The 288,358-nt window shown below is 42.3% G+C and overlaps 5 protein-coding genes across 9 annotated transcripts in view; 2 read left to right on the top strand and 3 right to left on the bottom strand.

Moving 5' to 3' along the window:
* Positions 1-1,853, top strand: part of EXOSC9 (exosome component 9) — a 16,123-nt gene extending 14,270 nt beyond the window's left edge. Inside the window, exon 12 of the mRNA XM_083174440.1 lies at positions 368-1,853. Within this exon, the coding sequence (XP_083030566.1) occupies positions 368-464 (97 nt within the window). The 3' untranslated portion in view covers positions 465-1,853. The remainder of the gene's footprint in view (positions 1-367) is intronic.
* An 8,119-nt stretch (positions 1,854-9,972) lies between these two features.
* CCNA2 (cyclin A2) lies at positions 9,973-17,770 on the bottom strand. The gene is made up of 8 exons (XM_083174439.1): positions 17,351-17,770; positions 16,295-16,547; positions 14,948-15,054; positions 13,946-14,169; positions 13,662-13,866; positions 12,115-12,228; positions 11,431-11,564; positions 9,973-10,334 (listed from the first exon to the last, which is right to left on the bottom strand). The coding sequence occupies exons 1-8, from the start codon at positions 17,504-17,506 to the stop codon at positions 10,280-10,282; spliced, it is 1,248 nt and encodes a 415-aa protein (XP_083030565.1). The 5' UTR covers positions 17,507-17,770; the 3' UTR covers positions 9,973-10,279.
* Positions 17,771-22,522: 4,752 nt separating this feature from the next.
* On the top strand, positions 22,523-26,401 carry LOC146059076 (uncharacterized). The gene is made up of 3 exons (XM_083171204.1): positions 22,523-22,829; positions 23,201-23,638; positions 26,379-26,401. Exons 1-3 carry the CDS (start codon positions 22,523-22,525, stop codon positions 26,399-26,401), a joined length of 768 nt encoding a protein of 255 aa, XP_083027330.1.
* Positions 26,402-36,232: 9,831 nt separating this feature from the next.
* BBS7 (Bardet-Biedl syndrome 7) lies at positions 36,233-66,883 on the bottom strand. 3 transcript variants are annotated; one of them, XM_083174437.1, is made up of 20 exons: positions 66,775-66,883; positions 64,287-64,456; positions 60,886-60,951; positions 60,017-60,079; positions 59,403-59,578; positions 58,742-58,928; positions 56,424-56,496; positions 54,653-54,769; positions 54,406-54,536; positions 52,446-52,530; positions 50,718-50,814; positions 50,434-50,626; positions 45,230-45,304; positions 45,075-45,140; positions 44,620-44,759; positions 41,327-41,491; positions 40,792-40,901; positions 39,366-39,469; positions 37,814-37,937; positions 36,233-36,559 (listed from the first exon to the last, which is right to left on the bottom strand). In XM_083174437.1, the coding sequence occupies exons 2-20, from the start codon at positions 64,320-64,322 to the stop codon at positions 36,426-36,428; spliced, it is 2,142 nt and encodes a 713-aa protein (XP_083030563.1). In that variant the 5' UTR covers positions 64,323-64,456; positions 66,775-66,883; the 3' UTR covers positions 36,233-36,425. The 3 variants fall into 3 exon arrangements, with proteins under 3 accessions (XP_083030563.1, XP_083030562.1, XP_083030564.1); XM_083174436.1 differs by having other exon boundaries at positions 66,638-66,847; XM_083174438.1 differs by lacking the exon at positions 66,775-66,883 and adding an exon at positions 66,241-66,516.
* An 8,753-nt stretch (positions 66,884-75,636) lies between these two features.
* TRPC3 (transient receptor potential cation channel subfamily C member 3) lies at positions 75,637-273,943 on the bottom strand. Of its 3 annotated transcripts, none has more exons than XM_083174435.1 (13): positions 273,464-273,943; positions 208,855-209,621; positions 140,723-140,815; positions 134,845-135,024; positions 124,802-124,966; positions 122,670-122,886; positions 118,855-119,088; positions 100,705-100,969; positions 99,135-99,330; positions 92,490-92,699; positions 84,919-85,002; positions 84,669-84,744; positions 75,637-80,201 (listed from the first exon to the last, which is right to left on the bottom strand). In XM_083174435.1, exons 1-13 carry the CDS (start codon positions 273,576-273,578, stop codon positions 80,059-80,061), a joined length of 2,745 nt encoding a protein of 914 aa, XP_083030561.1. In that variant the 5' UTR covers positions 273,579-273,943; the 3' UTR covers positions 75,637-80,058. The 3 variants fall into 3 exon arrangements, with proteins under 3 accessions (XP_083030561.1, XP_083030559.1, XP_083030560.1); XM_083174433.1 differs by having other exon boundaries at positions 75,638-80,201; positions 208,855-209,626; positions 273,464-273,942; XM_083174434.1 differs by lacking the exon at positions 140,723-140,815 and having other exon boundaries at positions 75,638-80,201; positions 208,855-209,626; positions 273,464-273,938.
* Between the last annotated feature and the right edge of the window lie 14,415 nt (positions 273,944-288,358).

Genomic DNA, 288,358 nt, shown 5'->3' with positions numbered 1-288,358 from the left:
TGGGAGACCCAGGTTTAATCTGAAAGCATTGGGCATGGGTTTGCGATGTGAAAGGGGTATTAGTGAATGTAGCTATGGATTAGAAATCTTGCAGTGTATGTACATGACCATGCAGAAGGGTGTAATGATGTAATTTTACAGACAAACTGAATAAGTTGCATATACTAACTCATCACATCAAAAATGCCTTTCTCATTTACATCCTCAGCAGTGTTTTCAGACATGGAGTTTTCAATGCTTTCCTTTTTATATGACCTACTGTAGGTTATGTTATGGTTAAGACTTAGAAGTGTCTATACATTGAGCTTGCAAATATATCCACACTGTAAGGAGTTGGTTATATACTAATTACTCTATTTTCTTTTAGATCTACTAGCATGGCAGCTGCAGTGTCTGAAAAGGGTCAAGATCTGTCCAGCAACACTTCTAGCAGTAAAAAGAAAAAGACTAAATCCACCAGATAATGATAACCAGTATAGTTTATTCCACAGAACTAAAATTGTTGTAGACCAGATCCTTCAACATCATGTGACATTTTATTTTTGCAAAATGTAGAGTCCGCTACATCCAAGTAGAAAGTGTTGTCTGCCATAGACTGTAAGGAAAGTGTTTAATATTGCTTAATGCTTGTAATACAGAAAATATATTTTTTAACAGTTTTTACAAAATATTGCTTTTTTATTTCCCCATGTGTATGTGACCAATCCTGAGCATTGTAGTACCACTGACCTGGTTAGCTAACTCTCTCCCTTTATTAGGAGCTGAGTTGAAATCTATTCAAAATCATCCTGAAGACCACTTCTTCAGTGGGCAATTGTCAAGCGAAACTGAAATGATTTATATTATACCTCTTTTCCACTGCCTTTAAAATCCTGGGGTTTTTGCATGTGGATTTGTTAGGGCAATGTCAAAGAATAGTATGTGGGATGAAATCCTTGGTTCCTAACAATCCTTTACTCAGGATGGATCTAATGCTGGGTACGCACCAGGACGACTAGGGCCCGATCCCCACAATCTAGATCCAATTCCGATCAATTCGATGTAGATTGTGTGCTTATTGGGCCCTTTTCTGACCTGGTGTGGACCGATACGATGCGCGGTCCCGCGGGTCGGTCGGTCGTTATTGAGATCCTACCTGCTGCAGGTAGGATCTCAATGACGACCATACAGCTGGGTGCGGGTCGCCATCGGATCGGACCCGCTCACGGTGCACATCGTGAGCGGGTCGTGCCCCCCCGCGTCACCGTGAGCGGGTCGGACGAGACACTTGACGACCCGCTCACGATGTGCATCGTGAGCGGGTCGTCCTGGTGTGTACCCTACATAAGACTGTGGTGCATTGCTAGATGCAATTTTCCAATAGAATGCATTGGTGAAGGGGTGTTTCAGACAAATACATTTTCTCTTTTGCCTGTATTAGATGAAGAAACAGATGTGAACACAAACATCGATGCAAAAATGAATGTGTGTGTGTATACATAGAGCATTTTTCTATATGTACATATAAAGTCACAAATTAATTGGACTTTGCTGATGAACCACAATAACTGTTATCCAGGTAGCATAGACTGTAAACACTGCTCAATTCCTGCCCAGAGAGCAGAATATATCTTTTGATGTTGGAAATGTGACAATAAGATGCAAGTTTTTTAGTCCATACTGTCGCAGACCTTCTACTGTACCTCTTTATTCATTTTTCTCTGTTCAGGGTTTTCTAATTAGCAGATACATTGTTAAATAGTTAATTGTCTGCTGTACTTTTTCTAAATTGCATTCTTATTTTGATATATTACAAAATCTGTATATGCTGTTTATCTCCAACTGTAGTATAATAAATTATTTTTAATTTGGTACTATTAGGCTAAATACAGTTTTTTTTTTTAATTAGATTCATAGCAGTGAGGAAATAAATATGCTGACAAGGAAAGCTGTGCATTGAGGCTATGTAAACCTAGCTTGGGCAGTGTTGTGGGTATATGCTTCTTGGGTATTTGATTGTTAGGTCAATACAAATAAAGGGATTTTAATTACCTACCGGTAAATCCTTTTCTCTTAGTCCATAAGGGATACTGGGTTTGCTTACTAAAATGTGTTATAGATGGGGTCCAAAGGAGCCCAATGCACATGAAACTTCGGTACTTGTGTATTATCACGGTGCCCAATTAGCATACGTAGTGAAATCGCATCGCATGTTCAGCATACGATGTGTGCGATGCGATTTCACTAGTTATTACGGTCTCCGTTGTGTTTCATGCGTAAGTCTGGTCTGTGAATTAAACTAGTCAGTCAGCTACGTTTTTTGCGTATATTGTGTTCTTCCCGCTCATGCTCCCGGTCAGAGTCACTCTGAGGTGAATCTGTGAGACATTAACAGCATCCCTCAGAGCTCCATTACTAATTTGGTTCAAGATGGCAGAATCTTTCACACCAAATATCTATACCCTCCCTAAGAACGAGGAGGAGGCTGTTGGGTTCCTCCAGGCGCATCAACTTTTGTCGCAGACGCGGTTATGCAAAAATGGTCACCCAATGCGACTGGTACAGAAGGAGGCAATGTGGCGGTGCCATATAAAGACATGCCGAACCAAGGTGAGCATCAGAGAGGGAACATTCTTTTCTGGCTGCCGGCTCCCTTTTTTCACGATTGTGAGATTTGCATATTTTTGGTCGCAGGAGCTCACCTCTATTACGTTTTGTGAGCGTGAGCTGCACCTATCTAACAAAACTGTTGTACAGTACAACAGCTGGATGAGGGAAGCCTGTACTGCAGACCTGTTAGCCCAGCCACAGCGGCGCATTGGTGGGCCTGGCCAAACAGTGGAGATTGACAAGACGCTTTGTGAAGCGCAAATATAATGTTGTCCGTGTACTGTCCCAACAATGGGTTTTTGGAGGGATATATCGGGGAAAGTGGCCGGTGCTTCCTTGCCCAGGTAACTACTCGGGATGCAGCGACTCTGATGGCTGTAATTACAGAGAATGTGGAGCCAGGCACAACCATCATGTCGGGCTGTTGGAGAGGCTACAGTTCAGCACAGTTGGAGCGGGCTGGTTCTACACATGCCCGTGTTAACCACCACTTCAACTTCGTTGACCCGGATACCGGCGCGCACACTCAGACGATCGAACGCCTGCAAATGGCGAAACAAGTGCCAACGGGGGACTGCACGGCACCATCTCCAGTCCTACTTGGAGAAATTCCTTTGAAAGGAAGTGTTTGGCTGGAGACAAGCCAGTTGAGAGAATACTCCATGCACTGACTCGATTTAATATGGATTTTCTAAATTTTGTCTACATTTTAATGTTTTCTAATCATTAACTTCTTGTTATTTTTGTTCTTTAATCATTATGCTTACTCTGAATCTGATTATTACTAAATTTATACAGTTAATCGTTAAAACTTGTTGTTACTGTGTCAAAAGAATGATATTGAAGGTGTGAATGTGTCCAAAAAACAGTATCACTATCCACATCATCCCAAACCGTGGCGAGGGGCGGCGGAACGCGTCCTCCGACTTTTTTCATACCGCCACTATCCACGCCGGTGTGGAAATGATTTTATATAGTGTGGCGAGCCGGCGCGGATTACTTCACCGGTATATCGCGTCACCTCGCCACGCTTCGGGCTCGGTGGCTCGCCAAAAGTCGGAGGACACGTTCCGCTGCTGCGCTCGCCACGCTTCGGGATGGTGTGGATAGTGGGGGGCCACCCTAAATGGCATTTTTAGGTCATGTAGTGGTAAAGGCCATTACAAACATAGGGTGCTATATAACATCGCATCCCACCGCATTGTATGCCATACAATGCGACGCGACCAGATGATTGTATCCTATGTTTTCAATGTAAACACCCATTTAATACATTGAAAACATAGGATACAATCATCTGGTCGGGGTGCTTGTACAATTTTTCATCTCATTGCATCGAATGCCGTGTACAATGCGACACGATTTTTCGTCGCATCGTATTGTACACATTGTACAGTATTGTACATGGCATTCGATGCAATTTCACCACGTAGAATAGCCCTGTACGCAAATAGAGTAGTGGGCGCCGTGATAATGCACAAGTACCGAAACTTCTTCAATAGGGTGTGCTGTCTCCTCCCCTCTATGCCCCCTCCCACAGCTCAGCTTAGGAGAACTGTGCCCGAAGGTGGGAAACATACATGACAGGGGGAACAGACATGCATGAGTGGTGAGACTAGTGAACCAACACACCCAAACAAAACAGACCGACAATGGCTGGTCAAACAAACAGAAACAGCTGATACGAGAACTTCCTCTTAAGAGGAAAATATAAAAAAATAACTACTGCGGTTAGGTTCTCAGTATCCCTTATGGACTAAGACCAAAAGAATTACCGGTAGGTAATTAAAATCCCATTTTCTTAAAATCCATAAGGGATACTGGGGTTGCTTAGTACAATGGGGATGTGGGAAGATGACTGCAGCACCATCCTCATTAGCCAGAGTATTAAATTTATAAAATTTGACAAAAGTATTCTTCCCAGACCACATAGCATACCAACATAATTGCACAGCCGAGCCTCTCCGAGCAGCCGCCCAGGATAATCCTACTGACCTGGTAGAATTGACTGGAACAGGCAAAGCCACCAAAGCATAATGCTTGTAGGATAGTCAGCCAAATCCATTGAGCAATATTTATCTTCGATGCAGGAAATCCCGTCTTCCTCGCGTCATACAACATGAAGAAAGCATCCGTCTTACAAACTCTAGCTGTTCGCTTAAAATCTATCTTCAACTTTCTTACAACATCTAAAGTCTCCGGTATGGGAGACGCATCAGATCTTGCCGGGACCACAATCGGCTGATTTAGATGAAAAGCTGACACCACCTTTGGCAGAAACTTCTGGCAGGTCCTGAGCTCAGCTCTATCCTTGTAAAAGGTCAAATAAGGACTTTTGCAGGCTAAAGCCCCCACTTCAGACACGCATTGCCAAGGCCAACAGCACAACTGTCTTCCTTGTGAGAAACTTCTCTTCTACCATCTATAGAGGCTCAAACCATGAAGATTGTAGGAACCTCAACACCAACGACAAAGCTCACAGTGCCATAGGAGGTATAAAGGGAGGTTGAATGTGGAGTACTCCTTGTAAAAGAAAAAGCCTGAACTTCTGAAAAAATTGCCAATTTTCTTTGAAAAAATAGACAAAGCAGAAATCTGTACTTTTATGGAACCTAGACGTAAATCCACTTCCACACCTGCCTGTAAGAAGAATAGTAAACAGCCTAGAGTAAACTCCACAGGAGAACACTTCCGGCCTCCACACCAGCTCTAATATTATGATCGGGAGAAAGGATTCATGTCTCTGCCACTTGCCCTGGAATTGGAGTCTCAGGATTACAGCTCCCCAACACCTCAAACTCACATCTGTCGTGAAGAGGATCCAGTTTTGAATACTGAACCGACGACCCACCAGTAGGTGAGAGGACAGCAACCACCATATCAGTGACAACCTGGCTTGCGGGGAAAGACCAATGATCTGGTTCATCTGTAAGTGTGAGCCTGATTATTTTGTGAGGATGTCTAGTTGGAAAATCCTAGCATGAAACCTGCTGGAGAAGTGCAAGCACCCTTTCTCCTTACCCAGGGATGGGGAACCTTCAGCTGTTGTTGAACTACACATCCCAGCATGCCCTGCAACAGTTTTGGCATGGCCAAATAGCAAAACCGTCACAGGGCATACTGGGATGTGTAGTTCAACAACAGCTGGAGGGCCGAAGGTTCCCCATCCCTGACCTGTTCACACAGGGGAACTATGAGATTCCCCCCCGAGAGGGTCTGTATGTTCCCACTGCGGTAGTGCTGCACCGATACCAGGGGTCCCCAGTGTCAACTTACCACTCCAGTGACCTTCCGCCAGAATGCTGAGGGTATGTGGCAAGTGCGCTACAAGGTGGTACACTAACCCTCAGGACGGGTGTCTTGTCAGTGGGAATGGAGCAGGCACCTAAAGAGGTCGGTTGTCCGTCCCCCCCTTTAGCTCCCACGAAGCAGGTATGTTGTTGTCCAGACAACATACCCAAAAACACCAATAAAAGAAACTGAAGAAAAAAATATGACTGCTAGAGTGTGTATCCTCTTTTGAGGGCACATTTTTCTAAACTGAGCTGGGGGCATAGAGGGGAGGAGCCAGCACACCCTGCTGAAGAAGTTTCATGTGCATGGGCTCCTTTGGACTACATCTATACCCCATTTTACTAAGTAACCCCAGTATCCCTTATGGATGATAGCCATGTCAACCTAATTTCTCTAAGGCCAACAGGGTTATATGGTCACCACAAGCAGGTTGACAGTCAAAAGGTCGAAGGTTTTTTTTTTTTGAGCCAATATGTGCTGACAGGTGGTATTTCATGTCCTACCCTCCACTAGGGTGTGGATGGTTAAAAGAAGTGTGTGCCAAGCATAGTGAGTCACTGTGCCTTAAGAATGGCGAGTGCAGTGTTGACATTTGGAATAACAAAAAAGGGGAAAAACTCATGTTAGCTTCCAACCGTGTTGACCTTTAGTGGTCGACCCAATGACCCATACCCACTTCTTGCAGATTTGTTTTTTACTCCACATCCCTTCAAAAAGATGCGTTTCTAAAGAATTGCTTTTGATAGAATCCCTCCAGGCTGTAGCACATTTTTTTGTCAGTAACTTAATTATAGCACCAGCTAGAGCAGGCATGTCCAAATTATGGGCCTCCAGATATTGTGAAACTACAATTCCAATCATGCCTTTCCAGTTTTGTTACTAGGGAATGCTAAAACCGTGGCAAGGCATGCTGGGATGTGTGGTTTCACAACAGCTGGAGGGCCACAGTTTGGACATGCCTGAGCTAGATGTTTACCTGAATTTTTAAATAAATTCTCCACCTACATCATTTAACACAGTGGGGGAACACAATGCACTAGTTCATGTTGGTCAGTGCTGCATTGGGACATACACAGTTTCTCTGTAAGGAGGGGTGTCAGGTCCGCTCACAGTAATCAAGGTAATATTTCAGTACTGTGATCCCTGTATACTTTTAAACTGCCACAAAATGGTCACAGCATAACAAAAGTGTCCATAGAACACTACCCTTTGCATTAAAAGCAAGATTATATTGGTTAAGTTGACTTGGATAGAGTGTAGAAAACAATCCCTTTAACTCTAGTACATTTTCCCAAACACAATGATTTAATTAGTGCCACAATGCATTGATCAGAAGCTGTTTGACACAGCAAAACGCACCAGAAGTGCTCATTCCAGTGTTCCTGAACACAGTCTCATTACACTTTTACCCGGACTGATTCAGACCAGCACCAGAATTTGCACCCCAGCTATGGGAGTTCACCATCAGCTGCCACCTACACTGCCAAGCTATCCTCCATGGTGGACTAGATTCCAATTGGACCAGCTTTATACCCCCAACAGAAGGTGAACAGGACTGCTAACCCATGGATGGTAATAACAAATATGCCCATTTAACCAACATTACTAGGGGCTTCAAAGGAACGGACAGTACCTTCATCACCTTTACCAGGTGTGGGATCCACCTAATGCATTGCTCTCTATATCTATATATAGATATATACATAATAGCCATGCTTTAATATAATGTATTTTTAATGTAAGATCAGTCCAATTGTTTTTAGGAGGTATTCCCAGCAATTAATTCAAGCGTGGCTATTCTTTTTCTTTGCCATTTCTGCTAAAACCTGGAAATCAAGGACCATTAGTGAGCCTTGAGAGGGATGCTGGTAACACCCCAGCTGACAGGTATGCTAGCAGTTAAAATACATCATTACTAGTTAGTGCCATAATGCAGAATGAGGATGACAATGCCAGAATCTCTGAATAATTTGGAAACCACTGGTATTTTAACATCTGTTCCCAAGCTTGGGCCAGAAGACCCTATTCATATTTTCTAGGTCTCAGAATTAATAGTTTCCACCCTGTGGAGCTTTTAAAGCAGGGATGGGGAACCTTTGGCCCTCCAGCTGTTGTGGAACTACACATCCCAGCATGCCTTGTTACTTTTGCTATGTGGCCATGCTACAACTGTTGCAGGGCATGCTGGGATATGTAGTTCAACAGCTGGAGGGTCAGATGTTCCCCATACCCGTTTTAAAGTGTGTCCATGAGTAATCAAGACACGTGTTCAATGACCTGGAAAAACATGAACTGTTTGGGGGTACCGAGGGGCAGATTTATTAAGCTTGGAGAAGAGATAAACTGGAGAAAAGGTAAGGAGATAAAGCACCAGCCAATCAGCTCCCAACTGTCTTTTTCAAACAGCTGATTGGAGATAAAGTGGAGAAAAGGTAAAAAGGAGAACGCACAGCCAATCAGCTGTGTTTGAAAAAGACAGTTGGGAGCTGATTGGCTGGTGCTTTATCTCCTTACCTTTTCTCCACTTTATTTCTTCTCCAAGCTTAATAAGTCTGCCCCCGAGAGCCTTATACAACACACAAATAACCCTGTCCAGCCTGGGTTGTTGCCAGGTTGAACACGTTCACTGCAGTGTGAAAGCAACCTGACCCAGGTTTAAAAAAAAAAAAAAAAAGGGGGGGGGGGGTTTACAGAGTTGCTCTTTTCACAGTATGGACCTAAGTGGATTGCTGACATAATTAGGGGTGGCCCAATTATGTCAGCAACCCACTTAGGTCCATACTATGAGTGATCTGGCAATGTGACATTAGGCTTTTAAAAAAAAATTTTTTTATATATATATATATATATATATATATATATATATATATATATATATATATATATATATATATTTTAGTGATACTAATACCCTGTCAAATGAGATGACAATTGTAATACCTGCATGTGTTTAGCCATTATTCAGATCCCTTCCTATTTTAAGTAGATGGGAGTTTCTAATTCACTCAATGTGCCCACAAGAGTTAAGACTTTTATACAAGCAGAATGAGTAGTGGTTAATAGCTCTTTAACTGTTCCTTATACTAGCCATAGGTAGCTAGTCTCTGCCTAATGAGGATTGTATGCATTGCTGGAAGATTGTCATGCCCAGCACGTAAAATATTTGTCCACCATACATATGAGCCAGTGATGGTCGCACGCTCGTGGAGCTCCCCATCCCCTGGCCCCCCAGAAGAGAGAAAAAAAAAAAAATTAAGGGGCACCAGGAGAAGGCCCCCTGCCATGGTCCCCAGCACAGAACAGCGGCAGGATGCTGTGCCCCACCCCATTGGCCTAGAGAACCACATGCAAAAGGGTTAAGACGGCCCCCCCAGTGGCATGGTGTGACTCCACCCCCTCCACCATATCCAGGACCACCTGGCCATGAACACCCAGCGTGCCCTGTCAAGGAAGCCCCTGGGAGGGGGAGGTATGGTTGACTCCTCTCCCAGTGAGCAATTCTACAGGGGCATACACAGGGTGATTTCAGCCCCATTTCTAAGCAATATGATTAGATCACTCTGTATGCCTTACAGTGATGGAAATGCACAGTCCTGCGTTTCGCTATCAGCTGCAGGGAGAGCCAGTGTATGAGTTGGATTTCCCGCTACATTGTGGGGCTTTGCTAGAAGAAAAAAAAAAAAAAAACACCATGATGTTTGCTTAACGATTGTTTACCCCTTATGTTTAAGTCTTAAACTGGCCATACATCTACAGATCGACTGTCAGATTGGGCTGGTTGGAACAAAAACCTAGTAATGAATGAGCACATATGACAGTTGACCATTTGCTTTGAAATGCTGGAAACTACCAAAAACTGTCACTCATCCCATTACCAGGTTTTTGTTCCAACTGCCCAATCGATCTGTAGATGTATGGCCAGCTTTACTTTCAGGATGTGAATAGCTTTAGAATTCCCCTGCTACCCCAATTATACTGTAGATATTGGTTGCCCATTCTGAAGAGCAAGAGTACACTTTCTAGAACAGTTCTGTTTTCCCACATTACAGGCTCCAATCTAAGCAAAATTAAAATAATTTCTTAATGAACTTTAGCTGTTTAGTTAACATTTATTGTAAATAACAGTGATGAATGTAGTTAAACAAATGCCAACTGCTTTGTTAATACAGTCTGCAAACAGCTTTATAAAAGAGCTTTGATACAGGAAATCTAAAAACAAGATTAAAATACATAAAATTTACAAAAAATGTAAAAACATAAAACTTTGCTTCATAATTCGGTCGTTTAAATCAGTTTACAGATACCCGATTGAGTTACAAAAACAAAGTCTTCCATTGTAGTAAAATATAACTGTACATCATGTGCTTTCTTCACTATACATTAGAAAAATCCATCTTTATGAAAATATAGACAATGACTCTGGAGGATCAATTGTTGAGACACCATGATACCTGTAGGTATAGAGGAAGAATTTAAGAAGAGTTAAGAGTCTTGTTATGAGCAAGGCAACAAACTGCACAATTCTTTTGCCACAAAAAAGGTGTACACTGTGCAGAGAGGATGGTATGGAATGGATATAAGCTATTAAATAATGTTCAGGCAAGGCACTTTTTATTGTCGCTTGTAATTTATTTGGCCATAGACCAAATATCACATCCAGAGGTTCCCAAACTGCGGTGCCTTGGATTGGTGATCCAGGATCAATTCAAATTTATAGTCAATTCAATGTTCAAAGCCAGAGATTGTGGCAGCCAATATTGTCCTTAACCACACAACCGAATCCTAGGATGACTTTTTTTAATTGAATGGAGTTTATGGTCATTCATACCTCATTTCTATGGTTTAATTTTTAATTGTATATTTAAGGCAGCATTCCACTATTGGGTTTTCTATTTCTAGTTGTATTCCCTGGCCCTCAGGGATCTTAGTGGTTAGGCTGCCTTTTGTTAACCCTTTATCAGATACAAAGTATATTCTTTCTTGAGCACGTATTGGAACACAGTGACAAGGACTAGTTCCACTAATGGAAACAGAATGTAGATGCAGCCATTGTGCTGCTGTGTCTCCATAGAGTAAAAGTTTAGGGGGGGGGGGGGGGGGGGGGGGTATTCAATCTGCGGGTCACAGCTCTAGAGTTGGCTCGACAGCTGTGACGCAGTCCTGTTGTCGGTCAGCTCGACTGAGAACAAGCAGGAGGGATTCAAGCGAGAAGGGGGCGTGGCCGGGAATAGTCGAGCTGCGGCCGTGAGCGCGGCAATTCCCGTCTGTTCTCAGCAGAAGAAGACAGACTGCTTGTGAAGTCGGGCTTGTTCTGAGATCCCCTGCTCAATGCTGTCGAGTAAGACCGCATTGAATAGGGCCCCGCGTCCATCTCCCGACGGGAGAAGCTTTCCAGCGATTGAATATCCCCCTTAGTTACCATTTATTTAGAAGGCAATAGTCAAGACTTTACAAAGCAGATGTGTAAATCAGAAACTAATTGACCGCCCACTGCTGCAACCAGTCATGTTTCCAAGCTAGTGTGCTAGGTTTAGAAAAGAAACTCACTTTATGGTCTTATATTTCTCACGGACAGCCTGCTGCTGGTGAGTTGCTGCAGAGAGGTAGGTCCGATGAAGATCTTGAATACAAGGTTTAAGACTGTCCAGGGTGTATCCAGTGAACTGGGCCAGCGAGTCTGGCTGCAATTAGAGAAGTCAGTTAATGTTACATCAAACCCAATAACCCACCCCAAAAATAAAATAAAAGTTGTGCATTTGCCAATTTAAATCCCACTGCAAAAGCTACCAATGAGCAGATAGACAATTTTAGGATTTACAAAGTAAAATTGAGTAAAGTGAACATAGTGACTGACAATCAAGTTGAACACCGACACTTATCCAAATGCAGCTAGAACCTACTCTACTCATTACTAGATTCCTCTTCACAATAAAAGGGAGTATGGACTGACATCATGAAGCAGATGTTGCAATCATCAATAGTCCCCATTTGATGGGGGAATTATAAATGTAATATGTATGGGCCACCCTATTAGTCCATAACTTTCCTGAGCAATGCCTAGCACACCAACCATTAGTTTATGCAGAGAAGCAAGGTATTCAGAGTAGGAAAGGTTACAGACATTCAGCAATTCCTGGAAACTCAGGCTATAGCCACACTAGAGGCAGAGTAAATACTTCTGATAGCGGTGCTCATGAGTCATTTAGAAAGGGTTAGGAAATTAGGACATACCCATGTTTCCTCATTTATGGTGTAGTTTGCGATGACAAAAGCTGATGCAGCAATGATTGATGGCAGATATTGTAGGAAGGGATGAGCATCAATCAAGAACAGTTCTCCAAAATACTGAAATAAAAATTGTGTCACTTCAAAGATTCAGAAACAGCACAGCTAGTATTACAATTCTAAAATGTGCTTAGCTAAATGTGAAAGGGTAGCTAAACAGCATAAATATAAAGATCCTATGCACAAGTGTATTATATTTACATACGGCACACCAACAGTGATCACAGGTCAGCTATACCCCTTTTACAACAAAAATCGTGATCCAAACCTAGTCGGATCCAGGATTTACACTGCGGTGCCCACCCGCAGTGTAGATGGGAGGCGGCGCTTTGAGATAACTCAAAGCACCAGGACCACTGACCGCCATGCTGGGCAGCCCAGCACCAAGGTAAGCTGCTGGGCTGCTGTCATCTGGAAGGTGAATGGATGCCGCACAGAGGCATCCATTCACCTCCTACACTGTTGTCTGCAGAGTATAGCAGACAGCAGCGCAGGCTGTCTCCCCCCGTCCAACCTGCGGACCGCAGGTTGCACGTCCCCCAGTGATGTAAATGGGAGCCGGGTCGGATGACCTGGCGTACCCATTTACACCGCTCTCTACCCAGGGCAGGACCTGGGTAGAAGTCCCGTGTAAAGGGACACAGCATGTCCCATTTACACCGCCTCTGACCCGGGGTGTTGCGGTGGTGTAAAAAGGGGGTATCAGTTATTTTGAGCAAACCATATAAGTTACGAGGCCTGATATTAAAACCTAGACTGTTCTGCCCTTGCCTCACTAGGATTTGTGGAACTGCTGATAGTTAATGTTGCTCAGTGAAGTCACCGAGACCCCACCGAACATGCAGTCACTGACTATAGTCAAATTTAACTGTATGATCAGATGATTAATCTGATAACCTCCAGGAGTGTTGAGTTAACACTGAATATGCTTAATGTTGGAGCATATTGATAAAGGTTATTGTACATACTGTTAACTGCAAAGTGTGTACCCCCACCTTTAGCGGGCCTTAGCCCCGAGTGCCAACATCTGGAGGTTTGCAAAATATCCATTAATTTGTGATATGAAGTCAAAGTGAAATTAGGTTTTCTATACAAGGTAAATAGTACAATAATTTGCAATACATGACTAGTTTGACAAATTTAGTTGGCCCGCAGAGGGTTTAGGACCAAGGCTGGGAATGTCTACTGTAATATGCAAAGTGGACAGAGAAACAAATACCAGCCAGCTCTTAAACTTCCATGTTACAAGCTTTGTTTGAAATCCAGACAGAATTTGGCTGGTGCTTTATCTAGAAGGCTTAGTATATAGACCCCTTAGTTGAATAGTCACTTAGTTTTGTCAGGCTTGTTCTCTTTTGTTGGATAAAACTATAGAGCCCATGAAAACCCCAGATCATGTAACAGCTATAATCTTTGTTCTCGCATTAGTAGGTTATTAGCTGTGATTTACAGAGTGCACCCACACTTCAGCCAGCATGCTGTAGCACACTTACCATGCACAAGCTTTCCATTTTTGCGCTCACAGAATGACGGCGAAAGTACTGATTGAGGTATTGTAGGACTGTTGGTGCAGCAAGGTCAAAAGACAAGACTTTCAGCACTAAGTGTTCCATTTTAAGGACTTGTTTCTTGTTGTAAGTGTCATCTGTTATGTAAACAAATTCTGCCACTTCTGGCGGGTAGATTTCTTCAAACTTTCTAAAGTACAAATCAAAGTGGTCAGAACATAAGTCTTACTGCAGACCTTAGACAAAGTGGACTTGATAGAATTACTTACGAAGCCAAGAGCATAGCAGCAGTGCCAACCAATTGCAGTTTTCCACGGAGTACAGACATTGAAGACAGAAATCGGTCAATATAGTTTACAGCCAAATACAGAGTCTCGTTTTGCAGTTTGTACTCTTCTCCCACTTCTACTAGCCAGTCAACAAGTATTGCACGCATGTTACTTGTTATGTCAGGCTGTTTTTGCATATAGCCAGCCTTTGGTTTGCATTTTATCTGTGGGGAAATGATAGAATGTCATGAGTCTCACAAAACCTAGTTAAAGCTATACCTAGGCAATAAGGGTGTTAATTTCCCATTTCGTTGCTACATACAGGGGTAGCAATACAACAATGAAAACTGGCACTAGATACTCTTAACCAATAAGCAGCATTTTACCTACTCCGAGTAGGTGATTAGTGCAAGAGGATATATTTGGGGGACCAGAATCAACTTTATTGGCCATTTATACTCAGACTACCATCTAATTAAAAATTAGGAGCTTTTCTGGTATTTTATTAGCAGCAGGATACCCCCATATATAGATTATACGTCAAGTGTCCTTGGAGACGCAATAACACATGGCATCAGGAGCTGCTGCCTGATTTTTTAAGGGTCAAAACATGCCCTGCCAATCCCTGCTGTCCAAAGAGCTTGGTGGTAGCACGAACGCCCTTAACAGGGCCCTGCAAAAAGATCAGGCCTCAGCCATAGGGATAATTTCTCAAGATATTTAGAGCTGGCTTGTGAATATCTAAACACAAGGTTAACAGTTACACTGCATGCAGTATGACCGATAAAATCGCTTTTGTAATTAGGATCAAGCATCACATTGTTACTTTGTGCTGCCACTTAAGTAACTGCTGCCAACACTAAACAGTGTTTGTACATCCGTACAAACTTATTAGCTATAAGCTTTTAATACAAAGGAGTAATGGGCCCATGTCAGGTAAACTGCCATAAGGGTCCAAAAGCCATTTTGTGCTGCTTTAGCAGCTGAACTTTGAAGAGTTACCTCCATTTCCCTGAGGTAAGTGTGAATCTCATCTGCATAGTCCAAAACTTCGTTACTACGTACTGGCTTTTCCTCTTCATCCACAATTGACATATCCATTGGGGAATCTTAAATATAGAAGACCGCAAGGTAAATATATGTTTAGGCATAACAGTACAATATGTGCCATGTAATTGTCAAACTCTTACCTAACGGGAATTTCCAAAGAGGAGATCTATTTCAGTTGGGATATTGCCTATTTCAGTTGGGATATTGCAGAATCTACTTTATCTAGCACACATTCTAGAAGACGCAAGTATCTAGAACATGGGTGGGCAGAAACTACCCGCTCAGAGAACATAGTACAGTAAGAGCCCAGCAACATCATTTTTTTTTTTGTTACAACCAGAATCACATTAGCCAATTTGAAGGAAGGTCTTTAAGTTGGGGAAAAAAAAAAAAAAAAAATCCCCTATATTAAAAGTTGGGTTGAAGGTGCCAAAAACACACATGGCAAAGGAATGATCGGGCCAAGAGGTTTCTATGATCTGATGCAGCAAGCAGTAACGATTTATAGTAGAGAGTTGAATCTGGTCCCTGGTCAATTCGATATGTATGGGCAATATGGATGGTGTAATGCATGGGTCTTCAACCTGTGGCCCTCCAGATGTTGGGAAACTACATGTTCCAACATGCATTGCCACATTTTTTCCTATGAGAGCATGCCAAAACTGTCAGGGCATGCTGGGACATGTAGTTTTACAACATCTGGAGGGCCACAGGTTGAAGACATGTGGTGCAATGGTTAGCATCACTGGTGGAAATTTACTATGATGGGAGTTCTATTTCACATGGGATGTTGCTATGGGCAACCCAATCAGCATCTACTTCTTTATTTAGCACCTTCTAGAAGATGGAGTGTATCTGATTGGTTACCCATATCAACACCCCATGTGAAAGAACTCCCTCCACTGCCTCACAGCACTGAGGTCATGGGTTTGATTCCCACCATGGCCCTAACTGTGCGGAGTTTGTATATTCTCCCCGTGCTTGCTTGGGTTTCCTCCCACATTCCAAAAATATACTGGTAGGTTATTTGGCTCCAAAAAAAAAAAAAAAAAAAAAGTCACCCTACAATATCTGTGTGTACATGTGATATGGATTGTAAGCTCCACTGGGGCAGGGACTGACGTGAATGTTGAAATATTCTCTGTAAAGCGCTGCAGAATATGTGTGCACTATAAGAAACTGATTGAACAAATGTATGTCTTTCTAACAGTGGGAGTTTGAAGCAGCAGTGCAGCTAGGCTGTACAATTAGAGTGCCATTAAGGTACATGTAGCATGCAGATGAGACCTGATGGCTTACCAAAACTTGCATTCCCTGCTATTTCTATAGGTGCCAGTGGCTGTCTTTGTCCAAGAGAAATGACAACTGCATTAAGCTGTTTAAGATGCTCATCAGTTGCAGGCTTTTTGGGGGCCAGCTGCCTCTTGTGACTTGCACAGTCCGGCTCATCAACATGGATTGTAAAGCCAGACTGTTTCCCCACCACTTTTCCAGTTTGGACAATGCCATAGTTCTCATTGTTGATGCCCACTGGATTCTGTGCAGTCAGAACCTGAAAGGTAAAAACAATGTTAGGAATTTCAAATATCCTAAATGAAATACTTATTACTGTATACAGTTTTTTTGTGGAGCATCCCTCTATTGCATGCTCCACTATACCAGCTACTTACAAACTTCAGCAATATATAAGGCAGCAATATAGGTCCATAGACCAGCATATTACCATGCTGGATTTGCAGCTTACCCAGCAGATGCATGGCACACAGACTATCAGTCTAGAACTGTGCTTCACCAATATATAAACCTACTGAACAAAGTTAAACCACAGAGAGGGATACTAGTCATTCTGTGTTTAATACACGCTACAAGTAAATGCCTAGCATATAAGCAAAAAAGGCAAGAGATACAGGTTATGCGCATATACTATGTGTAATAACTGGCTGTGGTATACCACAACATAAGCTGATCCTATACTTTAAATTAAAACACCATGTGTACAAGGTGGGGGGGGAGATATAGGATCAGTGTTGGGGTGATTGTTGGACGGGATGCGGGGTAATGGGGCTGACGGGTGCTTAGATCACATCCCACGTAGCGGTGATAAATGGCGGGCATGTCCCGCACGCAGCGGATGCAGGGCTAAGCAGCCACTGATCCGCTGCCATGGCACAGTAAAGGACGCCGGGTGACAGCTGCCTAGGCCAGCGGGGTATAGAGTGTACTGGGGGTGGGCACCTATGGGGGATGGCGGTGGCGGGATTGATGGGCGGATGAGAGCGCACTGCACAGGCCCGGAGAGTTATCCCGTCCCCAGGGAGCGCTGTACATGCACAGGACAGTGCCCCCCGTACCTACCGGCGGCTGCTGCTTGCCTCCTCTGGCCGGTGCTCGGGTCCTCCGGTTCTCCTGCAGCACTCCCAGCACGGTGCGACCTCCCCCAGGCTGCCCGACCACATGCTTCCGCGGCTGCACATTCTCCTGGTTCTCATCCCGCAGTACGGCTTGCGACATCGCGGACACTTGCTCCTAGCTAGCAAGGCGGAAACACACCGGGGAAGGACCCGGGTGAGGGAAGTGTGCTCAGACGCACGAACCCCGTCCCGGTAGTGAATAATCACGGGATCGGTGCTGCACAGGGAAACCTGCTCACACCGGGGCTCTACCGTGTACCGGCTGCTCTGTGCTGTTACTACTTAGCCGGTCTCTCTCCCTTAATACAACAATAATCAGTGCGCGCTGCAGCAGCCACAGCGTTCTCAGTTCAAGTAGCCCGCGACTATTGAAATCAGCCAATGGCAGCGTAGCGCGGGCAGACGTCACAAAGGCTACGGTGGCTGGCAGGGACAAAAGAGAACCAGAGGCGGAGCTCCAGCTGTGCGTGACGTCATCGGCAGTGAAACTGAGTCTGTGTCTGTGACCGTGCTGCTGACCGCTGCTGACGGGATTAGTGTAGGCAGCATGTGGTTGGGTGTATGTGCTGTATCCATGAACTGACATACGCCGGTGCACCTCCTGAGTCCTGCAGCCACACACACACGCATGTGACTAGTAACAAAATTTGGAGAAGTGGTCAATGATTATTAAGTATATCTATCCTCTAGTAGACAGACATGACTATGCACCTTAACAAAGACTCTGCTCCCAAAGATTAAGGGTTATATTTACTACAAATTATTTATTTATATATATATATATATATATATATATATATATATATATATATATATATATATATATCATTATTATTATTATTTTTTTATTATCGAAAGCGATCTTAATCGGTAGTGGGCTTTCAGGGTAGGGATAGCTAACCATCAATGGTTACCATCGATGGTACTGTTAATGGATAACCTCGATGGTGTAACAAAACAACAACATAGCACTCACCCATTTGTAATGGGTATGGATCATAGGGTCGACTGCATTAAGGTCGACCACTGAAGTTCGACACCTGAAATAGGTTGACAAGGCTAAGGTCGACAGGGTCGAAAAGTTGACACAAGCATTAGGTCGACAATGGGAAGGTCAACAGTCAAAAGGTTAAAATTAGTTTTTCACTTTTTTTGCCTACCTTAACGGCGATTTTAGGTGTTGAGTGCAGAATCTGTTAAGTACACAAAAAATAGGGGATGTGGTCTAACTAGTTAATAGTCCATGGAGGAGTAAGTAGGTGCAGGTGTCTAATTAATATGGTAAAAAGAAATAGAAATATAGATACTGTATAAGAAAATAACACTGCACTGTGTGTTGAAGGTGCCATAGTTAATCAGCTTGTGGTTAAGAAAAGGAGTGTGGTATATTTTGTTGAATTAATGTTGACATTGATGAAAAAATATTAACACAATTAGAATGTCAGTAAAGCAGGGGTTCTCAAACTATTTTGCTCTGGGACCCCAGCAAGTTACTGCAGAAGGTCATCACATCACATGTGTAGTCAGCAGACAGCACATACATGGCAGCATTGTAGAGGCACAGAGTGATGGGAGGAGTCTGATATACCATAACCCATCACATCACATGTGTAGTCAGCAGACAGCACATACATGGCAGCATTATGGGGGCACAACATGATGGGAGGAGTCTAAACTAAAAGACAATGCAACAGATCTATCAGACTCCTTGTATCATTGACTGAGATTAGAAAAGTCATCAGCTTGATAGTCAGCAACATGGAGTCGTGACCCCATGCTGAGAAGGTCGGGACCCACTTTGGGGTCAGGACCCACAGTTTGAGAACCGCTGCAGTAAAGCATTCCTGATGGTCTAGTGGTGATTTACCTGGTATGGTGGCTCCAACAGTGTATGCTTGGTCTGGCGCGGTGACGTCAGGACGACATCTGGCAGATCCTGTGCCGTTGATGCCTAAACCTAACCTCTGCTCCAGTAGCCTAACCTTAACCCTCCCTTCCTGTAGCCTAACCTTTCCCATATTTCATAACCCTGCCCTCCTGTAGCCTTCACCCCCTCTGATCCATGCATAATGTCGGCATTTTACATGTCAAAATGGTGAACATTTTGACATTTGAAGATGCCAACACGTTCAATGTCACATTTCAACAATGTCAGTATTGTGGTGTCAACGTTAAGACTACCTCCCAAGGACACAGTGAATGACCCTGAAAGGAAATCTTAGCGCAACTTCTGGAGGTGTCAAGTAGAGGGCCCACTGTCTTTGAAGTTAGTTGCTAAATGCCCTCATTTCCATGCCTGCATTTTTCTTAGGGAATGTTTAACCACCACAAAAAATACAACCTAGTGTACAAGTATAACTTTTAACTATTTTACCTGATGTTTTGTTATTTAAAGAGTACAAAAATTGTGGGCTGATAGAGCAGAGGTAGTAATCTGTAATCTGCTGTGTTCAGCCACTCCCTTACCTTGAAAATTAACACTTTCATTGAGAAGCTACCACTTGGGCATATTCAAATCATGGAAAGCATCACATAGGACTGAGGAGTGCACTAGTAACAGTTTGCTATATAGCTTTCATCCTACATGTCCCAGTTGTCTCATTTGTAATAAAACCTGCATAGAAAAAAAAACAACAACAGCTGCACTTGACACCTAGTTAGTGAAGACAAATGGATAAATGTAAATAATACAGCCACAAAAGAAATCTCAATATTGAGAATAAAGGTTAGCAATAAACATTTGCCATTTATGTGTTGACAGATAGTTACAAACAGCGACCCTTTACACACAGGACTTCTCTTCTCTCATTCTTCAGACCTTTATCATATATTGGGGAGATTCTCTAAACTAAAAATGTGGTAAAAATCCAGATAGCAGGGTTTTTACCGCATTTTGGGATGCGCTAAGCATCCCCCGCCAGGTTACTGCGACGGGGTGCATCGCCAGAAAAATCTGACGATGCCCCATAGAAGCCTTTAGGCTTCTAACGCGATCCACCGCCACCCCGCACCGACCTCCCCCTCGCCTGTGTTCAGGCAGCACAGAGCTGTGCTGCCCGGACCTTTGACCTCCTCCTCCCTGCACTATGATCCTCTTCCGGGTGCAGGGAGGAGGAGAGCCCCACGCAGCAGCAGCACTGGGTGAGGGAGGGGAGAGCCGCCGGGTCCCGATGGGACCCGCTGACTCTCACCGCAGAAGACAGCTCTTAACGGAAGAGCTGTCCTTTGCCATAATTATCGCATATGTTACAGCATATGCGATAATTATGTTGGCGATGAGCGGCGAAGGGGGTGGAGCTGGGCTGCGGATGTTTGAACATCCTGCCCATTATATTATAAGAAAGAAACCATACATTGTTAAGGCCCATACACACTGGGCTACTTTGAGCTGAAAGTCGCTCAAAACAGCAGGTTTGAGCGGCTTTCAGCTCAAATCCGCCCAGTTTGTATGCCCCGGCGATGAGCGGTGAGCACTGCTGCGCGCTCCCGCATCATTGCCGGGAAAGCCACTCATCTGCTGGTTATACTAGCAGATGAGCGGCTTTGAGGACGGCTTTGCATAGCACTGCGCTATGCAAAGACGTCCTCCCCCCTTAGTCAGCGCCGGGCAGGGGGAAAGCCGCTCAGTGTGTATGCACTGAGCGGCTTTCCCCCCAGCGATGAACGCGATCATCGCTGTCCATACATGCTGGGCATAGTCACCCAGTGTGTATGGACCTTAGCTGTAGGTTTCATTAATGTCAATGATGCAGAATTACAGACTTCAGGAGTCAATTCACTTCAGGGCAGTGAAGGAAATGTGCAGATACGGAATGGCACATCATATCCATCTTTCCATCTGAATTTGGGCAGCACAAATTTTGTAATGGTTCGCATTACTGCCTGAAGTCATGGGTTCAATTCCCATCATGGTGTGGAGTTTGTATTTTCTCCCTGTACTTTTGTGGGTTTCTTACAGGTACTCTGGTTTTCTCACACATTCCAAAAACATACTGGTAGGTTAATTGGCTCCCAATAAAATGAACCTGTGAATGTGTATGTGTGTATAGTGTTCCTGCTAGGATGCGGTAGCAGTGTCTTTTGCATGTAAAAAAGCGGTTGTGACTTTCCAGTAAAGCGGTGCGTCCCCACCAGCGTTACTATTGGGGGTGGTCCGGACCCTCTTTGCAACTTCTCGGGCATGCCCTAACAGTTGGATTCAGCAATGGTGGCGTGCTAATCACCTACGGAGTTCATGGTCTTCCGCAAGCTCTCCTTTTAATGTGCACCAGTTAGGGGAGGGCAGGCTGTTTTAGCCGGCCACAGCTAAAGGGGCAGGGTGCATTTTTCCCTTTAAAACTCTGTCAGGGTGCTAAAACAGCCTAGCGTGAACATTTAACACTTTAACAAATCAAGCAGCAGTCTATTGAGAGAATACTCTGCCCTCATGAAAGACACGTGGAAAGGAGGAAAGTCTGCGCTTGGATTGAAAAACAATTTATTTTATTTTTCATATAGCTAAAAAAGATTTTCTTCAATAAAACAAAAGTAAACATAAAAATAATAATGTCAACATTAATACCCCTTTCAGACAGAAAAAAAGACCCGGTAATTTCCCTGCTCTTGCCGTGTCGACACGGGTTTTTCTTCTGTCTGAAAGGGTCAACACGGGTCTAAAGTTCCGGGACTTCGACCCAGGTATTTACCTGGGTTTTTCCCGTGTCAGACACGTGTTTGCGGCTGTGTGAAAGGCTCCGACCCGTGTTTTTCTCCCGACTATTGAAAAATCATGCTGATTGGCTGTGCAGCATGGCGCTGCGTGATTGGCTGATCTTTACAGGTTCCCTGATTGGCTGAGCGCACGTGGCAGAGGCGTGCAGCGCAGCAGTAAATGGCCATGGCACACTGGAAAGATGAGGAGATCCGTGAGCTGCTCAATGTCAGAGGGGAGGAAGAAATCCGCAAACAGATTACTGGCACAGTGAAGGACGCTGTAGTCTACACCAATATTGCCAAGGTCCTCACTTCAAGGGGCATTGTGCGTACCCAGCAGCAGGTGGTCAACAAACTAAAAGCTCTGCGCAGGTACTACAACAAAGTTTGTGACAACAACAGGAGGAAAAGTGGTGCTGGGAGGATGGAATGGGTTTACTTCGACCAATGTAACGAGGTCTTTGGCAATTCTGCCCTGGTGAACCCTGTTGCCTTATCATCATCCAGTGCAGCTTCATCACGGAGCATAACTCCAGAATGCAGCCCATCTTGCCCACCTATAATGGAGTTGGAAGACAGCATAGACAACAGCATCCCTGATCCTATTGCTGCCATGGAGGACACAATTGATCCATTAGAGGCTGAGGTTGAGGACAGTGGAGCCAGCACCATTACTCCATCTGGGACACCCACTCCTGCACAGACTGAGACCCCAACGTTGCGTCGTAACAGTAAGTTTTTCAAGTATTGTTTGTGTATCTATTTTAATAGATGTACAGGGGGCTATAGGTATCAGCAGGCCTTTAATGCCCCACATGCTGGTACCTGTGGTTCTTCCAAGTATCAGCATGTGTTGCAGGCTTGCTGGGACCTGTAGTCCCACTGTAACACAGGTAACAACCCCGCACCCACTACTACAGCACACGTGTGGTGTGCCCTGGAGAGGGGTATTGTGGGAACCAGTAATAGTAGTCTCTATCTATCTATCTATCTATCTATCTATCTATATATATATATATATATATATATATATATATATATATATATATATACACACTGGCATGCCGCTATTGGATTGTAATGATTTTTCCTTTATTTTTAGTATTTGATGTACCTGCAAGGAAGAAAAAAACGTCAAAGATGGAGCTTGCTACGCGCTCAATGTCAAGAATCCTGGTAGATCATCTCCGAGAGTCCGATCTTGAATTTCAAACTCAAGAGGATGCCCGACTGCAGCGCTTCTTTGACAACGAGAGACAGTTGCAAGATTCCTTTCTCACACAGTTGGTGGGTCTGCACGAACGCATAGCGCGTGAAAATCGAGATGCACAGATGACCTTCCTTACCAATATGGTGTCTACATTACAGAATCCGCAGCCTTACAAGCTGTGTAGTCCGTACGCTGAGGGTGATTATTGTAATCCTCCACACAGAGGCCATACATTTATGCCTTCAAATTCAAGCCAAACTACTGTGCAGGGCCAAGGGCGTAGTTATACTGAAAACATGGGCAATAATTTTTCACATGCCACACAGTCAAGTAGGCCACATGCCAATACCAGTCCACAGGAGACAGTGCATGATACTGTCAATGGCACAGGATATAGTAGGCAATATGGCAATGTGAAAAATTATGCTGATGATTCAGTGAATGCCAGTAATCATAACACTCCTGTTAGCACTGTAATCAGCACTGCCTACAGGCATTTGTAGTAATGTTGCTATATGGTTGTTCTTTTTATATTTTTTCTGGGCTCGTTCAATTTTTCTTGCTTAAAAAGTGGCACTTACAAGGCCCGTTAAATGCTGTGTTCCATTTTGATGTACACAGTAGAGTATTATGGTTCTTTAGTTTATGAGCCTCAAAAAAGCTCATTTGGTTCTTCAGTTTGGAGCTGAATCAAAGTTCTCAAACTTTTTTTTTATTTAAATGTGTACAAATAGAGTATACTCTAGATATGTGACTGAACATAATCTATAATGTGTACACAGTATGCCTTCTTCTTTATCTTTAAGGCAATAAAAAAATTCCCTGTTTGGGGCTTATATTTATATATTTATATTTTTTTGGGGTGTACTAAGGGCTATTTCACACACTCCGACTCCTGTCGGATGGCGAAACCCCGCACGGCCAGGAAGCCGTGCCACACACCGTAGTTAATAATGGGCACAGATGTGGCCATTCACCCAGGCCGCCTGGTTTCAGCCGGATCCCATCATTGTAAACTGCTGTGTGTGGCACAGATTCCTGGCCGTGCGGGTTTTCACTGCCCGGCAGGAGCCAGAGTGTTTCGAATTGCCCTACAGCACAGGTCTTAAACCTGTGGCCCTCCAGATGTTGTGAAACTACATGTCCCACCATACATTGCCACATTTTTTCCTATAGTAGGATGGCAAAAAAACTCAGGGCATGCGGGGACATGTAGTTCCACAACATCTGAAGGGCCACAGGTTGAAGACCTGTGCCCTACAGGTACCAAAAATTGCAAATACAAGTGTTTATCTATATATACAGTGCCGGATGAAAAGGTGTGGCTGCTGGACAGTCAGACTAGGTGTGTGTCTCCCCTATACAATATCAGCTTGGATGGCAGCACAACCTATTCACCCACCACTAATAGTAGACCTATGCTAAATACATATTCTACCTCGTGTTGCAATAGTTCAATGTTGTTTCAGTGTTGAAAGGGTATTTATGACCACTAAAGATTTATATTTGAAAACATTTTATATTTAAAGTGAACTGCATAAAACATGTTTTGTGAAAAATAAAACAAGTTCTTTCAAACATACAACCAATGTGTCCTTGTACTTCTACTGTGTCATAGTATTTAGGTTAATAGAGAGGGTGTTCTGCAACTTGTCAGCCATGTTTAATGCAATGCAGTGAGCAGTCACCACCCACTTTTCATGATCTCATCTCTGTGTGCCTTTAAAACTGTCCTTTTCTTATGACACACAGAGTTTTGCAGGAAAAATCCGGCTTCTGTGTGAAAGGGGTCGACACGGGAAATACCCGGGTTTTTGCTCCTGTGTGAAAGGGGGTCAGCCCCTTGCTGTCTAGTTGTACCCGGGTTTTTGTATCCGGGAAATACCTGGGTTTTTGGGATTTTTCTGTGTGAAAGGGGTATAATTTACAATGTACAAGACATAACATATAATATATAAATGCAGATTAAGAATTCTCTTAGTATGCAGCCACTATTTGCATGCAATAAGTGAAAGATAATGGATCCAATTCTGGCTCAGGTTAGTAATTTCCAAACATGGTAAATAGAGAGTTGTCAATGACAGGCTCCATGCATGCAGGGCCACTGGAGCTGTCAATAGTGAGGGTGGCCCCCACTGTCATTCAATCACTGCCAGCATCAGTAAGTGAGTATGTGCTTCTCATTAGCACGTGCCTGGGCGGCACATGTTTGGGGGCGGCACTTGGATGCTTGTGACAGGTTTTTAAAATTCTAATACCCACTGCTGCCTGTCCAGGCATGATATGATCACCGCCCAGCCTGCTAGCGCAGCGCTCAGCTCCTGCCATCTGTCCCCCGCCCCACTGCTCCTCACCGCCCACTGCAGCGGTTTTATATGTGATAAATCGCAAGCGATTTATCACATGTAAAAAATGGCACATCAAGTGCAAAATTGTATGTGAGCCTCCCAGGGAGCTGCCGGGCAGCTCGCAGGAGAATTGGGTCCGACTTGTCCTTAGGACAAGTCAGCCTAATGTATGGGGGCCTTAAGGGGAGATGAACTTAGATGTACATCTCCACTCACTCTCTCATTACCTATGCTGGAGGCTAACAGTCTCTCTCTCATGTTCTTGAGGGTAGGGCAATTCAGCACCACCATCATCGTCTGGCCCCCAGGAAGAGGGGGTGGGGCAAGGCTTTGTCAGGTTTGTGGCAATTTCATGCACACCTCTCACAAAGACCATGTATATGCCTATGCAGTTGTCTCATTGTGAAATCAGCTGATACAAGTGATCCTTGCTCTCTCTGGGCCAGATGCACTAAGCTCCAAACAGTGATCAAATAGAGAGTGATAAACAACCAATCAATCAGCTCCTGCCTGACATTTTTCAAACACAGTCTGTGACATTGTAGGTAGGAGCTGATTGGCTGGCTGTTTATCACTCTCCATTTTATCACTTTTGAAGCTTAGTACATCTGCCCTCTGAGACTAGCTGTATTGGAGGACACTTTGCAGCTTCATAAACTGGCCAGACCTGAAAAATCAAATATATGATGTTGTGTAACTAGTCTTTTTCTTTCTTTCTTTAGGTTATAGAAGAACATTCCATTAATCTGAATGGGCTCAACATATATAAGGGCACATGGAATGGAGTAACAAGTATATGGAAACTATGGGCTGCAGTGGCGGATTCAGGGGGGGGGGGCACCCGGGCACGTGCCCCCCTTTATTTTGTAGCTGAGGACCAGGGCTTTCCTACGAGCCCAGCCCCGTGTCTCTAGCCCCCCGGGAACCGGAGATATCGCCTGGCAAAGCTGTAACGTTTTTCCCCATAGGATAATATGGGATCAGTCAATTCCGACCCCCACCCAGTTCCGACGGCTGCCAGTTCCTGCCCTGGCATCACAGAAGCTTGTGGTTGATTTATTAAATTCCAAATCGCTGGGCCTTCAATATGATACCAGGCTGGTCCAAATCGGTCAATCGGTTCCAGAGATATTGCGTGTAAACCGATTTTTTTATTTCTGAAATGTAATTTCATGGCTGTTCATGTTCTTTGAGGGCAGATTACTCTGGAACCAAATGTTCCAGTTTCTCTGGACCAAAATCATTCAAAGCCCACTCAAAAGTTCTTCAATATGATACTTGTCTCATGTAAATGGGTCAGTTGGTTCTGAAGATATAGCCGGTTAAATGAGATAACTGGTTAAAGGGGGGAGGGGTGGTTTTCTCTACCCCTCACACCAGAAAATGCAGGGACTAGGCTGGTGTAAAAGGGGCCAACCTGGGAATGCATTTTCTGGTGTGAAAGGGGTATTATTTCAAATAGTTGTGCTCATAAGTTTACATACCCTAGCAGAATTTGTGATTTTCTGGCCATTTGTCAGAGAATATTAATGATGACTCACAAACTTTTCTTTCATGCATGGTTAGTGGTTGGGTGAAGCCATTTATTGTCAAACAACTGTGTTTACTCTTTTTAAATAATAATGAAACAGAAACTACCCAAATAACCTTGATCAAAGGTTTACATACCTCGGTGGTGTCTGCAAGTGCCATGTGGGAAGCGGTTGGGCTGCTGACATCCACTGACATCAGCTGCCACTCCCCTCACCCGCATCACCGTCCCATTTCAATGGGAACGCCCAGCGTGCCCCCACTGTCACCCCATGCCCACACTGCAGATGCGAGTATGATGGCGAACATGTAGTTCACCATGCCCGCTCACACCCAGCTTCTGCACATGCGCAGAAGCAAAAAAATGGTACCCCATGCGAACGCCTGATTAAATTAGAATAACCCCCACCATGTTAATCTAAGCGAGTCTAAATAAGAGTGAATGAAACTTCAACCAAAGTGACCATTTTGCAACGGAAATGTGCATAATGGCAATGATTCCTGAACAAAGATGCCCACCAAAGCCATCACAATTTGCTCAGCAACTTCATACTCTGTCATAACCACAATGCATATGCAATGCCTCCAAGGCCAGGCAGAATTGCAGTGGGATATGGGATGCACTGAAAACTCACCTATTCATCAAAGCGTACCTTCCCGCTGCTTAAACTAGTCCTGAGGCTGCTTATCCAACCCCGTGCCTGCTTACATCCTGCTATCAAGCCACCTCCCACTTTTTTGCACCTTATGTAATCGGTCTGTCTCCCCTTCCTACTAGATTGTAAGCTACTCAGAGCAGGGCCCTCTTCCCTCCTGTTGTCAAAGCCCTCTTCTCTTCACATTTCACTCACAGCTCTCTCATACTCAAACACTCAGTGACCATCTTTGTCCACATACTCATCTCCATCATTGGCCACAAGCCTCTAGTAGTACATTGATCTAGTACTTTTTGTCATTTATTCAATGGGTACTTGTTTAATAGCAGGGTGCCCAGTACGCATTTAGCGTACTGGGCTATTCACCGTAGTGAAATCGCATCGCATTGCATGCCGCATTATAGTAGCATGCGATGCGATGTCCATATAAAGTGCACAGGAGTGCTTATACAATGAAATATCGAATGCAATCTCAGCGCACCAAATGCGATGCTATACGATATTTCATTGTACAAGCACCCATGCCACGATATGTGATGGGTGCTTACAATGAGATGTGATGGTGTTGGTACCCCAGTATCAACACCACCCCAAAGCGAGGGGACGCTGATTACTTTACATGTATTCCGCGGCCCCTCACCACGCTTCGGGCTCGGTGGCTCGCCACACTATATAAGATAAACTCCACGCCGACGTGGATAGTGGGGGTATGAAAAGGTCGGAGGACGCGTTCAGCCGCTGCTCGCCATGCTTTCAGGGTGGCGTGGATAGTGCTGGTGTTTTAGGAACACATTCACACCTGCACATTCATACAGCTGACACAGTAATGACAGCATGTGTTAACTAATAACTAATTTACTTAAATAGGAGATTGCGATGCAATTTCACTACGTTTGCGTTCTTAATAAATCTGGGCGCCCTGCTAGGAAACAAGTACCATTCAATGTAATGCTAAGTTTTGTCTCCCTGTATTGTTGTATTGTACGGAGCTGCGAAACACTTGTGGCGCATTATAAATAAAATTATAATAATAATAGTGCTGGTGCCATGTATTATGCACGCAAGATCGAAGATGCACGATTTTCTAGTGTGTGCACACACACTCCCTCTTGTCTCCTACAAACAAGCTCTTCTTGTCAATCACTCTTCGCTGCAAACAGCATTGCTAAAGGTTAGAGTCAGACTGCCAGGGTTAGGCTGCAGGAGGGGTGAATAAGGGTTACAGTACGTACTGTCGGGATTTCATACACAACCCATGTAGAGTTTGCTGGAAAGTGAAGCTTGCATTGTAAAATCACTAGAGATCTGGTACCAGCGTTTTGCACTACTATAGATTGAGGGTATTCAGTCATTAGATCTAGGGGGAAATTTACTAAAGGAAATTTGTAAAAAAAATAGGTGTATTTGTATCCAGAAATAAACTTATTTTTGGCATTTACTATCCCGAAAATACGGCAATTCGTATTGATAGCACATCAATACGAATACGAATTGCCGTATTTTCGGGATAGTAAATGTCAAAAATAAGTGTATTTCTGGATACAAATACACCTATTGGTCGACATGGTTGAAAGTTGGACAGTCAAAATGTCAACATGAAAAAGGTCAATAAAGGTCGACATGAGGTTTTCATTATTTTTGTGTAAAAAAAAAACTTGTTCATACTTTACCATCCAGGTGGGCATAGAGTTAGATTGTAAAAGCATGGCAAATCTAGCACACTAATACGCTGTCCATGTCAACCTATATCGACAAACAAAAAACTCATTGTGACTTGTTGACTATGTCGACCTTTAGACTGTCGACCTTTTGAGTGTAGACCAAGACACTGTAGATCTAATATACCAAGATCAGATATATAGGGAGTATGCATTTTACAGTAAGCAGTGATGCGGGGCCTGTGTCAGTTCTATAGATTTATGAGAGGGATATCATTTAGAAGTCACCACTGCTTTGTTGCATGGAACATTGTAAAGCCACAAGAGATTTCAGACCACCTGCTTTGTGACGTCACCATAGTTTTTTCAGGAGAAAACGGTTACATTGTTTAACCACAAAAGATTAATCTGCATTGTAAAGCCATCAGGATTCAGAGGTCTACTCTCCTTAGTACCCATCAGAACAGCATTGGACCTGTATATGAATCATTAGCAGGCACTGAACTTGCTTAGCAATGTATGTGAAGCTGACACCCAGAAATGAACAAGAGTTGTTGCAAATTCCTCAGCAACTAAGTTATTTTACGAAGCATCGACTAAGGAATGAAGAACATTGGTAATTCAGACTGAAGGCGAGAGCAGTGATGCTGGCACTATGTTTCTCTACATATGTGGTAGCAGCTATAGACAAAGATGTGTGTACGTTTTTGCCACCTCTTCCCATTACCAGCACCAAATGGCCCCTTCCTGTCAATCTCTCTGCAAATTAATCCTCACTGCGAGTGGCTTCGCTAAGGTGCCTTGGTGCGTGTGCAGTGACCAATAGTTGCTTAGTTGCATGAACATCTACATTGCTTACAAATGTTAACCAGGCCCGGTAATGGGGTACACACAGGGCGATGTGTGTTTAGCGATCTGTGCTAAGTGATGTTGGCTAGCTGATTTCCCTTAAACTTCTAGATCGCCCATACACACATAGCGATGTGGCCCTTATTCTAGTTCACTCTTAGAGGCAAATTCCTTCTTAGATGGACAAAACCATGTGCACTGCAGGGGGGCAAATGTAACAGGTGCAGATAGAATTAGATTTGGGTGAGTTATTTTATTTCTGTGCAGGGAAAATACTGACTGCTTTATTTTTACACTGCAATATAGATCTCATTTTGAAGAAAAACCCCACCCAATTGAACTCTCTGTGCACGTTATATCTGCCTCACCTGCAGTGCACATGGTTTTGTCCAGCTAAGAAGGAATTTGCCTCTAAGAGTGAACTAGTATAAGGCCCTGTGTGCCAAGCGATCTGTGCTAACCAGTGTTTTGTATGCACTTGCTAGGCGATCTTTATTGCATGTAAGCAGGGGTAGGCAACAGTGGTGGCTCTAGGGATGAGACCACAGCCACACAAGTCTCCAGCGAGTCCTCCTGAATGGTGATTTTGGGCAGCATTTGGGGTCACAGTGGGTGTGGCTCACCTATTTTCATTGTGGACTCTGCTGCAGCCCCACCTCTGGAACCACCACCGGTAGGCGATGTGCAGCACTCCAGCAGGTTTATTAAATGTTTATTATTAACTAATATCTTGTTTAATGGTAAACTTTCAGATAATTGTTTGTGCATTTTAATCATAATTTACTATTTCTTAAGGAAATTAGTTACTGTATTGTATACAGTTCCCTAGAATAATCTCTGCTTTATATAGTAACATAGAAATATAGAATTTGATGGTAGATAAGAACCACTTAAGGCCCATCTAGTCTGCCCATGTACATGTACATACAATTATACACTAGGATGCATTTTTGTTGGCATCCAGTTAATGTGGGAGGAAACTGGAGTAACAGGAGGAACCCCACATATTGGAAGATTTAAAAAAACACACAGTTAAGGCCCCTGTACATTACAGTGACTTCTCCCTTCAGAGAAATTGTACGCAATCCCCCCTTGAGGTGTCTGGGACGTTCCCGGGCAGCAAGATCACATGCGGTCCTTTCTCATACAATATATTGCTTTGGCTGCGATCCGACAGATTGATCGTGCAGCAGCTGTGACTCGCAGGCTCCAGTGTGATGCGCACGGGACCGCACATCGCATTGTACCTGTTGTCAACTACATGCGATTTGGATGCTTTTTATGTGATTGATCACCGCAATCGGATAAAAAGTGGCCTAGTGTATGGTCAGCTTAAGAGTAACAATGGTAATTCATCAATGACCTCAGTGATTTGAGGCAGTAAGAGGGGGTAGTACCGTCAGATGCTTATGTGTACATAGAGGAAACAATTGGTAAAAAATAGTAATTTATTAAAACAAATAATATACTGATTGTTTAAACAACATTAATTTTAATAATTACATGCATGCAATAAAAAAGACAATCACAAGAAATATTTTTTATTGCATGCATGTAATTATTAAAATTAATGTTTAAACAATCAGTAAATTATTTGTTTTAATAAATTACTATTTTTTATCAATTGTTTACTCTGTGTACACATAAGCACATGACGGTACTACCCCCACTTTCTCTGTCATTTGGAGGGCGGCATCCCTCCACTGTAGTGGCTGCTGGTGTACACTGCACACAACTACCCCTAGCGCTCTAGACCCATTTTTTGGTACATTTTGAGGCAGTAATGCTAACCAATACATTATCTGTATCTTTTGATTAAAAGTGTTCTTCCTGATCACCTATGGTACATTTGACAAATTAGGACCACAGGATTTTGTCCATTTAGCCATTGCAGCTGACTGCTAGACAAGTCTGAGCTTCTTGTGTTTGTTCTCATTTCTACTGAGCATTGTGTGAAATACAGTAATACAACTGTCTGTTGGGAATCCTAGCAAACTATCTCCAGAATCAGACATCCAACACTCAACAAAGTATACTAGTCAACCACGTAGCTCAAAATAAGGAAAAAATAAAAATATTGTGTGTTGTACAATGCGTTCATCTAAAGTTTACTGTATCCCAAAATTGTGAGAAAGAGTTCATTTTATCACCAGAATTTAATGCAGAAAATTGGCAAGGGATTTGCTTCAATGAATAAACCAAACCCCAATCAATGCTTTTTTTCTTCATCAACAACCTGATTATCAAAATTCTGCAACCATATTGCACATCATTGAATGATACATGAGTGATCAAAATCAAAGTTGTCATTGCCGAGTAGTGGTTCTAGAAAAAAAAAAAAAATCCTCAGATGATTATCATCAATATATATATATATATATATAAATAAATAAATGTCTAGTGTATGTTTGTCACTGAATCACCATCATCTGTTGACAACAAGTGAAACTATATCTCTTTATCTCACAGAGGCAATCGTGCCTTATTAGCTTTTGAAGCATTTGCTTTGAGCGGGCTTATTATTTAAATATATAGATGAAGCAGACGAATGCTCCAGCACATAATGTGATGTCCATAACAGATTACAGGGGTAGGGATCATTAATGTTTAATAGTAGGCAAGGTGTTTGTTGTAGCAACCGAAGACGCCTGACACAGAATACCAGCGATCAGGCATATTGCAGTCTCTCTAGCAACTGACATGAAACAGGCAGTCTTATGCTTATACCCAGCCTCAGCATGAAATATAAGACAAAGGGGAAGGGAACATAATGTCTTTGTTGTAAGATTTCAGTTCATTAAAGGGTTTGGTTAATAATCCCTCTGCATAGTCAAGCCATTTCCTAAAACAACGGCTAAGGAACCTGCAGACTAATCCAGTATAACAGCAGCTGTGTTAAGGACCGGGTTTATATTTTACATTTGATCTTTGCATTTGCAGCTCCCATTATACACTGAAAGGGACAAAGGAGAATTCAGATGTGTTCTGCACCTTTATTTAAAAGCACAAACAGTGTTGATTCACTGTTCGATCTGAATTGTAAATTTGTAAGGAATCTTGTAGCATTTACATGTGTTCCCATGTTAATTTGCCTTGAATCATCTACCTAGCACCATAAATAAACACTGTAGTGCTCAGGGTAGGACAAATTACACACTCAACCTATTGTAGTCAAGAGTAGAAAGGCCAACTATGCGCTACACCTCTAGGTTTGTAATTGTGGATGTGGATGACTTTACACATTACTTGCATGTGTTCAGGGTAAGAACACTCATAGAGCAAAATCATTCAATGCCACATCAGCTCCAATTAGGGAGGCCAATCCCAGGCCATTTATTCATTAACGGGAATGGCCTCCCGATGTGGCGATGCGCTAGGAACTGCTTAGAAGTCTTCCAGTGGGCAGGGATGGGCAGAAAAGGACAAGCTGGGCGGGTGCCAGCGGAGAGGGCAGATGGGGGCTGGCATAGGCGATGAGCACTGATGCACACTCCCGCATCATCGCCAGCCTCGCTCATCCGCTGGTATTACCAACAGATGAGCGATGGGGTGGGCAGCTTTCCATAGTGTCCTTCTATGAAAAACTGTCCCCTACAAAAATTGCTTTGACCGGCAAAAAAATCGCTCAGTATGTATGCACTGAGCGATTTTCAGTCTAGTGATTTTTAGCATCATCGCTGTGCATACACGCTAGGCAAAAATGCTCACATTAATAATACACTGTGTGCCCAGGATTATGAAATGACCCCCTCTCCACATAGGGCTTGCACTATGTAGAATTTAATTTTATACATTTTTGAGCATACGGTTTCAGACTGCATGTTGCTTATTTGCTGCGCTCCTGAGTCCAGACTCCCATCCACAGTCATAGTCACAGTAAGGTTAGGCTGTAGAGGGGGGTAAGGCTGTGGGAGGGAAGGTTTAGACTGCTGGGGAGAGGATTAGGGTTAGGCTGCGGGGGGACTGCAGATAGGCGCTAGGGATGTTAGTCAGCAGGAGAGGAGGGTTAGGCTAGATTGTGGGTGGTTGGTGTTAGGCTACAGAACAGGTGGGTTAGAGTTAAGCACTGAGGTGGTTAGGGTTAGGCTAAAGGATAAGAAGTGTTGGGTGCTAGGGAGGGTAGGGTTAGGCTGTAGGGGGAATTAGGGTTAGGCTGCATCTACACACTGCTTTTTGACAGGTCCATTTTACAAAGGGACCCATTTGGCAGGATAGAGCCTGCACATTTAAATATATGGCTGCATCTACACATCGCGTTTTAGCAGGATGCAGTCGAACTGGAGCTGTTTAGCAGGAAACTTACTCATGAGGATATATACACAAGCCTGCTGCATCCTGCTAAAATGCAATGTGTAGACACAAGAAACTGCATCCTACTAAAACACAATGTGTACACACAGTCTATGGCGCTAGGGGGTTAGGCTATGGGAGAGGAGGGTTAGCGGCGTGAGGATACGGTTAGGCTGTAGGGGTGGGGTTATGCTTAGGCACTGGAGCAGTTAGACTGCGAGAGTAGGGTTTGGCTGTTGGAGGGTAAGGTTAGGCACTATGGAGTTAGGCTGAGGGATGTGAGCTTTATACTGTGGGGGGGTTAGGCTGTGTGTGTGTGTGTTAGGGTTAGGCACTAGTGGAAGTGTTAATCTGCGGGCGGGGGTTCGTTAGGGTATTATTGTATAATTATTTAAAGATTCTATAGGAGGTGTGAGAACTGGAAAGACTCAGCAGACCTGTTTGCAGTATTTACAACATAGGAACAGAGTAGAAGGTGCACCCTACACCATTTACAATTTTATACATAATATATGAGGTTCTTGGCATAGTATTGGCTAATATTATGAGCTTGCCCACCAATCGTCAAGGTGACCTCGTCGGACAGGTCCCTAACATTATTGGGGGGGGGGGGGGGGGTATCAGAGTGTAAGTGTTAAAATAAAAAAAAGGAGTGAGATATCAGAGTGTTAGTATAAAAAAATAGTGCAGTATCAGTGTTAGGAAAGTGAAAAAATAATTCTAGAAGGTGCTAGATAAATGATAAATAGAAGCTAGGGACAACATTTTACTACTCCATTTTTACTACTTCTACTAAAAACCCGCATATTATGTACCCAAAGGTCTCACAGCTGCAGGATCTGAGAGCTCCACAGTGTCCCTGCCACCTCCCAGCACTCACCAGGTCATCCATTGCTTGCCCACAGCCAACCCACCCGCTGATCTCCTGCTCCTGTCACTCAATTCAGGCTGTGAACCACTTGAGCACAATACGGCAAACCACTTGAGCACTTGGACAGCGGCTCCACTCCTCTGCCAGGCTGCTATCCTTCCCTGTCCCAAAGCTGATTTGCCTTGAATGCCCGACTCTGCCATAGCCTATTAATGGAGACCCCCCCCAGACATTGGTAGTGCTGGTGGAGAACACAGCTACTAGAGTTGTCAGTGTTATGGATGGACAAATACCAAAACACACTTGTTTTCTACTTGTTTTGTTTTGTTGGACTCTCGCTTGTAAATCATCCCTATTCTGCCATATACTTATACTGCCACCTATGGCCTCTCCTGTCTGCTACCATGTACTTTCGCCCCACCATATGCTGTACCTTTACATGGTGTGGGATATGCTTCACGTGGATCTACCAATACAGGAACCAGGATCATTGGTCTTACTGCACATATTTCATATATCATAGGTATACAGTACTACCTAGTTACAGGTAGAGGCAGATTAGCCTGAGGCTCCACTCAGCAGGTGGGTCAGAGACTCACGTGGTAAATGTGTGTGTTACATCGCAGTTGTGTATGGCCACCTTAAGACTTGTGGAAATTCCTCAACAATTGTATTCCAAGCTCCTAACGCATTGATTTAAGCTGGACTCTAAACCATTGTATTTTAAATTAGGTTTAATTACAAATATGCATTGAAAAACATTACGCAAAGCTGCTAACATAAAAAATACCATGTTGAAATTGTATGAACTACTAGGAAGGAATAAACCAATAGCACAGAGATGTCACAGAGACACGGTCCACTGGCAAAATAAATACTGTACATTATTGCCGAAATTCACAGTACTCAACGGCTTTACGCTGTATCAAAAAAAGTCATCAGTGAGTTCTGGTCGTAATTGTCCAAAATCTCCAGCAAGAGGGGCACTTTTGTTTTCACATTTGTGCCTTTGAATTTGAACTTGTCAATGAAGAGATCTGTGATCATACCTACAAAGCAAAACATAGATGTTAACTGTATCCCCCACAGGCTGGCTATTTACTTGACATAGATATGTTAATGATATGGTAATGAGTAGGCAATAAAACAGAATTCTGACAATGGTCCTGTCAACATGTCCTGCAGGTCCTCCATACACAGATGAGAATATAGGTGTGTGACAGGATGCCTATTAAAAAAATTACTTTGGAATATCAAAAATGTACTACTCCAAGGCAGAGGCAGATATAGGCCATTATTCTGGTTCATTTGCAAAGGCAAATGCCTTCTCAAATGGACAAAACAATGTGCACTGCAGGTGGGGTAGATGTAACATGTGCAGAGAGATTTACATTTGGAGGGAGTTATTTTGTTTTTGTGCAGGGAAAATACTGGCTGCTTTATTTTTACACTGCGATACAGATCTCACTTTGAAGTAAAACCCCACCCAAATCTAATTCTCTCTGCACATGTTACATCTGCACCTGCAGTGCACGTGGTTTTGTCCATTTGAGAAGGAATTTGCCTTTGCGAATGAACCAGAATAGGCAAGATTCTGGTTTGGGGCCCTCCTCAAAAAAATCCTTAGCGCTATAATTTTTGCTGCCGGCATCGATAGAGTACCTTGGCAGAACATCGGTATTGCATACTAATCTTTTGTTAGGCTTAATCAATTTAAAGCAAACTGACTGCAGTGGATGAAACCATTTTGTGTCCCCAAATCTTTTTTATCCTATCAAAGAACATCAAAGGGACTTTAGAAGTGTGGGCAAGTCTATGTTATTTCATGACATCACGTGGTAGTCGCGCAATGCTCCTCTGGGAACATTATGGACAGCCAGGATATCTTTATGGGGCCCCCTGGGACCTGCTGGGCGCTAGGCAGGCACCTAGGTTGCCTTGTGGAAAATCCACCTCCGTTATAAAGAATAGTGTTTGCCACCACAAATAACACACATACAGATGGAGCTGGCTCCATCTTTGCCCGGCGCTCGCTAGATGCCTGTCACTGGCGAGCACCGGCGATAGAGACTGGGACGTGCGTGCATCTCACGCACATGCGTGTCCTAGTATCACGGCGGCTGGGCAGCATCTCCCTGCCCATCCCCGCTTCGGAGAGACGCTGCCCAGTTCCGGGGGGCTGACATTTATTGGAAAATAAAATGATGGTATTTATTACCATTGGCCTACAGAAGCCCGCTCTGTAACAGCCCTGATAGCCTTAAATGTCCTTATATATAAAACATTACACAATGACACCTCACCATAAAGTCTTTCAAGGTGTGCCGGCTGCTTCTTGTATTCATCCTGAAGCTGCTCAGCATCTTCCAGGATACAGCGGTACTCCGGGATCAGGAAGTCGGTGTTTCCTTCATGAACTTGTAACTCCTTCCAAAGGAAAGTAGGAAACAAGCAGCACATCATTTACTACTACAGCCTTCATCAAACACTTCACTAGGATTAGACCATCAATAAATAAGGATCAATTATTAAACAATACTTTTACACAGCATATATTTTAAAGTTAATAAATGAAAATGATTTGGACTCATTTCTAAGTACAAATTCATGTATTATAGAGCAATGTTTAGAAATCTTATACAAAGTATTTTGGATTTTTGTTACGAATACCAGTATTTCAGTAAGCGAGCAGCATAACAATTTCATCAGACCATGGCGTCTATTCATAAAGCAGTGATAAGGGTGGCGAAGTGAGCCAGTGGAGAAGTTACCCAAGGCAACCAATCAGATGCGATGTATATTTCTTTAGAATGCACTTGATAAACGTTACCTCAAAGCTGATTGGTTTCCATGGCACACTTCTCCACTGGCTCACTTCCCCATTCTTTTCACTGCTTTATGAATAGAACCCCATGTGATCCTTTTAGAAAGCTGCATGAAATAGCTTTGTGTGCTGACCCATAAACCCTGCTGTTCCATCCAACAGCTCGGCCAGTTGCTATGTGAATAAAGGAAGGGAAGGAGAGCATGCTCTTTTTGTATAGAGTTCTGCAATAGACTGGTGAACCTTTACTGATAAATACAAAGTGAAAGTTTCCCTTTTCCTTAGAAGACATTCATTCCCCTTTTAACACGTAGCATAGAAATAAAATAAGGAATTTTCCAGGGTACGGTCTAACCAAATTAAATAAATATTAAACATCTGTATTTAAACAGGGCAATTATTTGTCTGTGGTGATATAGACATCAATGGATTGAGATAATGATATATATATATATATATATATATATATATATACATACACACACATATATACATATATACACACACATACACACACACACACACAGATGTAGCAGGGCTCATCTTTGGCCGGCGCTCGCCAGATCCCTTGCACTGGCGAGCGCCGGCGATTGGGACTTTTTTGTTCCAAGGGCCGTTTGTATGGGGGAAAATCCTTCGGGGGCCATATGTAAAAATCTTACAAATTGTCCTGCTGCAGCCATCCCACGCTACGGCGGCTGCCGCTGAATAGGACTGACCGTCTCCGGCTGCTGTTAATTAAGAGGAATCTCACAAGAACTACCAACCCCTCACTAGAATTCCCCTGCCGCCGGGCAGGCCACTCAGACCGGCTATGGGGGGTCGCATATGACCCCCGGGCCTGAGGTTCCCCACCCATGGTTTACAACATATTGGATTTCCCTGATCTCCCCCTTCCACCACAGGTATGTCAGAATAAGGAATTGCACTGAAAGCTGCCTAATCTATGGAACCTTTAATCTGTCTAGAAGTTATAAAGTAAGAAAGAAAGTTGGAATAAAATAAGAACACAGTGAATATTTATACTGTACCTTCAGAGCATCTATTAACTGAACCTTTTTGGCCAACAGGAGTTGGTGCTCCAATTTTGGATGAATCATTCTTAGTGTATGGCCGACAGATTCTTCACTTATATCTACTTCCAAAAAGCACAAAGAGAAGATGGGAAGAATAAAATAAGATGGAGGCATCAATTGTGTGTGATGCTGGTGGCATGCCTGGGTTTCGATTACAGAATTTTATACTTCAATAGAAATATGATGCTATCTACTGCTAATCCTGTCACTAAGGGCTGTGGTAGGATGCTACTGCCGGCACACAAGCCATTTCCAAGCATCTAATGCTGCAGAACATCTCCTATTGGTTTATCTGATTCCCCACATATTTATTGTGTACTGACTATGATGTTCTGCCCTCCAAATACCTGATTCCATAACTAGACATCAGTAACACTGAACTGTTGTGCTTTATGGTATGCTTGGTAGATTTTAAATCTACATTAAAACTGCGGTACTTAAATTGATAAGTAAGAGTTTCAGCTCTTAGGGCCTAATTCTGTAGTCCATGGAGATTACCAAAAATGTGGTACAATGGAGAAAGAGGAGACTGTATGTATGTATGTATATATATATATATATATATATATATATATATATATATATATATATATATATATATATATATATATATATATATATATATATATATATATATAACAGATTAACAGTGCGCAAAGAAAATAAGGAGTTGTAAATGTCAATTTAAGTCCAATTGGGCAAAATGTACCACACAATGTTCTTCCACGTCGTATTCGACTTCGTCAGAGGGCCCTCTGACGAAGTCGAATACGAAACGCGTTGGGGCGTGGCCTAGCGTCGTCTCTGACCAGAGTTACCTGTGGGGATATCGTGCCGCTCAGACGTGTGGAGTCTCACCGCTGCTGCTGCTAAGTCGGATTGCCGTGTGAGTGTAACCTCTCCAACACCCGGCTGCTGAGACAGCATGCCTATGCTTTATATCTGCGGTGTTTAGTACCGCATTGTCTGGTACGTGATTTTCAGCCATCCTAAACCTGTAAACCTGTGTGTACCTTGAATAAACTTATCATACAGATTCATGCACTATAGAGCGCTCGCTCTCCTTATTTCTTTGTAGATATATATATATATATATGCGCTCGTGCAATAGCGATGCGATTGCAAGTTTTAGCACTTGCATGACGGGTAAGAACCTGGCATGTGGGGAGGCTATGTCCTGTGCTGGGCGGAGCCCCGCATGCTACAGGCGTAGTTTTGCGATTTTTCTAAAAACTATAACTGAGCCTAGATAAGACCCTTAGTTAAAATTCTTTGCTATGAGACTCTTGGGTGACAGAGAGGAAAAATGGAAATCTGCACATCTGCTGTGACTTCACAGTATGGAAGGTAAACACAGAAAACAAAGAAAACAACATTTTACCATATGATATGTTGAGATTTATCTTTCTTTTAGTGGCTTCTTTTGATAAGACATCTTTTAGAATTGAAATCGTGGAGATATTGTCAGATTTAAAAACCCCTTCTCCTTTCCTGCAACAAGAATAAATGAGTGATGTTAAGTGGCACTGTAATACAATATTACCATACCGTCTCCATTTATACACCACTTGCAGAATTGTTGTAAAGGTGGCCAAACACTGCTCCGACTTCTCAGAACAGTGTATTGGCATCCGATCCACCTGGAGCAGCCTGCTCATGTGATGTATCACATGCGATCCCCGGTGCAGGGAGAGGGGTCAAGTCAGAGGTCTTAGGTGCAGCAAGTATGATCTTCGACTCCAATCTGATGCGCAATGGACCACGCATCAGATCGGATGTCAACAAAGGTCCAATGGCCACTTCTCATCAGTTGTAATCAAGTGAAAAACAGGCCAAAATGGGACCTGTGTATGGGCACATTCACTTGTCTTTGTACAATTGCATGTTTTGTGGGGCATATTAAAGGAAATGTTTACCTGTATGAACATTCAAGTTGTGTGTCCAGAAATGTATTCTGAAAATAGAAGGTAATATCCTCCCCAACTGGGGTTTTCTCTGGAACCTCCGGTAGACAGAACACCATCCAGGAGTGTATCTCAGAAAAGCTGAACTGGCCGGTCAGGCTAAGGGTGTTCATGGGCCTGCAATGAAGGTCAGGTTTAGCAGTTATCAGTCACTATAACTGCAATATGATCAGATATATACACACACACACTTTATTATTTTCCAGTAAATGTCAATATTTTTGTTCCTTACACAATGTGTGAAGACACATTACCTACCCAGCATGCTCTGATCCAAAAGGTCTCAATTACTAGGACGATGTTTTATAGCAGAATATAGCATGTGCACTGATTACATTTCACATTCTAACAGATTCGCAATAAAGTAAGAACACTTTCTACTAACAAAAGTACATTAAACGCTAAAGCCATATGTCACATGTATGTATGCACCTTTATCTATAGAATTATTGTGTCAACTGCTTTTCAAAGTAAAATATAGAAATACTGTAACTTCTAAATACTGTAATCTAAATACATGTACGAGTATGATTAATCCCAGGTATCAGCAGTGCTGCCTAAATATTAGGTCCCACAAACACAATATAGATTGCACTAATTAATGACAGGGTTGTATAAAAATCTGATCTATAGCAGATTTTTGGGATTTCTTATTAACATTTTCTCTTAAGTAAAACGGTTTCATTGTAGAGGTCTACACCTTGTTTTAGAAACACGTGAATACTTTTTGAAGTAAGAACAGTAACAAAATGAACACCGTAACAGAATAAATACACTAAAAGGTTACATCAATAAGGCGGGAAAGGGCGACTTACCGGCACCCCGCTCTGGTCAACGACATAATGGAAACATGACGACATAGTTTGTGGCAATTAAAATGGTCACAGCTTTATTTCACAAATCCATAATCATAACCAAACACTTTTGCAGGGCAAGGGATAGAAAGGGGAGCGGTGCGCTCTGTTCCTGCTAATGTGGTACCCCTGGGACGTGTCCGTTCCACCACCGTGGGTACGCGACCACGCCCCCTACCAAGTTGGTACCGCCTGGGCCGTGCCAGTCACCACCATGTGACTCACGTGAACACGCCCCCTACACGCTATGGGCCGTGCCAGCCACCGTCATGTGACTCACGTGAACACGCCCCTTACCATGGGATCAGCTACCATCCGCACCTCACCCTACCTGGCACGCAACCCGTATGGCCCCTGCCGTATTAATGCTGGAACCAGGCGTGCGGCCGCCTAATGGTGAGTATGCGAGGCATTCTGTAACTCCCCTACATTTCCTGCCTTGTGCACCGCTCCCTAACAGCAATACTGTGACAACATTCTTATTCAAGCATCTTATACACTGTAATGACAATGACAACCAAAGCCAACATTACAATTACACTCCTAGCCAATATAGCCTTCCTATACAACATAATCCAACAAGTATACACTATACACCTGCACATATCTCTTTGTAAGCAAAAATTGTAGTTGAACATTTTGATTGAAATCATGGTTTAATCATTTGATTTAAATTGTGCAGCTCTGATTACTGAACTAAAGTTAATAGTACACATCTTAATGAAGGTATAAAATCAGAATATAAAGAAGCTCCTCCCCCTAAAAAAACACAAAAACAAGCAGCGGGGAGCCGTGGCGCGCGCGCGGGGGGGGGATTGAGGGGAGAGAGCGTGTGTGTGTGTGCGTGTGTATTTTACCTTGGGCCGCATCCGTCCGCGCCGGGTCCCGGCTCTCCCGGCTATTGCTGCTAACGAAAGTGACACTTGGAAAATGGCTGCCCCCATACAGCAGACGAAAAACTGTCTGCGGTATGGGGGCAGCCATTTTCCAAGTGTCACTTTTTGTATCAGTGAGAGCAGCGCTGCGGCAATAGCCGGGAGAGCTGGGACCCGGACGGTGCACACAGGCAGCCAGACAGTGACTGTCGTCCCGCAGCCCCCCCCGGCGCCAACATACCCACAGCGCCTCCCCGCCACGGCGGGGGCTGCGGGACGATAGTTACGCCTCTGCCTGTGGTGTCCTTTGAAACAGAGGGGGTTTGACCGTTGGACCTGTATGTGGTCCCTGAGATATCAGGGAATCTAGACACTGCGAGATCTATCTGTCTAAACATGAATAACCACAAGCGGGATCTGCTATACAATATCCTTTATTGAATGTACCTGCATTTCTATACTGTTTATTTTCATGAATAATATTTATGTACTATATGTATGTTGGATGTTTACAGTTTAAAAACGTGTGTTGATACTTTGATGTGATGAATGGTGTTTTAATAAAAACATTACTTAAAAAAAAAAAAGTAAATGTAATGTATTGTTTCAGTTGTATAAAAACATAAGTCCCCTAAGGTGGAAATTCAGTAGCTGAGTTTTTTTATGTGCACACTGTTTATTATGTATTTGTATGTGATGGCTTCTATTCCCACAATGTATACAACTGGTTTCTATGGAAAACTATTGAACAAGTGTGAAGTTGCATCAAATTTCCCAATGGCATTCCCATCACTTAGCAACAGGTTTGAGCATTGGGTGTTTTAGTAACTAGTGACATCAGGGAAATGATGCAGCTCAGGAATCTGGCTGTATAGCAGCAGATGAAACCATTCCCCATGGAAATTAACAGTAAACTGAGGTCAAAGCTTTTTCTATACACAGTACTACCTTACATAGAATGAAGTCCTCAAGTACTTCTCAGAAGTCTATTATATGGCATATATTTAGCAATGTAAGACAGCATTATCCATATAAAGAGGTATAGTACAGTAAGTTACTTTTTACCATTGCTAGCATAATTGAGGCAGGTTAAGGTATTTTTGATGGATATTAAGTTTGTGAATACAATGGGCCAGATGTATTAAGCTTCAAAAGTGATAAAGTGGGGAGTGATAAACAACCAGCCAATCAGTTCCTGTCTGTCATTTTTCAAATCCAGCCTGTAACGTGGCAGCTAGCAGCTGATTGGATGGCTGTTTATCACTCTTCATTTTATCACTTTTTGAAGCTTGATACATCTGGCCCAATGAGTGTTATCTGGCAGGAAAACCTTCCTTGTTCTATAGAGAGAGATGCAAGCAAGCACACATTTATTCCTGAGCATGTAATGCAGCCAATCAGCATACAACTTCCAACTAACCCTTTTAGTGTGTCTGCAAAAGATCAGCGAGAAGCATATACATAGTATTTTTATTAGTTGTCCTGGCTTATTTTCCACTTGATTATAATACTGTACCTGTTCTGATCAAACACATGACTCCTCTGATGGAGAGACAGAGGCGTAATCTGGTATCGCCGAACCTGGCATGTTTTTGGTTGAATTCTAGGCGTTATATAGGCTTGTAATGTTCCATACTGTCCTTCAATTGAGCGTACCTGCATCAATGCAGAGATTAGATATTATTTTGGTACAAATTATATTGGTTTCCAAAATGAGGGGAAGCTTTATTTCAATTGTAGTACCATTACTTATAGCACTTACTCAGTACATGGGACAATTTATAGCATATGCTCATGCCAGAGATTTTACTTAAACTAAGACAGCTTCAGTAATAGAAACTTTATATAAAAATCTGTAAGAAAACATGGACTATGTATTTTCAATTTTTTCTCTACAGCTATGGCCATTGGTGACTGTTAATAGTAGGAAAATTTAAGTTAAATGCAGGTGCAGAACTATGCATGCATTACCTTCAGTTCCAGGCGGGTGTTTGTTGCCTGGCAGCGGTATGTAGCAAGGAGGAAGTTCCCATTTGGCTGTGCAATAAAGTGTACAATGTATAAACACACACATAAGAAAAAAAGGGTAAATCACAATACCCGACACCCAGAAACCATGTTCTCACCTCACTATTGCAGCCACTGAAACTCACAACAGCTGAATTCTTGTCTACATCCAGCAGATCCACAGGAACATCACTCTGTGAATATCAAGATCTCATCAATGCCACAGGAATCAGTGTGACTACGTACGTATACAACAGAAGAGGACAACTTTTATTGACTTTATCCAAATTATGGATTTTGTTTATTTAAACCGTATAGTAAAGTGGCTGGACTTAAGTGTCATCTGAAGGCATAAAGACTCTGATTTTATGACCTATGGATGTATAGAAAGTGAATTACAATGCCACTGACTCAATCCCCCAGGACCAAAGGAGGGTCATAACCTACCAAGTCAGTGGTTATCATATTTTCCCATCCCATATTTTATTAATGGTATTTAGGTCTACTTAAATGTAAGCATCAAACAGAGCATGCCACTCCTAGAATATGCATATAAAAGGTAAGAGTGTGCCGGGTAGTGAAAGTACCCATCATTGTTACATTTTGCTTATCATATGGAATATCACATGGAGTAGAGTTTGCTGTGCAGTGTTTCAGAAATTGTGCTCTCTTGTTTTGTGCAAATGGCTGCCCAGAGATGAACGTGGTCTGTTCCATTTCCTACTTGTTCTTTATCTAGTGTCTGGGCTGTACAAATTTACTGGAAGATGTATCAAACCTTCTAAAGAGGACAAGTGCCTATAGCTACCAGCTTCCAGCTATCATTGGTTACTAGGCCAACCGCTCCCCTGTCCACTTTGGAATGTGTGCTGTATCTTTCCCTATAGCTATTAAAAATACACAGTTGACAATTAGGAAGCAATAAAGCCAAGTTTAAATGCTCTACTAAAACACATGTAGCATTCAGATCTAGGCCAAAATTTACTAAGATGGTTCTATTTCACATGGGATGTTGCTATGGGCAACCAATCAGAATCTAATTATTTAGCACCTTCTAGAGCAGGGGTGGCCAAACCTGTCCTCAAAATCTACCAACGGTGCATGTTTTCCAGGCAACCTGTGGATCTATAGTAGGAATGAATGCAGCAGGTTTGAAAATGTGACTGTTAGTACAGGTTGAGTATCCCGTATCCGAATATCCGTTATCCGAATTATTCCGAAAACCATACTTTCCAGAAAGTGGAAAAAAAAATTTGTTTAGCTAAAAACTCACTGGGGACATCTGTAACAGCACTACTGAGGACATGATATGTAACTGGCACTATATATGTACAAGAAAATGATTGCTTGGCATTCAAATTCAATATCTGAGATAGTACACACATTTTGTTTCATGTTTTGAAACCTTGTTTTTTGAACAAATAAAATATATTTGTGTGTATTTTATGTGGTAATAAAATATATTTGTGTTTATTTTATGTGTTTATACAGCATAAATGCAAGATACTTCAAAATACATCATTGAAATATTAAAATATTCCAAAATACGGAATAATCCGTTATCCAAAATTCTCCTGGTCCCGAGCATTTTGGATACGGGATACTCAACCTGTATTGACTACAGCGCTAGGTTATCTGGAAAACATGGACCGTTGGTAGATCTCGAGGACCGGTTTGGTCACCCCCTGTTCTAGAATATAATAGATAGTGTCTGACTGGTTGCCAATAGCAACATCCCATTTGAAATAGAACTCCAATCTTTGTAAATTACCCCCCTAGTGTTAATTAGATTTACCATTTCCATGACATAATGAACTTTAATAGAAGTTTTATTTGATCTCCTCTATTCTCCATAATGCACCATTTGAAAATGAATATTCAAATTTTTAGCCTATAATCAGCCTCCTGATTGTACTGCATGATGTCCTTTTTAATCTATGTGGCACAAACATAATAATGGTTAGACACTGGGGATTTGTTTGTCAGGAAAAAGAGACTGACAAAAAAAGAAAGAAAAAACGCTTTTTGGGCGCACTCTTTTGTAAATGATTAAATTAGATAATTAATACATAACTTTTATTTTAGACTTAATTTAAAATAAGGTGGCACAAAGAATTGATTTAAATTAGAGATATTAAAATGTAGTGTGATCCTTGTACTGGTTTAGTTCAAGGAATATTCGCAGATTGGTCACACCTTTAATATGTCATTTAAGCACTGTTTTTATCAGAGGTACAATTACCAGTGATAGTAGGCAGTGAAAATGATTCAGTTCTCCTCAAATGCACAACAATAAATGCTTAATAGCGTCAAGTAATGTACCTGAATTGGTAGTATGAGGAGAAAAAAGTTACACAACCTCGGTATATAATTATGGTTCTTTAATAAACACTCACTCTGGCAGTCATTGTTGCAGGTATTTATTTGATACGGCGGCTCTTACCCCTAGTTTTGATGTTGCCACACCTGGGCTTCCCCGGGGGTCTCCCACCTGGGTACTGTCCTGGCCCTCCACTGCTTGGCTTCCCCCGGGGAAGCCCAGGTGTGGCAACATCAAAACTAGGGGTAAGAGCCGCCGTATCAAATAAATACCTGCAACAATAACTGCCAGAGTGAGTGTTTATTAAAGAACCATAATTATATACCGAGGTTGTGTAACTTTTTTCTCCTCATACTACCAATTCAGGTACATTACTTGACGCTATTAAGCATTTATTGTTGTGCATTTGAGGAGAACTGAATCATTTTCACTGCCTACTATCACTGGTAATTGTACCTCTGATAAAAACAGTGCTTAAATAACATATTAAAGGTGTGACCAATCTGCGAATATTCCTTGAACTAAACCAGTACAAGGATCATACTACATTTTAATATCTCTAATTTAAATCAATTCTTTGTGCCACCTTATTTTAAATTAAGTCTAAAATAAAAGTTATGTATTAATTATCTAATTTAATCATTTACAAAAGAGTGCGCCCAAAAAGCGTTTTTTCTTTCTTTTTTTGTTAGTCTCTTTTTCCTGACAAACAAATCCCCAGTGTCTAACCATTGATTTTTAAACGCTGGGTGCACCACCAACCCCCTAAACTACCAGAATTTATCAAGGCGTGTAGTTTTTCAAGTTGGTCAAATAAGTATTACACAGATTTTGAGTCTGTGCGGATCTTCAACCCTTTTCTTGTTCACAAACATAATAATAACAACAAGTCATTCAGAGCCTGCCCTAGCCAAGTTGATGCCCGAGGCAAAATTTTGGCTAGTGCCCCCTAGCACTACCACTGATTCAGCCTCTGATCCAGCACCCCTCTCCCAGCACAGCAACCATCACCTATCAGTGATCAGATCACAGCAGCAGCTTGCAACACCCACTGGGTAACCTATAATAGGTGCAAGGTGTGCGGTGGACACAGGCCCCTGGATCCAGGGGGGCCCCACACACTGTACACCCATTTCATTGTTCTCCATTTTCCAGTGAATCACATATGTGCAATAAAGGTATCCTCTGCAGCGCGGCACCATGTTCTCGGAGACCTGTGCACAATTCCAGAGTCTACTGCAGTGAGGCAGAGGAGGGTGCCCAATCAGAGCCTGCACACACCCCCTACTCTCTTAAAGCACCTCTGCCCCCATCCCTCAACCATAGCAATACTTATTTTGGTGAAAATCATTAAATATAATTTTTTAAGGCGGGGTCAGAGGTTCATTAACGGTGGGAGTAACACTGGTCATTAAATATTTATTGGGTGGGAGTCATTATATATTAAAGGTGCTGGAAAGCCTAAAAATATAAAGGGTGGAGGTGATTGTTTGCACATATACTATTCTGGGTCAACGGCACTTACAGGCGACTTAAAATAAGTCCGCAGTTAGCATCAATGTTTCAAAGCGTGTATTTGCTTTTTCACCAGGATCCTTATTTGAAGTCGCCTGTGTGTGTCACCTCATTCGCTAATGAGGTAAAGGAAGGCACAGGTAAATCTATCCATCTATATATGACCTTAGGGGGTGTTCAGACCCGCTCATAGTGGGCCGAATTCGTCCCTGTCCCCGATGGTCGTGGATTGCGCATGCGGATATGCACATGTGCAAACCCTGGGAGCAACCAGCTTCGGCAAGTTTCACAGTCGCCCAGCAATTTGCTCCAGGAGGGGTGGGAAGGGGGAGGGCAGGGGAATACCCAGTGTATTATGGGCATGTCTATAACATGCAGGTGTGTCGATGCCTGCTTGGGGCAGGTGGCTGATGTCACATAAATTCATCCATCTCCGGCCAAGATAAAAGTCAGTCTAGACGATGATTTTTCGCCCATGCAGAGGCATGCGAGGGGATGTGTAAGCATAGACAACCCCTCGCATGCAAATGTGTGGTTTCGCCTGAGGTGGGGAGGCGGGCGTTCATGGCTGCGGGCATGCTCAAGCGACCATTAGGGAGTGCACACGGGAGCGCGCAGCTGGCGATTTATCGCCAGCAGCACTCCAAATCACTGGCAATATGGTCGCTCAGCGACCAGATTTCCAGCGATTTCAGCCAATATCGCCCCCCGTGTGTACACACCTTAAGCGATACTTACTTTTTCCTTTTTGGGTGTTTCAGGTCTGTGAAGAAGTAGTGGGTAGCACCTCCCGGATGAACTATAGTACAGGATATTTTTCCTAAATTACGATAATAGGGCGAAGAGGATCAGACTTAAGTGATTTTTGGACTGGTGCGGGATTCTCTCTCTAGTGTTGTGCATTCATTTCTATGCAATCTAGTCCGATCACTTAGAAATAGGGCTAAAATCGCCCCGTGTGTATGTCGCATTAAATAATTCTTTGGAAACCTGGCAAATAATTGAATATGCTACCCTAAATTAACATGTCTTGAGGGAGTGTGTAGGATAGAGAGTAGGGAGGCAGATGGGGTGAACTAGTGAATGCACACTAGAGAGGCAAAGCACAGAATAATCTTGGGAGGAGCGGGAGAGAAGGAGCACATTACGGGGAAATAGAAACAGCAGCCCAGAGGACTTGTAGAAATGTACTTGGGGATCTTAAGGTTATAAAGAGAAATACAGCATTTATGTTTTTTTTAACAAAGGAACAGTACACTGAAACAGAGAGTAGGCAACCACCCATGTTGCTCCCACTTTTAGGAATATGTATTCCAGCATGCCTTGCTACAGTTTTAATGTTAAGGCATGCTAAAACTGTGGCAGGGCAAGCTGAGATGTGTAATACCCCAGAAGCTGGAGTGGTGCAATAGGTCATACATTTGCTACACACGTTGCACAAATCTACTTTGCAATTATACAGTATGTGCTTATTCTTTGGAAACTAACCTGTATCAATACAGTGTCGATAGCCATTTGCACCTCCAAGATGAGGCTGTAACTAGCATCATCCTTATTCAATGTAAACTTGTCATTGATACTGAATACGGGCACTGCTGAGACCGCTGTGGTAGACTGGGACGTGTGCTGGAACCTCTCCCGCTCCTGAGCAACCTTAAACTGCAGCTGTTCCAACTCTGACCTACAGAGAACACACTGCAATAATTCTTGTTCTAGATTTTTACCTTAGTGTCAAATAAGATATAAGATAAAATCAAATAAGATAAACCGACCTAAGAGAAGCAATTTTTGTCTGCATTTCTTGACTCATCTTCTCACCAGGTCCAGCCTCCCGATGCATCGGTTCCGTCGTGAGTCCAGTCACCCATCCTGAGACACAGGAGTGTCAAATAAGGCATTAATGTTCTCATCACACTGCTAAATGTTTGTACACCAGAAAATGACTTCATGGTATTGAACCTTTAACTACATTCAACATATAGCAGTGTTACAATAAGCAAAGAACAGGGATTCCTATTCTTTTAGCCTATCCAAGTGGTTCAGACACAATGCATAAGCAAAAATCAATAAGCACATTTCCATAAATTTGGTTTCAGTTGAGAAGTCAAGAGCCATTTTTAAATATTTGTATCATGTGGAGACCAGACCAGTGCAGAAAGAATATGCAGCATATATTACTGCAAACAGTCACACCAGCAAACAAGATCTATTACCAGTTACAATAGAACCTTAATGCAGAAGGTATGTCCTACAGGGTTGGGATCATTTGATCTACAGCATCTTGGTCGACAAGCATTAGGTCGACACCACTAGGTTGACATGGGACAAGGTCAACACAAGCATTAGGTCGACAGTCAAAAGGTCGACATGGGGTTTTTCACTGTTTTTTGACCCAGTCGACATGGACACAGTTTAAAGTGTGCCACATCCCCTCGCTATGTTTCGGGCACACTATTTTATCCTCCCACCACGCCCTAGTGGATGGTAGGGCATGAAATACCGCCTGTCGGCACATGGCTAAAAAAACAGTGAAAAACCCCATGTCAACCTTTTGACTGTCTACCTAATGCTTGTGTCGACCTAAACCCATGTCGACCTAGACCCAATGCTTGTCGACCAACATGCTGTAGACCAAATGACCGTATCCCATCCTACATTGGGCTACACAAAGTTAAATAGCCTGGATCTAGAACTAATTAAGGTATTCAATTAGGTTTGAAGAAGCATCGGTTGTGAAAACTGTTTTGCAATTTTCCCCAAGCTTCTCCGATATTTTTTCTGTGGGCTATCAAATTTGGTTGCCGAAAAACAAAAAAAAAAACCATGAAAACACAGGTAAAAACAGGACTGTTTTCGGGGATTTCGCTTTGCCTGCATTATCGGGGCTAATTGATTAGCCCTAGCTACAACCTAGCTATGATCGCAGGTAACTGAATACCCATCTTAAAGGAAGACATGGCCTGAAACAGCGATCCTCTTTAGGAGTAATTTAAAAAAGACAGTTCAGGCTTGAAACTGAAGTAGATTCACTTTGGTATGGCCTCTAGCTAATTACTTGTACAAGGAACAGTACATGATAGCTCGGGATGCAGTTTAAATCCCTGCGGTCGGGATCCCGGCGTTCAGAATCTCGACCGCCAAAATCCCAAGACTTTCTCCCTCCGTGGGTGTCCACGACACCCCTGGAGGGGGAATAAATTAGCGTGCCGAGCGTAGCGAGGCACCGGGCCCGCTGCGTGGCGAACGCAGCGAGCCCCGCAAGGGGGGGGGGGCGATCCACATCCCCCTTGTCGGGATTTCGGCGGTCGGGATTCCGGCATCAGGATTTTGAACGCCGGGATCCCGACCGCCGGGATTTCATACTGAATCCGATAGCTCTGATAGATAATGCATAAAACAAGTTTTCTTACAGTATAAGCCATGTTCTTTATAGTCTTAAATCCCTATTTGAGCATAACTGGATGTTGCATATGAAGCCAGGCAAAGAAGATTTGACTAACCGGAATATGTCGACAGTATAATTTCATCATACCCTTCCTTCCATACACAGCCTCCCTGGATGGAGGTTATGCTTTCTGTCAAGGCCTACCAAAGATAAAAACCATGTCTAAACAACAAAATCATACACCAATACCAGATTTTTAATATGCTTCGCTTACAAATGTGTATTAAGCATTGTATCCAATAGAAGCACCATGGTACCACAGATATAGTATTTGTGGTCCTGCGGGTGGACGATATTGTTCAGTGACGTCAGAGAGACCCCATTAAACATGTAACTCTTCATGTTTGACCTGCATGTTCAGCTGACAGGGGGGGGGGGGGGGGTATGTGTCATTAACAATATGCGGGAGTGCGCGCATCATTAATGACTTTGAGCATTCACACAAGACTTCTAAAAAAAAAAAAAAAAAAAAATTAAGAGATCGCTCAGCTCAGATAAGCTCTTCAGAGAGATAGATTTTTTTTAAATTACCTAGTGTGTATGGGGTTTTAATAGTAGCTGACAATAGCCGTTTTCTGACAACTCAGCCAAAGCAAAGCAAAGCGGTTACAGACACTAAAATATGGGGAAATGTATCAAGCCTTCTAAAGATTTAGCTACTATTTATCAAGTAGATCTGCAAAATGATAGGTTGAAATTCATCGGCAACTTCTCCACTTGCCCCTCTTTTGGAAAGTTTGATACATACTGGAAATATGCAAATTACTGAAATCAACCCAACACCATGATGACTGAGCACTCAAGACTCCTAATATATTGCAGAGATAATGGTCTGAGGCCATTTTACACAGCCATACCAGCAGTATCCACAGCTGGTCAGTGTACAATGGTAATGGGTTCATATAAATAAGGTTGCATAATGAGTTGCAGACATAGCCCCAGTAATTACAGTTGAAAAATCATTGGGTGTTTTTTCCCAAGCTCCCCCCCCCCCCCCCCCCCCACACACACACACACACACACACCTTTTTTTTCCAGGCTATTCAATTAGGACGGTAAAAAGAAAGAAAACCATTTTCACCCCCAAAAAAACATGGTTTCAGTAAAACATGTGTGTTTCACTAGAAAAAGCCACTGTTTTGGGGGATTTCGCTACACCTACCAGATGAAACAAAATTTCATGTGCCAGCTTATCAGGGCTAAAATGAATAGTCCTGCGGTGAAGCAATTACCCACAATCATTGATCGAGGGAATTGATTATTGGCCATAATAAGCTACCTTCCCCTGTTTTAGCCCTATTCTACTGAGAAACTATAATAAATTTGTGAGCAGGTTGCAATGATGAATTGCAGCACCATGACTTCTTCTTGGTATGTATTAATAACCAGTAGTGAGTTTCAATGCATTCAAATCCCATGTAAACTCCCCTTGCTTAAATGATCCCATATTTTGCAAAACTGATCTCTTACAGTAGCCATCAGATAAAACTCCTAATCATCCTCACAAACAGCCCTGGCAGTCAGAATATTTACTCTACTCCTTATTAACCCCGATTGTAGTGGCTATTCAATGTGTTGGTCACGTGACCCTGTCCCGTTCAGCTCGACCAAGAACATGCAGGTGGGATTCAATGTCCTGCCTGCAGTGGGAAGAGAAGGGGGCGTGGCCGCGAGTAGCGGCCGGGAAGAGGCGAGCTGCAGCCGGCAGCTCGTCACTTCCCGGCCATTCTCGGCAGAACGAGCCCGACAGCTTGTGAAATCGGGCTCGTTCTGCTGAGAGACCCTGCTCAATGCTGTCGGGGAATAACCCCCTGTACATCACTTTTACAGCTTGTAAGCAAAAGGCCTGCTTATTATATTAAGAAAATGAATTTACATTATATGATTTATACAGATGGTTATGAGCCTGCATACCTAATTGTGTTCATATAGGAATTGTATTAAATGCGGCTTACTGATGAAAAAGATAATTAATATAGATCATTGTTAGAACAGATAGATACTACAGTACTTACATGTTCGAAACGTAGTATGGGCTCATTTGCACTGTCAAAGCCATATACCTCTACCAGCCCATCATCCCGACCAATCAGCAAGTCCTGCACGCCATCACCCACAATGTCAAAGTTATCAATGCACAAGATACCTAGTGATGCACACAAGCAGATACATAGATTAGGGATCTACACAGAGTTAGTTTTATCTCACCAGATTAAGAATAAGGATAACTTCCTATGAACCATGCTGCCCAGTCATACAAACCTCCTCTTTTCTTCTCGTTTATTATTTCCCATTTGGGCACAGGTGACGCTTTTGCTATGTGAATTAATCCAATCTTTCCATCTGATGTTCCATACAAAATCTCTTCTCCACTATCACCTAGTTATAGAAATAGACACATTTGTATTGATAGTAACTACAGGATTAACAGAATGCTACATATTCTGGCTGGTAAATCATCAACTATAAAGGGACCGTACCACAAATGTTGATTTCATCATTAAAAAAAAACACGTAAGTTGGGTACACACTAGATGAAATTTGAGCAATTTGCCTGATAATGAGTCATTAGGACAAATCGTCCTAATGTGTACCCATCGACATCGCTAAAAACATCACCCGTTGTCTGTACATGCTTCTCAATTGGGGGATGTTACTAGCAATGCCATGCCATGCTGCAGAATATAACATGGCCCTGGCACCCTGCCTTAAGCTGGTAGACATCAGGCGATATATCGCCCAATCTGGCGGACTGGATCAGCATATTGGGCACATAGTCTACAGCATACCACATCATCTGTAAAACATGCATGGCTACCAATGGCACTGGGTCACTAGAGTTTATTGATGACGTGACAGAAGCAGACAGATGAATTCTGAAGTACATCTGTGCAGATTCAGCAAAATTCTACAAGTTAATTGGACCGTGTTTCACAGTGCACATGAACAATGACCCAAAACATTGGGAGTTATTCAGTCCTTATCGCTGGGCTGCTAAATTGCAGAGTCCTGCGAGCCACTCCGTGCAAGCCTGCATATTGCTTAGGAATGGCTTGCAAAAATTAGCTGGATCGGCGATTAGCTGCAAACCGCAAGGCGCTCACCATCAAATGATTTTTCCAGTGGGTGCAGTCTGTGCAAAGCCCAGGACACACTTGGTGGCTGTGATAGAAGTGGTCGAATCGGGGCCGGAGTTGTCATCACACGCCTTCCCTTCAAATGTCTGGACACACCTGCGTTTTCCCTCACACCCAGTCTACGGCCAGTTACCACCCATAAATGCTGTCTTTCTGCCAAACAACATGTGTACCACCAGCGAAACAAAAAGGATGGCCTCACACATGCGTTCTATGAGCCATACCCATGCACAGTCTATCAATTTGAAGCTTTGCCTGTGAATCACTTTTCAAGCTTAGTACATCTGGCCCATGGTCTGGAAAGGATTCTCAACTGAGAGTTGAAAGTTATTTAGGATTAGGTTAATTTGTCCCATTTCATTTGAGTCCCCGCATATAGGGGGCTGTGTATAAAAATGGGTGTAATTCCTAAATGCGTTACTTTTGTTCAAGCCCTTGAATTAAAGCTGAAAGTCTGCACTTGAATTACATCGCCATTGTTTCATTTCATATCCATTGTAGGGGCACACAGAGCCAAAACCAGGTCAATTGTGTCAGTATCCAAGTATATATGGATATAACTGTATAGCAGCATCCCCAAAAAGGATCATAGAGAAATAGGAATATTTTATTTTGGTGTTATAATAAGGATGCATATTGTGCCATCGCCACCTTGCCTAAAGGAAGATATTGGTCCTGTTTATTTTATTATTATACCTCAAGGTTATACAGGTTTATGTGTTAACATATACATGGCCAATGAAAGGCATCTGGAAGGAAGCACACATTACTTAGTATGTCAGGTTCTTTATACAGTCAGAATTGCTACTAGGATTATTACATTATAATTATTTTTCCTGCTAACCAAGCATCTAATTTAGATTTGCTTCAACAGTAGGGATCCATAAAATACTTGCCTCCATTTCCACCATTCAAGGCCAACACCGAAGGTGCACCAGGAACTTCAACTTCATACATTAGATTAGAACCCTTGAAGAAAATATAAGAACCTAAACTGGAATAAACACTAGTCACAACGGACACTTTGGACATTATTACGCTACAGCATGATTAACTCAAACAATTTTTGCAGAACTCCAAATTAATCCTTTAACTGGACCAAAAAAGATCAGATTACACTCCGAAGAATAGAAGCACACATTCAACAGATTGACCACCTTTGAATCCTGGCAAATAGAATGAAGGGCTTCCTACATACTTAGCGGAATCCCTCAGTTTTAGCTCCTCTTTCACTTTCTCCAACGCTAACAGAATTAACAAAATAATAGAATACACCTGAACTGGTTGTTTTATACCTGTTTGATAAATTGAGACGCATTGTTGGGTGTGGTATAGCACACACACAGGGGGAAATTTACTGAGATGGGGAGTTCTATTTTCCATGGGATGTTGCTATAGGCAACCAATCAGGATCTCCTCCCTTATTTATTTAGCACCTTGTAGAAGATAATAGATAGTACATAGCAACATCGCATGTGAAATAGAAATCACATCTTAGTAAATGTCCTCCACATTGTCAAGCTTGACACCAAAAGTTAGACACGCATTAGACATGAACAACATTGAAAATCAATATGTGTACATGGACACCGTGAAAGTGTACCGCAGATCCAAAACAAAAAACGGTACTTGTTTCCTATCTGGGCGCCCACGATTTTAATCGCGGGCATCGGGGGTAAAATCGGGGCCATCGCGGCCGATAAAAAAATCGGGTGCGATGGGCCAGACGCGATGCCCGCGATTTTCCCATAGAGAACAATGTTAAATGCCTCAATTTACCCGCGATGACCACGATTTACCATAGGAAACAATGTTAAATGGATCAATTTACACAAATCAGCATAGGAACAATAGTAAAAGGGCCAAAAATACCCCTGAACATTGAAATGTCCCCCCAAAAAGTAGTTGACGCCATCAACGTGAACCCGAAGCGTGGCGAGCGCAGCGAGCCCGCGAGGGGCGGCGGTACACGTCCTCCGACCTTTTCATGCCCTACTATCCACTAGGGCGTGGAGTGAGAATAGAATAGTGTGGCGAGCGTAGCGAGCCCGAAGCGTGGCGAGCCCCGCGAGGGGACGCGGATACCTTCACAGGTAAACGCGTCCCTTCGCGGGCTTCCCAGGTGTCCGCGTCGCCATGGACACCTGGGAAGCCCGCGAGGGGACGCGTATAACTGTGAAGGTATCCGCGTCCCCTCGCCACGCTTCGGGCTCGGTGGCTCGCTGCGCTCGCCACACTATTCTATTCTCACTCCACGCCCTAGTGGATAGTAGGGCATGAAAAGGTCGGAGGACGCGTACCGCCGCCCCTCGCGGGCTCGCTGCGCTCGCCACGCTTCGGGTTCACGTTGATGGTGGGGTGGCGTCAACTACTTTTTGGGGGGACATTTCAATGTTCAGGGGTCTTTTTGCCCCATTTCCCATTGTTGCCTATGATAATTTGGGGAAATTGATCCATTTAACATTGTTTCCTATGGTAAATCGTGGTCATCGCGGGTCAATTGGGACATTTAACATTGGTCCCTATGTAAAATCGCGGTAATCGCGTCGGTCGCATCGCATGTCATTATAATGACATGCGATGTACCCGCGATGGGCGCCCAGATAGGAAACAAGTACCCAAAAACCTTAAAGGGTGATTTTGGCATAACCAATCCAGATTCAAAACATGGAGGGAGATTCAGATCCAAAACACGAAACGTGACCGGTGCACATCACTCATCTAAACTTATGGGTGCCGGATGGAGCAGTCCAATTGTTGATCTATTTGGACGCCTAACAGCCCTGTGGGACATTTCTTCTAACAGCTTCTTAAGGTGTGAGAGGAAACGTGTGCAAAGTCTGTGGTATAACCTAGCCACTGCTATAGGTGGGTTTATCGGCCTTGCATGGTTACACCTGGTGCTTTTGGATGCATCCATACTAATGGGTGCTGAACGGAGCAACAATTAAATTGCTCAGTCGGGCTTCTATTCGTATATATGCACAGGAAGGGGCATGCAAAATAATTGAACTGCCACAATAGATTTTTTAATTACTCCTTCGAAAATCTACCAGAAAGAGGAGCTTCTGATCATATTTTGCTAATAAAATTATTGCCCGTTTCAATATGGTGAAGACACACGATAAGATATGTAAATAAGTCCCATGGAACACGTTTTTCCTGTAAACTAGTTTCCAAACGTGTAGCATTCACACATTACCATCATACATACCTCTAGTATACGAAGCACTCTATCCTGGCATGCTAATATCGGGGTGATACGCTCCACCTTGTCCACTGGTAGGCAAATTACATCACTGATTTTATCCCCAGACAAATAGTAGTGTTGATCTTTGCAATCGCAGTAATGATTGTAGATGTAACTTGCACACAAAAAAAGATCGGATCCGGATACGTGCCTGGGAAAGAATGCAGTCAGCCATATATTAACTTTATTTTTAGCTATGCATAGAGTTGTATTTGATTTTTTTTTCTTGTTAAAGGAAAGATTATTTTATATAAGTCAGCATGGTTTCAAATTTCACCAGGGTTTTTTTTTACTGCACATTTCATTTGTGGGGCTTTGTGTATCACAGATGGACAACTGTCAGCACAGATATGTTGCAAAACTTACATCATGGCAGATGTAGCTCAACAAGAGTTGACAAGACAAAGGGGTTGCTGATGCCCATAAGCCATTGGTATGACGAATAGGTCACAGCTTATAAAAAAAATAAAAAAAAATCTACAGATCAAATAACAGCACATATATCAATGGCACTAGTGAAACGATGATAAAATAACTACAAGTGGTGTGAGCCTAAGATGATTATTTAAAAAATGTACAAGGATTTTGAAGGAAAAATTACTGAATTTAATTATATATTTCTTACATAGCTCTGATGCTTTCGGTTAGGTTTGTTTCAAACGATAGAAACTGTTTCCCTCTCTTAGTAAAACCTCGGACTTCAGATCCGGAAGCGACAAAGATTTTCTCCTGTACACTACCAAGTGCCCCTCCAAGCTCAAGCCGTGTGATCTTCTGTCCGGGCAAGGTTTTAAAAATTGGCTGGAAAGACATGGGGCAAGATGTTCTAAGCTTGAAAAGTGGTTAAATGGAGTGTGATAAACCACCAGCCAATCAGCTCCTACCTGCCATGTTACAGGCTGTAGGGCAGATGTATTAAGCCTTAACGAGAGATAAACACAAGGGTGATAAAGAGAGATAAACGTACGGCCAATCACCTGCTAACTGCCATGTTACAAGCTGTATTTAAAAAAGTCAGTAAGGAGCTGGACATTTATCTCTCTTTATCACACTTGCATCAATCTCTTGTTAAGGCTTAATACATTGTTTGAAAAATGACAGGTAGGAGCTGATTGGCTGGTGGTTTAACACTCTCCATTTTATAATTTTTCAAAGCTTAGTACATCACACCCATACTGAGAATGAAACCAATTTTAAACTTAAAACTAGTTGCACTACTCAGTGACATAACATGCTTACCACTGCCTCAGTCTTCTTGATTCCAAAGCAGGTAACAACTCCATCTTGATCGCCAACCACCACCTAGAAAATAAACATAATCCATTTTTATAGTAACATCATCAGTAATGGTGTTTAACTCATGTTAAAGCGTAACTGTAGTAAGAGTACAGCTATTAGCTATTTTTGCCTTTTTGAGGGTAGGTCATTGTTCTTGAAACCCAAAAAAGGTGTATTTTATGTACATGAAAATATTACATAGATCATTTTAACTTTACTTTTTTATACATATTCAATTCACGATAACAAATGGCATTCTATTGTTAAAATCATGAACCAAAAAATGGTTACTGATAGGGTCATCCTAAGAAAATCCCTTCCAAACATTAGGCATTCTGTGAGAGACTCCACAGTTATGGGATACATGCATTCATGTGCATCATCTGCACAAATACATTTTTGAGCGAGCGACTAAATCAGGGCTAATTCTGGAACATAAGGTCAATTGTAGAGAAATTACTACATATCTAACTGATGTATACAGTACTTTGACACTTTTTATGTGGTGATACATAAACGCATGTCTGTGAGATATAAGTTTCTGCTTAGTGATGGTTACTTGGCTTCTGACAAATTGACCATATAGGTTATGTGTATGTCCATGTGCTAGGGGTATAGACTGTAAGCTCCACTGGGGCAGGGACTGAAGTGAATGGCCATATAATTATATATATATATATATATATATATATATATATTTTAAATACTGATTTAGGACAACTAATATGTAATTTTACCTAATGTACATGTCTTTTCAAAGAACTTTCCATACAGTAACCAAAAACAGTACAATACAAAAAGGGATACACAAAATAAAGCAGGTCCAATACCTTTTGAGTTGCTCTTCGTCCGGACGCTGGGAGCAATCTCATTGTTTTTTGAGAGGTGATCCCTACCTGGAGGAACACACAGCACGTAGGTAGCAGTTAATTTGGCATGGACTTTATCAGTCACTGTGCAAGTGTCATGTACCATTCACTCTGAAAACACAGCACTGGCTTGCCCTGTTCCACACATAGGGGGGTATTCAATGTCACGGCAGTCGAGCTTGTTTGACCGCCGTGACCCAGTCCCGTTCTCGGTCAGCTCGACCGAGAACACGCAGGCGGGATTCAATGTCCCGCCTGCCGGGGAGCGAAAAGGGGGCATGGCCGCGAGTTGCGGCCAGGAAGAGGCAAGTTGCAGCCGGCAGCTCGTCACTTCCGGCAGAACGAGCCCGACAGCTAGTGATGTCGGGCTCGTTCTGCCGAGAAACCCTGCTCAATGCTGTCGGGGAAGACAGAATTGAATAGGGCCCGGCGGGCATCTCCCCGATGGGAGGTGCTGGCCGGAGATTGAATATCCCCCTAACCCTCTGCTTTCAGGGAGACACAACAAGAAACTTAGGTGTAATAAAATATCACGATGGACAAGTCAGAGGACACTCGCAGTGTGAAGTATATTTTCACACCCATTTTGACAAATTCACTTGGCATTTAAAGGGTTAAATTAACTATGATAATGAGGGAACATTAGTCATGATTCTGGTTCACTCGCAAAAGCAAATTCTCTCTTTAATGGACAACACCATGTGCACTGCAGGTGGGGCAGATCGCTATGGCCCCTACATACACAGCAATTTTTCTTAGCGGTTTAGCAAAATTGCTTAGAAAACGCAGTGTAGGGGACTTTAGAACAGTGATGGCTAAGTTGACACTCCAGCTGTTGTTGAACTACACATGCCAGCATGCCCTGCAACAATTTTAGCATGGCCAAATAGTAAATGTGTAGTATAAAAACACATGGAGTGTCAAGGTTAGCGATCAACTGCTTTAGAAAGTTCTTTCTGAGTGATATCTTATACTATATCCTCTAGTGTGTGTAGGGCTTTACACTGCGTATCTTTAGATCTCATACTGCAACATCACTCTTATGGTGCCCATACACTTATTCAATCAGATGCGACATCGCAATGCAATATCCCATCGCATCTGATCGCATCTTTGGGTGCCCTGTCAGCACCTGATGTTGCATGCCATCTTGCGATGGCACATCGGGTGCTGTAAGAGAACGGGCAGGGGGCGGCGGAGTATAGTGTAGCACTAGCATAACACTAGCGGGCAGCGGGGGGTCAGCGGTGGCTGGAGAATTGTTTAAAACACTGAGCTGCCCTCTGAGATCTCAGTCAATCAGAGGGTAGCCCAGTGTATTAAATAATTCATAAGATCTATCGACGCAACATTCAACGGTGTGCCCGTGCATTGCGTCGAATGGCCCCTTAAAAATGCATACAATCATTTGATTTATCAGCCAGATGTGGTCGAAATTGAATGATTATATACAATATCTCACAAGTGTATGGGCAGCATTAGGGTCAGATGTATTTAGCCTGGTGAAGAGAAGTGGAGAAAAAGTGCAAGGAGATAACATACCAGCCAATCATCTCCCAACTGTAATTTTATTAAACTCAGTTGATTGGCTGGTGCGTTATCTCCACCTTTTCTCTTCACCAGGCTTAATACATCTGCACTATAGTGCCTTGGACCCAGCAGCCAGATTGACCCGGTTGAGGCCATTTGGGGGCAGGCAGTAATGGGGTGTGTCAGTCCCATTTTGTACACATGCCAAGGCCAGCTTCTCCATCTGACAACACAGATTTATTTGCCTCTAAAGCGTGATGTAACTGGATATCCGGAGTCACCTGAGGGTTACCCAGATGCACGATGGTCTCGCAGATGAACTAGTGCGGTGTATTCGGATGCAGTAGCAGATCACAGAAGCAGCAGGATGGCCCCGGCAGCTTTTGTGTATATTAGCACAGTCGCTGCATAAAAAGGCAGTGGCTGTGCTAACTGCATCATCTCTAAAAGACTTTAAGGGGGAGGGTTGCTGTAAATGTGCTTTTTCCTCTACTCCCCTGGAACATCATAATCTGATCAGATTTTGTTGAAAAACAAAGATTATGGGCTTTAGTTGTGAACTGGCATCTACCTCCTGGTGGGTTGTTGGTGACATTTTCAAATAGGACTTGTGTCAGTGTTATAGCTTCACCTCTAACCCGCTGGGAAGCAGGCTTAAAGGTGCCCACAGACGCATTGATCCCAGCGTGTGTTCTGTGCTTAACTAGCACACATCGCATCGCATCGTATGCCTTGTGCATGCAATGTGCATGCGATGCGATGAAAAGCTAGTACAAAAAGTATGTGCAGTACATACTTTTTGTACTGTGCGATAAGGTGCCGCGGGAGCGCGCACCCCATCGCATAGCATCGCACCGCCGGGATCGGTGCGTGTGTGGGCACCATACGATACACGGTACAATTATTGTATACAATTTGGACTAGATCACGTTGCATACGTTTTGCAATGCAATGAGATGAGATCTAGTACAAAAAGTATGTGCAGCACTAAAGGTGCCCACACACGTACCGATCCCGGTGGGTCCGATGTGTGCTTTGAGGTGCGCGCTCCCGCACAGTACAAAAAGTATGTGCTGCACATACCTTTTGTACTAGCTTTTCATCGCATCGCATGCACAAGGCATACGATGCGATGCTTGCTAGTTAAGCACAGAACGCATGCCAGGATCGGAGCGTGTATGAGCGGCTATACTTTTTGAGCTGTGCTATGAGATGTGTGATGGGAGCACCCAGCAATTTTACCGTTTATGGGCACCTTTACAAAAGCCACTATTTTGTCAATAAAGCCCACAGATTACTGCAGGCCTAATTTACACAAGCACAAAACATGTGCAAAGAAAAAAACAGGACAAGACCTCAATTCCGGAAGATTGCTGCATTTATATTTCCGGAAATGTAACTTTTGATTGATGATACACACAGATATCTGCTGAAATCACGATGATATCCTAGTTCTTAAACTACAACCACACTGGCGAAAAAGAGTGCATCTGGATTTGTGTAACTTAGGCAGACCATGAATATTCCATTCATAAAGGAGTCCCTACAGACAATTGAAGTTGACGAGTTTTTTGGTGATCCCCCTTATTATGGCTGTAAATAGAAAAAACATTTGAAAGGAAATTTCCCCTACAAAACAATGCCAATTATTAGTTGTCCTAAAGACAGACTAGAATAAAATGAGGTGGACATTTCCATCGCTGCAGGAGTTAATCTGTGCCTCGCTCACTTCCGGTCTGTTGCAGATTAAACCATATTAATGCAGATTACAATAAGGGGAAACTTGGTCCCTCCAGCTTCTCCTTGACAACAGGGATTACTTAGTGCTATACCTGCAGGTAATCCACGCGGTTTAGTTGTAGCTCCATGACTGAGGATAAGCAGCTGCCAGGCAGTTTCTTAGGAACAAAATCTCAGTTTCAAAGGCGCTGTTACTGCCGCCGTTACACCCCAGTCAGCTCGTTTCAGTGGCCTTCTTCCTATACATTGCAAGGTTGTGCACCTGGTCCAAAAAGAAATACATTTATAACATTAAAAGAGGACTACATAAATACAATGGGTAAATTTACTAAGATGGGATGTTGCCCATAGCAACCAATCAGATTCTACTTCTTATATATTTAGTGCCTTCTAGAAGATAACAGAATCTGATTGGTTGCTATGGGCAATATTCTATCTTCAATAGAACTCTCATTTTAGTACATTTACCCCAATGTACACAATTGTGTTTATATTGCACAGGTAGAATACAAATCCAGAGAGAAATTGCTATTTCAGACTATGGCACAAGGGCTTATTGTCATATTTAGAACAGCCCTAACTGAAAAGATACATTGGGCAGGATGTAATGGAGTGCAAAATCACCAGATGTATGAAATGCCGGCCAATCAAGGATAGGGGCAATCATTTATACTGCAAACCAAACCACGCCTTGTAAATAATAGCCCCCTTTAAAAATGTCCAATTTTGTCCAGCATCCTGCATGTGTGGCAATCTTGGACTCCATTACTTCCTGCCCATTGCTTCATAAAATATGGGCTGCGTTTTCTAGAGGTTTCTAATGTCGCTTCCACTGGTACACAGCTTCAAGTTTACTAAACTTTATAATAAGAAACTGGTAGTTTATAGTAATGCCTACAGACTAAGGCCCTTGTTCTGGTTTACACGCGTTTGCATGGGGAAGCAATGTTTTCCTTATGCGCATGTGTATACGCTGGGTGCGAGCGGGCATCGCGAACTGCTAGTTTGCCGTCCTGTTCGCATCCACCCGTGAGGGCAGGGGGTGTGGGGCGCCGGCAACGGGCTGTGCACATGGGTATGCCCAGTGTTTCATAGGTGTTCCTATGAAAACGCTGGGCTTTCCCATGAAGATTAGGCAGTGACGCGGGTGCGGGCAGCTGACATCAGCTGCCCACCCTCTACCCGTACAGGGAGCACACAAAGCTAAGACACCAGTGATAGTCTTAAGGAGCCCATACAAGCTCCGATCCCGGCGGTGCGATGTGTGCTTTGAGGTGCACGCTAACGCGGCACCTCATCGCACAGTACAAAAAGTATGTGCTGCACAAACTTTTTGTACTTGCTTTTCATCACATCGCATTGCATGCACAAGGCATGCAATGCAATGTGATGGATGCTAATTTAGCCCAGAACGCACGCCGGGATCGGAGCGTGTATGGGCACCTTAAGTTTTGCATGATCTTACCAAATCATTCGATGGTCGATGAGCATTAAATGATTTGTCCCCCGCACTTGAGGCTGCGAATGGTTGTTTATGCAAAACATCCATTCACAGCCATGCGGGGAACTCGCTGAGCGAAGGGGGGGGGGGGGGGGGGGGGGCGGCTGTGCGAGCGGCGTTTAATCCACACTCCTTGGTATCACAAGTGAAATAATAAGCCCAACCTACAGATCTTTTAAAATGTGACAGACAGTAATGCGTGCGCCTACTAGGTGATCTGTAATACATACACTGCCATGGTCTGTCAGTCTGCTTTGATGAAACAGAATATCAACATTAGTTAAGAAGACATAATAGGCAAGCTAATAAGCCGGTAATACAGTGAGCATCAAACATACACAGGCTGCTTTGCTAAGATAGTACAGGCATTTAAACGCAGTGTCAACAGCAATTTGCACCGTTCACCGACAATTGAACTCCCCTCTTATGCTAGGTACACACTATGATATGTCATCAAAAATATGGACGATATCGTTTGCGATCTCGCGTATATGACTCCAGTGTGTACAGTCAACACCATTAACAAAGCATGCAGACCCCATCACCTGTACATGCAAGCTGCAACTCAATCTGACAACATCATCAGCGACTGCATGTACGGAGTGGGGGGAGAGCGGGTGACATCATATCGGTCGCTGTGTACAGTAAATATCGTTCTCCTATAACTATATCGGTGGCCGCAGGCGTTGTCCCGTGTGTACCCAGCGCATTGCCACCTGTGTTGGATCAGCACCCCAGGAACAAAGTCAGGGCCATAAATGGATAATATATATTAAAAACTACCCAGTACTACAAGGAGCACTCTATGCGAAATCGCAAAAAACCCTTCCTCTGGCACAGTCAGGGTCCCCAGCTATGTAGTGGCAGCGGTGTGAGGCTATAGCTGCGAGAGTACACATGCCTGCCTCACCCTACACAACCAGCAGCACGCAGCGTACTCACAGCTAACCAATCTCCCGCCTGCAGCCTGCCACCCCGCACCGGCACAGCACTCCCACTCCCACTCCCACTCTGAGGCTGCACACAGGCCCGGTGTCCCGATCACTGGGTGGCGGCGGCAGCAGCAGCGTGCATGTTACCGGCGCTGTCAGGATTCGGAACCACATCAACAACAGCCAAGGCAACCGGCAGCGTCCGGGGAGGAGCCCTGCTGCTGACGTCTCCAGTCACATGACAGCAGCCACACCTCTTCCAGCTGTCAGTCAGTCTGCATCCAAGAACTCAGGGCAGGGCGGGCATAAGGGAGATGGCAGATGGCGCCCGTGACGCCTTTTTTGTCCCGGGGCGCAGGGCTCATTATTGTCCCGTGAAATTACAGTACTTGAGGGACGGGAAGTCGGGAACATTTCTAGTTCGGCCTACAGGGTGCTGCTGTGTTACATTGCTGAAAGCAGTCTACCTGGAGAAGTTGCCCATAGCAACAAATCATAGAATGTACTGGGCTAAAAGTTTTTGGGGTTCAAGTTTAGAGAATGGGATCCCTGGATTAGCATAACTAAACTGCTGCATCATTAAACTTGTTCAGAACAGTGATGTGGGTATGGGTGAAAACCGGACCAGGACAAAACCGCCGGACTGGACATCAAACTCTGGATTTTGTAGCTTGTAGCCTCCGGTCCGGGGGGTGTCCTGTCCGAGGGTGTCCTGTCCGGGGGGGGGGGCTGCCTGTCACACCTATCACCAGGTAGGAGGAGGGGTACAATAAAGCCTCCCTGTATGGTCCGGGCATGTAGCAAAAACTGAAGGCTGTAATCTCCCCTCCCCCATGTCCCTGGTGATAGCTATCACAAGGACCCCCTCCCGGACAGGACACCCCCCGGACCGGACCCTACAAGCTCCGGACTGCAGATTTTGATGTCCCGTCCGGCGGTCCGGAGTGTAATCCGGGTCCGGTTTTTACACAGTCCCCAGTGATGTACCCTTACGCGTTCACTTCACTTACTACCCTGCACAGCATACCTCCCAACTTTGGCTGAGCTGGAGGCGGGACGTAGTTGCTGCGCGCCGTAGACGCAACGGAAATTTCGGGGGGGGGGGGGGGGGGTGTGTGTTTGTGGCCTTATTTCGGGGGCGCTATGGGGGCATGACCCAGAGGCTCTGAGCCTCTAGCCATGCCCCCAGCCCCCTGGCTGCGGGAATAGATGAGGGACACTGCCGGTCGTGGGAGGGACAGCGGGACAGGCCCTGCCCCTCACCGCGGGACACTGCCGGCCGTGGGAGGGACAGCGGGACAGGCCCTGATAATCGTGACTGTCCTGCTGAAATCGGGACTGTTGGGAGGTATGCACAGTAGCATGCGCAGCTCCACTGAAACATAGAATTTGTCATCAGATGAGAACCACTTGGCCCATCCAGTCTGCTCCTTTTTTAAACATGTTACCTCAAACCCTATCTGAACCTTATTTCTTTGTAAGGATATCAATATGCCTATCCCAAGCATGTTTAAATTGCTTTACTGCATACCTCCCAACATGACCCTCTCCAGGAGGGACACATTGCTCTGCTCCTGCACTTTCCTCTTAATGCATGATTACCATCACCTGTGTTGAAGCACCTTCCTTATCAATTAACCTGTTCAACGCATATAAAGGTAATTATGCAAAAGTCCAGAAGCAGAGCATTGTGTCCCTCCTGGAGAGGGTCATGTTAGGAGGTATGTTACTGTATTTACTCTACCACCTCTGATGGGAGGCTATTCCACTTATCTACTACTCTTTCTGTGAAGTAATTTTTCCTCAAATTTCCCCTAAATCTTCCTCTCTCTCAGATGTCCAGGGGCAAGTGTAAGCAGGCTTCAAGTGCCACACAGTTTTCGTGAGCCAACTGGTCATTCATGGAGAGTAGACAAGTACAGTATGTGAAGGAGCCATACACTCTACCCTCCAGCATGACCCATTGCATTCGGTACACAATGCTCTGCTCCTGGACTTTCCTCTTTATGTATGATTGCCATGACTTGTGTGGAACTCGGTAATTGATGAGAAGGGTGTGTAAACTCAGGTGACGGCACTCATACATTGGGGCAGATGTATTAAGCCAGGGGTGGCCAAACCGGTCCTCGAGATCTACCAACGGTCCACGTTTTCCAGGTTACCTAGCTGGTGCACAGCTGCAGTCATTACTAACTGTCACATTTTAAAACCAGCTGAATCATTCCTATATATAGATCCACAGGTTGCCTGGAAAACATGCACCGTTGGTAGATCTTGAGGATAGGTTTGGCCACCACTGTATTAAGCCATAACAAGAGATAAATGCAAGGGTGATAAAGAGTGATAAACGTCCAGCCAATCATCTCCTAACTGCCATGTTACAGGTTGTGTTTGAAAAAAGTCAGTAAGGAGATGATTGGTTGGACATTTATCTCTCTTTATCACCCTTGCATTTATCTCTTGTTAAGGCTTAATACATATGCCCCATTAAGAGGGAAGTCAAGGAGCAGAGCATTGTGTAGCAAACATTAGTGAGAGATAAAGTACCAGCCAATCAACTTATGCCACTTTACAGGCTATGCCTGAAAAATGACAGGAGCTGATTGGTTGGTCATCTCTCTCCAAGGTTTGATACATATCCCCTTGAGAGAGTGTCAGAATGGGGGAGTAGGGGTCCCAAGTATAGTGCTGTCACACATACTTGCCTACTGTCCTGGGAACGAGTGGGAGGATCCCAAAAATCAATTGGCGCTCCTGGCCACCAGGAAAAGTGTTTTGAATCGTGTCAACATAGCTTCACCTCTGCTTTACAATATTTGTAATGTGCACACCAAGCTTCACTCCCACTTTTTGTAATCTCTACACCAGTGGCGGAGCTTGTGGGTTGTGGACCATCGTGGAAAATTATCCTTTAGGCCCCCTACTTCCACCTCAACCCAAGTGCACAATTTGCAACACAGCAGTCAGGGCCGAAACTAGGTGTTTCGGCGCCGGGAGCGGCAGTCATTTGGCGGGGGGACACACACTCACCAAATGACTGCCTTGGGGACAGGCAGCGGGGGTACGGGGACTGGAGTAGGTTAACTCCGGCTCCTAGCGCTGCCGGGCAGTGGGCGGGAAGCAGATTTTCTGAATTCAGCCAATCAGCGTCCGGCAAGTCTTTTCAAAGTCATCAGCGCTTCCCACCGCCAGGCAAATAGCGCTAGGAGACGGAGTGATGAGTGAGTGAAAGCTGCCGCTACACCAGTCCCTGGACCCCCGCTGCCAACATACCTGTGTGCAGCCAGCGGGGGTAGGCAGCGTCCAGGGGTCCAGGGACTGGTGTAGCGGCAGCCTTCACTTACTTCATCTCCTGATGACTTTGAAAAGACTTGCTGGACGCTGAATTCAGCCAATCAGCGTCCGGGAAGTCTTTTGAAAATCTGCTTCCTGCCCACCGCCCGGCAGCACCAGAGCCTTGGTTCCTCCTTATACATACTTCCAGTCAGCACTGTGGTGGATTATATTACTACCACGTATTCAGGACTCCCCTACGGCTGGCAGCAGCTCTGTGTATATCAGCATTAGCTCACATCTCTTAAGTGATAGGAGCCGGAGTTACCCACAGCCCCCGAACCCCCGCTGCCCGTCCCCGAGATCCCACTGCCCGTCCCCGGACCCGCTGCCAGGAGTCCCAGGACCGCACACTAGCGTCCTCCCCCTCCAGCGACCGGTGCGCGTGACCCCCTAGCCCCCTCCCCTAGTTACGGCCCTGCAGCAGTGGGTGACAGGGAGAGGCCGAGGGTTACAGTATAAGGCGGGGGAAGGCAGAGAGTGACAGTGGAAAAAAGTCACAAGTTCCGCCACTGCGATAAAGGTATATTTAGGTGAGGATCCTTTACATTTTCTTTGTTTCTCTCTTATCAATCATAGGGTAGATGTGAGACACATAAAAAAATTAATTTGAATCACATTTAAATAGTACACAATACTGAAACCAATAACAAGAGTCTAAAGAATTCCAGAAAATTCCCACGTTATCCTAAATTTCCATCCGTGCCTTTAAAAAAATACATGGGAACACAAGCGTTCCAGGTACTTGTGTACTAGCACGGCGCCCACGATAATTAGTCGCCCGATTTTTGATCGCATCGCATGCCATACACCCGATGGCATGCAATGCGATTTTGCCCCATATACGATGTTAAATTGTATAAGCACCCTAATGGGTGCTTACAATGTTAAATGCACCCCCACGCCACCCCCCAAGTATAAACGAAGCGTGGCGAGCGTAGCGAGCCCGCGAGGGGCGGCGGTACGCTTCCTACGACCTTTTCATACCCCCACTATCCACATCGGCGTGGAGTTGATCTTATAAAGTGTGGCGAGCCACCGAGCCTGAAGCGTGGCGAGCGGACGCGTATACCTGTGAAGTTCTGCTGTATAAAATCAACTCCACGCCGACGTGGATAGTGGGGGTATGAAAAGGTCGTAGGACGCGTACCGCCGCCCCTCGCGGGCTCGCTGCGCTCGCCGCGCTTCGGGTTCACGTTTATACTTGTGGGGTGGCATGGGGGTGCATTTAACATTGTAAGCACCCATTAGGGTGCTGATACAAGTTATAATAGCATCCCATCGCATTGTATGGCATTGTATGCCATATACAATGCCATACAATTTTAAAATTGTATGACATTGTGGAACATCTCGCGATAAAGCATTGCATCGCATGCGATATGGTCTGCGATGCGATGGGCGCCGTGATTGTACACAAGTACCGCGTTCCACTACAGAAAGTAGTTTAAGATGCAAAGATGTAGCCACTAAATTAGCCAACGGAGAAACTAGCTGTATTTATTTATACAATACCTTAAGCTGTGTACACACGGGGGTGATAGGTGCTAAAATCGCTGGCAATATGGTCGCTGGCAACCATATTGCCAGCGATTGGAGTGCGCACCAGCGATAAATCGCCGGGTGCACGCTCCTGTTTTTAGCCCCCTTATGATCGCTGGTCGCAGGAGCTTGCTGATTACCTCTGCTGCTTCCCCCGGCAGAGGTTCCCTTTCATCAGCGACCATCTCTGGTCGCTGATGAAAAGGAGAAACTGAGCAATATATTGCAGAGCAATATATCTCCCCCCTCCCCCCGTGTGTACGGGGCTTTATACAGTATCTCTTCCATCCTGATAATTGCATCAGTGTCCTGTCCCCTGATGCAACTCTACTTACCATGTACTTGTCCTAAATTGTCTTGTACTGCAATTTATTATTTGTTTTTTGCTCATTTATGTCGTTAGGCGCTGCAGAACCCTTGTGGTGCCATATAAATAAATAATAATTAGAATAAATGGTTGTTATAATTTTGGGTACTTGTGCATTATAGTGGCCCCCCGATGTTGGTCGTACAATGTTTTTATTGCATCGCATGCCATACAACCGATGGCATGCGATGCGATGCGACCCCCGTCCACCGGCGTCTGGTGGACTCGCAAGGCCGTGAAATTCGCAGCCTTGTGAGTTAACCAGAATAACCTCCACAGAGAGCAATGTTCTCTGGTGAGTGGACACTGGTGAGAAAGAATCACAGACTGACAATAAAGGTATCCAGCTGAGCTGGCACCATGTACAATATGAACAGGCATATTTGTTTTCTGTTTTGTTTAAACGTTGTGCCTAGTGTTGCCCCAGCTGCTTCCAGTCATGTCTAGGCCTAGTTTCTGCAGATCTCAAACAAGTCCATGTCCAGATGTTAAGGCCCATACATACTGGGTGATTTTGAGCTGAAGGCTGCTCACTTTTACTGTTTCAGCTCAAAAACCGCCCAGTGTGTATGGCCCAATGGGGCCATACCGCATAATCATCAGCCAACGCCGCTCATCTGTTGGCATTACCAGCAAATGAGCAAAGGGGTGGATGGCATTCCATAGTGTCCTGCTATGGAAAGCTGTTGATCCCCACAAAAATAGCTTGGATGGGTGAAAAACGCTCTGTGTATGCTCTGGCGATGAGCGCTGATGCGCGATCCCGCATCATCACTTCACGCTGCCATCCATCGTGCTATTTTACCAGCCGAGTAAACCACTTAAAATAAGCTTCACTATGGAAAGTGGTTTACCCTCTGTGAAAATCACTTGGATGGGCGAACACCACTCAGGCCTTTATTCAGATCAAATTTGTTTGGAAAATGGACAAAACCATGTGCACTGCAGGTGGGGCAGATGTAACATGTGCAGAGAGAGTAAGATTTGTGTGAGTTATTTTGTTTTTGTGCAGGGTAAATACTGGCTGCATTATTTTTACACTGCAATTAGATTTCAGTTTCAACACACCCCACCCAAATTTAACTCTCTGCACATGTTACATCTGCCCCACCTGCAGTGCACATGGTTTTGCTCATTTTCCAAACAAATTTGTACTGCAATCAGATCTGAAAAAGGGCCTCAGTGTGTACATCATCTCTGTACATACACGATGGGCACAAACTGGGATCTGTGTGAGTGGTCTCATGTGCTATGTGTAGATCTGTGTGAGGAGTCTCATGTGCTATGTGGAGATCTGTGTGAGGGGTCTCATGTGCTATGTGGAGATCTGTGTGAGGGGTCTCATGTGCTATGTGGATATCTGTGTGAGGGGTCTCATGTGCTATGTGGAGATCTGTGTGAGGGGTCTCATGTGCTATGTGGAGATCTGTGTGAGGGGTCTCATGTGCTATGTGGATATCTGTGTGAGGAGTCTCATGTACTAGTATGTGGAGATCTGTGTGAGGGGTCTCATGTGCTATGTGGAGATCTGTGTGAGGAGTCTCATGTGCTATGTGGAGTCTGTGTGAGGGGTCTCATGTGCTATGAGGAGATCTGCAGGGCCGTCTTAACAGCAGTGTGGGCCCCTGGGCAAAGCAATGCACTGGGGCCCTTAACCATTCTCCCCTCCTAGGGGTGGTGGTGGGGGGTTTGCTATCAGCAGCAGCTTTGATGGGGTGGCAGGGGGTGCTCTATCTTCCATTCAACGTGAAGGACCTGGCGCAGTAACTTCTGCTAATTACTCCTTTACTGCACAGGTGGTGGGAGGGAGAACACTAACGTGTGGAAGGGGGCACTGAGCTGAATGAAGGGTCCCTTGTAAATTACTTCCAGGGAGGTAGGGGGTGTTTTATACGCAGGGGAGGGTTGGATAATGGAGTGGGCTTAATATTCGTCATTTTCCGGTGGAAGGGCAGCTTGTTTGACTGCAGATATCGCCATTATCTGGAAATAGCCTTCTTAGCCTTCAATAGTATAAAAACCTAGAGTCCCAACTTTCAGGAGGTGCTGGGGACTTGGGGATCAGAGATCAGGACTGAGCCAGAGCAATCCATAGGGCCCTTATACACCTGGGGCCCCTGGGCAAATTCCCATTAAACCCATACGAAAAGAAGGCCCTGGAGATCTGTGTGAGGGGTCACCGTCTCATGTGCTATGTAGAGATCTGTGTGCGGGGGGTCTCATATGCTATGTGGAGATCTATGTGAGGGGGTTTCATGTGCTATGTGGAGATCTATGTGAGGGGGTCTCATGTGCTATGTGGAGATCTATGTGAGGGGGTCTCGTGCTATGTAGAGATCTATGTGAGGGGGTCTCATGTGCTATGTGGAGATCTATGTGGGAGGAGTCTCATGTGCTATGTGGAGATCTGCGTGAGGGGGTCTCATGTGCTATGTGCAGATCTGTGTGAGGGGTCTCGTGCTATGTGGAGATCTGCATGAGGGAGTCTCATGTGCTATGTGGAGATCTGCGTGAGGGGTCTCATATACTATGTGGAGATCTGCATGAGAGGTCTCATGTGCTATGTGGAGATCTGCGTGAGGGGTCTCATGTTCTATGTGCAGATCTGTGTGAGGGGTCTCATGTTCTATTTGGAGATCTGTGTGAGGGGGGTCTCATGTGCTATGTGGAGATCTGCGTGCGGTGGTCTCATGTGCTATGTGTAGATCTGCGTGAGGGGGTCTCATGTGCTATGTGTAGATCTGTGTGAGGGGTCTTGTGCTATGTGGAGATGTGTGTGAGAGGGTCTCATGTACTATGTGGAGATCTGCGTGAGGGGGTCTCATGTACTATGTGGAGATCTGCGTGAGGGGGTCTCATGTACTATGTGGAGATCTGTGTGAGGGAGTCTCATGTACTATCTGTAGATCTGTGTGAGGGGTCTCATGTGCTATGTGGAGATCTGTGTGAGGGGGGTCTCATGTACTATGTGGAGATCTGTGTGAGGGGTCTCATGTGCTATGTGGAGTTCTGCATGATGGGGTCTCATGTGCTATGTGGAGATCTGTGTGAGGGGTCTCATGTGCTATGTGGAGATCTGCATGATAGGGTCTCATGTGCTATGTGGAGATCTGCATGATGGGGTCTCATGTGCTATGTGGAGATCTGTGTGAGGGGTCTCATGTGCTATGTGGAGATCTGCATGAGGGGGTCTCATGTGCTATGTGAAGATCTGCGTGAGGGGGGTCTCATGTGCTATGTGGAGATCTGTGTGAGGGGTCTCATGTACTATGTGGAGATCTTTGTGAGGGGTCTTATGTGCTATGTGGAGATCTGTGTGAGGGGTCTCATGTACTATGTGGAGATCTTTGTGAGGGGTCTTATGTGCTATGTGGAGATCTGTGTGAGGGGGTCTCATGTGCTATTTGGAGATCTGTGGGAGGAGTCTCATGTGCTATGTGGAGATCTGCGTGAGGAGGGTCTCGTGCTATGTGGAGATCTGTGTGGAGAGGTACCCTGTGCTATGGGGACATCAGATATTTTCATCATCACAAATCTCTGTGTAATCTATGTATCCTGCCAACTTCAATATAAAGTAGATGGGATGTGGGAGATCTAATCACTCTTCCATGGGTGCGGGGGACTGCAGAAAAAAAAACCTTGAGTCTCAAGCAAGTTGCGGGCGAGTGGGCCTTGTACAAATAGATGCTTCACTAAAAAAAAAGTGGATAGGCAGAAGGTTATATAGTTTTTTAATACAGATGTTTCAGATATTTAAAAAGAAATAGGCATACAACTTTATTTTCGTATACAACTTGTTTTTATTATTATTGCCATTATTATCTGTACATCATCAGGTAGTATAACTTTATATACACCACATCCAGTTACTGGCCATCTGTAACAAGCATAGCCTAGAAAAACATGATACAGCTTAAATTTATAAGTCAGCGTTCTTGCATCACATTGTCTGCCCCCATTCCGCCCCTTCCTCCTGCCAGCCCCTGACACCTGCTAGAAACTGTACACGTATGCTGCATACTTGCATTTTCTTAATAAAAGCAAAAGCTGTATATAGTTTAAATCTATGATAAATTATTAAATATAAAGTTATTACTAAAATTATCAATTCCAAAGGTCCTTTTATCAAAGATCTATATTACAGCATGCTCTGTTAAATCATTTCTGTTCTTGATGACCTTTTATATTATATATTGAATCTGTCTCCTCCGTAACTCATTTAATGCTAATAAATGCTGGAATTAAGTCATCCTTTGTGTCCAATGGCTTTTAAAATATGAATTTTTTATTCCAACCACATATAAGCTAATTTTAGTTCTTTTAGATAACATAGTAAGGAACAACACAATTACTGGCTTTATCAGCTCTTCATTCTGATAAGATTATATCCATACTATACAACTGAAACAGCAGGCAATTCTGTTCATGGTTTAGAAATATTTTCATTAAAAATATTCTTATCTTGTTCAGCATGTATGATAACTAAGTACTATGTGATTGGATTCTGTGAAGGTTCCTAGTTATAAATAAGGATGGATCTCTTTGGAAAGTTTGGAGACTTGATAGATAAAAAAAAGACAAACATTGAAGAGGTTTCCTGCATTAAATATTAATTTGACTGAATACATTCCTCACCTTAATATTTTGGTAGGTGCCTCTCTTCTGTGACTAGTGGGGTTATCCAGATTAATTTGCATCCCCTGCCCACTTCTGCCCTCACTTTAGATATACATGCACTCACCGCATCATTTGATGGGTGGCGACCATTGAATGATGTGGGTGTTTCCACATAGCCTGCAAATGGATGTTTATGTTAAACATCCATTAACAGGCCGTGCAAATGGACGCGGCATGTGATGGGGAGGCGGACGGACCAACATTTGGTGTCTGGGGGGCTTGCAAGGCTGTGAATTCTCAGCCTTGCGAATCAACCAGAATAACCCCCTAAATTTGTTTTGAACCCATAGCTGATTTAACATCTCCCTGATAAAGAGTAACAGTTATTGGTAGTATATGTAAATGCCAAACCCTGTTAAATACAGTAACAAGTCCTATTGTTTGCAAGTGAGGGGATTCAAGTGCAATTCATGAAGAAACCATTTTTAACAGAGTGCTATGTAAGCATTTGACCACATGGTGGTGCTGTTGTAAAGTCTATTAAAGTTTTTTGACTCACGGTACCCTACAGTATTAATTTTTTTTCATGGCACCCCTAGGCCTATTCAATTAAGTAAATTCTGTTTAAAAGTCACCCTTAGGTTCAGTTACGTAATGAGGGACAACACATATTTTATGACTGGATGCCACAAGCACTGATTTTTCATATTAAATTCATCATAATTAATTTTCATTGGTCTAGGACCACCAGCCAAGGACACCCCTGCAAGCAGTGGCATATTTATAATGGGTGCAATGTGTGTGGTGCACTGAGTCTCAGATGGGCCTACTTTTTAAACACCCTCTAGAGTCCCGCGATCAAGGCAGCAGCACTGCTGCAGCGCCATTTTTGTACATCAGGGCCGACCCACCTCAGCCACCGCCGATCACTCCCCTCTGCTGAGCACTCCTCTCCGCCCCGTTCATGTGTTTGGGCCCCTGAACACACGAGTGCGCCCCACCTAGAAGCCTTCTGCAGCAGCCCCAGGGGAGCAGAGGTTGCAGCAGAAATCAGTGGCTGTCCTTCAGTGGTGATCTACTACTATCCAAGGGGGCAAGGAGCGAGAATATAATAGTGTGCCCTGCGCACTTATATGGGGCATAGGTAAACATAGACACAAAAAAACCCATGTTGACCTTATTCAATTCGACCATGTCCATGTTGACCTAAAGCTTGTCCTTTTGTCAATGTCAACCTAGGATATGTCGGCCATTCTTAGGTGTCGACCTAGTGACTGTCAACCTAGACATTGTCTATAATCTATACCGTAACCTGTTTATTACAGGGAATCAGCTGTAAGCAGTTATCTTTATTAAGGAGGTGTTTGCGTGCGCATGTGTGTCTGTGTTTGGGGGGGATCGCGGGCATTATTTTTAATAAGGGAATTGTGTTTGTAGTTGCGCAGAAGCAAATCTGAGGTTTGGTTTTTCATGAGGGAGAATGGGGAAACCTGAGGTACAGTTTTTAATCAGCATACCCTCCAACTGTCCTGCTGTCCCACCCGTGGCCACAGTGGGGGAGCCAGTGATCACTGCTGCTCTGGTCTGCCGGTAATCACTGCATAGATGCCGTGCACATATACAGTATTCAGCACAGTGCTGATTCTTACATGAATGGCAGCCTTTTTCCTTTACAATAGCTTTCACCTAGTGATGATTATACAAGCAGTATGCAGAAGTTTGGGAGAGGAGGTTAGGGACGTTTCATATAAGGCGTATTCAGATGCGGAACTTCTGGGTTGTGGGCCTAGGTACAAAAAAATATAATTTGGGCCCCCTCCTCCACCCCAGCCCAAGCTCACAATATGCAGCATGGCAGTGAGTGACAGGAAGAGGCAGACAATGACAGGGGGCCAGATGTACTAAGATTAAAAAGTGATAAAATGGAGAGTGATTGTGTCATCCAATCAGCTCCTACCTGTTAAATTACAGGCTGCATTTGAAAAAACCAACCAATCAGCTAGGAGCTGATTGGTTGTTTTTTTTATCACTCTCCATTTGATCACTTCTCAAGGCTTAGTACATCTTGCCCAGGGAGAGGCAGAGGGTGGCAGAGGGTGACAGGGGAAACAGTGGGCACTGCACCTGCTGCACCAATGGTAGTTCCTCCTCTGGCTTAATGCTGACTCTCTATGCTGCTGGACTCTTGTTGTGGAGACTGTTGCTCTCCAGTGCTCTTTTTTTTACTATTTAATTGACCAATACTTGAATTAAAGCATGTTTAACAGACCAAATAGAGACATTATGTGTTGTGCCTTAATTTGAACATTACATTATTACTACTGTATATGCTTATTTCAGTACAAAGATATGGCCACAAAATGGTGGATGCACATTTACATCCTAATAAATATATGATATATAAAACGCTATGAAGCTTTAATAAATGAACCTCACTCTGATATACTCTGCTGGGTTGGTGACAATTAGTGATCAGTACAATTCTATGCATAAAACCAAGTGGTTCATCAAACCAATTTACATCCTAATATTTTCACAGGACTTTTATATAATATAACTTTTATATAATATATTAGACAGTTTTTAAAGTAAATAATCAATAGATGATAAACATAGTTACCTCTACCATTGCTACACATTCGTTCTATAGCAAGGCTTGTGTAAGCTTATAATGGGATGGACAGAACAACAGTACCGCTTCTAAAGTCCATCATTGAGAAAACAAATGAGATATAAACCGCCGGTAACTGATAATGGTGAGGATTTCAGGATGTACAACTCAAAGGATCTGCAACATGGAATCTGTAACTGCTACAAAATACCCTGTAATCATATTCATGACAGTAACATTATTATGTATAATTGATATATGTTTTTTATTTAAGCAGCACTTTTAACCTCTAATCTAAAATCCCTTAAAATGAACTTTATGGATGATAGTGAAGATATTGGGATTGATCTATTAGTATTACAATGGAGTATACCTTGAGGAGGAGTATACTGGGAGCCATACAATGCTATACTTGTATAGGCATGTTTATAATGGGTGCAGGGTGTGTGGTGCACACAGTCCCACCCGGGTGATAATATGCCCCTATGTTTGTTACCCATAGCAACCAATTTGTTTCAATCAGCTGAACTTTGATTAGATGCCTTCATAAACGCAGCCACCCACTCTTACTTGGTCTAGATCGGCATACCTTTAAATATGAATTCAATTGTCCCTATGAAGCGCTAGCACATCATACTATAGCAGTACATATTTAATGCCAGAACACATTAGGGACACTTGCAAACTGTCCAAACTGTCAGTGCCATAGTGCTAAAATGTATACGACAGTAATAAAAATTGTCAAAACAATGGAAACCATGACTACATCAGGAAAATCCCACGGTCTCCCGGGATGTGGAGATCACTGTCACAGAGAGATACATTTGTGGATTCATATGACTTATGTAATGAATGGATTGTGTGCTATAAGTCTAGTAGACATGTTTTCTCTTCAAGTATGGGATACTTTTTAGTTTATTGCCATTGTGTGTGCTACCAATAAACCTCCTGGGTCTGTTTGTCACTCGCACCGCAGCACGCTGGGACTTAGCTTCTCACTTAGTTTATGAATCAAGGCAGACAACTCTTCAGTTGCTTGTGACTTGTCTTCTAGGAGTTCATAGCGCAGGCTGGAGATATCTTGTTTTATTTCCTTTAATTCACCTGCAATAAGAATACAGAAGTCAGTTGTAAATACTTTAACCACTTAACTCGCTAATAGTTTCCAAGTGATTGTCTTTTGGGTACTTGTTTCCTAGCACGGCGCCCATGATATGCAGTCGTATGGCATTGTATTCAATTTAAAATTATATACCATTGTACTGTATATGGCATACAATGCAATGCGATGCGATTTTAAATTGTATAAGCACCCTAATGGGTTTTTTCAATGTTAAATGGTCCCCCTATATGATTTTTAATTGTATAAGCACCTTAGTAGGTGCTTACAATGTTAAATGCACCCCCACACCACCGGCACTATCAACGCCAACCCGAAGCGTGGCGAGCGCAGCGGTACGCGTCCTCCGACCTTTTCATACCCCCACTATCCACGGCGGCGTGGAGATGATTCTATATAGTGTGGCAAATGCAGCGAGCCACCGAGCCCGAAGCATGGCGAGGGGACGCTCATTACTTCACATGTATTCCGCGCTTCGGGCTCGGTGGCTCGCCACACTATATAAAATCAACTCCACGCTGACGTGGATAGTGGGGGTGTGAAAAGGTTGGAGGACGCGTATCGCCGCCGCTCGCCACGCTTCGGGTTGGCGTTGATAGTACGGGTGGCGTGGGGGTGCTTTTAACATTGTAAGCACCTATTACGGTGCTTATACAATTATTTATCTTATAGGGGGCACATTTAACATTGAAAACACCCATTAGGGTGCTTATACAATTTAAAATCGTATACCATTGTATATGCCATACAATGGCATACTATCGTATGCCTTATGGTATGCAATGCGATGGGTGCCATGCTAGGAAACAAGTACCGTCTTTTGTATGATTCAATTAAGTCAAGAACATCCATTTAAAGGTGTACACAGTGCAATTCCTTTTCTATTCATGCCTGATTTAACCAAATCGCACGGCGCGGTGTACACATTTGATTTAGACTATATATTACAGATCTGTACAATATAGTTTTGCCTGCACAGCCTATTTTTCTATTAGATTTCAATGCCACAAGGCCACATATCGGGATCCAGGGCTATTTTTGTGCAGTCTCCAGCAGGAACTGAGGCCCTTATTCTAGTTCACTCTTTCAGACAAAATATTTCTTAGATGGACAAAATCATGTGCACTGCAGGTGAGGCAGGTGTTACTTGTGCAGAGATAATTAGATTTGGGTGGGGTCTTACACCTGCCTCACCTGCAGTGCACATGGCTTTGTCCATCTAAGAAATATTTTGTCTGAAAGAGTGAACTAGAATAAGGGCCTCAGTTCCTGCTGGAGCCTGCACAAAAATAGCCCTGTCGGGATCGAATCAAAATTGAATGCGTAATCGAATAGATCAAGAGCTGGGCATTTGGTGTCACCCCTCTGCGAATGACACGCGGTAGTGGCCCGAACCCCCCTTGTAACACCACTGTGTAAGCTTCATTATTGAGTATAATGAATGATGGACATGCCATTTCTGTAAAGAGATACAAAGTAACTACTCAATGGTGTAGCGGGAGCACTATGGTGGGCCAATATCTGGAGGGATTCCAACCAGCAATCACTGAGCCACCAATCCAAGATGGAGATGGCAATCCAATCACATTGTCCTGCCTCATTGCCAGGGGCAGGGTTGGTAAAGCCTAGTACATTCTAAGCAATGCTGATACAGGCCACTGCTCACCAGGTGCATGGAGATAAATACATTAGAAGCCCTGGGGTAGCAGAGGGTGCTGCACCCAAAGTGAAGAGTACCTACAGGCATATATATATATATATATATATTATATATATATATATATATATATATATATATATATATATAGAGGTACTCCAAAACAACCGTATATCATGGGTAAATAACTACATAAAGTTGGTGCCCTCCTGAGAAGCAATCCTAGGATGCTGTATCATATGCAGGGGGGGGGGTTGACGGCACTCGAGATAAAGGCTGTGGGTAAGACCTATTATTTCGAGTGCCGCCAACCCCCCCGCATATATATATTTATACACATATTTATATTTATTTTCAACCCCATTGTGAGGCAGATGACCATCCCAAATGACAGAGTATCCATGTATAGCCCTCCCTCTCGTTTAATATGCAATCCCATTCACAAACACTCGATTAGGCTTGGACCAGGCCGGAGGCCTGCAGAAGGCCATTAGGGGCTGTAGAAGCATTGTTTCTGGTTAGGCCAGGGCTGGGCAACACCGGCCCTCCAGATGTTGATGAACTACACATCCCAGGATGCTTTGCATTAGTTTTGCTATGTGGCCATGCTGAAACTGATGCAAGGCATGCTGGGATGTGTAGTTCATAAACATCTGGAGGGCCGGTGTTGCCCAGCCCTGGGTTAGGCGGTAGTAGGGTTACCACCTCATGCCTTTAATTCCAGACACATATTAATTACACAGGTTCTGTGGCTGGCTGACTTCAAGACTCCATTTCAACTGTTTTTATTTAATCAGCCCAGGGCCGAAACTAGGTGTTTCGGCTCCCGGGTCGGCAGTCATTTGGTCGACCCCCCCCCCCCCCCCCAAAAAAAATAAATAAATAACTGCCTTGGGGTCAGGCAGCGGGGTTCCGGGGACTGGAGAAGGTTAACTCCGGCTCCTAGCGCTGCCGGGCGGTGGGCAGATTTTGAAAAGACTTGCCGGACGCTGAATGGCTGAATTCAGCCAATCAGCGTCCGGCAAGTCTTTTCAAAATCATCAGCGCTTCCCGCCGCCAGGCAAATAGCGAGCGGCTGTGTATGTGAAAGCTGCCGCTACACCAGTCCCTGGACCCCCGCTGCCAACATACCTGTGTGTAGTGTCCAGGGGTCCAGGGACTGGTGTAGCGGCAGCCTTCACTCACTCCGTCTCCTAGCGCTATCTGCCTGGCGGCGGGAAGCGCTGATGACTTTGAAAAGACTTGCCGGACGCTGATTGGCTGAATTCAGCCAATCAGCGTCCGGCAAGTCTTTTCAAAACCTGCCTCCCGCCCACCGTCCGGCAGCACTAGGAGCCGGAGTTAACCCACCAGTCCCCGGGACCCCGCTTGGACCTGGCGTTAACCCGCCAGTCCCCGGACCCCAGCTGCTCATCCCAGGGACCACGCTGCCGGGACACTAAACTAGCGCCCCCATCCTCCAGCGCCCGGTGCGCGTGACCCCCAACCCCCCCCCCCCCCTAGTTACGGCCCTGATCAGCCACAGAACCTGTGTAATTAATATGTGTCCGGAATTAAAGGGATGAGGTGGTAACCCTAGGCGGTAGGCCTGTGTTGCTCAGAGCTCTGCACAGTCCTGCATTGTCCTTCTGGTGATTAGGTGTAAGCCATCAAGGATTTGCACTGTGACAGAAAAGCTTGTTACCTCAGCATTGTATTCTCCTACAGTCAGGCCCAGCTTAAAGGTAGGCTGTGGTATGGTACCTGCTTCTTATTATTACATGGTTTTACAACTGTACTGTTACATTGTATCATATCTGTTACCACATTGGTTGTGAAAATGCAATAATGGAAGTCTAGGAGTAGCGCAGTAATGGTGTGTACACACGGTCAGATGTGCCTTCAGATACTATCCACGATCCGATCAGATCGGATCGTGGATAGTATCTGAAGGCACATCCGATTTGCATTCAAGTCTGACTATATAGTGCAGATGTGCACTATATAGTCAAGGCAGACAAGACTTTCTGCCTTGCGATACGTGAACGCGCATCGGAATCGGATCGGGATCTGAAGGGTTAAACCCCTTGCGATCTGCATCCGATTCCGATCCGATGTTGACTATATCAACATCGGAAGGCAAAAAGTACCGTGTGTACACAAGGAAGTGCACTACACAGAGCCTGTAATGTTATTTTCCACAGGGTCAACTAGAGTTCTGGCCCAATACCACCTGCCCTCTCAGAAATGCAATCCCTTTTATATACAGTACATACAGTATACTGATATGATTGCTGGGTGCATTTTGTTATACTGTATATTAATATTATTATTATTATCCTTGTTTCTCTGTATCTAGAACCTGACCTGTATGACTATGTGAATACAGGGTTAGATACACATACTGTAAATGGTGTAATGGTTAGCTCTACTGCCTCACAGCACTAAGGTCATGGGTTCAATATCCACCATGGCCCTAACTGTTTGCAGAATTTTCCCCTGTACTTGCGTGGGTTTCCTCCTGGTACTCCAGTTTCCTCCCACAATCCAAAAATATACTGGGAGGTTAGTTAGCTACCAACTCTAGAGAGAGAGTGTGTGTGTGTGTAGTAGGGAATATAGATTTTAAGCTCTACTGAGTTATGGACTGATGTGAATGTTTAAATATTCTTTGTAAAGTATTGCAGAATGTGTACACTATATAAGAAACTGTTAATAAAATAATAATAATAATAAGAAATATTAGGAGATAAAAGCAGAAAATGCACATTTCATGAATACAGAGAATATAGAGTTGTTTAGGTCCGCTTTTTACCTTCATTCACTTCATCATTCTCTTTGTCCACTTGTGCTCTCAGCACATATCTCTTTATAAGCCTTTTCATTATTTGCTGTCAGAAAAAGTGACAAGAAGACAAAACAAATGAACCCCCAGAGAAGAAAGATATTGTCCGCACATCCTAAAATAAGCAATTTGATGGTTTGCTGTTCGCCGCCTATCTATTTATTTATATAATGTAAACTTGTAGTGACAATTTCAATTTAAATTATTAGGACCGACTTACTTGATAGCGAGACGGCTGACTCAGAATACTGTTGAAACTGCGAGACTCAAAAACCTTGGCATTAGACTGAGAGAACAGATTTAACTGCAAGACAAGAGAAGAGTTTAAATAGATTCATACACGATGTTCTGAAAAATGTAAAGGACAATTTCATGGGTGAAGTTCATGAAATCAGATTTAAAAAAAAAAGGTCTTCTGGTGCGACTCCCACTCACGTACTATTCCAAGCAACAAGAAAGAGGTCTGATCATGGTGGCTTTGCTTTTAAACTCATTCAACTCTATCCAGAACAAAATATTCAGACAAATACACCACTGATAACCCAGATCCCCCCTGCATCCTAATACAACCCTGCAGTCCACTTGTAGCCTAACACCATCCCTGCAGCCAGGGATGGATTAAGCTATGGGGGCCCCCTCCAACTTGTCATGATTGTCCGCAAACTGCACTGGAGAATATTACACTGTCAAAACACATAGTAAAATATAAACGTGGTCAATGGGTAACTCCAGTGGGGTCGATTAATATAAACATAAATATATATATATATATACAGTATATAAAATATCACATGAAAAGTCTGTGTTTGTCCCTCTGTTCCTTACTCTGTAGGAGCCCTGACAGGCTGCTGCTGTCCTCCATGGGCCTGAGAAGCATACGATGAACTCCACCAAGCAGAGCTCAGCACAAGCATCTCAGCCTTTGACCTCTTGTGCAAAGTCTCATGGGACTTAGTCAACTCCCGGTAATGCACTATACACTTGTGCAGTCAGTGTGCCTTGGCTCCCGATGCTCAGCACCATTAATCATTGTCACATTGGCAGATAGGTGAAGCTGCAGCACTACCCCACTCCCATGCACAAAATACATGCCAAACCACAGGGGGCCGCAAGATAGAGGGGGGGCCAGGGGTACTGAACCCCTGTGCCACCCCCTTAAACTGGCCCTGCCTGCAGCGCTTAAACGTCCCACAGCCCAACTCCCACCACCGCAGAATAACTAAATCCTCCCACTACCTCACTAAGGGCCTTATTCTGGTCGATGCGTAAATTTCCGAATTCTTTCGGATGGCGTTTTTTAGCCGTCTGCGCATGCGTGGGCAACGCTATGCGCATGTGCCACGCACGGTCTCCGTACTCGTTCTCACTAATACCGTACAGAAATGTGCACCGCATTCGGGAAATATGGGCATAATATGGGCGTCATTCGGAACTACACAGGGGCGTAGTTTCAAAGTGGGCTAAACTGGGCGTAAACATGGGCGTACACGAGGGAGTGCACTAATTCTGGTAGGCGTGCATTCGGACAGAACACCGACTGCAAACGAACCAAAAGGCAGAAAATATGCGGTCTCCATAAGCAAGTATTGCTTTGCGGACACCACTCGGTCATGCGCTAGGCATTCGGATCGCCCAATTAGTACTGCCGCACCTGAACCAATGTAAATAGTTTAAAATATTTATCACTTGCAAAAGGTAAATACTGTATATAGATGTATGTTATTGTAGTGTGCACATCCTTGCAAGACACAAATGTAATATTATTGTACAGCAAATAACATTATCCAAAAAACAAAATACACACACACACTGTGTTTATAACTGTTGGTAAGTGAGCTTTAGTATGTGTTAGTAATAGTTTTGCGGAAATACACTGCATCGGTGCGTACGGCCAGCTTCCCGTCCGTTCTGACGCTGTAATACCGTGCAGAATCTGTGTGTGAACACCGCACACGCAAGGTTTGGATGTAGTCCGTAAACACGCCCTCTTCTTCTTCCGTCCGAATGCGGAGGACCTGTGGGCGTTTCTTCTTACAATGTCCGCACAGCGTGGCATGCGGTCCGCTCCGAAAGAATTCGGAAATTTACGCACCAACCAGAATAACCTCCTAAGTTCCTCCACATGCATATTCCCCCGGCACTGGATGTGATGTTAAAAGAGGACCGGACCATCAGGTACCAGTAAATCAGTGATGTATCTGTACTACTAAAATAAAAGACCTTTGCTGAAAGACTTACAATTCTATTCAGGGCTTAAATGGTTACTGAAACTTTAGAGAGGACCAATCACCTCTGTCACAGTTCCTATTTTGCTAATTACAAGCTATTCAAAGCTTATACCAAAAAAAGTTCTTCCCCAGAGTAAAGATATAAAGCAAGCTGGCTGATTTCATGCAAAGCTTGTCTCTTGTCCAAATCGCTGACAGTACACTAAGGATTCATTACGGCCGGACAACCTTCAGGATTACTCACTAGCAACATACAATGAGATGATCTATTAAATGACTAGAGGGAGAAACCTGTCTCTTTTACATTTGCAGTTTACTTTTGTAGATAGATTGATGATTAAGCATTCATACAACACTTAAATAAGCAAAAAACAAATGCCATCAAGAAATTTATAATAATAATAATAATAATAATAATAATAACAACCTAAAATGGCTGATTACTTTGCCTGAAATTGTCAATTGCATATCTTCCACCAGCAAATTATTAAAGATATATATTTGTTTCAATCTACAAACAATAGCATTTCATACAGCATGATTATTATTATTATTATTATTATTATTATTATTATTATCTGTCAAAACTTCCCTGCCTTATTGGTGCCTTCATTGATGTATAGAAGAATTTTGCCCTACTGAGGACATATTTAAAAAAAAATCTCATTCTGTGGGCCTGATTCAAAGAGCAGAGAAATCCCCCTCCCCCCGCTGCAGGGAGACGGACAGCGGGGAGAGATATGACAGGCAGGCTGTTGCCGCAGCACAGTCTCTCTCCCCAGTTCAGCACACACTGCTCAGTATAGAGAAAAGAGTTGGATAGATTGCGCTCACCTGTGATGCACTAAAGGTATGTGTGAATATGTAGTATGTTTGAAGATAAGAATGAATGGAGAAATAATACAGATTGAGAGATGGTAAATAGATAAAATTCAAAGGGAATTTATTAAAGGTTATATTATGGTAGAAAAATGTATGGAGTCCTGATAAATGCAGGAATAGGCCAGCGGGGTATCACTCCACAGGGCCTTTTTTGAGGTATAAGTTTGACCTATGTAGGTCCCTTTAATCCATAGGTCCCTTGGTAGGAACCTATGTACCTATGTGGGTGACCGTAGCGGTCTGTCAGGGCAAGGGGATGAGGGAATGCACTTTACAATGTGAGGTGATAGAGCCCCGTGATGCTCTGTAAAGTCTCGTTTTAAAAGTCTCGTGTTGGAAGTGCTGTATTGATTGGGAAGGAATGGGGAGGTAATTGTCCAGTACAATGTAGTGGAATGCAGGCGTGGAGGGCAGTGAGCGGCATCCCGCTGTGCGCTCTTACCGGATCGTTGCTGGAGGGTTCTGCCGCCTTGCTGTAGCTGTTGTTCGTTAGCTCGGGTGAGTGCACAGCCGTGCGGCAGCACCCGGCTCCACGGTCACTGTCTCCCGTGACTTCCGGGTTCCGCTATCGCGAGATCGCGATTCCTTAGCAACGCTTGACAGAGTACTGCGGGCTCGTACTCCCGGCTGGGAGGAGGCTGCTGCAGGGGGCGGTGATAGTAGAGGGTTGAATGTAGAAATCTTAAATGAGTAAGGTACCCAACGCGTTTCAGCCACTAGGGCCTTTGTCAAGGAGGAGTCCTTGACAAAGGCCCTAGTGGCTGAAACCTCGCGGCCTGTCGACGGAAAGTCATGTTGACTGTTTCACCTGTACATTCTATATGTCGGTATTTTGACCTTGTCGGAATTTTAAATGTCGGGATTTTGTCCTTGTCGGGATTTTAAATGTCGGGATATTGACCTTGTCGGGATTTTAAATGTCGGGATTTTGACCTTGTCGGTATTATGACCCATTCAGGATTTTGACCGTCGGGATTTCATACCGAATCCGTCTACTGTCATCCTGGGTAATCTGAAGGCTATTCAGATGACCAATGGTCACATAGAAGATCCAATGCTTCTGAAACACCAGTGGATTACAGAAGACAATTGGAGGCATCATTTCACCCGAGGCTTTTTGCAGTATAAGCATAATTTTGCAGTAGTGGCTGCAACGACTGATGCAGCTACTACCGTATAGCCCTCCTCTCTGAATCAGGCCCTGTGTCTGTCTTAAAGGAAAGGAAAATAAACACAAGAAAATGATAGTCAGCGGTGCCTGTATCATTTGAAAAGTGCATTGATGTTTTGACAGATGCACCGCAGTGATTAATTATAAATAACACTTATCCATTTATTAAGTGCACACCAAATCCTGTACTTCAGTAAATTAATTGTTTTAATTACTTGGCCATGAATGAAGTCCTACCTCTGTGACCTGCATAAAGAAATATCTAAAGAAAATATGATGGTGTGCCAAGATATCTTGTATGTGAAGATAATGTCATTAATTTTCCTTGTAGTTTGGTTTCTGTTGACATTAGACATTACCGTTTTACAGCATAAAAGAATAAAGGTGCAGGGTCATTAAATATTATAAATGAAGTATGCACTAGGTTGTTTCCTGCTGCATTTAAGGACAAATATGGTTTTCAGATTTCTGACAGGTTATTAATTAATTTTACTTCACAACGTCTTTTGTAATGAACTCGTTTGTCAATCTCGTCTCACCTTATATACAGTGCAAATTAGACACAAGTTCTTTAGAAGATTATTTGGCTTATATCCAGCCATATTATATTTATGCGGTTAGACAAAGCCTCTGTTACCGGTTTTCTGTTTTAAAGATTTTGAACATTTTGAATGTATTTTTTAACATTTGTGAATCAAAGAGTTGACAGTGACTAAGTTGACAGTGAATATGTTGACAATAAATGGTTGACAGGAACAATGTTGACATGGCAAAAAGGTTGACATGCAATCGGTTTCCACAGCTACAAGGCCGACACAAGCAAAAGGTAGACCTTACAATGGTTGACACGTGCAAATGTTGGAATTAATTTTTCACAGTATTTTTGGTGTCAATGTTGTCAACTGTCGACATGTACCAATCAGTGTAACATGTCAACCCAGTGCATGTCGACATTTTGTCTATTTTGGCCTAATTCAATACAAAAAGGGAAACTGCGCAATCCGCCTGTGTAAAGATCAAATAAATGAGCTGTTCAAGAAATAAATATATCCAGTACTATTTTTCTATTTTTTTGGAAAAATAGGTCCAGGAACTCCAGGTCTGGGGGTGGATCAATTAAATATATATATATATATATATATATATATATATATATATATATATATAAAGAACCAAGAATTCTGGACGGCACTCGCAATCACAACTCAGATAGTCAGTCAAATAAGAGTCTTATTTGACTGACTATCTGAGTTGTGATTGCGAGTGCCGTCCAGTATTCTTGGTTCTTTATGTTTCCCGTTGGGGAGGACAGGACACCGCAGAAGCTGCTATTTGTTTGTGCTGAGTGCCGGGCATCTTTTGAAATATACCATATATACTTGAGTATAAGCCTACTTTTTCAGAACATTTTTTATGCTGAAAAGGCCCCCCTCGGCTTATACTCGAGTGAGGGTCACACTTGAGTCAATAAGTTTTCCCAGTTTTTTTGTTGTAAAATTAGGTGCCTCGGCTTATATTCGGGTCGACTTATACTCGAGTATATACGGTATATATATATATGTGTGTAATAGAGAGACGGAGGGAGAGATAGATGTATATATTGTATTTAGAAACAAAGGCACTCACAGGTGACTTTGAAGTAAAACTTATTTTATGGAAAGTACATTTTGGCCCAGAACAGGTTCAGGAACTCAGTTCCTGATGATGTCATATTTAATTAGAGGTTCAGAAACTGAGTTCCTGCTGGTTCCTGCTAAAAAATAGAACTGAATATATCATATACTTTATTCAAAGTAATTCATACAGTATCAATAAAGACTGGTAAATGAATAAAAAATCTATTAAAAAGGTCAAATTCCCTAGTCTCTTTGCTGATTTTTCCTAATATCGGTATACAGATGGGAAAGGGTTAACACATACAGGCATACACACATAAAAAATCAAATTGCCACAGTGTGGAATAGCAATTTCTAAAAACAGTATTCTGGGTAATCAAATGCTGTAGACACATTTTCTTAGGGAAGTGGAATCTGACTCCTTGCATATAAACCAGTGGCTGGGAGTCTACACAACGTCATTACACCCATATGTGTGCCTCATGCCTGTCAACCAATAGTGGTCAACCTATCGACCGTCGACCTACCACCCAGAACTAGTAGAAACACCTGTAATATACAACAAATTGCACATATGCAGAACGCATTATAAACCGGCCCATATGAGGTAGTAATAAATTCACCAAGATAATTTAAATGAACACCTTGGCAAAGCCAAGTATGTGTTTTATGCCCAATAATGACTGAGATGAATAATGTGCAGATCTAAGAATAAGGGGTGTATTAATCAAGATTTGGAGGCAGATTGAAGGCAGATACATTTTTTAACCACTTCAGTGGTATGCCCAGAAATTTTCAGGGCTCAGCTGCACTGCCACAGCGGGCTTTCCCGGAAAAATTCAGGGCATACCACAATCAGGTAAGTGTGTGCCAGTGGTGCCTCCAGCTGTGCACCACTGGCGCACTACCACCATTACTCCCCCCTCCTGTCACTACCCCTGACCTCTGCGCTCTAGCGATTGTACACTGGAGCTCCCCTTTGTCTGCTGCCGCAGCCATTAGCACTGCATCAGTGACCAGGTGGGCGGCCCTGCTTGAAGAGGTTCGGGGGGACTCGGGAGAGCTTGGGAGTTCAGTTGCCCGAGTCCCCCCGAGCCGCCCTGAACCTCCCCGAGTGTGGCCTGCCACCTGATGCAGTGCGAGGAGCTCTGGCGTAAGATCGCAGGACGGCAGAGGTCAGGAACGTGGGGGGAGGAGCTTCAGCAGGGGTTGTCGGGACTGGCTGCTGCCCTTGACTGTTGAGTATTGCTGGGGCAGGACAAACTTGCCCTGGTAGATCCCACCACTCAAAGGGTTAAACAATGTCTGTAAAATGAAAGGTACTGTAGAAGCGGATTAGCTAGTATTTTATCTCTCTCTGAGTTTTGATAAATAACCCCTTAAAGGTGACTTTTTAAAATGACCTATATGATGATGATCAAAGATGTTTGGGGATTAGCAATTGAAATGAGAATAGATTTTTTTTCTGCATTTAGCATGCAGCAAGTGACACATATTTCTATTAATCAGCCAACAGAACGCCATCATGCACATTTGTTATTCAGTAGAACTGGCAAATGATAGAGAATTATCTTAGATAAATATTGGAGGTAAGTAGGATGTCTAATGGTGTGTACACACGGTGAGATTCCTTTGCTATGCAATCTTTGCTCACGCTGTACTATTTACATACAATTAATACTATCTACATTGGATTTGCACTATATAGTCATTGCTGCACTATTTGGCTTTCGATCTCAGCTGAGCGGGAGCGGGCATCTGCATTGAATCGGGCTAGAAAGCTTAAAAACCTGTTCTATCTCCATACAATGTATATGCGATCCCGATTAGATTTTCACTATATAGTCAAAATGGAATGTCAAATTGTACCGTGTGTGCGCAGCATAAGTCTTACCCTGGATTTGGAGTCACCCATTCCTATTTCAATGTCTTTCTGCAACTTTCTTGTTCTGCATTTTGAGAGGTTGAAGATTCTCAGAATTAGATACACAAAGGATTTTGGACTTGGAACAACGCTGAATGGAGGAGGCAATGTTTTTCCATCATCAAAATACGATAACCATAACTTCGATCGGGCAAATTTCCATTCCACATCGCTGTCATCCTGGATGCAGAGGAGACATAAGAATTGCTTTTCTTATTCACTACACTGGCTGTAATGACTTCATTTGCAATGGAGAAACAATCAGCCCTGTTTTATTTTTTATTTTTTTTATAAATGAAAAGAAACTTAATTTCGATCACTAATAGATTTTGTATCCATCTAAGTTCCTTCATTAGAAGCATGAAATCCTAGAAACAAGAACATACAAGGCAGAAAACAGATGACCAATATTCTGTCTTTGCTTTAACACCTCCTTATATGAGAATCTTATATCAGCACAGATCTCGGCTGTATACTGCATCACCATGTTCAGTACAATTATCCACCAAATAATGATGCACACTAAACGTAATTTCACTCACAAACATACTAAGGGGCCCATTTTTTTAACAATATTTTTACTAAAATAATGTGAAAAGGGTGTTTTCACACCCTTTTCACAATAATTTAGTTCCACCTGTATGTACTAAAGGGCTCTTGGAGTGTTTTTTGAACAAAAAGGCATTTGGCCCTGTGATAATAACACCAGCTTTAGCTCGCGATTCACAGTGCTCCAATGCAAATTGGAAGTTTCTGCATGGCGTTCTCTGCTCCTAGGCAGAGAAAGCTAGGTGGGGATGGGGCCAGCGTGATCAGCTGGCTGATCACTCTATAAAAATTTTTTATACTCTCCTCCCCAGGGTCTAGGGATCGGTAGTCCAGTGAGGGTTGCAAAGTGGCAGCTCACTTTACAGCACCATGGGTCACAGGAGTAGGAAGCCCCAAAGACTGTCAGGCACTGCAGGAGGCAATCCCTGGGGGTTGGTGAGTAATACGGCATTGGTGATGGGGGGTTGTCACGGCGAGGGGGGTCATCACGATGGGGAGGGGGATGCCATTGGCGGTGATAGCGGTGATTTCGGCGCCTGCTCAGTACAGCATCGGGTATTTCTTGTGTCCCTTCATGCGATAATTGATACATCGGTGCAATAAAGTCAATGATCGCATTGCATTAGGTCGTTGTCATCATCTTCAGATGCGGATGGTGGGATGGTGATAAATGGGCCCCTAAAGCTTGTTCAGGATGTGTTTGGAAAATGACAGTTAGGTACACAAGGAAGGACTCTGTATATCATTTGTTTAATTTTGCATGAGCCCCATAGAGCAGATCAGCAGCAGAAGGTTTTGTGAGGAAAATCAATCTAGCCACTTTATTCAGAGTAGACAGTAGTGGGGATAACCAGCAACGAAGACCATTGCAATACTCAGACCATTGCAGACCATTGCAACATGTCCAGGTGGTAGATTTACTAAAGTTTCTATAAGTGGAGGTGTCGCCACTAGCATCAAATCAGATTTTAGCTATTATTTCTATATTGCATGCTAGCAAACGATGGGAGAATCTCATCGATTGCTATGAGTAACACCACCACTTTGTTTTTGAATCTTTAATGTCTTGGGGAGATGTATCCAATCACTGCCAGGTTCAGCAGAGCTGCAAACATTGAGTACCATGTGGCGTCTGGGAATCAGCACAATGTTTCATACCCTCCTTCTAAGCCCACCACTGGACACCCATTGGGGGCGGGCTTAGGAGTATGTGTAGCCTTATGCTGGTTCCTGGGCACCACATAGTACTCAATTAGGGGCATATATCTATAATGGGTGCTGTACAGTAGGCAAAATCCCTGGAAAAATGGCGCGGCAGCCATTTTTCTGGCAATTTGCTCATGCCCAGTGGAGTCTGAGCGCTCTAGTGCCAAGCCAATTTTACAGAGGTTTGTGCATATGCAGTAGGGTCTGAGCATTCTAGCACTCAGACCCTACTGCTCCTGGCAGAGAGGAGGGGGGCCCAGCCAGAGGAGGCTGCACACAGGCTCCTCCCCTCTTAAGACACCCTGTACCCAATGTATGCAGGGAAACCATCCAGCACATGTATTACATACATGTTCACATGGATGTTTTAAGGTGCTAAGGCCATCCATTCTATGGTCAGTTTTTCATAAATTGCAGCCATGCAATGATTCATTATGCTTTTTCAGATTTATTTATGTAGTGACATCTTCATTGGCAGAGACAGGGATTGAATGGTTGGGGAATTATCCAGTTGTCATTTGCTACAGTACTGGTGCTTAATCTACAATGCACTGAGACCTGTACCTTATTTCAACTGTTCCAATAACTGCCATTAGGAATATTTAAAGATTAACAGTCCCGGTCATGATCTCAATACTACTGAGACAAGAGGTGCTGACTTCTCAAATGATCCTGGCTTCCCTGGCAACACCAACACAGTACTCTAGTCCCAACTGTTCTCTCCTTGCACAGAATGAAGGGAGTTACCCTCTTGAACTGAGTCCAAATGAGAGGTGGATATTCTCTATTGGCCTGGGACTGTAATTGCAGACCACTTCGTAGAATATAATTAACCAGGGTATTGTGCTGCTGAAGACGGTATTTTTTAAATCTAAATCTGTGTGAAAACCATCACAACCAATGAAAACATGGTTTGCAGTGTCAATAGTCAGACTAAAGCGAATTGCTTGCTTGATTCATGAAGATTTACATCTGTGAATAAATAGCTCTCAAAGGGATTATTATTAGTATAAATAATATCACATACAAATGTACCACTTGTGAGATGGCGTGGGGAGGTTATAATTAGAATTAACTTGTTTTAATCCTAACAAAAGCAAACAAATAATATATATATATTTATATATTCATAACAGTATTTACTAAGAGGAAAACTCATTTGCCTGATGCTTGTATTTGTATGATTACTATGTCTTATTTGTATATGGAAAAAAATGTTAATTCCTTATTAAATACTCCCTAGTGAAGATTTTAAGTCTGTTTTATTGTGACAGACTTGCTAACCTATCAGACTTGCGAGCCTCGGTTACATGACATAACTGTCCATGCCTAGGAATTTTATTACTTTTCAATTCTCTACACCAAAATGAAAAAGCAGTAATTTCTTCTGGCAGTACTGTATGAGTGTATGTATGTGTTTCGTCCACCCTGTAAATCTAGTTTTAGAAGCTTACTGAATGGAAACAGTATCTACATATATCAAAGCCATGCTCTAGCTTCCATTAAAGACTAAAGACACACATTTGGTTACTGCAGATTTATAGCTTGATGCTGTAACGCAATAATATAAAGCACTGTGCTGAGAAAATGTAACTACTATCAAAGCTGAAAGCAACAGCTTCTTTTATGTTGCAAACTATATGTAACATAACTGCACTCTTAAGGGCTATTAAATTTAATAAGAAAGAGAGTTAGACTGCAGTGGGGGAGCTCACATGATTAATGTTGACAAATGAACACAATGTGCCTTATTCTAGTTCACTCTTTCTGACAAAATCCTTCTTACATGGACAAAACCATGTGCACTGCAGGTGGGGCAGATGTTACTTGTGCAGAGAGAATTAGATTTAGGTGGGGTTTTACTTCAAAGTGAGATCTATATCATAGTGTAAAAATAAATCAGTCTGTATTTTCCCTGCACAAAAACAAAATAACTCACGCAAATCTAATTCTCTCTGCACATTTTATATCTGCCCCCCTGCAGTGCACATGGTTTTGTCCATCTAAGAAGGATTTTGTCAGAAAGAGTGAACTAGAATAAGGCCCAATGTTTGGAAACCGTAAAAAAACTGATTACAGAAAACCACATGAGATACTCAAGACAAGATGATTAAGCGTCTCTCTCTCTCTCTCTCTCTCTAAATATAACAGGCTTACTACACCTCATCTCTATCAGGTGAAGTACCGCCAGTGACCACTACAGGCCACTCGATGGTCCGAATGACTCCTTTGTGTCTAAATTAACAGAAAGTGAAAGCAATTTTTGCAGGGACACTGATCTGTTTTAACCTTGCTGGATATGTAAAAAGGGAGCTGTGAAGACAGAGATTGGAAGTAGGAGCAGATAAGGACTGGGGGTGGGGTGGAGAGTTTGTGGGCTAAAAACTGCCACAGCTCAAAGTGAAAGTAAAAACTGTCACAGCTCAAAGTGTAAGTACATTACAGAATCTGTCATTTTGACTGGCTTTTAACTAGTCAGATAATGTTTGCAGTGTATCCCCAGGAGGGTCCTATGCAAATATTATTGATGCCCAGAATGTTCCATGGAGCCGATAGCCACTGCGGTCCCTCCAATTCTGACAGCAGAAGCAGTCCCACAGGTTTCTATAGGGACTCGTTTTATTGCGCTGAGAGCCAATAGCTCAATAATAGGGGTCATAGCCAGAAAAGGGTGTTGTAGACATTTTATTAGTTTCGTGTTAAATGTCATATTAAACATTGTCCGAAAGTGAACAACCCCTTTAAATCTGTAAACAAGTATGAATTATTTTATTCTCAATATCATCAAAGATTATTTATAAACTTCAATCGGTTGAGTACGAAATATCGTCAGGCAAAATGTAGATGTTGACCATGTTGACATACATCATATGGACAGTGATGAAATGTTGTCATATTAGAATGTTGTCATTCATAGTGGCCCAGTGGTGACTTACCTTCTCTGGTGGCTCCAGCCGTGTCTTTCGGTCCCCCGGCGATTACGTGACCATCACTTCTGGGTGGTTCTCCAGCATTGTGGCAAGTATATTTTCTCTATCTGTAACTTTACCCCCCTTTTAGTGCCTAACCCTAACTCCCCACTCCTACCTAGCCCTCCAGTCTACAACCAACCCTAAAGACAGTTAGGAGCCAATTTGCTGTTGTGTCATCACTGCCCACATTATTACTTCATCAGGCTTAGTAAATCTGCCCTACAGTTGCTTGTCACGGCTTTTAATCAAAGTCCAACTACATCCACAACAGGCCATCATTGAACACCCTACAACTGCTGTAAGAGATCCATCTGAATTCAGAAGATCTTTGCAATTCCATATACATGCCCACAACATGCAAATACCACTTTGAATTGCCCAAAGATAAACAAAGATGAACATGCGGGTCTGAAACATGCACAGTTGTTAAATGCAGTTTAATATCATTAAGAAAAATACTATTAAAGGATATTTATGAAAACAATTCTATGCGTGCATGTGACCAAAGAAAAGTGTTGCCAATATCCAATCAGATTCAGTCATGTTTTTGGCACGTTAAGAGCATGTAACAAATGTGAACTGCACGACATTTAATATGCCATAGCAAAATACATATATACATATATAAAAAACAGTTGATTTCCCCCCTTGTCAATTGAGATGTGCTATGGTGATAGATTGACTTAATTACTGGCCCTGCTTTCTTGGGACAACACAAAGAATACTATCCTATTTATATGTATACCATGCAGAATCTCCGAACAATGTTCTATTATGTATCTGTCAATCCGTTTCATTCTGATAGCACAGAACGATTCAAGTAAAATTTATCATGTCTATCTGAATGAGACTTTGTTTTTTACAGATGCAAATATAACTCAGAGATACAGTATGTTCTATTTTATAACAGTAAAGTAGCATTAGTGCTGTGCCTACAAAATGCAAAAAAGCAGCATTCCATGCTAAATAAATGGACGTTGTATAACCAGATCTTTTGTTTTTCCTATTTCATTATAAACTGAACAGCAGACATTTCAGTTTCCATCAGTTGTATATTGCTTATGTGGCATTTCAATTTCACTCCTTACAATTATGGTTATATTTGAATACACTTTGTGCTTCAATAACATTGTATTATTAGCAATTAGGCAGATAGAAAAAGCACTTAACATCCGAATAGTGGATTTAGGCACCTTTTTTTATTTTTTTATTTTTACAGTAATGGGTTCAAATTGTAACTCAGCCCTACGTGACTTATATTGGTAGAATTGGTAGTTCAGAGGGTAAAACACATTTGTGATGTGTTTTTAAACCTCCCATGTAGTGGCTTTGAAATTTCTGTAAGAATAATAAAAGCTCTAGAACATTTAAATTACATTTTATGTTTATTAAGATTCAAGCAAATTTGAATATGTAAATGGGGAAGTTTATGTGTCATTGCATTGTTTCGTGTACAAACTATATACAGCATTTTCAACAATAGACCTTTAATGCAACAGTTGGGATATTATTAGAATTAATATTATTCACTAAAATTTCCATGGAACACCAACGGAGTAATATAGATTCCATTATAGTCACAACAAAAGCATGTTAGTATATTATTCAGAATTCTATATTAGCGCACATTTTCAATTCCTGTACATGCGTCATGGCAAACACAGTCACCTGGAAATTATGGCAAATGTTCTGTTTATAGGGTTCAGACTTATCACTTGTAGATAAAATAAATGCTATATTCCAGCTACCTTTACTATCTCAATGATGTATTTAAAAATAATTATGAATTAAATGAAATAATTATATTGTAGATATAATGATAGAGTTATTAGAACAGACAGAATAAATGTAAAATATATATAAATATTGAGGGTTGAGATTGTGTTACCTCTATTTCTTGGTATGAGCTGTTAATCATGGCAATTAACATATTTAGAAGAACCACCACCATTGTCACATTGTAGATGCCATAAAGTACATAGCCGATGTTCTCTATAAACTTGTGGTCGTATTTCAAAACGACAGAAGTAACTTCAGACAAGCCGAATATTGACCAGAACAGGGTTTTGAAGCTCTCTTCCACACTTAAAGAAAGAAAGAAGATAAAGATAAAGAAAGAAGATTTGTTTTTCACATTTTGTTTTCACAAAATACAAGTACTGGATTTATAGTCTGGAATGCTACGAACTGTGATTTTCCAGGTATGTTATTTTTTTAACCCAGAATATAATAAAAAGTGCACCCCACAATTCCCGAGGCATCCGTTGCATATTTAGGCTAATTATCTACTAAGTGGTTCTTCTGACACAGACTATATAGAAGGATGCACTTAGTGATCATACGATGTAACATAATTGCTGAGCAGCAGAACACATCACACTTTTTTGCTCTCGTTTTCTACAACTTTCTGGAAGTCAGTAATTTAGATAATATATCAGATTCATGTTAAATAAATGACAATTTGAAATCATAATTGTTGAATGTAAGTTTCCCTGAATGTACTGTATTATGGGGGATATCGGAGATATCAGATATGGTCTCTCTGTTTATAATTACAGTAACAGACCCCTGTTATAAATACTAAATGGGATCATAAATATAAAAATGATATTACCAACAAATATTGCTCATTGTATCCCATCTTACACTAACATTAATGGTTGTGATGTATACAGTATGTAGCAATAAATATAACAATTGTTATGTGATTACATAGTATTTACATGTAATAGTCATAGATACGAAGGATAACAAAAGATATAGTAATAAAAGTACTCTATTACAATATGCTTATTTCTTATGTCTGCTTGCATTTAGGGCAATTTCTATGGTTGCTATTCCTTGGTTCCGGTTGATAGATCTACACTGTCTACATAAAGTCGAAAGGGTCAAAAGGTCAACAAATAGGTAGACATGCAATAGGACAGTCAGAAGGTTGACAGGGTGAAAATTTCAACATGAAAAAGGTAGACATGAGTTTTCATAATTTTTTTTTTCTAAACTGGCTTGTTATTACTTCACCATCCATGTCGGCATAGAGGGAGAATATAATAGTGGGCCGAGCGCAGCGAGGCACCATGCCCAAAGCACGGCGAGCAAACCAAGCCCTACCAGGATATGTGTTACAGTAATTGAGGGTCTATGTCAACAGTTGTCGAGGTTGACACAAAAAAAAACTTGTTTACCTTTTCACGTGCCTACCTTTTTCATGTCAACATTTTGACCATGTTGGATTTTTGACCCTGTTGACCTATTGCATGTCTTTTGCATGTCAACCTTTTGGGGTAGACCTACTGACTGTCTATCTATCGCGACACTGTCTATATGTATAATCCGTAACCGCTATTCTTTACTACAGTCTGCCTTTTGTGAGGAGGGGGAGTGTTGGCAGAAACTCTGTAAAGAAAACAATATTATTACTGTAGGCCACATGTGATATACAGTAACACTGTACTTACGTTGTGAAGGCAGAATTTACTTTAGCTCCAAGGTAGTATGAATACAGGATAAACATCCCAATCATGAATGCTAGAAACACCATAATAAAGAGAACCATAAACTTAAAGATGTCCTTCACCGTTCTTCCAAGTGATATCTGCAGAGGTCCAAAGCTTTCATTGGCTGGCAGGATGTAGGCTATCCGAGAAAAGCTCAGCACAACAGCTATGGCATATAGGCCTTCAGATATGATCTGCGGATCAGACGGCAGCCATTTATCTCTGGCTGAAAGAAAGCAAACATGGTAAATAACTACAATAAATAGTACTGGAGCTTAAATTCATTAGTGGCTGGATAACAATATCACATTCTGGAATTGTATTAGATATCTCTCTCTTTTAGCTGTTAGATTTCCAGCAGACTGAAGATATATGATGAGCTTGTACACAATAAATCACATAGACGTAAAATGATTGCTCAGTAGGTTTGCATAGATGTGCTTAAATGTTTTATTCTACCAGAAAACATTTTAACAGAAGGTGGAATATTTGAACGTGCACTGAAACAGAAATACTACCGTGTAACTAGTATTACTCACACCATTATTTTATGGGGTTCAGTGTCATTTGACCAGGTTCCTCATTTATTCCATTGGGTTATATGGTGATATGGATTTTGACATTGTCGCCATCAAACTGATAATAGCACCGATATTTTATGCAAATGGTTCTAAATGCAGTGGTTTAATGCTATGGTTCTCAAACTCGGTCCTCAGGACCCCCCACAGGTCCTGTTTTCTAGGTCACCCGGCAGGTGCACAGGTGTATTCATTACTCACTGACACATTTTAACAGATCCACAGGTGGAGCTAATTATTTCACTTGATTCTGTGAGGAGACCTGCAAGACATGCACTATGTGGGGTCCTGAGGACCGACTTTGAGAACCTGTGATGTAAGGAATAATACTGGCTTTTAGATTTGGAATTAACATTAACCAGTAGGTGGCATCATAAGTCTTTGGTCCTTAGTCCACTTTAGAATAAGAACATTAAAGGAATAACAATTTAAAACCCCGTCAAAGGGCATACATGAGTATAAGGCACAGTACATATTTTTACATCTACATTATAAAAAAAACATATTTCTACATAATTTAAATAAAAGAACAAACCACAAAAAAGCCTAAATGCAGAATGCAAATGGAACAGACTTCTACTAATTTAATTCTGTGCACCACAGTAAAATGTCACAGCACGACACATCTCCATCCAATTAATATTTCATTGTCCAGGTACTCATCATACCGGTTCCCTCCTTTTCAGGAGCTCCTGCTGTGTATTCCAACATTTCCAATTTCCATGGCATTTGCATGCCTTGCTTAAAGCTACCGCCTGTCATCAGACATTGGTACAGGAATACATGCTTTTCTTTGCTTCGTGTACTCTTTTAAAGATCTGCATTTCCCCAGCCATTCTGGTGCCTGCTGTCTGCTTGTCTATCTGAATACCAATCACTTGACCACTGCTTGGTGTCTGTTTGAGCCATAACCTTCGGACAGCTCTGTTTTCCACGTTAATGTTAGTTTAGTTAGGGTGATGCACCAAAAAAGGTTAGTTGGCAATGCATGAAGGGTTAACCCTTGTCAGCAATCATGCGCGTTAACCGAAAATGTATAACTGTAAATACATAGATAATATTGACTGCATTTTTATGCCAAATAAACAACACCTAGAACTCAACAAATACTGTTTTTCTTTTGTTTTTGATCATATTTTTTGTTTGCTGAAGCCTGTACGTTTGTAGTCATTAGCCCTTCACCCTGATGCAATACTGTTGCAGAGGTTACATCTTTAGCTTGGCAAAGGAAAATGGAAGTCTGATGTTTGGCACAAATCCCAAAATGTTGGCAATATATCATGTCATTTAGGGCCTGATTCAGATCCACTCACTAAGCAGCGTACATTCATTGTTTAGTGAGTGGGTAAACACCGCTTGCTGGGCACGCATGCACGCCCGCGCGCCCCCCCCCCCCCGTCCTGCCAAGTGAATTTCCCTGCCGGCATGTGAATGGCTGTGTTCGCTTACACATAAAAACCTGTTGTACTTACTATAAGGCCTTTTAAGGCTGAAATGTGAAACAACCCAGTGTGCAACAGTTTGCAAAGACCAAACCCACTGGTGGCTGAGTTGACACGCAGATCCACATTAATCCGACAAACACTGCTATCTATACGTCTGTCTGTCTGTCTGTCTATCTATCTATCTATCTATCTATGGCAAGAATGGTACTGGGATTAAAAATGGATATTGGCATTTAAAGCACACAGGCCATCCTCAGCGATAACAGTTAGTTCCTGACATCCTACTCTTGGCTCCTCATATTGCTTCCAACCTCTACCAGTAAGCACAACCTGCTATCAGGATGGTACTTTTTATCCATCATGCTGGGGGCCTCCAACTGGATCAGCCTCTAACTACAGACCTGGCTGGTCCACATTCAGATAGCCTGCTAAGCAGATTGCTGACCCATCTGGCTATTGGCTATAGGTTACCTATATGTACAGATGGAGCCCCTCTCTTCTTTGCCTGGCTCTCACCAGACCGTCCCCGCTGGCGAGCACTGGCGGAGTGGGACTCCATCAGACTGGGACGCATGTACGTCTCACGTGCACTCGCGTCCCAGTCTCTCAGCGGCTGGGTGGCGGGACCCTGTCCACCTCCGCTTCAGTGAAGTGGAGACGGGCAGGATTAGGGGGGGGGGGGGCAGTGCGGGGGAGGTGGGGGCAGACGTCAGAATGGGGCGGCGGGGACCCAGGGGGCTGGCAGGAAGGGGGGTGGAATAAACGCCAGCCCCTGCATAGTTTAGACTGTATATACATTTATTTGATGCACTTCTATGATAAATAAGTGGCACATCACTTTAGTGCTTTATCATGCCAGCTAAATAACATTGTTTTTGGAGCCAAGGGCAGGCCTCCACCCTTTTTGGGAAGCTCGAGGTCAGGGAGTCCAGGGACATTTCTACTATGTGTCGCATAATATGGTGTCAGACTCAGGGCTACTACTGTTAATATAAAGAATACTGCATGTTATGGTGCAAAAGGAATTACTGAGTGGGGCAAATATTGTGTAATGGGTATTACTGTCTGAGGCATAGTGTGACGCCACAATATGAAACCCCTCAATGGGTGACAGAGAGATGCAGATGGTGACAGAGGTTTATATATATATATATATATATATATATATATATATATATATGTAAGAGAAAGACCTTCGTTTGCGCTATTGTCAGCAGCTACTCTATAAGACCTCCCTGTTAGTGGAGGACAACATCAATGGATATGTGCACAAGAAATGGATATAGAGAGCGCTATATAAGAACCTCCACCTTCGTGTGATATTCAATAGTGGGTACGGATTCTTACAATTTGTAAAATGATTTTATTAAAACATAGATGACATAATCGATGTCAGACATTATTAACAGTACTAATGATACATTGGTAATGCAAAGATTTCTGGTGAGTCGAGACCAAACGCGTTTCGTCGCTGAACGACTTCCTCAGGGGTAATAGACTCGAGATTCTGAGCTTTGGAAGGTACTTGTGGATTATCACGGCTCCCATCGCATGCCATATATAGTGGGCATATAGGGGCGGCATACACAAGGTAAGCCGTACCTCCCTCAGTTAACTCTGCTCCCTACACTGGTTCATTCATATGACATTGTTCAAAATGGTCTATAGTGGGCCAAAGGCAACAATGGGTCTCTTAGTCATAACATAATAAGGGGCAAAGAGAAATACTTTGTGTGGCATAATGTGGTAGAAAGGGTACTATTGTCTCAGTATAAGGTAATCTTTTCCATGCCCATTCCAGCAACCCCCTGCAGCAAGACCACACCCTCTTTTTGGACTCACGCCCAAAATAGGGCAGCGGATGAACATTTTTTTGTGTTCCCACTGAGAGAAAAATTATCTAGAAACGGCTCTGCTCACAGGATTGCTTTGGGTTCACATCATGATTCAGGCTGGTTAGCTATGGAAAATGAAGTGTTACTGCTATAATAACGAAGTGCATCTGTTTTCTATGAACATTGAGGAAATGGTGATATAATGGTAAATATGGGTGATGTCAGTGACAATGGAGGTAGTATACATACTTCATAAACACATCATTACTACAGTAATGAAAAGGAAGAACTAAACTATTGGTATGTATTTGTTTAGGTTGTCTTGTGTACATACAGCATAATAGGAAATTGCTTTATATATAATGGCCGAATAGGACATTCTTTTTACATTACGTTGCGCAGCATTAGTCAAGTTTATAAGCTACAGTCGCGCAGAACGCATCCTGGTATGTTTAAACAAAATTCATGTCAAATAAATGGTACATAATAAAGCAGTCATAAAAGTAGATCATCCAGCTGAAACTAAAGAGATTGAAAATGTAGATAAATCTTCAACGGCTGGTAAAAGCTCTGCTCCAGATGGCAATAACACTGGATACTGAAAGGAATATCAGGACATTCTTAATCCTATGAAAATCAAAACATAAATTTAACTATTTTTGTTCTCAGAAATGACTTGAATGGCTAGCTGTACAAATGATGAATGGAGAGGTCTAAAATACCACTAAATATAAGATGTATAAGCAAAAATAAAATGATACAAACATGACTTTTCCAAATAGTTTTGCACTAAATGCAACAGCTTCCCTTCTGTAGCAGCAGTAGCCAGTTTCCCAATGTTTCCCACCTGGCAAATGACAATGGCCCAGAATTTTAAGTAACAACTAATAACAATCTATTAGATTTCCCCCAGGTGGTAAATGGTAGCTTCATATGCTCTCTAGAGTGGTATTCCGATGCCGTAACAAATAAAAGCTATATGTAATACAGTAGTAACTGCCAACAGTGGCTCTCTTTTTCCGCAATCCATTATTCCAACAACTCAATTATGTTTAATGGGAATAAAGTGTGTGGGTGTGTGTGTGTGTGTGTGGGGGGGGGGGGCAACAGGAGATATACACCCTCATTTATGGTCTATTAACTTACCAAACATGCATTCCAAAATATGTCCGCATTTAAATCTCAGTGTATGGTAGACCTGCAATCGTTGTAAGGCTACTCGGCACCCAAGGTAGAACTTCTTCAACCGACGCCCCCCCCCCACCGCCCCTAACTCCCATACTGTCACCAATACCCACATTCTATCTGATGGTGCATCTCAGATGCAGCAACGGCTCACACAAGCCTGCAGGTGGCGTCTAGTAACACAAGACATCTCCTGCAGCATTAGTATATTTTCACACAGTGGCCGTTCCAAAGACACAGTCACTGAGCTAACTCTACATTGGCTACTGCTAACAAGATGATTCCTTATATATTTAAAACAAATGGTAAGCAATGGCTGTGGGGCTGTTTGTATTATATTTTATATGGGAAATGTAAAGAAACGGTTCTCACTTCTGCATATGACACATATACATTCTGCTGTTCACAATAAGGGTAATGTGGCTCTTGCAGTGCTATTAATCCAAACTTCTAAGGTATAGATTGTTGTAAAAATATGTAATCATATTTTACAGTTGTGTTGTACTTATCTTGGTATATATATATATATATATATATATATATATATATGCAACTATAATTGTATAATTGAAGACCTCTATAATACACATTTATGGATGCGACTAGTCCATATTAAGTAGAGCATGGCTGAATGTTCATCACAGCAATTACTATTCCCTGGAGAATGCAGGGCCCTCAGACAGTGGGAAACACTCAGCGCTGCCATCAGAGGGGAACTGCTGGGCCCAGACAGAAAAGGGGCCCAGGACTGGAGTCTATCAAGCGTAATTTTTCATAAACAGAGTTAAAATTTCCCATGAAGCAATGTAGAGGTAGAGTAATACGGACAGTGCTGCAAAGACCAAAAGTCTCACCAGGCACACACCTGTCAGTTCCAGGCCTCACAATTTTGGCAGCCCTGGGCACACTATAGTTTCTGGTTTCTTGCAATCATTTTCCCTGTGCCTCATTCCAAGAGTCAAAGATACAGTATAAACAATAACATGTCTAATATAAACCGCCATTTTTTAGCTAGACAATTTGTAAATATAAAAATTACTTAAGGTGCACATACACTTGTCCGATTTGGGACGATTTCACCCAATCGCCGAGAAATCGTCCCAACCTGGATGTGTTTGTTGTCCCCCTCAGGTCCGATGCGCGATTCTGTGCGCATTGAACCTAAGCAAGAGGTCGGATACATCACAGTAGTGTCTGGGCACCTTTAGGTTCCGCTACAACAGTCAATGTCTCCTGATTTTTGTTTTGAAGCATTAAAAAAGTGAGTCAGTCTAATACTTGAAAAATAAAATAAATACATAAAATGAATGAAAAGCTTAGACAAATTAAGAATAATTGATTTATTGCTCTTTTAGTAATATCAGCTTATATCTTAGGTTTAATTTTAATTTAAATCTTTATTTAACAGTGTTTAAGTGGCCTTTTCTTCCAACAAAATGAGGCCCATTTTTAAGAACATCAAATGGGAAATGATAGTTTTTGAATTCATAATGTTTACACAAAAGTTAACTTTGTGGACTTTAGTTGTATTATTGTGCAGTAAACGCAATGTGTCGTTTACATTTCTTTGATGTTCCTGTGAGACAAATTGCACTAATTACAGCTTTCAAAGTATATTAGGGTAATATCATAACATCTCAGCAGATATCAAAAGCTTCGCACTGCCTGACAGTACACACATCACCTAAAGGTTGACCAGACAACAGTATGTTTATGTTTAATTAATAGTATACATCCTGTTAGCATTTTTAGAGCAATAGTCAGAAAGACTGCAAGACAAAGTTGACATAGTAATAGACGCTATGTCAGCACTCTGCACATATTGATTTCCCTACAAATTAATGAATATGTTATTTTTTTTTACTTCATTTTAATAGATTTAGTATATATATTTTACATTTACAACCTAAGGTAGGTAACAAAATGTCATTACTAAAGTAGCAATCACAACCACAACTGCAGGTGTCACAGTTGCTAACAACCCTGGTGGTCACTGACACTTAAATGATGGCTGTTTACATCGGACAGCGATAGTAAGAGAATAGTTTATGGCAGGCATGTCCAAACTGTGGCACTCCAACTGGTGTGAAACTACTCATCCCAGCATGCCTTGCCATAGTTTTAGAATTCCCCAATAGCAAGGCATGACGGGATGTGTAGTTTCACATTAGCTGGAGGGCCGTAGTATGGACATGCCTGGTTTATGGGATGGGGCCACCAGTTAAGTAGCAAAATGTGATTTTCTCAACACATTGGTGATCTATACAAACTTACAGTATCTGCTGAACTGAAAAAGTCATCAAAAGAGGAGAAGGAACCACTTGTAGATGGGGATGGGTACTAGAAGTGGTCACATGATGCTGTCCAAACAGAATTGCACTCAGGAGTTTATGATCTCCTAGCTGGCACCTTTACTTTCATCCAATGTCATTTACTGTAGGTGTCCTGAAATATTTTCACAATGTAAGTTTGACAACCAGTCAATATTAAACCAGTCAGCCAATAGTTATCAGCAGCCTGATAGATGTTTGAATGGCAAGCAAGAAAAATATCTGAATTCTGTAAAAGGTTTTCGTATCTTTTGCTATAAAGCATTGCAACATGTACTCCTAAATATCTTCACCAGGTGTTCCTAAACACCGATCCATCCTCTAGGGCCCATATTAGTAATCTCTCGAAAAATACATAGTGACTATACTGTATATATAGATTAAACAATTTTTTTTTTAAACATAAGTGTAAAAACTGTCTAAGAAAAAAATCTAAGTACATGCGTTCAACTTTGCTAATGGAACATAATAATTTTGCCAATGAACAGTGCAATGATGTCCAACTGTCCAAACCATCAGCAAACAGGAATATCACAACTGTACAAGAAAGACAGTAGTGGGAAGTAAGAGTAAGAGTCACAGTCAAAATGCTACAGGCGCTGTTACAATATACTGTTTAGGCCCCATAATATCTTTGCTTTATTATGAAAAATGGACAAAATTATGCAATTGTGCCAGTGGGATTTGTAAATCCGGACCTGCGCATCTCTAGATTTTTGTGGACCTTTAAAAAAAATGTACATTTCTTACCAAATCTCTAATTTTCTGAATCTCTCATCCTATTAACCCCTAGGAATTATTTTAGTTACCTAATATTCCATGAGCCTTTTAAAAAGAGTGAAGTTATACTGCGGTTTTATTAGTAACAATCAATCATTACAGTAGCAAATACTGTTATTTAGATTATGATCACGCTCAGCTTCTCACTGGTTGCAAAATATCTCCCAAAGATGCAAGAAGACATCAAACAACCTGCTATCTATTAGGAAAAAAACAAGCTACACTTAACTGCTTTGATGAATTTCTAGTGAGCTCAGAATCCATGTCACAGAGCATGGCCGAGAGCAGTTTGATTAATTACAAGCTTTTCCATTTGCGTTATTTTTTTTTTTATCCCAGTCTAATGGTAGCCTCTATTTGAAAAATGTAAGTAACTTGATATAGGTTGTCTGTGATTGTCTGTGATTTATTAACATAATAATTACTCTCAGGGTCTGCCACACACTGTGATTCATGAAAAGCATACATCTAGCACTATTGAATTCAGATATCAATAGATAAATGGCCTCTGTCCTATATCACATCATATTATTAAATTATATGGAGACTAATAGGGGCTAATGCAGGAAACGGAGTGAATGGTATGACGTGGTTTATTTACTTACTGCTAATTGGATAATATTACTTTATCTTACTATTGTATTCGGATTATTACTGTTTAGTAATGAGTTGTTTGCATCTGGTTATAACATTGACATAAATATCTTTAAGGACACCGGCAAATGAAGTGTCCTTCCATTTTACACTTCCTCAGAATTATATACAGTAGATTACAATTAAAATACCTGTTTATGTTATTACAAAGACTAAGGGCCAGATGTACTAAATTTGAAAAGTGATCAAAGTGATAAAGTACCAACCAATCAGCTCCTAACTGCCATGCTGCAGACTGTGTTTGGAAAATGACAGTTATGAGCTGACTGGTTCGTGGATTATCACTCTCCATTTTATCACTTTTCAAGGCTTAGTACATAGAAACATAGAAACACAGAATTTGATAAGAAACACTTGGTCCATCTAGTCTGCCCCTTTTTTTAAACATGTTACCTCAAACCATATTTGATCCTTATTTCTTTGTAAGGCTATCAATATGCCTATCCCAAGCATGTTTAAATTGCTCTACTTTATTTGCCTCTACCACCTCTGATGGGAGGCTATTCCACTTATCCACTACCCTTTCTGTGAAGTAATTTTTCCTAAAATTTCCCCTGAATCTTCCTCCCTCTAGTTTCAGTGCATGTCCTCGTGTTCTGTTGCTCCTCTTCCTGTGAAGAATGTCTCCCTCCTGTACCTTGTGAAAACCCTTGATATATTTGCTTGCCCTCTGTACTGTAGTCTACACAACATAATTGATCAGACAAGAGTGAGGCCTTGATAAAGCACTGATACTGGGAAGAGCGTGAATCAAGTAGTCACATTACCTGACAGGAAAAGGATGTGTGTCTAGAGGAGAGACTGAAGCTCAGGAAGTGTATTTCATTAGACACGTTTGTATGGTACTTTAGCTTTCTAGCCATAGAGCAGTGGTTCCCAACCTGTGGTACGCGTACCCTTGGGGGTACGCGTCCACCCGCTCGGGGGTACGCGGTGGCCCGGTCTGTAATGGCGGCTGCGGCAGTCAGACGAGACTGAGGGGAGGAGAGTGTATTGCGCATCTCTCCTACCTAGGGAATCCGGAGGTCTAAAAAAAGCCTCCAGGCTCCCCCAACCCGCCGCAGCCTCTCTGCGCTCCCACCTCAGTGCGTGCCACCGTCCCCCCGGTGCATGCTGGATGTTGTATTCACGAATGACTGCCCCAGCGCATAAAGTGACTGCCCCGGCGCGTAAAGTGACTGCCCCGGTGTGTAACACTTGAGCGGCGGCTGGGGGTGAGGGAGAACCCGCTGTTCCAGGAGCACCTCACCTCATTTACTTCCATGGACGGTGTCGGCCGGGTCAGCAGCTTACAAGAAGACAAGTCCCCGGCTGCCTTTAAGGTATCTGTTCTACTGGGACAGGTTAGCGGGGGTGGGGTTGGGTAGGTTACACTTGTACTGGGGATGGCAGCGGGTAGAGAGATGTACACACAGGGATACCTCTATCTCTCCCCCTCTCGATCTCTCCCCCGCTCTTTCTCTCTCTCTCCCCCCCCTCTCTCCCTCTCCTTCTCCCTCTCCCCCTCTCTCTAATCTCTCTCTCTCCCCCCTCTCTCTCTCCCACACCCTTCAAAAGAGGCCACACCCCTTTTTAGGCCACGCCCCCTAATTTTTTTTTTTTTCGCGAGGTACTCATAAATGAAAATCCTAATCAAGGGGTACGGGAGACAAAAAAGGTTGGGAACCACTGCCATAGAGAATGGTGCCTGGTTATAAGGGCTAGGAGGGTACAGGCATGCCAGTGTATTGTTCCTCCATTTATGCTATATTAGATCATGTTGCAACTGGAAACAACTCTGTGTTATTTTATATACTGTAGGTGTGAATAGCACTAATAGACTTCTGGAGAAGTGGTACCAACTATGTAAGTTTTTATAAGCTGTCAAATCATAAGGAAAAGCTTAGAAAAATAGTGCTGATGTGCTCTTCTATAAACCTTTTTAATAATTAGTAAATTAGTCGACCTTAGATGAAGACTAGGAATCGTTACTAAGCTACAAAACTATAAAATAAAAAGTAAATATAAAAATAAAACAGGAGTGTAGGGCTGTGTGAATGTAGGCAGCGGACTACAGCTAAGTGAATATCTTTCAGTGTTACAATATAAAATAGATGGTTTTCCTCAGTTTGGAATAACTGCTGTAAATAATTGTGATCTGAAGCAGGGAAGCCCCTGACCAATTTGATTCTGCTGGGTGACCCCTCCCCCACTTTAGGGCCATTTGTGCACGTCAGAGATGCTAGTGCCCCTGAGAAGGGAACATGACCTCACTGATTGGGCGTGATCTTGCGACAGTGGATGACTTGGGAGGCAGAGGAAGTCAGTGCCTCCAGCCATCAAATCTCTCCCTTTTTAGTGTCTCCAACCATCAAATCTTTCACCTTGGGTCTTCAGCAATTATATCTCACCTCCTTATGTGTCCCCAGCAATCAAATCCTCAACCTATCTCTTTAACAACTCATAATTGACTTTACACATTTACATTACACCTTTGCCATCTCTCTCCACTGCTTCTCTCCCCCACAGCACACTTTCTCTCGTGAATGACACTGACGAGACCTTAGTTCACACCAGCATCAGACTGATGGAAGCTGCAGGAGCTGTATAAAAGTGGGTATGTTCAAGCGTAGAGCACGGGTGTCAAACACAAGGCCCGCGGGCCAAATCCGGCCCGCCAGACCTTGTCATGTGGCCCGCGCGAGGAGATAGCACGCAGGGCAGTGTGTCCCAGCTCCTGCCTAGGCCACCTCCTCTCACCCACCCCACCGCGGCCGCCTTACCTGTTCCTCCACTGTCGGCAGCCATGTTCCTGTAGGCACATATGTATGCGGCTACAGAAACATGGACGCCGGCCTCCACGGCTACGTGGAGGAGGGCCCGGCCGCCTGTTCCCTCTGATGCCCGGCAGTGGGGACGTCATGACGATGACGCCGCCCGCCCATGCGTCTGTAGAGAAGTAGGAGCAGGCAGGGAAGCTGGACCGGGAGTCGGGGACAGTGTGGCCGCAGCAAGCAGTGAAGAAAAGCTGGAAGCCGCAGCAGCTGCAGGACAGACGGAGAAACAGTAAGTGAGGATGAGGATCACACTCACAATAAAAAAATATATATCTGCTGTTTCCTGAGGTGTCCCCGTGTATAATAATAATGCCATGACACCAAAGGCTGCTCCTCCTGTATAATCATTTATGTGTCATGACATTATTTTTATTATATTATACAGGGGGAGCAGTCTGTGGTGTCATGGCATTATTATTATACAGGGGGAGCAGCCTGTGGTGTCATGGCATTCATTTTATATTATATAGGGGGAACAGCCTGTGGTGTCATGGAATTATAATTATACAGGGGGACCTACAGATACAACCGGCCCTTTGAGGGTGACCAAACTGCTGATGCGGCCCCCGATGAATTTGAGTTTGACACCCCTGTGGCATGCTGGTGTGGGTGTGTTAGGGGGTAGAAGGTTGCAATGTGGGCAAGTAACTGGGCTGCTTTTCAGAAATTTTGTCCAGGGACACTTTAAATTCCCAATCTTGCCATAATTCTGCTTCTGAGATTTGAAGGTTACTTCACCACACACGTAACAGAAATTGTCTGGATGATTTAAATACTTTTTTTGGCATTATCAAAAGTATTCTTACAACCAGGGCCAGACTAACAATGGGGTGGTTGGAGCTGGAGTTGGTCGTCCACAAAAAATAAGCCCATAATCATGACAGCAAGATGATCACCAACTGGCCACATGGTGATATTAAAATCACAATTATATTTTTTCACAAAAAATATGTAATTTGTTCTTTTATATATTTAGTGAGACATTAAGGTGTGTTCAGTATGATTTTTCGATGGCCGGCATTCTGATGTCGGTATGCCAAAGGAAGGGGAGTGGAAAAAAACCCAATTTACTATTAGGGTATGCTAAAACTGTGGCAAGGCATGCTGGGATGAGTAGTTTCACAACAGATGGAGATCACAGGTTGGCCAGGCCTGTTACAGTGTATGGGTTCTACATACCTACATGGCATTGACTTCACCTCCTCAATTTCTCATAGTAGGCCCCGGATCATTTTGAGCTCCAGGCCATTCAGGCCCTTAATCCGGCCCATCTATTGTTAGAGACACCAGGGGTCACAGAACAATGAGGGTCATTCAGGTATGGTTGGAGTAGATATAGGGCAGTATTCAATGCTTATTATCGCTATGTGCAGCAAATCCTGTTTAGGATTTGCTGCATATTCGCAGGGTTCTGGAGGTCTGGAGCATTCGCTGCCAGCCCTCCCTCTCACCCTATTCAATGCCTCAGGGGCTCGCTGCCCCTGACATACATTTTTAACACCGGGGGATGGTGGCAGGCAGAGAGATGGAAGCCTCCCTGCCTGCCCCAGAATGTGTGGGGGAGAAGGATGGCTCCCTGGGACACATGCAGCACAGTGCTGCCCCCCGGAGAGCTGGCAGGGGACGTGGTGGAGGGAGCCGCTGCACTGGTCCCGCTCGTGCATATGTAATGAGCAGGGCCGTTTCTAGAGGCGGACAAGCCGTGCAGCAGCCCGGGGCGCCGCACGGCTTGTCCGTCTCTAATAAACAGCCGGGGTGCCCGGCAGCTCCCTCCAGCGCCGCCTCCCTTCCTCCCCCTCTCGGCTCGCCTCTCACCGTCCGCCGCCGCTGATTAATTTCCCAGGGGAGGGGAGGGGAGTGCATCGTGCGTCTCTCCTTCCCCTCTCTCACTATGTCACTGGGCTGTCAGCCAATCAGGAGACAGCCCGCGATGTATGAATGGCTGACAGCTCAGTGAAGGGGAAGGAGAGACATGCGATGCGCTCCCCTCCCCTCCCCTCCCCAAGGAAGATGAAGAAGAGGCAGCAGCAGAGGCGATGGCAGCAGGGGGAGACGTAGAGAGTGAGACAGTGAGTCACTGTATGCTGCTTCCGGCACTGTGGGGCATATTTGACACTGTGGGGGCATATATCTGTGGCACTGTGGGGGCATATATCTGTGGCACTGTGGGGGCATATATCTGTGGCACTGTGGGGGGGCATATTTGGCACTGTGGGGGCATATATCTGTGGCTCTGTGGGGGCATATTTGGCACTGTGGGTGCATATATCTGTGGCAAAGTGGGGGCATATATCTGTGGCACTGTGGGGGCATATATCTGTGGCACTGTGGGGGCATATATCTGTGGCACTGTGGGGGCATATTTGGCACTGTGGGGGCATATATCTGTGGCACTGTGGGGCATATTTGGCACTGTTGGGGCATAGCTGTTACTGGGGGCATATATGTGTGGCACTGTGTGGGAATAGCTGTCACTGTGGGGGAATATATGTGTGGTGCTGTGGAGGGCATATCCAGCACTGTGGGGGCATATATGTGTGGCACTGTGGGGCATATTTGGCACTGTTGGGGCATAGCTGTCACTGTGGGGGCATATATGTGTGGCGCTGTGGGGGCATATGTGTGGCCTTTGGCGGAATAGCTGTCACTGTGGGGGCATATATGTGTGGCACTGTGGGGGCATATCTGGCACTGTGGGGGCATATTAGTAAACGGCATCAGTTGTGCGGCAGCGGCTCGTGGGGCATAATGTGTAATGGGGAGTGGGGAGTATTGCGTAATTGCCATCCCAGTGTGGGGTGTAATAGGCATCACAGTGTGGGGTCTAATGGGCATCATGGTGTGCGACATAATGTGTAATTGTCATCATGGTGTGCAACAAAAATGTGTAATTTTTATCACGGTGTGCGGCGTAATATGTAATTGGCATCACAGTGTGCGGCATAATGTGAACTTGTCATCACGGTGTGCGACGTAATGTGTAATTGTCATCACGGTGTGTGGCGTCATGTGTAATTGGCATCATGGATAAATAGTGTATAATGATTTAAGTAGCCTGTCATTGTTTGGCCTTGATCTGAGAGGCGTAGTACGTCACTGTGTAGGCCTTTATATTTTTTATGTCACTGTCTGGCCTTCAGCCCGCCAACTTAAGTGCGGGAGGACAATGACAACTACTGCAGTAACCAATGTCTGGTCATGCAGGTCGCAAAAGTGTGATGTAAGGTATTCGTTTTCCTGCTAGGCCACGCCTTTATATTAAACCACACCCCCTTTTAAATTAAGCCACACCCCCTATTTCGGCAATTTCTTCTATTCCCTGTTATGTATTTGGGGGGGGGGGGGGGGGCGCATTTTTTTTTCTTCGCCCTGGAAGCTAAATTGTCTAGAAACGACCCAGGTAATGAGCGTATGTAATGAACGGAACCAATGTGCAGTGAATATTTAATGAGCGCCCCCCCTTGCTGGCGAATGTGTAAAAAATGAATAAAATTAAATATATATTCATGTGCTGAATGCACATAAATAAAAATAGCATGCCCCTTCACAAAATAAAATTACTGATTTTTTTACACCAAAAAAAAAAAAACTTTATTGTAAAAGAACACATTCCAGTTCTCCTTAAAAAGATGTGGAATGCAAACGGTTGAATCATGTCGAAAAACATGCTGAAAGCAGTTCTCCATCCTAGCATTGAATACACTCTTGGCAAATCACAGTGAAAACACAATTGAAATACACCAGTGACTTGCAGCGAGCATGAAACGGAGAACTGGCCGGCATTCACTGTTCGCTTTCAGCAAACAGTGAACATTGAATAGGGTGAATCAGCAGGGAGTGAAAACAGCCCGAGTCGCCGGAAAAAAACGGTTATCGGGAGCATTGAATACTGGCCATAGAGTTGTATAGCATGCCAGCATGAGGCATCTATTACAAGCAGATACCTACTGCTGCATTAGTGATCTGCTGCCTCCTAGGATCTCTGTGCCATCATCATGCACCTTCTGACATACAGGGTAGCAAGCTGCATGGAGAAGGAATAAATATTGTTTGTATGCCCTGCCTGTCTGTCTGTGTATGACAGGCCAGGCTTGCCTACCTCCTGACTTTTACATGAGCCTCCCATTGCTGCACAAATCTTCCTGTTTCTAGGGACCCTCTTTGAAAGTGCGGACTGTGCATGCGTGCATCTGGAAACAGCGGGGGTGGGGCATGCAGGGAAGACGTCATACATACATACACACACACACACGCACACACACACACACACACAAACAAACAAACACACAATCCAACACCAGTTACTTTTCTCCCAAATGTACACAAAACATTAATGCATAGTATACATATTACATACCTCTCAACAGTCCCGATTTTATCGGGCAAGTCCCGATTGTCAGGGCCTGTCCCGCTGTCCCACCCGCGGGCGGCAGTGTCCCGCGGTGTGGGGGGGCTGTTGGGAGTCCCCCCTGTCAGCTGCTAAGCAGCGGGGAATAAACGCTGTGCGCATGCGCACAGCGTCTATTCCCGCAGACAGGGGGCTGGGGGCATGGCTAGAGGCTCACAGAGCCTCTGGGTCATGCCCCCATAGCGGCAAAATGGGGGCGTGGCCTCGCTGAAGAGCCGCGATTATAGACCACGCCCCCAAATTAGGCCACCCTTTTTTTTCGGCTTTTAGTACTATAGCTTTCATCTGCCATTGCAGGACACACCCCTGAATGGAAATAAATAGGTGGAGCTAGACACGCCTTTTGGGCTGAGCACGACACCCCCGATCAACGGCGTGCCACATTCTACTAGCACCAGGAATCTCCCTGAAACTGGTTTTGAAAAGTAGGTAAATATGTGACAGGCCATAAGGTACACTAAAATCTCAACAAAAGAGAAGTAACTGTAACAAACACACTGTGCCTGATGGAACAAAATTGTAATCACCTATTTGAATTAAAATTGCAAGTCACTTTTCAGTTTTCATGTGGACCTGCTTAATTGTCACTGGGCTGTACAGGGTTTCTGCTGCTGATACTCTGTCATATAATATGAGCAACAGTGCTGGAAAGCTTGGACATGCCATGGGAGAACAGCCTCCATCCTCTGGGACTTCTGAAATCTGGAGCTGGTGCAGTGAAGCTTAGATGTCTAGCCTGCCCAGATGCCTCTAGGCTTCTTTAGATGCCCCTAGGCATTTGGTTATGCTGCCTATGCCTAGGGCTGGCTCAGAACTAAAGCGAGAAAATATCAGACAAATCCACTTAATCACAGATGATGCAATGATGGGTAGACATTATCCATTATCTGGAATTTGGAAGGAGCTTACCACTCACACCTGCACGGCGGCAGCTGAGACGATCACAGGCAGCCACATGGAAGTGGAACCAAGCGCCCGGACAGGGTAAGTAGGAGGCTGCAAGCGAGCAGTGAGGTAGGAGGGATCCCGGCAAAAGTAGGAGAGACGGCGTCTACGGCTACAAGGTCAGCCGTGACGCTGGTCCACTGAAACAAGTCCCTGCTTTAGCCGCATAGGGCAGCGGCAGACGTATACAGTGTCCCCACACATGTGCGACACCGCAGCAACACAGCACCAAGCAGAAGTGACACCGGTCCCCCTAAACTGCACCTACCGCACACTCCTCCGAAAACCTAGGAGTGACATCAGGCTGTTAAAGGGGTACCTGAAGAATCCACTAGCGTATCTGACAGCGGGACGCCGCACTCAGATAACCCTAAGAGACTATTACCAAGTGCTCTCACCAGAGACTTATCAGACTTTTCCTAAGTTTACTCAATCCTAGGGAAAAATCACCCACCTTCGATGCGCGCACTTAGGACTGAGCATACAGACTATCCAACTTATGCTTATGACCAATTGACACTTTTTTGTGGCCGATTGTGTACATTTTAATTGAATCCTTGTTTGAAGTAAATTACAATTGCAAACATATAGATGGAGCGCCTCTCGCTCTTGCAGGGGATGGCGGAAGATTCGCCAGCCGCCATCCCCCGCCAACTGCCGTAAGGGCTCCCCCCGGGTCCCCGCTGCCTCGCCGAGGTTCGCACGGGGTCCCCGCCGCCTTGCCGCCCCCCCCCTAACCCTGTCCGTCTCCCTGAAGCGGAGACGGACAGGGTTCCCGTCCCCCCGCCGACGGGAAACTGAGACGCGCGTGCGTGGGGCGCCTCTCCACCAGATTCTGGCGCAGCGCCAGCAAAAATGAGAGGCGCTCCATCTGTACTGAGTCTATTACCAATTTCTACTGTATACAGTTATATGCACCCATGTATATGTATATTTACTGCATATTGAATAACAATTAAGACAGAGCGCGACTTTAACCCACAAAAATTATATACGTTCAAAAAAGACTGGATCCCAGTGAGATCCATAAGTGTTCGCAGCTAGTCGTAACATCAATCTCAGTGCGCAGATACAACAATAAATTCTCTACATTATATAGCACTAGTTACATGCAGACAAGTACTGGTGGTCTTACCGTAGGTAAAATACTCAACTTCAGGAGGAAGGGTAACCAAAGAAAGGTCACTTTCTTGGATATTTTTATCCACGTACTGTTGGGCTTTGGTGGCTTGCATAAAAGCTAGGAGCCTTGCAGTAAATGCTGCAATAAATATAGAGAGCATCCCAAAATCCAGAACATTCCATAGCTGCAGTACATATTCCCTGGGTCCTTCCAGCCACAGCTCCTTGCATTCTGACCACATCATTCCTGCAAGGAGAATAAGGTATCATTATTAATGATAATGATGCAACAAAGGATAATCCAACACTTAAATAGTCTTATCATATTTACTAATCTAAATAGTGCTATGATAGTTAGAAAGCACACTGAGCACACAGTTAGTAACCCTAGAACACATACAGGGTTAATAAAATACCCCAGAGAAACACTTGAAATTACTGCCTGTCAAAATGATGTATGTGTACTAGTGTTAAACCTATCAGTGCACATGCAGGGCTGCCGTCAGAAATTTTGGGGCCCGCCCCCTCCCCCCACGTCCACCCCCGGGCCTTTTAACTAACTTTTGGTACCTTATTAGGCCGGGGACCGGGTCTGGCAACTCCTCTCTCCTTTCTCTCCATATCTCGTGACTGTGCTGCTGCGCTGCTCTTCGGTCAGTCACTCTCAGTCATGCGCGGCATGACGTCATTACGTCACGCTGCGGTTGGGGGTGGGGCTCCTTCCTTTGCTGAATCCCGGCGGCTGCTTAGTTAAATGATGCTGCATCATGTGACTGCAGTGCACAGTGACGCGGGGGTGAGTGACTGCTGCTGGGGAGATTTGCCGTAGGCCCTACCCTCGGTCAGAGCCGGCAGGGCCTGGACCTAAAGTACCCCCAGACCCCCCTGTCGGCGGCCCTGGCACATGTTGCTGTGAAAGATCCTCAAAATATCCGCTACAAATGCCAGCATCACTCACAGCAACTGATCTTTTAGTATAAATAAATACAAATACAGCCAAGTCAATTTATTGAAGTTTAATTAAATATTGCACCCAAATAAAAGATCAGTCACTGTGAGCGACGCTGGCCTGCCATTTTTAGCGGATATTTTGAGGATCGCTTAAACCAAAATTGTCACTCAAAGGGTTAAAGACAGAAGAACCTAAGAGCAAAGAGTTACATTTCTTTCAAAAGTGAAATATCTGACTCATTTATTGATCTCTTTTTACGCAGTAACCTTGTGCATAATTGAAAGGTTGTGAAAACCAAGTGTATGCATGGGGAGCCAGCATCAGGACGTGTGAAGCAGGAACATTCACAGAAATACCTGGTTCACATACTATTAGCAGCACGGTTACGGTATAGATGATAAACAATGTCTTGGTCAACAATGACTAGGTCGACATACCCCAGGTCGACATTGTCAGAATGTCAACACAAGGCTTAGGTCGACATGGCCATAGTCGACATGAATACGGTCGACATGAGTTTTTTATTTTTTTGGGTGTGTCGAAATGGACACAGTATAAGTGTACCATGTCCCAGTGCACGACTCTCTGCGCTCGCCATGCTTCGGGTGCGGTGCCTAGCTGTGCTTGTCACACTATTATATTCTCACTCTATGTCTACTTGGGTAGTAAAGTTTGAAAAAAAACTTTTTTTTTTTTAAAAAGGTGAAAAACTCATGTCGACAATGTCTACCCAGGGTCCACATACCAGCAGCACTATAGACGGCGCAAACAGGATAAAGCATTAACCATGCATTTGACATTTAGGATCAGTGGTTCTCAACCTCAGTCCTGAAGTACCCCAACAGTGCATGTTTTCCATGTCTCCACACAGAATCACAGGTAAAATAATTAGCTCCACCTGTGATCTTTTAAAATGTGTCAGTAGATAATGAGTTCACCTGTCAAGTGAGCTGGAAAATGTGCACTTTGGGGGTACTTGAGGACCAAGGTTGAGAACCACTGGATTAGGTGACGTAATAAAATTAAGATGTTGTGGAGCTGCTCCCTGACAAAGGAATATAATAGTTGAAAATATGGAATTCTATACATAAACTCTCAACTAAGCGTTGGGATGACGCTTGTGCAAAAAATGGAAATCGTTATTATCTTCTCTACATGTGGGTGAATGGGACAAGCTTCCCTGATCAATGTCTACCCATTAGCATCATTTAAAGGTCATTTTGTGTTCAAATTATAACTAAGCAATGTGGGTATTTATTTACTCTTTACAGCATTTATGGGTAGATTTATTAAGCTCAGTGAAGTGATAAAGTGGTTTTTTTTTATCACCGGCCAATCAGCTCCTACCTGTCATTTTTCAAACCAAGCCTGTAACATTACAGTTAGGAGCTGATTGGCCGGTGATAAAAACTAGACTCTTTATCACTTCACTGAGCTTAATAAATCTGCCCCTTAGTGAGATATTTATCAAAGCTTGAGAGAGAAAAAGAGAAAAAAACAAGAGAGAGAGAGAGAGAGAGAGTACCAACCAGTCAGCTCCTGACATTTTTCAAACGCAGCCTGTAAAATGACAGGAGTTTATAACTTAGTGCTTTTTGTCTCTCCAACCTTGGTTAGATACCCACTTCAACAATTATATTACTCTTGTTTTATTTTTACAAATGCTGAAAACAGTTGTAGCTGACCATGTAATACAGGAGGAAACGGCTTATCACCTACAAACACGTCATCATGTATGTAATATATGTGCTGGACGGTTCCTCACAGGGATCGGCAGCACTGCCTACATTAGGCACCATTCGACAATCAGCATCACACACTTCTTTGCCAGCCCCCGGACTCCCATTGGTTAGTTTCACAGGAGTCTGGGGGTAGACTTAAGATCATGTGAAGCATTATGCTGATTCCCGAGCAACGCGCCCCATATGCATGCCCTCCAACATCTGAAAAGTATAAAACGGTACACACCCAAAAAGGGGGCGTGGCCCAGGGTAATTTGGGTGTGGCAAGTGTAAAGGGCGCGTGGTCACATCCTCCTTCCGAGTGTGCACTGGGCATTTTTTTCCTATATATAGTAATATATGTTACTGGGAAAATTTGAATTAACAGCAATAAAACAAGTGTTAAATGCCACCACCAGCCGGCAACTGGACTACATTCTGTATGGGAACTGATGCACTTAAATACAAATTGCATAGAGATAGCTGAGCTCGCCCCCATTAGGGGTCCCGTTGGAAATGACAGGTGTAAATGAGTGGGATTCTGGCGTCTATGCAGCATTACCAAACTGCAGTGGTTTTTGTATTCCAGTTGCTGCCTCAGAAACTGACATGGGTGTTCAGTTAGAAAGTCAAATATACCTTTAGCAAATGATTATCCTATATATCTACTTTTAAATCCGAGTCCCGCCACAGATGCTCCTGGCTCCATGGCGTCTTGAATTCCGTCAGGCACTCAAAGAGACTGACACAGCTCCTGAGTGCGGGAGGGCCCGCGCCGGAGCCGTGACGCCACGACAGGACGCACACTGCCAATGGGAATAGGTGCAGAAGAGTGTACAGCTGGATTACATTGTCTTCTACCCGCTGGGGCCGATCGCCAACAAGGGAGATGGGGTACACGGTAAATCGGTATGGCACCTAATTTTTACAGTGCTGCCAATCACCGGGGAACCGTTGAGCACATATATTATATACATACATGCATGTTTATATGTGCTAAGTGGTTCTCCCCTTGACTGCATGGTCAGCACCGCAACTGTAAATGTGATAACTGTACAGCGGGGTTTATATTGAATCCTTCTGCCAAACTACTGGCTATTTCCAAATAGAACAATGTGGACATAAGATGCACAGGAAAAGAGAAACAAATAATACCTAGAACCCACACCATGATGAGCATTTCTGTCCATGTGAATCTTGTGGTCTTCACTCTAAAAATCTGCTTTGGGTACTCAATGACAGTGACGTTTGGTAGCGTTTTAATGCCTTCAAATCTATCAGATGCATTAAAGACGAGCAGGCACAGGAAAATGATAAATGATGCGGCGTGTGCCACAAATTTCATGAAAGGGCTGCGGAGAGCCTTGCCAAGCTAGAAAGAAGAAAATATGATATTAATGTGATCTCAGCTTTTAGAAAGGGTTATGTTGCATGCTTGGAAATCAACTTTTATCCCAGTAGAAAAATACAATGGTTAAATGCTATTGGTAAGTAATGGTAACAGCTGACACCAGTGCCGTATTACCAGATAGGCAGATGAGGCACTGGTCTATGGCCCAGCGCCTTTTAGAGACCCCACAGCATAAAAATGACTGTATTTGTGTAATGTACCCAATAACAACATAAAGTACATACACCATAGACATCACTCTAACATTACAGTTTCCAGATCATTAACTCTTGGTTGATAAAATTTAAAGATGTATAAGGAGATAAATTGCAAGTGTGTGTGTGGGGAGGGGGTGGCTAGGGGGCTGAATGGAGTTTAATCCAGAACTGGCAGACATATATATCAGAAACTAATATGGACATTTAACTGGCAGAATAGACCCACAATAGTGGAACGTTGGTTGCATGACTCTTGCCTACGGAACTGCCCATTACATACAAACATGAATTAGGATAAAGATTCTCACAGGAAGTGACATTGTAAGTCTCAAGTACCATCCACTTTGCTTGAATAGTTATGGAAGTATTAACTTTATTATTTCATCACTTTAATGTCTGCCTGCTGATTAAAGTAAAGGAGGACTTTTTAAGACTATGGGACTGTATTTTATCAATTTAACTGAAAATACAAAATGTTTATGCCCAAATGCACCAGAAGTATGTACAAAGACAGACATACGTGAACGTTTCCATGTAATGGTGCAGCTACTGACCTTTACAATGTACCATATTCAAGGAAAAATAAGTGTCGGACTGTAGCCATGTTTTTACAACAGATGTACATGGCTTTGAAAAAAGGTCATGTTGTGTTCTAGTATATGAGTAAATACTGTACCACGTTTCTCAGCATAGAGTGATCAAAAATCACTCAAAATTTGTGGCTAAACTATATTATTATTTGTAAACTCCTTATGTCTATTTTAGTGTTAAACAAAGCCAGTCTGTTTTCTAACCAACCCTATTCCTGCTACATATCACCCATTATCTGTGCTCCCCTTACTGGCTGCCTGAAAGATGGAAACTTAATTTCAAGAGCGGCTTAAAGCCCTACACCAGTGGTTCCCAAAGTTTTCCCACCCCATGTCTCTATTTGTAATTTGAATGTTGGTAAGCAATTGCAGATCACAGTACCGGGCATTATGTCTTATTGGCCCATATGGTGCCACCCCGCCTCCCAATGACGGTCCACCTGCCCACCCTCACGCCCCATGTTCATCTGGGCTACAAATGGATGTTTAACAGCCTGTGGTGAGAGCACGCACATCTAAAGTGACTCTCTGGTCACTTAGATATGCGTGCACACTCGAGAGGAACTGGGTGGGCAGTTGACATGCACTGAGGTCAGCTGCCCGCACCTGGCACCCACATCATGGGCCTATTACCATGGGAACGCCCAACATTTTCATGAGAACAACCATGAAACTCTGTCCGTTCCCATGGCCGTGACTATCTGCTGCCGCCCTACGTCCCTGCCCACAGTCTTGGGTGCATGTGCCCGGTGAACAGTCTGTTTGCCGTGGCTGCATGCACCCGGCTATACACATTCGCAGAAATGCACCTGGGTGAACGCAAGGGGGATGCGAATAAACAAGAATAACCCCCATTGTGTGAAATGTGCAATCCTTGCTACTCCTATTCTCTGGGCTTTTCAGGTTAATATTTATGAAACAGGAAAACAAACATTTTCGCTCCATTTAGAAATGTCATGGTGGTGTCCATCTATCTAGGCAGCCGAGTGCATGAGAAGTGAACACTCATTTGTTGAGCAGTAGTGCTCTTACCTACACCTGTCAGAGAAAGTGTTACACTCTATCATTAGAACATGAGAAATTCAATACCCGGCTGCAAGGAGCAATCCAGTATCCAACAGCAAGCAATGGGAGCCCCAGGGCAACGACCAGTACAACCAAGCACTTGATAGCAATGGTCTGTTCTCGTAATCCTGAGAGATTTTCATACCAAATGGTTAAAAGCTGCTGCTGGCAATTGGGGTGTGCAACAAACTGCAAAAAACAAACAACAACAAAGAAACAATAATGATAATGGTCAATTAACATTGCTTTTAAAACATCATTTTGCATTATTGGGCTATCCAGAACTTTTGTATTTTCTTATTCAGGGAACAAGACAGTAGTCTGAATTTTCGGTGTTTTAATCTAAAATGTGATTATTATCTGAAATAAAAACATAAACTGTTGACACAGCATGACAAAGAGCTGAGAGCCATTACATGTCTCTTAATAATGCACGTGTCGAATGCATGACTGCAGCTCCTGTGTTTAGAGAGAACTGTTTACCTAGTTCTGCTCCCACCGCATTATTGAAGATATATAAATAAGAAATGAGTGGCTTTGTTAGGACAAGTTTACGGAGTAGTGAGCTCAGGATATTTCAGACATAAAAATATGGTTAAAATCAGAGAGAAAAATGAAGCAAAATTCAAAAGTATTGATTTGTCAGTAAGAAAGATTTACCTTACAGGTCACACTATGCACTACAGAGACATGTAAAACCAAAACCTATCATTTAATATACATATGGGTAACCAGCGGTGGAGATGCCGATAGTCAGAATACCAATGCCAGCATCCTGAGGCAGGGGTCAAATAAGCATACTTACACCATGCCCCTTAACCCTAGGGTAGCCTAACCCTCCCCACTAATGCCGAACCCCCATTCCCAATCGCTTATACCAGGGGTTCCCAACTATTTTCTCTCCCGTACCCCTTGAATAGGCTTTTCATTTGTGAGTATTCCTGCTCTCAATTTGAAGTATCCACAAGTGGAGTGGAAGTGAGCGGTATGCGTGTCCTTATATTAAGGAGTAGTTGAGGAGTAGTGTGCGGTCAGGAATCAAATGATCGCCGATGTCTGAGGGAAGCCTGCGATTGCTCCCAGTGGATTGCTGGCCAGGCAAAAGCATGAGAAGAAGCTGATAATGCTGCAGAAAGAACCAGAAGTGACACACCGTGGTTCGTCTCTATGGCAATGGGAGACTTCTTCTGCCATCGGAAGACTTTTTCTTCTTCTTCTGCCATTACCAATATTATTTTCAAGTGCTCCCAGCTGGTCTGCAGAGTACCCCCAGGGGAACTAGTACCCCAAGTTGGGAACCACTGAAATAAAACTAACCCCTGCACCTAACCCTAGCCCCCTCCTAAGTGCCTAACAGTAACCCATTCTCCCCACAGCCTAACCATAAAAGCTGGCGTTACCCGATAAAATGCTTATGGGCAATTTTTCTTATCTAATCAGGTCTCTCTAAGCATCACTCTATACATGTGCAGACAGATTCCTGGCTCATAAAACCGGACATCCATCGCAAAGGACAGCTTTTATCTGGTGAGCTGCCCTTTGCCTTACTAATTGCATGTGTTAGATATGCCATTATTGGTGAGATGTGTGCTGGAAAGTACTGCAAGAGGCTGGTACATCCCACCCATTATGTCTCTATATTCGGCCCCCCTCCTGAGTGGTAAAGAATCAGGCCCATAATATGAAGGTGCGGCACTCAGCTTTAGAAAAAAATGACAATACTGTGTCTGTACAGACACAGTATTGTCATTATTTATCTCTTAAGCTGAGTGCAGCACGATCGTACCATATCTCTGCTGAAAAAAGCTGTGAAGGGACCAGTGAAATATTACAGGATTGGGAGGAGTGCTGGTCCTCCTTTGCATCGTATATATATCTATATATTTATATATATATATATATATATCTATCTATACAATATATATATATATATATATATATATATATATATATATATATATATATATATATATATATATAGCAATCCCTGGTATCTGGCACTCCTAGTCGCTGTATCAATGTGACTGCTCTGGTACCCTCCTGAATGCAGGATCTCTCCTGCCCAATTATATGTGTACAGAACGGGCGGCACTCAGATGGGTAAATTCCAAAATCAAGCAAAAATCACATGCACCAATAAACCTATTGCTTGGTTTTGGAATTTACCCATCTGAGTGCCGCCCGTTCAATACACATATATATATATATATTAGTGCTGGGCACGTTAACGCATTAATATTGCGTTACCGCGCTGACACATTAATTGCGATTAAAATATTTAACGCGGGGAGGGGGGGTGCGCGGGTGCATGGTGGGGCAATGTGGCAGCAGGGAACAGTAAATGGGGCTGGTGGGCACGGGAAATGAATGGGCGATGGGGCTGCGCCGCACGGGTGCAGAGCACCCCTCCAAATATGGCCACCGCTGTGTAGGAGACAGATGCTTGAGGTGCTCCTTTACCTCTAGCGTCTGTCAGGGAAGTTCAGAGTGCACACACAGCGCTACCTGGAAGTGCAGATTCCAGGAGCACTGTGGACCTGCAACCCCTGGCATGGAGCAAGGTAACCCCCGTGGCATGGAGCAAGTAAACACCCCCTGGCATGGAGCAAGAAAACACCCCCTGGCAACGAGCAAGAAACTCCCCACCTGGCAACGAGCAAGAAACCCCCCACCTGGCAACGAGCAAGAAACCCCCCCTGCCAATGAGCAAGTAAACCCCCCTGGCAACGAGCAAGTAAACCTCCCTGGCAACAAGCAGGGAACCCACTACTGCAACATGCATGCAATCCCCCCTTAGCAAAATGCATGTAATCCCACCTGGCAACGAGATTTTAGGTAAGCGGCACTTATGTGCCTATCAGTGCGATTAATCGCAGTTAATCGCAAAAATTTCATGCAATTAATCGCGATTAGAAATTTTAATCGTTGCCCACCACTAATATATATATATATGTATACACTTCCGAAATGTGGTTCAGCGCCTTTTACTCATTTAATAGTCCATACGATTTTTCTCCAACTCCTTAATGAATCAAGAGAGTCACTTCCCAGGTAGAGTTTTTATTAAAATCTTCAACGTATAGATGACCTTCTGGCCGTACAACAAAATTCCAACGCGCTTCGTCCTAAGACTTCATCAGGGGATTGGGGAGGGGATTTTATAAGGATGGGAAAAGGAAGGTTTGGTCGTGGGCTTTTCCTCATTTTGTTGTTGATGTTCTTTTTCTTTTTTTTTTGTCCTTTGTCCTTAATGTGCTTGTTCATCATCTTTCTATGTTAAAGATGAGATGTGTATATTATAATCCTGTGTAAATATACAAAGGAGTGGGCAAGATAAAAATGGGTAGATACGCACTGTAGTGGCGAAGTGAGCTCTGTGTTCCCCGGTAGATATGAAATTAAGGGGGAAATTTACTAAAGGAAATTTGTAAAAAAATAGGTGTATTTGTATTTAGAAATACACTTATTTTTGACATTTACTATCCCAAAAATACGGCAATTCGTATTCGTATTGATGTGCTATCAATACGAATACGAATTGCCGTGTTTTCGGGATAGTAAATGTAAAAAATAAGTGTATTTATAAATACAAATACACCTATTTTTTACAAATTTCCTTTAGTAAATTTCCCCCTTAGTAAATTCACACATTTTTCTTTTCTTTTAACACAAGCACTTACTAATATGAATTGGAGTACATTATTAATACAAGGTAGATCATTGTGAAACCAAGTAAAAAAGATAAAAAAAACACACAATTAAGTAGAGAGAAGAAGAGAGCACAGAATATCGTATAAGCACACGTTAATATGCCATAACTGGCACAGAAACACACCTAGGAATAGATAAAGAGGGTAGGGTAAAATTTGAAAAGAAAATAGGTACACATATAGACAAAGACAACACAGATGAAAAAGAGGGGATAATAGAGTTCACTAGGCGACAAGTAAAAAACTGTAAACAAAAACGCAGAGATGTATATAAGCAGACAAAAGTGAGAAAAGAAAGTGGACACAAACTGTAATGAAATTTTATGTATGAAGTGAAAAAAGCAAAATAAAGTTGAAACATATAGCCAAAACAGAAATTCCAGGCAAAAATCACAAAAAAAACCCCATGTATTTGGCTTTTAATAAGCCCCTTAGCTCATTCAAGCAAGCCATTTATTTTTGTTTGGGTAGAGAGATATTTTGAGTTACGTAAAATCAAAGGTAGAAATATAGATAGATAAATAGATAGATAGATAGACTTATAGAAGTTATAAAATGCTGGGATGGGTACTTATGTATTAGCAGGGCAACCAATTAGCATACGTACGGCACCTTAGGGAAATCGCATCGCATCACATGCGATTTTTTTACATGCAATGCGATTTTCCTAAGTCATTTATTCACTGCTCTCTGTCCTTGGACAGTGCGATAAATCGCATCGGATCGCACCGCACTTAAAGTTGCATGCGAGGGGATGTGGAATACATGTAACGTAATCCGCGACCCCTCGCGGGGCTCGCTGCACTATTTAAGATCAACTCCACGCCGACGTGGTTAGTGGGGGTATAAAAAGGTTGGGAGGACGCGTTCCGTCGCCCCTTGCCACACTTCGGGGTGGTGTGGATAGTTAGGGGGGGTGCCTAAATCCCATTGTATGTCATACAAGTGTATACTAAATTAAATGGCATCGCACCCCATAAAATCACATGTGATTTTATGTGCGGTGCGATCGCATGCAATGCGATTTTCAGATGTCATTTATTCGCTGCTCTCTGGGCTTGGGCGGATCACATCGCACCGCCCAAGCCCAGAGAGCAGCGAATAAATTACATCTGAAAATCGCATCGCATGCGATTTCAGCGCATGCAAAAGTCGCATGCGATGCAATTTTCTTACGCAGAATCGCCCACTAAGCTATTTGTACCCTGGGTTGTATCACAGAAGTAGGCTGTTTACGTGACTAATAATCTGCCTTTGTAATGTGATTGCTTGAATTTTTTAGGATTTATTCTTGTTAGTTTAACTTTGCACAGTGTAAGATAAGTTTGGATTACCTTAAATATAAAATTAACCGAAATATAAATAGATAGATATGATAAAATACAGACATATTATTAATTATCTCAGTAGGCTGATCAAGTAACTGGCTATCATCACCAGAATACAGAATGTATAGCAATCAGCTGTATTTGCTGACTAGACTTCCTACATTGTAAGGTAAGCTTGTTTTATCCTAATTGTAAGGTAGGTAAATGTAATAGGGTGTGAGAAGCCGGTGGTGTGGGAATTTGTGGGAGAATGGCTGTATTTTTAAGCTGTAATCATTCAGAATACAAATCCTGGTTGGGTTTGACTTCTAAATGATTGGTGCTTTCAAAACAGAGACATTCTCAGACAAATTCCCGTGCCACCAGCTTCTTGCAGCCTATTATATTTACCCCAAAGTCTCCAAACATCTAAAACATTCATCCATATAACAATCAACAGTAACTGGTGCATTATATAACCAGATTAATTCTTTGATATAGTGGTTCCCATGTCCCTAGATTTATTAACATCCGTTATTCATCTCTAACATATTAAGGATGCCTTGTGGTTTTGAGTTGTCTGATCCAGTTAGTGTATAAAAGAAGCCGGCCTTGTGCTGTGTATTTAGAGAAGTTGTTTGATCTTAGCTGTGATCAACACAGCATTTTGTTCCAGGGACAGTATCCTTTTCTTTGCGATAACATTGCCAAATATTTCATATTTTATTTTTATCATTGTTAGTTTTTCAGGATCATGTACCAGCCTTCCTAGATATTGGGCAATCTTATCACAAGCTTTTTTATAAATTTGTTCTTTTCTGTGAAGCAATAAATAAAATGTTTGTCAGATTTTATGTTGGTAATACTGGGCTATGGATGATCAAGAATATAAAAAAGTGTATTACATATAAACAAAACAGATATGAACCTCAGCCAAAGCACTTTAATGCACAGAAGTTGCTGGATGAAAACAAGTAAACAATTATATATTTTAGTTGTTAGGGGCAGCTTATATATAGTCGCTGACCTATTGTCTGGCTTTGTCTATGAGCACAGTTTCTAGCTCCCCCACCTACCACAAAAAAAATCCAATGGTGTATTTAAAAAATAAATAAAAGAGGGTGCCCATACAGGTATCTTGAAGTCTAAATCTGGCTCTGATTGACAGTATGCAATAATTTCCCACGAAAATATGACCCACTGAAGAACCCCCAGTTCTTAATATGCCACATTATATTGCCCCAAGTTCTTAATATAGCACATTGTACAGTAGCTCCTGAAATCATATTATGCCAAATTGTAGTAATCCCAGTACATAATATGCCACATTATATTTACCCCAGTTCACGTTATGCCACATTGTAGTGCTCTGACTTCATATTATGCCAACTGTAGTGCTTATAGTTCATACTATGCAACAAACAACACATAGCCTCCAGTTCATATTATATATAATGTTACAATGCCACCATACCATTAGAATATCATTACACATACCACTCACCTAAAATAAAATGTCTTCCAGTTCAAGCCAAGCAGTTGACAGGACGCAATTGCTTAGCTGGCATTTCTGGTTGACAACTATATGCCATGGTACGGAGCACCTAACTTCTGGGATCAATAGCAATGCACTCCCTCCTCTTACTAAACCTATGCCTTGCTGCCATCCCAATTTGTGGGAGGTATTCCACTGTTGCACATTGTATAAGCTTTTTATCAGTTACTTTCAATATTTTAAATTCCCCAACCCATCGACTTTGGCTTTATACTTCATACAAGCTTCTTAAGCAAAAATGATATGGCAGAAGCAAAGAATAAACAAACATACCAGTAGGTCATTATAGTGTAATGGGCATCGAGAAACTGGTGTTTGCAATATCGTTCTCCATTTTGCGGCAGTGGTTATTTCCCACTAGGCATGTGAGGCACATGCATTTAAAGTAAACTGACTGCCACATACAGTGGATGAAACCATTTTGTTTGTCCAAATATTTTTTATCCTTTCAGGACATCAAAGGGACTTTGGGAGTGTGGGCAGGTCCATGTAATGTCATGAGGTAAAGCGATAGTCGGGCAATGTTTTGGATGGCCATGAAATCTTTTTGGGGTCCCTTGGGTCCTGCTGGGCCCAAGGCAGGCGCCTAGGTTGTCTTGTGGAAAATCCACCTCTGCACAACATACTCACTTGCATGAGAGCCATGTTAGTCAGATTGCTAGATGAGGCCAAGTGAATCTTTTTACTGTTCTTGTTATCACAACTTATTTTCTTATTTTGTAACTTGTGAGAAAGGAAAGGGCAAAGGTCAGTAAATTGAGGTGGTTTGGGAGGTTGATGCAGCTTTGGCAGTTGCAAGGCCCCAAATTAAAGATGGCAGTGACATGATGAGGGTCAAAAACATAGAAATTTCTATAATGGGTGGGCCCACACCATACATATTGCCCCCATATTTTATTACTTACCTTTCTTCAGTCTCTGGATGGAGCTGCAGCCATGGTAAGACATTCACCGGCAAAATGGCCAGGGCCATGTTTTCAGAGACTTGTGTATGCATAATAAGCTGTGGCATAATGTCAGACTTTGCTGCACTGTGAAGAGGAGGGGGCCCACCTGCACACAATCCACTGTTAAAACGCCCCAGGCCAACTGATAATGTTGTGCCTAGTGGCAGACTAACTCATACATTTCCCCCTGCTATTTGGTTTATTTTAATGTGTTCTTTTTCATTGAGGTACAATATAGACTGAAATGCTTTGAAATAATGTGGTAGTTATATGAGATATTTGTGTTTTGCTCCATAAAGCAGCATTAAATAGGCCTGTTCTCACTATACATTGTAATGAGCATAGGGAATCACAAATGAGCTACTTTATTACCATTCATAAAATCTAGAAATTTTGAGAAATCCTGGATGACACTGGTGCCCTATTAACAACGTAGTCACAGGTGGTCCATCATGTTTTATTGCAGCGTATCATCAGTTTTTAATTAATAAAAACTTTTCAGATTTTCGTTTAAAATAATGTCAGGTCTTTTGAATATTAGAAATAAAAATGAGATCTTGTTGAAGAAAAAATAGCTTAGATGAATAATTTTCCTTATTTGATAGGATTTGGTATTTAATTCTGACACATAGGTTACCATCTTAGCTAAAATAAATGAGATATAACTTTAGGAGGAAGTAGAAATAATCCCTTCAGAAGCTGGGTATAAATCCATGCTAAATTAACTTCATTTCTAATTCTTCTCTGTTGCTTGTAAGTCATAAGTATTCTCTAATGTACAATTCCTTTTTAGCCATCTTGCAATGACTGCTAGTAAAATATAAGTAATTATCTGAATCTACTGAACTGTTGTAAGTTTTACTATTCAATTAGAGGGCAGAGAATGAGACATCTTTTTTGTTGCACCTTCAGAGCAAGTATGATTTTTCCTAAAAACTTTCATTTTAGGTAAAAATCAACAGGACTTGCTCTGGCACCCTGGCGGCACCCACCCTAAAAATTAATCTAGATATTTGAGGTTTAAAATCTGCTTACTTAGTTAATAACTACACAGTTTCCTAAGTGGTGTCTTCATCCTTCAGCATCAGGAACCGGGTCTTCTGCTGCAGGATGAGTAAGTATGTGTGAGTGCTTGTACTGTATGTAATGTCTGTAATTAAAGGTGTATGTGCATGTGTGTGTGCATGACAACCGATGCATGCATGTGTGACCCCCCCTCCAAGTATAGTGTATCCCCCATTTGATAGGTAAACTGCTTGAAGACGTAGCAGACTCCTCCCCAATGGCATGATGGAGGGTAGACTATTGGAAGCTGTGGTGACAATTCTTTAAATTTGATTTCTTTTTTTTTGCAGGGTTTTCAGCTCTGAAAACCACACAACCACTTTTTTTTTTTAAATTAAATTCTGTGTGTGTTGAGATTACATCGCAACTGTAATCCAAACTTGGACTGACACAAGAATTTTAAACTTTGCTCCTCCCCAAAAGCATAATCAGCCCCAGCTTTGAGCCAGCCCTGCATAGGGTTCAACTAGCAGGGGTGTAATGCCACAGCCAGGGGACACACTTGACTGGGTCCCTCCTCCCTCTTCTCATCACATGACATATTGAAAGTCCAATAGCCTGTATCTGTGTCAAGCTGTGTACACACGGGCTCGATATATTGCTCAGCAATATATTGCTCAGTGTCTCCTTTTCATCAGTGACCAGAGATGGTCGCTGATGAAAGGAAACCTCTGCCGGGGGAGCCACAGTGGAAATCAGCTGGTCGCAGGAGCAAGCTCCTGCAACCAGTGATTATAAGGGGGCTAAAAACAGGAGTCCGCACCTGGCGATTTATCACCGGTGCACACTCCAATATGGTACTCAGCGACCATATTGCCAGCGATAAATGCCCGTGTGTAGGCACCTTATGGCAACCATACTCATTTAAATTTTGAACAAATAACGATTTGTTTCAAGTTTGGAATTCAAAGACTCAAAAGGCTGAAAAGGTTGATGTGTAAAAAAGGGTTGACATGCACTAGGTCAGCATGAACACATGTTGATACAATGACTAGGTCAACAGGGAAATGGTTGACACGGTAAAAAGTCAACATGCGGTTTTCAAATGTTTTGGTGTCTACGTCAACATCCGCCAACATGGACCACCAATTAGTGTTTCGGATGGTACCATGCATACCATGCTTCAGGCTTGGTGCCTCACTCTGCTTTGCTTGGTCCACTTTACCATTCCCAATTGTAGTCCAAGTGGATCGCAAAGGTATAAACAAATTAACAAGTTATCTGGAAGAAAAGATTGTGAAAAACTCAAGTCGACCTTTTCATGCGTCATCCACTGCCATGTTGACATATTCAATAGTGGTCGGCCATTTGACTGTTGACCTACACACTGTTGACCTAGCAACCGAAACCATATTTCCCTACAAGGTCTTCCCAACTGGCATCACAATGCAGATCAATGTGGTATTGATAGACAACTCGTACAAAGATGTTTCATACAGTATTATTGTGTCTGATGCTGACACCTTACATGAGGAACACTTACCTTCTTAACTTCATACTTAATGGCTAGTTTAACTCGGCTAAGCGAAGGTCTATGGGAGTCTATGGGCTCAGCATCCACATCACCATTTAAGATCGCTTCCACCTCTTCAGAATCCCGGCACAAATCAAGGACCCCGACCACAAAGTCCTTGCATTGCATAGATAGTTTGCGATAGTCATTCTGAAAAACAAATAAAAAAAAACTAAATGTAAATACCACAAAATGGGACGATGCTCATTGTGATCTTGTGGCAATATGACATTTCTCTTCAGATCATTGCTTTTAGATTGTGCAGAAAGAATAGCATACATGAATGCAGAACCACACATATATATATATATATATATATATATATATATACATATATATAGCATTACAGTTTATTTACTGTGCACTCCTTTAAGTAAAACCCCGGTACAATCTATCAACCTGGACATGCCGTATATTGCAAAGTTTACTGCGCAGCACAATGCCTTATAAAGAACCTATTACTGTTATTTAATAAATGTGGATGACATACTGTAGCTGCCTATTTCCAAATACAAAATGTTCTAGATCAAGGAAGCTGAACTATGCTCCAGTAACAGACATATATTTGTAATTTAATTCACATATGTTTTCATGTGAGTGATAATTATTTTTATCAATACAGATGGTACACTTGCTTTCAGACATGACCAGTCACTTGATATTTCTATGGACCATTACTCACATTATGTAAGTGGGTTTGTAGCATGTTTACTATTTAAAGGTTGTCAGGAAGCCTTTAGACATTAGTGGCCATTGTTCCTATCCCTTTAGTACTGTATGCTAAAGCTTTGCTTTCAGCAAAATAAGACAATACCAAATAACATACAGTACCTACCAACTGTCCCGTTTACAGCGGGACAGTCTCGTTAATTGAAGATTGATACGCTATCCCTCCCGCAGGTGGCAGTGTCCCATGGATGGAGGGGGCTATTGGGGGGAGCCGGAGTTCACAGCTGCTCTGCCCTGCAGTGCAGCCAGTGATCACTGAAAAGATGCTGTGCACATGCACATGTCATCTCGTCAATGCAGTGAGGTAGCCAGGGGCTGCCCAGCTGATAGGGGAGCACTAGACATGCTTCCAAATATGACAAAAACAGGGGTCCCAGTGCTAGGCCATGCCCCCTCTAGCCAAGGTCATGCCCATTTGGCGTGTATCTCCACCACCTTCTCCGTATGGTATAATGTATTAAAGATAACACTACTTCACTTTTAGAATGGTGTTGACCATAGACGAATCTAGAATTATGGTAATGGGTGGTCCCAAATTCACATTTATAAGGAGGGCGTGAAGAAAAAGGGGGCATGGCCTCATGGGATCACAAAATGTGGTGTGGTATTACACTTTAGACCACACACAGTAATGCCCATTACACATTTTAGCCAACACCGTAATTACACATAAATCATTACACATAAATCAACATGCCGTGATGCCAATTACACATAAGGCCACACACCATAATGCCCATTACATACTATATAACAAAACATTATGCCCATTACAAATTTGACACAAGTGCCACTTACCTACGTGCTCATTGCTAGGGGTTCTTGCTGTATGCCAAGGGGGCTTCATGCTTGATGCAAAGGGGGCTTCATGCTCGATCCCATGGGGGAATACATGTTTGTTGCCAAGAGGGAGTGAAATTGCTCATTGCCAAGGGGGAAGGGAATTGCTCGTTGCCAAGGTGGGGAGGGTTAGCTCGTTGTCAAGGGGGGGAGGGTTAGCTTGTAGCCAAGGGGGGGGGGAGGAAATTGCTTGAGGTCAAGGTGGGGAGGGTTAGCTCGTTGTGAAGGGGGGGAGGGTTAGCTTGATGCCAAGGGGGTAGGGAATTGCTAATTGCCAATGGGGGAGGCTAATTGCCAAGGGGGGAGGGAATTGCTCGTTGCCAAGGAGGATGTCATACTACTGCACCTAATTTAAAGAAATGACAGCTGGGCAGAGAGCGCTGTGTGCTGCCCGGCTGTTTAGTCTAAGGAATTGCTTGTTGCCTAGGGGGGGATGTTACAATCAGCTGGACTCACCTAATTGAAATAAATGACAGCCGGGCAGAGAGAGCGATGTGCGCTGCCCGGCTGTAGTCTCTGCAGGCGCATCAATATTTTTAGTTCTCGCGCTGGGGTCCGGCAGCCCATCAGGAACGGCTTTCAATACCACCAATGCCGCTCCTGATTGGCTGCCGGCGGTCCAAAGGGAAAACTGAAAATATCAATGCCACTGCTTAGAGACTACAGCCGGGCCGCAAACATCACTCTCCGCCTGGCTGTCATTTCTTTCAATTAGGTGCGTCCAGCAACCAGGGGCGTGAGACATCCCCATTGGCAATGAGCAATTCCTTAGCCTAAACAGCCGGGCAGCACACAGCTCTCTCTGCCCGGCTGTCATTTCTTTAAATTTTAAGCGGCTGGTGGTCTAATGGGTGGTCCTGTGCACCCCCGGACCACCCCTTAGAGTCGCCTATGGTGTTGACAAAGAGGTATGATCCAGTTTAGACACTGAAGCCAAGAGTGGGTATACATGTAGGCACACAGGGATTTCTTTACTAGATCTAGGAGTTCTATTGTAGATGGGATGTTGCTATGGGCAACAAATGAGATTATATTATCTTCTAGAAGTTATTAAATTAATAAGTAGTTTCTGATTGGTTGCTATAACATCCCATCTTCAATAGAATTCTCATCTTAGTACAAAACCCCCCACAGAATCCAGCCCTGCCAAAAGGCACAATCACACCCCCAAATTGATGTGGCAATGACCCTCAAGTAGAGCATCAATGGCTCAGGTACTACATATCTATAATGGGGCATAGCCATAGTCCGATACATCCTTTTGAGTATAGAAATACTTTTAGAGTAGAGATGAGATTTGACAATAATTATTTTAGTCATCAATTTGTGAATGGTTTGAATAAAACTGGCAATTAAAGTTCTGTGTTCCAAGTTTAGTCGGCTGTAAAGAAGTAATCCCATTAAAAAGGTAGTTTTTTAACATAAATATTTGTATTCATAATAAAAGCCATTTGACAATGACCTTTTTTACTTAGTTTCTTAAGTATTCTGTTAATGACTTATATTTTTACAGACACATTTATAGTGTAAACCTTGCTGATTAATTTACCAAACATAAAAACTTTAGCCCAATGGAGTAAAATGTTCTAATCCACAAAGTATTTGCTCATTTGTGATTTACATGATATGTACATGAATTATTTAATATCTATTTAGAGGCCGCCAGCTCTTTAGCTTGGGTAGTAACAGCTTATTTATGGCTAGTACAAGGGATACATAGGAGAGGATACATACGGATGACATGTGGTTAGGATACTAGTGCCAGCATCCTACAGGAGGAAATCTCCACAGTGTTTCGGTAAGTATACTTCCCCCTGCCCCTTTAACCCTACCTTCTAGCAGCCTAACCTCTACTCCATACAGCCTGACCCTAATCCTCCCTGCTAGTGCCTAACCCTAGCACCAAGCCTCCTAAACCTAACCCCCGCCCCCCCCCCCAGCCTAACTCTAACCACCCCTTCTAAGTACCCAAACCTAATCCCCCTCCCAGCAGCCTATCCCTAACCTTTCCCTCCACACAGCTTAACCCTAAGTCCTCCCTCTAGTGCTTAAAACTAAGCCCCCCTTAGATTTGGGTGAGCTATTTTGTTTCTGTGCAGGGTAAATACTGGCTGCTTTATTTTTACACTGCAATATAGATCTCACTTTGAAGTAAAACCACACCCAAATCTAATTCTCTCTACACATGTTACATCTGCCCCCCTGCAGTGCACATGGTTTTGTCCATTTAAGAAGGAATTTGCCTCTGCGAGTGAATCAAAATAAGGGCCCATATACGTTTACGTATTAATGCTGCAACTGGAGTAACTGAGAAATGATACAAGAACCTGTATAATAACAAAAATGATACTACTACTAGTATAACTTAAGATATGGAAAATACAGAAATAAAGATAATACCAAGTAGGAAATGTAGATTACTTCTGGTTCATAAAACTGTAAACTATCAAAGGCTGAATCAGAAGAATAGCCAGGAATCCTCCAAGGTCATGGCAGGGGAACAGGATCAAAGTAAGAGGTTAAGCCAATGTCAAACCATCAAACCAACACGGAGCCCAGACAATCACTAGTTAGCAGGAACTATCGCTGCTACACATGGAAATTGGAATGTAGTTATTGTGTACGTTATTGATGGATGAAATTCATCAATAACATACCCAGTTATTGGGTAGCCAATGGAGTGGCATTGAAATTCCAGCCTCCTCTTAATGAATGATCAGTAATACCTCAGACAGTCCATCCAATAAGTAGTCTGTGTATTCAAGGCTACATGCACAGCTGCCTTGCTGTTTGTAACAATAGCAAATGCAACATGAATTACAGCTAACATTATTGACTGGTGTTGAACAGAAGGGAAACAACATTTTACTATGTCAACACCAAATTCTAGAAATGTCTATATATTTCATTTTAGATTCACCATAGCTTTATTTCATAGTACACTATGATGAAGTGCCATTTCCTGTTACAGACACTATGCCTAAACTATTTTTAGGCAATACTATTCACACAGAGAAATTTTGTTTTATAAGTCTTATAAGTCTTATGCTTTCATGTCAACAGGAAGAGGGCTTGGTATTATGCTAACGTCATTAAGGGAATAATCCTAATCAGAAGTTCCATGACACCTTCTAAAATCGATGGCAGATGACAAATACAAATAGCCTCTTTAAAAATGGCAACACATATTCCTACTTGTTGTATTCTTATTTCAAGTTTTCTGAAATATACAGTACAGGGGTAGACAGTGAGCTTGAGCGCTGGATGGCTTTGATGATGAAGTAGGCCTTTAGAGCCCATCTGAAGTTTTGTAGAGAGAGTTTATGAGGTAGAGAGCATCATGGGCAAAATCTTGTCGGTAGAAGTGGGAGGAAGTAATCAGTTGGGAGTATAAGCAGCATTCATTTGTGCAGAGAAGAGGGAAGACAGGAGAATAGGTCAGAGATGTAAATGAGAGGATTAGGTAAATGCTTTGTGAGTGTGAGAAGCATGAATTTTGAAGGGTAGGGGAGCAAGTACATGACTGGTAGAAGGGAGGCAGATGTCAGAAATATAGGGAGGAAGGTGAATTGTGCAGCCACATAGAGACTGAAGTGAATAGAGCTAGCAGTCTGGAAGGCCAGATAGAAGGTTACAGTAGTCCGAACTGCATATGACCATTGAGTAGACGATGGGCTTAGTAGCATCTGGGGTCTGATCCCTAAAATATATTTTGGATGGAAATGGCAGGTCTGTGTGGTTTGAAGGAGAGGGAGGACTCACGATGACTCCAAGACAGCACAATTCGGGGGTTAGAGGAGATGGTTGTGCTGTCAATAGATAATGAGAATGTGGGAAGCAAAACGTTTTTAAAAATGCTAAACTGTTACTCATCAGCATTCCAATCTCAGAGACTAAAAGTAACCCGCCATTCCCCAAGCAGCTGGGCAGCCCCTGGCTCCCCTCCTGCACTGCTGTATGCCTGTGCACTGCACTTATTCAGTGATCACTGCCGCTTTGCAGATCACAAGATCTCTCAAATGTCCCCCTCCACAGGCCAGGTGGGACAGCAGGACAGTGTCCAATTAGGGGGACTATTCCCCTGTAATCGGAATGATTGGAAGGTATCGAGTACATTACAGGGATGTGTTAATTATTGCATGCAGGAACAGTGCTTGTGAGAAAGCTCTGCACCCATGAATGCACTCCGCCGCCTTCTCTGGGTATTTTGCACATGTGCTACCACCTCCGTCATATTCAGGTACCCTCTCAACACCCCCCCCCCCTCCCAAGCACTTACATGGTGATCAGTTTCCTGATGCGCTCCTCCGACTCCGGACATCTTGCCTGTTTCCTGTTCTTTAGCCCCATCATCTGATGTCTGCTGTAAAAGCTGGTGGGGGGGATATAAGTAAATTTAAAACAATTTTCCTTTTCATTTTTTTTCATTTTTCATTTGATCAGCCTTTAGTCTTATTAGACACAAATTGCTGATCACTGGCGGTGGCTCTGCATGTGGCTAATGCTGTGTGAAGACAGCGTATTATCAAAGGGCTATAACTGGTATTTATTCACTTTTTTAAGCACATTTGGTCAGATTGCGTTCTCCATAATAAGTATAGGGAATGCATTTTTGATTGCTTAGAAAATTATTGCTACTAAAGGGCTTGGAGAGCTATTCATAAAAATTGCTCCAAAAGCCCTTTAAAAATTTCAGAGAAACTATAAAAATAAAACACTTTTCATATTAATTTAGTAAAATAATATGAATAAATTTGACCCTAAATATTTTCAATCAATTCATATCAAACATGTACTTGTGGTGGATTTGACTTATCCTCTTTGTTCACAATATGTCCTCTTACCCCTTTGAATCTGGCCTAAGCGGTTCCCAAACTGTGTGCCGTGGCACCCTGGGGTGCCACGGAGCACTGGCAGGGGCACCTTGAGTTTATGATCTAGGACCAATTCAATTATTTATGGTCAATGTAATAGGCAAAACCAGTGCTGGTGGCTTGCAGTCATAAAATATTTGAACACACAGAAGCGAATATCCCTGATGGGTTGATGTAAAGCAGATGCCAGTCTTGTCTGCTGACATGTTGTCCCACCTCCCACAGACAGCCCACCATAATAATTACACTGCAAAGTTCCCATTCATTCTGTTATTGCGGGCAGGGTGTTCCAACCAGTGGCAGCTTATATTTACTGACATATGCTATGAGTAACGCGAAGGGCAGCTTTCCATTAAGAGCTGACCACGCCACTGACTGGACTTCCGGGTCTATGATCCAGGAGTCCCTCTGTGCATGCGCAGAGACACATTTGTGAGGGGTCTGTGTCAGATCCCTCACACAGCAGTGTTGTGGAGAGAAGCCATAGGCTTCTATAGGGCTACACCAGCTAGAGCTGGCATAACCCTCTACAGCGAAGAACCGCCAGGAGGGGCTTTCGTACAATTAAAAATGCGGTGTGGAAGCTTGCTATATACAGTTTGATTATAATAAAAATGAGGATGTTAATGCAAAAATGATGACAATGGATGGACGCCTCTCATAGGTGGTCAAGAGTTAGGTGGAGAAATTTGTATTTGTCTGTAAGTAAGAGATACATGAAAGGCAAAGATAACTACATCATAACTGGGGTATAAATGCTTAAGTGTATCTCCTGCTACATCCCCAAGAAGAGGATCCAGTGACATTTTGCAAATGAAGAAAGAAAAAAAAGAAAGACAAAATGAAAAAAGACAAGTAGAAACAAAATCAGACCAAAAAATAAGAACAAAATAAAATACTGCAAAATTAAGAATATTATATTAATTCCTTAATGTGTATTTGAATTGTTTATCTTGGTTGTACCTGGGAATTTATTTCTCTTCCTAGTAATTTCCCTGTTTTGCATGTATTCATGTTTTATTTAGAAACATTGAATTTGATGATAGATGAGAACCACTTGGCCCATTTATTCTGCTCTAAACACATGTACCCACACAATAGGATTCATTTGTGTCAGAAGCCAATTAATCTCCCTGTATTCTTTGATTGTGAGAGGAAACTGAAGTACCCAGAGAAAACCCATGTACTGTAAGCATGGGGAGAAAATAGAAACTCTACATAGTGAGGGCCATTATGGGATTTAAACCCATGACCTCAGTGCTGTATCTATCTATCAGGTCTCTAAGACCTGAACAAAAGTGCAATTCACAGCGCATGACAGTGGTGATGAAGTGTGACACTAAGTTTAAACAAATGGAGAAATCCAATAAGAACAACTGGCGAATCTTGGGCACAGACTGAGTGTTTAACATGGTGACCAAAGCTCCACCATTGATTGCGGCCCGACGTGGACAAAATTTGAAGGATATCTTGCTGAGACCTGATGTCACTCCAAGCCCCACGATGGATAAAAGGTGGCTAAATCGGGGTGTTTTAAATGCCCAAGCTGCACGACGTGTCGAGGCCTCATCGGTGGTCCTTCGTTCCATCATCCCCACACTGGCCAAAGGATTAATATCCAGCATAATTTGACATGCACGTTAGATCACGTAGTGTATTTCTTGCGATGCCCATGTGGTCTATTTTACGTTAGTAAGACCATACGCACTTTTCGCGAAAGAATGAATCAACACCGGTCTTCTTTTGGACTTGCTTATGCCCACCAAGCAACAGATAAACCAGTTGTTGCAAATTTTTTGAAGTTTAAGCATCAGATTTCATCGCTAAACTATATGATGATTGACTGGGTACCCGCATTGTTGAGGGGATGAAACCGGGGGCTGATTCTTTTGAGAAAGGAGGTTAAGTGGATCCATAAGCTGGACACAGTGGCCCCTAGAGACCTTGATGAGAATAATTCTTTATCTGTTTACCTCTAAATTTAAATAGTGAATGTGATGGTCTGAGCAACCAGTATAGCAGTGCCCTTGTATATACTTTTTTTGTGTAATTTTTTGTGTGTAATTCGTTGTATTTTTGTGATATTAGTTGTGTATGTTTTTTATGATATATCTTCACTAGGTGGCGGTAGTGCCATGTGAGCCTATAATACCCAATGAGACTTTGGTCACCAAGATTCTAATATTACAAGCACAAGTAATATAGTGTGGGCAAACGTCTTTAGTGTGTTAATACTATCTGAAACACCGCTTGCTGTAAGGAGCATAAGTTGATTTTACAGTTGGAAACATGATAAGGGAGCGGCGCCGCAGTGGAATGCAGACTTCCTGGATCTGCGTTCCATCGGGCGGAAGTGACGCGTCTGAGTGATGACGCGTATCCGCCGGGTGACCCACGCGCCGGATACTAGGATGGCCTACTGGCGTCTCCCTGGCGTGGCAGGCGAGTTATGTGTAGGATACTTGAAAATATGGAGAGATAAGTATAAGTATGATGTTGTCTAGTTAGTATGTGTATATTAAAGCTCTCTGATTGATGCCGCTGATTCACATTTTATATTTGTTGTAAGTAGGTGTGTCCATAAGCTCATTGTGGGTAAATAGGCCTTACAGGACTACTTGGGGGTTATGCACTTTAGGAGGTGATAGTGGGGGCCCTGGAAAAGGTCCGGAGGCGGACTGAAACGTTGTCCCATTGCCCACTGTCATGCACATTGCACTTTATGTTGATTCAATGAAAATGGATTAAAAAAGCCTGATATTCAAACAGAAGACCGGTGAGTGTCCTCATACTTTTCTTAAAGCTATCTATCAGGTTGGGTACATCCTGATGGTCAAAATCCTAATGGATGCCAGTTATTATTTAACCCTATCACTAACCTATCCATATATACAAAATTAACCTATTAAGTTCAGTGTAATAAAAAAGGAAAAAATCAACATAAAAAAACAATTCTTGGAGAATAATAGGGGGTTTATTCAGACCTGATCATAGCAGGGTGATTTAGTAGAGCCCTACAATCAGATAATCGCCGCCCAGACAGAGTGAAAACCTGCCCTGTACAAGTCTATGAAAAGCTTGGCCTGTACTAGTCTGTCAACTGAGGCCATGGTTCCCCACCCCCTGAATCTGCCTCTACTCCCTGGCCTATAGGATAGATCCCGTAAGTATTTGCTGCAGCCAAACAGTAGTTTAAGGGAAGGGGCTCTGCATCTGCGAAAGCCCTTTGCTTTAAATTAAATAAAGTATTAAGGATCCATCGCAGTAATATACTGCACATTTTAGTTTGCCTTTGGAGTGAAATATTTTTATTGCACTCCTGACATAAAGCCAGAGACAAGACTCCAGTGCACACGTACCACATGTAGGGACTTCAAAGAGAGAATCACATTGTAAACTCATCAGTCACATCTTAGTACCTAGACTGATGCCGACACTCAAAGAAAAACTGTAACCATTTCCCCGTATTCTGTAAGTGTGTTTAACTTAGTTACCAAAGAAATGGACGTAAACAGAGAGATTATTGTAAACATGTGTCAGCTCTGTATAATACAATGACAAGCATAGATGAGCACACTGTGACTTGTACTGTCAATGCACCTGTGGCAGCAATGTGTACTAAAATCATCTTCTATACAGGATGAGTCTCTCTTATCCGAGATGCTTGGCACAGAAGTAGAAGAAGGATTTCTGTTTTCTGAATATTTGCATAATGAGATCCAACTAGATCACTTAGGAAATGTCCTACATCGCTCCGTGTGTAGAGGTCATAATTAATATCCAGCATGCTGGATACATGTAGTTAATCGCCATGTCAGGGCCAGTGTTCTCATTGGAGAACACTGGCCCTGACAGATCACTCAGCGGCACAGTGATAGGTCCTGTCTGCTGGGTGGTGCTACAGTAGTGGCTCCAGTTCAATATCTGACCATATGTCTGGCAGCTGATGTGCTAGAGCTAGCTGGGATTGCGTTTTTGGGGTTACTCACAACCCTTTATCATCAAGAAGGTGTGTAAATGGTGTCCCCCATGTTGTACCTGATGGCCTCATATCATCATTTTTATAGAGGGCCTGGGGGACTATCAAATTTTATATCATATGAAAAAATAATGGTTAGGCATGGAATCTCTAATATGATCCCCAGTATATTTATATAATGAGGTGAGGTGTGTTTTTTTTAAAACAGTCTATGGTGGGTGAGGTTGTATTATTGCTATGTGTGTCTGTGGGGTGAGGTTGTATTAGTATTATCTGTGTTACATATGGGTTAACTGCGATGCTCTCCTCATTATAAAAGTGGTGGTCACTGCTTTATCTGTATTCTATGGCAGCACTTCAATGTTCCCTGCATTATATGTGGCACTGCAATGTTATCTGCATTATATGGGGCACTGCAATGTTCTCTGCATTATATGAGGCACTGCAATGTTCTCTGCATTGTATAGTGAGCACTGCAATATACAGTACTCTGTATTGTATGGTAGTCACTGTGTTGTCACAATACATACAGATGACTGGCAGATAAGATATCGGCGGTCAGAAGACCGACACCAGCATCCCTGTGGAAGGAATTCTTACAGGGGTCCAGTACTCTTACCTTTTCCCTGATGCCCCCTAAGCCTAACTCTCCCTTTCTGCAGTCTAACAATACCACATTCCCTCCTGCAGCCTAACCATAACCATCAAACCCCCGCCTTAGTGCCTAACCCTAATCTTTGATCCCCAGAAGCTAACCTTAATTCACGCCCTAGGGATGAAGCCTAACACCCCCCCTTCCCCCTTCCTGGTGGCCTAAACCTAACTTGCAACAGTATAATAATGATTGAGATCCCTGCAGTTGGGTTTCTGGCGTCATCATCTTCATTGAGGTCTGTATTTTGGAGCAGGTTTTCTGGCGGGACTTTTTTGACTGCTGGCAATCCAACCGCCTGGATGTTAACTGCATCCTGTGTTGTCTCTGTATTATATGGCTGCCACCGCATTGTCTTCATGTGGTGGTAACTGCATTACTTTGTATTGTATAGCAGTCAGTGGTGGCAAGGGGGGGGTACTCTTTACCCGGACCTAGGTCTAATGGAGGGCCCAAGGCCCGCTGTCCCCTCCCCTGTTGCAGATGCAACGGCACCCTATCCTCTCTCTCCCTAATCGGGTGTGCGATTCCCACCCGCACCCTGGTTTATACACCAGCGCCCCTGCTATTTTTTTTTCCACAGGAGAGTGACCATGCCCCCTCTCATTAGCCATGCCACCTATTTTACCATGGCCTGGCAAAAACTAACAGCACCCCTGATAGCAGTACAGGAGTTGCATTATATTGCGGTCATTGTGAATCTCTCTGTATAATATGGCGGGCATTCAATGCTCTCTGCCACACCCCTTTAATCAGTTGGCTTACCTCTACCCCTTTGTGTCACCTCCTGTTAGTAAGGTTCTACCATTGCATTCCCCCTGTGGGCGCTTTATGTTCCAGTCTTACCCTGGTTATATATAATGGAGTAACCACTTAATTATTACCAATATTACTAAGGGTATACAATTTTGTTTCTATCTGTCTTATTTTAGGAGGAACCCTACATATCGAAATTGTTAATTTTGTTTGAAATAAAACCTCTTATATGGGGGCTGATTTATATTGAGGTTGCCTAACATTACAGTAAACACAGCATGGTTTTTGCTTACTGTGAGATATGCTTTTATTCTTACAGAATCAGCCCTCTTGATATTTCCGTTTCCCCTATGGTCCAATTGTTCTCAGAATAATGCTTTTAAAGTCTTGTTTTTAAATAGTGCTGATCATGTTCTCCGTTCCTGAAATAACTCTATTCACAAACACCCATTTAAAGGGTATTAAAATAGCTCTGACACAAGCCATGAATTGTATATGGGGTATCCCAGCTCACGCTGAACTCAAATGGGCATTAAATAGCACTTCCTCTGTGACTAGAGAAAGAAATTGAAGAACAAACTTTTAAGTCGAGAAGAGCATTGAAGCAGACACTCAACGGAGCATAATGGGGTTACACAGTACCTTGTGCCAAATTAAAACTAGACTAAACTACATGCAATGTTTTTTCATCCACCTTTTAATACAGTGATGTCTTTAATCTCTACGGATTGTTTAAAGCTCTGTCAGTTCTGTAAGATTTATATCAGTCCTTTGTACATGCTCATCATAGAAATATCTTCTTGGTTTTTTTTTTATCTTCTTAATATCCTCATGACTGACTGGAATAATTTTTTGCATTTCATTCTTTGTTGATTTTGAAGAAATAACTAAGATTTTTTTTTATTGAAGGTTTTAACCCTTTCAGGTCCAACGTCTAGTCAGGCGCAACAACCCTAGCGCTAGTAGCAGATCCAATGGTGAGCCACTTTAAAATATGAACATTAACATCGTTCAACATTCAATGTAGACCATTTTTAAATAAAAAAAATATTGCAATTATTTTGAATATTTAAACCAGAATTTGAAGGACTGCAAAGAGTTAATGAGCTTTACTTAGGGTGAAGTGGGCTTAATCATATAAACGACACTTTCCAGGACGTGATATGCATTCTGACCGACATAAGTGGGGAGAGCTTTGTATCCTTAATAAGCTCTTCCTACTTCATCATGTCTAGAATTACACAGTTGTTGACAAAAGCACAGACCAATATACATAATATAATGTGCACTTGACTAAAATATAATTGTGAAGGTCGCCTTTTATGATCAAAATATTAGCATGCAACACTACAGTAAGTAATATGAGAATAAATGTAACAGATACTATACTCTAGCCTTACAGCAAAATGACAAACAAGTTTAAGCTTTTTGTTTCCCTTTTGCAAATACCCATTTTCTGTCAGTAAGCCGCGGGCATAGTTTTACAACCAATAAATCAATGTGTAATATATTTTGATATTAAGCAGAAAAACCAGTTGATACATTATGCTTCCACACTGACACCCTTTATTGTTTGGTGGCTATGATTTAAGGTGCACAGGAGACGCACATTCTCAGAAATGTTTTTGTATTGGACATTCCTAGGCTGTGACATGGAAATGGCTTAGCAGAAGCAAATGGTTTGCCTTATGGGAGAGTCACTACCATAGTTGCCTACCCTCCTGCATTCTGCAGGAGACTCCCTGAAATAACACAAATCTCCCTCTCTCCCTCATTAGTCTACCAATCTCCCTCATTTCACCTAGCCCACATTACACTTTTAAATTTTTTGGGAAAAGTATAGTAGCTCTTACTAACTGCTTTGAGGCTCATCTTCATTTGGATATAAGTCATTTTAAAAGATTCCTCTCGGATGTAGCAGTGCACACCCACGCTTCTAGGTGCCTCTTTGACAATCGCTTTTCACAATCTCTCCATATTTGGAACTAAACACGCCCCCTCAATGAGGCGCTGCACACAATTCCCCTACCAATTCTAATCTCCCTCAAACTAGTTTTCAAAAGTAGGCAAGTATGGTCACTACAGAAATGTAGAATTGCTCACATAGGAGGCCGTTTTTACATGGACAATCTGCACATACCATAGGATTGGTCAGTACTATTTTTCTGGAAAACATAGGTCCAGGAACTCCGGGTCTGGGGGTGGGTAGATGAAATGAAAGTAGAGAGAGACAGAGAGAGATGTATATATTGAATTTAGAAATGAATGCTCTCACAGGGGATTGTAAAATAGAATGGAATCAAATTGAAAGTACATTTTAGACCTGAACATACTGTATGATGTCATATTTAATAAGAGGTTCAGGAACTGAGTTCCTGCTGGTTCCTGCTGCAAAATAGCACTGGGGCTGGTCCATGGGCGGATTCAGATTCAGGGGGGTGGGGCACCCGGGCACGTGCCCCCCTGTAATTTCAGACATAGCTCATTTTGTAGCGGTGGACCAGGGATTTCCAACAAGCCCAGCCTTGTGTTATTAGCCCCCCGGGAGCCAGAGATGGAACGTTTTCCCCATAGGATAACCTGGGACCCGTTATTTCTGACCCCCTACTGATTCCGACGGCTGACAATTACGCCGCTGGCATCACAGAAGCTCATGTTCTCATTCGAACCCAAATCACTGGGCCTTCAATCTGATTCCAGGTTGGTCCATATGGGTCAATTGGTTCCCGAGATATTGCGGGTAAACCAATTTTTTTATTTTTGAAATGTAATTTCATGGCTGTTCATGTTCTTTGAGGACAGATTACTCTGGAACTAAATGGTCCAGTTTCACGGGGTAATTTTCTCCTGGATCCGCCCCTGGGCTGGTCTACTTTTTATGCTTTGAGCGATGGTGAGGATTAAGATGAATATGTGGCAGGTTTACACATTTACAGACATTTTTGCTTTAATCAAGAATTAAAACATACAAATAAAGTCAAAATTTCATGTAAACGCTACATTTGGCGAGCAGTAAAATAGGCACAACTGCTTTTATATACTTCCAAGCTGTCAATGATCCTCAAGGTGTCAATGGCAGCTATAGCAGTAACTATTTATTATAATCCTTTATACAAATATAGCAACTAATAACACTTCTGGCATAATACCAAGGGCCACCATTTCCACAGCTAATATGTCTAAGAACAGTATTTAAGCAATTTTCTGTGTTCTCGCTATATTATAAACGGCAACACCCACATCAGGAGAACTCATTATCCAAGTACTTGGTGAGGTCAGACTGAGGTGAAACCAGTATAAAGCATTCATTTATCACTGTCCCAGGAAAGAAGAGATATCTCATTCATGAAGTGTTAAGATATGTTCTTTTATTTTCTAGTTTTAGTGTATTTCCTCTTTAATCAAAGGTGCAGTTTAAGTAGCACTTGACAAAGATGGACCATAATCCTGGTATATGCAATGTTCCCATACCATGTGTACAGTACAGCCATTATCGCCTCTTGTACTTGCTGCAAATGCAAGAAATATGACATTTACAAACAAGAGTGAGAGTTATTACTAGAGACAGGATTATATGCAACCAAAAAGCTTGAAATATGCATGCAAATATGCATGAAAAATACTTAAAATATGCATGAAAAGTGTTAAAATATGCTACATTAAATAATAAAAAAAAGTTATTTTTAACTTATTTATTTAAAAATCAGCATACAATTAGTTGCAAATAAACCTCAAAAATAGGCCCACAGCATCTGCATCTATGTCAGTATGCTGGCTGCTACAGCATACTGCAGCGTCCAAAGCTCTTCTTGCATCAACTGCACGGACCCTCATCTCCAGCGCCGATGGATTAAATGTCAGCATAGCGTGTGAGGGCGGCGCAGTGGAAGGCTTCCTCCCTGCACCGCATACTCACTGTGACACAGCATTTTCTCTGTGCCGCGTGATGTCACAACTCTTCTGCCCGCCTCCTCTGCTGCAGAAGTCTGTCTCTTGGTGTAAAGTCCCAGGCCAGGGGCAGGTAAAGGTTCAGGAGCTTAGTAATGACATCCGCCCCGACTGACTTTTATCAACATGGATTGGCAGCCTAGAGCAGTGTCAGACATAGCATACATCAAAGGTTCCCCACTCTGCGCACATATTGCCCCAGCCTGCACACTCTACCACTACCTGGCCAGCAGAAGCAGGGCAAAGCAGTGCTGTGACTCGCGGGTGGGAAGAGGGCTGGGCCTAAAATATGCACCATCACTAGATTTTAGGTAAATTATGCAATAACCAGTGAGAATGGGCAAAATATGCAAATGCATATGCAAATATGCAAATGCATACAAGACCCAGCAATTTCTCTATGAATCTTTTTGAAAATAAAGTAAAAAAAAAAAAATTGTATATGCTTTGTTATGTGTTATATATTGAGTCATAACCCCTTTACCGCATATGATTTGTTATGCTGTAATTCGATACAATTGCATATAAACAAAATAAAAATAGAAATATAGAATTTGATGGCAGATAAGAACCACTTGGTCCCTCTAGTCTGCATCTTTATTGCGTCCTTATTGTTACCTCACACCCTATTAGAGCCTTACTTTTTTGTAAGGATATACTTATGCCCAGTAGCAAATCCAGAAGAAACGGACACTTTTACATAGAAGCTCCTAGGAAATTGGTTGTGGCCTTGCAACAAGGGACATGCTCTAAAAAAAATGGTGTATCCACAAGCAACGCCCTATTTTTCATCACTCTGGGGGCATAGATTCAACAGGGACAGGTGTGGTGGGTGACCCGGTGAGAGAGTCTGCGGGTACAGGTGTGGTGGGTTGCAGGATGAGAGAGTGCGCAGGGACAGGTATGACTGGTAATGGAGATAGGTGTGATATGGTGAGCATCTGCAGGGATGGCTGTGGTGGGTTACAGGTGAGAGAGTTTGCAGTAGACTGGACCTCAGCCCCACCATTCATGCCTTTGTGTTACCCCTCTCCCCTCCTTCCCCACTAGCAGCAGCTCCAGGTGGGTGGTAAGAGTGATAGGGACATGTGCTCCACACTGGCAGATGATCTGCTAAATAATTGTATAGTATATAGTCAGCTTAAGTATATCTCCCCTTAGCTGCAGAGCGTTATTAAATGAGTTTGCAAGACCATAATGGATCTCGTATTTGAAAAGGGGTCTAGATGTCTATGTGGATGGCATCAGTAATAAACCAAGGTAACATCAGGCAGAAGCGGAAAGTAGTTTAAAAACACCAAAATCAGTTCAAAACTAATTAAGCAGAGCTGTAACCATGGACAAACCATTGATAACAATAAAATGTTTAACCTTTTGAGTGCCACAATCTCTGTGAGAGATGTGCAAAATATCTGCTAAAAATGCCAGCATCCCTCACATTTGTTATATAAATTGAAATAAAAAAATGTTGTATAAAAATAGATTATATTTCCTAATCATAGGTAACCATTACATGTCATTATGATTAATAAAAAATTTTGCTTGCCAATTTTGACACCTTTTTGACAAATTCACTTGACACTGAAAGAGTTAACAATGTAAAAGCATAAGTTCACAATTATTGCACCAAAAACAAAGAAAATAAAATCTGCTGGGTTAAGGAAAAAGAGGTTGATGACAAGTTATCAACAGGTTATGGGGGCGCAAGGGAGTATGAGATGCCTTGTCAAGATGCAGTGTGGGTAAGGGGTAGTCAGCCCCTTATAAAATGCTAGAAAGAAGAAAAAGGTACACTGCGCTGTGCAATATATCAATAAATTAAAATAAAGTTAAATACAAAGTAAATTAAATTCTGTAGTGCTAATTTAGGTCTAAAATATAGTATAATTTAATAAAAACATATAGACACTAAGATATAACATGACATGAATAAAAAATCTGCAATGTGACAGAGGGAACTGATGGTTTAAAGCAGTCAATACGGTACCGTATTTGTAAAGTCCTGTATAAAGTGGGTCCGTTCCTATGGTGCCTCTCTGATGGTAAAATAGAGCTGGGGCCGACTACTGGGTTAAAATGGCTTAGTGCTGATTGACAAACAATTAAGGACAGATAAACACTTGGTAAGAAAAAAAATCCTGCTGTTCAGCAAAAAAACTGTCTGAATGACAAATAAGCAACATTACACAAAATCCTTGGTTCAAGGCCACTGCAGGGTCAATTCTGCAAATAATGATTCTATCCTTGTATTATCATACAATAAGGTCACAGTGACAACTTTAGAATGAAGCCAGATACTCATGTGTCCTGTGAAACCGTTTACTGAGTGTTTTCATCTCTCTAGCATTGAGCATGTTTTGACACTTTCCAATATCAATATACAGTTATGCCCAAGTACATCGTGGCTGCGTTGCGCATAAAGTGCGCCATGCAAATCGCGCATGGATCGCGCCTGCTCCTTGCGCTATAGTCCCGTTATAGATCGCGTTATAATGTAACGTAATCTTGTAAATGTAACCTGCACTTACACTCATTGACCACCAGATGTCACTTTTCCCAAACAGTACAGCGCATGCGTAAAAATCTCTTCTACAAAACAGTGGCCACCACGACTTTTCACTACGGATTTTGTCCTTACTTTACGGACAGAGTGTTTGTATTTACTCGCAGAAGCAGCTACGTACGGTCATTTATGTAATTGGTACAGAAGCCATGCTAACCTTTGCTATTGCTGGATGACTACTTAAAACATTATTTTAGGTGTCTATCATTATGCTGTACTGCGCCATGAAAACAGCGCAATCTACTGGGCATGTCTCATACTTGACTATACAGTATATTGTACGCCAATGGAGCAGCTGAGATCACAGGTTTCTGTGGCCTAGCGGTTAAAGACACAGTTACTGTATACTGCTAGCAGCAATACTGGTTCGATCCACAGTGTGGTACAGGTTTTTTTTTTAAACGTACTACTTTTTTTTTTCATTTTTTAATCAATAAAGTAATTTGGTGTTTTGCAAATTCCTTTTGCACAAAAAAATTAACAATGGCAGGCTGCAATTTACATGATACAGTTATTGTCGTTACATACTGTAAGTTACAAAGAACATTTTTATTTTCGCAAGAGAAAATTTTTCACTTCAGGTAAAAATCCTTAATTTAGGGAAAGAGTACTTACTTTACAGAAAGATTTCTTGGATTAAATTCGCAGGAGGAGATATGATCAGATATACATGTCATTGGTACAGATTGCTACTGTATAAATATGGAATCCATGCTAACCTTTACTTTTTTTTTAAATGCATTATTTTTTTTTTTTAAATCAATAAAGTAATTTGGTGCTTTGCAAATTCCTTTTGCACAAAAAAATTAACAATGGCAGGCTACAATTTACATGATACAGTTATTGTCGTTACATACTGTAAGTTACAAAGAACATTTTTATTTTCGCAAGAGAAAATTTTCCACTTTAGGTAAAAATCCTTAATTTAGGGAAAGAGTACTTACTTTACAGAAAGAGTTCTTGGATTAAATTCGCAGGAGGAGATATGATCAGATATACATGTCATTGGTACAGATTGCTACTGTATAAATATGGAATCCATGCTAACCTTTACTTTTTTTTTAAATGCATTATTATTTTTTTTAAATCAATAAAGTAATTTGGTGCTTTGCAAATTCCTTTTGCACAAAAAAAATTAACAATGGCAGGCTGCAATTTACATGATACAGTTATTGTCATTACATACGGTAAGATACAGAGAACGTTTTTTTTTCTCGCAAGAGTAAATTTTCCACTTCAGGTAAAAGTCCTTAATTTAGGGAAAGAGTACTTACTTTACAGAAAGAGTTCTTGGATTAAATTCGCAGGAGGAGATATGATCAGATATACATGTCATTGGTACAGATTGCTACTGTATAAATATGGAATCCATGCTAACCTTTACTTTTTTTTTAAATGCATTATTTATTTATTTATTTTTTTAAATCAATAATGTAATTTGGTGCTTTGCAAATTCCTTTTGCACAAAAAAAATAACAATGGCAGGCTGCAATTTACATGATACAGTTATTGTCATTTCATACTGTAAGTTACAAAGAACGTTTTTATTTTCGCAAGAGTAAATTTTCCACTTCATGTAAAAATCCTTAATTTAGGGAAAGAGTACTTACTTTACAGAAAGAGTTCTTGGATTAAATTCGCAGGAGGAGATATGATCAGATATACATGTCATTGGTACAGATTGCTACTGTATAAATATGGAATCCATGCTAACCTTTACTTTTTTTTTAAATGCACTATTTTTTTTTTTTAAATCAATAAAGTAATTTGGTGCTTTGCAAATTCCTTTTGCACAAAAAAAAAATAACAATGGCAGGCTTCAATGTACATGATACAGTTATTGTCATTACATACTGTAAGATACAGAGAACGTTTTTTTTTCTCGCAAGAGTAAATTTTCCACTTCAGGTAAAAGTCCTTAATTTCGGGAAAGAGTACTTACTTTACAGAAAGAGTTCTTGGATTAAATTCGCAGGAGGAGATATGATCAGATATACATGTCATTGGTACAGATTGCTACTGTATAAATATGGAATCCATGCTAACCTTTACTTTTTTTTTAAATGCATTATTTTTTTTTATTTTTTTTTTTTAAATCAATAAAGTAATTTGGTGCTTTGCAAATTCCTTTTGCACAAAAAAATTAACAATGGCAGGCTGCAATTTACATGATACAGTTATTGTCATTACATACTGTAAGTTACAAAGAACGTTTTTATTTTCGCAAGAGTAAATTTTCCTCTTCATGTAAAAATCCTTAATTTAGGGAAAGAGTACTTACTTTACAGAAAGAGTTCTTGGATTAAATTCGCAGGAGGAGATATGATCAGATATACATGTCATTGGTACAGATTGCTACTGTATAAATATGGAATCCATGCTAACCTTTACTTTTTTTTTTAAATGCATTATTTTTTTTTTTTTTTTTTTTAAATCAATAAAGTAATTTGGTGCTTTGCAAATTCCTTTTGCACAAAAAAATTAACAATGGCAGGCTGCAATTTACATGATACAGTTATTGTCATTACATACTGTAAGTTACAAAGAACGTTTTTTATTTTCGCAAGAGTAAATTTTCCACTTCATGTAAAAATCCTTAATTTAGGCAAAGAGTACTTACTTTACAGAAAGAGTTCTTGGATTAAATTCGCAGGAGGAGATATGATCAGATATACATGTCATTGGTACAGATTGCTACTGTATAAATATGGAATCCATGCTAACCTTTACTTTTTTTTTAAATGCACTATTTTTTTTTTTTAAATCAATAAAGTAATTTGGTGCTTTGCAAATTCCTTTTGCACAAAAAAAAAATAACAATGGCAGGCTGCAATGTACATGATACAGTTATTGTCATTACATACTGTAAGATACAGAGAACGTTTTTTTTTCTCGCAAGAGTAAATTTTCCACTTCAGGTAAAAGTCCTTAATTTAGGGAAAGAGTACTTACTTTACAGAAAGAGTTCTTGGATTAAATTCGCAGGAGGAGATATGATCAGATATACATGTCATTGGTACAGATTGCTACTGTATAAATATGGAATCCATGCTAACCTTTACTTTTTTTTTAAATGCATTATTTTTTTTATTTTATTTTTTTAAATCAATAAAGTAATTTGGTGCTTTGCAAATTCCTTTTGCACAAAAAAATTAACAATGGCAGGCTGCAATTTACATGATACAGTTATTGTCATTACATACTGTAAGTTACAAAGAACGTTTTTATTTTCGCAAGAGTAAATTTTCCTCTTCATGTAAAAATCCTTAATTTAGGGAAAGAGTACTTACTTTACAGAAAGAGTTCTTGGATTAAATTCGCAGGAGGAGATATGATCAGATATACATGTCATTGGTACAGATTGCTACTGTATAAATATGGAATCCATGCTAACCTTTACTTTTTTTTTTAAATGCATTATTTTTTTTTTTTTTTTTTTTTTAAATCAATAAAGTAATTTGGTGCTTTGCAAATTCCTTTTGCACAAAAAAATTAACAATGGCAGGCTGCAATTTACATGATACAGTTATTGTCATTACATACTGTAAGTTACAAAGAACGTTTTTTATTTTCGCAAGAGTAAATTTTCCACTTCATGTAAAAATCCTTAATTTAGGCAAAGAGTACTTACTTTACAGAAAGAGTTCTTGGATTAAATTCGCAGGAGGAGATATGATCAGATATACATGTCATTGGTACAGATTGCTACTGTATAAATATGGAATCCATGCTAACCTTTACTTTTTTTTTTAAATGCACTATTTTTTTTTTAAAATCAATAAAGTAATTTGGTGCTTTGCAAATTCCTTTTGCACAAAAAAAATAACAATGGCAGGCTGCAATGTACATGATACAGTTATTGTCGTTACATACTGTAAGATACAGAGAACTTTTTTTTCTCGCAAGAGTAAATTTTCCACTTCAGGTAAAAGTCCTTAATTTAGGGAAAGAGTACTTACTTTAAGGAAAGTTCTTGGATTAAATTTGCAGGAGGAGATATCAGTTATACATGTTGTTGGTACAGATTGCTACTGCATAAATATGGAATCCATGCTAACCTTTACTAATGCTGGAAACTTTCACATGGTATATTATTTACGGAGGTGTCTATCATTATGCTGTACTGCGCCATGAAAACAGCGCAATCTACTGGGCATGTCTCATACTTGACTATACAGTATATTGTACACCAATGGAGCAGCTGAGATCACAGGTTTCTGTGGCCTAGCGGTTAAAGACACAGTTACTGTATACTGCTAGCAGCAATACTGGTTCGATCCACAGTGTGGTACAGGTTTTTTTTTTAAACGTACTACTTTTTTTTTTTTCATTTTTTAATCAATAAAGTAATTTGGTGTTTTGCAAATTCCTTTTGCCTTTTGCACAAAAAAATTAACAATGGCAGGTGGCCATGTACATGATACAGTTATTGTCGTTACATACTGTGTTGCAAAGAATGGGTTTTTTCGCACAAGTAAATGTCCCACTTCAGGTAAAAGTCCTAACTTTAGGGAAAGAGTACGTACTTTAGGGAAAGAGTACGTACTTTAGGGAAAGAGTACGTTTTTTATCTAAAGAGTACTTGGATTAAATTCCACATCTTTTTGGTTATGCATGTCGTTGGTACAGATTGAGTTTGAAAGTCAATGCATGCTTCTGCACCTTCCCCCACGATCATTCCCATTGAGCTCACTGTTTACTGTAAACAGTATGTCTGTAGCAAAACACCTCCCCCAGCTCCTTTGTGCATAGTCACATGAGTAAGTGAAGAACTACTATCAATGTTGCATGACTATGTTCACCCTATTGTGTGTTTGTCCCTACATTGTGTACTCAATCCGGGATTGCAATTGCAGACAAAGCAGTGTCATTTTCTGAAGAGTTTTAACTTAATAAAGATACTGTATTTAGTATGAGCTATTCACATGGTACTGTATTGTTTCCATGCTACAGTAGGCACCTGCTGCCCTGTGGTACAGTTTGAAAGTCAATGCATGCTTCTGCACCATGCTTCTGCACCTTCCCCCATGATCACTTATTAGTAGAGACAGGATTATATGCCATATAAAAAGCTTGACATATGCATGCAAATATGCATGAAAAATACTTAAAATATTCATGAAAAGTGTTAAAATAAGCTACATTCAATAATAAAAAAAATAATTTTAACTTATTTATTTAAAAATCAGCATACAATTACTGTAGTTGCAAATAAACCTCCAAAAAAGGCCCACAGCATTTGCAGATGTCTAGTGCTGTTCACAGGAGTTTTTTTCTTCCTGGCTGTTACAGCAGACTGCAGCATCCAAAGCTTTTCTTGCATCAATATATGGACCCTCATCTCCAGCTGTCACGGTTAAAGGTTCTGATGGGGTCGTGTGGTGATCAGGGACTGGAGACGAGGCAGCAGCAGTAGGGTTAAAACGAGCGGGTTTAATAAAAGATTTCATACAGGGACTCAAATACTTCTTTGAGGAAAAGACAGGCAAAATAATAATAAATAACAAGGATGAATGTCCAGATAAAAATGATGAGGAATATCCAGATAACAATGAGGAGGAATATCCAGATAACAATGAGGAGGAATGTCCAGATAACAATGATGAGAAATGTCCTGATAAAGAAGTGGGAAGATGGCAACAATAGTGGATCCGGTGACTGAAAGAATTATGAGGAATGGCTGACCTGAGGATGCTGGAGACGAAGTGCATGGCACAGAAGACTTTTTGCACGGACACTGAGCTACCAAGGCAGATCCCCTTTATGCAAAGAGGGCGGCTGCCATTGGCTGTCACAGTGAAACAGGTGAGAATACCTGACCTGGCCCAATCCCCTGTTTGCCCTTAAGCAAGATGGCGGCGCTGGCCTCCCGGCATCTATAGCCTTAGAGCGGGACCATGCTGCAGAGGGAGAGGTATGGTAGAGGGAGATGGCAATAACACTCCTAATCTACGGTAACCTCCCTCATGGGGATTAGAAGCGGTCGTTTCCCGGACGGAGTGGACAAGAGGCCAGGAGATGGGAGGAAGAGGCACAGTACATACAAAGATTGTCTCGACGTTGTCGGTTCTTTTCTTCGAGGGAAATGTGAGACCAGTTTATGTGCATTGGTTCTTATGTGGCAGAAGTAGTAGACAATCCACTTTTTACAGGAGTAACAGCAGGGGAGGGACGAGGACAAAGCGATCAGAACGAGCTCTCTCCAGTTGTAGCTCTTGAATCCGCAGATCAACTTTATTGCACAAGAAGATTAGATATGTCAGGGTGGAGGGTGTATCACGGGTGGCCAATCCATCCTTGAGGCGACCGCCTAGGCCATTCCAGAAAGCAGAGACGAGTGCCTCTTCATTCCATCCTAACTCAGATGATAGCGTCTGGAATTGCACAACATATTGACCCACTGGTCTGCTATCTTGACGAATTCTCAGAATCTCTGTAGCTGCAGATGATACTCGACCTGGTTCGTCAAAGATTCGCTGGAAGGAAGTGATAAAATCGTCATAATTATTCAGCAGAGCATCTGCTCGTTCCCACAGAGGCGAAACCCAATCCAGGGCTGGACCAGAGAGGAGTGAGACGATGTAGGCCACTCGTGCCTTGGCAGTTTTGAATTTGGATGATTGGAGAGTGAAGTGCACATCACACTGATTCAAGAACCCGCGACATCCTTTAGGAGACCCATCATATTTGCTGGGGGTTGTCAGATGCAGATGAGGAGGAATAATAGACCCGGCTGGCAGCGTGGCAGAGGAACTTCCTGAAGGAGCTTATGATGTTGCTGCAGCAACTGGAGGAGCAGCTGGTGGAGAAGTCAGCGTTTGTAGGAATTGCGCCACTTGCCACTGTGAGGACTCCAACTTTTCCAGGCGGACCATGATGCCTTGCAATACATCTGCCAAAGATCCCTGCCAAAGATTTTCACCCGACTCCATCGGGTCAGTGCAAACTGTCACGGTTAATGGTTCTTATGGGGTTGTGTGGTGTTCAGGGACTGGAGACGAGGCAGCAGCAGTAGGGTTAAAATGAGCGGGTTTAATAAAAGATGTCATACAGGGACTCAAATACTTCTTTGAGGAAAAGACAGGCAAAATAATATTAAATAATAAGGACGAATGTCCAGATAACAATGATGATGTCACGATCACCATGGCTGCTACCCAGTTCCCCTGTGCTGTGCCTAGCCCTGGGTCCTGTATCAGCGTGTCGCCTACCCTGGCGCTCACCTCCACTCCTGTTCCTTGTACTGGTGGGGTGCATGTTCCCGCACTGTCACCACGTGGTGACAGTGGTGCTAAGTGCTCCGGTGCCATACAGGACATAGGTGGCGTGAGACATGAGCCGCCATGTGTGTCTGTGCCTGGTTAGGCCTCTGTCTGGAAACGCCGGCAACTGCACAGCTGCGCACACTCACCACCGGCTGGTTTTTGTCGCCTCCGCTGGCGGCCGCCATCTTTTGGGATCCTGCAACCTGTACTGTGCGGCTCCACCTTGCTGTCAAACGGCTATCCAATCGCCGCACAGCTCACTCCTTAAGTACTGACTTGCCCTGCAAGACCGGCAGCCAGTACAATGATGTCCATGCCTAAGCATCATTGCTCACTCCTGGCTGTCTGTAGTAGTTACTACAGTTCCTGCGCCTCTGGTGAAGTTCTCTTCTATTCCTGCTGATCGTCTCACTGCTACACCTGTGTACCAAGGAACCTGCTGCCGCCAATACGGACTGGACAAGGTTAGCCCCCCAAAGGGGTATTATCTTTCTCCTCAATCCTGACGGTTATTCTCCACGGTTACTCCTGGTTCTGCAGCCACGATCCAATTCAGCAAGGACATTCAAACTTCATCATTTAATCTTCATCCAACCATCCCATTATTCTTCCAATCATCCAATTGTTCTTCCAACCATCCAATCTTCATTCAATCCTCCAATTGTTCTTCCAATCATCCAATTGTTCTTCCAACCATCCAATCTTCATTCAATCATCCAATTGTTCTTCCAATCATACAATTGTTCTTCCAACCATCCAATATTCATCCAATCATTCAACTCTTTATTCAATCATCCAATTCTTCATCCAATCATCCAACCCTAAGAACAATCATCCAATTCTTCAATCAATCCTCCAATACTTCTTTCAATTACCAAGCATCTCCATCCTCTTCAATAAAGTATTGTATTATTGATTTTTATCATTCCATAACTTACAGTATATTATTGTGCCAGACACTTTTTAAATAATGGGCTGGGTTATGTGCCTAAAGGTGGTCATACACGCTGCAATTGCGCTCCCGCGGGCATCGCATCGCACAGTACAAAAAGTATGTGCTGCACACACTTTTTGTACTGCTTTCGGATCGCATCGCACACACATTGCATGCATGCCGTGCGATGCTATCTAGCCCATAACGTATGCGATTCTCATAGCGTGTATGGGCACCTTTAGTGCCTGCAACATTTTGCGGACACAGCACTGAGATGGTGTATGCAAACATGTACATGCACCCGAGATCCTCCATAGCATTGCATGCTGCATACGCTCCCACAATCGGGCTGCAGCTTGTTGCATTGGCAATGTGAAAGGGCGCAAAATTTATGGTTTGCATGAGGGCGAAGGACACCCTAGCACCGGCCCTGGTGCCCGGGAGAACTTACGCAAGTTTTGACTGACTGCGCTATTTCCATAGCTTAAGCTTATTCCATAGCTACGGTAACTGAAAAACGTCTATCAGTACTCTATCCATAAACTACTGAGATCGCATTGCATGGATTGCATGGCACTAATGTGACCATGCACAGAGTGGCTGGGGGAGGTGTTTTGCTACAGACATACTGTATACAGTAAACAGTGGGCTCAATGGGAATTAATGCTAATGAGTGATCATGGGGGAAGGTGCAGAAGCATGCATTGACTTTCAAACTCAATCTGTACCAACGACATGCATAATCGAACAGATCTACTTGTGTGGAATTTAATCAAAGTACTCTTTCCCTAAAGAATGTACTCTTTCCCTAAAGTTAGGACCTTTAACTGAAGTGGGAAATTTACTTGTGTGAAAAAAACCCATTCTTTGCAACACAGTATGTAACGCCAATAACTGTATCACGTACATGGCCACCTGCCATTGTTAATTTTTTTGTGCAAAAGGCAAAAGGAATTTGCAAAGCACCAAATAAATTTATTGATTAAAAAATTAAAAAAAAAAGTAGTACGTTTAAAAAAAAAAAAATTGTAACCCACTTTGGCTCGAACCAGTATTGCTGCTACAAGTATACAGTAACTGTGTCTTTAACCGCTAGGCCATAGAAACCTGTGATCTCAGCTGCTCCATTGGTGTACAATATACTGTATAGTCAAGTATGAGACATGCCCAGTAGATTGCGCTGTTTTCATGGCGCAGTACAGCATAATGATAGACACCTCCGTAAATAATATACCATGTGAAAGTTTCCAGCATTAGTAAAGGTTAGCATGGATTCCATATTTATGCAGTAGCAATCTGTACCAACAAATTGTATAACTGATATCTCCTCCTGCAAATTTAATCCAAGAACTCTTTCCTTAAAGTAAGTACTCTTTCCCTAAATTAAGGACTTGTACATGAAGTGGAAAATTTACTCTTGCGAGAAAAAAAAACGTTCTCTGTATCTTACAGTATGTAATGACAATAACTGTATCATGTACATTGCAGCCTGCCATTGTTATTTTTTTTTTGTGCAAAAGGAATTTGCAAAGCACCAAATTACTTTATTGATTTAAAAAAAAAAAAAAAAAAATAGTGCATTTAAAAAAAAAAGTAAAGGTTAGCATGGATTCCATATTTATACAGTAGCAATCTGTACCAATGACATGTATATCTGATCATATCTCCTCCTGCGAATTTAATCCAAGAACTCTTTCTGTAAAGTAAGTACTCTTTCCCTAAATTAAGGATTTTTACATGAAGTGGAAAATTTACTCTTGCGAAAATAAAAACGTTCTTTGTAACTTACAGTATGTAACGACAATAACTGTATCATGTAAATTGCAGCCTGCCATTGTTAATTTTTTTGTGCAAAAGGAATTTGCAAAGCACCAAATTACTTTATTGATTTAAAAAAAAAAAAATAGTGCATTTAAAAAAAAAAGTAAAGGTTAGCATGGATTCCATATTTATACAGTAGCAATCTGTACCAATGACATGTATATCTGATCATATCTCCTCCTGCGAATTTAATCCAAGAACTCTTTCTGTAAAGTAAGTACTCTTTCCCTAAATTAAGGATTTTTACATGAAGTGGAAAATTTACTCTTGCGAAAATAAAAACGTTCTTTGTAACTTACAGTATGTAACGACAATAACTGTATCATGTAAATTGCAGCCTGCCATTGTTAATTTTTTTGTGCAAAAGGAATTTGCAAAGCACCAAATTACTTTATTGATTAAAAAAATGAAAAAAAAAAAAAAATAGTACGTTTAAAAAAAAACAACTGTACCACACTGTGGATCGAACCAGTATTGCTGCTAACAGTATACAGTAACTGTGTCTTTAACCGCTAGGCCACAGAAACCTGTGATTTCAGTTGCTACATTGGTGTACAATATACTGTACAGTCAAGTATGAGACATGCCCAGTAGATTGCGCTGTTTTCATGGCGCAGTACAGCATAATGATAGACACCTCCGTAAATAATATACCATGTGAAAGTTTCCAGCATTAGTAAAGGTTAGCATGGATTCCATATAGCAATCTGTACCAACAAAATGTATAACCAAACAGATCTGCTTTAATTTAATCCAAGTACTCTTTCTCTAAAGTACTGTAAGTACTTTTTCTCTAAAGTAAGGACAAAATCTGAAGTGGGAAGTTGGACAAAATCTGTAGTGGGAAGTTGCGTGGCAGCCTGACATTTCGTTTTGTAGAAGACAGATTTTTTTTTCTTTTATAAAGTGAAGAATGTTGATTGGCCAGCTTCTCACAGATCAATGTCAACTGCAACATCAATGTATTCAGCACCGTAGTCTTAACGTGGAACATTTGTCACCCAGTGGTTAAACTATGTATTACATGGTGTGGGACATAACGCAGGACATAACGCAATCTACAACTCGCGACTCAGAGACCTCAAAAGCGCGTTGTAAACCACGATGTACTTGGCCACATCTGTAAGTAATATGTTTATGCAGTACTCACACAAATTGCAGTTATGTATAGGAACACTTGAAGTTGATATAAATATGTTTAAAGTAAGTAAGAAATTTGAAATGATAAATAAAAATCATTAGACAAGAGATGTTTTACAGCTCTTTAAAAAAATTATATTTATGTGGGAGCCGAGAATTGCGGGGCGGGCTAACTGGTCCAGGTGCAGTATGGAGGCTACAGTATGGAGGCTTAACTGTCCCTATCATACCTTGCGGGTCCTCATTAGTGCTTGGGCTGGATGGTGGTAGCTGTGGCGTTTTGGCAATGATTTTTAGTTTTTATAGCAGCACCTACAATATTTGAATTCATGTATATAAGGAAGTTTGGTACTTGTGTAGTTTCACGGCGCAACCGCGCGCACAGTCTGTGTTTGAAAATTGGCAGCGTGCCAGACTCTGTGTTTAACTGTGCGCGTGCCACTCTAGCTGTTCTCAGCACAGCGCGTGGCTGCTTTACATATGTAATCTACGTTATCAGCGTAGCGCTGGGCAGCAGCAGCGCGCGCTGCCCAGCGATGACAGGTCACTGTGGTACTTGTAGTTCCACAGTGAAATAGACAGTCCTGCACACTGCTGACAACGGGGGGCATGTAAACTGGACACCCCGGCACACCGCTAACGTACGGGGCTTCTAAACTAGACACCCCGGCACACGCTAAAATTTAGACGCTTTAGCGTCTAAATCCAGACTCCCTGCACCCCGGCACACGCTAAACTTTAGACGCTAAAGCGCGTCTAAATCCAGACTCCCTGGAAACCGCTAAGAAGGGGGCATCTAAATTTACACGCTAAACTACGCTGATAACGTAGATTACATATGTAAAGCAGGCACGTGCTGTGCTGAGAACAGCTAGAGCGGCACGCGCACAGTTAAACAGAGTCTTTCAAGCTGCCAAGTTTCAAACACAGATGGTGCGCGCGGTGGCGCCGTGAAACTACACAAGTACCGGAAGTTTTTTAGATCTTCTTGTGAGCCTTTCCATATGAAAAAGATGTTGTCTATGTCACAGTTCCAACAAATGATGTTTTTGATATGTGCTTTATTGTTACAGATGTGATTATTCTCCCACTGTGAAACAAATACTGTACTTTTGCATATGAAGAATCTTCTGCCATACCTAAAATAGTTATTTTTCAATATGAATTCTATTTTTTCCATTATGAAATGTATTTGTTTGTTCAATATGTTTGTCTCAGTTGATAGGTGTCTAGTATGGTTACAACCTATGTTATCAATACCTGTGTATAGCGATTTTACGTCACTTGTGCACAATGTGTATGTAGTATCCCATGTTATGTTTTCAATGAACTGCAGTACATGTAATGTGTCCTTGATATTACCTTTTTATATATATTTCCGTACCTGAAGTTTTTCAGATTACTTGTTATATTGGATTTGATTCATAATTATTATATACCTCCTCCCTTGTCAGCTGGCTTTATAACAAGTTATTTATCTTTCTTAAGTTATTTCAGGGGTGATTTTTGTTGTTTGGTGATATTGTAATGCTGTTTCTCAAGACCTCAAGAGAAAAAGAATAAATAGATTGAACGGGACACAATACACCATTCTTGACAAAAAGATCTAGCTCAAAAAGCATTGGTTGCCCACACTGGTTGGTACCCAGAAGTTTCACAATTTTTGGATGCACAGAGACAGACAGAGAGATGTCAGCAGCACCTGTCTGCCAGTACACACTGCCACTGCTACCACATTCTGCCCAAGCACTAAGAAGGTATGATAGGGACAGTTTAGCATACCAATAGCCTCCATACTGCACCTGGACCGGTCAGCCCACCCTGCAATTCTCGGCTTCTGCATAAATAAAAAATCTAAAAAGAGATGTAAATCTGTAATAGTTAATGAGCACCTGTTTCAGCATTCATTTTCTTTTTTTTATTTATTACTTCTAGCATTTAAAAATCCTTTTTTACTTCATCAACTTCAAGTGCTACTTTACATAACCATACAGTATATTGACCATAGTAATATGGAGCTGCTCACCCAATAGCATACCAATTTCTTTAATTCACACCTTCACTGAACTCCTGCATAACTATAACAATGAACACCCAGAGAATACATTCATACAAAAGTAGGAATGTGAAAATATTTTAAGTACCTCTCAAAATAAAAAAAATACCAGAAACTCCAATTGGAGAAAAATTGTATACTCAACAGGTTAAACAATGGTGGGAAACCACCGCAATAAAAAAGTATTTGGACAACAATCTCATCCCAAGAGGACTGAGAATACAAAAAACCCAACCTTTGAACCCATTCAGGACAACTTTTTCTCTAATTTGAATGAGGAGCTGAACAATGTTCAAAAAAAGCATAAAATTAATTGTAGAGGATAGAAAATTATCATCAGAAAAAAAATAAATGAAGGCAAAAGAACATAGAAAAAAAATGTGAGCCTTTGCATACATACAAAACAGAAAAAATATAGATGAGACATTGATGAAGATCTGCTCCCCGTACACTCTAAAAACCCAAGAAGAGGCACATGGAAAGAACAACAAGGAAACACAGGACCCATATTCAACTCAAAACGACCAAGAGACTTTTCAAAAGAAGAAATCCTAAACCAAACAGAAACCAACCAAAAAAGAATAGAGAGACTCTCATAAGACAAATACACAAGGAACACCAAGACAATATCAACCTTACAATAACAAACTTTTCAAGTACCAACAATCACAGCAAAACAATCTTCATAGACAATCTCTCAAATCCAGAAGGTACACAGCAAAATTAGAAGAACAAGAAATTACTAAAGACCTCGTAATAGAAGATCAACATAATAGAAGGATAAAACATGAAAATCCAGAAAAAGAGGAATACAATGGAACATGACGATCAAGCAGAAAGAAATTATGAGTCAGATGATGATTTTTTTTAGACATATTTGGGTGCAAAGGAAACCCCCCAAAATAAAACACCTTTCAAAAGGGCAAAAACGAACCCTACCAGGGAAGGAGAGGCACAGAAACTAAGAGCAAAAGCCGGCCTAACAGAAACTGAAACAGAAACTATATTCGACTTTAGTGATAAAACTCTCACTAAACACCAATATGACCTCCTAAATAAGGGTCTAAAGTTTGCCCCCATTCCACAGCAGAACAATTTGATGTGTTTATTGACACACACAAATATGTGAGAAAACTATGCATACAATTTTTTTTCTAAAGAAAACACAAACGTCATTACCACTAAAAGAACAAGAATTTATATACGCCAAACTCAAACCCAACACTACAGTTAACCCAACATACATGAAAGGTCAACATATAGAGCCCGATTCAAGCCCCGCCAGGCTGAATATATTTGCTGTTTTATGAGTGAAATGTTCCCGACTATATATAAGGAAAATTTTTATCTTTAATTTAGTTTTTAAGTCTTTTTAAAATATTAGTATGGTTGTCAGTGTCCTTTATGTACTCTTTATTTGTTTCCTGTTTACAGGGGAGATTAGTTTTATTTGTCTTGCTAGAGGAGAATTATTTCATTTCATCATTTGAATACTTGTTTTCATACTTATTTTTGTATGTCTCACTCTTTTTATGTACTCCCACTGTAATAAAATCGTACGTGTTATAACTGTGATTCTACTTCCTTAGTGAGCAAGATAAGTGCTTATATGCTTCTTAGATTCTATGTCGTTTTCCAATTTATCAACAGTCCCTGCGTCTTGTCGCTTATCAAGCAACCACAGAATAGGTTGAGGTATTTGGTTGGTGTGACGCAATCAGTCTCGTGGATTTGAGGGATACATAGCAATTTGGCATACACACCTGTCAATTTAAAGTAACTTGTATTCAACAGGTATATAGTGCCTATAGAAATGATCCCTGATCATTGATATAGGCACTATATACCTGTTGAATACAAGTTACTTTAAATTGACAGGTGTGTATGCCAAATTGCTATGTATCCCTCAAATCCACGAGACTGATTGCGTCACACCAACCAAATACCTCAACCTATTCTGTGGTTGCTTGATAAGCGACAAGACGCAGGGACTGTTGATAAATTGGAAAACGACATAGAATCTAAGAAGCATATAAGCACTCATCTTGCTCACTAAGGAAGTAGAATCACAGTTATAACACGTACAATTTTATTACAGTGGGAGTACATAAAAAGAGTGAGACATACAAAAATAAGTATGAAAACAAGTATTCAAATGATGAAATGAAATAATTCTCCTCTAGCAAGACAAATAAAACTAATCTCCCCTGTAAACAGGAAACAAATAAAGAGTGCATAAAGGACACTGACAACCATACTAATATTTTAAAAAGACTTAAAAACTAAATTAAAGATAAAAATTTTCCTTATATATCCGGGAACATTTCACTCATAGGACAGTACCTATTTTAAATACTATTGAATTAAAATATTGAAATTTTAAAATATACATAATCTCTTCATCTCTGTGCGCCAACAAAAAGACATTCTTCTCTGTCCCTCTCTCCATTGCAAATTTTTATTGTTTTTGGCTGCACCCCCTCCGAGCTCTATATTCAAAACTGTCTCATTTGGGGTCCACTAGTGCTATAGCACTTGCCTGTGCGGATACATTCCACCTCCCCTCTCCCCCAAAAATCTGAATATATTTGCTGCCTAGCATGTAGTTAAATGCCATCCCGTGGAACACATGCCCTCTCCCCATGAGCATATCCCCACACTAGTATGTGAGTGGATGTGTACGCTTACACATCTGCTTGCATGCGGCCGCACAGAGGGGGAAATCATTTAATGGTCGCTCACCATAAAATGATTTTTCCAGCCTTCGATCTGAAAAGTAAGTCTATACTTTTCAGATTGCTGCTTTCCACCAAATTGGGGGTGGGCGCTGATGTCATGTGACCCGTCCCAAGGATACATCGGCATGCCTGCTTTGGCAGGGGTATGCCCAGAGTTTCTATGGGTGCACCCATAAAATGCTGGACAGTCCCCTGCATCTCCCCATCAGTGAGTGAATGCCCCAAACTATGTCTAAAAAATCATCATCTGAGTCATAATTTATTTTAGCTTGATCGTCATCTTCCATTGTATTCCTCTTTTTCTGTTTTTTTCATGATTTGTCCTTCTATTACGTTGAACGGCAAGTGCAGGGGGTCAGTTGAATACTGACTTGCGAGCTGTGACGGTAAGCTACAGTATCTGCACTGCTTGCCGTTGCAGCTCACCAAAGTCATTGAGTGCACCCCAATGTGCACAAGTGACATAAAATCGCTATACACATGTATTGATAACACTTTAGGTTGTAACCATACTAGACACCTTCTATCAACTGAGACTAGCATATCAAACAAATGAATACATTTCATAATGGAACAAATAGAATTCATATTGAAAAACAACTATTTTTGGTATGGTGGAAGATTCTTTCTTCAAACAAAAGGAATAGTAATGGGAACATCATTTGCACCTTTGTATGCAAATGTATTAGTTTGCGTAAACCACAGTCATGGCCATCTACTGTAGCTCCATGTCTGACTCTGCCAGGTTTGGAAAGTGAAGCATAGAATCAGGTGATATTGTGCTCACAGAAACAAAAATTAAATAATTGATAATCTACTCAAAGAGTGTATTATTATAAGTTTCCAGCGGACATCAGCTCTGTAAATGATGTGTGACCACTTGTCATGCCACGTGACTGCTGGTAATTGTGGAGAGAAGGATGAGGGTCTAGCAAGCACTGCCGCTCGCAATGCTGGGTGATCTCTGTCCTAACCAGGTTGATGAGACAATCATTCGCAGCACTGTTGCCCACCATTTTGGAGCAGGAACAGATGCACATTTTGCCAATAACGCTTGTTCGCAAGAGAGAATGTGAAGGCCTTGAGATGACCGCTCCTGTTGCCACTCCTTGGATTTGGCCATGCACAGCATGGTGTTACAGTACCTGCTGCTGTAATACTGTAAAATGGTTGCATACAGCATGCATGATTACATTATTATGATGAGCAGAGGCCATGCTAGTGGTGCAGTAGGTATTGTGTGTATATGTATATATATATATATATATATATATATATATATATATATATATATATATGAACCAGGCAGGGGTGCCAACAGTTTTGCTAGAGAAAATGAAGGGGGGTGGCCAGCTAGAGGGACGTGGTCAATGAGAGGGGGCGTGGTCAAACTCTTTTTTTTTTAAATGGCTGGACACACTGTGGACCCACAATCCTCCCCTTAGCACAGGAAATCCCCCTCACACATATCTATCCCTGGCACCGGAAATGTGTCTTCATAAAGATCTGCCCCAAGCACAGAAAATATCTCACACAGACCTTCCCCTTGCACAAAATATCCTACCACCCCAACACACACAAATCTCTACTTAGCACATAAGATCAGCCACCCCTTACACAGACCCTGCAAAGTGACAAGTGCCAGCTAGTTAAGTCTACAAGGAATTCTCCTATACTGTTACTCTGTGTTTTACAAGCTCCAAGTGTCCACAGCAGACCCTCTTCATCCTTGTTATATTTGGAAGTTTGAAAAATAAATAGTCATCTTTGTATTATTCTATTCATTTTTACAGTCCACTCTGGAGTCTCACCATGAGTTTGACAGGAAAAGCTCTGCCGCTCCTGTCTACCCTGACTGCACATCACTGGTATATATTGGTGTGCTGGAACCTTGCAGCCTCTACGCACCCTTGCCTGCTTTTGTGATAAAACCTCTGGCTCAGGGACTCATGGGAATCAGATAATGAAGCACCTTGGGAATCACAACTTACAAGTAAAATTAGTACAAAACAAAATGTTTTAACATTCTGTGGGGGCAATTCAATTGTTTTTAGGTGCCTGCCAATAGACAGCACACCATGGCAGGAAATCAATTGTTCTGTCTTTCATGCATCATCATAGCCAGTGCCGACTTTTCTGTTTGCAGCCTCCTGAAGTGGTAAGCAGACATGTAGGCAAAGTGTCCCATCAAACCTGGGGCTTTTGTGCACTTAAAAAGATAAAGAATTGAATTTCTCTGATGGGCGGCTGTTACTTAGGGTACCCGAAAAAAAAATAACTACCTGCAGGAGGAAGTCTATGTGGAGTGAGACCATGATTAATGCAATTTAAGGGAAGATGTCTGAAACCTTGGAAAGAGATAAAGGGCTAGATTCTCTAAGCTTCAAAAGTGCTAAAATGAAGAGTGATAAACAGCCAGCCAATAAGCACCTGCCTGACATTTTTCAAACACAGTCTGTGACATGGCAGGTAGGAGGTGATTGGCTGGCTGATTATCACTCTCCATTTTATCACTTTTGAAGCTTAGAGAATCTGGCCCAAAGTGAAGACAAAGGACCATCCAATCAGTTTGTAGCTGTCATTTTTTAAACACCAAAAGGTTCTTGTGTAGTTTCACGGCGCCTAGCTATAGAAGGCAATCCATTGCCAGGGACTCAGTTGGACATTATTAATCAAAGCTTAAAGACAAATAAAGTTGGCAAAGATAATGTACCAAACAATTCAATCTAAACTGTAATTTTTTTCAAACACAGCCTGTAAAATGTAAAGCAGTAGCTGATTGGCTGGTGCTTTATCTCTCACAATTCTCCCCAAGCTAAAACTCCACCTCATGGCTCTATTTATCAATTGCACCCGGCACCCGAATATAAAGATTCCTTATAACCAAATATAGCCTCAATAAGGAATCTTTATTCTCCCAAAGGTGCCAATGGCAAGTCCCCGGGATGTCAGGACATGTGCATGTGTGCACACGTAGTTACTGGGGGGAACCACATTCTTTTTTGCCTCCAAGCGCCTGGTATGAACTTACACCCCTGCTCTCCGTGACACAGCTTTAGGTGATTTAAAGAAAATTAACTGCATGTGGTGAACCATGTGTGCCAGCAGCAGCTAGATAATTGAATTTGCAGCCCTCCTTACAGCATGTCTAAAGCTAGGAGCCGCCACTGATTCCAATGACTATATATACCTTGCTTTACTATATAAAACATGTACGATTAATGGAAAATTGGTAGCAGATATTTTCTTGAAATAATTATTTGGTTATTTTTATTTAGGAATAATCACTGTGGGGATCTGCAAGGATGAATAGCAGTTTGAAGGATTGATACTGTATGGAAGAAAGAAAAGCACACTTCTATAAATACAACAATACGTATTTATACTCTACTATGATCATTGCTTAAAATAAAATTTAAACAAAGTAAAGTACAACAACAAATGGTATTAACAATTTAATTATTTGTATACTTGGATATAGCTTTATTATTTACAATACAAATAGCCATGCACATAAATATATAAAAAGCTGATGATGTATCAGATCCAGACATGTAATAATACCCTAGTAGGAAACATTGGCTGCAATGATAGTCTTGGTATAATATATTAAAAATTGGCTCCTTTAATAATTGTTATAGATAAAAAATAAAAATAAAATTCTCTATGGGATATTACCTCTACTTTCTTTGGGTTATACCCCTTTCAGACCGGCCTAAATTCCCGGGTTGGGCCCGGGAACAACCCGCGACTAGCGCTGGTTTGTGAGGTTCCTGGGCAAAAATCCCAGGAAAATTTGCTGGGATTTCAACCCTGCTATGGAGCAGGGTTGTTCCTGGGTTCAACCTGGGGTCCTGGCTGGTGTGAAACATGGTAGGGGTACTCACCCGGGTTGCCGGTCCTCGGTGCATGTGGTCAGGTCAGGGATCCACACAGGCGACGGGCGCAGATGACAGGACAGGCGGCAGATAGAGATGACGCAGCTCTCTGGCACCCTCACTGCCGCCGGTAAGCTGCATCATCTGTACCCACCGTCTGACCGGTCATCTGCGACCACTGTCTGTCTGGATCACCAGCCTGCACAGAGGACCAGCAACCCAGGGTGAGTACTGTTCACGGGCCTCCGCCGCCATCCCAGCTCCCGTACACCTACTGGCTGCCTCCTGCCTCCTCCCCGCCTCCTTCCCACCTCCTGTCTGGCTCCTTCCCATACCAGAAAATGCAGGGACTTTTCTGGTGTGAAAGGGGCCAACCCGAGAATGCCCCGGCATGATCCCTGGGCCAAATTCCTGGGTGGGTCCCTGCATTAACTGGTGTGAAAGGGATATTATTTGTCAAGGGAGAAGATGGATCCCAATGTACAGTTTAGTTGTCTTTGGGCAGGAACACAATTAAAACCTCTATTTGAGTTGTGTGTTTGTTGTGAAGATTGGACTACAAGGCTAGAATATAATGAGAAACGATTTTTCGGTCCGGTTTTGTGAAATGTCTAATGTTTTTGCAAAAATTGGACATTTTTCAAATATGGCCAATGTAATAGCATCCAAGTTCACTAAAACTCAGAAGGTTTCAGCTTTAAATAAGAGCTGCCCGTACAAAGTTGGATCCAGATGTTTTGCCCATGTTAGACGTATAACTTGGCCAATGTAATGGGAGCTGCGTTTGTATATCAGACACAAACTAGGTCGATAAAGTCAGACATATTTAGAGCAGGTTTGCTTGGGCGAGCTAGAAACACTAATGTTTAAATTAACTTGAGGGGCCCATACACCTGCGATAAATTGTGACAATCCTCCATTGGCTGCTCCTACTACTTATTCCATTCAAAAATTGATCAGGATTGCTAAATTAGATTTTGAAACATGATTAAAAATCTGATTTATCAGGGCTTTTCCGGGCTGGTGCATGGCAAGGATTGGTCAATAGGCCGATATACTGGTGGCGGGGGAGTGACTGCAGTGGTCTGGGTTCCCCTGGATGAGGAACCCTATCTGCAGTGGTCTGGCAGCCGCAGTGGCAATTGTAGCTCGGGCCGGGATCCCTTAAGCGGCAACAGACATTGGTGTTCCCACATTGGTGGTAGCATGAAGGAGTCCCTTGTCTGTAGTGGGAATGGATGGTGGCGGGGCTATCGGGGCCCTCCTGGGCTGAGTTCTCCATTCCCCTATCAGCAGCATTTGCAGCAGGAAGGGTATCCTTTGACCGTGGGGAAGCAGTGGGGGGGGGGGGGGTGCGGCGGAATCACTCTTAGATGTGGCGGCACCATTTTTATTTTTATTTACATCCTATAAAAGGCCCAGCCAATAGTGGCTGCTGCATCATTACCACGCCCCCAGGCACAAGGCATGAGTAGTCAGTCCAAACTCCGGTGGGAAAGAAGGAGTAGGTAAGTGCTCCTGAAGACCAGCATTTCAGGTGGGTGGCAGCCAATGCAAGAAAGCTTATCTGGCTGCTGTCCACTGTGAAGAATCTTGGACGAAGACGATGAAAGTCCTAGAGGAGGGCATTAGCCATGTAAAAGATGAAGAAAGCTGTTTTTTTGCAGACATTGTGTACACGGTTCTGGCTAACCTTCCAGGTGATTGATGATCTAGTCAAAATTGCTTGGCCGAATTGCCCCGTGTGTGTACCCCTTTACTCTGATCCATAGTGCAAGTGATAGTATACTAAAAAAAATAAAAAATAGTGTTCTATATTTCTGACCATATGCAGTCATTCTGCTTGGAAAAAGTTACGTATACTGCAGGCCGCTGTCACAAAAACATCTAATGTTCAAAATAATTTATTTTCTATGTAACAAATGCATTTGCGATTAAGTATCAATTAAGCTAAAAAATCTTGTGTTATATAACACAAAATTCACTGTATCACGTGTGCAAAACACAAAACATTTATCATAGACCTCTTATAAAAGGTGTCACAAAAAGCCAATCAGAAGCTGCTCACTAGTACTTCCATAGTCATCATCATCACCTGTTATTCACACCTACCCCTTGTCACCTGCACATCATATCATTTTTCCCAGATGTATATATTTTCCCAGTCTGCATCTGTTTGCAATTGCCTACACATGCCCTTAGTCTGCTTGTTGTATGATAGAATGCCCTCATTTCACACATCCAGACAAAAGCAAGCATATGTGTACGGACCGGGGCGCATAATGTATCCTGGACATGAGCACTTCAACACCATGAAAAATATGCCAAGGTACCATGCAGCTGCAGCGGTGACAGAATATTCTTTTGCATTTCATTGATAAAATATTATTAGTTTATTTCACAACTCATAACACAAAACATGTATCAAACCGAAAACTTAATTTCTGTCTCATCTGTAAAGGTAATTTGAGTTACAAAATGTAATCAATTTTATTTGCATTGAAATCCGATTCCTAATTATTCAGTGTAACAAACACCTTTTCAGTCTGATAAGATTACATGATTACCTACAGCTGCTGAGAAGCAAATTCTAGATTTTCTCTGGAGAGTGGCAGTAAAAAGATATAATGAGCAGAGAATGTGTTGTATTGACCTTAAGGACACGAATCATATTCACAGATATTGGTGTTTTTAAAGCATGCAATAAGGATATATATAAAGAACATGTAACCACTGTGAGATATTATTTGCAAAGCCCATTTATTATGGCAGTCAGTATTTCAGCGAAACTCGTACATGGTTTGCTTAAATACTAAATTAAGCCACCAGTCCACATAACTTTAATATGTACGATGTGATATAGGATATGATCATTTTTCTGCAGCGGATTGCTAGGTCATAAAGGTGATTCGTCCTTAACAGAGCATACACAGAGGAAAGGATAGATTGCCGATCCTGCTTTGAATAATGGGTTTAGTATGTGTTGTCTACATTTATAATGTTGACATATTCAACATGTCAACACATCAACATTAAGTCATGTCAACAAATGGTAAGTCCTTGTGGTGCCTTGATAACTAATCTGCATTTCAGGATTGGTGGTGCAGTTGTGTCTTCTGGTCCAGCGGTGTCTGCTGAGTTCTGACAGAGACAAGCGTATCTGGTAGGGAGTACCAGTGGCAAATGCAGGATTTTTAGAGGGAGGTTTCCAAAAGTAGTCTAAAATCTCCCACTCTGCAGCGCACTGGAAGTATGGGAGTCTGGGAGAGTGGTAACCACCCCAAAAATTAGTCTTTTATACACTATATACGGAATACAGTATTACAGTATTAATATTTAACAGTAAAGATGGTCTAGACCTGGGGTAGCCAACCCTAGTCCTCGAGAGCTACCAACAGTGCATGTTTTGCAGGTCTCCTCACAGAATCACAAGTGAGCTAATTAGCTCCATCTATGTATCTTTTAAAATGTGTCAGTGATTAATGAGTGCAGCTGTGCAGCAGCTAGGTTGTCTGGAAAATGTGAACTGTTGGTAGCTCTCGAGGGCTAGGGTTGGCTACCACTGATCTAGACTCACACATTTAAATAAGATAAGTGGTCAGGTAAAGGTTAAACATATCATAATAAATAAATACACAAGCATAATAGAACCAGTAAAGCACTTCCAAAGCTCACAATCTCCCACTTCATGGTAAGGCTCCTGTCTCTTCCTCCTGGCAGCTACTCTCTGATCCATTGTGATGTTTGAGGGCTCAGATCCACACATAAAGTAAATGTGGTAGAAGAAGCTGGTACACTAGGTATGTGCAGCAGCTCTGCTCTGTCCCTTACACTTAGGGTTACCACCTAGTCCCTTTAATTCCTGACACATATTAATTACACAGGTTCTGTGGCTGGCTGACTTCAAGACTCCACTTCACCTGATTTTAAACTGCCACAGAACCTGTGTAATTAACATGTGTCCGGAATTAAAGGGACTAGGTGGTAACCCTACTTACACTGCATGATGTGGTCTCTATAGATTATATTATATACCAGTGCTATTGTTGTAATATTTTAAGACACTTGACAAGAGGAAAGGGTTTCCGGGCAACCAGACCCCCCCCCCACCCCCCTGCGTCTGCCTATGATTACATCCCTATCTGTAACCCTACCCCCTCAAACTATCTATCTCCCGGCAACAGCTGTGTACACACGGTGCATTTGGTCGCTGAGCAATTTTGGCTTAAAATCGCTCAGCAATATATTGCTCAGTGTACTGGCAATATCTCTCAGCGACCATGTTGCTCAGCTCAGTGTACCGTTTTCATCAGCGACCAGTGATTTTGGCTGAAAATTGCAAGCTATTCTATCTTATTCTGTCTCTACCTCATTTTGACTAGATATCACTGGTCGCTGGTGCACAGTACATTGTGCAACAGCGATCAGCGTTTTTTAGCCCTAATCGCAGAAGCATGCTCCTGCGACCAGCGACCATTAAGGGCTGGCAGCGGGAGCGCTCTCCTGGCGATTTATCTCCCACAGCACATGGAAAACACTGGCAATATGGTCGCTCAGTGACCATATTGCCAGCGATATGTGCTTAAAATCGCCCCGTGTGCACATCCTATCCTCCCTCCCCCAGCAGCTTAACCCCTGCAGCCTAAACTTAATCTCCATATTCTATAGAATGTCGGCATTTTACAAGTTTAGATTTCAGATGCTGACGTTGCAACAATGTTGGCATCCTAAACTGTTAACATTATGGTGTTGAATGTCAAAATGTATAAATATATAGTTTTATTTTGGTTGTTTTATATATATGGGCAGGTTCGGTAACATCATAGTAGACCAAATCACAGCATTAATTGTTTTTTACATGTTTATTAGCAGATATACTATATAGGAGCAGCAGACGGTATATTCAAATAGCAAAGCTTTATGTATAAAAGTGATCAAACTACTTGCTTGAATATTAACATGCTGCTTTCAACATGAAGGTAAGGAATGCAGTAACACCTTTGTCTATAACATAGGGGAGATGTATGAAACCTTTGAGAGAGATAAAATTGAGAAGTTGCCCAAATTAACTAATTAGTTTCTGTCATTTTATACAATGTGCTAGATTAATGACAGGGGTAAATTTACTAAGATGAGAGTTGACAATGGAATGTTGCCCATAGCAACCACTCAGATTGTACTTCCTATTTATTTTGCACCTTCTAGAAGATAATAGATGGGATGTTGCCCATAGCAACCAATCCGATTCTATCTAATATCTTCTAGATAAGGTGCTTAATAAATAGGAAGTAGATCTGAGTGGTTGCTATAGGTAACATCCCATCTTCAGTAGAACTCCCATCTTAGTAAATTTACCCCATAGATTCAGCAACTTCTCCACTGTATCTCTCTCAAAAGCTTGATACATTTCCCCTACAGTCTTGTAAACAGCTCCCCCGAAGCTTTTTTTTTTTTTTTATACCTAACTTTATCGGAAGCTGAAGACTGATTACATCTACATGTATAACAAACACAGTCAGGGGCTGGTTGGCAACTTTCAGCTTGAGGCACAAATGCAATCAATTGGCTCCGGCTTTCAACTTAAAAATATCGCAACGGCAAAATTGACGAAGCAAAAAACTGCAGGCATGGTGTATCTAATGGAGATGTGGTTTACATGTGTAATCAAATGTTGAAAAACCATTACATCTAAGAAAAATAATCAATTATCTTAGCTACCAGCCAATTCTGACAGAGACTATACTATATAAAATATAGGATGTAGTATACAAAAACCATCTCACAGCACCTCCCCCAGTGCCTTCAATATGTCCACCTCTCAAAGCAGTCCCCTACAATGCTCATCTCGCAGTTACCCTCCTTGCACTTCAATGTCCAATTTATAACACCACATACTGCCCCATTAAATATTATGCATAGTCTCACAAAGTCTGCAGATACCTTTTTCATAATTATCATTCTGTCCACATTTTTTAGCTAATTGCTGTTACAATGAACATTACTAACAGTAATAGGGCCAATACATCAGCAAGTGATTGCAGCAGTTCCCCGATTTTACAAGGCCTGGGTCAGGGAATGGTGAAAATCCAGATTTTCGAGTGTGATCATATAATTATCAGGATCAGTGAATCTGGGATTTTTAACATGCAGAATTTCTCTGATTCCCCATTCTTGCAAATGTTTGTTTCCAGGGAATGCACCGTATGAAAACAGACAAGTAGTGTGCAATAAGTTTCCGGATACACAAAAAGTATTACTGTACATTTACAGAGTGAATATGTTAGTATTCACCAGAGGAGTCTATGCAGTTGAAGTTGATGCAGGTACATCTTAAACATGCTGGATGAAGGTCTCAACTGCAGCTTCCAGTTATTTAAAAAGAGGCCCACAGGGGCATGGTCTGGCAGCCATTTCGACCAGCAGCACCTTACCAGAGCTCCTACAAAGCTCGCCGAAAACACGGGACTACAGGGGCTTGCTCCCACCCAGCAGACCACCAACAGGCCCCCTGAGCCACCCCCTCTGGAGGACAGTAGCAGGCGGCAGTGGAGTCGGGAAGCCTATTTATAGGCTTCTGCGGATTTCGGCCTACCCGCGACTCCGGAGCCCGGACCTCAATTTCGGGCGCCTGCCAGGATTCGGGCTCCACGGTGGGAGGAAGCCGCCGGAGCCTCCGAAAATCAGCCAGCGGTACACCCAGCTCTCCCTAAGCCCCCCAGCTGCCACTTTAAGCCGGGACTGGCTGTGGTAAGTACTGTCTGCCTACACTGATCTCCCTACCTGGCCCAGCATCCACCATACAAATGGCGGTGACCATCTTGGTTTCGGCACTACAAAGCCCATACAGTCCTTCTCCCCGGCTCGTATATCACCTTACCCAGTCTCTCCCCTGCCTTTTAATTGCCCCAACTGCCTGCACAAGCTACCACCCTTACCCATGCCATCGACGCTGGGGCGCTGTAGTGTGGGAGAGCGCTGGGAGCTCTCCTGCGGATAGCAGCCACCAGCCCCACTGAAGCCGGGGTCTTGTGTGGTTTTTTTTTGCGGACGCTCTGGTGCGGCGACTGAGGCAAGAAGACGGGGGTGAGATCAGGGTGACCCGCAGACGACCCCCACACCCTCTGGGAACCCATCCAGCACGGCTGCCTCCCATCCCAAAGCCCCAGCATAGCAGCAGTGGCCATCTTGCTTGCAGCAACCCTAGTAAGCCAAAGGGGAATGGAGAAGAGCCTGCCTTCAATCCTGGGTACTCATATCTGTATTAGCAGCAGCAGCGCCTTACCTATCCTGTACCTCAACACCAAACAGAATTGTATCTTGCCAGGGTGGGGAAGATTTACCTATATCCTCCTGTCACCTAAGGTCTATTTACCTCCCTCCACCTCAGTCTGCATTCCTGACCCTTCCCTGAGGCTGCGCTATCTCTCTCCCCTCTGACCGCTCAGGCCCTGAAAGTCCATAGGGATATTTGAGCTTTGCTTTAGAGGCTACAATCCCCAGCTGAAATCTTCCCACAGTTAGGCCAGCACCTCCAGCATCTTCACGGCCCTCCTAATTTGATATCTTAATATATCCATAAGAGAAGGGATCGCGTGCCACCCAAGGGAGACATGTGAATCTGCTCTCTATGCCTAAACCCTGGGCGGACCAGATACCCTCTCTGATTATGCTTTTGTACTTAACTAATATGTAGCTATAAGATAACCATCTCTAGGGAACTATACCTCATCTAATTATTCTGGCATCAGGCGGGACCTCGGCACCACTCTGTTACGCACCTCCCCACTCTGCAATGCCGTCAAAACGCCAAAAAGATGTGACTGGGACACCCAAAACCAGTTTCTTTAAACACCCAACCCCAGTACAAGGGATTAAGGGTAAGGCCCCCGCTGCATCCTCCCCCCAGCCCCTATCTGCACTTAGCGCTCCCTTTGACCCTACCTCCGTGTCCTCTACCCCTTTGTCAAATATGGGTGACAACGATCCCATAACAATTGGGGTTGTGAAACAACTGCTGAATTCTTTTAAGGCAGACTTTTCCCAGGACCTTAAGGTGGCCGTCCAATCTTGCCAACAATCTATAGATGCAGTGGGCCAATGTGTCGATCACCTGGAAACCAAAATGGAGGAGGTGGTGAGATCCGACAATGAACTAAGAGTCCTTCATGAGGAACTCCAACAAGAGAACACCGCTCTTCGTAGCAATCTTGGCGACCTTGAAGACCGTCGTGAAGTAACAATATTAAAGTTAGAGGCATACAGGAATCTATCTCCAATGATGGTCTCGTGAAATACGTTACATACCTGTTTTATAAACTACTACCGACAGTCCATATTTCAGACTTTTTATTGGATCGTATACACCGTTTACCAAAGGCCAAGAATGCTCCAAAAGAGGCCCCTCGGGACACATTAATGAGGTTTCACTATTTCCATATAAAGGAACGTGTGCTCCATGCAGTGAGACCCTCAGACACTAATGGTACTATCCTGGGGGATCTCCAGATATTCGGTGACCTCTCAGCTCCCACTCTGGCCCTGAGAAGATCCTTTGCCCCAGTCACCAGATCACTCAGAAACGCAGACATTCATATAAATGCCTATCATTACGTTTATTGTTAATTTTTAAGACCCATACTTAAGCGGTCACACATCTTTACCTGTGGTTTCCTTCACAGACTCTGAGTGGTGGGGTGTGCGATTCTTGTACCATTCATACTTAAATGTCCATACAATCCATGGTGTAGACTCGCGCACCCCTCACCTGGACAAATTAACCCTATGTGAGGGTGATTTCACCCGTTCTACTAGTTTTGTTTAGATTGTTTTTGTACTATAGAGATCAACGCGGTCTAGAATCCTAATTTGGTATTTTCTCACTAGCTGTTTAAAATTTCTGTGTTCTCTAATGTTGCACTGCTGCTCCAATGTTCTATTGTTAAGGGCCCCATACATCAGCAATTTTCAGATATGGAGATGATTGCCACAATTAATTTTAGATGTGTGGGCTCCCCCTTTTGGCAATCCCAATCAAAATCGCCAATTGATTGCTTAATCAGGTTTTTAAACATGTTTAATAATCTGGTATTATTTGCAGATATTTTTTATATGTGTGGGCATTCCCAAATCGTCTTCTTCATCTATTTACATTGTGAACAGCAATCGATTAGGCAATTTCCAGATATGAAGATGCAATCTTTAGATGGAAAAATCTGCCGATCACTAAAATAAATCTGTAATGTGTGGGCAAAGTCAGATAGATTGTAAAATCCATTTATCTGGCCAAAAAATCCCTGGATCTGGAAATCCATAAATTGTGATTGCTGATGAATGGGGCCCATTACTCACTTGGCAGCAATAGGTATAGTTCCCTTCAATTATTAGTTAATAGGGGGTCTGGTTTTGGCTCCAGCTAAGGCCCTGTACCCCAATGTACAGGTACCACCCGGTTTGGTGGCCTTCTTCAACACCTATATGGTGTGCATTTCTACATTTCTATTTCTGTCTCCTTTTTCCTTCCCCTCCCTATACCCACACTCCATCTAACTTGATTCAGAAAGCAACTTGCTCCTTCACCGAACGGTCTATAGGGAACTCCTTAAAACGAGAAATACATTGTCCATGACTGAAGTACATAAAAACTTATTTAAGTTAAAGCAAAGATTCTACACCCAAGGTGACAGAGTGGGCAGACTCCTAGCTAGGAAACTGAGAGCGAAACAAGCGAAGGAACGCACAAAAAACGTCACAAACCTGAAGGGAACCACAGTCTCGGACCCACTCAACAGAGCTAACGCTTTTGCCGAATATAACTCCACCTTATATAACCTCCAACAAGATCCTCATACCCCCAACCCACAGCTGATACTATGAAGACTTTCTTGCAACACTTTAATCTTCCCTCATTAGATCAGTCGACCCTGCAAGCCCTTGAGCGCCCTTGGTCAATAGATGAAATCCAGAAAGTAATTGAAAACTTACCAGCTAATAAAGCCCCTGGCCCAGGCGGCTATACCAACAGATTTTGCAAAGTATTTAGAGATCTATTAACCCCTATTTGTCCCCTTTTTCAAGGAAGCATCAAAATTTGGATCTTTTCCAATCGAAATGTTAGAAGCCCGAATAGTCGCATTCATACATTTTTTAGGATTATAGAGATAACATTTCACATACAGTCAAACTGTATCTACTCTACCTATGCACTGGACATCCGAAATCCTATTTCATGCCTCTACACTTTGCAAACAGGAGTACATAAAGATCGTTCTTTCAGAAGGCTTGGGCAGTAGGACAATAGGATTATTCCATTCACTGTTTTCCTCCTCTATGACCCCTAGACGCAGCATCTCCTCAACCTCCCATTTTACTGCTGCCTTTTTTTCCCTCAGGTATACAGTATGGCCTCTTTTTTATCACCACCCCCAGTTAAATAATAATATTATATTGCATGACTTGAGTTTTAACCAGGACAGCCGAGAACATATCCTGATATTGGGCAATTACTTCTTGTTGCTGGGACTCAAAGTAATTTCCATGGGAACCTGACAATCTGGGTTTTTCAAGGAACTAACGAGGGTTAACTGGTATTTTCTTTCCAATGTTTAAATAAATGAACATGGTAGATTTGGGTCCCCTTATGTCTAACCTCTTGCCAAAACCTTATAATTAACAGTTCCCACTGCCTGTATGACCTCCTAAGGGCCTCACCACTGGGCATACATTTCACTCTCAGTGGTTGGCATGAGAATCAATACTTTTATCTCCTAATTTGAAGGATCAGTGAACTGCAGTAACATCATTGTTTTTTTTTTTTTTTTTTAAATAGAGAATAAAAAATTGCACATACATAAATCAAATAATATAATCAAGCAAGTTGAGCTCATATGTGGAATGTAGGTCAAACATACAGCAGAGTAATACAGTTCAATAGAAATAACACATAGAATTGTGTATAATGCTCGCAAACTCGCTAACAATAAATCAGCAATAGTGAGAAGTCTGTATTCAAGTGTATTTTTGTTAGGTTTCTTCATTTTTTTTCTTTGTTGGGCAACTTCAAACACAGTAACATCATTGTTAAATTTTTTGTCTCTGCTGAGCTCTGTTCATGTGCTTGTTCAGAAGTGGCTCAATTTCCCTCCCAAACCACAAACATGAAATATGGTAGAAAGAGGTCCCAATCAGGCTTCTCCCGAGACAGTGCCTTTTTATCATTTGTTTAAGGATCTGGTTAAAGTGTTCCTCCAGGCCATCTGTCTGGATGGTAAACTGATGTAGCAATATGATTTACCCCATAACATATGACAAAGATCCTTCATCAGTTTCAAGACCCTGCGTACCCTGGTCTTTCAGAACCACTTTTGGATTTCTGGTGGCATAGTCAACCACTACAAATATGTACTGATGCCCACAATCATATTTCCCCACTGATCCTATCAAATCCATTCCCAATTCACTTGCTTAAAGGGCACAGAGATGACAGGCAGGGGAACCAAGGGCACTTGGAATTCTAGCCAGCTGCTGTCTTCTGACGCACTGGACATTCTTGACAATATTTATTTACTGCTGCATAAATGCAAGGCCAAAAGAACCTTAACTGTATACACTCTCCTAAATGTCCACCCCACAGATGAGTGTGAGCTTCCCTCAGTACCTTCTGCTTGTGTTTCCTGGGAACCAATAACTGGTCTACCCTTTTACTCTGCAATTATGCAACATGGTACAGTTAATAATTTTTACACAGCAAAATATGGTACCCTTTCTGATACCAAAGCATTTATTTACCATTTACCTCTTCAACATTTTCGAAAGACATTTACAGTGCCAAATTTCCATTGTCCTGTTGGTTCCGCCCAAAATCCTGTTAAATCATTATGTTACCAATGGGAGACCCCTGTGCCTCATTGTCTCCCTGCTGCTCACTGGATATGGAGAGTTTTACAGTCACAGGATGTGGACATCCTACAGATTCGCTCCTGGAACCGCTCTGCTTCTGTTTGCCAGCTAATCACCTGGAATCACCTGAAAAGTCCCGGCCTAAAATCAGTGGATAAAGAGATCTGGAGGTTATTCTGGCTAAAACTCTCACTGGTTGCCCTATTTTCACTACTGGTGTGGGCATTCTGCTATATCCCAATGCATGTACAGCACCTTAACAGAGGGTTACACCTGGTCAGCCCCAGAAGGAACTAGGTTAACAGAGATGATGATCAGTGCATTGCTAGTATCAATGGATTGTCAATTTCACAGCTTTATCTGGACAATCCACGTCCGTTTTAGCCGATCCATGGACTTCACAACACTCGGCAGTTGGAGCATTGAATTCTTATTGTTGAATTACTGTCGGATTGGACAAAAATGGCCCCGGATTCCTACTGACGAGACGTTCCGACAGTCGGAATCCTGCATTAAATCACCGCCCCATTTTACTTTTCAATGCCTTTTGCGGTATAAAAGGACAATTTAGTACACCCTTAAAAATTAATATGCAGTGTTGAATCCGCAAAAGGGACACAGGTGAGGGGGGGGAGCATCGGGAGACCCTGCGGGGCAGCTTTGGTCTGCGTGGGGCAGTGGGGGATGCGGTATGAAGCCCATAGGCTTCTATGGGAGCTGGCGATACACCCCCCTTCGCAGTGGCTACCCGGCGTGCTGGTTTTCCTGCATACCAAAATGCTGTAAAAACCCAGAAACCGGGGGTTTTTACCGCATTTTTGCTTTAGTACATCCCACCCTCAGCCTGTAATGATTAGGTAACGTATATGGAAACAAATGTAAAAATTTTAAATTATATATAATGTGATTGCTAGGTATTTCCCTACAGGTGGCATTTCATGACTAAATTTATACTGATTTATGCTAACCTATTGAACTGCCAGTCTGGAGCCCTAACAGATGTAATCAAATGTTTTAATGATATATATTTTTACTGTGAACTAACCCGCAGGAGAAGCACGCTGTGTACTATTGTGTGTCATGAATTCACAATTCTCCTGTAGATACAGTACAGCGTGAGCTTAGCTGGATCTTTGTGTCAATCAAACATGCTTTGATTCCCAGCCAATTCATTCTTCCTCTGTTCCTTCTTTCTAGTTTTTTGTATATGCAACACATCTGGTGTTGTTTCCTCCAGTCGTGTACATCATTAACCTGTTCAGTCTGCCCATTGCTTACCCACAGCCAGATACAACCTGCCAGTCACCAGTCACAATCCACCTGCTATTGGACATTTAGTAAAAACTGCAATAAGGGCCTTGATAAGCAATGTAATGTAAATCTGTACTATATTAGACACCGACATACCAGGCAAGCAAACAGACATTGGAACTTATTATGGTCCGTTCGCAGCCAGCGTTTGTTAGCGCGGGGACCGATGTTTGGCGTACGTGCATGCGCAGCCGTACTCACCCAAGGCTGCGGCAGAGGGGGCGTGGGGTGGTGGCGGATAGTCGCGCCCATGGGAACACCCAGCATTTCATGGGCGTTCCCATGTAAACGCTGGGCGTTCCCTTGGTAATCGGGCCATGGCGTCGGTGCCAGGGGTGGGCAGCTGACATCACTGCCTACTTCCTCCCAAGGGTGCACGCAAATCTAAGTGACCTGAGAGTCACTTAGATATGCGTGCACGTTCCACATCATTCGATGGTCACCGACCATGTTTATGTCAAACATCCATTCGCAGTCCCTGCATGCGACCACACACTGCGAGGGGGGCAGGCGTACCACCATTTGCAGGGCGGGTTCTGGTTGACTCGCAAGGGTGCGAATTCGCATCCGAGTGAATCAACCAGAATAACCCCATTATCTGAAAGTCTGACACAGTTTTTCTATATATCTATCTTTGTTTAGTTTTGTTTAATTTGTTGAAATGCAGATACAGAATCCCCAGGAAAATCCTGCTCTTACTTGTAAAGCCAGATATTGGATCTCATATAAATCCAGGCTCTACACGTAGGAGGATGTTGTACATTTTTGGATAAAACAGACTTGGAAAACCAATGTTTTTAGTAGAAACTAGCATGTTAGACTGAGGTACCTTATAGGGATGGCCATCCCTACCTTGGCACATGTATCAGAAGTGATTGACAAGTATAAGGGAATTCAGCTGCTAAGGGCTCAGGCTGTCCTCCAGGACCTGCCTGCATTCAGAGCCTTGGTGGAGATTATTCCTTCATCCTCCAGTGTCTCCTGGACCATCACTCCACACCTATTGTCCCCACTAATCCTCTCACTCCACACCCATAACCCACCAGTCAACACCCATCATCCCACACCCATTGTCCCCACTAAAATCCTGTCCCCCCACACCCACTACCCCACCTTTCCACTCATCGCCCTACATCCGCTACCCACCAGTTACAGCCCATCACCCTTCACCCATTATTCTCACTAACATCTAGCCACCCCACATTCATCCGACAACCCTCCACTTATTGCCCCTCACCACACACCATCTACACAGCAATCATCTCCCCACATACATTGTTGCCACTTACAGCCCCTCACCCACTACCACAAATCAGCCTGTCTCTTCCCATGCCACCCCCTTCCTGCTCATAGACCTTCACCCCACACTTTCTACCCCCCTCAGAGCTTGTCAACTCAAACCCTCTGATCCTCTGCTCTGTCAATGTATGGTGTAATGTGAACAAGGAACCACACGGGGTGATGTGGGGCATAACATGAACAAGGGACACTATCCTGTAATACATTGTGAATATGGTTGCACTATTATGTGTCATAATATGATTAAGTAGTGCTTGGTGATGGGTACTGGGTCAGAGGGGGAACTAGTGGTGATGTTAGAGGGCACCTGCCAAAATCTTCCATAGATGATCAATTTGGTTAGGGCTGGCTCAGGTTGGTATTATATAATGCATATAAGAGCTTAGTACAATTTCCTCAGGTGGCTTACGCTTGGGTCACTAGATCCACTTTATAGAGTTTATCTATGATATACTATAACTTGCACAAATTATTATAAATTAAGTTTTTTTTCTCAATAATTTTCACCATTATATAAAGCCATTATATATATTTTCAAAACTAATTTTGATCTGTAGTTTGTTCTAAATTTTCAGAGCTGGACCATGGCGTTAGAATATATTGTTCATATACAGTATACAATATATTATTCAGGGCTGAACTAATATGTCACTTTATCTTGATTTTCAGTTGGTCATAGAGATCTATATACTGTAGGCATCAGTTTACAAAGATTTGAAAAGTTGCTGTTATTTAAACATTTTTCATTAAAAAAGTAAAGGTACAGTGGTGTGGCCTGACCCGGAAAGAAGCAGGACACACCTAGGCAGAGCTCTTGCCGTTTACTATTATATAACTCATATTTATCCGGCTCCTGGACCCATACTTTCCTAAGCTCTACCCATCTACCCTGTAGGGACCCTCTGGATCAGAACTATAAGCGCTGCAGAGCTGGGATACAATGAACTCCCTCCCTTCTCCTTCATATAAGCCACAGCCTCCATTACTGCCCACACCCGGAAGCCGAGCTCCGGCACCCGATCACATCTATTAACAGCACGTCAGAGCCACTGGAGGGCTCGGTCCTGAGCCCAGAGGTGAGTGAACACCCTCCATGCCTAGAGCAGCAACCTGCCCCCTGTGTTGGTGGCTCCCTCCATCATCACCCAGGGTGGCCATCTTGGAAGCAGCCATATACCCCTTTCCCACTGCAGCTCTTAAACGGTAAATTTACTTTTTTTTACCTTTTTAAATGGGAAGCTCCAGGGTGCTTTACCCATTGAACAAATACCGGTATTTGTTAAACGGGTAAAAAGCAGTGTCCTACCCATTTAAGAGCCATTTTTTTGGCAGTGAGAAAGGGTCTTAAATGGTATTTAAGATCCCACACTGGTCTTCCCCCTCCCCTGGTACCTGTCCTGCCTCCTCCTCCCCTGGTACCTGGCAGTTGTTACCTTCCCTCCCCTGGTACCTGGCAGCTGGTACCCCCCCCCCTCCCCTGGTATCTGGTAGCTGGTACCCCCCTCCCCTGGTACCTGGCAGCTAGTACCTTAGCCCCCTCCCCAGGGCCGTCTTAACATTAGGAAGGGCCCCTGGGCAACCTAGTTCACTGGACCCCCCCCCCCCAAATTAGTTTGCCCAGGAGCCCACAGTCACCTCCCCAACCCTCACCTCTCTGGCTCCGTGCGGCAGCCAGTCAGCTTCCGGCGGCCGGGGATCCGATCATCTTCGCTGGGGGATCCGGGCAGCGGGATCAGGGCAGCGGCGGTAGCTAGGAGCCTGCCCTGAAGTGGCAAAGCGCTATTAACTGGCGGGGCGGGAAGCGCTGTTGCATTTGAAAAGACTGGCCAGACGCTGATTGGCTGAATTCAGCCAATCAGCGTTCGGACAGTCTTTTCAAATGCAGCAGCGCTTCCCGCCCCACCGGCAAATAGCGCTAATGGGAAAGATGGTGGCCGGGTGGCGGGGATCCGACCATCCTCGCTGGGGAAGGGGATCAGGGCGGCGGTGGCGGTAGCTAGGAGCCCGAATCGGCGAAGCACTATTTGTCGGCGGGGGAGGGAAGCGCTGTTGAATTTGAAAAGACTGGCCGGATGCTGATTGGCTGAATTCAGCCAATCAGCATTCAGCCAGTCATTTTAAATGCAGCAGCGCTTCTCGCCCCCCCTGCCGGCAAATAGCGCTTCGCCGCTTCGGGCTCCTAGCTACCGCCACCGATGCCCTGATCCCCCTGCCGGATCACCCAGTGAGGGTGATCAGAACCCCGGCACACGGACCCCCGAAATTAAATTCACTGCTAGCTAGGAGGTGAAGCGCTATTTGCCGGCGGGGTGGGAAGCGCTGTTGCCTTTTCAAAGACTGGCCGGATGCTGATTTTCTGAATTCAGCCAATCAGCGTCCGGCCAGTCTATTCAAATGCAACAGCGCTTCCCACCCCGCCGGCAAATAGAGCTTCGCCGAATCAGGCTTCTAGCTACCGCCACCGCCCTGATCCCCCTGCCCGGATCCCCCAGCGAGGGTGAGCGGATTCCCGGACCCCGGCCACCATCTTTCCCATTGGGCTGGGCCGGGGGCCCCTAGGTCCTAGGGCCCCCGGGCAACTGCCCATCGTGCCCAATGGGAAAGATGGCACTGCCCCTCCCCTGGTACCTGGCAGTGGGTACCCCCGCTCCCCACCCTTCCCTGGTACCTGGCAGCGTGTGTGGATACGTGCAGTGAGGTCTGTGCTGTCCTCATCTTCACTGCAATACTGTGTGTGGGCACAGGACTAGGTAGGCATAGTAGTCCAGTGGGCGTGCCAGGGCTGGGATTGCTAGTTGGCATGTGCCCGGCTGATGCATGAAAGGAGGTGGCTGCAGCAGGTGTGCGCTGTCTATGCAGTGTATATCTAGGCAGGCGACAAGGACGTGCAGAACCACGTATCGGAGTGGTCCATGCTTCATTTAGTCAGATCACTTACAAATGGGGCTGTAATCGCTCGTGTGTATGCTCCATTAAACAAGCTCGAAGAGACATATGTCATTTCATTATGTATTCTGATAACATTGTCTTCAAAGGGGATACGGTCATTAGGTCTACACCAACTAGGTTGACCCATGTCGATCTAAACGCATGTCGACATTGCTGCCTGTCGACCTAGTGGTGACGACCCAATGCTTGTTGACCTAGTTGGTGTAGATCGAACAACCCACACCCCTTCAAAGAACTCTAATTCACATGTTACTACTGTATTCTCTGTAAAAAAATATATATATATTTTGCAGAATTCAAAAAAAAATGTATTAGAATTTAACAAGTAAAGGTACATAAAATTCAAGAAAGTCACATAATATCAGCAGTGTTACAGAAGGTCCCCAAGTGACCATGCCAGTTTAATCCATGAACCAATACTGTGTGTCTACAAAGCACATCTTAGAAAAGCATTTCCCATCTAAAGTAGCAACCGGGAACTAATAGTGACATATTCCTGTTCTTGTATGTATAGTATTCAGCTAAGTTACATAGCCAATGTCACATACTGTCTTTTGCCTTACTGTTTAAGAGCAAAACCAAGCAAGGTTACTGAGCTGCTCAAGGCTTTTTATTTTCAAATAACTGTCTGAAAAGTCCATTTGTTCTGGTATGTGCATGGTTTAACACAAAGCCATAATTCAACACAAGAAATTTGTGGTACGTGTCTATGAAAAAAAATAGTAATTGTTATAGTCTATTTTAATACACTACTGTTTTAATATTCTTTACCACCATATGTACTGTATATCACATTAGTTAGATCTAGTACATACTAGAGATGGGCGCCGGGGCAGAAGATTTGGATTTGTCACCAGGATTTGGATTTGTCCAGCGACGGTGAAAGGTTTTGGATTTGGATTTTTTTCAAAAATGGTCAAAAAACAGCCAAATTACGTAGATTTTTACTTTTTTTGTCCCTAGAGTAATATTAACCTCAATAACATTAATTTTCAACCCTTTCCAGACATTTTTGACCACTTTACAGCACACAGTGTTGTTTTCATTCAATTTAGGTCAAGGTCTGCAGCAAGCTGCATCGGCACAAACAGAAACAAACAAACAAACAGTAGTTTGTTACATATTTGCCTCACAGCAGTGGGATTAATGAATTGTCCCTGGGCCCCCCTGGGCCCACCCACCCTTAGCCTGCAAAAAGGACATGGGCATTGCGCACTTGAACACAAACCAATCATTTCAGTCAGAGGGACTGCCAAACCTGTGACTGAAATGACTGGTTCATTTGGGCTCCCCACAAAAAGCTACAGATTGACTGATGTCATCCTTCGCCATTCTTATCCTCACTCTCATCAGTGTGTACATCCTTTGAGTCATCATCATCACCACATAATATCAGTTCATCACTGCTGGAATCCTCCATGAGCAATGTCTCTGTTTTCCGATGGAATTGGTGAGAAAGTTCTTCACGTGAAATTTGTAGTTCATTTTTATGAACATCATTTTTTTTTTTACATTTTGAGGAAGTAGCCTCTGACGTCGCTGACTCATTTACAAGGTTCCCAGCTGTGCTGAAGACTCTCTCTTAGTACACACTGGAGAGTGGGCAGCTTAAGTAATATGGTACTTGTGTAGTTTCACGGCACCAGCATGGCCGCGCGCTACTTTCGGGTCACACTTTCTAAAAGAAACTCCATGCCAACTTGGATAGTTCATACGCCCACTATCCACATTGGCATGGAGTCGATTTTAGATAGTCTGGCGAGCGTAGCGAATCATCAAGCCCGTAGCGTGGGCGAGCGCAGCGAGCCCCGCAAGGGGACACGGACGCACAGCCATGCTGGCGCCGTGAAACTACACAAGTATCATTAATACAAAGCCAGACTGTACAGGGGCCTCCATATTTACTTTTTTTCCTTCCAGCACGTGAAATAGACTCCCTGACATGCCTACAATTACACTGTCCTGAAAATAGTCCTCCACTAATCTTTGCATGGTGACCGTATCTGAAAAAGTCATGCTAGAGGTGTCACTAATACTGGGCAATTCCCTTAGACCCGAACAGATGTCAAAAGGTTTTTTTTGGGACTTCTTTTTGATTGGAAGAAGGAAGCAGCTTGTCCAACACTGCGTGGAGGCAGAACAATCACACACGGAACTTCTGACAGTATCTCACTATGGTGTATTGGGGTGCAGCGCAGTACACACAAACAATATAAATAAAGTTAATAAGAGAAAAAATGTATTTACATTTTTTAAAGGAGGATGCAACTTGGAGGCAGAACAATTACAAACAGAACTTCTGACAGTATTAGTATGGTGTATTGGGGTGTAGTACACACAAACAATAAAGAAGAGCAAATTTTTTTTTGTTTCATTTTTTTAATGCACAGCTTGTATAACACTGCGTAGAGGCAGAACAATCACACACGGAACATCTGACAGTATGTATGGGTGCAGTACACACAAACAATAAAGAAGAGCAAAATAGTTTTATTTTTTTTACATTTTTCTTTAATGCGCAGCTTGTATAACACTGCGTTGAGGCAGAACAATCACACATGGAACTTCTGCAGTATAGTATATGGTGTATTGGGGTGAAGTGCAGCACACAACACACCACAAACAAACAAAAATGACTGACAGCCTGCCTGTGTACTGTACCCCACTACACCGACTGACAGCCTGCCTGCCTAACACATGACCAGTACAATAACTCAGCACAAACCCCTGCCCAAACCCCTCTGCACAGCACAAACCACTCTGCACAACACCCATCTGCTGCACGACAACATCCTTCAGACTTCTGCCAGTAACACCCTAGACTACACTGCAGAGCTGTGCGCAACTTGCGGAAGCATGTGAAAATTGGTGCCAAATTCTTGGGACGCCAAGCATATAAAGACTGCGTCTCGTTTGAATCCGACATGAGATTACCACATTCAGCCGCGCTCGGGTTTCCAAGCAAAGCGGTGGTGGCTGGCTGTGTCCATGGAGGCACAGCCCCCCGCGCCGGCTGTCGCCGATACCACTGGCCCCCCCGCCGGCAGCCGCAGATACCACTGCCCCCCCGCCGGCAGCCGCAGATACCACTGGCCCCCGCGCCGGCAGCCGCAGATACCACTGCCCCCCCCGCCGGCAGCCGCTGATACCCCCTGCCCCGCCTCCACCCGCAGGTGATATCCCCGGAACCCCCCTGCCGGAACCCCCCTCAGAGACAGGGGCCCATTATAAAATTTTGCTATGGGGCCCACAAAGTTCTAGTTACGCCTCTGGTTATACAAACTTAACTGCAAAACAGAGCACAAAGTATGAAGTTTGTATAAAAGGATAAAAGAAAAGTGACCTGCACCCTGCATCATACTTCATATGTGCATTTATACTAATTCCTTTGCAATGTAAAAATCTAATCCTAAATACTTGGCACACTAGATTCGGAGGCACTGCTGCTTTCAGGTGCAACTGCACATACATTTAAATTAAACCGTGCATTGGCCGTACACAGTTACAATTGAGGTGCACGGGAGATACAGGGTCTTTTAAAGTGTATATTTATAGCTAAGGCTCTATGGACATACACAACGGGCATCTCACTACTTGCACATCCGGGCACATGACTGTACACAACGGAAGGGCTTATAGCAGCATTTGTGTAGTTGCAGGTGTGCAACTGGCAATAGATGCATGGATCTCACTGTGTAAGACTTAGGGGTAAATTTACGAAGATGGGAGTTCTATTGAAGATTGATGTTGCCCATAGCAACCAATTACATTATATCTATTTTCTTATAGAAGGTGCTAAAAAAAATAAGTAGAATCTGATTGGTTGCTATGGGCAACATCCCATCTTCAATAGAACTCCCATTTTAGTAAATTTCCACTTTAAACATCAGCCCCTTTATGTGAAATGTAGAACAACTTAGGAAAAAGTAGCAAAATTGCAGAGGGAATAGAACAGCGCAGGAATCGTGCCAGTCCTCTCATGCCATATGGCACAAAAAGGAAAGGTGTACAGGGACACAGCTGTGAAGATAGTTCTCGACTTCTTCAATGATAGACTGGATTATATCTAATATATCAAATTGTACATGTAAGGAACAGGTGGGAGGGAAGTTAGGGAACAGTGATTACCAAATGTCAACATTTAACTTGACTTTTTAATAAAACATTTTATATGATAGCCACAAAAATAATGAATTTTAGAAGAGCAAAGTTGAACCAGCTCAGAGAAGCATTAAAGGTTGTAGACCGAGAACATTTAATCTTCAATAAAAGTACCAATGGAATATATTTTTTTAAACATACACACTTTTTAGCAATAAATGGCAGACTAAGGGCCAGATGTATCATGCTTCAAAAAGTGATAAAATAGAGAGTGATAAAAAAAGCCAATCAGCTCCTACCTGTCATCTTTCAAAAGCAGCCTGTAACATGACAGTTATGAGCTGATTGGCTGGTTGTTTAGCACTCTAAATAAGAAAGTAGTGCAGAGAATAAGTGGAAATAATTGAATGAAAAGGGAAAAACCATTTATTATAGAGATTCAAGGATGTAGCATAAAAATGTAGTAGAGGATCTGATTACTACCAAGAAACACACTGCTAAAGTAAAAAAAAAAGTTTTACAAGGGCTTAAACATCACAAAAATAAATTGTAACATTACAAGAATGAATGATAGGTAAAGTAGGTAAATCTTGAACTTAAATATAAAATTGATCTTTTTGTTTGATATCTGTGTTAGCAAAGGAAGGAAAATGAAAGGAGACAAGATAAGTAGTAAGAACCTATGGACCTAATAACCTAATTAATGTTACTAGGCCAGATTCTTTATACTGTAGCTGTCTACAATCTGCTGCTCAGCAGAATATTGCAGGTGCAGGAGTATGGGGTAACGGTACAGGGGCAAACACAGGATTTTCAGAAGGGGGTTTCCAGAGGGGCGGAGCAAAGCACGGAGATGGACACTTAGGTGACCCAGTATATGCTTTGATGTCCCGCGGGTGCTAGGGGGTATTATATCAACCGCTCAGCATGTAGGGCCTGGATCAGTAATTTCCACTAATTATCCTTTACTGCACAGATGGTGGGAGAAGAGGTGGGAGAAGGGGGCATTGGGCTGAATGAAGGGGTCCTGATACATAACTTCCGGGGTGGTAGAAGATGTTTAATACGCAGAGGAAGGGTGTATAGTGGAGTGGGCTTATTAATCATAATTTTCTGGTGGGAGGACAGCTTGCTTGACTGCAGATATCTCCAGTTCCCGGAAATAGATTTCTTAGATTTTAATGTAATTAAAAAATAGAGAATCACTCCTACCAAATGGTATTGGGGACTAGGGGATCAGAGTTCAGGAGGCAGAGCAATCTGCCAACGAGTATATAAAACTACATACCAGGTGTGTGGAGCTGGAGCAGTAACCAGCTGCTGGAAGGCTGATATCTCTGGTTCTGGGAACAGTAGAGACAAGCTGCTAGTGTCCATCAAAGGGGGAGAGTCCCAGCTTTTGGAATATACCCTCAAAAAAACTCTAAGTCAGACAGAACCTGAAATATCTGACTGGGAAAAGCAATTAACAGGCTTGGATGGGGACTACTGCTTTGAAGTCAGATATCTCTGGTTCCCAAGGGCCGATTTTCAAAATTCTTTTACCCTTGGAAAGAGGGGACCCTCAGCTTTCAGCCTAGTGCCCTTAGACTCCTGGGGGGGTTTCTGGGTACTCAGAAACCTCCCCTGCGTGCGCTACTGTAATCATTGATATTTTATGGTTAATGTAAATAGTTGTGCCATCGATGGGGGAACCAAATGGTTTCCCTCCATCGATGGCACAGCAGAGCTGATTATTGCGTTTTCTTTATTTTCCACTAAGTGCGGGGCCACTGAGCATAACTCCGCCCCTGACACCCGTGAAGACCCACCCCTGGTTCTAATTGGCCTATGGGACAGTCAGTCAAAGAAAATAGATGACCATTAATAGGTAAAACCATCAATAGTCATTCGTCACATGGTCTGTTACCATTGACGGCCGGTAACACTATCTACATCGATGCCAACCATCTATAACGACCACACTGGTGGCCATCTACCTAATGCTCCAGTGCACGTGCATGAGATCTCACTATGATTGAAACATCTCTTATGCACAGCCTATACCTGGCAGCCGTATAGCCACTACAGCTGTCGAAAATGGCCAAACTAGCCTAGGTGGAATCTGACAAGAATTGGCTCCAATCAAGAAATGTGGCCAACTCTTCTTAGGTAGCAAATGCACCTAACACTCCCAGGCAGATATATTATACTGACCATAACCACTTTTTTTTCCTTAGATGAAACATAGGGCCTTATAGTATATTTTAGAAGATTGTCTCACACTGACTCATTGGCTGTAGAGTGTTGAAGCTCAGCATCAATAAGTAGCAGCACTGAGAATATCTGCAACATAGTTGCAGACTTTCTGGCTGCTCCTCCTGGATCTAGAAGACTTGCACACTTTCCTGGGGAGCCAACAGCGCCATCCAGTTTTTGGAAGCCTCTGGAAGAGTAGGCAAGTAAGATCTGCAAGGAATATACTACTTCAAACTGCTATTATCTGAGACAGAATTATTAGCTCCCTGATAATAAAGTATGTACTTAGGGGGTATATTTACTAAGCCATGAAGACAGATTGCTGCTATTTCAGGGAGTCTCCTGCAGAATGCAGGAGGGCAGGCAACTATGATATATTCCACCCAGGAAAGGTGCCATGTATGGCAGCCATCTGGGCGCACAACATAGTAGGATTACTCTGGGTAGAATAGGTTGAACCTAGAGTAGATTACAAACAGTGTGGTGGTTGCTGAGTTCAAACACTTGTAGTTAAGTCCTAACACAACAGTTAGGAACTTACATTGTTTAACCCATCCACACAAGTGTACCAAATGAGGTAGGTCATCCAGGAACCAATTCATATGTTAGTGACATATTATTAAGTGGACTGGGATAAGAGTAAAATAAGTAAGAGAGAGAGAGTAATGTTACATTAATAACTTTCTAAGAAACAGATTTAAATGTATAGGGTAAACTACAGTAAAAATGATGCATGAATGTGATGCTGTGAGGTATAAGCAGTGCTATTTTTGTAGGAAAATAGGTTCAGGAACTGTGGGCGGGGCAGAAGTGGGCGGTGATTTGGGTGGAGCTACCAAAGAGGCGGGGCATCAATTGTTGAATAAACTTTTTTTAACACATACTGCCCTCAGCAGTGCCATATATACACATAATGCCACCAGTAATGCCATATATACACATAATGCCACCAGTAATGCCATATATACACATAATGCCACCAGCAGTGCCAGTTACACAATGCCCCCAATACCCGCAGTAATGCCTGATACACAATGCCCCCCAGCAGTGCCAGATAAACAGTGCCCCCCAACCAGTGGTACAAGTCTAAAAAAATACTTAGTGGCATGTGCCGAAGGCGCTTACCAAAAAGGTTGTGGCCACATGGGGTGCAGCCAATGAAAGCGGGGGGCGTGATACACATATTGCCCAATAGAGCAGTGCTAGATACACATATGCCCCCGCTAGCCATGAAGTACCGTTCTCTGCGGAAAAACAGCCGACACGCTGGGGGATGAGGAAGGAGGGTGAAGGGGCTGAGCTAATCACTTGACGGTTATGCTGCTGCAGCTGCATCACATACTATTTCAAAGAAGGCCTGCGCCGCAGCAGTGCAGGAGAAGAAAAAATGCCTGAAAATGACAGGGGAGGCACGTGCCTTGGTGCCCCCTGATTTAAAACACTGACACACACTCCTATTATCCTCATGCTAACAAATGTGACAAAAACACCCCCCTGACAACTCTAACCACCTCTCTCACACTGAGAGCTCCTTCAAACACACACATACAGTAGGCCCCCTCCCCAGTCACACACTAGCAACATACATACAGTTTATACACAGTGACAGCATGCATCACACACACAAAGGCAGCACAATCCCATCCCCAAAGCTAACAGCCACCACAGATTTCATTGACTCACAGGCTCCAGCTCACAACAGCAGCCATGTCTCCTCTCCTCATGAGCTGTCCGGGAGGCAGGCTGCAGATCGCGTACAGCATAGGTGTCAATCACAAGGCCTGCGGGCCAAATCCGGCCCGCCAGACCTGCTAATGTGGCCCGCACAGCCGCCGCCAGCCTTCACATGTAATACACTTGGCAGGGGGCGTGGCCTGTACAGGTCCACTGCCCCCCCGCCACAGCAGATTTCCTATGGAGGGGAGGGGCGCGCATCTCGCGTCTCTCCTTCCTCTCCCTCCCCTCCCTCAGCAGCAGCAGCGGCGCGGAGTTGGCGGCGGGGGGAAGCAGCGGCTGGAGCAGGAGAGAGTGAGACCAGGCTGCAGCAACCAACGGTCAGTTGTGCTGTTCTGCAGCTGGCACTGTGGGGGGCAATGTGGGGGCATATTTGGCACTGTGGGGGCATATCTGGCACTGGGGGCATATCTGGCACTGTGGGGGCATATGGCTGGCACTGGGGGCATATGTGTGGCACTGTGTGGGCATATCTGACACTGGGGGCATATCTGGCACTGTGGGGGCATATTTGGCACTGTGGGTAGCATTTCTGGCACTGTGGGCATATGTGTGGCACTGTGGGGGCATATCTGGTACTGTGGGGGCATACCTAGCACCGTGGGGTTATATCTGGCACTGTGGGGGCATATATGGTTCTGTCTGGCACTGTGGGGGCATATGGCTGGCACTGGGGGCATATGTGTTGCACTGTGGGGCATATGATATCTGGCACAGGGGGCATATGTGTTGTACTGTTGGGCATATACTATCTGGCACTGGGGGCATATGTGTTGCACTGTGGGACATATGATATCTGGCACGGAGCATATGTGTGGCACTGTGGGGGCATATGATATATGGCACTGGGAGCATATGTGTTGCACTGTGGGGCATATGACATCTGGCAAAGATACAACCGGCCCTTTGAGGGTGACCAAACTGCCGATGCGGCCCCCGATGAATTTGAGTTTGACACCCCTGGCGTACAGTGATGCCACACACGTCCGACGCCCGGTTACATGGACAGATGCCCCATCTGCGTCTCTCCTTCCTTTCACTGTGACATCAGCCATTCAAAGCTCGCGGGCCAGCTCCTGATTGGTCTGCGGCATACAAGCTCTGATTGGCTCACGGCAGCCAATCAGGACCCGGCCTGCGAGCTTTGATTGGTTGATGACAGGGACACAGTTGAAGGGTCGTGGCTAGCACAGTGAAGGGAACTCGGGAAGGAGAGATGCGCGGTGCGCTGCGCTCTCCTCTCAGAAGGACAGGGCCGAAACTAGGGTTTCTGGTGCCGGGGCATTCATTTAGTGCCCCCCCCCCAAAAAAAAATATATATATAAAAAACACTGAATAAACAATAACATTAAGATAAATATATAAAAATATATATATATATATTATTATATATACACACTGTATTCTGAAATGAAATATATATATATTTATCCCATAGTCACTGACTCTTTCAGTCAGCAGCTGGTTAATAACAATTTACCTTCAGAGAGTCAGTGACTGAGGGATAAATATATATTTCATTTCTCAATACAGTTGCTGGCTCCCACTTTCTCCCCAATATGTACCGTGCATAACTTACTGCGAGTCATGAGAGGTCAGAGGAAAACTGGTGACCAGCAGAGCAGGGTGTGTGATGTGGCTGCCGCAGCTGTCGGCGTTCACCGCTGTCACTCCTGCTGCGCTGCTAAAGAATTCCTGCGCCCCCCGGCTCCTTGAATGCGGAGAATGGGGCAGCCTGATGGCGCGCTGGCAGCCGCTGTAGACAGTGCTGCGGCTGCTGCCTCGTTCTGCGCGCACGGGAAAGAACAGAACTTCCCGTGCGCTGATTGTCTTTCCGCCAACAAGTCCTCCCCCTGCTATGACGTGTGGGCAGCGCCTGCGTTGACGTAACCCCCACGGCGTCACAAGGGGGGAAGAATCCGGCGGAGATAACAAGTGAGTGACAGACACACTCACAGTTTACTTGCGCCCCCCCCCTCCCATGCCCGGTGCGTGTGCCCCCCCCCCCAGCCCCCCTAGTAGTTACAGCTCTGCGAAAGAGGACGGAGTCAGACAGCAGGGCAGGCCGCAGAGGTCCCGGAACGCCGTTCCTGATGACATCATTTTGCAAAAGAGCTTCAGGAACGGCGTTCCGGGGCGTTCCGGCCCAAAAATAGCCCTGGGTATAAGTAATCTTATTCTGTTTAAATGTGTGTTTATTTTAATTTAAATTTCATTTAAACTAAGAGGACAGTTATGGTATCTTAAAGAGTGACTTCCTAATGTTTTCTGGTATATGAATTTTCAATATTTTAGCTTAAAAAAAAAATAAGTTTACAATAACTTTAATAAAAGTTATGCGCTTATTACATTTCCACACACTTATAGTTGTTTTTCATCTGAATTTGGTTTTATATTTGCTTACTGAATATCATATTATCTAGTATTGTTTCTCAAATTATTTTCATTTCCTACAATATTTTTATTTCTGTTATTCACCCTTAGGCCCTTATTCAGATCTGATCGCAGTACAAATTTGTTTGGAAAATGGGTAAAACCATGTGCACTGCAGGTGGGGCAGATGCCAGGCCCGGGTGGTATGTGGGACATTTACTGAAAAAAAAAAAACTGTCACGCAAACATCGGGACAGTTGGGAGATATGCCAGTGACCTGGTACTATACATTTTATATAAATATGCTGCTATTGTTCATATAACAGCTTCTCCTTATCCTTCTCCTTATCATCTATGTCTGTATAATGGGATCGATTGTGTTTCTGTTTAGAGGTTTCGTGTGGTACAGCTCTCCCTGCTCTACACTATACTCCATTTGTAAGGCAAGCATATATAATGATCACATCATCAATGATTTACGTTTTATGTTCTGCTCACCACTTTGGTTTGGCATACCTTAATCTATTATGTTCCAAAGTAATAACTTCATATGAATGGACCAATGTATATCCCTAAATACAATCGTTTTAAAATCGTTTTAAAATGGTTATTGATTTCTCTATTTCAGATGTACTTTAGTAATAGTGCAATCAAAATCATTACATGTAATTATGACAGTGTATTTCTTTCATCCGTATGACTGCCACAGCAACTACAGCATGTAATTAGTATTTATCTCAGATTGTTTGAACATTACAGTAGGCATTTATGATTACCTTTTGCTAGGAATTCTAGCCAAGTCTTATTATACTACACAAGAACATCATCATTACAGTGTAAAATGCTGGAAAGTAAACAACTTCTCTATAGTCTACTTTAATGGCAGAGTTTGTGATAAACTGTTCTGTCTTTTTCATTTTTTTGTGTGCACTCTGCATGTCCTATACTGTAGAAACCAGTGTTCCACATCATGCACTAATGACATCTTGAGATCTAATCAGCAGCAAAACAGCTACCTGCAAATTGGATATCCAATCCTATATGTGTGACTGCATATTTTCCAATACACCAGTGGTACAGAAACCACATTGTGTTGGATGAAATATCCCATGCATGCCCCTGGCTAATGCAAGGACTAAATCCCTAATGTTATCTACCAGATTCAAATTGTAACTGTGTGTTACTGTAAATGCGAATGAAAGGATTTGGAGTAATTTTCCCAAAAACTGCTCCAAAAGCCCTTTAATACATTTAAATGATACTAAAAAGACGTGAAAGGGTGTAAAAACATCCTTTTCACACTATTTTATATTAAAAAAAGTTTAATAAATCTGCCCCATAATCTGTTACTTAAGAAGAACTGATGTATAATCCACTTCTTTACATTTGATGGAAACCTGACGCTAACAAATGAAATACAATGACCTGGAACATAAAGTGGTCATTCCCAAATGCATTTACAAAGTACGGAGGGATTTCAGGAACACTTGTACCTTCATATGGGGAAATACAGCTTCTAACTGGTGTCATGACCCAGAATACAAAGTTCACTTACTTACCTCTGCAATGTCTCTGCAGGATGGCTACGTGGCTCATTCACAGTGTTTCTGCATGAAGTTCACAGGTAGGGTAAGAGTCTGTATCTGGGCATTGCTTCCAGCAGACGCAGAGGCCTGTTCTCACTCCGGTTTACTTCCTGCTACAGTTTTCCAGAGTGCTCTGCGCACTATACTTCCCAAGAAGTTGGGCCTACTTCCTCCATACGAGAGTTTCCTTAAAAAACACATTGGCTGAGCCCTGTTGGAAGCCTTAACCTGATTAACCTTCCAGAAACTCTAGTTACTGTTTCCCAGACATTGCTTTCTATAATGGGAGCCATTCGGCCTCTCCAATTTCCAGTACAACGTCGCTTACACAGAGCTGTGTAAGCAGCTCTGTGCTGAGCTCCCTGACAATTCAAAATGGACCCAGTCCATTTTATCCAGATCCAATTTGTAGGGCTTTCTTAATGAGGGATTTTATTGATTTTAGGTCTGCCTTTATCATTTATATAAATGAGTGTGACCAGGACAATGCTGCAAATACCAGAGGTCTCCCCAGGGATGACGGGGGTTTAAGAGGTGGGGACCTGCCTGTTTTGTCTGTCACGGGCCCTACAATTTCTGATGGTGGCCCTGAGCATGACTCTGCTATTCAGTATATTGTTAGAACCACTGGGCCATTACTTTAGGTTTATGGAGCATAGAAGAAATGTGTTACAGTATATCACTTGAGAATGCACACCAGGAGTGGGCAATAAGCATCCCTCCAGATGTTGATGAACTACACATCCCAGCATGCATTGCTTTAGTTTTGCAATTTGGCAATGCTGACACTGATGCAAGGCATGCTGGGATGTGTAGTTCATCAACAGCTGGAGGGCCGCTTATTGTCCACCCGTGATGTACACCATGCTACCCTCTTCAAGCATACTATTAGTTGTCAGGGAGGTAAGATGAAAAATAAGGTTACAGCAAGGTGTATTAAATTGATGAAAGTAACTAAATGAGGGGGATATAAATGTAACAGTTATGTAATGTTATTAATAAAAGCATATTTGTATTTACCATATAAAATATCATTAAAAACTCAAAAAATTCTGTAATCTAGGAACACACCTTAACTCTGATAGAGATAAGGATAATGTAAAATAAAAATAGTGGAAAATAGAAATGTCATATTTTCTAGTGCCGTTTAAAAAAAATTAGTACACATAGATGACATAATATTTGCCGACTTGGCTGCTTCCTCCTCCCAGTGACATTTTGTATGTTGAACCATTTAAAAGAAAATTAGTGAAGACACTGTGCCCGCCGTACTTCAGGCAATGTTACCATTCCAAATTGTAAAGTAGGAAGAAGAAAAAGGGGGTGACCCTAAGGTCGCACAGAAGCGCTAATATGTCTACACAATTAAGAACTCTCTATAATTTTATCTAAAAAACCCTTTGGGTATAACTGCCGCCTCCTGTCAGAGGTATTGTGTTCCTCTGCTAGTAGAACAAGGTTTGGGAGTGATAGAATACTATCACAAGGTGGCGCTGTTTTACCTCAAAGTAAAATTTACACAGTATTATGATATCACTTTGATTTAATAGGAAAAACACATTAAAATACAATTCATAACACTCAAATATACATATAAAGTAAAAACAAACAACATACAACATATAATAGCATATATTATGCAGAGCGAGGCATTATCAATATACGAGGCTTTTGGTACTGTTCAAATGTATTTTGTGAGGCAGTATGACCATAGTTACCAGTCCCTTAGATGCTGTTCCTTTGGGCTTTGTATATTTAAGGAGGTAATGTCCACTCTATTCCTTTTTCTGAGCAATTCAAATGGGTCCTGCGGTAGTTGGACCGGCTCCAGGTATAAGTGTCCAATTTGTAACTCCTTTTAGGCTCTCTTAGCCAATTTCAGCTCACCCAAATTCAGCAGTATGCAAAGCTGGTAATTGCAGTGTGTAAGGCTGGTAATTGCAGCGTGCAAGGCTGGTAGTTGCAGCGTGTCAGGGTGCTGGTACCGGGCTGTAACGGGCTCCAATACGCGTTTCTCCGCCTTAGTAACGCTCGGCGGCTTCCTCAGCTGGATCCAGCTGAGGAAGCCGCCGAGCGTTACTAAGGCGGAGAAACGCGTATTGGAGCCCGTTACAGCCCGGTACCAGCACCCTGACACGCTGCAACTACCAGCCTTGCACGCTGCAATTACCAGCCTTACACACTGCAATTACCAGCTTTGCATACTGCTGAATTTGGGTGAGCTGAAATTGGCTAAGAGAGCCTAAAAGGAGTTACAAATTGGACACTTATACCTGGAGCCGGTCCAACTACCGCAGGACCCATTTGAATTGCTCAGAAAAAGGAATAGAGTGGACATTACCTCCTTAAATATACAAAGCCCAAAGGAACAGCATCTAAGGGACTGGTAACTATGGTCATACTGCCTCACAAAATACATTTGAACAGTACCAAAAGCCTCGTATATTGATAATGCCTCGCTCTGCATAATATATGCTATTATATGTTGTATGTTGTTTGTTTTTACTTTATATGTATATTTGAGTGTTATGAATTGTATTTTAATGTGTTTTTCCTATTAAATCAAAGTGATATCATAATACTGTGTAAATTTTACTTTGAGGTAAAACAGCGCCACCTTGTGATAGTATTCTATCACTCCCAAACCTTAAAGTAGGAAGAAGTTGAAAAAACAACGACCCGGGTCGACCATTTCAACCTGTTGACCTTAAGCACTGTTGACCTTGTACATGTCAACCTTTTTTACCATGTCAACCTTTTGTACCGGCTGATCCGCTGCATGCCAACCATATGGGGTTGACCCACTGATTGTCATCCTATAATCCAGATACCTCTGTTTCGAAATATTTTCAATTAATATGATATTAAATAATTGTTTCAAGTGAGAATTTCCAGAATTGTTAGACAGTGGCCAAACATAATTATATACATTTAATGAGCACCTTCCAGCCTCTCAGTAAACAAGAGATCTACACTAAGCCGTCTTCTTCAGACTGGTGAAAAGCAGAAGAACAAGTATTCCAAGCAGAACCAGGTTTCACTTATATTTGGTTTAAACTAAGCCCTAAGAAACAGTTATATGTGCACTGTGCTTTCATCAAGTAGTTCTAAAAGAGTAAAGAGAACGGCAAGGAAATATGGGTCAGGGAAAGGACAGCAAACAAAAATATTGGAATAAACAAGCACAGTAAAACCCTTTGAAGCTAGTAGAGTTTTCTAATCGTGTACTACAAGGAGATATTTGGGGTCTGCTGCGCAGTTTTTAGCATACCCAAGTGACACTAAAACAAACAGTCAAACAAATTAGAAGGAAAAGTTTTGCCTGTACAGACATGTTATTTGCTGGCACGGTGCATGCACAGAGGATGAAAGCGAGCCACAGTTGTACTAAGCAGCCTCACTCAAGTAGTTCTTTGAGACCTTTCTGACTATAAGTTACCAAGACATCCAATTATTGGAATACTTTGGTCTCGGACTTGTAATTATATGCAGGCTTCTGCAGCTACATGCAGGTTTTCCAATAAAATATCTCATAACTTAGGGGATAATATCTGAGGGACATGTTTTGGTTATGTGCTGCCAGCTTAAAACAGCAGCAATCTACACTCATTTTTCTGCGCACCTCTATTACACCTTTCACATTGCAAAAGACCCAGGTGGCTGATGTCAGAAAGGGGGCGAAGCACCAGCGCATCATCGAGCGGGTGGGGTAGGAGCCATCTATTGGAGCTGACGCTGCCTGCACAGTCGGACCCAGGTTATTTGTGTGATGTGAAAGGGGAATAAGGGGTTTAAACAGGGTTGGATTGTCCCACAGAAGTACAGGGGAAACCACCGGTGGGCACCACTGACTGGGGGCCAACTCAGGTTCCCCACAGTGCACTTGAATCATATATTATACATATGTTGTATTATATTGCACAGGACTATAGTGTATTTCCACAGTGCATTGCTGTCATTAATACCCCTTTAAGACATACGTGAAAATCCCGGGTTTTTTCACATGAACGCGCCCAAACCCGGGACTAGCGTATGTCTGAAAGGGTATACCCGGGATTTCACTCCCGGATACTGAGCACCTGCAATTGACCAGGATTTTTCCCAGTATTTAACTCCCGGGTATAATACTCTGCTTATGTCTGAATGGGTTTACCTGGGTTTTTCAGTTTTAAACATGTGATGTTGCTTTTTTTTTTTGCTGCCGGGGCATGTCCCATTTTAATGATGAAACACTGAAATGCTTGAAAAGCTTGGCTTATGTGTGAAAGGGGTATACCCGGGTTTTTCCCGGATTTGAGGTGTAGTGTGAAAGGAGGTCTGTTACTAAAATCCCGGGAGTGACCTGAGTTGAAAATCCCAGGTAAACCTGGCCAAAATCCCGGGTAGTATGTCTAAAAGGGGTATCATATGCACTAGCATCCCAAGGGTGTTGCCGAAGGGTGGCACCAAAATGCAGGCTACTGTAATGCAATCAGTAATTTTACGCTCCTGCATTGCCCACAAATGTTGAGGCCACTCCCCCTATTATACTGACCCAGCTGAACCTTCCCACATGACAGCTGGTAGGCATGAATACCAGTCTTCCAATACCCATTATTAGCATTCATTGAAATGTTTTTTTTTTTTTCTATTGTTGGTATTTTATATGAAGTACTGTAGTACTTAAACTGAAAATGAGTCCAATGGGTGCTATTTTTACCCATTGCAAATGGTCTGCCAAATCAGTGCTCAACAGGATGATCATTGCTAGCATTTACCTGACCTGATGCCCCTCTAATTTATACTGTACTTTAGAGGTTAGTTCTTTCTGACTCCAATACAGTGTTATTCAGGCAGTTGATTTGCCTAAATCCTGATCAGCAATTTGTCTGCTAGTCAGTTCCATATGCTACCAAAGATAATTATTTCTATCGTGTCCAATAAACGCTCAAACCCAACAGAGCGATTACCAGATCTGTGTGCCCCAGTACACAATGAGCAATGTCTAGCGCAATGTGTACTTTCTTGATTTGTCTTCAACAGGTTCAGGAGGTTATAAACAAGAAAGCGTGTACAGTACACCAGATCCCGTTTGAAGCCATTTATCAAATGACATAGGTCTGTGGACTTTTTATGGGTAAACGGGTGTTGACACATTAAGTGTTAAAAAGGGGATCAGGTGAAAAAGAGTCTGGAATTGAATAGCCCCAAGCAAGGCTTATTCCCCTTTTTCAAACCCAAATATCAAAAATTTGGGAATGAAACAGAATACCTGGAGAAACCCAGGCACACATGGAGAAAACATACATATGCCACACAGACAGTATTTATTGTTCTTAATTTATTGAATTATGGACTATTATGGACTATTATTTTAATTATTGAATTAAAATAATAGTCCATCCATTGTTTATGATGCATGCATGACTATACATACATATATATTATTTTATATGTTCATCTTATACATTTTAAGAAACTTTGCAGGATTTTCCATTTGAAATGACACTAGCTGGACACATTTGTGATATGGAACATTAAAAAAAATCTGCATAATTCATAAAGGAGAACATTTTGAAATATAAGTATAATGCTAAAATGAATCTATTAAGAAATGGAGTTCACTAACATTAAATCACTACTTGACATATTCAGGTTATTAAACTTATTAAAATATAGTGAATAGTAATCCACATAATAAATATTACATTCTAAAATCAAAGTAAAAATATATTCAATCTACGATGTTCAGTTATATGATAAAATATAGAAAATAAACATATGTAAATGAGACAATATATCAACAGGAATCCAATGCCCTCTAAAAAAGCTCTATAACGATTGCTCAAAAGTTTGGCATCACAACAGAAGGTAAATGTGGCATTAAAATATTGCAACACAAAATACGCTACACAAGCCTCTATCATGTATATTTAGATAAATTGTGCCATATGCTTGTGTACAATTTGAATTTTACTTTCAGGACATTTTAATTAATGGGACTATTAGTAATGTAATGAAAATAAACCACTGCACATTATTCTTCAGCTGGAAAGATGAATAAAATCCTTAGAACATGCCTAGTCATTTTTAACCATAAATTGCATTTTCAGACTAATTTTTTCTTGATCATCTATATATGTCTAGTGTCCATAGTCTCCGAAACACTGCCACCTGCTGGCAGAGAGTGAAACTACATCTCTTTTGCACACATGCACAAACACAGAAGTTAGCAGACTAGCTTTCGAAGCTTTTGCTTCGAGCAGGCTTACTAGTTTGACATATTTGTTTTAGAGGACAGTTACTTCTTTTATGTAACAAATATAACTTATGAAATCTTACCTTAAATTCCTTTTCGATATTGGCCAGTTTGGATAATTCATTGCTCAGTTCCAGTGCTGTGTGTACAGGATCCTCACTGGAAAGGGACAGGTAAGCTGGACTTGCCAATCCCCTGTAAGCATTTATTCTGGATCTGGAGTGGCTGAATGAGTCATGCTTTTGTTTCTCAGTGCAGTCATTGCACTTGCAGAAGTAATCATGGGGACGTTCTATCTTTGCACCTTTTATCAACAGCATATGAACAACTTCATATTTTTGACAGTGGGCAGCAAGGATGATGGGTGTGATATCTGGAGAGAACCTAGTGCCATCTTCGTCGTAGGAGTAAAAATCATCATCCTGTAGCTCTTGCTCACATGGACTGAGGGTGAGTCTTTTGCTCGCAGCAAATGCAGAATGATTCAAAATGGCTTCCACTATCCTTACATACCCCTTGCTAATTGCAAGAAGCAAGGCATCTCCTATCCGTGCCAAGTTCTCCTTTTTCAACAAAAGCTCAGTAACCTCTAAATGTTCATTGCCTACTGCTAGCTGAAGGGAACTTTGTCCCATGTAATCCACACAATTGACATTCAATGTCTTTGACTCCTCCAGCATCTTCCTTACAACAGGAATGTTCCCATATTCTGCAGCATCCAGAAAGCGCTCCTCCTCTGCTGTCAGGTTTGGACCTTTGTTGTTAAACATAAATGCTGGGCCTCGGACGGCCTGTCTCCGACCCTTCTCTCTTATCATGGTCACTCTCCTCATAGATGGGCTCCCATCACCTGCTCTGAAGAAAGAAGAGCATATTAATCCACTGGTCTATGCATAGTTATTAAGTACAGTATCTCTATAACACATATATATCACACAAAGGTTTAAGCATCAAGAATGCTAAAATTGTTAGTGGAGTCTTTCATTGTGGGAAATAAAAATGAGTGATAAAAACACTATTAGCGTCATAGTAAAAAGGAAACACTAAATCCTGAGGGTTACTTTCTCTAAAGGCCTATACACACTAGAAGATTATCTTTCCAATCTGGCTGATTGGAATGAAAATCGGGAAATTTTGGGGATCAAATGACAATTGACCATTTGCTCCTAAACATGGAAAACGGGCAAAAATAGTCATTCAGACAAATTAGTTAAATCCATTTATGCAGATGACTGCTTTTGTCCATTTTCCAGCTTTTGAGAGCAAATGGTTGATTGTAATTTGTTTCCAAAAGATTACAGATTTTCATTCCAACCAGCCAGATTGGAAAGATAACCTTCTAGTGTTTAATTTTCATTTTGAAAAATATAATAATGAAACTGATTCTTAATGGGGAATTCAATGGATACAAGGTAAATTACAACAAAAAAGGCCTTTTACTGAGATTTATTGCCCATTGGTGTTATTGGGCAGTTCAATTGAAGCCCTTATTTTCATGTGGCAATTGACCCATTTTACTGGTTTATTTACTAAAATGGTAGTTCTATTGATGATGGAATGTTACCCATAGCAACCAATCAGAATCTTCTAATTTAGCTCCATCTAGATCTAGAAGATAATAGATAGAATCTGACTGGTTGCCCAGTCAGATTGGCCTGTGTTAAAGTACCAGGTATTTTATCACTTCAACAGCAGAGGGAGCTACTGAGCATGTGCAGCTCCAGCAGCAGCAACTCTGCTGTCATGGACACCAGCTGTCACTTGTCCTGTCCTCTTCTCTTGGTAATCTCTCTCTCCTCTGTGTGGGTGTTATATGTATGCAGTTGGTCTGTTGTGTAAATATATATGTCCCAAACGACGTGCCGGGACCGCCGATCGTCATGCTGAGGGCACCCCATTAACACCGCCGCTGACCCGGGTCAATGAGGCAAAAAACAGTGTTTTTATGGCAGTGTAAAAGGGGTATAAGTCTGGAAATCCAAATTAATGTGATTTATTGGTTTGTTTAAAATAGACTTGTTTCCTTTTAGGAAAGAGAAATTTACAGTTAAAAAGGACTGTATACAGCAGGGGTGAATAAATTACAAATCACATGCCAAAGTGCAGTGACACTTTTGTGTCACTTTAGCCAGGGACGTGCAGTCAGGGGAGGCAGAGCCTCCTCTGTCATAATGATGAAAATAATAAAAAGAAGATATATTTATATATCTTCTTTTATTATTTTCATAATTTCTACCTCTCCCGCTGCCTCCCACCCTCTTACACTGCTGCATGTGAGGGTGGGAGGCAGCGGGAGAGGTGCCTGCCGCTGTTAACATTAAGGGGGAAATTTACTAAAGGAAATTTGTAAAAAATAGGTGTATTTGTATCCAGATATACACTTATTTTTTACATTTACTATCCCGAAAATACAGCAATTCGTATTCGTATTGATAGCACATCAATACGACTACGAATTGCCGTATTTTCGGGATAGTAAATGTCAAAAATAAGTGTATTTCTGGATACAAATACACCTATTTTTTTACAAATTTAGTTTACTAAATTTCCCCCTAAAACTCTGGGAAGCGGGGGGTGGGTGGGGGAGGGCAGGAGGCAGGGTGCAGCAATGGGCTGTAAAAGTCCATTGAAAATTAATGGGGAAGGGGCACTTATACTGATGCCGCAATGACAGGGGCACCAGTATGAATGCACGCCCCTAGATGTGATTGGGCCAGCGGATGTACCAGCTGCTGCCTGTGCCCGCTCGCGGCAGTGCGAGGGGGGGGGGTGTACGGGGAGTTGATTGCCACCCCAGGCAATGTCCTCACCGCACGTCACTGACTTTAGCGCTTCATGCTTCACCTTTTTACTGAGCCGGGCTATAAGATGTATTAACATCTCATTTACCAGAGTAATGTAGTGAACCCCCCCCCCCCTCATGAGATCCCTGTCAGAGCCCAGCGCTGATGCCCTCTCCTTCTGTCTGCCTCCACAGAGCATATGCATAGGTGTGCACACATTGAGTGTTAGGGGGGCACAGGCACCCCCTAATGCTGTGCCCACCTTATGAAAACCTCCCTGCCGCTAGCAATATCTGCAATACCTTTAACCAATGACTTTTGCATTTTAGAACTTTGTTCCATTAAAAGAAGCGCCCATCAATCAATTATGAGTTTTGCATTGTTAATTGTACTAGACCATTGTCATATCACTACATACCTGCGTCATCCATATCACTACATACCTGCGTCATCCATATCACTACATACCTGCGTCATCCATACCACTACATACCTGCATTATCCATACCACTACATACCTGCGTCATCCATATATGTTTTTTACTTTATTTGCCTTTACTGTTACACAGAGTAATTAGAAGATTAAAACTGTAATAGGCAGGAGATTATGGTGTGGCTGAGAGATGTTTTATATTGTAGCGAGTGCCAATAGATGATGGTAGACGCACCTGATTGACACACCCAATGGGCAGTAATAGACATGCACAACAGGGGGTGCCACATATACCCCTTTGATAGTGCACCCCCTAATAAAATGTCCTGTGCACGCCTATGAGCATATGTGAGATCTTATTACTATCATATGATCTTCCATGCAGTCTGAAGTTGGCAGCCATTACAGTGGCTGTGAATGAGGCGACACCTGCAGCTGCCAAAATCGATAGTGTTGAAATGGTCAGTGAAATTGACCATTCATGCGTTGCCCAGCAAATTGATGCTATATCTTAGCGATAGCAGCGCCTATAATGACAAAGCTGCATAACTCCTCTGTCATTTAGCACACAACTCCTCCTTTACACATTAGAGAAAAGCTGTTTTACCAAAGCTGTTTCATAATGTGTGCTCTTACCATAATGACAATGAATCTACCCATACCAAACGCAGGATTTTCAGAAGGGGGTTTCCACAGGGGCGGAGCAAAGCACGGAGATGGACACTTAGGTGACCCAGTATATGCCGAGTCAGTTAAAGTATTATAGACAGACCAAATATATATAAATAATAATAAAAAATTGGGGCTCCTACCAATCCTCCAGCGGTAGGGGTGGGGGAAGCTTTGATGTCCCGCAGATGGTAGGCCCCTGGGCATAACAATGTATTGGGGCCCCTACCAATCCTCCAGTGGTAGGGGTGGGGGAAGCTTTGATGTCCTGCGGGTGGTAGGGGGTATTATATCAACCGCTCAGCATGTAGGGCCTGGATCAGTAATTTCCACTAATTACCCCTTTACAGCACAGATGGTGGGAGATGGAGTGGGAGAAGGGGGCATTGGGCTGAATGAAGGGGCCCTGATACATAACTTCCACGGTGGTAGAGGATGTTTAATACGAAGAGGAGGGGTGTATAGTGGAGTGGGCTTATTATTCATAATTATCTGGTGGGAGGACAGCTTGCTTAACTGCAGATATCTCCAGTTCCCAGAAATAGATTTCTTAGATTTTAATGGAATTAAAAACTAGAGAATCCCACCTACCAAATGGTATTGGGGACTAGGGGATCAGAGTTCAGCAGGCAGAGGAATCTGCCAATGAGTATATAAAACTACATACCAGGTGTGTGGAGCTGGAGCAGTAACCTTCTGCTGGAAGGCAGATATCCCTGGTTCTGGGAACAGTAGAGACAAACTACTAGTGTCTTTCAAAGGTAGAGAGTCCCAGCTTTTGGAATATGCCCTCAGAAAAACTCTTAGTCAGACAGAACCTGAAATATCTGACTGGGAAGTGCAATTAACAGGCTTGGATGGGGACCACTGTTTTGAAGTCAGATATCTCCGGTTCCCAAGGTTCGATTTTAAAAATTCTTGTACTCCTGGAAGGAGGGGACCCTCAGCTTTCAGCCTAGGTCCCTTAGACTCCTGGGGGGGTTTCTGGGTACTCTGAAATCCCCCCTGCGTGCGCTACTGAGTAGTTCCAGTTACAGATGTCCCCAGTAGTGCCAGTTACATATCATGCCCCCACTAGTGCCAGATACACATCATGTCCCCAGTAGTGCCAGTTACAGATGTCCCCAGTAGTGCCAGATACGCATCATGTCCCCAGTAGTGCCAGTTACATAGCATGTCCCCAGTAGTGCCAGATACGCATCATGTCCCCAGTAGTGCCAGTTACAGATGTCCCCAGTAGTGCCAGTTACAGATGTCCCCAGTGGCGCCAGTTACATATCATGTCCCCCGTAGTGCCAGATACGCATCATGTTCCCAGTAGTGCCAGTTACAGATGTCCCCAGTAGTGCCGGTTACATATCATGTCCCCACTAGTGCCAGATATACATCATGTCCCCAGTAGTGCCAGTTACAGATGTCCCCAGTAGTGCCAGTTACAGATTTCCCCAGTGGCGCCAGTTACATATCATGTCCCCAGTAGTGCCAGATACGCATCATGTTCCCAGTAGTGCCAGTTACATAGCATGTCCCCAGTAGTGCCAGTTACAGATGTCCCCAGTAGTGCCAGTTACAGATTTCCCCAGTGGCGCCAGTTACATATCATGTCCCCAGTAGTGCCAGATACGCATCATGTTCCCAGTAGTGCCAGTTACATAGCATGTCCCCAGTAGTGCCAGATACGCATCATGTTCCCAGTAGTGCCAGTTACATATCATGTCCCCAGTAGTGCCAGATACGCATCATGTTCCCAGAAGTGCCAGTTGCAAGATGTCCCCAGTAGGTTTGTAGCAATATTCCGGAAACTATTAGTTATTTGGACTGTGTTAGTTTAGTGTTAGAGATTACCACGAAAGAGACTGTTTTATTTGACTAGGCATTCTGCTACACCACCCAAATTTACAGTGTGAGCAATGAGCATTATCATATCATAGATCTGTATCATATACAATACTTCTTGAGCATGCTTGCAATAAATATACTGAATAACAGCACACACATTTTTATTGCATCTAATTATGTACATTTTCTTTGTTTAGCTCTATTGAATGTTTTATGCAAATATGAGATAATACATACTGCAAAAAAACAGCAAAATCCCAAACTTGGAATAAAAATGATTTGCATTCATTTGCATGAAATTTGTCTCTCCTTATACCAAGCATGACTGACTTATTATTAATGTCATAAGAATTGCAATCTTTGAAACGTTAATTAACTCTTAGGTCTATTGAATAGCACCCATCAGATGCTCAGTACCAGTTATCTGGAACCTTTGATGACATATTGTAAGCACAGATAAAACATAATTTGTGAACTGCCAATGCAATGCTTGCTATGTCCCTACAGACTCTGAGCCAGGATATTTTTTGATGACATTATCCTGAGATCAGTGTCTGGTTTTATACAGAAGATGTTCCAGAGATTAAGGCTCCAAAGTAAGTTATATTTCAGTTCATCATTTCCTATTACAGGAATACAAACATACATGGTGCTCATCTGTTAGCATTGAATTTCCCAGAACAAACTTCCGAACCCCCAAAGCACCACTCACTTTTAACAGGAGAACTTTTAATTTGTTACTATAAAACCCATAATAAAATCCTGTAATACATTTAGAATTTAATAGAAACTGTGAGCATTAAATTTGCAATTAGGATGATACAGTGGCAAACGCAGGATTTTTAGAGGGGTTTTCCAAATGTAATCCAAAATCTCCCACTCTGTAGTGCATTAGAGTAAGTACAGGAGTCTGGTGGAGAGGTAACAGCCCTAAAAATTGGTATTTTCATAGACTGGATACTGTATGTAATACAGTATTAATATTTAACAGTACAGATGGTCTATAGTAAAGGCTGTTTCAAACATTTAAAAAGGTTAAGTGGTTAGGAAAAGCTTAAACCTATCATAATAAATAAATACACAAATATTATAGAACCAGTACTGCACTTTCTAAGTTCACAATCTCCCACTTCATGGTAAGGCTCATGTCTCTTCCTCCTGGCAGCTCCTCTCTGGTCCATTGCATGTTTGAGGTCTCAAATCCAGGCATACAGTAAATGTGGTAGAAGAAGCTGGTACACTAGACATGTGCAGCAGCTCCGCTCTGTCCCTTACACTGCATGATGTGGTATCTGCTCTACTGATCATATTATGTACCAGTGCTATTGTTTTCATAATTTAAGGCACTTGCCAAGAGAAGGGGGGGGGGGGGTTCTGCGTTTGCCCATGCATTTGCCTATGTGATAAAAATATTAGGTGCATAGAGAAAAACATTTTGTGTCACATTCAGCTTGCTGGCCATGCTATACAGACTGCAAAAGAAGTGGTGGTGCGCTAATAAGAATGTGATCAATTGGGTATTACAATTATAGTACATTTATTATTTCAATATGTCTTAAATATTTAATTATATTGTCCAATAAAATATAGTGAACTTGGTATTATAATAAGATATTAAAACACAATATTCAAAATAAGTACTCGCGCTTTGGGCACTTGAAAAAAACACAATTAAAACTACTGGAGAAGGGTATTGGAAAGAAAAATGCAATTATACTTATGGTAGAGTAGCACTTGTTCCTATAATGCTCTGTTGGTAGAGATAGAAGTGGCCCCCAAATTAGTCCATTTGAGCTGAAGAATAGACTGTGCGAGTATCCATAAACCTGGCCTGGTGTGTATGCCGCTGAGAAGTGGTGAATCCCAGTTTAAGGAGACAAACTCACAATTTTTGGGGGGAAAGGCAGTCCAAAAGTAGGCAGGTGGTAGTATCCCAAATAGCTGTATTGCAATCTGTAAATTGGCTCACGACCAGTAGCGGTAACGGTGACGGAGCTGGCTCAATGCGGGCAATCCATCCAAAATGATTCAATGTCCCATGGTTAATAGTGCTTTCTGCTGCATTTCATGTGGCAACTTTTTAAAAGTTATAGCACTCAGTGTGTAGTCAAGGTTTAATATTGTGTTTTATTATGTTATTTTCTTTATAATACCAATTTTAATATATTTTATTTGTCAATATAATTAAATATTTAAGACGATATTGAAAAAAAATTATTTACTATCATTGTAATACCCAATTGATCACATTCTTATAAGCGCTTTGCCACTCTTTTGTCTACTTGGTTATTTTAATAGGGAATTGACCCTCCCTTGTGTGAACAGCTGTGCACAACATCCCAGTAGGTGCCTTCGTTACCATTTGGCACCACACCTCTTTATGTTATACAGACTGTATAGAACTTTAACCACTTAACTGGCTAATGTTTTTTTTCTGAAAACTGCTCTGAATCTTTTATTGAATTAAGATAAGAATATCTATTTAAAATATCCAGGTAACTTTTTTTTTTTTATATAAACGTTTTTTATTGGTTTTTACAGAGGAAAAAAATAAACGTAGTCAAGACATGACCATCAGTTGGTACGGCTAAGGAGGATATACATAACAGTATTGAGCAGTCATACATTTACATAGGTGGTAGGAGATCGGAAGGGTATAATTGAACATAGAGCTCAATCCGGAGCAAGACCATATCTTTGTCTACAATCTCCAACTGTAACTAGGTTTATGCTGCACAATTTGTTGCTATACGATGAATAGCCCTAGAAAATCGAACAAATTTCTGACCATTAGTAACACATTTTTAATAACTCGTACAGTGTAGTAAAAGGATAGAGTAAGTAAGGAAGAAAGAAAAGAGAGAAAGAAGGGGGAGTGTGGGGGGGAGGTAAGATGGTCTTTAAAGACTGCCGACCTAAGCAACCGTCTAACTCTCTAGCCCATCGCTCGTCTTATGGTAGGTGAAGGCTGGCTTTTTGTTGCAAACACAGTCGGCCTTTGACTCCACTCTAAACTGTCTGCGAATGAGGTAAATAGCACCTGTTGAATTCTAGTCATGGCCAATCTTGGTGATCGATTGAGAGGAGACACGCAACAGGGACCAAGTTTGATACTCCGAGAAGAGGTAGATCTTGGATTGTGTTTCAATGTCCAAAGTCTGAATATACAGCTCCCACTTTTTTCGAAACTTCATCTCTCCTGAGACAGAATTCCAAGGTAGATATTTCCTATCATAATACATTTGCTCTAACATCATCCTATGTAGTTCCCCAATAGTATGGCCAGTCTTGGCTATCCAATGTTTCAAGATCAGCTTTTTAGATATACTGTAGTAAATATAACAGTGAGCAAAGGAAATATTCTTCTATGACGATCTTCACCTGACCAGTCCGAGGAATTAATGCATAAACAGGCCTTCGGCTGTGGCAACAAATTTACCTGGAATTTAGAATTGATAAATGCAATTATTTTATTCCAAAAACATCTAATTTTATAACAATTCCAGAAAGAATGATAAAAGGAGGCTCCCGTCCCTCTACATTTTGGGCAACTTCCATCATCCTCCGGGACAAAATGGGCTCTAACACTGGGAGATAAATAGGCCTGTGAAGGGTTCTGAGATGAACTTCTTGCAAATAATCCGTGTGTAGGGTACGCATGGTGGTCGTGAAATTTCCCATTAAATCTTCACTCGAGGTGATCCCTCCTGCTTCGTGGTGCCATCTGTCTGCATTGTGTGCCATGAGTGTGGTTGCTGGTGCGTTAACTATTAAAGTGTATATGTTTTTTATCTTGTATGGATGTAGTTCCCATCTCTTCAAAGTCTTTAGGATGTGACAGGTGGTTGTTTGAGTTGTAGGTGAAATTTGTAGTGATTGTACATAATGCCGCGTTTGAAGGTACATATAAAAGTGTGAGTTCGGAAGGGAGTACCTATCATGTATGTCGGAGAATGGGGATATATTGCCACCAGGAACGAATACCTGGCTGGCCGCGTGTAATCTCCTCCCTCGCCATTGAAGGAAAATGGAGTTGTGTAGTGATGGGATAAAAGATGGGTTACCCCAGAGATGGATGTATGGGGTTGCAGTGTGTTTCCCATTCGCTAACTTTTTTTATTTAAAGTGACCATCAATGGCCAACATATTGAACCATCCGTGACCAGACCATTGTGACCATGGCAGCTTTAAACTTTCCTGGCAGCTGCTTCTCTCTGCAGTTGACAGGTGTACACAGGCACGGTAAGAACCGAAAAAGTATACATTTCTAAATGTTGAGCATAAGCAGCCTATGTGTAATTCAAGAATTCAAAAGTAGGGTATAACTAATAACTCTCAAACATTACCCTACAATAAGGATGGAAAAAAATGGAATAATCATAGGTGCTATGTAATTTGGGAATAAAAATAAATGGATATAAAATATACTGTATATACAGTACGTTCCTTTTATGTACTGTAATAAGAACCATTGATGTTAGAAAGAACCATTCTACAATGGTACAAAGTCCGTATACTGCCCTTTTCTTTCCCTTCAAAGCTTTTTTTACGTTTTCTTGTATAAACTCTCCTTTATATATTGGTGGAATTTTACTCCTTTCTCCAAGGTTTTCAGATAATTATTCTAGAAACCTATTGCTTTGCATTTTCTAGCATGTTTCCACTATGCTTACTTATAGGGGGTTATTTTGTAAGGATCTCGAGAGCAAACTGTTTTTCTAATGGGCAAAACCATGTTGAACTGCAGGTGGGGCAAATGTAATGTGTGCAGAGAGAGTTAATTTGGGTGGGGTGTGTTCAATGGGAAATCCAAATTGGTATAAAAATAAAGCAGACAGTATTTACCCTGCACAGAAACAAATGAACCCACATCTGCACATGTTCCATTTTCCCGACCTGCAGTGCACATGGTTCGGCCCATTTTGATAACAAATTTGTCCTGTGATCAGGTCCGAATTAGGCCCAATATAGAGGTCCAGACTTTACAAATGGGCAGACATTTACCTACTTACCGGTGACGTCAGTGACAGCAGTCCCTGCAGCCAGTATACATGTGGTCACAGAAATAAAATAACCCACCCAAATCTAACACTCTCTGCACATATTACATTTGCCCCACCTGCAGTGCAATATAGTTTTCAACAAGGTCTGGAGATTGATAGAATTGTGAGAGATAAATGCGGAAATTTACTAAGATGTGTATTCTACTTCACATGTGATGTTTCTATGGAAAACCAATCAGAATCTACTCAATCACTCCCACTTCTTATTTATTTAGCACCCTCTAGAAGATAGTAGACAGGATCTGATTGGTTTTCCCATAGCAACATCACATGTGAAGTAGAATACACATCTTAGTAAATTTCACCCAAAGTGCCAGCTTCGAACTGTCATTTTGGTACTTGTTTCCTAGCAGGGCGCCCGTCGGGTCCCATCGCATACCTTAACTTAAGGTACAGTATGCGATGGGACCCGACCGACCCGATTTCGGGCTTTTTAAGAGCTTTCCCGACAATTAAAAAATTGGTCGCAGCGCATGCCATTATAATGGCATGCGCTGCGACCGATTCGACGACCCAATTTGACATTGTATGTAATGTTAAATGGCCGTTTAAAATCAGGTCCATCGCATGCCATTATAATGGCATGCGATGCGACCAATGTGATGGACCCGATTTTACATAGGAACCAATGTTAAATGGCCCACCATAGATGATTTTTGATTGTATACCCACCCTGATGGGTAGTTTGTATGTCAAATGCCCCCCCTTTGTTAATGCCACCCCATGATGAACGCCAACCAGAAGAGTGGCAAGCGCAGCGAGCCCGCGCGGGGCGGCATTACGCGTCCTCCGACCTTTTCATACCCCCACTATCCACATCGGCGTGGAGTTGATTTTATATAGTGTGGCGAGCCACCGAGCCCGAAGCATGGTGAGCGCAGCGAGCCCCGCGAGGGGACGCGCATTACTTCACAGGTATTACGCGTCCCCTCGCGGGGCTCACTGCGCTCACCATGCTTCGGGCTCGGTGGCACGCTGCGCTCGCCACAAATCTCTTACGCTTTTCCCCGCCTGCTCCTGGCTGTCAGCGACTTCCTCAGAGAGATTTGTGTAGAAAGTCCGATTTTTTTCGGAAATCATCACTTTTAGAAATAATAACCAGGACTTACTCTGGCACCCTGGAACCCTCCCCTTCCCGAGGACTAACTAAGAAATTGGAAGTTTACAACTAGCTTAATTAGTCTGTAATTGCTCACCTTCCAAAGTGGTCTCTTCTCCTCCAGCATCAGGATCCAGTCCTTTGTAGCATCGGTGGGTAGATAAAGCCTGATTCAGACCTGCTCGCTAAGCAGCATTTTTCGCTGCCTAGCAAGTGCATAAGCGCCACCCACCAATTGTCAGATTGGTGGAACAATTCCCCCAAATCAGCTAAATTGTGGCAGCTGGTAGTTAACTACGCATGGAACACAAACAGTGGAATAAGGAGACACAATTCTATGCTGCGATGCACTGTATGAAAATGATGAATACCGCAATTGTCTTAAATAGAAAATATCAATCAGAATTACCATTTCATGAAATGTGTGAGTGTATATATATATATATATATATATATATATGTCTAGTGTCTGTGAGTCTCCAAAACACTGCCATCTGCTGGCAGAGAGTGAAAATACTCACACATGCACAAACACAGAAGGTAGCAGACTAGCTTTCTAAGCTTTTGCTTCGAGCGGGCTTATTAATATCCTAATATATAGGCTATATACAATAAATTCATTTTAACTCTATTTTATTATTTTCACCATCTTAAACAGTACTAATCAGCCCCAAAAGGGGCTGATTGTAATATACTATTTTTAAAATGTGTTTTAGTAAATCAAGGATACTGTTGGGGTTAAAAGAATAATGTTGGGGTTGAAAGAATATACATTTATTGTTATACAAGGATACACATATTATAACTAAACGTTATTAACAGTGACACATTTTTTGCATGTGTTTTGCAAATAACAAAAGCTCTGAACTGTGACCGAACATCGATCCCCAAATCTTCACCATTGTTCAGTGCTAAGCTTTAATCTGAAGCATACATGAATAGCAGTCTTTTGTGAGCCGCAAATGTTATTGTATTTGTTCTGTTTTTCTTTCAAAGCATACTCCACTAAACATAGGCTGCTACAGGGTTCTAACAGTTCCGACACCTTATGTCTCATATCTCACAATTGCCTCCTCCATCTGCTGGATTTGGAACCATTTTCACAGTAAGGTAGCTGGTAGCTAGTTATGACAAGAAAATGAATGGCGTTGTGATTCTGTTCTTAGGGCCTTGATAAAAGACTGTGCGTTCTCAAATGGAGGTGAAGGCCCAAGAAGCCTCTCGTGAGCATGTTAAGATTGATATTGCAGACTGCTTTTCCCAACACACTGTTGTCATTTTCTTTTTCTATTATCATCGTGTCTTGTGCCTAGATGTAACTACTATCACCAGGCTAAATCTCCCTGTACACTCAGGATATTTTATAGTAGAGGCTTCTCTAATCTACAGCAACTTCCTCCCTTTTCTGTTTATTTCATTACATTTTAGGTAGCATGATATTCTAAATTGTGGTGTAAGGATATATGTATATTTTTAAATATAAAATGCAAATAGTATTATGTTGTGAGATTGTCTGTGAAATAAATTTATCCTGTAAAGGTGCCTATACACAGGTCTGACTTGGCCTGTTTTCGGATGGATCGGGATGATATATCGGATGAAAACTGGCCAAATCTGAGGTGTTTGACATCAGATTGGATTCCCATGTGCATTGGATCAGAACCTGAGATCCTATGTGCAGCACATAAGATAAATCGGAATCAGACCATCAGCTGTACATCACGGCTGATTTTTAGCACCTGCGATGTTCCCTTGAACTCCCCGGCAGTTATCCCCTTAGCTGGCAAAATTATCTCCAAAAATTGGTCAGACAATGTTTTTGTTTTTTCTTATTTCTAAACATATTTTGTAATAAATATTTACATTTTGAAAACAATAAGCCTTGGTGATGTCTTATGCCCCCTTGTAGCCATAGGCTCCAAATATCAACTTATCTCTCACTACCTTTGGCAATAGACCCTCCAAGCGGAGAGAAATCCTATTAACATTTCCCCTGACAGCCTTTGAAGTAAAGGAGGCCCCAATTCTTAACCCCCCATCCCCAGTGTAAAATGCCCCTATTTTTTTAAACCCTCATCCTTCCACTTCTTCCCCTGTGACCAGTTTAAGATTTGCATCAAGTTACTTTTTTAATTATGGGGCATTACCATTTGCAGAACGGGTCTCCTCTTTAAAATCTGGGGGATGCAGTTAAATGGTTAAATAGCAACAGAATGGCTTAGACGAATTCACTAGAAATTGCTACAATACAGTATGTACTCATCTCATCTCAAATGTCTGGAAAAAGGCCATGAATAATCCAGTTCTTGAATTTATAAATCCAAGGTTCACAAATATTTACTGTAATTCTGATGCCTACTGCTTTGGGGTATGAGCTTCTTCATAGTCACCTTGAACGATTAACCTGGCATTTCACTTTGTGAGACTGATTTTTGCCCCACAATTGTGTTTTGGTATTGTAAAGAACACAAAATGTTTTGACCCTTTAAAGCGAAAATGTATTTTCATCATTTACAAATTGGTATAATTTGCTGGTTTTACAGTTTGCTTGATTTGAAGTTCCTTTGAGATCTTTGTATTGATAATGAAAGTATGAATATGCAGATTGTAATTATGATGTTTGCATTTCATTCTCTAAAGAACTACTGTAAGCGCAATCTATCTGTTTTAGAATAATTAATGTAATCTTTACTTCTTGGAATAATTACAGATGTTCAGTGAGTAGCCCATTTATTTAATACAAATACTATGCTGAGAGCTGCCTGAGATTTTTAGGACCACAAGCTGGGTATACTGTAATCAAGTAGAGCAAACTGCACAAGGATCCTAAAAACAGCATGTACAGTATGCTAAAAATGTAGAGTGAGCAGAAACAGCTCCAGAACATATGGCAGCAATGCAGAATACAGGTAACCAATGAAAGGACTGATGAAGCTGATCCACTCTGTCAGTCCCTCCATTGGTTACCTGTATTCTACCATATTCAATATAAAATCATTTTACATATACGCAAGGACATAGACCAAATTACACCAAAATACATCTCTTCTTATCTCAAAACATCTCCCAACTCAACCTCTTCGCTATTCAAAAAAGCTACGTCTCTCAGCCACACTTATTCCTCACACCCATGCACAATTGCAGGTTTTTCTTTGGGTTGCATACACTCTGTGAAATGCCCTCCCACGCACAATAAGACTCTACTCTAGTCTAAAACTTCAAGTGTTCCCTGAAACCTCAAATTCCAGAACCGCCCACATAACCTTCATAAGATAGCTTTCCTAACCAATTACATTTCCACTATAATACTCAGATATTTAATCTATCTCCACTTTCACATGCTCCTGACCTCAAGATAACATTGACCATATCATAAAGCCCACCAAGAACCTTTGCAACCTGGTGGAACATTTTGCAATCGATAATGCCTATCCTTGTACATCAATGCTTATTTGCTACTGCGCATGTGCAATTTTTCTAGAAACCCTTATGATGCATGCATTGTCAGACTGTACGCACAAAGGTCTTATTACGTACGGGTTCGCTGGTATCGGAAATGTAGTAGTGAAGTGTTGGGTGTTCCTAGGATGTGGCCCGAGGGAAACACTTAAAATCTTTGTTTTGTGGGCATGCTATGGAAGTGTCACAAGCGTGTCAGTGGATGCAAGCTGCATTCTCAGAAGCATAGTTGCGCTTGCTGCAAGTGTCAATGGTGGTTACCGGGGAAAACACTGGCCCTGACACTGGTGATTACTAGATTTATCCAGCATGCTAAAAATTAATCGCCTGGAGATAGCGATGCGTGGGGCCGCACATCGCTATGGCTCCAGCTCCTACACACGGAGTGATGTAGGGGCATTTTATAAGTGATCTAGTGAGATCGCTTAGAAAATACCCTGAAATCATCCCATGTGTAGACCCTATTAGATTGGGGTGAGTTATTTTGTTTCTCTGCAGGGTAAATACTGGCTGCTTTATTTTTATAGTTCAATTTAGATTTCAGTTTAAACACACCCCATCCAAATCTAACTCTCTGCACATGTATCTTATCTCAAAAGACAATGCTTTGCAAACTTATTATGCAAGAGACCCTGAACACTGCTCCCTTTAAAACAACTGCCTTGTTGAGTGGAGTTTGCTAAAAGGGTTCAGTTCTTGGTTAAAGGAAACCAGTAGATCTTTCATCAAGGTCAGGAAAAACTGGAAAACGAACTGTCTTTGGTGTGGGACAATTCGAATTTGAGCCAAAATAAGTCACTGCTCTGTAGGGCCAGGCACAAAATACAGTATGTAAGTTTTATATATACTGTATGTAAATGCATACCAAGAAAACATAATGTATGTGAACATAATAATATCTCTATCCACTGTGCTTTTTTGTATTGTTGAATTCATGCAGTTAAGAGACAGCCATCACTGAGTCTAGAACATTCTTCCACTTTATCTCAATGAGAATCTCTTTTTTTTCTCCTTTACTGTTTGGTAAAGCATTATTTTATAGACACGTACAAATGATTGGACTTAAAAAAAGAATTATTTCTTGTTTCAGATAAGATTTGGATGCTTGTCAGTTTTTCATACTGGCTTTATTTATGATCAAAGTTCCCAATTGTGTGGCAGAACTATACATTATGGTATCTGTTAGAACATCTTTTGTATTATTATCAGTGATAAAAGATGCTTTATGAAATGACTTGACAGGACTACTGAACATGCCATAAACCAATTTATTCACAGATTTATAAATAATGGGCCAGAATACCATTACTACATACACTGAATTGTTTGTGCAATCCAGATGAGCTCTTGTTAAAATAATAATAATAATAATAATAATAATAATAATAATAATAATAATACTAATAATCTGCATTTAAATGAAGATCAAATCTGGAAAATGCTGGATTTTTTGCATGCATATATACTGTGTGTGTGTGTATATATATATATATATATATATATATATATATATATAAACAAGTATACTGTATATCAGTGTAACTTAACACTGCATGTAATTTAGCATTTAACAAATTATTATTGGTATTATTATTTATCCATTTGTTACTATTTTTAGTATACACAATGCAAAATGAATCCTTGTAGAGTTAATCCTACTAGACCACCCCCTGAGAGATACAGGTGTGAGCAGGGCCGCCAAGAGAAATCCTGGGCCCCGGTACAACAACTTCCTGGGGCCCCCACGGACGGAGCTCCCGCACACTCTGCAGACCCGTTGTTACGCCACTGCTTCCAAGGTGGATACATGTACAAAAATTTACACTGTAATGCCTATTACACGTCACACACCCATTACATATTATACCACATGCCATAATGCTCATTACACGCTATGCCACACACCGTAATGCTCATTGCATATTAAGGGGTTAACATGCTCTGCCAGGGGTTAACATTCTCTGCCAGGGGTTAACCTGTCTGCCCTGATTTACATGCTCTGCCAGGGGTTAACATGCTCTGCCAGGGGTTACATGCTCTTTGCAAAGGATTTACACATACCCTCCAACATGGCCCATTCCATTAGTTACAAAATGCTCTGTTCCTGGACTTCCCTGCCAGTGGCAGTTACAGATGTGAGCCTGCAGCACAGTCCAATATTCAAAAAGGGGGGGTCATACAGTATATACTGCTACCCCAAGCATCACTGTCCTGGACTCACTGGCAGTTGATGTGACTGCCCCTCTTTGAATTTTTGGACTGTGCTGGAGTCCAACCTCTGTAACTACCACTGGCAGGGAAGTCCAGGAACAGAGTATTTTGTACCTAATGGAATGGGTCATGTTGGGGGTACTTGCCACCAAATAAAAAAAAAACCTGTGTGTCCAGACCAGGGCCCCCCTGACAGGCCCGGGCCCGGGTAAATTGTACCTGCTCCCCCCCTCTCTCGGTACCCCTGGGTGTGAGAGGTGTGTGAGTGTGGTCTGGTAAATTGGATGACTGCGCAATTATGCAATGTGCTCACCCACTCCAGGAGGGACACAATTCTCTGTTCCTGGACTTCCATCTTAATCTTTGATTGCTATCCCCTGTTTTGAAAAGGTTAATTGATAAGAAATGTGTTTCAACACAGGTGATGGTAATCATAAATTAAGAGGGAAGTCCAGGAACAGAGCATTCTGTCCCTCCTGGAGAGGGTCATGTTGTGATGTATAGGGTGACATTTAATGGAATGCGATTGTTTCGCACAAATTTGCCCATTATCGCACTTTTTAAAATCACCTTTTTTGCTGTGAATTCGCATATTTAAGGAGGTGCGTATTCTGGGGAAAAAAGTGCGATTAAGTGCGATAATGTGCACATTTTATGCATGAAATGTGCGAATTTGAGGTAATGTGCGAATTGGCGTGAGGTCCCCCCTCCTGAGCATAACCAGCCCCAGGCTCATTGAGCCGGACCTGGTTCCAAAGATACGGGGACAAAAAGCATAGGGGTCCCCCATATTTCTGAAACAAGCCCCGGACTCTTGGACCGGTCCTGGTTCCAAAAATACGGGGGGACGGGACGGGACGACGGGGCTGAAGCTGGGGCTGTCACCACGTCCGTGGCCAGTGGACGCCGGCCTGATAGGGTTAAATCTCACATACCTAACATTGCTTTATGCAGGAGAACTACAAGTGCCAGCAGACCTCCCCCCGCATGCTGGGACTTGGAGAACCACAAGTCCCAGCATGCGGGCAATAATGGGCCCGCTGGGACTTGTAGTCCACCTGTAAAAAGAAAGTTAAAATAAAAGACACACACACAGAAAAGTATAACTTAATTTCACACACAAACACACACCTCACTGTTGTATGGTGGTCACCATGATGTTCTCTGTAAAAGGTTATTTGATAAGAAATGTGTTTCAACACAGGTGATGGTAATCATAAATTAAGAGGGAAGTCCAGGAACAGAGCATTCTGTCCCTCCTGGAGAGGGTCATGTTGTGATGTATAGGGTGACATTTAATGGAATGCGATTGTTTCGCACTTAAAAATTTGCACATTAACACACTTTTTAAAATCACCTTTTTTGCTGTGAATTCGCATATTTAATGAGGTGCGTATTCCGGGAAAAAAGTGCGATCTGAAAAAAGCCCTGGACTCTTGGACCGGTCCTGGTTCCAAAAATACTGGAGGACAGGCCTGAAGCTGGGGCTGTCACCACGTCCGTGGCCAGTGGACGCCGGCCAAATAGGGTTAAATCTCACATACCTAACATTGCTTTATGCTGGAGAACTACAAGTGCCAGCAGACCTCCCCCGCATGCTGGGACTTGGAGAACCACAAGTCCCAGCATGCGGGACATTAATGGGCCCGCTGGGACTTGTAGTCCACCTGTAAAAAGAATGTTAAAATAAAAGACACACACACAGAAAAGTATAACTTAATTTCACACACAAACACACACCTCACTTTTACACCAATATACTATACTAGGGGGACCTAAAAAAAAACAAAAAACAATTTTTTTTACACAGGACCGTGCACAGATCTTAATGATCTGTGCAGGGTTCTGGCCAATTCGCATATCAGAACCTGGTCTACATGTTTGACAAATTGTATCCTTTTCAATGGGAAAACATCTGGATGCGAGTTCCGGTGCGACTAAAAATCGCACTTTCAGAATGTGCGATTTCGTAGCAAAATCTGCGGTTTTCGCCATTTTTCGCATCTCATTAAATATGTGAATTCGGGAAAAAGTGCGGTTTTGTCTGTTTTTTGGCGAAAAAAAATGCAAAAATCTAATTTTTGCATCTCATTAAATGTCACCCATAGTTTCAGAAGAGAAGGGAGCTAAGCCAGAAGCCTGGTCTAATTACTGTCGGGAATTCAGGACATTAAGCAACTATGCTCTAGATCAGTGGTTCCCAACCTCGGTCCTTGAGTACCCACACCAGTTCATATTTTCCAGGTCACCGGCAGATGCACAGGTGTACTCATTTTTCACTGACACATTTTAAAGATCCACAGGTGGAGCTAATTATTTCGCTTGCAATTCTGTGTGGAGACCTGTTAAGGTGCATACACACATACCCGCCAGTTGTTTGTCAAGGTTGTTTGTCAACTGTGCATGCAGCTCAATTTGGATATATTTCAAAAAGAGCATATAAACTGTAGCTAGATCTTTCGTCTTTCTGTCGTCAATATCTTTCATCAACATCTTTCGTCCAGGACACTGGGTTAAAGGGAAATGTCTTTCAACGCACCTTTAGGAGTACTTGAGGACCAGCGGATGAGAACCGCTGCTCTAGATATTATGCAAAAGGTCCAAACCTTGCCTACTTTTGCCTGTATATTTCACCTTGCAGCTTTAGGTTGTATTTTCCCTCTCCTTTTAATGGGATTTTTTTTGGTACTTATGAGTTATCTGGGCGCCCGATTTTTTGATTGTATGCCTTAAGTTAAGGCATACAATCAGATGCGATGCGATGCGATATCGCATCGCATCGCATGCGACCATCGGATGCGATGACCCGATTTTTCCATAGGAATCAATGTTAAAATGGACGGAGTCCATTTTATCATGGAATTCAATGGGAAAAAGGGGTCCTTTTCATACCCCTACTATCCAAGTGGGCATGGAGTTGGATATAAACCTGTGGCGAGCGTAGCGAGCCACCGAGCCCGAAGCGTGGCGAGCGAAGCGAGCCCCGCGAGGGGACGGTATTCTGTGTCCCCTCGCGGGGCTCGCTACGCTCGCCACGCTTCGGGCTCGCTCGCCACAGGTTTATATCCAACTCCATGCCCACTTGGATAGTAGGGGTATGAAAAGGACCCCTTTTTCCCCATTGAATTCCATGTTAAAATGGACTCAGTCCATTTTAACATTGATTCCTATGGAAAAATCGGGTCATCGCATCGCATCGCATCCGATGGTCGCATGCGATGCGATGTGCCCGATCCGACCCGATTTAGAAATCGGGCGCCCAGATAACTCACAAGTACCTTTTTTTTTATCAGGCAAGGTTGTTACAATGTAGTGTATTAAATGGGCAAATGGGGTTGTCTAATGAGCATTGCCACACATTAGTGCTTTTTGGATATCCCAATACCATTTGTATATTTTCTCCGTTGGGCAATCCTCCTCACTTAGTAATCAGCCGAGAATGCATTGCAACTAAAAAATAATTTGTTTTTATTTTATGCTTTATTTATACTTCCTTTGTACAGTATATATGCATCTATACTACTTTTTATGATTGTATATTATGACATTTTTTTCTCTATTGTGTTAGGATGTATATATATATATATATATATATATATATATATATATAGAGAGAGAGAGAGAGAGAGAGAGAGAGAGAGGTACTATATGTGTGTATATACATATTGTGTGCCATGACCACTTTGAATGGAGGAGGACTATACTTATTGTTATGATTAGCCATTAGCTCACTAAGTATTTCTTTCTAAGTAACCTATATACCAGTGGTTCCCAAACTTTTTTGAATCACGGCACCCTAGAGCATCAAAATATTTTCAAGGCACCCCTAGGCCAAATGCTTCTTATCGACAAATTCAGAAATAAAATATTAAATTAAGTGCATTGTGTTTATATGTCACAGTTATCTGGTGAGGGTCAGGATTTGCTTCTGTTTGTCCACATATATTATGATTGGCAGTCACAAGCACTGGGTTTGCCTGGTAAATTTACCATAAATAATATGAATTGATCTTGGTCCACCAACCCAAGGCACCCCTGCAAGTGTCATGAGGCACCCCAGGGTGCCCAGGCACACAGTTTGGGAACCACTGCTATATACAGACTCCTTCCAGTTTAAGTATTTTTTGCACTTTCTTCTTTCAGATAAATGCCATATAAAAATATTTTTTCATTGGATGTTGCTGGCTGTTTTGTATTCTACGTAACTTCTATATTTTTTAGCCTCGCACTCTGGAGTTGAATATGCTATGCTTGTGTGTGCAGCTTGTTTCAGATATGATTTATTATCATATCCATTTACTTGGTATAATACTTATATGATTTACACATTGTCTAATTTACAAATAGTTTTTTTTTTTATCAGTAGTGGCTCCAGGGGTGAGGCTGAAGTGCACTCAAATATTCAATTAGGGATGGCAATTGGTGTGGCTCCCTATATCAATTCTGCACCACCCCTGTAGCTACCACTTCTCATTACTAAGTAAAGGAGGATTGTCCAAAAAGATATTCTAAAATTATATTGTTTTTAGATTTGAACTCTCCTAGTGCCAGAGAAATTACTTATAGTTATAGAAAATTGGTGGGGTTATAGAGAAACCTATATTTTTATTTTTGGTTTGATCTTCAATTTACAATGTGACCTCCTCAGTGATCAGCACACTGTTCAAAAATACTCCTGGAGTGAACACTATGGGGGTTATTCTAGTCCATTCTTTCTGACAAAATCCTTCTTAGATGGACAAAACCATGTGCACTGCGGGTGGGGCAGATGTAACTTGTGCAGAGAGAATTAGATTTGGGTGGGGTTTTTCTTCAAAGTGAGATCTATATTGAAGTGTAAAATCATGCAGTCAGTATTTTCCCTGCACAGAAACAAAATAACTCACCCAAATCTAATTCTCTCTGCACATGTTACATCTGCCCCCTGCAGTGCACATGGTTTTGTCCATCTAAGAAGGATTTTGTCAGAAAGAATGAACTAGAATAAACCCCTATATGTGGTAATCACCTATATGCTCTCTGTATTGTATGGCTGACACCAGGTTTCTCTCTATTGTATGGTGGTCACCATGATGTTCTCTGTAATGTGCGGTGGTCACTGCGATGCTCTAATACAGGGGTCACGTTCATGTTCTCTGTATCGTATGGTTACTTAGTAGTAAATCAGTATTAATTTCACATGTTCATACCTCCCAACTTTGGCTGAGCTGGAGGCGGGACCTAGTTGCTGCGCGCCGTAGGAAATTGGGGGTGTTGCCTAATTTCGGGGGCATGACCTATACTCGCGGCTCTCCCGCAAGGCCACACCCCCATTTTGATGCTATGGGGGCGTGAGCCTCTAGCCATGCCCCCAACCCCCCTACGGGAATAGACGCTGTGCGCATGCGCAGAGTGTTTATTCCCCGCTGCTTAGCAGTTGACAGGAGGGACTCCCAACAGCCCCCCCTCACCGTGGGACACTGCCGGCCGCGGGAGGGACAGCGGGACAGGCCCTGATAATCGGGACTGTCCCGCTAAAATCTGGACTGTTGGGAGGTATGCATTTTACAGACAGCATACACAGACACATTGTAAAGTTCCCACTGAAACATTTTTCGAAAACGATTGCAAATTCCCTGTGCAAAACTGTGATGTAAACATAGAAATCAACCTTCTTATGTTGCTTGTGTTGCAAATCAGATACTGTATGACTGTTTTCTTTTTTGTTACACAACTGTCTGTGCAAATAAATGTTCCCCAATGTGTTCGTTTAATATTATCACAGCCAGTGAACAACTACAGTATTGTCTACAATTAGTGATAGTTTTGTTAACCTGGAATCAGCAGGTCTTCTGGAGAAGCATTAGTTTTATAGATTTATCTCTCTACTTCTCATAAAGACAAGGCTTCCCTCTATGGCACTATAATCATAACTGCTTTAATACAAACAAGGGTCTCTCAGTAACTAAGAGATGGACGCTCATTAGCAAGCCTATTATTTTGCAGCAAAAGAGCACTTCAAATTCCCGAGCAATCTACAAGCAGGACCTGAGACAAGAAAAAGCAATCCATATATCCTGATTCTGAGAACACATAAAATAGAATGAGGACCCTGGTAGCAATATAAAAAAGAAATCATTATTGTACCATATTTGAAGGCGATTAAGGCTATAACTCAACACTATTTTGTAGAGGTCATGCAAGCACAGTTGCAAATTCTAAAAGCATCAACTAAGTTTACTCTTAATTATACCTGGCAAGATGTCATGTTGGTTCAATAAAAGCTAGGATTAGCACACTGAGAGGGAATATTCTGTGCCTGCTGTTTTGCATCGTTATCAGAGTGAGACGTGTTTTTATAAATCTATATATTTTTTTAGATCTTGTCAGAGGTGATTACAGTAATGGACAAGTCTTAAAATCTTATTTGTAGAGGCATGAAAATACTACAGGTTGAGTACAGGGGTTAAAGTGAGCCAGAACGGGGCGGAACTGTGTTCCCATCAGTTCCATTTTGGAGGCGGAACGGTTCCACCTCTGTCCTCTCTCCTTGCTCTGCAGTTTGTCCCTGCCTGCATTGCAGGAGACAACCGGGTAGAGAGGTGGGGAATCCATCTGTCTCTCAGAACAGGTGTATCTGTCCACGATGCAGCTATTAGAAATGACACGCCGGGCCCGGCTTCCGACTTAAGAGCCAATCGGAGCTTGCGGCCTGGCATCCAATCAGAAGCCACCAATTGCCTGGCGAGTTGCAAGCTGGGCCCTGTGCGTTTTTTGAAATAATCCGTCAATCACTGTTTCTCCCTGGCATACACATTGGGAGATCCCTACATAAACTCAGTTTATTTGCGGACAATGTCCTTTTATTTGTATCAAAATCAGCAACTTCTCTACCCATCGTGCACAAGGTCATTACACACTACAGTGTGGCTTCCCTTTATAAAAGGAATACATCAAAAACTGAGGCCTTGACCTTTAATATGAAGCCATATACACTGTCCCAATTTATACAGACCTATAGATATAATTGGAAGACAGACTCTATCCTTTACCTCGGTATTCACATATCCAAGACTTCAGAACTCAACTATACACCACTTATGTCCCAGATAGAATCATTGACAAAGAGGTGGGTAGATTTGGCAATCTCATGGCTGGGTAGGGTAGCAGCCTTTAAAATGTCAATCCTCCAGAAATGAATGTACCTTTTTTGTTCCATACCATACTTGATCCCCTAGAAAATCATTAGCCAGATACACTCAATAATACTCAAATATATTTGGAAAAAGAAACCCCCAAGAATAGCCTATGCCCGGTTGACTAAGCTGCTAAAATTCGGTGGTCTAGAAGTTCCAGATTTGATAAAATACCAAAAAAGAAGGGGGTTTTCTGAGAATCGATCTGTTACTAATCTCAATCTGCTGCAGTCACACAGAAAAGATACTGAGCCTTTCACACAAAACAAAAGAAGATAAAATAATATATGGACTGTGCTGTATTGAGATTATAGAAATCTTATTTGATTAACCAATAAAAATAGCAATAAAACAATAATCAATTATAATAATATAGTTATAAACCAGCCGGCAGACAACATTAAATTACTATAGTTAAAAAATATAACAAGAATTTCTGGCCAATATAATTTTACAAAGCTGTATTTGATATATAAGCAGGATTTTGCACTATGGGTTAATTTAAAGCAACAGTTCACTCACCTAACTAGGTTAGTTATAACAGTCCTCTCACAACTGGATTAGTAATTAAATTATATCAACAGTTCTCGCACAACTGATTAGTATAGATAGATTATTTCAGATGTGGCTATGGAAAAGGCTTGTAATTAATGCTCTCTCACAACATTGGTTGATTAGTTAATTTGAAAACCAAGTCCATATACTCACTGCTCATTTTGCAAAGTTTCACAATCTCTTAGCAGATGCCAATTATTATCCTCAGAAACATCTTATTGTAACCAATATTCATCTGTAATGTTCAAGTAGTTTCACCTGCTTTGGTGGGACCTCAGCAAGGTTCCTGCTCAGATCCAGTGTTTCCGGTGTGTCTCCTCAAATTGTTCCCGGCTGCTGGTGCTTCCCGATTTGGCAGACTTGTCTGGATTGAATTTGGGATACTGTCAGGTTCTCCACCGGTCGGTCTGTGGGTGTATTGACGCGTTTACGGTCACTTCCTCTCATATTATGTCTAAGGGGCAGATTTATTAAGCTTGGAGAAGAGATAAACTGGAGATAAAGCAGAGAAAAGGTAAAAGGAGATAAAGCGCCAGCCAATCAACTCCCAACTGTCTTTTTCAAACACAGCTGATTGGCTGGTGCTTTATCTTGTTTTACCTTTTCTCCACTTTATCTCCAGTTTATCTCTTCTTCAAGCTTAATAAATCTGCCCCAATATGCACTAACCACATGGAAATGCATTTCAAATTGTTACATGGTCTTTATTTCACAGCCATTAAATTGCATAAGATTTGGCCTACAATAACCAAGCTATGTTGGAGGAATTGTGGCCAGCCTGGAGATACTTTTCATGTGTTCTGGTCCTGCCCCAAGATCCACCAGCTCTGGAAAAATGTAATTGCCTTTAGGTCTACTTCACTCCCTCCAGGCCAACTCACCCCTAACCACATGGTCTAGCTGCTATAACTATTCAACAAGCGAGGGAGCTAATCTCTTACTGGAAAGTGATTGATTCTGTATGTTTGTGATTTATTGCTCTTATTTTTCTGTTATTTAGATATTATCTTGATGTATAATTATTATTACGATAGTACGTAATTGGACTCTCCCCTTCCCATGTTCCCCATCCCTCCCCTTCTTTTTGTTTTCTGAATCCCATTCTCTTCCGTGGTTAATGGAACAAAATTCTTAATAAAAATTATTGAAATAAAATAGCCACTTTGCAGACGGTTGAAACTGCTCTGAGAGAGGCAGCTCTGGGTTTTCCACCGCACTGCCCGGCTGAAATCTTTACCGAACAGTGAGTGCAGTGCACACAGTAACTTCCCCCTGGAACTGTGCATGTAATGTAACCCATGGCACGAGCATGTTACCCCTGGCACCGTGCATGTAACAGTAGATGTTACCCCTGGCACTCTGCATGTAACCCCTTGGCAATGAGCACATAACACCTGACACTGTGCATGAAACCCCTGGCACTGATCTTATAACCGCTGGCACTGTGTATGAAACATCTGGCAAAGCCCATGAAACCCCTGGCATTAAGCAAGAAACCCCTGGCACTGAACATGTAACCCCTGGAAAAGAGTATGTAACCCCTAACATCGAGCAAGAAAACCCTAGCAATGAGCATGTACTGTAGGTAAGCGCCACTTATGTGGCATAATATGTAATGGGCATTATGAGGTGTGTCATAATGTGTAATGGATATTACAGTGTTCATAATCCACTGTCCCACAAAGCAATGCCCTACATTTTTGCTGTTCCATTTCTTTCAGGTGTTGGGTTGTTGTGTACTGTGGGGCATAATTTGAATTAGATGTGGTATTTTGTGGCCTGCATTATTCTTTTCATGGGTATGTGGGGAAGGTTGTAAATGTAAAGCTTGCAAGTTCCACCATCTCTCCAGGACTTTAAGCACTGCCTAAGAACAAAATGGTGGTATTAGAAGTGTTTTGTGTTGTTCCATATTTTGGAATATTTGAATATACTGTACATAATGTGAATGGGACCAAGTCTAAACATGGAATACATTTATCTCCTATATATTTGGCTACATCTGTCACTCAAAGTGGGTGTCTGTGTCTATAACGCTCTGTTCCTGGACTTTCCTCTTAATGTGTGATTGCCTTCATCTGTGCTGAACACCTTTTTGAGAAATGAACCTGTTTAAAACAGGTGATGGCAATCATACATTAAGGGGAAGTCTAGAAACAGAGCATTGTGTCCCTCCTGGAGAGGGTCATGTTGGGAGGTATGTGACAGAGAACCAGCCCAGTGAGCCCACAGACAGTGCCAGACACCCACTGCCTTCCCATGTTGCCCAGCACTGCTACTCCACAGCCACCAGGTGAGCGCCCCCCTCCCGCGATTTGCGGCAAAACCTCCCCCCCGCGCGCCCCCCCCCCTCCCGCGATTCGCGGCAAAAACACCCGCTCCCCCGCGACCCCCCCTACCGCGATTCGCAGCAAAAACACCCCCGCGACCCCCCCTCCCGCGATTCACTGCAAAAAGAACCCCCCCACGTCCCCTCCCGCAATTCGCGGCATAACCACCACCCCACGACCCCCCCCTCCCGCGAATCGCGGCAAACCCTCCCCCGTGACCCCCCCGATTCGCGGAAAAAACACCCCCCCGCGACCTCCCTCCCTCGATTCGCTGCAAAAAGAACCCCCCCGCGACCCCCCCACCCCCCCTTGCACGATTGGCGGCACCCCCCCTGCGACCCCCCTCCCGCGATTCGCGGCACCCCCCCCCCCTGCAATTCGCAGCAGCCCCAGGATTAAATGGCACATGCAAAACACTGACATGGCTATGGTCGACAATGAAAAAGGTTGACATGAGTATTTGAAGATTTATTTTTAATTTTTTTAATTTTTTTCATATTCATTGTCATGTGTCGACATGGACACCAATGAAGTGGCACACTTATGTCAACATTTACATGTGTTGACCTTTCTGTGTTGATTTTTTCTTGTGGCGATTCGCGTCACACCCCCCCGCAACCCCTCCTCCCGCGTTTCGCGGCACCCCCCGTGACCCCCCACCTCCCGCAATTCGCGGCAACCCCCCACCGGAACCACTGTGAACCCTGCCCTCCTGCGATTCGCGGCACCCACCCCCGCGACCCCCCCTCCCGCAATTCGCGGCACCCCCCCCCGTGATTCGCGGCAGCTCCAGAATTAAATTGCACATGGAAAACACTGACATGGCTATGGTCGACAATGAAAAAGGTTGACATGAGTTTTTGTCATTTTTTTGTCATTTTTTGAATATTTTCATATTTATTCTCATGTGTCGACATGGACACCAATGAAGTGCCACACTTATGTCAACATTTACATGTGTTGACCTTTCTGTGTTGATTTTTTTCTTGTGGCGATTCGCGTCACACCCCCCGCAACCCCCCCTCCGGCGATTCGCGGCACCCCCCGCGACCCCTCCCGCAATTCGCGGCAACCCCCCACCGGAACCCCCATGAACCCCGCTCTCCCGCGATTCGCAGCACCCACCCCCCGCAACCCCCCCCTCCCGCAAATCGCAGCACCCCCCGCGATTCGCGGCAGCCCCAGGATTGAATGGCACATGGAAAACACTGACATGGCTATGGTCGACAATGAAAAAGGTTGACATGAGTTTTTGAAGTTTTTTTTTTTCATTTTTTTAATATTTTCATATTCCTTCTCATGTGTCGACATGGACACCAATGAAGTGCCACACTTATGTCAACATTTACATGTGTTGACCTTTCTGTGTTGATTTTTTCTTGTGGCGATTTGCGTCAAACCCCCCCCCCACCCCCGCTATTCACGGCACACACACACCCCCCCGCGATTCTCGGCACCCCACCCCGTGACCCCCCCTCCCGTGATTCACGGCACACCCCCCGCGACCCCCCCTACCATGATTCGCCGCAACCCCCGCCCCCGTAACCCCCCTCCCGCGATTTGCGGCAACCCACCCCGCGACCCCCCTCCTGCGATTCTCTGCAATCCCTCCCGCGATTCGCAGCATCCACCCCGCCACAACCCCCCCTCCTGCAATTCGCGGCACCCCCCGCGACCCCCCCTCCTGCAATTCGCGGCACCCTCCGCGACCCCCCCTCCCGTGATTCGCGGACACCTAAGTTGCAATTCAGGGCATCTTTCATACAATTCTAACCATATTTCTCATATACAAACGTTCACAAATTAAGGGGGCGCAGCCCCTTACGACGGTGTGAAGAGCGCCCGTAGGGCGCGATGAATCACCTAGTGTATATATATACACCTTATAAACACAGATTGAAGGTAATTTTATACAATATTTTTAAAATTTTGTGCATGAAATAGTTTGCTACATAGAAGCATCACTACAGTATATCAGTCATAGTATCTGGATGGCTGGCAGACAATATCTTAGTCGACAACCAATAGGTCGATACCAAAAGGAAAATGGTCAGCTTTTTAATGTGTCATCCTTTTCCATGTCGAACTTTTGCTTGCATCAACATTTTGTCAGTATCAACCTTGTGCATGTCAAGCTTTTGTTGTCCATCAAATAACTATTGACCTAGACATTGTCTGTGAGCTATACTACACCCCTCAGTCATGCTCCTGGAATTTCTATATATTTTGGATATTAGATTTTGGTATATGGAAGATTTAACTTGTACAGGTCGAGTATCCCGTATCCGAATATCCGTTATCCGAATTATTCCGAAATACGGACATTCCAGAAAGTGAAAAAAAATTTTTTTTTTGCTAAAAACTCACTGGGGACATATGTAACAGCATCACTGGGGACATGATATGTAACTGGCACTATATATGTGCAAGACAATGATTGCTTGGCATTCAAATTCAGTGCTGAGATAGTACATACATTTTGTTGCACGTTTTTGAAACCTTGTTTTTTGAACAATTAAAATATATTTGTGTGTATTTTATGTGGTAATAAAATATATTTGTGTGTATATTATGTGTTTATACAGCATAAATGCAAGATACTTCAAAATACATCATTGAAATATTAAAATATTCCGAAATACGGAATAATCCGTTATCTAAAATTCTCCTGGTCCCGAGCATTTTGGATAAGGGATACTCAACCTGTAGTATGTGTAATATAGTAAAAAAGAAGCTCCCATAGGGGATTTCAATTAGGCAAGACCTCATGCCTGTTTTTGGATCACCATGGGTATGTGTACTCCCAATACCCATGGAAACCAATATCTTAAAAAGCTGAAATCTCTATGGTGCGAGTAAACAATTGATGTTTACCTGTCTGTTGGTCTCCACGGCTCGTTATTTGTACTTGTATCTGTTTTATTTGTACTGTATCTGAGTGCTTTGTTTTATCTGACTACTGTTATTTGTACTATGGCTAGAAAAATAATGATAATATTTGAAGTATTTGGCCATCTTCTATACCTCCATTTTTGGAGCTGATTAAGACCTTTCTGTTTCACATTTTGTATTTTAATAAGTAGGCCATGTTGTTTGATTTTGAAATTAGAGTGTCTGCTTTTTACCCAAAAATTGTAAATTTTCATTGAATTGCTTAACTCCTCCACAAAACTTGAATTATGCAAAGCTTAGAAGACACCTCTTGGTACTTAATCAGTCAATTGTCTTGAATTACTGGATATTCTGTTGTGTTGTGGGTAATATTATGATAGTGCCTTTGATTGCAACTGTGTTCTGTGTACATATTAATTATTGTCTACCTATGGGGAGTAGTGAACGAACTGAACCAATGCTCATAACATCCTGAAGCACTCAATTTTTTTATTTTTGTGTATTTTTTTAGTTATTATACCTTTTTATGTTTTGTATTTACCTTGTTATGTTTTTGCTTGTTTTATGAATTTGGTTTTATTTTATTTCTTTAACACTACTTTTCTCTCTTTTATGTTTAATGTGTTTCTGTTTACGGTATTTACTTTTCTCTTGTGTTTACTGATCATTATATTCAGATTATTGACCGTGTATTACTTACTGTTTGTATGGTCCTCTATTTGAAAATAAAAGAACAAATTAAAAAAAAAACTAAAATTATAAATAGGTAATAAACAGTATAGTTTTCTGTTCTCAGCTGTTGATTTTTCAAAAATAGATTTTTAGGGAGAGAGAGTGAAATACGGGAACAAGAAAGAGTGAGTGTTGGGGAGAAACAGGGGAGAGGGATAGTGTCAGGGAGAGAGAGAGAGAGAGAGAGATAGAAAAAGAGAGTCAGAGGCAAATTTAGACCTCATAAGGGCCAATGCCAACATACTGGTTTGGGGCCCTCCTCCCTCCAACAATCGCACTATATGTTTACTGCTGATTGCATTTGGCATCGATAAGAGTATATTGGCGACTGCGCAGTCTACCGTTAAATATGGATTGCGTACAAATCTAAATCATGCTCTAGCTCTTTTGAAAGTAGGCTTAATACCTGTGTGACACTTAAAGTAAACTCACTACTTAATATCAGGGGTGAAACCATTTTGTGTGTCCAAAATGTTTTTATCCTATCAAAGAACATCAAAGCGACTTTCAGAGTATTGGCAGGTCCACATGATATCATAACATCATGCGGTAGTCACGCAATGCTCTTCTGGGAATGTGTTGGGTGGCCAGGATCTCTTAAATGGGGCTCTTTGGGACCTGATAGGCGCTATACATGCATCTAGGCTGCCTTGTGGAAAATCTTCCTCTGGAGAGAGTGTGTCAGGGAGAGAAAGGGGTTAGAGATGGAGGGAAAGATGGAGGGTGTCTGATAGAGAGACAGAGACTGTGCCAGGTAGAGTGGGGGAAATAGAGCGAGACTATAAGACAGAGGAAGGAAAGAGATTGAGGCGAAAAAATACCAGAGGCAGAGAGAGAGATAGCGAGGGGGAGTGAGTGAGGTTTGAGAGAAAGAGAGGGGGCAGAGAAGAGAGCAGGTGAGAAAGAAAGATAAGGGTGGGCAAGGGGAGAGAGATAGAGCAGGGGGAGAGAAAAAGACAGCAGGGGAGAGAGGGTGGAAGAGACAGGCGGTGGAGAAGAGAGAGCACTGGAGAGAGAATGAAAAGGGGACAGGGACAGAGCAAAAAAGAGGAAAGAGATGGGAGGGTAATGCCACAGCCGGGGGGGACTTTTTATACAAGTCACCCTGGCCATAGCATTCATCCCTCTTGGCAGGGGTCCTGGGGAAGTGGGGACCCCCCCCTAACAAGGGCTCCCCCCCTTCAGAACTTACCTGCCCATGTTGAAGCCCGGGTCTGTCCTCGACGATGCCCCTGGGCAGTGGCCATCGCGCTGATTATAGTGTAAAATTATGGAAAGCTATTGTGTCTTGCTGTGGAACTATGAGTCACAGCAAGCCTGCAGAGCATGCAGGGACTTGGAGAACCACAAGTCCCAGCATGCGGGGCAATAAAGGGCCCACTGGGACTTGTAATCCCACAGTAGTACAAATAGTTAAATAAATACACACACACTGACAGTAAAACTTTATTGCACACAGAGCCCATTCATCCAATACTTACCTATGTTGCCACGGAGCATCGGTCTCCTTGTCCGATTTTTCCCAATGTCAGACCACGATTGGCTGGTGGGCGGGGCTAAGTCCCAGAAGTAAACCGAAGACCGGATCATGGTTAGAGCAGTGTAGGGGTCCCGGAGAAGCCCTGAAGACGATTGGTGAGTAGGTTTTCTATCCACGGGTACCCACATGGATACTATTGGACAAGGGGACCGATGCTCTGTTGCAACATAGGTAAGTAATAGATGAATGGGCTTTGTGTGCAATAAAGCTTTACTTTCAGTGTGTGTGTGTGTATTTATTTAACTATTTGTACTACTGTGGGACTACAAGTCCCAGTAGGCCCTTTATTGCCCCGCATGCTGGGACTTGTGATTCTCCATGTCCCTGCATTTGGTGCAGGCTTGCTGGGACTCATAGTTCCACAGCAAGACACAATAGGTTTCTCTAATTTTACTCTTTAATCGGCTCGATGCCCACCGCCCAGGGGCATCAAGGACAGCCGCGGGCTTCAACATGGGCAGGTAAGTTCTGGAGGGGGTACTCCTTCTTTGGGAGGTCCTCACTTCCCCAGGGCCCTTGCCCATGCTGACCGGTCCAGTAGCGCATTCAGGGGGTCTCTGAGTACCCAGAAACCCCCCTGATGGGCCAAATGTGTATTTTTTGGCTGGACCCGGGTCGCAATCGATTGTAGCTCCACCCACTTAGGCTCCGGCCACTGGCGGCATTTTACCACGATTAGAAGTGCTGTCTAAGGGCAGAACTGGATATGACACGCTGACGCTGCCACAGGCAATCAGAAGAATTGAGAATGGGAGGCACCTTGCGGCACTGATTTAGAATGAAACTAATCAGAAGCAAAGTCATCAGGTTACCTGCTCCTTTTGATATATATATAGTGAGCTGACCACTTCCGCCGGGTGGATGCACGCTGGCAGCGTGTCTGTGAGAAGCCCAGGGTCAGGCAAGTATAAATTGTAACTGTGTGGTTTACTCCTTTGCTGTAGGTTGGGGCTGAGGACGGGGTTGAACCCCCGAAACGTTCCCCTTTGCAAAACCTCAATACATTTTTTTCTGCTTTACCCAGTCTTCCGAGTGCCGTTTACCCATGGGACTCTTGGACAGTTACATGAACACTTCTCTGGCACCGGGAGCATGTTGAAAAATTAACCATTCGAGTGCCGGCAGTATTGGAATTGTATGTATATAAATATATATATATATATACCGGTATATATATATATAATTCCCAATACTCCTATAAACACTATATGCTAGTGTTCATTATAGTACACTATATGTTTTCACAAACACTTTCTACAAACAAAAGGAATTCCTTTGAATACGTATGAGGCAGCTTAACCACAATAGTCTCTGAGGGTTATAGAGACCAGTTCCACAAATATCTTCCCCAAAAGTGGTACAGCGCCAATCAGTTATGTTAGTCCATGCTATCCAAGGTCTTTCAATGAAGCAAATGAGAGGAATCTTCCAAATTATGTTTTTATTTAAAATCTTCAAAGAAATGCCAAACCCACCAAGGCATTTAGTCTAAAAAGACTTCATCAGGGGCACATTTAACAATCTATAACAACAGTCTAACAGTCTATAAAAACAATCTATAAATACAGACATCGGGTTCAATATACAAAATAATAAAATAAAAGAATAAAAAATGGACTTTACTTACAATAAGAATCAATTCATATGAGCCATTGACTAAAAAGTGGAAAAATACGAGAAAAGATGAGAAAAAACGGGGAAAAACCCCAGGAAATGACTAGTATACTGGAAGTGACTAGTATACTGGAAGTGAAAGAAAGAAAGGTGATTAGGGCTGTGTAACTGTTATCATATAATATATATAATATATATAAAATATATACAAAAAATATATATCAATATACCTTTTAATGGGTAGGCGAATGATTGTTGTTTGATAATAGGGTAGATGAATAAAAATATTTTTTGTCCGATGATCGGAGTCTTGTGTTTTTTCTTTATGTGAATATTTCACTATCCCTATAATATTAATATTATACAGTGTTATTTTCTATATATTAAAGTGCTATATTAGTTCATTTATTTATTAGGGAACATACCCGTGTTGTAGAGAATAAATTCTGACTATTGATGTATATAAATGAGATAAAAGTGAGATAAAACAAACCTGACCTAAAGGAGAAAAAAGAGGTCCCATTAAGAAATAATATCTATTCTCTCATTCTTATACTATTCAATAGTATGTGCTTACATACCCTATGGGTGCAGGGCAAATAAAAATCTCTGTTTTAGGGATCCTTTAACTGGACCTAAATATATAAAATATATAAATTAGTTTTAATTAATTAGCTCTATAGTGTTACGTGAGTAGAAAAGTGAATAAATATACAGAGTGACCTACCAATGATATTGGGATAGTAGTCCAAGCTCCCGAATTGATACCAGTAAACAAAATCTAAACATCAAAAATATTACATTACAATTCATAGTGGAATGTTTTACATAAAGGTAATATATATTTACCAAGAAAACTAAGTATAAATAAATATAAAAATAAATATAAAAAAAATATATTTTTTTTTGTTCAGTTTAAAAATATATTATCTTCATCAAATACATCATATACATTAGGGTAACATGCTCCTATATTTAATTCAGTGGATGGAATTCAAACACATTTCTAGCCTCTGTTCTGTTGCTCTGTCTCCTCCAACAGTAGCTAATAGAATGAATGAGGAGTATCACTTATTCCTATTTATAGGACAGGAGTGGTGACATCATATCCCCCTGGTCCTGATTGGTCTGAATTTTCTATGTTGTTTAAATGATGATATGTTAATCCTATTAATTCCCAATAATGCTCACTTATATGGGTTCATCCCGGTTAACAATTGTACATAAAAACTAATAAGAAAATAGTTTCTAAATGACCAATTATACTATATGAACTGCTTTACCCATAATTCTTTATGTTACCCATGATGCCTTGCTATACCGGCTCTATGTATTATAACTAAAATAAGGTGGTAATTGAGTGTAGTACTCTCAGTTAAGACTCTAGTATAGAGCATTGGTGGCAGTGGGTATGTTTCCCATTTAGAACAAGAAGGGGGGTGAGTGGTGCGCTATCAACAGCTGCTGGCACTGGGTTGTCAGACCCAAAAAACGTTTGTAGGAAGAAATAGGAATGTGCCAGCGCTGGCTGAATAATTAGAAAGACCAGACGGTATCTCAAAAATAGTACAAATTTAATTATACACGTATAAAAACAATCAAGAAAAATAATAAACACATAAATTATTAATATGAGCACAAGATGCTTGACTGCTATTGCGGAGCTCCACAAATGTGGAATGTGGGATAAAAAGTTAGTGATATTACCATCTGTAGAATTCAGGTGTAAATGATGGAAACACCAGAGAAGGGGTGATGATAGAGTCCCGTATAGGTGGTTCCCTATGTAGGGGTGCAGTGGATTCTCCCTATTTGGCGTCTTCTCCTTTTCTGCTGGATAGTTAGGAACTTGGCTTGAGTCCCATATATATTTTGTAATCCAATGGAAATTTTAGGAGGTGATGGACGTCTGTGGGAGAGGGGACATCACTTGAAGAAAGAAAGATGGTGAATTTAAATGAAGCTCAACGCGTTTCCCCGGATGTTTGCTGTCCGGCTTCCTCAGGAGCAAGTGTGAGATACCGTCTGGTCTTTCTAATTATTCAGCCAGCGCTGGCACATTCCTATATGTTTCCCATTTACCGATCTTTAGTAGTTATAGTTCCTTAGCTCCTTTCAGGAGCTGTTGTATGCCGGGGACCGCTATTTCCGGCTTGTGTTCCATGCCAGCCGGAAATGCGTTTCAACCCGCCGCCATTTTAGATGTTCGCAGACTTCCGTCCAGCATACACCTATTAAGGCTGGGGACACGGCTTGGGGCCTCCCTCTACTATTCTATTTGCGTGTCATATGCGGTTCATCTACACCATATTGGGGGATCTTAGATAGAGTTTATCTGCATAAAAATGTATGTATGTAGAAAAGTTACTTCTCTTCTACTTTAGTATATAACGGCCTTAAGCTATTTTACATAGGTGTACTTTAGAACAGGAACAGTCTATTAGAATAGAGTGCACTACATATTCCAACCACTGAACTTTACATTAGTTAATTATAATGAATTTTAAGCATATATTAAATAAAACTTATACATATAATAAATAAAATGGAAAAGTTATTTCAATATATGTTAGACTTCAATAAAATACGAAAAATCAGAAAATTAAAGAAATTAAATCACATAAAATAGATTAAACAGATTTCCCCATTTTGTGGGTATAATGTAATTTTTTCTATTTATCCAATCTGCCTTGCATATCTGTCAAACCACCTATATGATTACTCTCACATTTTAATTATTTAGTAATTCTACACTCTGTTTCTTACATATCCTTTTTATAGGAACGCTGCCCTTTCTATGGTTTCATTCAGCCCCTTAGGGGCTAATGAATTTAGGGAATAAATCCAAAAGGATTCCCGTCTGGTGAGGGTTAGATCTATATCCCCTCCTCTAGTGTCAGGTTTGATGTGTTCAAGAGCTACAGTATTAACTTCAATTCTTTCACATCTGAATTGTGTTCCTTTTGAAAATGTCGAGAGACATTGGCCCTTATTCTGGTTGGTGCGGTAATATCCGCGTGTGTTCGTGCCGCCGATGTTTTGTGTCTGCGCATGTGCAGAGGCGTCTCTGCGCATGTGCGAGTGGGGCGTACAGCCAAATCCCGCATGAAATGTGAACACTCCGAACAGGAGGTGGAGAGGGGCGTGAAGGGCTATTTGGGCTCATTACTATATGCATACGCCCCGCGTTTCATGGGCGTTCGCATGCAAACGCTGGGCGTACGTATGGTAATGCGGCAGTGACGCACGTGTAGGGGGCGGACATATGACATCGCCGGATGTCAGCTGCCCGCCCAGATCCCTGCTTTTGCACGGAAAAATGTCCGTGTGGTCTGAGGTTGCGGGAGCTGGTGGACCACTGCGACCATCGAATGATGGGGGAGGTTCCCTGAGATGGAGGAGGCGTCTTCCATGAAAAATACACGTGCGGTCCGTTCGGCCAGCTTCTTACCGCGTACGGACGGAGTTGCCGATCCGTATGGAAGCCGGGGTTTCGCACGCACGGTCCTGGCCGCATATTCGGATCCGGCCGCACCGATCAGAATAAGGGCCATTGTGATTTTGTACTTTGTTTTTTATGTTTCGTAAATGCTCTTGGGTCCTTAATTTTATGCGTCTTTTGGTTTTACCCACATTAATTAAAATGCAGATACATTTTAGCATGTAAATGACATAGTTGGATTCACATGTTAAAATCTCTTCACTGGTGGGGATCTTCTTTTTTATATTTATTTATACTTAGTTTTCTTGGTAAATATATAATACCTTTATGTAATACATTAAACTATGAATTGTAATGTAATATTTTTTATGTTTAGATTTTGTTTATTGGTATCAATTGGGGAGCTTGGACTACTATCCCAATATCATTGGTAGGTCACTCTGTATATTTATTCACTTTTGTACTCACATAACACTATAGAGCTAATTAATTAAAACTCATTTATATATTTTATATATTTAGGTCCAGTTAAAGGATCCCTAAAACAGAGATTTTTATTTGCCCTGCACCCATATGGTATGTAAGCACACACTATTGAATAGTATAAGAATGAGAGAATATATATTATTTCTTAATAGGACCTCTTTTTTCTTCTTTAGGTCGGGTTTTTTAATCTTATTTTTATCTCATTTATATATCAATTGTCAGAATTTATTCTCTACAAAACGGGTATGTACCCTAATAAATAAATGAACTAATATAGAACTTTAATATATAGAAAATAACACTGTAAAATATTAATATATTCACATAAAGAAAAAACACAAGACTCCAAACATCGGCCAAAAAATCTTTTTATTTATCTACCCTATTATCCAACAACAATCATTCGCATACCCAATAAAATGTATATTAATATAACAGTTGTTAAACAGCCCTAATCACCTTTCTTTCACTTCCTCACCATTCAGTCCACTAGTCTTTTCCTGGGGTTTTTCCCCAGTTTTTCTCCTCTTTTTCCACTTTTTAGTCAATGGCTCATATGAATTGATTCTTTGTAAGTCCATGTATTATTCTTTTGTTTTATTCTTTTGTATATTGAAACCAATGTCTGTATTTATAGACATAACACTGGCCAGTGAACATTTAAAAATTATTATTAATGATACATAGACATACACAAAAGAAATTGACATAAAAAAACAATAATCAATTATTTGCAACTATGACGTTAAAGTGCTTTATACTGTATTAGGTGTTAGTAGTCCATTTCTTTTTACTTTGTTTTTAGTAAAAAGCATGCATATTAGAAGGAGTTAGCATGTTAGAAAAAATAAAAATGAAAAAAGGTGTCTGGTCAGACAAAACAAGGTCCATCTCTCAGGTCCTGTTTATTAGCATCCCCCTGTTTGATGTATTCAAGTGCAAACTGCACAGGACTGCTTTGCAGGCTGGGGGGGCAGGCTGTGAATAGCTCATTTGGTGTGTAGCCAGGTACCTATGAGAGCCTCCTTGTATTGCAGATGGATGTTTAATAAAAAGTGTTCCACGGTACGATAACGCATTTCCCCGCCTCCTTTTCTGGTGTCAGCGGCTTCCTTTATATAAAGGTTGTTCTCAGTGCAGTTTTTATATGTTGTTTGTTTCATTGCTATTCTCAAGGATTGAGCATTCCTTTTAAAACGCTGCAGGAGACCATCAGTTTGATTGTAAAGGGAATATTTTAATAGCACTAGTATAGTGTTTTTTGTCTCTGTATTTATAGATTCTTAAATGTGCTCCTGATTAAGTCTTTTTAGACGAAACGCGTTGGGGCTTTTGGCATTTCTTTAAAGATTTTAAATAAAAATATAATTTGGAAGATTCCTCTCATTTGCTTCATTGAAAGACCTTGGATAACACGGATCAACATGACTGATTGGCGCTGTACCACTATTGGGAAAGATATCTATATTATCTATCTATCTCTCACTCTCTCTCTCTCTCTCTCTCTCTCTCTCTCTCTCTCTCTATATATATATATCTTTGTAGATTATGCACTCACGGCCAGCTTTGGACATTGAGGGGGTGCTCCTTTAAAGTAACACAATGTGTCCCAATAATATATAGAGTGGGACGAATCCCAATAAGGGCACTCACCAGGATTTCACGCAATGACAGCTTCTTTATTGGTAATCCATTACCAGAATTGCTTATATGTAGGTCTACGTTTCGGCCACTAGAGGGCCTTTCTCAAGACACCACAACATTGACATCCACACACTGTATATACCTGTAAATCCCACTTTACAAATCCTGCGTTTACCCCTGCGGTCAGAGGGATGAATGCTTTGTATAAAAGTCTTCCCCCCGGGCTGTGGCATTAACCTGCTGGCTGGTTGGGCCAGGTGCTGGTTCTTGAAATACGGGGGACCCCTAATAATTTTGTCCCCCGTATTTTGGGAACCAGCCCTTGAGCCTGCTGCTGATTTTGTAAAATCAAGGGGAACCCTACTCGGTTTGACCCGTGATTTTATGAGAGATGACATGCTGCTGCTGCTGCAGTCTCTCTCCCAAGCTCAGCCCATGACACTAAGCAGCATGATCTAAGCTGGGGAGAGAGGCTGTGCTGCAGCTGCAGCTTCTCATCTCTCTTTCCACTGTACAGCTCTCTTCAAAGGTGGAGGGGGCCCCTCCTGCAGACCCAGGCTCAGGTAAAAAGTACCTGCTCCCCCCCTCTCAATGGCAATGTTTCTACCCCCTAATACACCCACATCACCATTCTCTTACCCTCAGTCCTGTGTGTGTGTGTGCTGGCACACTGGGGATCCTCCCTATAAGTTGGATCACCAATGATCAGAACTGTGTTTATGACATGTAACTTTTGTGTAACTGAACTTTTTTATGGAAGTGTGTCCAGAAATTATGATGGAAGATGCAAACATAGAAGTGCCAGGTTAGAAATCAATTGCGCGCCCACCCATAACTTTGTTTTTTTTGTTTGTGTGCCCCATTATTGCCCATAATTACTACTTAGAACAATTAAATTTTTTCCATTTCACTACGCATATACAGTATGTGCCTCATTTGTATTTAGCAATGCATGCCCTCATCCTTTCTCTAATCAGTTCCTCGACATGCTCTAGTAGAATTTATCTAGTACATACCTCTTACCGCCAATCTAAATATTGTAAGGTCAGGGGAATGCACCTCTTATGCTTAGCATCCAGCAGTGTGTCACAAAACCAACATCTCTTGGTCAGTCAACAATTATACTGTGGGAGACCTTAGTCTTCACATCCTAATTACAGACACAATGAGAGGTGCTATCATGCTGAAACTTGTAGATCCACACAGAAAGGAAAATTCAAATAGGGGTGCAACACCAACAGTCACCAACTGACATTCCAAACTTACTCACTGGCAGTGGGTGCGGGTCAACTATTTGGATTTTGGACTGTGCTGTAGCCCCTCCTATGGACCCACCGCTGATTATAATGACCTCTGCAATCTAACATAGAACAAATTGAGGTGCTTGGCACTCTTATTGACCAATAAAAATGTATTTTGGGGTCCATTATAGCAATTATCTCCCCACATGACATGTATGCAAAGATGGACTTTTCCTTTAATGATAGATTGCATATGGGAGTCACTTGGTCACTGTCATTACAGCAGCTAAACACAAGCTGTCTGTAACACCAGGATTATATATGTAGTAATACTGTAAGCTTTCACCAAAAACTAATAACAGATTGCTACGTACAATTCAGCTGTCTCAACAATATATGAGATATGTAAATATTTGGGAAAATGTAAGAATATGTTTGAATATTTCTAGAATTGAGTCTAGTAGATTAATAACATTTAGATTATCACTGTAAATTGTCAAACAATAAAATAATATAAAGGATTTTTTTTTCAGGCATACTGTAATATAAATGTTCCTTGAGAGTGATTCCGGCATGCCTGTACTTGCCAATGAATGCCAGACAAGTTGGGTCAATAAGTACCATAGCAGCAACTAATAGAATTGCACAACACTAAAGGCCCCCATACACTAGGCAACTCACCTGCAATGTGGGTGCTTTTACTGCGATTGCGGCGATCAATCGCAGGAAAAGAGACCAAATTGCAGGTGAATGAGAGCAGTTCCTATGCAATGCGCGGTCCTGTGTACATCGCATCGGAGCCTGCAAGTCACACCGGCTGCACAAGCAAGCTCTTAGATCACTTCTGCAGCCGGGCAGGCTTGGCTGGGATCACAAATATATCACATGCAAAAGGAACAAATGCAGTATATGGCATGTGATCCTACTGCCCGGGAAGGTCCCAGGAGGCTCAAAGGTAAATTGATGGTGACTTCTCTGAGTGACATGGAAATTGCTCCCATATTGCAGAACAAAATGCATAGAGTTATACATTAGGGCGGAGTGAAAAAACTGAAATTGAGAAATTCAAAATCGGCTAGTGTGGGAAAGTTGTGACTTGACTTGAATAAGAAATGTGCAAAAGCATTTTGATCTGAGTCAACATCTTCTGTTCTGGCAAGAGGCCTAAAGTTTCACTTTTTAGGTGAAAATGACGAAACCTATGAAGATGCTCCAATCTAGTTATAATTATGTCAGGATGTCTTAGAGTGGTTCATTAATATACTTAAGCATAGTAAAAAACAGTACGAGCTTGTCCTAGTGCAAAGTGACTGACTGGCGGGAGAAAAAATCCCTAATAATTGACCCATTTTCATGGTCACAATTGTGAATATTGTGTGTTTTCTCCTGAACGTGTTTATAATTGAAGAAGCACAAATACTCTAAATGGAATTTCATTGACACTGTGTGAAATATAACACTGCATAATAGCCCTTAATCAGACCTGATCCCAGTACAAATTTGTTCTCAAAATGGGCAAAACAAATGCTGCATTGCAGGGGGGGCAGATGTAACGTGCTGAGAGAGTTAAATTTGGGTGGGGTGTGTTGAAACTGAAATCTAAATTGCAGTGTAAAAATAATGCAGCAGGTATTTACCCTGCACAGAAACAAAATAACTCAACACAAATCTATAGGTGGCCATACATCTACAGATCGATTGTCAGATCTGGCTGGTTGGAACAAATACCTGGTAATATCTGAATGACAGTTTTTGGCAGTTTTCCAGCATTTCAAAGCAAAGTTCTCTCATCCATTACCAGTATTTTGTTCCAAACAGACAGATCGGACAATAAATCTGTAGATGTATGGCCACATTAACTCCCTCTGCACATGTTACATCTGCCCCACCTGCATTACAGCATATAATTATGCCAAAGATAAGCCAATATATTAACAGTTAAATACATTAAAGTGCATTATGCTGTAATAAGTATTGCTGATCAATCCTCGCCTAGCAGGGCCGTCTTTTTGTATGGGCTTAATGGGCACTTGCCCAGGGGCCCCAGGCGCATAAGGGCTCTATGTTGATAGCTGAGGATCCCCTTTTTCCAGGGATACCAGAATTTAGAAAATTGGCCCTGGGGAACTGCAGATATCCAACTTCAAAGCAGCAGTCCACATCCGACCTGTTAAATACAATTTCCAGTCATATTTCTCAGGTTCTCTCTGACACTAGCGGCTTGTCTCTATCATGCCCAGAACCAGAGATATCAGCCTTCAAGCAGCCGGTCCCTGCTCCAACTCCAAACGTCTGGTGTAGTTTTATATTTTTGTCAATGGATTGCTCTGGCTCCTGATCTCTGATACCCAAGTTCCCAGCACCTCCTGAAAGTTGGGACTCTAGGTTTTTATACTAGGCTAAGAAATCTATTTCCAGATAATGGCGATATCTGCAGTCAAACAAGCTGCCCTTCCACCGGAAAATGACGAATATTAAGCCCACTCCATTATCCAACCGTCCCCTGTGTATAAAACACCCCCTACCTCCCTGGAAGTCATTTACAAGGGACCCTTCCACACGTTAGTGTTCACCCTCCCACCACCTGTGCAGTAAAGGAGTAATTAGCAGAAGTTACTGCTCCAGGTCCTACATGTTGAATGGAAGATAGAGCACCCCCTGCCACCCGTGGGACATCAAAGCTGCTGCTGATACCACCCCCCACCCCTAGGAGGGGAGAATGGGTAAGGGCCCCAGTGCATTGCTTTGCCCAGGTGCCCACACTGCTGTTAAGACGGCCCTGGTGCCTAGAAATGAACACAGTGATTGGCATATATGTACTGCTGGACACCACTCATAGAATGATTAACCTGTTATTTTTTGAATCAATGTTCTTGTTTTTTTCCCCCTAAACATTAGATGTATTTGTTTATTTATTTATTTATTTACAGTTTCTTATATAGCTCAGCAGATTCCGAAGCGCTTTACAATAGTAGACAGTGATAAAACAAACTGGGTAATGACAGACAGACTTGGGGGTTAGAGGGCCCTGCTGCAAGCTTACAATTTATTACATCATAATACACTTCAACGTATTTAACAGTTAATATATTGGCTTATCTTTGGCATAATTATATGCTGTAATTCAGCCCAATCATGTTCCCAGTATAAGGGATGCAACACTGTTTTTCTGTCAATAAACAGAAGTGATATGTAAAATGATACATTAGACAGTTTACACTTACTTGTAATACTTATTGTAACAGTTACTGTTTTTCAAAAACATACTGCAACAGTTATTTCTTATTTATGTACACATGATTGTCTATCTTTGTATATGCACTGCAAAGAGAGCAGCATAAATACAATTTCATGTATTTCAGTGACACTGTGTAAAATATAACACTGCATAATGGCCCTTAATCAGACCTGATCGCAGTACAAATTTGTTCTCAAAATGGGCAAAAAAATGCTGGACTGCAGGTGGGGCAGATGTAACATGTGCAGAGAGATTTAAGGTGGCCATACATCTACAGATTTATTGTCCGATCTGTCTGGTTGGAACAAAATCCTGGTAAAAGATGAGAGCAAATGACAGTTGACCATTTGCTTTGAAATGCTGAAAAACTGTCATTCAGATATTACCAGCTGTTTGTTCCAACCAGCCAGATCTGACAATCGATCTGTAGATGTATGGCCACCTTTAGATTTGTGTGAGTTATTTTGTTTCTGTGCAAGGTAAATACCGGCTGCATTATTTTTACACTGTAATTTAGATTTCAGTTTCAACACACCCCACCCAAATTTAACTCTCTCAGCACGTTACATCTGCCCCACCTGCAATGCAGCATTTGTTTTGCCCATTTTGAGAACAAATTTGTACTGGGATCAGGTCTGATTAAGGGCTATTATGCAGTGTTATATTTCACACAGTGTCACCGAAATTCCACTTAGAGTATTTGTGCTTCTTCTATTATAAACACATTCAGGAGAAAACACACAATATTCACAATTGTGACCATGAAAATGGGTCAATTATTAGGGATTTTTTCTCCCACCAAAGTCATTCACTTTGCACTAGGACAATCTCGTACTCTATTTTACTATGCTAAAGTATATTAATGAACCACTCTAAGACATCCTGACATAATTTTAACTAGATCGGAGCATCTTCATAGTTTTCGTCATTTTCACCAAAAAAGTGAAACTTCAGGCTTCTTGCCAGAACAGAAGATGTTGACTCAGATCAAAATGCTTTTGCACGTTTCTTATTCAAGTCAAGTCACAACTTTTCCACACTAGCCGATTTTGAATTTCTCAATTTCAGTTTTTTCACTCCGCCCTATTATACATACCTTGTGATGCACCAGTTCCAAATTCATACACTTGATAAATCATCCTTATTAGTGCAAATTTATTAGTGCAAATGTGCACAAGATCTATATAAGGTGACTGAAACAATAACATATTTGCACTTATGTGCATCCACACACCCTCACTGAATTTTGCCTACAGTACATGAGAATGCCCTCAATCTTAAGCATAGCTGTGACCAGGACCATAACTAGGGTGTGCGAGTGGTGCCGTCGCACAATTGCTGCCCCACAGCTACTGCATCTAGCATGTTGATCACTGCTGCCTAGAGCATTTACTGGAACTGTACAGCTGCGCAGAGGACACTCGAGGCAGTTCCACTCTTCACAGTCCTGATGGCCTGTCCCCTCAGTCACTGCGTGTGACAAACAGTATACCCATATCCATGGCACAAGGATTCTCCAAAGACATGCAAAGTGTTATATCGTTAAGATATTTGGGAACAAGATTACATTTTTTTATATAATAAATAAAATGTTTATCAAAATCAAAAATCAAAATAATTTCATAAAATACCGGTAAGAATGGTAATACAAATGTAATAAAACAACAATCACAGAGTTCGCATGTGTAAAATAGTATATTGTAATCTAAAGCTGAAATCTTAAAACAAGCTCACAGTTCACTGTTAGAGCACTGAAAATACCTAATTCAATAGCTTTTAATAAATGAATTCACTGATGAAAGATGTCTTTCTGACATAACATTGAATTTTCCAATTAAATACTGCTCTGGCTATAACGGCAAGAGATAGTATAATATTCCACTGAGGATAAAGTCGTAAGTTAATGAAGAGAAACAAAAATATTAACCTGTATCTTATGGAAATCTATCGGCTTCTTGTAGTTATATTAAGTTATATATAGTTATATTAAGTCCCACAGGTGTCTCCGGGTTCAAAAGCTGTGTTCCAATCCATGATCAATATCCCCACTCCGGATGTAAGAGCCGTTCCACAGATATATAGGTAGAGAGCGGTCTATGCACTTACAATTATCCACACTGTCAGAGCGCAAGGATGCAGTGATGATTTCAGATGGGTTTCTGTATGCCTGACATTTTCCGCAAAGGATTTGATGATAAACCCACCTGCTTTATCAATAGTCTATTTAAGGTGTTAATGTCCAATAATAGTATCTACACAGAAAACTGGATCTTACTACATAAGTAAATCTTTGATCCATGAACTCATAAACCCTTTGAGTGCCAACGTTGCTGTGAGAGATCCTCAAAATATCGGCTAAAAATGCCAATGTCCCTCACAGTGACTGTTCTTTGTGTATCAATAAATACAAATACACCCAAGTCAATTATTTAAAGTTTAGTTAAATATTGAACTCAAAAAATGAACAGTCACTGTGTGGGACGCTGGCCATTTTAGCGGATATGTTGAGGATCTCTCACATCAACGTTGGCAGTCATACGGTTTATACCTCTTTCACACCGAGCCTTTGACTCTGGATATTGCTAGGGAGACCCAGGTTCCAGCTTGGTGTGAATGGGAAATACCCAGGTTCAGTGCCGTGGGAATTCACCATGGATCATGACCAGGGTCAAACCCACAATGTAATCAAGTAGTCTTCAGTGTGAAAGCATAACCCGGGTCATCCAACCCAAGTCCCACTAGAAGTATGCAGAGAACCAGATCACAGGCACTCTGATGATGTCATCCCCAACTGCCGCCAAAGGGAAGACCTGGAAATAACCCAAATCCAGCCTGGTTGACATGGGTTATTAGTGTAAAAGGCAGGGCCGGTGTAAGGCTTCTCAGCACCCTAGGCAAAACTTAAACCTACTCTCCCCCACCCCCATACTGCCACCAATACCCACTTTCCATCCTCTTAAGGCATATTTGCCTAACATTCCAGAATGGCAGGGAAGCTCCCAAAATTGGGTGGTCCTCCCAGCCCCCGGGAAGGTGGGTAAGTCCCCTGATTTCCCTGGAGGCTCCCTGCACTGTTCCCTTTGCCACCCACAACTGAGTACAATGTAAAAGGGGCAGCAAAGTAGGAAAGTATGCCTCAAGTGGAAAATGAAGTTGAACGTTGATAAATGTAAAATAATTCATTATTCACATCGGGCATGTACTGAGGCTCGAGGAAAATAAATTCCGTACTGAATTAAGAAGAGGATTCTTCCCCAATAGAGCAGTAAAATGCTGGAACTCATTGCCGGTGGGGGTGATTACAGCAACTACTGTTAATGAATTTAAATCAAAACTGGATACATTTTCGGCCATTAAGGGAATCCTATAGATATGACAAATCAGTAGTTACAAGGTAGATAGGTTGAACTCGATGGGCTAATGTCTATTTTCAACCTTAGTTACTATGTTACTTTATGACACGCATGGCCAAACTGTGGCCATCCAACGGTTGTGAAACTACACATCCAGGTATGATGGGACTTGTAGTTTCACAACAGCTGGAGGGCCATAGTTTGGCCATGCCTGCTATTTGTAATACATTTTCCATAAATACGTTTGATATCTTTGATACTGTTTTATGTAAAACTTGCAGAGCACTTAAGTGTATCTGTAATCAGGCCAAGTATGAATCTGCATCCCCTGTACCTGTATACACTAATTCCAGGGCACAGGCATTGCAGTGATTGGCTGGAGGTTTCCCTCTCTTTATCACCCTTGCATTTATCTCTTGTTAAGGCTTAATACATCTGCCCCATTGTCTGGTACTTTATCACCGGCTAATCAGCTCCTGACTGTTAAGTTACATGCTGGATTTAAAAAGGGACAGTAAGGAGCTGATTGGCTGGTGATAAAGTACCAGGCACTTTATCACTTCTCTTCCCTTATCACTGCTTTATACATCTACCCCTCAATCTTACAGTATTTAAGTTGAAAGAAAATTGGTCCCAAAACCACTTAATAATAATTATAATAATGATTATTATTATTATTATCCTATATCCATAAAGTTTCTTCTTTCAGAAGAAAATGTTATAGAACCCAATGACCCTGGGAGAAGGACAACTTGCTTGTAGAGCTGCATAGAGTTTAAATGAACTCCACTGACATTAAGGTTTCATTACACAAAAACTGAAACACAGACCACAGCAATTTCCCACTATATAGAGATATATTCATTAAATTGTGTTGTGGCTCCTGAAATAGAGGTATTTGTCATTCCCTTGGAGCTATATTTTATATTCATTCCAAGTGGACTACTTTAAAAAAATACAAATGTTTTATTATATATTTGGGGGTATAATAAAAAGTACATTCATTTTAAGAAAACTTATTTTGAAGAAAATACTACAACAGGCCCCACCTGTCTTTATAAAACAATGGTACTGTTGTGAAATTATATGTTCTAAGAATCATGTCTGGAGATGCGGCTTACTTTAAATAGGCTGCATCTCCTGGGAGCATGTCCCGCTAGCATGTTCATACCCCTTCTATATATAGCTTGCCCTTGCAGCACGGACTCCTCTTCAGGTGGCAATAAGTGCAAGTCACGTGTAGCTTTAACATTCCACTGCGTTACCGCATATACATAGGAATACTTAGCATTCAACTATAACTCTGGAACAAAGATTTAAAATTGTAATGAAACAGAGATAAATGAGCCTCCTGGTCAAAGCCAGAGAACAGGTACATCATCAAGAATAAAACATCTTTAACTCCTTGGAGGTAAGTAGAAAATGACTTGTACATATTTTTGTTTACATTTTGGTAAGTGGACTTTATATTACTTTATACAGGTGGTTTTGGAGGAATATTACATTTAATGTCTTTTTTATTTTGCCATTGCATAGAAAAATAACAAAAATGCAATTTGCTAAATCCTCTGATTTTACATAAATAGCAAACCCAAGGAAAAGAACTCCACATGTTCCCAGATTCTGAAAATGCTGGACTCGCCAGTAACTAAGAACATAAACATTTACTTCTGTAAATAAACTTATTTTGATCACTGTGATCTTTTATTGCACCAACCAGGTGAGGCTGTCAAGAGACAGCTGGTTACAAATCTCTGCCATCCCACTCCATTCTAAGGGACATGATCCCTGTTGCCACTTTATTTGCCTTAGATATTAAAAAAACTAGAAATTAATTGTGAATGGTCTGCATGGCAATCCATCAGCCAAAAATGGCTATTACAACATGATCTTAATAAATAATCAATAATAACATTTTACAGGCAATGGAACTTTGGTACTGAAATATAAGAGTTACCAACATTCCAGTTCCCTCTAAACTGAGCAATCTAAACATAATGTTACAAATTAAATCCATAAGGATTAATCCATTCTGCTTGGTCACATTTAACAGCAGATTTGCAAAGCATCATTAGTACATTGATTTATGATTAGACAGTATCGGGGGCAGGAAAGGCCCTATGGAGAAAGGCTGTGGGAGGGGTGCATGCTTAGAGGCTTGGCCATCCATTATAGAGGACATAGCAAACAACATGGATTCTACAGTACATGTTCCTACTCAAACAAGTAATTGACCCTGTAATACAGCATCTTTGTATAATTCAAGAGTACTGTTTGAAACATGACATTAGAAGTGTTAACCTGTGATTAGATCACAGTATATCTATAATGGGTACACACACGTCTCTGAGTCTAGGGAGTCGCAAACACTGCATACCTCCTAATAAATATCATAATGCAGTCACATGGTCTAAATAACCGATAAGTCTATGATAAGATTGCAATGTCTTCTCACCTGCTTAGCAGCACCATCAAATATTACATCAGAGGTTCCCCTCCTACTCAGTTCATGCCTATACGCTGATATCGTAATGTGTAAGATATACAGTATCCAGCTTCATGTGGAAGAAAGCATTAAAAATGAATCCTACATCTGAGATCCTAACTTATTTTATTTATCAAAAGAAAATCAGATTAATAAACCTTTGTAAACCTTTCTTCTTTGATACGCTGCTGTTCTAAATATAAATAATATAAAAAATTATGCCATTTGCATCTGTTCCTACAAATCTGACAGTGACTTGTACCAAAGTGTAATACATTTCATCTGAGTTGGAGCTTCAGGCCAGAAAATCTAATTTATAGAAATTCCCCAAAAAGCAATGGCATTTGTATCTATGCTACCTTCTGGCATGGATTCTATTGTGGTAAATTAATTGGATTTAACATTGGAAAAAATAACTAAAAATTCATATCCATGACATTTACAAGTGAAATTTTTAACTTTTTTTTTGTCTGCTTAAAAACTCTTTTAGAATTAGAAGTCAATATAAATATGTCATGATAAATAAAATGTAATTGATTGTATCAAGCTCAGTGATAAAACAGAATTCATTTTAATGGAGTTGTTTCCTTAAATTCAGGAATGAATATCAGGAACATTCAGTGACCAAACAAATTAGCATCTATTTGAGATATAATAAATGATATTGAAAAAAGTAAATGTACTCCTGAGTTGTAATTATTAAGTTTTAAAGTATACATTTTAATTAGAATAATAAAGTTAATGTAAGTGTAATACCTATATACATTTGGAACAAGATCAAAGCTAAGTGTTTTTGTAGGTGTGCCAATGTGCTCATACCTTTGGCAGATGTCATGTGTCATGTGTCACGTGGATAGAAACATAGAATATGATGGCAGATAAGAACCATTTGGCCCATCTAGTCTGCAATTTTGAATTCCAGGAATATATGAAATACACAGAAGGCTCCCATGTAGCTTTATGAGCAACAATTAATCTGGTATCTAATGACCAAAAAGCCCACCCTGCCCCAGCTCCCATTAATATCATCACCATTTATTGATACCTATGGGGTGAATTCAATTGTTTTTGGTTGTGTCAAAGTAACGGCCACCAGACTGGAAATAATAAATGGGCAGCACATTATTTATCGTACTTGTCAATCACAAATGCATCATGGTTAGTGGCTTAATCCATGCAAAGTGTTTGATGTGCTACCGGCATGACTTCACAGATTTCTACTTGCCACATTAAGGGGTGGCAATAACAAATAATAACTGCCAAAGGCAAATCAAATGAATAGATCCTAGGAGGGCCCATTACAATTGAATTTCCCCCCTTAAATGTTACAAGTATTGTTGTCACATTCTTGCTAAACATTACTGCAAAAAAGGATTTTCAACACTGATATAGTAATTTTCATTGAACGGTATTCCCTTACTAAAAATAAATTCTTAATTTCTTATTTTACATTAAGCTTTTAATGTTTCATTTATATGACCTTGGGTGCCCTGTAGGCCTTCCTAAACTACTCTGCCTGACTATGGACTTAATTAATAATTACTAGGTATTGCATCGTGGTTTAAATTATTTTTTACTCTTTTGGACTATCATAATATTGTTGATGTTTTTTATAGACAATTATTGAAGGCATTTTTCAGACAGCCATTGGCAGCTGTGGCCAGATATTCAGAGCTTACATTTTCAAATTGTCTGTTCTAGAGAGGAAAACATACTGTACCGCTCAATTTATTATTAACTAGCTGACCCGCCCGGCGTTGCCCGGGAAAACCTTGGGGTTTCTTTATTTCCAAAATTGCTGAAAAATGTCATCTTACAGTATGCTGTGCCAAAGACCTAAGATTGTAATTTGTTATAGATTCCACCATAATGTTAGAATGTGTTTGCATTGATACTCAATGACGGCAATGAAATCAGGTGTGGTGTTGTTGTTGTTTGAAACACAACACTCCTGAGTTGATAACTTGTATGTGTTGATAAATTCCACATCCACTCCTGAGATGTAGCACCTACTGTATGACATATCCTCCAACATCTGAGGGTCAGAAATCGGTACAAAATCAGAAAGGGCCGTGGCCACTCCTCCATTTCTATACTTTCAATGGTACAGTTTCTAGGGTGTGTAATTACAGGCGCTAAGTGCATGGGGACCGGGGTGGGCGTTACTTACCGCGCCATAATTAATTAAAAATTCACTGCTCCCTGCCACTGCAACTCCCCTCACCGAACCTGCCTGCAGCAGTGTCTGAGGTCTGGGGATCTGTAAAGCACATGCACCGGGCATCTCTACCAAATAGTGGGGCAGCCCCTGAGTGTGGGAGCAGGTCCGCGGGCCTGGCCACATGATGTCATGACGCGACGCACGCCACCCGCACCACTGTAATGCACCACTGGGAATGGGTGCAATGGGCCAAATTCTTCCCTACACCCACCGGGCCAATCCACTGATCCAGCCATCACAATCATAAATGGGTGCATTGATAAGGTTTGAGTGTAAGAAGTTGAAGAATAAGACTGAGAAAAAGAATTGCCATGTTACAAAGAGTACAATTTACTCAATAAATCGCAGAAAAAAATGTAAGTGTACATAGAAGTACAATCAAGAAATTAAAGTAGGATTAAAAAATAAGTTCTGATTCAAACTGATAATTGTTTGGATGGGGTGGGTTGTGAAACAAATCTATAGGTGGGGGTATGGATATTGTGGGCATAATTGGTGTTTGTTACACCTACAGGGGGCCCTCAATTGATGGGATTTTCACTACATTGTCACGGTCACAGTGTCACCATAGGGGGATTCCCAATTGGGGTCCAGGTGGTCTTTTAGGGACCCTTTACAATCCTGTAGGTCTCTTCTCCTTGAGCTTATGGTCTTCCTTAATGATAGTCAATCACTGAGGGAGACCGTAGGCTCCAGGAGAAGAGACCAACGGGATTGTAAAGGGGTCCCTAAAAGACCACCTGAACACCAATTGGAAATCCCCCTACGGTGACACTGTAGTGAAAATTTCTCATCAACTGGGGACCCCCTGTAGGTGTACCAAACACCAATTATGCCCACAATATCCATACCCCCTCCACCTATAGATTTGTTTCGCAACCCACCGCCATTCAAACAATTATCAGTTTGAATCACAATTAATTTTTTAATCCTACTTTCATTTCTTGATTGTACTTCTATGTACACATATTTTTTTCACAATTTATTGAGTAAATTGTACACTATAACGCGACAAATCTTCATCTCAGTCTTATTCTTCAACTTCTTACACTCATAACATTCAAACAAATGCATGCAGCACTTATGCCCATCGACCAAACATATCTATGAACCAAAAGAGTCTGGGAAACCCTTAAGGCAGAGCAGTGCCTGATATCCAACTGACTAACAGGGTGTGTGCAGTGTACCCACTTTGTATTGAACAATGGGTGCATTGGCCAGGACAAAGATTTCTCAATGCAACTGGCCGGGGAGCACAGTGAAAGGCTGGAGGACTGGAGAGACGGATATGGGAAACAAAGTAGAAACGGTACATTAGGTACAGTTTTTGTTTGCCGGTACAGACTGTTAAATAAACGGCAAATTATTTTGTATGTGTTCTGTGTATTTGTGTGTGTTGTACTGTTTTTGTGTGTGTATTGTAGTGTATGTGGTTGTGTGTGTTGTATTGTATGTATCTGTCCAATGTGTAAGTGTGTGAGGTGTGCTATGTATATACAGTATGTGTGTGTTGTGTCTTTGTGTATCTGTGCAATGCTTAAGTGTGTGTTTTGTGTGTGTTGTACTTTTTTGGGGTGTGTGTGGTGAGTGTGGGTGTGTGGTGCTGTTAGAGATATGTTATGTGTGTGTGTTGTGTGTATCTGCCCTATGTGTAAGTGTGTAAGGTGTACTATGTATAAATCTGTGTGTGTGTAGTGTGCTGTGTGTATCTGTGCAATGTTTAAGTGTGTGTGTTCTGTGTATTGTACTGTTTTTGGGTGTGTGTTGTAGTGAATGTGGGTGTGTGTTGTACTGTGAGTGGTGTGTTATGTGTGTGTTGTGTTGTGTGTATCTGCCTAATGTGTAAGTTTGTAAGGTGTGCTACGTATATATGTGTGTGTAGTGTGCTGTGCGTATCCTGGCAAGGTTTAAGTGTGTGTGTTCTGTGTGTTTGTTGTACTGTTTTTGGGTGTGTGTTGTAGTGTGTACGGATTTGTATTGTACTGCATGTGGTGTGTTGTGTGTGTGTATCTGTCCAATGTGTAAGTGTGTGAGGTGCTCTACGTATAAATGTGTGTGTGTTGTGTGTGTGTGTGTGTGTGTGTGTGTGCGTATACAATGTGTACGTGTGTGTGTGTGTGTGTGTTATGTGTGGTCTATGTATATCCTCAATTATTTCCTAATTGTTTAAAGCCTTCACCATAATGTTAAAATTTGTCATTCATACTCAATGACAGCAATGAAATCAGGTGTGGAGTTGTTCCTTCGTAAACGGTTTCCCAGATCGTCGATCTTTTCCCCAGAACATCAATGAAGGAAAATTAAAACTTGGTGTTTTTTACATTTCTAAGTGAAATTTCCCAAAAAGGGCTTCGAGGTGCACACCACTGGGTCCAGAGGTATCTTGTTGCTGAATTTGGTGTCTCTGAGTGCCACGGTGTGTCCGCAATGCGACGGACACGCACACACACACGCACACACACACGCACACAGACTCTTCAACTTATTATATAGATTTCTACAGAATCATATTGAAGGCAGGAGCTTAAGGGGTTGTGTTCCTTAGTAGGAAAATAAAACGTTTATGAGGCCATGTAAGTGCCACTCACATATGCACATGGAACAGACACACTTTTTGTATGTTTTTACAAGGAATGTGCAGGTTGTGTGTGATGACAAGCAGATGAAATTCAGGTGGATAGTTTTCCCTGGGTCATCATATAATTCCATTGCCCTGTATTTTTTAAATAATATTGAATAAAAATATTTTAAGACCATTCAAAATGAATGTGTAACAACTCTGTATGTGCTGTGCAATAAAAACGTAGCATCAAAGAAACGGTCTGTAAATGTCTGACAGATTCTCAGGTTCCTGCTATTTCTGTCGGCACACAGACGTGCTAAAGAAGGGTAACGTTATAAAATAAGGACATTGTGTTACAAAAACTCACACAAAAGATATTCGCTGCTGGAAAATGCAGCAATTCAGATTTCTGAAAGGTTTCTAATACCCCTGCTGTATAAATGCGGGTGTTATCGAATCTACACAAAATAACAATATAGGCTATAATAATGCAGTTTCTCTACAGGGCAATGTTCAGTTCACAATACATTAACCTACTTTTATCTGTCTCCCAGATTTGCATGCACCAAATCCGTACGACAAATAGGTATTACAACGAACTGTATAGTGGGGATTTATACTCTAATCAGGGAATAGGGAATGTGAATTGTTTTATATTAAGTTGCTGTTGAGCAACGGTAGGGTCAAAGACAAGGCAATAAAGCATCTTTTGACAACTACTTGTTACTCTTTAAACTACAAGGATTGGGAATATCCAAATGTGCAGTCAATTAACCATTTACACTTATTTCTTTTATTGCCTAACTTGCTTTAAGCTGGGAACACACTGGAGTGACAGGCATTCATTCCAACATCAGAACAAATTCCCTTTAGCCTAGATTCTGTGTATACGCAATCATGTTCCGTCCTTCATAAGCATAAATAAGGTCACTAGTGATATCGCTATCAAACGTCGCAGCACGCAACCACCTTTCCACTGAGCATTGTAGGCGATTTGCTGTTACAGCTTTAGATCGATCGATGCTCATTGAAATGTTACTATTTTACTGCACATTTCTCATTTGTGATCTGCACATATGTTTTAATACAGTACATGTATTTTTAGACCTCCGTTAATAGTCATGGGAAAAAATACAGATACTAAGAGGGGACTTTCAGGCTGATATTCTATCCAGCAACCGGATCGTTCTCGGATATGACCGCAGTGTGGGCGGTCGGAGAAATTCGTCGCTGAAATTACAAGCCACTGATACCCCTGGATTACAATAAGTATTACCACAATACTAATGTGCACATTTTGTGGGGACTTGAACTCTGACCTGTCTAAACCTACTAACTGGCTCTGCTAATGAGCAATGAAAGTCTGCAATTGCATGCATAACAAAACTAACCAGTTCTAACACCAAGCGGGGAGTTCTTGTTATATGTTTGTGTGTCTTGTTTGTCTATATTGGCCAAAATATTGTATTTTAAATGTGTAAATTTTATTAAATATTTCATATATTCAGTACAGCGCTGTTCCTATCTTTCTTTTTCAGATACTGTAAAAATCATAAGTCACTTCTAGGAAGACGTTTGATCTGACATACTGTATAGTCTTTCAGTATGATCTTCATTTATACTGTACTTATATATTCATGATGGAAAATAATAACTAATTAAAAATTGTGCCATCCCTAGCTGATCTAATTAAATCAAAAATCGTAGCTAAAGGTAATGGGTTCAGCAAGCAGCAATTCTATTAAGTGGAGCAGGCAAGCTCGTACTGGCCTCCAAGAACAGGAAAAAAATTCTGCCTAAGTTGTTTCATTCATCTTTGAATAAAATAATGGGGCCTACACATATAGGGGGTTATTCTAGTTCACTCTTTCTGACAAAATCCTTCTTAGATGGACAAAACCATGTGCACTGCAGGTGGTGCAGATGTTACTTGTGCAGAGAGAATTAGATTTGGGTGGGGTTTTACTTCAAAGTAAAATCTATATTGCAGTGTAAAAATAAAGCAGCCAGTATTGTCCCTGCACAGAAACAAAATAACTCACACAAATCTAATTATCTGCACATTTTACATCTGCCCCCCTGCAGTGCACATAGGGCCTTATTCTGTTTGGTGCGGTCTGTACCGAACTCTTTCGGAGGGCGCTTTTTAGCTATCTACGCATGCATAGGCAATGCAATGCGCATGTGCAGCGCAGTGTCCTCGCACCCATGTGGGTGTACACAAGGGCGCAGTTTCAAAGTGGGCAAAACTGGGCGTAAATCTGGGCGTACACGTGGGAGTGCACGAACAGTGGTAGGCATGCATTCGGACCGGACACCCAGTGCAAGCGAACCAACACGGCAGAAATCTGCGGAGTCCATAAGCAAGTTTTAGTTCTCGGAGAGCACTGGTTCATGCGCTAGGCATTCGGATGGCCCAATTAGTACGCCCGCACCTTAAACACTCGCAGCTGACCACAATACAATCCAGTCCTCTAGTCATTAGTGATTAATTACACTCTTTTCACAGGTTCAATTGGAACCACTAAGACAGGTAAAGGTGCAACAATGAAGGAATAACACTTAACATGATGTAAGGGTTAATCTAAAGTGCAAGAAATGTGTTTAAGTATCAATTAGGAAGTAATTGATTACATTTAAAAATAATATATATGTTATGAGGTAGCCTAATTGGATAAGTGTGTCATGTTGCTGAAGCATGACTTCCGAATAGATTAGTGAGGTTTGCGGAAATACACCAACTCGGTGCGTACGGGCAGTAAGACTGTGCAGAGTTCCCACCGCACACGCACATTTGGATGCAGTCTGAAGACACTCCCTCTTCTTAGAGAGTCAGTCTGAACGGATGCGGACGAGCTGTGGGCGTGTGTTCTTAGAATGTCCGCCGTGCGTGGCGTTTGGTCATTTCCGAAAGAACGCGCATCCCAAAAAAATAAACAGAATAAACCCCTTAGTTTTGTCCATCTAAGAAGGATTTAGTCAGAAAGAGTGAACTAGAATAAGGCCCATAGTGAGTTGCTGAGCGTTCTGAGCGAGGCTAGATCACAATGGGCCTAATTCTGGTTCACTCTCAGAGGCAAATTCCTTCTAAAATGGACAAAACCATGTGCACTGCAGGGGGGGGGGGGGGGGCAGATGTAACATGCAGAGAGAATTAGATTTGGATGAGTTATTTTGTTTCTGTGCAGGGAAAATACTGACTGCTTTATTTTTACTCTGCAATATACATCTCACTTTGAAGTAAAACCCCACATAAATCTAACTCTCTCTACACATGTTATATCTGCCCCACCTGCAGTGCACATGGTTTTGTCCATTTGAGAAGGAATTTGCCTCTGAGAGTGAACCAGAATAAGGCTCAATGTGTCAGTGATGTGTTCTGAGCGATCTGTCAGGGCCAGTGCTCTATGCAAAACACTGGCCCTGACCCTGGCGACCCCAGCATGCTCGATATTATTCCTCGGCGCCAGCAATGCGCGGGTTTGTGCATCACTATATCTAGTGAGATTGCTTAGAAAATGCCCCTAAATTCCTTCCGTGTGTAGGCCCCATTAGATGATTTATAATTCGACTTTATCACTCATTATTTACAAACATCCGCTCTTCCCAAACTGGTAGATGCTTGAATGCCAGGCAAAACCATATCTATGACATTGTAATTGGTAAGAACAGTGCTATAACCAGTGGTAGCATTTGTCAGTCTTAAGACTGCAGGGATCCTTCTTCTGTTATTGCTATGTGAACATCCCCTGAGACTTGCCTGGCAATGCTGAGCCAGCTGAGTTCATTTTGTTAAATCTTTGAGATAGGTGGATTTCCATCAGTGTGCCATAGAATGCCAGCTCCACAGGTGTGCATGGTTTGCAGCACACATGGGCCACTGGATAGAGGAGGGCATCATACTACACATGCTGGACCCAGATAAAACCTAAGTGGTGCCAGCAAGTGGGTCCATCTTCCTACATAGCACCATCTTGCTAGTGGTATCTTTGGAAAAATGATGCCGCACATTGAAAGTAGACACTGTGGCACAGGCCTCAGTTATGGCACAGGAGGGATAGCCCACTTGCCAGAGATGGTAAATTATGGAGTGGCAGGAGATCCTGCTGCTCAGAGGGAGCTTAACTCAGTTAACAGTTCAGAGGCCGGTCAGATGCTGCCCAGCTGCGCCTGTCTCCAGCTGTGCAGCTCTACACAGTATGACGCAGTCAGAGATCATACTATGCAGCCACCAGCTGCACCACTTCCCTTCCCGACAGCACTGCTACTACCGCACTGACACTCCCATGACTAAAGTACGGGGCGGGGGCGTGTTTTTAATTAGGGAGACCAGTCCAATCCTGAGATTGAGCATTTTTCAAACCCAAATCCCAGGATTGAAAAAATGCCCCCAGATTGGCATCTCTACAGGCATGGGGTGACGAAACACACCCTACTTTAAGACATAAGCCCCCCGACACACTAGCCAATTCCCACCAATGCGGATATTAGTTGCAGCGTGGACCCGGCTGGGGGGTGCCGACATCGACATAATGCATACACACTTGCTGATGCCTGGTCTAAAGGGAGCGATGGAGGGGGGGGGGGGGGTGGCCATGCTGCAGCTTATTTTACAGTGGATTCCCATTAAAATGTACAGAGACCGAGAGCAGGTGTGAAAGGTAATGCAGAATATATCCATTATATCTCCTTCGTTACCTGATTGATGAATGGCATGCTGACTTGAGTTATACAGATTGGATGTATAGAACCCTAAAACACTTTACAAATAGCATGTACATAAAATAACATTCCGAAAAAATCTGCAATGTTTTATTTCCCAAACTAGACTGCTTCAATCTGTAAGCAAATTACGTATTATAAGTACAGCAGAGGGAGCTGTTGCTGACTCTAACTTCAAACAGCATATACAGTGTATTACATAGATAATTACTTAATTAACCAGACAGAACTATAAGAGGATTGCCACATTGCAGACCCACAGTACTGCTCAATTAGCTGTATTACGATAATCAAATATCCTCTCAGGACTTGCCTCTGAAATGTGACTGTGAGCCGGACTTACATATGATCCATTATACTGATTGGTAATACGTGTGGGTGCAAAGACACCAAACCCCACAGATTTTCCTAGAACTGAGAATGCAAACACATCAAATGGCAAAATATGTCACAGAATATTACATGTGAAGCTTCAAAGCTACTATACAAAGAAAGGTCATTTAATTAGACATAAAATGTCTGTTAAATGAACATATTTAATACAATTGTACAAGTGGAAACCCCATGAGGTTACACAGGTCACAGTGCTTATACCTGCCTACAGATGTTGCTGAACTCTACACCACAGCACACACAGGCACATGTGATTGTTCAGGCTGAAAGCGGAATGAACATAATCTGGCCTGACACATGATGGGTCAACCTGTCTATATCTGGTGATTCTGGAGAGGTGGTGGAATGTTCCTTTTACAACGACCCCCACTCCTCATTAGGCAAAGCCGTGGTCACATGATAGTAACTCCAATTGAAATTACAACACACAGTAGCACAATCATATACACATTACACTGCATGTAGTGCCCTTGAATCATATTAAATCGCACAGTAGTGCCTGTTGTACACATAATGTCCACATCTGAGTCCCTCCAACCCCCTCTCACCCTGTCTTCAGCAAGCACAGAGGCTGCTCCTCTTAGTGGCTCTTCTTCACTTCAGTGGCGGTGGTGCATGACATCACATACACCATGCCAGAAGAAGAAGCCACTGGGACAGGCTTTTCTGTTAGGAGGACTGTTCATGGCTTTGGCAGAGGTGGAACTCAGTTCCACCTACCATTAGAGGTGGTGGAACTCAGTTCCACCCCGTTTCACCTCACTTTAACCCCTGGACTTGAGCCAAATTAAGAAATCAGAGTACCCCATAAAATACTTTCCGGGTCGACTCGACAAGACAATGGTCAACATAGCATATGGTTGACATATTGAGTATTTATTTTGGGGGGTACTTTTTATACTCTACTTTACTATCCATGTGAACTCCAATTGGGAACACTAATATGTCCCAAGCACAGTGGTAGCCAAGCGAGACCTTCCCAGAAGCACGGTGAACATAGCGAGCCATACGAGGGGATGTGGTACACTAATTAGGGGTCCATGTGCTGACAGCATAAAAACTTTAAAAAATGTGTCATCTTTTCATGAGTCGACTATTTCTGGTTGATCTAGACTGTCAACCTTTTATACCATAACTAATGTAATCACAGGCCATCAGAGCTGTATTATTTATTTATCCCCAGTTACAGTATTTTTACATATTCCACAGTGCTTTACAGAGTATATTCAGACATTCACATCAGTCCCTGCTCCTGAGAAGCTTACAATCTATGGGGGATATGAATCAAGCAGTGTAAAGCACAGAGAAGTTGTCCATAGCAAGTTTTGAGGTAGAAAGTATCAAGCACATCCTTTCAATTGTAGGTAAAGGCTAACTGGTTGCTATGGGCAACTTGTCCTCTTCTTCACATATCCCCATATATTTCCTACCCCATGCAGATATCCACATAACACTAGGCCAATTACCTACCGGTATGTTTGTGGAGTGGGGGAGAAACCAGAGCACCCAGAGAATAGCCACAGAAACGCAGGGAGAACATGCAAACTCTACACTGATGGATCATAACTGGGAATTTAACTCATTATCTGTATAGTAACTGTATTATCTGAGGTAGTAACGTTAACCCGTTAACTGCCAACATCTGTGTGAGAGATGTGCAAAATATCTGCTAAAAATGCCAGTGTCGCTCACATTTGTTATATAAATTCAAATAGAAAATGTTGTGTAAAAAAAGATTATATTTCCTATATAAGGTAAACATTACAGGTCATTATGAAGAATATAAATGTTTGCTTTCACCCCAATTTTAACAAATTCAGTTGGCACTCAAAGGGTTAACCACCACACTGTTTTTACTGCTCAATCTCATTGATATTGATATGGAAATGATATTAGAGCCAAAAGCAAACTAACTAACTAACTGCATTTGCGGAGTTTATTCAATCTTCAGTCCCCAGCGAAACCTTACACTCAGTGCAGTGTTACATTATACAGTATATCTGGCTTATACAGCAGTTAGCAGCTCTGATTTTCTTCTTGTGCAGAGACAGACAAGAGCCGGACTGTGCAAGCAGAAGAAAGGTGACAACAAACAAGATGAAATACAAAACAAGACAGCATGAAAATCTAATGGATGTAGTGAAATCTGTCTGCATAATAAAGAATACAGACATCCCTACTTTCCACACATGTGGTTGATTTATACAGTGCTGGAAAATCGTACGGCACAGTGTAATAATACAATAGTGCATCCAAACAAGTCTACAGTAATACTGGCCGGTACAAGTGATCAAATGTTGCTTAGTACATTATGCATACTGCTTGGCGAATAGAGGCTTTAAATAATTCTGTTAATACACTACATGAAAGGATATACAGTATGTTTGCTGCTGTAGAAGTACTGCCACCTTGCTAAGACAGTACCAACTAAAAATGAATGTGGATGAATGGTCTTAAGTTAACTAGCACAGAACATGTAATTTAAACCTAGAATCACAACATGGACAATTACCGTGAGTGGAAATCAAAATCCACCTCTGTTAAGGTCAGATAGCATGCATCTTAAATATAAACTCTTCCATATATACTGTATATGTCTAGTGTCTGTTTGTGTGTCTCTGAAACACTGCCATCTGTTGTCAGCGAGTGAAACTACATCTCTTTCTCTCTACACATGCACAAACACAGAGGCAAACACAAGGCAGCAGACTAGCTTTCGAAGCAATTGCTTCCAGCGGGCTTAATAGTATATATATAGGGAGAGAGCTAACATGGGTATACATTCCTTCTCTCCCATACACAAGTAAATACAAATATCATTATCATTGTATTATTATTATTATTATTATTATTATTACTAATAATAATAATGTCAGGTTCTATAATTACCTTCTATGTTAGAGATAACATATTCATTCTGAAAATGGCAACAAGACTGCATTATTTAAATTGGCATCTCTAAAGCCAAACCCCCCTGTATTATTACATGGCCAGTCCTGGGGACACAGCTATGTCCTTCATAGTATGTACTGTAGACCAGTAGAGGAAACAACCATATCCATATCAAAAGCTAAATATTCCACTCGTAAAGGTTTTCATTAAAACACTATGAAATCAGAGTGGGTGAGTCTTGACAAAACCCCACAGATACCAGGACCTTGTCACTTATGAGAGGAATCGATGACATTGTGAAGGATTTTGTTTTGTCCTGTAATTCTTTGTTGGCTCACAGAAAATATCACTAAGATGTACATCGTTGTGCACAAGTATTGTACATGTGTGATATATGTCTACAAAAGTGTACTGGTGACATTCTATCTTTTATCACTTGTAAAGCTGGTGTATAACGGCGGTGTCCTACAGGGTATATAGACAGTATACAGTAGGTATACTAAGGTATATAAAAATATAATATCTACCTCCAAAACCATGTCTCCGGAAATGCAAGCTAAATATCAATAATAATCATTATTCATAACTTTATGAATAATGCATTTTGCAGTATTTGATTGAATAGCAGCTTATATAGCCGCCCAGTAACGTGTACATTTATTCAGAATCCTTTATAACGTACCCATTTGAAAGACAAATATACTTTGTGGGTCATGTTTAGAAGTCATGATTCCCATTAAGGTAAGGGGACAATAATAATTGATGAATGATAATGATGACATGTTTTGTATTTCATTTGCATTAACTTAATAAAACATATTCCTCTAGAATAGTGATGACTTTTGACAAGATAAAAAATGCCCTGATGCATCCGCTAGTAGAATATTAACTGAGTCACAAGCAAGAAACAAGATGATTAAAGTTAATTTCTAACTCACTGATACAATGAATGGAGACTGACAGTAGCAATCAGATTTGCCTCTATAACACGTTCCTTATTAAAACATCTTGACATGGAGGTCCTCTCTGATCACATAATTATAACATGGAATCATGTGTAATAACATTCAACTCTCCACTGCTGGATGTGACTGTACAGTACATAAGTGATGTGACTGACAGCTTGATAGTATGTTATATACAGTATCACATGGAGTGGCCCTGTGTGTGACTGCCCATCACTCATTTTCCATTACAGCACTATAATCTAAGTGACACTTTGAAGGCTGCTTGTTTAGCCTTTTACTTTAGTCTATTTCATATCCTATTGGGAATGTATTTCCTGTAGATGTATGCATTGCCAGCTTGAAGGATGCTGTGACTTTAAAAAAACACATATGTGTAACTTAATATCAAATTAGTTTATCAAATAACCATTCTGAGTCTGACCCATAGCTTCTTGTAATACTAATACATAGTGCTAAATAGTGCTCTATAGTCTAATGCAAAACAGTCATGTGCAGTGCTATATAGTCCTGTAAACTCCTAGACAGTCCTATACAGTTCTATGTAGTCCCATACAGTGATAGATAGTCCTATACATTACTAGACACTCAGTCCTACACAGTGCTATATAGTTTTCTACAGTCCTATACAGTGCTATACCGAGCATACTCACAGAGAGTGGAATTGGTGGCAGTCACTAGGAGATTCCCCAGCCACGAAGGAACTGGTATCCGCAGGCAGGACCAGCACTCCCCGGGGCTGCGGCAGTGGAGCCCACTGACCCCCATTTTTCGCCAGCCATCCCCCGCGCTCTCCCAGGTCCGGGAAGCTGACCCTGGCAGCGGGCAGCTCCTTGCATTTCCTGCCCTTTGCGGACATACAGGAATCCCCAGGGCGCCCGGGCTGGCACAGCAGCAGCAGCTGATCCGGAGCAGGACGGGGATGATTAGAGCGCAGATCCAGGCAGCACCAGTGACCGGGGCAGGGATGCTGCTGCTGGCAATGTGTGCAGCTGGGTACCAATACTGCTGGAGAGTGATAGAAAAGGGGTAGAGATAGAGAACCACTAGCAGCCGTTCTCCTGCTTCTCTCCTCCCCCCTTTCCTGCTCTCGCTGCTTCCCTCACTGCCCGTCTCTCTCTCTCACTCTCTCTCTCTCTCCCAGCCATCAATATAAGTCCTGCCTGGACGACATCATTGCTCAGGGACACAAAGTCACACACCAGTAGCAGCAGCAGCAGCAGCACAGGGTGGGGAGAGGGACCTGCAGCTGGCTGTGGCTCTCACACTAGTGGCACACCTCACCTCTCCAGGGAAACTTGATATTATTTACATTTTGTGAAGAAATATTGATTTCATGCTTTTTATATATAGATTTCTTAGTATTCCTGGCATTTTTGCGCCACCATGGCGTGAGACATTTGTTTCGCTTTAGACATGCTGCCATTTTTAGCGATTTGCATTTTTTCCTTCATTTTGGCTCTTATTGTCATTGTACTATGTGCCAGATATATCAAGCTTCAAAAAGTGATAAAGTGGAGAGTGGTAAACTACCAGCCAATCGGTTCCTAACTGTCATTTTTTAAACCCAGCTGGTAACATGGCAGTTATAAGCTGATTGGCTGGTTGTTTATCACTCCATTTTATCTCTTTTTAAGCTTGGTACGTCTGGCCCTATAGTGCTGATCACAGAGTAGCATGGTTACTAGATTGGTTGCAAAGGAATTTGTATAAATCTGCATATTATTCAGAGCAATATGTGGCGGGAGGCGTGGTGTGGGTCACTCCATGCCCGTGGCACACCAAACCTAGATATTTGACAATTTCAGCAAATGTATGTCAGGGGTATTCAACATGCAGCCATCCAGCGGCTGCCGAGGCACACATCCAAGCAGGACACATTTGTTACATTAGTGCAGGGGTCCTCAAACTATTTTGCTCTGGGACCCCATAAGACAATAAAAATAATGATCGGACCCCAGCAAGTTACTGCAGAAGGTCATCACATGACGTGTAGTCAGCAGACAGCACATACATGGCAGCATTGTGGGGGCACACAATGATGGAAGGAGTCTGAAGTAACAGACAATTCAAGATTGTTTAGACTCCTTAAATAACTGTCTGAGATTATAAAAGTCATCGGCATGATGGTCAGCAACATGGAGTCGCGACCCCATGCTGAGAAGGCCGGGACCCACATTTTGAGAACCGCTGCATTAGTGCATGCTAATACTATTGCCGGGCATGCTGGAATGTGTTGTTCCACAGCAGCTGGAGGGCCACATGTTACATTTCTGTGATCTGATTTACACAGAAAAGTATCCCTATGCAGGCACATTCTGACGCCATAATAAGTGATACCTGCAGCAGAAGGTGATACGTTATAAGTTGAGCTATCTGTTTGACTTGAGGACATATACTGCAGTAAGGGCTTAAACAGCTTTAAATAAATGTGTATATTACATAGTATGGCAGTTGCGGAAGTTGTGGGTGGTGACCCTGGGTCCAAAAATCTAAACCCCCCCCCCCCCCCCACACACACACACTTTTCCACCTCAACCAAAGTTCACAATATGCAACATGGCAGAGGGTGACGGGGAGAAGCAGGAGGGGGGGGGGGGGGCAGAGTGTGACAGGAGAAAACATTGGATGACAGGGTGACAAGGGCAGCAGTTTTAGTACTCAGTTCTAGCACTGCACCTGCTGCACCAATGGTAGTTCCGCCTCTGTAGTAGGGAGAATGACAGAGAAGAGACAGTCAGGGCTGTCTTAACAGCAATACATTTAGTGGGCCCCCACACCCAATAAAATATATCCACTTGCTTCCATACAGTGATTGGATGTGAGCCCTCTGGTGGATAGCTCTGGGATGTCTGGTTTTAACCAGTATGTCTAATAAGGTGCATTGGGGGCTATTCTGGTTGCTTCGCAAGGCTGTGAATTTGTAGCCTTGTGAGTCTACCAGATGCCACCCTACGATGCCGATACGCATGTCCCCCTTACACGCTTAACATAAACATCCATTCGCAGGCTGTGGGGAAGACCCACATCATTCGATGGTTGCCAAACATCGAATGATGTGGAAGGCCCACGCACATCTAAGGTTACTTTGGCAGAGAAGCATACACTTTAGGTATATTCTGGGCAATGTAGAAGAGGCATGAACCATGTAATAGTCAGTCAATTTGGGCTTTTTCTCTTGAGTTATTTACCAAAACACAGCCCCCACCCCTACCCTCTATAAATTATAATTATTAAAGTATTATGCAGTAACTACAAGAATATATTCCTGAATTTAATCTGATAAAAAAACAAGCGCCTATTCAGACGTCCCTTTGACTTGGATCAAAGGGGCCTATTCATTAATAAGACTTGTTTCAATAAAGCTGTAGAAATAGCTGTTCATCAGGAGCTTTCAGTTTTTGGAGCTTGTCCCATCTTCAGATGGGATTAGCCTGCTGAGCCCTGTACCTTCCTATAGGAATGAGATCTGCAATGCAAATAGGAATCATTGATTTACTCAGCCATTGCAGTGCACACGCGAGACCTAAGGTTGCTGCACACAGAAACACTGCACAGCACTAATATGAGGACTATGTGGTCTGCTTTTCAGAGCAACTGCCCCAACACTGGTGAAATAAGGAATTGCAGCAGATGATATGGGTATGCTGCCTCAAATCTCAGCAAGTAAGATCCATCATTTGTGTTGGGTCATCACAAGTAATTATGAATAAGCCTCAATTTTGAGTTATGGAATTTTCTATTTAACACCACCTGGTGGTAGCGTGTGTGACAGCCCACATTGGGAGAAATAACTCATGAAGCACTGGACAACAATAGTGAACTACAGCTTGAACCTGGGCCACAGACAGGGGGGTGCCAGGGGTACAGCTGTGTTGGGGGGGGAACAGCTGCCCACAGTCGCACGGCACCACCCCCGCACCAGCACAAATCCCGGCACCGGCGGCCAGGCGCGCACAGTACACAGTGCAGCCTGCAGAGTGCCGAGCCTAGGATACAGATGGGCTCAGCGCTCTGCAGGCTGCACTGTGCAGTGAGTGCTCCAAGTCCCGAGTCCCTGAGGGAGAAGATGCTGCACCGCCTCCACCGCTGGTAAGTAATAGTAATTGGGGGAGGTGGGTGTCGGCGCGCGCAATGGGGGCGTGCCGCTGGGGGCCCGGGCTGAAGGTCAGTCCCGGGCCCCAACATTACTAGTGGCGGCCCTGGCTTGAACAGCTCTCATTAGAGCTTCTCCTGTCAATTTTATCACCAATTCTGATGGAGCCCACCACCGCTCTCCGCATCGCTCCTCCATCGGTAGTATTCATAGTCATTAAATTGTAGAAACCTATCTATCAGGTCATAGTGACTCCCAGGTCACATGGGTCACTGCATTCATTGTTAGCAACATTCATGTCTGTGAAATTATCCTATAAAGTGACTGTTACTGCTGGCTTACAGATGATGCTAATAGGAGTAGCAGCTGGAACAATAAAGCAACATATGGATGGATAGGAGGGATTCGGTACCAAATTATACATACTTAGAACATATCAAAGGAGACATTTGGAATTATGTAATTCTCTGTTTTGAGCAATTTTAAAAATCCAACTTCACTAAAACTAAAGGTGGCCATACATCAGAACGATATCAGGCCCGAACATCCAATTTCAACGGGTCGTGTGATCGATTGTGTGCACATCATGAGGAATATCGGTACAATGTGCGGTCCCACAGGTCGAGAGGTTGATCCTCAGATCACACATGCTGATCTGTGGGCTTTGCTTGCGGTTGTAAGCAGATCGATTTTATAGGATAAGTTATTCAGAAAGTGAGAGATTTGGTAAGAAATCTCCAGTTTTTTAAAGCGGCAATCATTTACACTCAGTGGCGTTTTTATCTATGGGCTGCAGGACTGCACTGGCTTCACCGTGACTGGCAGTGACTTCCTATTGAAAGTCCAACCTGCCAGTCACCCAAGGCAGTCCCATTGGGAGGTGTAGCCCCTGCCTCTATGGGCTGCTGCTGCTGCTGCAACCCATAAAAACAGGATCTGTGTGGGCGCAGTACTGAGGACTATACTGCGCATGCACCGGTCCCCGATCCGTGAATAATCTTCTATGGACTGCTGCTGAAGCAGCATATAGAGACTGGGGGCCAGCGCATATGCAATACCAAAGAAGATACTGTGCATGCGCTGGTCCCGCGACACTTTGGGGGTCAGGAATGGCAGCAGAGACAGGTGGCAATGACCAGTGGGCACCAGTGGTGGGGACCAGCAGTGGAGGGGAGGGGCGGGCATCGCAGCCAGCGACAGTCCCCCTCCTCCATAGCAGTAAGAGCCGCTACTGTTTGCACTTCAAAATCAAACTGGTTTTGCAGTGTAAATGGTTGCCACTTTAAAAAAAACTGGAGATTTCTTACCAAATCTCTCACTTTCTGAATCGCTCATCCTGTTAAATTTCCCCCATATGAACTTTTTAAGCACATACGATAGCTCATTCGATCGCTCTTATGACCTGCACACGATCAGGTAGTGTATGGTGTATGGCCAGCTTAATACTGATTAATATTTTTTCTCCAGATATATATGACTTTTATCAGATCTCAAATTGAAATCATCCCTAAATACAGTGAAACGCCTTCTCCACGTCACCCTACACTCAGTGCATGTATATGTGGTTGGTATTATACATGGCACTTAAAATTCCGATGATTAATATACCATAGTAGTCATTAATGAACTACAATAGCAAATTGAGAGCTGATAGGCCAATATCTATAATGTGATCTGTCACTCATATAATAAACCTCTCTAGATCTTCTCAGCAGCAAATTGGCACTTGAAATTGGATTTCAGTATTAGCCTCATGCTGGAGTGTTTCAGTAGCTGACCTGCTCCATTTGGTTAAAAGCAAAATATTAATAATGACAAATACAAGTACACTGGGTGCATCAGCAGGTTATCAAAATGCTAACAAAACATTTTCTATGAATTTCCAGATATATCTCTATGTTTCAGAAAGCAGTCGCTGAAGATGAACTATTTGCAATTAACCTATAGTGCATATAAATTGATTTCTCATTAGGATGTCTTATATTCACTGACCCCTCCCATCCCCCATACATCTGTGTGAAGTTTAATTTATGGGAAAGTAAAGTCTCATAGGGGTTTATTCTAGTTCATTCTTTCTGACAAAATCCTTCTTAGATGGACAAAACCATGTGCTCTGCAGGGGGGCAGATGTAACATGTGCAGAGAGAATTAGATTTGGGTGAGTTATTTTGTTTCTGTGCAGGGAAAATACTGACTGCATGATTTTACACTTCAATATAGATCTCACTTTGAAGAAAAACCCCACCCAAATCTAATTCTTTCTGCACAAGTTACATCTGCCCCACCCGCAGTGCACATGGTTTTGTCCATCTAAGAAGGATTTTGTCAGAAAGAATGGACTAGAATAACCCCCATAGTGAGCTGACAGCATCTATACCAGATAGAATCTATATTAGTGCATATGCTATTGTATGATCTCATTCTCGTATGGGCCTCTTGGTCACTTATAATGGGATACCAAGAAGCTCAATATATTCTATTGACAAGTAAGAGATATATTAATATAATAGGGTAAATAAGATACTTTCCATCTTCACATCATGTCATACCAGGTCAAAAGGTCAGTCCTTATAGATTGATCATGGCTTAAATGTTAGCTTTACTAGCTCTTGCGCTGAATACAATTGTATTAAAAGCTTTACCACTCACATATTTTGTCAGATATCATCATTTGTGTCTACAAACAGTTTACATAATCCGCCCTTATGGGGATTAAAACAAGCGAGTTACTGGAATTTACTGGGCCGCATTGCAATGCTTTGAAATATTCCTTACTTTTGTACATTTATACATATTTGACTACTGCAATATTTGTTTAAAAAAAAACAGAGCACATTTTTCTTTTTTTAATTTTATTTTAGCTCTGTAACGTACAGAGCTAAAATAAAATAAAATAAAGAAAAATGTTGTCTCTTTTTTTATGTTTATCGAATGAACCTCGAGCTGCTGTGATGTCAGGGGGAAAACTGGCAGCCGTCGGAACTGGGTGTGGGTTGGAATTAGCGGGTTCCATGTTATCCTATGGGGAAAACGTCCCAGCTTTGCCCGGCGGTATCTCTGGTTCCCGGGGGCTATCGATGCGGGGCTGGGCTCATTGGAAAGCCCCAGTTCTCGACTACAAAATGGGAGAGTGGGCCTGGAGCTACATCTCCATCAGGCCCATTGTTAATCTGGCCGTGGTGGCAGGTCCTGTGGATTTGGGGGGTATGAATTGTGCAATACTCACATAGCATATGCATAAATCACAACACAATTTTTCACTTTTCTCTTTACAGCAGCAACCTAAGGATATTAACATATGTAATGGTAGGGAATTTCCTATTTGTTCCTTGTACGTAATGCATACCTACATAGTTGGCCGAATGGGAATTGGGAACAGTGCATGCACCAAAGGACTAGCGGGAATGGGTGTGTATTCACGGGTGACAGCGGGGACTCCCCACCCCGCCCTGCCGTGGGACACTACCGGCCCTGGGCGGGATGTGGGAACTTCCCAAAAAAGCGGGACAGTTGGGAGGTATGCCTAATGTAACATAGTTTGGCAGTGCCAATGGCGTAATGCTGGCATGTCCAACCTGCAGCCATCCAGCTGTTGTGAAACTACACATCCCAGCATGACTTGCCATAGTTTTAGCATTCCCTAATAGCAAAACTGTGGCAAGGCATGCTGGGATGTGTAGTTTGCCAACAGCTGGAGTACTGCAGGTCGGACATGCCTGGTGTAATGGTTAGCTTTAATGGTTTGCATGCCTGAGGTCACGGGTACGATTCCAACCATGACCCTAACTTTATGGAGTTTTTATATTCTCCTAGTGCTTTTGTGGGTTTCCTTCCACAATCCAAAAATATAATGGTAGGTTAATTGGCTACAATCAAAGATTAACCCTAGTGTGTGAGTGTGTGTGAATGTACAAGGGCAGACTAGATGTGTCACGCAATGGTTAAAATAGAAGACCACAAATAGTATATTAAAAATGGATATCCTCCAGAGTAAAAAAAAATAAATTCTGATACAGTTCCAAGCTTTTGTAACTGCTTTGCTTGAGCATTGCTTTGAAAGGCTGCACAGACTTGTGTTGAATCATTCCATTCACCTTAAGTCAGTGATCAATTTGGATTCACACAACCTTTCTTTCAAGCTATTTTTGGAAGTGAAAATACATGCCTTAGTGACAGTCTGTAACTTATTTATTAGTTAACATGTGTACTACCAAATAACAGTTTGGACTAATTACAGACATTATTTAAACTAAATTTGAAAATGACTTGCATTTATCCAAAGGCAGAGATGATTAGTCTTGATTAGCTAAAAACGCCATGTTATTCATGTATAAAATTAGGTTTTTAAATCACCGACATAATTATTCCCATCAAAATATTGTAATCCGCTCTTGCATTATTTTTGTGCCCTATATTGTAAGTTTATTTCCACTATGTGTTTCTTTCTGAAAATGTTAAGCAAAGTTTGTTTTTCACTACAGATGGCGTCAATCTCATCTGAGCAGTTCCCGGCGCACTGATCGCCATCCGCCATCACCCCCCATCCGCCAAATGGGCAGATGTCACCGCACCGTGCATGTCAGAGACGTTCGGGCGCCATATTCTCTGCAATGGACGTGCGGGCACGTCCACCGGCGCTCGCCATCCGCCAGATACCCATCTGTATGCATCTAACTATATTAAAAAATAGAATAAGTCCTACAAATCAGAACAAACAACCCTTAGAAAAACCCAAATATAGAGAATTGTTAATGCTAAGTCAGCAAGGATTTGTAGAATTATGCTAAAAGCTGTCATAGAACTTTGGAACTATGGTATCCTGGGGGTAAATTTACTAAGATTAGATTTTAATCAATTTTTATTTTGAATCAATCTACTGTAAATCGATGTTGTGTTTCTGGGGCTAAAACGGACATTTACTAATACATTGTTTTATTTAGTAAATGTTAAGTTAGCCCTTGAACACACAATATCAATTTAGATTAATTTTAAATAAATAAAAAAATAAAATAAAATTGTCCTTTAGTAAATTTTCTGAAGGACTATCAGAGAAAAAAAGGGGGCTGCTGTGTCTGAGATTCCTGATATTCTACAAATGTACCAGTTAATACGCATTGAACCTCTATCTCAGCTTTAACCCTTTCAGTTCCAACGTCTAGTCAGGCTCAACAGCCCTAGTGCTAGTAGCAGATCCAATGGTGAGCCACTTTAAAGTAAGAACATTAACATTGTTCTACATTCAATGTAGACCATTTTTTAATTTAAAAAATAAAAAATTAACCTTAATTTAAACATTTAAACCAGACTGTTTAAATTGCAAAAAAAATTTGGACTGCAAAGGGTTAGAACTCTAGCTCTAAAAGCAAATGCAAATTCCTTCTCAAATGGACAAAACCATGTGCACTACAGAGGGGCAGATGTAACATGTGCAGAGAAAGTTAGATTTGGGCAAGTTATTTAGTATTCTGTGCAGGGAAAATACTGACTGCTTTATTTTTACACTGCAGTATAGATCTCACATTGAAGTAAAACCCCACCCAAATCTAATTCTATGCACGAGGTACATCTGCCCCACCTGCAGTGCACATGGTTTTGTCCATTTGAGAAGGAATTTGCCTTTGCGAGTGAACCAGAATAAGGGCCTCTATTCCACCAAAAGACTCTGCTAGTTACTGTGTTTGCAATCTTCATCAAACTTGTCTTTGCTACTGTACCAGTGTGCACATAGGCGTGCGCACATTGAGAGTTAAGGGTGCACAGGCACCCCATAATGCTGTGCCCCCACCCCCACACTTATTGCTGCTAGTAATACCAGCAATACCTTTTACCAAAGACTTTTGCTTTTCAGACCTGTATTCCCTTTAAAATATGTGCCCATCAATCAATTATGTGTGTTTTGCATTATTATTTGTATTACACCATTGTCATATCGCTACATACCTGTGTCATCCAGATATGATTTTGACTTTATTTTCATGTACTGTTACACAGAGTAATTAGAAGATTAAAACTGAAATAGGCAGGAGATTATGGTGTGGCTGAGAGATGTTTTATATTGTAGTGAGTGCACGTCTGATTGGCGGCGTTAGACAGACCCAATGGCGGTGTTAGACCTGCCCAATAGGTGGTGCTAGGCACAACGCTTTGACTGTGCATCCCCTAATAAAATGTGCTGCGCACGCCTATGAGTGTGCAGTCTTCAGACACTGTGGCCCTGCTACTAGTGTGGAATCTTCAGTCACTGTGGCTTTGCTATCTCTGTGCAGCCTGTGGGACTCTGCTACCTGTGTGCAATCTATGTCTTTGGTACTAGAGATCAATCTTCAGCTCCTGACACGCTACTAGTTTATTGACTTGAATGCATAGTTCTGGGGTAGCCAACCCTAGTCCTCGAGAGCTACCAACAGTGCATGTTTTGCAGTTCTCCTCACAGAATCACAAGTGAGCTAATTAGCTCCATCTGTGTATCTTTTAAAAAATGTGTCAGTGATTAATGAGTGCAGCTGTGCAGCAGCTAGGTTGTCTGGAAAATGTGAACTGTTGGTAGCTCTCGAGGGCTAGGGTTGGCTACCACTGCCATAGTTCAACTAAAAGCCCTTTCAGTGGGAAAAAATGAATACATTTAAAACAAATATATATGTATATTACAGAGATATAAGTTTAATAGACTAATATCAAGTCTCCAGATCTGCCTCACACTGTGCCTTATTTGTGTAGCCATCACATTCACCTGAGTTCTTTCAAAAAGGCAGTTATTGCATGCATGGTTGCCTACCTGACCCTCTCCTTCAGGGAGAAAATGCTCTGTTCCTGGACTTCCCTGGTAATGTAGGATGGCCGTTGTCTTCCCACAGCTAGTGGGAAGTAGATGTCATTCTTTGTAGTAAACAGACAATGGGCCTAATTCAGACAGGATCGCTGCTATGTGAATTAGCAGTGGCCAGCTATCAGATAGACGCTGTCCCGCTAGAGTGAAATCCCGCCTTGTGAATTAATGCTCGATGTGCGAATAAATGTGTACGTAATACGTCAGAAACCATTCAGTAGACGCTTACCATCGATTGATTTTTCCACTGGTCACCACTAATTGCAAGCGCTGTGTAACCCTGTACTTCCTCGGTGTCTATGTTGAATTGATGAATATAGGTTTATCGGAGCCAGAGATGACATCACACACCCTCCACTAAAATACATGGGCATGCCTGCATTTCCTAGCGATTCTGTGTTTCCCTCTAAATGGGCGGTTCACACAAGAAGACGCCTACTTTCTGTCAATCACCTTGCACACAGTTAGCGAAGAAAAAAGTAGCAGGATGTCATCACTGGCCAGTGCTGCACATTGCAGCCCAGATGCATAGGCAGTGTACAAATAATCTGGAGTTGTGTAAATTTACACAGCAGCAATCAGCTCCGAATTATCCCCAATGTCCGGAGATTTTTAACTCTGAGGCAAGAGTAGTAAAATAATATTTTCTTAAGATACTGATAAAATTAATATAACCTCTTTCTACAAATGTACAAAAAGGGCCAATGGATGAGGTCTAATATAAAGCTGTGTAAAAACGACTGTAATTTCATAACAGAGATAAGGATAATTTCACAAGTCTCCATTATTATAGCAGTCAGGTACAGTACATTGAGCTGAATAAAAGCCAAACTATTTTTGTCCTCAATAAAATAACACTCTATTATTGCTGTTGAGTGTATTAGTTCAGCAAGACATCACAGGAAAAACTTCAGTGAACAATGCTTCTGCTGGCTTGTTGCAGCGTTAATATTTCTAAAATCACAAGCAAAATTGACATGACAAGAGGAATAAAATATATAAAGTTTTCTGGCACAGTATGCATCATATGGTGAGGGTAGCAATCACATCAACTTTCTAGGGCTTTATGGTGGATATTGAATGCTTTATTTGAAATTCTAGCATTTGTATCACATGTTGGGAACCAAACCAGCCATCAGAACAAGTGTACAGGGCCTGGACACAGGACCAGTCAACAGATCATGGTAGAGAACCAGCCATGAAGAGACAGCGATAGCATTTTAAATTCAACAGATATCAGGGAAGACTTGTGTGCAGGCTGGGGCCATGGTTAGCACTCTACTAGGACACTACCATTCCTTTTGCTCCCCTTAGTAGCTTACCACAGCTCCCATTCCCGGCCGAGTCTTTACTGCTGCAATTGGAGCTCAGCTCCTGATGGACAGCACTCGGAGATTCCTGCTCACTGTATAGTCAGCAGGGGTGGGCTGGTGCATGCTGCTGAGTGGGGGCCGTGCCAGGGCCGGCTCCAGGCCTACTAGTGCAATGAACAAGAAAACGTCAAAGCCTCCCACCATTGTGCCACACACTGTAATGCCCATTACACATTGTGCCACACTTCATAATGCCAATTACACATGATGCCGTTACACATTATGCCACACACTGTGATGCCCATCACACATTTTACCACACACCATGATGCACATTACATATTTGCCACATAAGTGCCACTTCCCTACATGCTCATTGCTAGGGGGTTCTTGCTCAGTGCCAGGGGCTTCATACTCATGCCAAGGGGGCTTCATACTCATTGCCAAGGGAGAATACATGCTCATTGCCAAGGGAGAGTGAAATGCGTGTTGCCAAGGCAGAATTAAATGCTTGTTGCCAAAGGAGAGTGAATGGCTCATTGCTGAGGGGGTGAATTGCTTGTTGCCAAGTGAGAGTGAATTGCTTGTTGCCAAGGGGGAGTGAAATGCTGCCGCTCGTTGTAAGGAAGACATCCCCCAGCTGCACACAATTTAAATCTGTAACAGCCAGGCAGAGTGCAGTGGGCTGCCCAGCAGAGCTGTATACTCAGAGCAGGTCCATGGCTATTTTGAACTCTCCCACTGGACCACGAGCCAATCAGAACTTGTGGTCCAGCAGCCAATCAAGAGCCACCACTTCCACTCCTGATTGGCTGCTGGACCGTGAGCTCTCTCACTCCCTCCATTTCTTTTTATATCCGCTCTCCATCTCTCTTGCTTTCCATTTCTATCCGCTTTCCATCTCTCTCCACTCTCCATATTTCTCTGCTCTCCATCTCTCTCCCTCCATCTCTCTCTGCTCTCCATCTCTCACTTTCTGTTCTGTCTTTCTCTGCCCATCTCTCTCCCCCTCCATTCTCCATTTCTCTCTGTTTGCCATCTCTCCCCCTCCGATCTCCAATTCTCTCTTCTTTTCTGTCTCTCTCTCCCTCTGTTCTCCATTTCTCTCTCCATCTCTCTCTCTCCATCTCTCTCTATCCATCTCTCTCACTTTCCATTTTTCTCTCTTTCCATCTCTCTCCCTCCATCTCTCTATCTCTCTCCGTTCTCCATCTCTTTCTCTCTCTCACTCCCTCCATCTCTTTTTATATCCGCTCTCCATCTCTCTTGCTTTCCATTTCTATCCAATTTCCATCTCTTCCCACTCTCCATCTTTCCCTGCTCTCCATCTCTCTCTCCCTCCATATCTCTCTGCTCTCCATTTCTCGCTCTCTGCTCTCCATCTTTCACTTTCTGTTCTGTCTCTCTCTCCTCCATCTCTCTCACCCTCCATTCTCAATTTCTCGCTGTTTGCCATCTCTCCCTCTCCGATCTCCAATTCTCTCTCCTTTTCTGGTTAGGAAAAAAACATTTTGTATCCCAATTGCACACTGAGGGCCTTATTTTGGTTCATTCTTTCTGACAAAATCCTTCTTAGATGGACAAAACCATGTGCACTGCAGGGGGGGGCAGATGTAACATGTGCAGAGAGAATTAGATTTGGGTGAGTTATTGGTACTCTTTACCTAGAACGGCGCCCGCGATTAGAATCGCGGGCGTCGGGGGTAAAAAATCGCGGTCATCGCGGGCATCGCGGGTAAATCGCGGGTACATAAAAATCGTGTACCCGCGATGACCGCGATTTTCCCATAGGGAACAATGTTAAAAAGCCTGATTGACCGCGATTTTACTTTAAAATGCCTCAATGCCCGCGATTTTCACATAGGAATCAATGTTAAATGGGCTACAGAGCCCAAATAGGCAGAATTAACCCTTAAATGTCACCCCAATTTTTGTACGCCACCCCACGATCCACGCCAACCCGAAGCGTGGCGAGCGCAGCGAGCCCGCGAGGGGCGGCGGTACGCGTCCTCCGACCTTTTCATGCCCTACTATCCACGTCGGCGTGGAGTTGAGAATAGAATAGTGTGGCGAGCGCAGCGAGCCACCGAGCCCGAAGCGTGGCGAGCGCAGCGAGCCCCGCGAGGGGACGCGGATACCTTCACAGTTATACGCGTCCCCTCGCGGGCTTCACAGGTATCCGTGGCGAAAAGCGGACACCTGTGAAGCCCGCGAGGGGACGCGTTTACCTGTGAAGGTATCCCCGTCCCCTCGCGGGGCTCGCTGCGCTCGCCACGCTTCGGGCTCGGTGGCTCGCTACGCTCGCCACACTATTCTATTCTCAACTCCACGCCGACGTGGATAGTAGGGCATGAAAAGGTCGGAGGACGCATACCGCCGCCCCTCGCGGGCTCGCTGCGCTCGCCACGCTTCGGGTTGGCGTGGATCGTGGGGTGGCGTACAAAAATTGGGGGGACATTTAAGGGTTAATTGTGCCTATTTGGGCTCTGTAGCCCATTTAACATTGATTCCTATGGGAAAATCGCGGGCATTGAGGCATTGAATGCAAAATCGCGGTCAATCAGGCTTTTTAACATTGTTCCCTATGGGAAAATCGCGGTGATCGTGGGCATCGCGTCACGGCCGTTTATGTACTGCCCGCGATGCCGCGATCACCGCGATGGGCGCCGTTCTAGGTAAAGAGTACCGAGTTATTTTGTTTCTGTGCAGGGAAAATACTGACTGCTTTATTTTTACACTGCAATATAGATCTCACTTTTAAGTAAAACCCCACCCAAATCTAATTCTCTCTGCACATGTTACATCTGCCTCACCTGCAGTGCACATGGTTTTGCCCATCTAAGAAGGATTTTGTCAGAAAGAATGAACCAAAATAAGGCCCTGAGTGAGAAATATACATATTTATACTCTCTCTTTTTCTGTCTGTCTCTCTACCTCTCTGTTCTCCATTTCTCTCTCTGCTCTCTATCTCTCTCCAATCCACCTCTGTTCTCCATTTCTCTCTACGCTCTCCATCTCTCTGTCCTTTTGTATCTCTCTCCCTACATTCTCCATTTCTCTTTCTCTTTGTTCACCATCACTCTGCTCTCCATCTCTCTCTCTGCTCTTCATCTCTCTCTCTGCTCTCCATATTCCCCCTTTCTGTTCTGTCTCTCTCTCTCCCCCATCTCTCTCATCCTCCATTCTCCATTTCTCTCTCTCTCTCTGTTCTCCATATCTCCCTCACCGATCTCCAACTCTCTCTCCTTTTCTGTCGCTCTCTCTCTCCCTCCATTCTCCATTTCTTTCTCTCTCTCTCTCTCTCTCTCTCTCT

This window comes from Crinia signifera, chromosome 1 (genome assembly GCF_055691185.1).
Source record: "Crinia signifera chromosome 1, ASM5569118v1, whole genome shotgun sequence".
Lineage (NCBI taxonomy): Eukaryota > Metazoa > Chordata > Amphibia > Anura > Myobatrachidae > Crinia > Crinia signifera.
Note: the sequence above shows the minus strand (reverse complement) of the source record. Positions and strands in the feature narration are given on the sequence as shown.

Excerpts from the sequence above, each read along its gene's own strand:
- LOC146059076 (XM_083171204.1), top strand. The coding sequence starts at position 22,523 with ATGGAATGGGTTTACTTCGACCAATGTAACGAGGTCTTTGGCAATTCT. Across the intron at positions 22,830-23,200 it reads CCCAACGTTGCGTCGTAACA|TATTTGATGTACCTGCAAGG; the intron begins GTAAGTTTTTCA and ends CTTTATTTTTAG. Across the intron at positions 23,639-26,378 it reads TTCACATGCCACACAGTCAA|GTTATAGAAGAACATTCCAT; the intron begins GTAGGCCACATG and ends TTCTTTCTTTAG.
- TRPC3 (XM_083174433.1), bottom strand. The coding sequence starts at position 273,669 with ATGTCCGCAAAGGGCAGGAAATGCAAGGAGCTGCCCGCTGCCAGGGTC. Across the intron at positions 100,970-118,854 it reads AGTTGAGTATTTTACCTACG|CCAGAGATAAATGGCTGCCG; the intron begins GTAAGACCACCA and ends GCTTTCTTTCAG. Across the intron at positions 92,700-99,134 it reads GCTCATACCAAGAAATAGAG|GATGACAGCGATGTGGAATG; the intron begins GTAACACAATCT and ends CTCTGCATCCAG.
- CCNA2 (XM_083174439.1), bottom strand. The coding sequence starts at position 17,506 with ATGTCGCAAGCCGTACTGCGGGATGAGAACCAGGAGAATGTGCAGCCG. Across the intron at positions 16,548-17,350 it reads GAGGCAAGCAGCAGCCGCCG|GTTCTGACTGCACAGAATCC; the intron begins GTAGGTACGGGG and ends TTTACCTTTCAG. Across the intron at positions 11,565-12,114 it reads CCATAAATGAGGAAACATGG|CCAGACTCGCTGGCCCAGTT; the intron begins GTATGTCCTAAT and ends CTCTAATTGCAG.
- BBS7 (XM_083174437.1), bottom strand. The coding sequence starts at position 64,322 with ATGGAGCTACAACTAAACCGCGTGGATTACCTGCAG. Across the intron at positions 44,760-45,074 it reads ACACCCGCCTGGAACTGAAG|GTACGCTCAATTGAAGGACA; the intron begins GTAATGCATGCA and ends GCATTGATGCAG. Across the intron at positions 37,938-39,365 it reads AGTTAATAGATGCTCTGAAG|GAGTTACAAGTTCATGAAGG; the intron begins GTACAGTATAAA and ends TTCCTTTGGAAG.